General features: G+C 41.1%; 1 protein-coding gene and 2 long non-coding RNA genes across 5 annotated transcripts; 1 reads left to right on the forward strand and 2 right to left on the reverse strand.

Moving 5' to 3' along the window:
• Positions 1-20,174: 20,174 nt before the first annotated feature.
• On the reverse strand, positions 20,175-223,528 carry TAFA1 (TAFA chemokine like family member 1). Of its 2 annotated transcripts, none has more exons than XM_085072330.1 (5): positions 222,859-223,528; positions 220,636-220,756; positions 61,187-61,324; positions 26,877-27,001; positions 20,175-22,966 (listed from the first exon to the last, which is right to left on the reverse strand). In XM_085072330.1, the coding sequence occupies exons 2-5, from the start codon at positions 220,751-220,753 to the stop codon at positions 22,949-22,951; spliced, it is 399 nt and encodes a 132-aa protein (XP_084928456.1). In that variant the 5' UTR covers positions 220,754-220,756; positions 222,859-223,528; the 3' UTR covers positions 20,175-22,948. The 2 variants fall into 2 exon arrangements, with proteins under 2 accessions (XP_084928456.1, XP_084928455.1); XM_085072329.1 differs by having other exon boundaries at positions 61,187-61,327; positions 222,859-223,390.
• On the forward strand, positions 111,016-115,543 carry LOC146431564 (uncharacterized). Of its 2 annotated transcripts, none has more exons than XR_014854687.1 (4): positions 111,016-111,469; positions 112,311-112,396; positions 112,995-113,115; positions 115,229-115,543. It is a non-coding gene; the product is annotated as an uncharacterized LOC146431564 (long non-coding RNA). The 2 variants fall into 2 exon arrangements; XR_014854686.1 differs by lacking the exon at positions 111,016-111,469 and adding an exon at positions 111,479-112,033.
• Positions 223,529-255,818: 32,290 nt separating the features above from the next.
• LOC146431565 (uncharacterized) lies at positions 255,819-259,869 on the reverse strand. The gene is made up of 3 exons (XR_014854654.1): positions 259,810-259,869; positions 256,195-256,318; positions 255,819-256,079 (listed from the first exon to the last, which is right to left on the reverse strand). It is a non-coding gene; the product is annotated as an uncharacterized LOC146431565 (long non-coding RNA).
• Between the last annotated feature and the right edge of the window lie 28,489 nt (positions 259,870-288,358).

Raw genomic sequence — 288,358 nt, forward strand, 5'->3', positions numbered from 1 at the left:
AGAAGTTGGCCAGCAGCTGGCACACCAGCCTGACAGGGATGAGATGCTGTGGGATCACGTGTGGGGTTTGCAGCAGGCTCCAGTGAGACCCAGCCAGGAGTGTCGATGTTAAAGTGCTTTTTTTGAGGGAAATCAAAGCCCGGTGGAAGTGTTGGTTGATAACACCACTCCCTCGCTCTTTGAGGGAGGCAAGAAACATCCTGTTACCACCTGACACCGAGATACATCCAAGTGCACTTACACTTGTACTTTAAAGACTCTGTAAGCCAGAGTGGTACAAAGCAGCCGTAGCATCAGAGAATTAAGCCCTGAGGCACAAAAGGCCAGATCTGTACTTGAAAAGGCTCCTTTGTGTTGCTGTGCTGGCAAACCCTCCAAGAAGGAATGAGGCGTTTGTAATCCCACACAGAGTAGGGAGAGAGATTTTCGATAGGGATCCCCAGCTTTGTGTGGCAGGACTTGTGTGGATAACACAGAGGGGTCACAAAAGATGTGAGGGTCACTGAGTAAAACCTTCCTGCGCAGACAGAAACTTCTGAGTGGCTTAGCAGAGGCAGATATGAGCAAAACAAGCGCTTGCCAGGCTTGGCAGGCTGAGAGTGCTGCTGTTCATGGAGGGGCACTGAAAGACTCTCTCAGCAGCCACTACACACCCCACCATCTGCTCTAATGAGGTGCTTGTTCTTATTCCTGCACTGCTCTTCATATCCTCCCCATGGGGATCTTTGGGCACCTTTGCTGGAATGAAAATTTTCCTGTTTCTTTCACCTCTGTGTTCTTCCTTGTCTGCATTCCGAATGGCTTTGCTTCAACCCTTTCTCACTAGGTAAGATTCAGAGTTGTTCTGCTGGGTAAGAACCAAAAATCTCATCAGGCATCATCCCCACATGGCTGTGCTTCCCTTTCCTCCACACAGACCGAGTGCCAGACAGTCCTTCAGAGCAGAAGCTGTCTCAGAGGGTGGGTTTACTGTGGAAAAGGAGATGGCTAAAGTTTTTTCCTATTGAGAATCCATACAAGTTCCTGTCTGCCTTCCAGAGCCACAGTTCTGCAGAAACAAAGGAGGAACCAAACAAGTGGCAAACAAGTCAGAGTGTGCTGCTGCTCATTTTGTGCAGAGCTCAGAGCTTTTGGGTTTGTGCCTGCAGAGTCACCATATTTTAAAAATGGTGATTTCTGAGACCAATCTAAAAGGCTAATTGTTGCTGTTACTGATCTGCTTTAAAAGCCATGATTAAAGCTGAAGAGAACAGCCACAATTCCTGCCAGCTGCGGGAAGCTTTGTGGCTGCCTTGTCCCAATTACAGGGTTTTTTGTAGAGAGCACACTGTATGAGCATAGCTGCAGCTCCCTTCTAACAACAAGCAATCATGAGAAACATTTAATGGCAGGCTTTGGACCATGTCTTTCTTTTCTGTGTAGTGTGAGAAGGGAGGGTTTCTGGTGCCTGTAAAACACATTGGTTTTTTTCCTCCTCAGTTAATTAACGGGTTTGGAAAATGAAAGTCAAGGGTCAAGTTGATGTATTTACTATATTTATATTTTTTTTCAAAAAAGAAGTAACTGTCCAAAGGTTGAGGTGGCTGTTTCCATCTGTTCATCTCAGGTGGCATCACATTCTGTTTTCACAGCAAGGGTGGTAGAAGCAGACAGGAGAATTTGCTTAGTGCTCAAAAAAACCCCTCTGGCTCTCTGCTCTCCTGTGGCCCCATCCAGAGACTTCAAGAGGGGCAAAACTGTGAGAAAAAGTAGCTAATAACATCTAGGGTTGACAAAGTCACAGTAAAAGGAGGATTGGACTAGACCAGACTGTCTGCCCCCTGTCTGACTCTTGTCTTCAAGAGTCAGCGGCTCAAGAAGCTGCCTTCAAAAACCAGCCAGACAATCCTTCCAGCAGCCCAGACTCTCCACTGGAAAGCTGTTCACTAAATACACTTCTGTCATGGGTAAAGAGGTCTTCTAGGAACAACATGTTGCATTAACACTGTCTAGTTCGGTCATACTCTTCCCGGGAGTTGATCCAAAGCTCACTGAGGTCAATCAGAACCTCCCACTGGCTTTATAATGGCTTAAGCTCTGTTTAGTTGGAGCTACTAATCCAATTTCCACGCCAGTGCTACTGTGAAGTCCCAGTGCTGACACATGAAATTCAGCTCACTGCCAGCAGAAGCATCATTACAGTTCCTGCTGCTCTCAGCTCTCTCTGATGCAGATTTGTTCACATATCTGCAGCCACAGAAGCTTGGACAGAAGTCCTGCAAGGTCAGCTGATTTGGGCCTCATCCACTGTGGGTGGAAGGACTCCAAGAACAGGTAAAGTTGGCCACATAATCCCATGGAGTGGCACTCAGTGCTGGTCCCATGGCTCGGGGGAGATTCCTCTGCCTTGAGCAATGTCACCTCTAGGGAAGGGAAGGAAATATGTCAGTAGAGACCATTGAACATCTTTTCCAAAACAGGGGCCATGGCTAACCAGGTTTGTGAACAATTTCCTCAGCTCTTTGAAGAGAAAGAACTGAAGGTGTTTCAGTAGTTGATGGTGTAGTAGTTGATACTTCAGAGCCAAGTAGGGATGGGCAGATGCAGCCTTTTCCCCACCTACCTGTGCTGGAGGCTAAGAGTTGATGGCATGTTGATGAGTTTCTCAAGTTAATTCCTGGCTTAGACTTAGTTTTATCTTCTGGTCTGACTGAAAGAATTTGAAATTTCCTCTCCCTTTTTTTGACTGCAGTTACACTCAGGAGCCACCCAGCTGCATGCACAACTCGAGGGCTCAATAGCTAGTGTTTTCTCAATTAAAATTCCCTTCCTACAAGCCATTAAGGTGAGAGCTTGATCCTTTCAATGTTCACGGAGAATTAAAACACAGAGGGATAGAGCAGAACTGAAAAGAAATTTATTTGGAGACCCAGGCAAATACTGAGGAGTTTGATTCCTACAATATGTACCTGGATGTGAGATGGAGAGCACCAGTGCTTATTTCTTGCTTTCCTGACCAGCTGTGCATAACTCCAGTGATGGGGTTTCCCATTGGTAGCACTCAGCATAGTTTAGGGATTCTTGGAAATTAAAATGTCTTATGACTGGAAATAATTATAATTCACAAAAAAAGGGTATTGCTTCCATAGCAAAACGGCCATTGAGCTTTGCAGAGTCCTTCAATTTAGTGCTGAAGCTGTGCTAAATCTTACATTTCAAGATTTCCTGAGTTTGTTCTAATTTCCAAGAAAATTGGAGATGAAGCAGCCACTATAAATCCTGTAAGTCCAAAAGTGCCAGGTGTATAACAGCAAGTAGTTTATCAGCTTCTGTTTATCTGGGTTTTCTTAAACCTTGTCAGATAGGAGAAAAATCAGCACTGACTTCCTACCAAACAGGTCAATAGAGACTTCAGTCTCTGATCCAGATGCCCCATGAGTTGTCCACAAAACATCCATTAGGACACAGACCTCAGGTGTAGGAAGAGAAAACAAACAATTACAGAGTTTCTGGAATAAAAGAATTTAAGCCATGATCACCTGCTTGCTCAGAAATAACTGCTGAAATTGGTGATATGATTTCTTGTGATGGGCTGCCTGCTTTGTGTCAGGAAGATGCAGCCTTGCAATGTCTCATCAGAGGTTTTTTAAGCCTGCAGCACTGTGCTGAGGGAGAACTGTTTTAGCAAGAGTGTTGTGCCATCCAAATTCAGGGTGGGAGTGGAGTGCTGACCCCTGAGTGGTACATGGCACAGGAAAGAAATATTTCTGTGGAAGAAATCTGCATCTGGTGTTCCTGGGCTGTGCAGAAGTTGATGGGTGGTCCTCAGGAGTAGCTGTGATGTGTGCTCTGGGCCCAGGAGGTTTGGACTAGCAGTGGGATAAAATAATTCTATAGTCTGAAACCACATTTGTCTGTTGAGTCATCTATTATGTTGTTAAAATGTGATAATTGGAGTCCACGCATTACCAAGCCAAAAAGACAATAATTAAAGCCGAGACACAAAAGGGAGTTAATGCTCCAAAATTATTTTGTGCAGAGTTATTTGATAAAGTAAGTCTTTCTGTTTCCTCATAAAAACCCCTGCTCTACAATGAATCTTTCTAACTCTCTGGAAAATAATCTAATTATAGTTAACACTATTATGGTTTTTGGTGCTTTGAATGGAGCTGTGGGTAATATTGTGCTTACTCCAAAGCAAATAGCTGCCTGTTTCAGTCTGACATTTCATATTGAAAGGAACAAAAACATTTTGTTAAAAAACAGTGGATGAGGGAAATAATTAATTTTCTAGATAATATAACAAAAGGGGGAAAAACACTATTGTTTTCCCAACAAGAGAAGAAATATGCTTTGCCAGACACTCTTCTATAAATGCATTTAATTATAGCATTGTGTTAATCTTTTCTAAGAGCAAGCAGGTGAAACCTAACTTTCTCTTTCCTGAAATCTTCCCATATACCTTCCAAAACAAACGAGTATCCTAAAGAGTCAGGCATTGTGATCACTTGAAGGCTTATAGCCACACTGGAAAAAGAAAGATTAAATATGAAAGAATGGTATAAAATCTGAAAATGTGCATTTAAATCTTCTAGTTCAATCTCAAACAGACAAGCCTCATCTTTATTTTTATTCTTTTTTGTTTAATAAAGCCCCTCCTGGAAGCCAAAGAAGTTGGAAATATATTGACTTTGTTTCATTTCTGGTATAATTAGTCACCTATAGCTGAGTGCTGATGTTAGATGCACAATACCCACCCTCAGCCTCTCTGCAGAAATGGAATTGCAATTGGAACTTTCTGCTGTCTCTGAAGCTGGTTTTGTTGAATCTATTTTGTTTTCACAGCAGCCCTGTTGCTAAACGTTCTCAGACCAGGGAGGTTGAGTAACCTGATGTAAGTGTAACTCACGTTCACCTAGGCATGGCTGCACAGAGAAATTTCTGGTGATTTGAGTCATAAACCCAACAATTTTATATATGATATATACCTCAGAGATCTGGACTTGGGATGCTCGATGGGCTGGTGGTGTGGGAAACTCTTAGCAATGCCTTTTCTTCCCTGTGGGATAGCTTGGAGATGATATCAGGGTTGGAGGGGAAACCCAACAGGGCACCCTGTGCTGTCCCTGCTGCTCCCCAGCCCCACCAGAGAGCCCTGTGTGTGGGTCATCAGCAATGCTGGGTGAGCTCCTCCTGGGCCAAGCTGCCTCCACAGACCTTTTTTAACTCACACTGCTGCCCACTCTGCCCCATTTCATGTGCACCAGGAGGATCTGCAGAGGGCTCTTGGAGGGGCTTGCCCAGTGCCTCAATACCAAATGTGTAACAGAGTCAAAGCAGACTTTGCTGCAATGGTGCTGGAGTGGAAACCAGCCTGTCTGCTCTTTGACTAGAGGACTGACATGTTATATCTCCCTCTGTGAAAGCAAATATTTTTTCTGTCAAAATGTCTGTAATACAATCCATTCTCACTCTTTCCCCGGTGTAGAAGCAAAAGCTTCTGTGATTTTAATCAGTGCTGAATTTTGTGCTCCCACTAGTATTAGAAATCCAAGAACATACAAAGCTGTACTCCAAAGACAACTGGAGCTATTATTTTTTAAGGTCACAGCAAATGTAATAATGCCAACAGCTCATAGTGCTCTTCATTAGGCTGTGTAACTTCCCAACACATCAATCACTCAGAGGAGGGTGTTTACTTACTTTCTTTAACAGGGAGAGTGTATTTTTAAATTGGTAACCTAGATTAATTCTCCTTAATGAGACAGATGTGTCTGACCCCATTGCTGTGGGAATTCAGTGATGCAGAACAGAGAGGCAGAGGTGGGATTTCACTACCCCAGAGAGCCAGACAGGTACCCAGAGCACTGTGCATCCCTGTCCCTCCCTTCCATCACATGGCTCAGCACTGGAAGGATGATAATTGAATATGTGGAATTTGCACTTGAAAATGTCTTCTCTGTGCAGGTCAGCTCTATACTGAGTCTCACCTGCACCCCAAGAGTTCCTGACCCTTTAGAAAGAAAGTTTTGGTGTGTTGCAAACCCTGATTTGGTGTGGCATTCAGCTCTGGGGTGGGTAAAAACTCAGGTGGCTTTAGCAGAAACTCACTCAAAAGGGTGGGCTGGAGCCCATGAGGTGGGTGAGGATGTGCACCAGGTATTTTGCTCCAGGATCTGTCTCCTGAGTTTACTCTGTTTGGATGTGCCTTTTCTGGCCCCAAATAGCTGTTCCTCCTCTTCCTGTCTCCTGGCCAAGAGCAGGGGATGCTCTTTGTCTTGGGCTTCCCATCACAGGTGCTCTGCCCACCTTCTAGGTGGGCATGCAGCAGTTTACATTAGACACTTTAGTACTATTTAATCAGAAATTCAGGCTCAGGGGGTTGTTTTGGGTTTGTTTGCCCTTGTTTTCTTAATATTAGTAGAGAGCTTGTGGGAACTTGCTGTGGACAGGCACACTGACAGCTCTGGGCTTTGCTGTGGTGCTGGTGCTCACTGAGGCTCCCTGCTCAACTCTTCCCTTAATTGAAGGTTGGGATGAGGATAAGACTTGGCTCACACCCCTTGTGAGACCTCACACATGCAGAGAGCTGTGCTTGATGAGAATGCAAAGGGAGCAGACCCCTGCCTGAGCCTTGGCTTTTTTCCCCCCAGCCCCTCCTTGGGAAGCAGGGAAGATGTAAAGGTACTCTGTGAGCAGCAGGAGGGGAGACCTTGCTGCTTCCCAGTGTAGGGATTGAATATTAATACATCAGGCTTCAGTAGCTTCAGGTTACACAAAAACACACACAGAGCAGCACAGGGGCTGGGAAAAACATCAAGTCTCAATAGCTCTGTGATCCTCTGGAAGAGCACACACATATCCCTGCTTCCATGTGTGGGGCACTCAGAGAGTCAGGGGCAGTGAGAAAGGAGAGAGGAAACCAAACCACATGTCATGGCAACCAGAGCCACAACATCACTGCAATCCAAGGAACATTCCTTCCTGGTGGAGCCACATGTGAGGACAGGTAGGATCAATGCAAGAGGAAGCAGCTGGAGAGCACAGTGGGTCCATGGCAGAGCTGCCCCACCAGTATGTGTGGTTAGCAGATAAAACCCTGGGGTGGTGCTGGACAGTCTCCTTGGGAGGCAGCACTGTGCCTGGAAGGGTTCTAACCTGCTTTGTAACCATTTCACTTGTGTAAGGTCTCAGTGGAGGTGTTAAACTGAATTAGTGTGAATACACTCAGGTTACAGGGTGTCTCATTTTGGTTCAAGTTGGTCATGCTGGAAGACAGACAAATTACTGCAGAGCTGCTCCCAATCCCTTCATCCCCCAGCCTGTAGTGACACAGAGGCAGGACCTTCTCTTGCCCTTGCTGAACATCATGAGGCTCACATGGGACCACCCCTCGAGCTTGTCCAGGTCCCTGTGGGTGTCACCTCCTCCCTCAGGTGTGTCACCCACAGCACTCAGCTTGCTGTCAGTGCAGCTGGGCACAGGCTGATAACAAAAGGAGATGTTTGTTGAGCAGATCTGCCCTGCAGAGCTCTGTTTAGTACAACAGCACTCATGGGTGTGTGGCTGGGATTGAGCTGCTCCCACACCACATCCATTGTCTGACAAGTGTGGCAGAGTCCCTGGAGCAGCTGGGCAAGCAAAGGGAAGAGCAATTTTCTGAATGCCTGGCGCTGAGAGGATGCAGGGCTACAATGCAGCACAAGCACTCCATCTACCTGAAGTGCAGACCTACTGCTGCCAGTAGATTAGCCTTAATGCCCTTGGAATGCTTAATTCAAATAAGCAACCTTGTTTCTGCCTGTATACGTGAAACATCTCTTTGTGGTGGAAATCTTTTTGTGGAGATTATGTTAGTGAATGCCAGGAGGTGCTTGGCACTCAGTGCCTCATGCATTTGTATCCCTGCACAGAGCACAGCCTGCATAATCCACACATTGCCTGAAGATGGTCTTTAACTGCAAAATTCTGATCCCCATCTTAAAACACTTTACTGTCCTGGCATTGTCGTTTCCAGAAGTTTAGGTTTATCTGCTCAGTGTTCTCCACCATGGGAATTTCGTTTGGGACTAGCTGTTAATAAATTAAATAGCACTTTTTAATTTTTTTTGGTAATGCTTTTGCAACAAAGGCCCATGAGGGAATATGGAGATAATCAGCTTGAAGAAAATCCTGAGAAATCTGTCTGCACCTCTCCAAATAGGTCACCCACCAGGCAACATCCCTGAAAATTGCATGGGGTGCCTCTGAGATATCCTCCAGATTATTTATGGTGTTATAATTCAATTAAGGGGTGGCAGGGGATCAGTGAGGGTGGCTGTGAGATCCTCATGTGCTAGATATTTTTGGACCCCACAGAGGAAGAAATGAGAGTATTTAGGACTGAGTAATTACAATGGTTAGGATTTAATAGGGAATTTATACTCCAATAAGAGGATATTAGTCTAGATGTGTTATTTCATGTGGAGGCACAGTAACAAAAGCACTTGTCAAACAGGTAGCTGGGATGCTGCCTATAAATAATCAGTAAATGATCTATGGGAGAAGAGAGTGGATATGCTTGGACAACGGTTTATGACCATCCTGAAATCATGGAGATAGATGCTGTAAAATGTGAGTCTGCCTTATAGGCAGGAGAATTTTAGGTCAGTAAAGCACAAAAAGGTCATGGGTTAAAGCCTGATGGATTCCTTTCTGCAAGAGACTAAGAGCAGATTTTCCTTGAGTCATTTAAAGGAAATGGGGAAAAATAGTGTGCTGAGAGAATAACATGATGCTTTAACATAAGACACTGAAATGCTGGCAAGACACTTTTGTTGGGAGAGAGCATGAACTGTCAGGATCAGAATTGTCCCACTGGAGGTGCAGATGAGACTTGACTGAGCCAAGAAAACAAGCAGGATTTTGCCTTGGTTCAGCTAAAACAGAAAAATAGTGAAACACTTGTAATATTAGTTTTCTTATGCTTTGGCCAAGTTGAAGATACCTCTTTCAGAGGTGTTACTGGTCTTTCAAACCTTCGTCTCAGGTCAAGCCACCTTAGAGTAATAACAAAAATTCCTCATTTTCTCTAAAATGTGAGGTTTCACTACTGAGGGCTTTTTAACTGGTTTGTGAGACCTCTGCCTACCTTTCCTTGTATGCAATGAAAAAGCTACAGCTTGGTGAAAGGTTACAGTCTTATCCTCACCTTCCCCAGTTCCAAGTGAACAGAAATTGTTTCCATTTGTTAAATCTGCTTGGAGAGATGAGAGGGAGAAGGGCACAGATGGCCCTCGTGGGTTGGGCTGAGGTGGGATTTCTGTATGTGGCTGCAGAAGATGCTGGTAATGACATTATCAAGAGCTCTAGAATTGAATAATGACTTGTCAAACACTCCAGTCCCACAGAAGATTGGCTTGAGTCAGAATTATGGGCATTTAGCTGAGCAGAGCCCTCCTCCCTGTGCTGTTTGGGATGTTCTTCTAGATGCTCAGCAGCCCAGGGTGTGCTGCTCCTCTGACAAGTTGTTGGTTGTTCCTTTTGCCTTCCCTGCAGAGGTACTGGCAACCTGTTTCCTAGCTAAATTCAAGTGTATTACTTTGATGAATTGTTGAATGCAGTTCTGGAGGTGGGAGATGTCTTACTGTCCTACTAGGACTCTGCAGCCACAGTATTTGTTATTCTGTGTGAGAAACCCATATTTCTAAGCCATCATTAGTGACCAGCAAATTTAATTTCTCTCGTGGAAAGCTGGGAGTGGACATGCTTTGGATTGGAATGTGGCATTTAGCAGTTGGGGCTAAGATGCAGCTAATCTGGGGTCAGTTCCTGCCTCTGCCACAGCTGTCCTGCAGCCAGGGCAGAATCCAAAACCAGGATGGAACCACCAAGGCTGGACTGCAGAAGTACTTGGGACACTTCCTTGTGCTGCTTACTGAGGCACCATGTAGCTTTGAAGCTGGAAACCACTGGATTTCATGACAGGTTGTAGGAAAGGGATGGGCAGGAAGATGAAAATCTGATTTTTAATTACCACGAGCAGAAAGGAAAAAAACCAAATATGTACCTGGACCCAAATGTCCTAATATCTAATAGCATATCTGTATTTCTCCAGTGGTGAAAACTTCTGTATCAAAAGAAGAAACCAGAAGAATAGCAGGTTTCTGGTATAAACCAGGAAATTTTTCTTGTTTAATACTCCCTGTGGCAGGAGCATATAGCTCTGCCATGCTACAAACACACACCAAGAGAAGTCACTCCTGTTTCTCATTTCCTCCTATGTCTGGTCACTATTAATCATTAGGCAATTACATCCTTTAAGATAAATCACCACAAGTTTCTCTTCTGTAAACAGAGAAACAGCTTTTCTTTGTAAAGATTGATTTAGTTGCCCTGCAATTTCCTGTTTAATTAAACAGGATCAGGCTGACAAATGCAGGTTTTTAAGCACTTAGTTTCTAGCTTTTTTTTCCCTTCTTCTAGGAATATACAAAGGATGGACTTGTTTTTCATGGCATTGAGAGGGCAGCTAGGTTAATACCAGTCACTTTGCCCTTGGGCATTGATTAATATCAGCTCTGCCAGATAATCTCATACAAGGGAGCTGAAGGAGTGATTCTCCCCCAGCCTTTGTGGCCTTCAGCTGCTACCAAGTGAGTGTCAGACCTTCCTGAGCCAGCAGATGTGTTTTGCCCAGATGTGGAGCATCTTTGCTCTCCTTTCTCTTCAGCCAGATTGAGCTCTGCTCAAAGGAGTGGAAGCTTTGTTCATCCATATCACAGACCTGCATGCTGGTAGGTAAAGACAAGATGTTAAAGTGCTTTTTTGAGGGAAATCAAAGCCAAATCCTTGGATGGGTTTTGGGCTACTAACTTAGAAATAATATGTCCTTAGACACAGCAACAAATGGAGGGGCTGGGCTGGGAGCTCTGGGTTTGGAGGGAAGAAGTTTAAGGGAGACTTGGCCATGGATTACCAAAAGGGAAAGTGGGAGATGTAGCTGTTCATGTCCTCTGAAATCAGGGCTATGGGCTCCTGGGGAATGAGGCTGAGTTTGAAAAGGAATTAATTTGCACACAGGACAACGAGGTGCTGGCACAAGTCACTGTGGGAGCTCTGGGGATAGATGACCCTGACAGCTCCAGAAAGAGATCAGCCAAATTGAGGAGCCAAGTGGGGACAATGGGAGAGTGGCAGGAGGAGGCTGGGGCAGCCAGAGGGATGAAATGACCAAAGCACTGGGTGCTGCTCCCTGTGGGAGTGTGTGAGGCTGCTCTCCCAGTGCCCAGGCTGTGCTGAGCAGCAGATGTACTCTCCTGCATTGACTTTTCTGGGCTCAAAACACACATCAAGGTGATGTTACACAGCCTGGGAAAACAGGAGACAGTCACATTTTTATTGGCTTTCAGATAAATGTTCCCTGACACCTGAGCCATCTGCAGATTCAGCCCTGCCACTCCTTTCATTCATGCCTCTGTTTGAATGATTTCTGGAAAGGAGAAGTCCAAAGAATTGTTTTTCCCCTTTCAACCTCTGCCTTTGCAGCCACCTGGGAATATCAGTGATCATCCAATAAACAATTAGCACTCAACCTTCCCATGTTCTCAGTACCATTATTACACCACCAAGGCAAAGGTGTCATGTCACTGCTGCTTTTTCCTGAAATGGAAACCAGAGCAGGGATTTTTCTGGCAGACATTTTCTTAAATATTCCCTTTGGGGCTTTCTAATGATACTCCTTAGCTGCTGTGACTTGAGCTAACCCTACCTAGTGTGGAAAACTGCTTGTCATTTGTTATTAGCTCTGTTTCAGAGTAAACAGTTGGAAATGTCTTACCAGTTCATATTAATGTCAGATTTCACATTTGGGGCTGTGGTTGAAATCTGTGCCAGAGTAAGTCCTGACAGGTGTGCATGGAATAAAGGGTGTTTTGGTGGTTTTAGCATAAAACAGTGGTAAAATTTCTTTCAGAGATGCAGGCTGTGCTCCCCCAGTTGCTTTTTACCCCTTTGTGATGCAAAGACAAAAGCCAAAATGTGCATGAAGGTTCTGCAAACACTCGTGTGGGGTGGGAATAAAAGCAGGATCAGTGGAGAGCAGCACGTCTGTGGCATCACTTCCAGGAGAAGCTCTGATAAATCACATCCCACCAGCCTGTAGTGCCCTCTCCTTGCTTCCTGCAGGGATCTTAGCTCTCAACACACGAGCACTGCTCCTCTGTGTCACACAAATGGTGACAGCAAGTCAGGGATGTCCTGGCATGGAGGCACTGATAACCCCCAGGGAGAGTCACAGGGGGGTGTGGGCGATCTCTGACCACACAGCAGCACTAACAAAAGTGACTCTCATCCTCCCAAGGGCTCAGCCTCTCTGCAGGGACGCAGAGGTGAAGAGGTGAGGCAGCAGGAGCTCTCAGGCTGGGCAGGAATTCTGCAGGCTGTGCAGAGCTGGCCTCCAACACGGCGGCAGCTGGAGCTGAACGGGAGCATCACCCGTCTCTTTGAGGGCTGCCTTGCTGCTCACCCTGCTGAAACATCTTCTCCCTCAGGCTAAGTGGTTCATGGCTCTTGGCTTATTGCTATTACAAGACATTTATGTTTCATGGCAGATGGTCTACTGCACAACTTGTTGTTTTGCTTTTTTTTTAAACTAAGGTAGATCAGCAGGCAGCGGTTTGGTCTCAGGCAGCTCCAGTTTGAAATTTCAGTATTATTTCATATTTCTTTGAAGCAAATGAAATGATATTAATGGGAAAAGGGTTGGGAGAGAAATATTTTCATAGTCAGAAAATTTGTCAGTTTTATAGTATATTTGGCACATGTTTTGTGATGGCCAAAGTAGGATGTCCCAAGCACCTTTAGAAAACTGTTAAGGTACAAAATAATGAGTGAACAGTAGAAAGCTTTGTGACTGAATGCATGAAAACACACTGACTTTAAGCTAAGCTGTGTGGAATTTGACCTTGGCACAAATGATGGTTCTTCTCCAACTCCTTTCTGACCTGTGCCTTTTCAGAAAATTTGCAGATTTAATTTACAATGCATTTCCATATACAGAGGAAAAGTGCTACGACTTTATCTGTCCATGGAGTCCCAGTAGTCTCAGCTCACCAGATGTTCCTTACTCATTTAAACAGTGCATTGAGCTTTGCTTAGTGTGATAATTTTGAAATGCAACGAGGATGGGGACACATAATGAGGAGTTAGAGGTAGTGGCTGTAAGGGTAAAAAGTTCCAAGGAAAAGATCAATTGCCTTGTGTCCAGCTGCATTACCATGACTGTGGGTATTAATTGTTGTACAAACACCTACAGGTCACTCTGAGAATAAATTATGTTTTGATTTCTTTCCTTAAGGACAGAAACTTGGTCAATAACCTTCATTTAAAAACAGGACCTCACTTCTAGCAAAGTCTTTAACTCAAAGTCTTTAACTCAAAACCCTGTGATTACTAGGTTGGGTCGGCAAGAAAGCAGAGGGAGAATATTCACACTTACCCTGCAAAGACCTCACCTTTGAGGCTTCACTGTGAGGTTCCACTCCATGTCCAAGAAATAAAATGGAGAGAGAGTTTTATGCCTAGGAAAACAGCCCATGGTGTGACAGGACCCTCCAAGGGACAGAGAGGTTCAGGAACACCAATGATGGCTGCTGAGGGTGATTCTAATGAGTGGAATGACCCCTGTGTCACACCCAGGTGTGTGTGCCATCCCTGAGCAGGCACCACCTGCCAGACTTCTTGAAAAACTAAAAACCCAGTGAAAAAAGAAATTTCATTTTCACCCAGTGCAGACAAAAAAAACCCAAAACCAAACACATTTTCACCAGCTGAAAGGCAAAGCCAGAGTTCATGCTTCCTAAAGAAGTTGAAATCTAAGAATCCACATAGTTACATGAATATTTTCCCCTTAAGGAATGTCGGGGTTTTGTTTTTTAAAGCTTAAAATAGTTTCACCTCCCCTCTAATATCTTGCTGAAATAGTAAAAAATTTCTCAATCTCACTCAAGCTCGCAATAAATTATTTTTGCCCTGTATTTACAGCAAGGTCAATTTTTTCTCCCCGGATTTCTTGCATATAATTCATTTGAATGGGGTGGCTTCTATGTCATCTTTAATCTTCTAAACGTATCTTAAGTCCAAATTGCAAATCCTAGAAATGAGTGACCCATAATGAATTCTTAACCACAACTTTATGGCAGAACAAATATACTTCTCAAATATGCAAACTGTTAAATGTTTTCTTATCATACTAAAAGTGTGAATTAAATTATAATATGATGAAAAAGTAGCAGTTTGCAGTAATTCCAAATGTGGCAAATCTTCAGTAGTGCATAAAATTATTCAGTGAACTGTGGAAAACATCAGAGCAATTCTAGCCTTAAAGCTTTTCTTCCTACAACCAAAAAGTGCCAAAAACAAGCAAGCATAGCTAAGCATTTCATCTTGGAAGCAGCTTATTGAATTAATAAGACAAGTCAATTAATGTAATGCTCTGTTGCTTCAGGATAAAACATGAAAAGGAAAAATATGGAGCTGTTTACTGTAGTGAGATCAAGCAACCATGAAGTCTGTAAAGTTGAAGTTGTTCATTTCTCTAAAACCTAAGGATACGATCAGCACAGCCATTGTATTGACTCACTTTAAATGTAAGTCATGAGTGAGATGTGGATCTCCTGCTGTCCAGACAAGGTTTTTAATACCAATTTGCTCCTGCTACAAGTCTGGTTTGCCTCTCTACTGCATAAACTTTAAAGTGAATAGCTGGTACCATTCATGCTGGTCAAGCATTGGAACAGCCTGCCAGGGAAGTGCTGGAACCACCAGCCCTGGAAGCGCTCAAAAAATGTGGATGTGACACTTGGGGACATGGCTTAGTGGTGGATCTGGCAGTGTTTGGTTAATGGTTGGACTTGATAATTTTAGATGTCTTTTCCAACCCTAATCATTCTGAGATTCTCTATAGGTTTTGTTTGATGGGCTCCCCTGTTTCTGAGGGTGTTTCAGTGCCAACTGCTGAGGAAAGTTACCTCTGGGTATTTTCCACAGGTAACATTTGACCTCTGCATTCTATATAGAGCAATGAAGAAAATAAAGAGTTGCAAGTAGAAACTGTCTGCACTTCAGCACAGCAGCCTTTGTTTAAATCATGGCAAGGTCCTGATAAATTGAAAGTTAAGGTTGGTAATCTTTGCTTTCAGGTCAGTCCCTCAATTTTCATTTAACTTAATGCTAGGCTGGTATGTGCTCAGAAATCCCGATTCCAGGTGTCTGTGAAAAAGTGTCTGAGAAGGATGAAGTCAATTAATGGTGAACAGCTGGTTTTCCCATGTAATAGACCCTATCTTCCCAGAAATCCTCATTAGGGAAACTTTGGTTTTGATTTGAAAAAAAATTATAATAATCCTGATCAAGAACTTTACCAGCTGTGAACTCCTCTTTTCCAAGTCCTCTACCCAAACCACTGCCTTTGATTGCAAGGGACTAATTAGATTAGTTAAAACAGGGCTGCTGGGGGTTAATGAGGACTAGAGAAAGGCATGGTTGTCAGTGGGGATGAGTGCCTCAATTATTCAGGCACAAGATGACTTTCATGTCTGACAGTAATTTGTGAAGAACAACTTTCCCATGCCTGCCTCTCACAGGTGCACATCCATACTGGGATGTTTCTTTGTTGCTTTTGCAGTTGCTGCTTAGCTGATATTTCTTTGAGAGTCTGGTGGCCAAATAGAATGGTAGAAAATAGCCAGATGCTGAGGAAAAACATCATAGCCTGGTTGTTCCTTCTGAGCAGCTTTGAATATCTATGCCACCAAACTCTGCTCAAAGAGCAGGTAATTACAGTGAGGTGGAAATGCCTTCCTCAGTAGGAAAGCTTTATTTGGACAGTTGTGCTGTGTTGTGAAGACATAAGTACTGTTATCACACGCACTCATCAGTCAAATCCTGACTAGACTAAGAGCAGGGAAACTGGGTGGAATATAAATCTGCTTACAGTGGAGCCAGCAGTAAATGATAAACTTGCCTTTGGCAGAATTAAAGGGAAGCTGGAGAGTGCCTGGAGGTAGCACTGAGAGGCAGTGACGTTTTTGTGACAGGTCTCCTTCCCTGTTTCCGTTCATTACTAAGATTTAAGTGGGTCTCAGTGTGACCTATCAGTTCCTATTCGAGGAGTAAAGCTGGTGGAAGATTTGCCTAAGGGCTTGAATTCAAGAGCCAAGTGCATTTTTTCATTTTAAGATTTTTTTTAGCTGATCTTCAACATTAATTCAGTGCTGAAGTTCTTCAGGTTGCAGAATGCTTTAAAGGCTGTTTTGTTTCAAAGATATTTTCAGGGAATATTCTCTTTAAGCAGGGAAGGACACAGAGACCATTGTCTTTAGCCTGTAACATTTCCTAACTGCTTCTCTGCTTTAAATCTGTGAGGCACCAGGAGGGCTTTAGGGACTTGGGGTCAGATTTGTAAAAACTCTGGACCATTTTACATGGGACATCATGAAGATTCTACTAGTCTAGATAGCAAAGTCATTCAGAGAGAAAATGTAATTTAAAGAGCACCAGGGGGAAAAAAGCTCAGAAAAAAACACTGGAATAGGCTTCCCAGGGAAGTGGTAGAATCACTGTCTCTGGAAGTGCTCAAAAACATGGATGTGGTGCTCAGATAAATGGTTTAGTGCTGGACTTGACAGTGCTGGGTTAATGACTGGACTTGATAAACTTTGAGGTATTTTCCAGCCTAAGTGATTCGATGTCTGTGCTTGGATCCCACCCTGTGCCTCTCACAGCAGCTCGGCCTGTTCTTCACTCTTTATTTGAAGCCCAAAAAAAGTCTGATCCAGTCAATAATGATAAATTTTCCTCTTGCAAAGGCACAAACTGATGGCAAGCCCCCAACAGCCAATGTGCCGAGTTCTCAGATCTGGTCAAGGCAGAGGAGACCTTCAGAAAAGCAACAAACAGAACAGGTTCAGGGAAGGTGAGGAGCTGACAATTAACTCCTCTGCTGCAAATCAAGTGCCAGCAGCACCTGCTTTGTGCCCAGGGCACACCTGAGATGGACTCTGTGGCCCTGAGCTGGGGATTGCTGCTGTGGACAATGAAATACAGGGAGCTGATGGCACATCTTGCCTTCCAGAGTACGCAGGAAAAAGGAAAAGGAAGAAGATCACAAAAATCACTGTTGTTGTGGGGAACAGCTCCCTGAAATGGGTCTTTAGTCTGTGGGGCAGTAGTGGTGATAAAAGATTGAGATGGATGAATGTGTGAAAGGTGTGGTGAATGAGTGGTGTGAAAGAGAGGGGATGAGATGAAATGAAAATGAAATGAAACACGAAATGAAGAGGAATGGCAGGTGGGAGGAATAAATTGTGTATTCCCCTGAGCATTATTTTAGTGTGTGGGTAGTTTGCTTCATATCTAGGTGAGCTTGTAGCCCTCATTTGTAACTGAACCAAGGACAGTCATCTGAGAAATAAAACTGATGAGAAATGATGGGAAGTAGGTCACTAACCTGATGCTCAAACATGTATTTTGTTTCAGGTCATACAAATATCATGCTGCTTCATGGTAGGCAAACAAAAATAATCCAGCCATGAGTGTTGGATAAAAAGATGTCATATCCAGGTCTGTTATGTAGGAAAGACCTGAGCTGAATGCAGGAATTAGCGGTACAAGTCAAACAATAGTAAAAGGTTTAGCCAAGATCTGCCAAATGTGACCAGAGACAAATATTTGTCAAAAATATTTTTTTTTCCCATGACTTAGCTGCTTTGTGTAGTATCCTCTCCCCTGGAAGTGGTGCTCACATTTTCAGGTGAGACCAAGTTATCTGTGCTCCTTCTTGGCTAGTTCAGCATTTTTCTGGGGAGAGGGATCATGGGCTTTCTCTACTTAAAGTCAACTTTTACATGAAAATCATTCTCTCAGATGGATGTCTCTAAAAAGTCATGAGCTCTAAAAGAAGAACCATTGGTCATTTTTTTTTCCAGCCTGTCAGAGTTAAGCTCAGCCATTTAGGGGCCTTTTTCCATCTCTGCTCTCATGTGAAAGGGTCAGAGCAGCTTCTGCTGTGGAGCCATCAAACCAAACCAAGGCAGGAGTGTCTCCCTGTGGGAGCAAAAGATTTTGGAGTAGATCTGGTGAGGATCTTCCAAGCATCAGTGGCTTGAAATTCACCGCTGAAGGAAGATGCACAAGCTTTGATCAGTTGGTGCTTAGACATGATTGTCCACACTTGACTGCAGGCACCCTAATTCTTCTTTCTGTGACTTGAGCTTAAAGCCAGGGTCTGCTCTTAGTGAAATTTCACTGATGTGAATCACAGATGAACCATCCTCAGCCATGACCTCAAATCCACGAGTCCTCAGTTTTACTGCTGCAGATTTTTAGCATCACCTAGGGCAGGTCTCAGGTCTTATGAGTTTCGGTTTCCTGCCTGGAAAGCAGAGCATTCAGTTTCTTTCCTCAGAGCAGCACGGTTTTATAAAGTACAAATATTTGTGAAGTTAAGTGCTTTGACTGTGTGAGCCTCTGAGAGAAGAAACCACAAATATGTGTCAGGCCTATGATCTGAATTCAAACCGGTGAACTAGAAAAAGTGTTGACAGCCTGAAACCAACTGCCCTGTACACACATCTCCTTCTGTCTACCTGAAAGATTATTTGTGGAATGTGTTTCTATTTTTCTCTGACAAAAAATAGAATACCAGGCAAAGAAGCATGACCCATTTCTTTGTCAGGCAAGCTCTAAACCCTGCTTGCTGGGCTGTGACTGAGGTATTGATAAAAGAGAAGCTCATTTGAGGCCACAATATTCATCCTGCCCTTGAAGAAGAAACAAAGCCTGCTACCTCCAGATGAAATGGATGTGCTTTCCAAGGCAAAGTATGTTTATCACCTCCACAACTTGACTGTGATCTGTAATTATATTTGGACCATACAGTGAAACAGGTAAGTGGCAAATGAGGAGAGTTAGGAATGTAACTAATCATTTTATAATAGGAAAACATACAAGCAGTACACCACTGACAGTGCCTGCAAACTCTGCTAATAGTCAATCAATAGGTCTGGTAAGGGTATCACTCATCATCATCTGCATCACCTGCAGCAGTTTTCCATGGTCCTTTCTCTGTGCTGCCAAGGCTGGGTGCACATCATGCTGCTCATGTTGGCCATAGGAGGGAACCTCCTTCAAGACCATTTTTTTTTTTTTTTTTGTACAGCATATAGCATATTCAAAACAATATCAACTCTTACCACACTGAGCTTTTTATTACCAGAGATTTTTGGACAGAAGCATGTAATCTAGATTTTCTGAATTGATAGGCAGATGGTAGCTACTTTTTTTATCTTTTTTTTGGGTTTTTTTCCCCCCAACTTGTACATTTTAGATTTACATAACTTGGTTTCACACATCCGAAGAAACACTGACATAAATCTAAATTTATCTTTGATGCATTTACAAATGTTCTTTTTTTTTTATAATAATTTCATGGTATGTCTCTGTCTAGACTTCTGCCAAAAGAGCAGGAACTTTAATTTTCTCCTCTGTTGACATAAATACCTTTTAACATTATGCAGAGAATGGCATGACTGTCACTTTCCTGTGAGGATATGAGGACCATTGACTTCACCACTGAAACACAGCTGCCTTCCATCGGCCAGGATAAGTAGCTCTGACATCTTCATGCTACACATTCTGCTACTGTGAACATCCCTGAAATTCAGAATCTTTGTGACTCTAGGCTGCCTGAATTTCTTTTTATTATTGTTTTCAATTTGGTTCCCTGAAACAATGAAGGTTAGTTGCATCCGACTCTTAATTGGACTTCACGTTCTATTAGTCATTATTTTTGCAAAGGCCTTAATTCCCCTCTAAAAGATTTTAATTAAAACAGCAATTTCTCAGCGCCGCACTTCACGAGCAGATTTCTGCAGCAACTTCAAAGAGACGCAGATGTTTACTGAATTTGGTGGGGTGGTATTTGAGGCTGCCTACTGGCAAAGAAAAATTCATAAACATCTCTAAGAAAACTTTCCTGTGGTAATGACAACATTTCCTTCTGATATTTTAGCAAGTCTAATATTTCCCAATCTCAACAGGCATATTTCATAGGCACAGCATAAGCACTGTTATCTGCTCCCAGGATGAGCCATGTCAGATGCTCTGCTGTGGGGTAAAAACCTCCCAGTGGTGACACCTCGGGCTTTGGCAAAGGGTAAAAGAGGCCATAAATTAGTATGTTTGTGGGGATTCTCTTACAGAGTGTCAGTAAACTGGAAACAAGGAGACCAAAGTCCAATTTCTGCTAAATTTTCCACAAATCTCCAATGGGATTACAGGTAGATATTTAGCTTTGTGTGCCTCAGTTCCACCTGGTAAAGGGATGAAACATATCCTGGCTTTGAATGGACTTACCTGCTGGTCTATCCTAGTGCACCAAGGGGTGTTTGCAGGGGTCTTGGGGCTTATAAAGTGCAGGTTGAGTAAAATTTAGGAATGTTAAAGGTTTATTTTGGAGGCGTTTCTCCTTACTTGTGGCAGGTGAGCCTGGAGCTGGTCTGATGATCCATTTGAGGGTAGCCAGGCAGGCAGTGTTCCTCTCTGAACTGAGATGATGGCACTGGAGACACCGTGGCAGAGCACATCTAAAACACAGAGCAGGGTCAAGGTATCTTCTGTGGTTGGGGCAGGTGGCTGTCCCCAGAAAATACCTGGCCTGTCCAGCTGCACCACCAGGGAGGGTGGTCTCCAGGTGCAAAGATTTACAGTTTTTGGTGATGCTTGCTCTCCTCTCTTTGCACAGAACCACAGAATTCTTAAGGCTAGAAATGACCTCTAAATTCACCAAGTCCAACTGTTAACCTCACACTGCCACTTTCACCACTAAACCATGTCCCCAAGTGCCACATTGAGCCCTTTTTCTGAACACTTCCAGGGATGGTGATTCTAACACTTTCTGGGTAGTCTGTCTCTTCCCTGAATACTCCTCACTCATATTTTTGAAGGGGAGATAATAGAAGTGCTTGGAAACAGCTTATCCATTTCCACTGTGAGCATCAGGCAAAGACCATGGAAAGCCAGCATGGAATATGGCGTGACACGTCATGGAGCTGCTTTAACCTACAGTGTAATTACAGTGACAATTTCTGCCTCTTGAAGCATCAGGATTGAAGTGGTTACCCTGAAGGAGAAAGAAAGTTAGCAGGAGAATTTCAACCAAATCCAGGCTGGGAAGTGCAGCACTTCCTCTGCATTGGATTAAAAGTGATCAGCATGGCCAAAGGCATCCTGTGAGAGACAGGTAAGCAGGCTGAAAGCAAATTGGAAATATTAAAAGAGTGAAGCTGGACTGGACAGAACCAGTTGTACAATTCCCTATTCCTCTGTGATTTGGTAGCATGAGGCAGGCTGAAGTGTAGATTGCACAGACTTATGCGTGACAGCAAGACATTTTTCCACACCAATAAATCCCCTGAAATTAATTGGACCACTCACAGAAGTGCCTGGGAATGTGAACTGGGCTGGCACATTTCAGCCCTCAGATCTGATCTTTCTTCACCACTGCCAGGGCCAGGCTGCCTGGTGAACAGCGACAGCTCAGCCAGAAATGGGAGCTCAACCTCTGGGTCAAGGTCTCTGTGGACATGTCCTGGCTGAGGAGCACCTCAGCTCAGCTAAATTCACCAGAGCAAGAAACAGATTGAAAATAAACTATTCTGAAATGAAAACAGGCATCAGCCACAAGTTTGTGCTTGCCACAAACTGTTGAGCATTTCCTGTGCCGTGGAATCGCCTGCATGTGTGCTTTTAGCTGGTGGCAAATGCTCTCAGTGAGAATAACCTGGCCTGCAACGAGGGAAACTTAAATTTAGGAGTTCTCCCACGTGTACTGTGGGATGAGAGCACACAGCCAGGTGTCCACAGAGGCATTTTTTTGAGCTGAGGTGCCTGTTCACCAATTGCAAATGGGCTCCTGGAAAACCAAACTGTAAGTAAAACTCCCCTAACGTGCTGGTCTGGAAAGAAATAGCTTTGTTGTTGTTTCAAAGAATTAGTAAGCCAACAATGCAAAGCTCTGGAGGTGGTTACTGGGTTTTTACTGGAGTCTCTACAAGCTATACAAAGTCTGAAGACATTGTACGTACAGTACATCTTTAATAAGAAGGGAGCTCACAGTCTACCAAACTCTGCCAAATAAACTTTTAATACATACTGTACTTCACTCAGTAGTTGTCCATCTCTTCTTCATGGAATATCTAACAGCTCTAAAAATATTTTCTTGGAGGAGGATAGAATTATCATTGTTATATATCAATCAAGTATGGTTAATGAAGCAAAGCCAGCATGCTAGTATTGCACAAGGGGAAAAGCCTCCAGAACACAAAGTGGAACAACAAATGCCCTCAAAATTCTGCCGAAGGGAACAGGAAGCTCTGGATGCTGCATCGGTAGGATTCGTGTAGCTCTTAGGCGTCCTTGTACCACAGCAGGTTTGCTTTGCCTCTTCACTGCCACATTTCTCTCTCAAACAGGTAGGGAACTTCCAGACCATTGCAAAAAAGGAAAAAAAAAAATTACAGCAGCTGCAGCAAAGTGTGGTACTATTCAATTTCTTGAAGATTGAGGCTTTTATTTCAAAATATCATATATTAATATATATATATTTCTATATATATATATACTTTAACTGGTATAAAGTAAATTGTAGATCCAAACTTATACTGTTGTTTGTACTTCGCAATCTCGGAAACTTTACCAAAGGAACCAATTTCTTCATTTTTTATTTTCAGCTGTCAAAAATCAGGGGCATTATTTCCACCGAATCCTTTCTTTCACACAGTAAAGCCACTGTTGTTTTCTGGTAAACAGTCTAAGTGCAAATAAGAAATCCATTTGGCTTGTAAATGCTGAGATGGTTTTAAACTTTCAATACTTTGTCCTCATAAATCAGCAGGGCTTTCACTGTCTCCATGCAGACACAGGCGCTCTGTTAAGTCCTTGGGTGGATCTGCAGTGAGAAAATGAGAAAGAGTCAGTTATGCGTAATATGTGATTTTTTTAATATATTCTTTTGGGAAAGAAAGGCTCAGGCTCTGTGGCATATCACTGATTGATATAACTGAGTTTGAATGCAGTACTGGAGGGGTGTGTGTGTCTTTTCTCTTAGCTCTGCAGGGGTGGAAAAATCTGCAAGAGACAGACCTCGAGCAAGCTGCTGTCTCTGGGAGATGCTGGATGTGCATTAACCATCTGGGCTGGTGCTGCTGGAGATCCCAAAATGTCTTGGCTTGGCAGGGACACCTTCCACTGTCCCAGGGTGCTCCAAGCCCTGTCCAGCCTGGCCTGGAACACTTCCAGGGATGGAGCAGCCACAGCTTCTCTGGGCACCCTGTGCCAGGGTCTCACCGTTCAGCCCTTTGCCAGTCACCTGAGTCAGCAATGAAACTCACATTGGCTTGAAAACAATCAGGGTCAGCCTTTAAATCAGGGCTACAGATTATGATCTGAGCACAGGGTGATCTGATTAAATTCAGCAGTATTAGAACAAGAGAGATTTACATGAGATCCAGCCAGTTCAAATGGAATGCAACTGAACCCCGCTGGTTAAAATGGAAACAAACGGTTTAAACTGGATTAAACCTCTCAAAAGTAGTTGGAACCACAACAAACTGGTCAAAACAGGATAAAAATGGTAAAAATCAGTTTAAACCAGTTCAAACCAAATTAAACCTATCAAAACCAGTTCAAACTGGCTCAAGCTGGTCAGAACCAGTTCAGAAGGGTCAAAACTGGTTCAAATTTTTTAAATCTGATCAAACCAGGCTCTAACAGAAGGCACAGGCTGTGGAGCTGGAGAGAGGCTTTGAGCTGAGCTGCTCTGACTGTCCCCAACTGCTCAAAACTGTAATTTCCATCTTCCAGAATATCAACAGTGTCCAGCCCAAGATGCTGCTCTTCTATTTCCCCTGTCTCAGCCAGTTGCTGTGCTGAAATGATTTGACCTCCAGCAGGTCCTAATACAGCTCCAAGGGCCCCACATTTTTAAGGAAAATGTCGAAAGTTATGTTATTAAATAAATTAAAAAAAAAAAAAAAAGAGTGACAAGGGATTAAAAAACCATTGAAGCTGCTTCAAAAATTGAATGACAAAGTGATATCTTTCCAGTGTTTGTCACCTGCCTGACCGCCAATAGAAAACAAATTGATTTAAGGAAGCTGTGAGCTTTATAACTTTGGCTTAGAAAACTTAATTAGTGAGCTATGCTAAAGGGCTAAACAGAGAAATAAATGCATGAAAAGGAAGAAATGGAGGATGTACTGGCAAAGACTTCACTGAGTCTGTTGTCCACCTCTTTCTGACACTAATCAGTATTAATCACATCTGAGAACCAACCATGAAGTTATGCACAACCCTAGAAAATGATATATATAGTGTATACACATGTATTCATAAATATATATATATATACATACCCACATGCTCATATGTGATTTACTGTGGGCCTGGAAGAATGTACTAATGGGTATCTTAATCCCAAGAGTCATAAATATGAATGTTTTCCATGTCAGGACAGCAGCTGCCTAACGTAAATGTATTTAGTGTAAGGAAAAGCCTTCATTACAACAGTTTACAATTTACAGCCTATGGAGACTTGCTGTAGCTTTCTGCCTAATCACCACAGAGAGAACTGAGATCTTGACTGATTTGTCTTGTTTCTTCTGCTTTCTTAATTTCCTTAACTACATAAATTAGACATACACAGCCCAATCTTGGAACCTGGATTGTAGTCAGGGCAGATTACATTGTAATCTCGTTCTCTGCTGCCATCTGAAACAGCAAAACAAAGGAAAAAAGTCTGTTTCAGAATCTGATTGCTTCCATTAGTTTATATTTATGTTGCTAGAGTTGACGCAGTGGTACAGATTCCAGCAAAGTTTCAGGGACTAAGAAGCAGAATTTTTTCTTGGAAAATGCAAGAGACAGTTGCTGAGCACATCATGTCATGTTGCCTTTGTCAATTGGGCTCTCTAATGATATTTTAAAGCAACAAAGCAAAATTCTACTGGAAGCAGCACCATAAGGTACTCCCCTCACAAGCTAATTAAAATAACTCCTGTGGGTAAATGAAGAAATATTTTTTTCAGTTATGAGCACTCACTCTGCAAGTATTTAATTTAAATGAAATACAATAATGCATGCTGAATAGATTGGACCATACATCTGCATGTTAATGAAGCTGCTAAATTTCTAGCAATCACTTCTATCGCCTAAAACTAGTTTCTATGAGGAGGATTGGGGGAGTTAAGAGCAGGACAGCTTCGCTGAAGAAAGAAAATGCAATTCCTCAATTATATAACTTGTAGACAGACTGCAGAAGGGCTGAATTATTGTATAAGATACTTCATGTTGCTTCTTACTTCTTCCACATCATTTTAACTCCCCAGTTGCCTCACTGGAGAGGAAATGTACCAAGTTTGTGGTGTGGGATTTTTTAATTAAGGAAGGAATTAATTCCAGTGATACTGCAGTGGGAAGAAATCGACTGTGGGCTCAGAGTGATTTGCAAGTACAACACTGCAGGAAGAAACTGAGTCAAGGAATCCCAGTTCCCTCCATCCTTCCTCCTTTGCTTCAGGGGGTGACAAGGAGATCATATGGATCCTGGTTTTGGGGGCTACTTGCTGCCTCCTGCAAACAAAACCTCCTGAGTCAGTAGATCTGCTAATTTAATGTGTTGATGTGGCAGAAAGCACTGCTTGAGAAGTAAGGGTTGCAATACAAATCATTCATCTTGGGGTAGATGTTATGGAGGGAAAGGAAAGGATTCAGGTGGCATGGGGATCAGTTAGGGTAAGATTTCCCCCTTCAACAGAAGGCCTAGAAGGCATGAAAAATTACTGGAGTTAAAATTGGAGAGAAAGGAGGAAGTCAAGAAATCACAAGACTAAGGTGCACGTTCCTGTGAATTAGCAGCTGGGCATGAGCATATAGAATTTCTCATCAAACAGGGAAAGATTTCTTGAAAATTCACTCCTTTCCATTCAGCAGGTTCCAAAAGCTATTTTTCAATTCACAGAAAATGAAAATTTCTGTACTTTAAAAAAAATTTTGAGTTGACAGCTGTGCAATTTCCTTGAGAAAAAAAAAATTCAATTGTGATATGAAGAAAGGTAATTAAAATTGTTGAACAGAGGCATAGGTGGCAGTTTTAAGAGAACAGTTGCGAAACAGTTGCACAATGCAAAAGAAAAGCTAGAATCTGCTTCTCAAAAACGCTTTTATTCCCCAGGTAATCTCCTAGTGGGAGTTTAGGCAGCTCATTCACACTCTGTCTTTGCAGCCCTGTCTCTGCCTTTTCCTGGCAGGGTGTGGTGAAAGCTGTCCTCACCTCTTGGCCTGTGTTACCTGAACTGCAGCATGCCAAGAGTTTGTCACCAGTGGGTTTGTGGCGTTAGAGCTGCTCTGAAGTGAGACCTGAAGTGCCAACAGGCAGTTGAGTCCTTTGCTACAAAGCCTTTGTACAGCTGCTAATCCAGATGTGGCCTGGAACAGCCAGGCATGGATGTAGGATCCAGCAGATCCCTCTGAGCTAAGATTCTTCCCTTTAGCCACCAGAAAGGGACTCAGTGATGTGCATTAGGGTTTTTTTGAGGTGACAGTGTCTGTAAGGAAGTGACCTTGCAATTCAGCAGCTCCAACCTACTGGGTACCAAGCCTGACCCAGCCTGATCCATCTGAATTTTCACTAAATTACGTCCAGAAGCATTGGGTGATCATTAAGATTTTTATAAAGATCATAAAGTGATCTTTAAGACTTTTACAGCAGACATGACTCTGGAAAAGACATGGCTGAGCAATCATTAGTGATTCTCTTTCCTACTCAGACCTCCTGGGTGTAGACAGAAAAGGAGACTTACTCTGGTGGTCTTGATTTTATTGCCAGTCGCACACATCCATCCAGAATTATCAGGCAACGTCTTACATTCCTCTCCTTCTAGGCAGGGCTCCATCTCACACCACCATTTCCCAATCACTATAGAAGCTAAAAGAGAAAAGACAACGTTCACAACTACGTTACAACCAACAAATCTAATTAAATATTATCTCAGGGGTCTAACACCGCAGTTAGAAGGCAGAGTGTCCCTTCAGCTGGAGTTTAGTTGTAAGGATTTCATCTTTAATTCCTTGTTTGGCATCCTATATTGCCTAAGACAGGGCACTGCTTGCCACAGCCTGCTCACCCAGGAGCTCCTGTCTGCTCCCCTGCTGTGGCTGCAGGGATGCTGTGATGGCAGCAGTTCTGCTGCAGACCAAAGGACCATCCAGCCCAACAGCCTCTCTCCCTGGCTGCCAGTCTGATCTTCATGAACATGAAAAAGAACAAGGCAAGTCCAAAGAGATTTTCCTCAGAATATTCTGCAGATCTTCAGGATTTCTGTCTCCGTGTACTCCAGGTAAACTGTGACTGCTTTATTTCCAGTACCTGCAGCTGGATTTTTTTTTTTTTTTTACCACAATTCTCTCCAGAACTATTTGAACCCATGGAAACTTTTAGCTTTCCCAATATCCCATCACAGGAAGCACCACAACTAGAAACAGAGGATAAGGTAACAATGAACAGCAGCAGAAGTTGTTTGTTGAAACACAACTATGAATTTTATAGAAATTATGTTATCTCTAGCAGTAACTTTTAATTTCCAAATATTTAACGCTGTAAATAATGGCAGTGTTTGGACCCTGTTGTTTGAATTTAATTGGCACATATGTTTACAACCTTGAATGTACCTTAATGAAGTTTCTTGCCTGGGAATTGCTATCTGACTGTATCCTTAACTGTATCTTAATGACATTTTTTGTCTGGGGATTTTGATAAACTTTAGCTAACCTTGCAACTGTGGCGAGCTGGCTCATGAGTGGCTCTTTCTGTGGTTGCTTTCTCTGACAAGAATTAATTTCATGGTTGCACTCAGGAAGCCTGTCAAAGCTTTCTGCACAGTCACTCAAAGAGAGATGCTTAACCCATTTATATCCCTCACGGCTGCTTCAAGCCCACAAAATACCTTTGGAGCAGCTGCATACCTTCTATATCTATCTATATATATTTATATATATATATATACACAGCAGCTGACTGCCATTCAGCTCTGGAAAATGCCCCATTGGGCATGCATTGATATGAGGACATAACAGAGCTTATAATTAAATTCTTGAATATAGAATTGAATAGAATAGTTCAGTTTGAGGGGCCCTACAACGATCATATAGCTCTCAGTGCTGTATTTCCTGGTTCTTCCCATAGCTAATATCTGATTTTTATCATGCAATATATCGTTTCTCCATATACATAAGACACAAAAAAAGCCCTTTACACCTGTGCTGGCAAGGCACTTTGATGATGCTATTCACACACCTTTTTCAGAAGGATATCATTAATGCTGCTAACAGAAGAGAAAAGAGATCTCTCTCTTTGCTATGCATGAAAAAGCATGGATCTGTGCTCTAATAATACATTGTGCAGTGGGCAAACTGAAAAACCATATCCTGCTAAATACTGGCCTTCACAGCAACCAGCAGAGCAGAGCAGAGCAGAGCATCCTCAGGATGTGTGAGAAGAATCCTGTGACACAGAATCAAAAGTGATGATCATAATTATTTACTGGGAGCTGTGCTGTAGCATTAAATAACCACAGAGAAGGATCCTACAGAGAGAGAGAGAGACACTAAAACCCACAAACCTGAACGCCCTGGCCTGGGGAGTTTTCAATGTAAAACAGAGATAGGAGATGAATACAGACTGAGAGGCAGCAAGGAGAAGCAATGATGTTCATAGCAATGAACATGATCTCACTGCTTACTGATGCTGTTAAGTACAGCCCAAGTATTCAGATCTTGACCTTGAAAAATAATCAAATGCAAAGTCAGTGCTGAACTTTAATGGCAACTGATTCATGAAGGGGTGTATAGGTTTTAGTATATACATATATACATACACATATATACACATATATACATACATAAATACATATATACAAAAACAATCTGTTATCACAGTCCAGTTACACCCAAGTGTCCACCAGTGAGGACCAGGCTCCTTTTATAATGGGGGAAATTAAGGCCATTCACAGATGAAAAGCTCCTCTTTGTCTCTAGTATGTAAGAAGGCAAAATTCTTTGTAAATCTGAAGCACTACAAAGCTCACTGTGGTCTAGTCCTCAGCCCCACACCATGGCAGGGGCATCCAAAATCCAAAGAAAATTACTTTCTTTGAGTCTTGTGTTTACAGGTTTTCTCTTCTATTAAGAGCCTTTTAATCTTTAGGACCAGTTATCTTTCTTGGACACTGCTGATCCTTTGAGTTCTACTTGATTTCAAAGTTTTACACCTCCAGCTCTGTTCAAAGAGGGAGGAAAAAGCTTTAAAATGAATCACAGTTTGCAGCATTTGAGATTGGGCTCACCTGTGTGAGGAGGGGGAACTCTCCCCAGGGCAATGATGCAGCTTCTCTGTGTTTAGGTTATGTCACTCTGAAATGAGCTGAAGCAGTGGTGTGAGAGAGGGAATTGCTCAAGTTAAGATGCTTCCCCTCAGGGTGGTTTTTATTAGAGAACTCCCAGATCCTGAGGAACCTGAGCTCCTCACTGACCCGAACAGCTCATTCTGGGTGAGAATTACAGATTCCTGTTAATCACCAGGCAGCACAGGCTGGGATTGCTCACATTGTGCTGAATGTGACACCTGTAGGGTTCTGGACTGGCTCTCATTGTGTTCTTCTCACTGTCTGGGGAATACACCAAACACAAGAGTTTCTTCATGCAATGCTGAATTGACTGAGACAGATCTCTCTGCCATGGGAAAGAAAAAGGGTGTGGGATAGAAGAGCCTTGACTACTCCTGCTTTTCCTGTGTTTTGTTTCAGTGCTTATTTTTTCCCCCATCTCCTTCTAGGTTAAATAAGGGATTGCTTACATCTGAACTATTTTCAAGAAAATCTCTCTTTTATAAGGATATTAAACTCTGAACATATCACCAATGGAGCTGGGAAGAAAAGCAACTATCTTCAGGAAATTGTTGAGATTTCTTTTCCAGCCCGATTCACACTGTTTTAAAAAAATCTTTGTTTGCAAAGACTCAGAATAATTTTGATCAAAATATTTAACTTTTGATGTATTTAGTCTGCATGGATTAACAAAAAAAAAAGCAAAAAAAGCATTTGGTTGAAATGGCATTTGCTGATTGTGTGCTCCAGAGAAATAAACTACAGATAAGAAATCTGGAGATCAGATAGAATTTAAGGAAAAAGCAATATATTTTCCCATGTTTACACAATTCTATTGCATTTTAAAATACATTTGTTCCCAAACATAATGCCCAAAGCCTTAGGTGGCTGCAGGGAACTGCCAGTTTAGCTTGGATTCAGTGGGATTCAGCCTTCAAAGTTCACGAGAACCTTTGGAGGTTGCACAAGGGTAGTGACCGTGCTTTGACTTGCTCTTGTGCATCACCTGGAGCACAAAGTTTTGATGCATGAAGGCAGCTGGGTGGGGAAGTTTTCCCCTTGAATTTCTCTATCAAAGTATTCTATTAAGGGACAGTGGAAATGCACTGAACACCTTCATTTGTCTACACCTAAAAGATCAAATCAACCCAGAAACACTAATTGTTTAATCATCTTCCTCTTGAATCAAACACAGTTTGGAAAAAATACACAATCCATTTGATTAAAGCTGCCTGTTGAAACTCCTGAATTTATTATGTTTCCTATGTCTCAGTCTTCTAAGACTAAAACTTTCTAAGTTTTTGCATTAAACTAAAGCTACTCAGTTGTTCAAAGCCCTTTTACAGGTGATTAACAGGACATGGACATAGAAAAAGTGCTCACACAGCCCAGAAATTCACAGGCACTTGCTTCTGTCATGTTTGCTACTCCTGTATGTAGAAGAAAAAAAGAAAAAGATTTTTTTTGAAGCTAAAATTCTCCTTTAACTTCTCTGCATCTGAATTTAGGAAATCGCTTTAACAATATGACAGACTCTCTATGGCAATAAGTATAAAGACATTATATTTAACAATGTAACAATAAGACCATCCTCACAGAGTAATAGATAGCCTTAATTCATGTTTATGGAATACTCTGAAATACGAAAACAGAGCAAAGTATCATCATGCATTTTTCAACAGTTTAAAGGGAACATGCTATGTATTAAAATGTTCCAAGATTGCTTCTGCAGTTGCCATTATAAAGCCACAGCAGCTCTCTTTTTACCTGCGATAAAGTGTATGCATTTTGTTTATACAGAAATAGAATACAAAGGGATGGAGATATTAGATTGTGGTTCCTCCTGATCATAGGTATCATGTTACTGCAAGGAATAAGAAGCAGAGCTCATTTTCCAAACCAGCACCAGGTCCATTGCAGGATGGGGAAGTTTTCCCTGTAAGTACAGAGTATTCTGTTTTAATCTCGTTTCCACCAGCGAAGATTGATAGAAATAAAATTTAAATAGAGAACACATTTCACAGATGTCAGAAGTGAAAAAGACTTTGTCAGCTTAATGAAAAGATATCAATTTTCTCCACTTTATTCAATATATTGTGAGTCATTTTCTAAATGGATTAGATTAAAGGAAAGTTCAAACTCCCTGTGAGAGATTCTTGCGCTGATGGAGATTTTGGCAATAGCAACAGCACAGAGGTGGGTAAAATCCTTCAGGTAGTTTGTTGGGTTTTTTTAAAGAAAAGGATATAAACTAAAATGGGAGAAACTGTAACCCTGTGCTCACCTATTCCTTATAAAACAAAATCTCAGAGAATTGAATGAGACATGCAGTTTCTCTTAGTTTATTGGGATGTCACGGGGAGAAGAATGAATTACAGTGGTGACAACACACTTTCTGGGAGGATAGAAAACTGGACTGAAAGAAAGTGTCATGTGAAGGGTTATGTATTTCATAAACAGACTGAGATAGCAGCCACTCTGGGAGCTGTGGAGCAGTAATCTGATAAATTAAAGAATACAAATCCGAAACAAAAGATTTCAGGTTGAATATTGCTATCGAGGAGAAATACAGGATGTTTCCTACAGGGAGTCCAAACTATCAAACTCTTTGCTTAAATTCAATCTCAATTTTAGAAGTATCAATCTAATGCTCCTGCAGTGCAATGCTTCACAGACTTTGATAACAGACCTCTCATAGCTCTGGGAAAATGGACATTTCTCCTGTTTTAAAATACAAGCACAGTGCAATCAGTCTGGCAAGTGGTGTCTCATATCCCTAATTGCCTCAAATTCAGTCTTGCTGAGTTAATTTAATATTTTTTAATTGTAGTAAACATTAAAAAGCCATCAGCATGCTAAACATCTTTTTTTGAACACTCCAATCTTTGCAACATTCTCCAGGTTTTTTTTTTAATGTTTTATTAATTCACAGGCAGAGACCTGAAAGAATTGAAGATTTTAATTTCTTTTTCCATTCAGAATTCTTGCTTCTCCATTGCAAAATATTCAGCAGCTAGAGTGAGGCATTTTTAAGAGTGCATTACATGTCTGAGCAATGCTGTGGGCTGCACCATTAAATATGAAAGGGCAGATTAGATGCAAAGACTCCATGAACAATTTCCTTTTAAGATCTGCATAAACCAGCAAAAAAGGGTGCTAATTCGACAGCATGGGAAGACTCACTAGTGAAAAACCACTTACATTGCCATTTCCTAGCAGCAGACACACTGTTAGGTAAATTAGGAAAAATGACATAAACATGTTGTGTACTTCCCCCGTAACAATGTGACTAATAGAGGTGGTGTTGGCTAATGGCCTGAGAAGCAGAAACTCCCAAGGCTTGTTTAATCCCAGCTCTGCTTCTCACTGTCTCTATTACTCCAGGTAAATCAGCTCCTTGCTATACCAGTTTTCCATTTGCAATCTTATTTCCTGAAGAGGATGAGTTATTCTTGCTGTGTTTCCTTGCATGTTCCCCTCTGCCTCTGCTGACTGCTGAACTTTAACACTGAACTCCAGGAGTCTGGGACTGACCTTTTTTTCTCCATTTGTACAGCCTGAAGAATGGTGTCTTGGACAGTATGGGTTCCCCAGGTAATATGAGAATAAATTATAATGTTAAAATTGAGTGAATGTGCATCTTCACTTCCCTGAGCCCATTGGCAGTGGCAGCATTCAAGTCCTCTGAGCACCTCTAAGGTGTGCCCAGCTGCTCAGGGCTAAAACACTCTGATTTTAAGAAAAAAACAAAACCACTCTGATTTTAAGAGAAAATACCCAGATTTTAAGAACTGCAGGATTTGCATAACCACGTTCTGAGTCAGGTAGATCTCAGCAGCAACGCACAAGACAAGGAAAAGAAATCAAAGTTTTTCTTGGCCCCTCACAGCTCAGCTTGTGAAATCTTTTCAAGGTCTTGGGTTTTAGGATTTTACAAAAATAAAGCCAGCAGAAGCTGTCAGGCTGGGAGGCCTCCTGTGGCACTCTTTTAGGGCATGCCAGCAGGTCCCAGGCCAGTCGTGTTGGCAGCTGGGTCTCAACCCTGCTCTCATTTAATAATCCTGTACTCAAAAGATGTTACAAGCTTTTTTAAGCTATGATTATTTCACATTCCACTGAGCTCAGACATGACCAAAACTTGACACTTTTTCTCTGAAAGTCATGGATCATAGTTGATATTCTAACTGAAGCCTCAGCACATTATCTGTCAGGAAACTTGATTTTGGCAAAGGAAAGGCAGAGCAAGGCTCGACAAAACAGATTTTTGCAGATATCTGTGGCAGAGAGAAAGGACATGGAATGATAAAATAAATCATGTATGATAAACTTGTATTCCCAAAAGTGCACAGTGTATTCTCTGACCTTCCCGAGTTCTAGGACACAGTCTTGTATTTTTTCTTGGAATTTACTGAATTCTTGCACAGCAACATATATACAAGGCCAGCACCAAGCTGCCACCTTTATTTATAGTTTTCCATGTGTGAGTTTACTGGTGTTTGACATAACCTCCCTGCAAAGACAGTGAGGCATTGGAGAGCAACCTGCTGACACTAATGAGTGCTAATGAGACTAATGAGAACACAAAATCCAACATTCAGGGAGCTGATGTGGATGCAGGTGATTGAGGATCCCCTCCCAGTCTGGCTGGGGATCCTTTGTAGGTTAGGGAGAGCCACTGCTGCTATTTATTACTGAAGTTTGCAAATGAATCCACCCTTCCCTGCAGAGCAAAGCTGAGACCAGGCTGCTAAAATATTTGTGTAATGAAGCAGTGCTATTTACACCCTCTTTGAATGGCTTCAGATAACCTAGGAAAGCTTAATCTTTTTGTTATAGATTTAATGAAACGCCAATGAAATTCAACATATTTATACATATTTGGAAAGACAATAGGAAGCTACTTATAAATATTCACAGGCATGTTTCAGATCAGGGTTGAGGACTGATGTGCCATCAAAGATGGGATGTATCTCCATGCAATGTTATTTTTTCACGAATAATAATTCATTAATAAAGCAAATGAATGAGTGGAAATGCAGAGCGAGAAGAGCCAGGCTGTGAGATGAAGATTAGGGAGGTACACAGAGGTTTGTGGGTAGCCTTGCAATGCTATTCCCCCAGTGGCTGCTGGGACCCAAAATCATATATCTATATAAACCAAATCTGTGTTTAGCGTGTGATCCAAGAGTTACTGGAGAAACAGCAAAAAAACCCCTCAGTTTTTGCAGACTTCAGACCAAATGTGGTATCTGTAAGAGTTGCCATTTGCTCAAACTTGCATTGCCTGTGCTGTGGGTGTTGGGTTTGGGGATGTGGAAGGGAAAAGCTGTGAGTTGGGCTCCGAAGGGTGAAAGTCTATTGTGAAATTTTGACTGAATGAGGTGCCAGAATCCCAGCCTAGCTGCAAAGCACGCTATGAAAGAACACTGGAAATGAATAAATTATATAACTGTAACGCATTTATAAGGCATAACAAAGCATGCATAATATATCGGAGGGTTCTCAGTTCTGAAATGAAATTCTGGTGCACCACTTGGCTGTATCTTGGACACATATCCAGCAGCTGCCTTCTGCAGGGGGCTGACTGATTTTCAGAGTGCAATGCTGCAGGCAAAGCCCTGGTGAGCACAACACCTGGATGCCCCAGGGTGCTGTGGGAAAGGATGGGAGAAGCCTTTTCCTGTCTGTACTCACCTGATAATTTCAGACCAGCTACAGAAATTTGTTTATTCCAAGTTTATTCCAACCTTCACCAACCAAAACTCACCCTGCATGGGGTCAGGTGCCCTGAGCTCTCATTGCAGGGATGATTTCATGTGAAAGGAAAACGAAAGGAGGTTTTATTGTCCTAATGATGGTACTCTGAACTTGCACGTGGTGTTTGCTACTCTGTGGCACCGAAAGGCAGAGCCTGCAAATTTCTTGAGTAGGCAGTTGAGTTAACTTCCAATTATCTCTGCTAGGAAAAGACAATGAGGTCCAAATTCACTTCCAAGGGTTGGGAATTGCTGTGGTATAAACAACCTACAGAGCACTTAAATCTCCACAGTCCAAAAGAGCACATTTAAAAATCTGAGTGGAGGAAGTTGTTTTCAAAGGTTAAGTTAAATGAGCCAACTGGCACTACACAAGGTAATTACTGATTTATTAAAAGTGTTGTATTCATTCAGCTATCTTTGTTCCGTGATGTAAGACAAGTCTAATTTCGTTTCAAAGATTAAAGGAACATTTGTTTTTTGTAAACAAATCCCTAGCTGCTATTACAAATTACATCATGCATAATCTTGACATGATAGATTGGGAGATATTTCAGTGCAACAATGCCAGTGCAATTGGAACAAGAGCTGCGAGACTGAACAAAAATTGATGAATTGAGCACACGATATTTTGTATTTCATATCATAGCTTAATTACTGCTTCAATATGCATGGAATAAGAGAAGTAACTCAATTATAAAAGCTTATCAGCAAGACTTACAAACAGTGAAATTCATGTGTGGGTATTAAACTGACCTTAACTGACAAGCTTTCCTCTGAAATTATGTTTTCCTTCAGTGCTCATAATGCTTATTTACTCTGAGACCTTTTACAGAGCTGAGAAGTCTGCTAATGGGCACTTGAAATTTCATGGCCACGCTGCTATTGGCACAGCTCACGTCTTTTTGCCTCCATTCATTTTAGCTCTGAGTTCTATTATTTTAAAAGATCAAAATTCACTACTCTTCACAGCAATATTTTACCCCTTTTTTCTTTTTTTTAACTTGGAAGAGGCCCTGGATTTCACTTCTTCTCGGAAACTCTTTGCTACTAATAATTTGTACAACGACCTTACCCTACTGTCCTCGGCATGAATAATCCTGAATTTATACAAAGATCATTATTTCCATTGTAATGCACAAGACATGCTCTTGAAAAAATAAGTGGGTGGGAGGAGCTGTGAGCCTCAGACTCCAGGAACCCCAGGAATTTCATGCCCACCCTGGTCAGGTGATTCTCAGCTACGAAACCTTAAGCTCTGTTCTCATCACGACAAAAGGGAGTTTGTTTTTCACAAACATCTGTCCTTGTTCTACTTGATCTCATTAATGCTCATCCAAAATGAATGTACGTGGAGCCTGAGCGTGCCCAGTGCAAGCTCTTCACAATTAGGAGCTGAATTAGTGGAAAAGGCTTTGCAGGATGTGTTCTGCTCTGCCAGGTGCAAAATGTATGCAAGCAGAAGCCCTCGGAAGACACAAAGCTAAACAAAGACACTGGGAATTGCTATAGTTACCAGAAAACCAAAGAGGAAGGTTTAGATGAAATTTTATGATTTTATAGCTCTATAATTTTACACTGCTCCCTCCCTTCATGATTTCAAAGCACTTTAAAACAGAACAAGGTTGAAAGAGCTGGGTTTTCTTTCTAATAATTAATCTCCAAAAATACCTGATCAAATAGGAAAGATAATTGCCTAGTGAACCTCCAAATTCTGGGCATTATGTTGCAGCCCTCAGACTTCAAATTTCTGATTTTCTGCTTTAGTGGTGATCACCAATAGAAGACAAGGTGGAAGAACAAGAGAGGCAGGTCAGTGGAGAAGTAAAGGTTGGGAAAGCTGTAAGGACTGGCTTTGTGCAGCTAATCTGATCTGTCATTGCTCAGAGAGCTCAGTCCATCTCCGCAAGTGCTTTGGTTTTTTTCTCCCATCACCTCAGGTCAGTCTGAGGCTTTACAGCAGGAGCATCTCCTGGTCTGTCCTGTATCACCACAGACTGACTTTACCAAGTTGTCATGGAATCCACCTCAAGGGGCTCCTAGAACACAGGACAATTAAGAAAGGAGCACATGGTGAAAGGGATCATCATTGGACATCTCTTTCTTTCTATTTGATCAGTTTAATTCTCCATTATCCAAATTCTGCAGAAGCACTTCCGTCCTGACTGGCACCTGCCATTTCTAATGTGCAATGTGCTGGACAGCCAGCCATGAGCACTGCACAGAGAATGGGACTCAAAAGATGGCAATGTCCACAAAGTGACTCTGCACCTTGCAAAACTGAGAGCTCCAACAGAAAGCTTTCTTCCATCTAGAAAAGAATTTAGAGGAAAGTTTATCCAGAGAAGTTTTTGCTACCCTGCTGCTGCTGTGATTTTTTATATAATTTTCTTTTCCCCATTTCCTCCCATATAAGAAATCCCCTTGCACTGCTCAGGCTGCTCTGCCACAGACTCTCAGGGTTGATATTCTTCCCAGCACCTCTCACAGGATCTGACTCCTCATTCAATCAATCGATCTGTGTGAGTGATTTCTCCTTTCACTTGCTTCAGGCTTCTCCTTAGCACCAATCCTTCCCCTTTGGTCAGTAATTCAATCTCCACACCTGTGATCCCAAAGCTGAGGCTGGGAACTGATGGTTCCCCCATAAGACACTGAGCACAGCTGAAGGAATGGTCCCATACTCGATTTTGTCACATTTAGTATAAACACTCTAAGATACAAATGTTGTTATCTCACTTTGACCTTTAGGTGCTGATTTTTATGGTTTTTTGCTGCTACTTAGACAAATTACTCTTACTCCAGACCTTGTGACGACAGGCAGCTGGAAAGGCTTTCTTACAAAAGGCAATCTTCAGAGTTCTTTAATTTAGCTTTCAATGAAGGTAGAATATAATAATTTATTCTGAACGCCTTTTGCATGGGCTTCCTCAAATATTTATAAACTCATTTAAATAATTAATACGGGAGTTTTAATAAACTGTTTATATTCACAGAAGGAATGTAATTTGCAGAAAGGACAGTTCAGGTGCTCGGAAACACGGGTAGACCACATGAATTAAAAATAATGGCTTGCATCAAAAGTTTATATGACCTTTTTACAAGTTGTCTAAGGTTGCTTTACTGGGGTGAAAAAATGCTTCTATTGATGTGGATAAGCAGTGCACTGCACAGGCTATTTTAGGGAGGGAAAAAGAACAACTTTCTATTAACTTGGGGATTGTCAAGATCAACATTTATCCAAAGAAACAAAATGTATTATGTTAAGTATGTCTCCTTTCCCCCCACCTTTTTTTTTTTTAGAAATTGTTGCTACACACTGTTTTCAGGAAAGAGAAACAAGTTTTTTATCCACTGGGAAACGTTTGCACTCACTCATACAGCAGACCATTATTTAATCAAGCATAAGCTATCTAAACCAGCTGCGATCATCCTAATATGGATTTTAACAATAAAATCCTATTAACAAAACCAATTACTTCACAGGAAGGCAGCCAGCTAGAGCTTTTCCTGTCTGCCTGGGCATCACTGATTTCCTCTCTCCATCTCTGGAGCTGAGTTGAGCACAGAGCTCTTGTAGGATGGCAGATTGCAGCCACTGTGGGTTGAAGGGAGCAACTCTTTCTCCACCTATTTTCCCCCACAGATCCTTTTCCATCAGGATTTGGGGTGTTTAGCTGGTGCTGAGCTGCAGAGCCCCCTGAGCTGAGCTGAGCTGAGCAGGTGTCCTGGCATGGCAGAGCTGTAAGGCTGCAGGGAAAATCTTCCCTGCCTTCTCTTCCTGAGAAACCAGCCTGGGCCTGATGCTTGACTTCTGCCCCATGACCTTGTGGCACCAAAAAGAAAGAGATTATTCCATTCCATCCTTTAGCTGACAAGTAATTGCTGTTGCTGGCCCAAGGCAGGTCTCTCACTATGTGTGTGGGAAAGGCTGCCTTTCATCCTGGTATCATTTATCCTCTTCAAGGTCACATTTAAACTTTCCATGAAGCACTTGAGTGTGAGCTCAGGACACAGCTCTTTCTGAAGAGAGGCTGCTGCAGCTCCTCCTGAGCTTGCTCTCCCTTATTCCAGCTGCCATCCCTTCGAGATTCCAACTACTTTCAGCATCAACTCAAAGTCATACCATGAACCCAAACTTTTCACAGAAACAGGAGGTGGTAAAGAGGCAGACTTTTCCCCCCTCTCTTCTTTTCCCCCTCACCTCATCTATGTAAGCACAAAAAAAGCCCTCCACACCATCACATTTAGAAAGGCAATCACAGCTATTTCAAACACCAAACAAACCCGAGCTTATCTTCTAACTTCTTCTGCTATCTTAAAACTCAGGGGTGCTATGTTCTGCAAACACCTCCTCTTTGCATAAACCAGCAGCAATCTCCAGCTCCAACCCTGGAGAGAGCTCTGGCGGCTAAGCCAAGGCAGATAGCAGGGAAGGAGAGCAAAGTATGGAAATTTCACTGGGCACACTGTAATTACTAATTCATTGCAGAGCAGATCACAGTATTTCACGCTTATCCCATGTAATTCAGTCACAGCAGTATTCATTTTACTATTAATTTTAATAGAATAATTACCTTTATAAAGAAGAAAGAAACTACTGTTAGAGGGTCAGATCCTCAGGTGGGGAAGATATGGTGATTTATGCTAGCTTGATGAATTTTGTAATCTTCATTTCTCGTGCCTTTGAAAGGAATTCAGTAATTGACTGGTTGCCAGACTTACAGAGATAATCTCTGCTAAATGAAGCAAAATAAGAAGCAATGGGGAAGGAAAGAGGTGCAAACACTTAATGGTAAAATTTACATATCTGCATTTGAATGTTTATGCATGTGGCTGCCTGGCAGACACACACACACACAGACACACACACGTGCCTCAACAGCCAATTCCCAGCTCATTCCCAACGCTGTCTGGCAGCAGGAACAGTTCCCATAGTGACACACAGTGCTGAATTTATAATGTTCTGTGTCCACATTAAGCTCTGCAAAATGGCAAAGAGGTTGGGATTCCAACAACATCCTTTTTTGAATGTTAGCAGACAGAAGGGCTTAGAGTAAGAGCTGTATAAATGACCTACAAAATAAGGAGCAGACAGCTATATTATTATCTCAAGAACCCAGAGAGATATGCAAACCACTTAAAAATTTTGCTCCTGGTCACCAGAAATTTTTGATAGGAGTACTACATAACCCACAGCTGCTGTAGTTCATGTATTTTTGAGAATAAGTTTAGACCTTACCCCCCTGCCACTTGCTACCCTCACAGCAATTCTACCTTTCCTCCTGTTTTTCCTGACTTTTTTGTTCCTTGTGCTTTTTCTTCATTCTCCTGGCTCATAGGAGCAGATCTGCCATTTGCCTGGAATGATGTGTCAGAGAGGAGGCAGAAGAAGGTAGAAGTTGCCACCAGGAGCTGCTGGGCAGCTTCTGCATCTGCCTCTGGTCATTGAGCATCTTCAGCTGCTCTAATTTAGATACTTCAAGCTGCTGCATTGTATTATAATGAATTGCTTTGAGAATTACTACTGAGATTAATTGAATTTATGGCTCCATCCTGGAGTATGTGCCCTCTTGTTGTGATTAAGATAATGCATTGTTTGAAACAGAAGTTAAAATGCATGTCAATTTTGGCAGTCAGCAGTGCTGCCATTGAAGTTTTTTACCTCCAAAAAATAAAAAAAAAGAATTTCAAGATAATTGTTTCCTTTCTCTCTGCTAGGGTTTTAAATTCAACTATTTTATTTCAGGGTTCTGTTTAAATTGAAACTACTGCAGCAATATATGCAAAGAGAAATCAATCTCAGAGGGGGGAAAAAAGAAGAACCAAATATAGATTAAAAAGCTGCCTCTCCAAAGATTTTGAAATATGAGAAGCCTGGCTCTGCATGTAAGATTAATGACAGCTACGTGTGTGATGAATAGTTCAGCTCAAATCAGGGGAAGGTTTTACCCTAAGTATCTGCTGCTCCAAATGTTGAAGCCCTGGGATCACCCAGCCCTGCAGCAGGAGCACTGATTGTCCTGCTCTGCACAAAGAAGGGAACAACAGAGAGAAATAATACCTGTGCTTCTAATCAACCCACATCACTTCAGGACAAAAACATAATTTCTCTCCCTGGATATCTCTTTTTATTATTTTTATACATGGTAATATATGGGCTTTGTTGGCTCCTTATTAAGAATCGTAGATATGGCAGCAGTGGCAGAGGCTTTGCTCACATCACAGCTCTTGAATGGAGCTATTCTTGTTCTTCAAATTGTAACTATTTTTCTGAAGAATGGACAAAATGAATATTCAGTTACTGTGCTTTCAGGGCCTCAAATCGTGGCCAGGGAGCATTCAAGGCTTCAGTTCTGAGTGGGGAGCTCATGGGGAGACCTTCCAGCTCTGCCTTGCAGGGAGCAGCAGCCCTGGCCAGGGAAAGGCAGAAGGGCTTCTGCAAGGAAGTGGCTTTAGTGGCTGATGTACTTCAAAATTTTGTATTTTAATATAAATGAATTATTCAAACACTATCAGCATTATTTTTAAATTAAAAAGTAGGTGGAAATAGTCAAATTAGGGCAGCTTTTGACTTCTAAAGGCTTTTGTAGTAATGGGGAGGCTCATGCTGCAAGTTGGTGTCTCATCACACCACAGCACTTTTACTGTGTCTCTTCAACACTTTTACTGCAAGAATCTCAAGGCACTTTTCAGGCCCTACCTTGACACTGTAAAATCCTACCTGGGTAGAAGGGAAAGCATATTTTTGTCCCTGGATCACTGTGGATTGTACAAGCTGCTCTGAAGGATATGGGAGAAAATGGTAAAAATATCCCTGATCCTTCAGTGAAAATATCAGGTTGTACTTATGTTCTCCTTCAGAGAGAGTAGTAGAGGCAATCTTTTCCACTTTCTGTGGGCAGTGGAATAGAAAGGCACTCATGAGTTCCTTAAGAATGGCCATAAGACTTCATCTAGCTAAATAACAATAATACTAAAAAAATCTGACCCCAGAGAAATCTCCTAATGTACACATGTACATTTGTTATTACTGTTTGGGAGGAAATTCTTCAAAAGCTAACAAGTTATGTAAATTTATTTTTCACACTCATTGTATTTGGTTTTACTTTCAAATGGAATAAACATGAGAAAATGAATTGCATAGTTAGGGCTTTTTATTTTAAATTGTAATTTTTAATTTAGGAAACCACCAAGGGCAAGTGGTGGTTTAGGTGCCCAAACATGAAATTTAGATAATTCACTGGATGCCCTCAGTCTTTGAAAGTGAGTTTTAGAATCTCAGTTTGCACTAAGGAGAGAGGAGGAGGAGCAGGCTTGCCTGCTCTTGCTGCACTTGCTCTTGCTGCACTTGCCTGCAGCTGCAGCAGTGCAGCAGTGATGCATTTGTGCTCCTCAGCAGCCTGCAGCACCCACCAAAGCATCACTCAGCCTGATGCCAAATGCCTTCCCTTGATACAGACCTGAAAAATCTACACAGGATGGGAAAGAAAACCCATCCAGACAACCAGACAGCTGTGAAATGGATTACACACAAATATAGATCTATATCTATACATCTAATTCTGTGTTTTCTTTTTCTTCAGGGCACTGAAAGAAATGGGCAACAAGGACAAACCTTTGCAGAGATGCTGGGAGAGATCACAGTGAAGCCAAATCCCAGCAGCATTTCAGCAGGAGCCTGCTAAACTCTGGAGAAGCCAAAGGGAGTCAGATCAGCACAAAGACAACAGAATTGTGTGTACTTAATATCCCTAAGGATATTAACTATCCTGTGACTGGTCTCTCAGCAGAGCACACTGCATTACAGCTGTGTTCTGCAAGGGGACAGAAGCAAATGGAACTATCAGAAAGGGCCATGGATGTTTCCTCTGTCATTTTGAAGACAACCAGAATGGTAAGAAGTTAGCCATGCTGTATGCAAAGGAGGGTCTGAATGTACAGGAATAAGATTGAAGAGTTGACATTTAAATTGCAAGGCTGACATTTTTATGCATTTTTACATGCATGCTCTCACGGCTCTGTGGGTAGATGGAGGGTAGGAATGAGGAGGTGATGCCATCACCTCCTGATGATGGCTTGCAAAGGCAAAAAGAGAAATTGTTATTTATAGCAGTGCTGAACACATCTCTATAAAATGCACTTGCTTATCATTCAGGACAAAGATGTGAAAATCTCCTTGTTTTGCTGAAACTGTTGGAAAATAAGTGCATATAAGTGGCAGGGTTTCACCCTCATACTGCCAGTGATGCCATCTAATGACCTTTCCATTTTTACCATGTTATATCGTTTTCCTGCAGCTATTTTTTGTTAGTTCTGCTGGCAGTGAAACCAATGGCAAACCTTCTTCCAGAAACTGAAGCTTCCCTTCAGCTCCCCTTCAGCAGAGTCCAAAGGTCTTACACCTGCCAGTACCAATGTTGTGAGAAACTCCAAAGTGCCACCAAAACTCTCTTCAGATTGAATGACAAGACAGAATTGACAACAGCTCATGCATAGAGTCAGTGCACTCAGTCTGAATAGTTATGCAAAGAATATATTATCTTGGCCTGAAACTCCCAGAATCATGTTGCTAAACCTCTGAGGAGCTGGATCTTTTTGGCAGGTTACTTTGCTTTGTTTCTTTGTGGGGTTTTGGTGTCTGTTGTGTGGAGGTTTTGGGTCGTTTCTGGTATAATTTCTTAACACTGCAGACAGCATGCACAAAATAAGCCTGCTTTCCAATATGTCTGGTCTGGCTTTTTCTCAGGAAAGCAAGTTGTGAGCAGTGGATAACTTTCTGGGGATAAAAATGGTGCAAATACACTTCTGGCTTTAGGGAACACAAGAAAACCTCACAGCTCCAATCCTGATCCTTTTACAAACACGGCAGAGAATAGACAGAGCAGCAACAATTGCAGTGCCCAGCCTAACCATGATGTGAATTGTGTATTTCCACAGACAGACTTCTGCCAAGGCTAAGCTATAAAACCTCCAGTACTCCTAGAAAAACAAAAACTCACTGCCCTGATTCAACTAGAAGGTGATAACTGCAAATATGCTTTACAAATATGCATGACAAATAAGGGTAGAATTGAACATTAAATTCACCAGCACTTCATAAGCCAGGACTTCTCCCCAACCAGAAATGCAATCTGCTATCTGCCTAATTTTGATCCTGTCTCTTTCCATCTTCTTTGTTTTAGTGGAGACTAGATCTGATTGAGAATTAGTTTGCTCCATTTAATCCTAATTCATGTGTGTCTCTGAGACTTCCTACGTTGTCTGACTGTCCTGCTCTGTGTACCTAAAATGCAATAATCTATGGCTGACAAAGTTTTTATGACAACAGCAAGTCAGAGAAGAAGCTTCAACTGCACCAAACTATCCTCGTAATCAACCTTAACATAAATATTGTCTATTATTCATCTCTCTTCTCCAGCAGGGCAGAATTGCACCTGCAGGGATTTTCATGGCAGTGGGCAGCAGCATTTCCATCCTACCATGTGTGAGAGGTTTCATTTGTACCAGCAGATCATGGAAGAAGGAACACAGATAAAGTGTTAGTCTGGAAGCAATGCACGAGGGATATCACAGACAGATTAATCTGGCGCCTCAAAGACAGCATAATTCATTTGGATGAAAAGGGGATCCTCCTCAGTGAGACAGAGAAAAATCTGCTTTTATCTTTCTCTTGGCAGAAGAATGAAACACGAGGAGAAGCTCTTCACGGGGAATGGGAATGCCATTATAGCTGCTGACACCATCCTGGCCAGAGGCACTCAATTAGCCCCATGTCCAATTTCCTGTTGGCCATAGACTTCCATGGGCACCTGGGCTTTGTGCTTCAGTCCCCTAAATATACAACACCACTTTTCTGTCTCCTCCCAGTATAAAGTCCAGTGATGACACCAGTGGAATGGCCAAAAGAGGAGAATTTCAGCCTCTCTGGGGAGCTGGGACTGTGAAGCTTTCACAATTCCTGCTGGTCTATAACACAAACAAGTCTTCCCTCTGCAAAGGTTAAGTCCAGGCCAATGATGGTCACAAGACATCACTGCAGGTGGTACAGCTTCTGCACTGTCAAACTCTGCCCTCCAGCCTTCCCTTGGAAAATATATTATTGTAAGCACAGGTAATTTCTTGTAACTGTCAAGAGGCTTTATTTTTTCTTCTCTGCTGTGATGAATTCCCTGTTAACCAGAATAATGTGACAAGGAATAATTGTCAAGGAGGTAAATTCATACTCAGCTCTTTTGATGATTTGGCAGTTTTTGAATTTGCACAGGCAGCAAGCAGTGTTTTTCTAAATATACAGGACTTGAATAAAACCAAACGTGCTCCCAGTAAAATACCCATTTTACACATTTCATAATGGAGAGAGCTGTGGGCAGATATAGGTCAAGATTTCAGAGCAAGGATCACTGGTTGTCACTCTATTTTGAGGCGGGTGACTTGCCCCTCCCTGAAGATACTTGGTTTTCAGAGCAAGTATAGGTCAACTCTCCTGGAAAATGAGACTTCTATGAAGGTCTGTTCATTTGGTGCATCATTATGCTCCACTTCATAAAACCTCAAGTAGACTCTTCTCAACTCTAACTGCTATTTCTGCTGTAAAGATGAGCAAAAGGGGCTATACTCATTTCTCATCAGGAACCTGAATCAACACTCCTGGAAAACTCCCATTAGCTTGAATGTGAATTGCCTCATGCCAATAGAAAGTTATAAATATGGAGCAGCACCACTGGCACAGAACTGACACTGTTATAAAATATGAGCTATGATTACCTTGGCCTGTTTTATTCTGTGTGCTGCTTCAGTAATACACCTTCCAAGGCCCACCAAAATTTCCAATAATTCCTTAATTTGCATCAGATGTCTATCCTCCATTCAATGGCTTTTTAATGTCCCTGTAATTCCACGGGGCAGTGACACTGGGCACACAGCTTTGGCATGGGGCCACCTGAAACACGGTGTTTCCTCTGCAGGATTTTATTAGCAAAAGGCCAGGTAATGGAAAGAGTACTCAAAGAGGTGTAAAAATAATAATAATAGCACTGAGATATTGATTTATAAGGGTCTGGGTTCAGATTACAGCAGGATAAGCAATACCGAAATTCAACGGCAAGTTATAAAAGGTATCTAGAATATTACTGTAGAGGGAAATGTGAGACACAAGGAGTAACACAGTGAGCAGTAGCCTGGAGAGGAGAGCAAAGTGTATCATCAGCACAGGGAGTCCAGCAAGAAAGTGCAACACTTCAGCTTGACACCAGCCCTTGGTGAAGGCAATTGGTCACAATGGTGTTTTTCAGGCAGGAAAATAAGAGAAATGAGCAACTTGCCCAAACAAGCTGGGAGAAGAACCAAGAAGAACCAGAAGAAAAGCCAAGAGCAAGGCTATGGTTTTAATTTCCAGTGGCTATAACATGGCATTTCCCTGGAAAAGGAAATGATACTGGAAGGTACTGGCTTGAGAATACCCCCTGGAGTCAGTGTGTGCATGGCTGGAGATGGGAACAGAGACTGGAGAGATCCTGCAGGGCAACAAAGACCAGAGGGGCAGCTGAGCCAAAACAGATTGTGTCACTAAATCATGTTTCTTTCTTGGAGGGATGGAGATTAATCAAGACAGAACTAAAAGTGAGTCTTTGATAAAATGCTTAAGTGGCCACACTTGAACTACAAATTATTTGCATCAACTAGAAGATGAAACATTAGTTTTCCATTATGCTGCAGGAAATAGCAGCTTGCTAAATAACTCTTTTAACTTTCCTCTGGCACCTATTGATTATATTCAATAGAAATTAAGAGTAGAAGGCAATTAAGTTCAAAATTTAATGGTGTTCTGCTCCTGTTAATTTACTGCCTGACCTGATCAATACATTACACTGGATAACAATCTATTCCAGTGAGGCTTGGTTTCTCCAGTGTCCCTTCCACTAAAATTACAGTAATGACAAACAACTAAATTTTCAGCAAATCATACTCAAAAAATAATAAGAAAAAACCTAGAAAAAGTAATTAAAAATTGGATTATTCACTGTAGTGGGGGAAAAACAGCTTAAAACTAAATTGACTTTTTTACAACACAGAGCTTGGACTTTGTCAAAATATTAGATAAGCTACAACCTCAGCCAACAGAACCCTCTGGAAATTGAAATCTCAAGCAAGTTTTAAACATCTCACATACACAGCAGTACAAAAAACACACCCTTAATCTAGAAGGCAAAATTGAAGTGGGAAACTAAAGATCAATGGTAGTGAAAGCAACAATATTGCGCTGTTGTTGTTCTTTTTTACTACATAATAGCTTAGGTCTCCAGGTGAATACACACAGCACAGACTTTATGTATAACCAGCTCCATCAAAACCTACAAGCACAGAGTTAATTTGCATTAGGTTGCAGTTTTTTTGGTCCTTCCTCCAAAACCTTGTAAGCACTTTGCAAATAACTAAATGGTTTCTTGAAGGAAACAAGGGCATGGTGACATTTGTCACCTCCTTTTATTTTCAGAGGTACCCTGTGCAGGGTCCCACAGTGCCACCAACGCTGGGTGGTCTTGGAGAGCCCAGGGATGCTCCTGCAATCCTGTTCTGCAGACAGAATGCTTGGGGAGGACAATCCAGGGAGGACAAACCAGCAGCCCAGCATAAGTCCAGGGATGGAACATTTCTCTGGAAAGGAATCTCCCACCATAGAATCCTCTGAGTGCTCACCCACTTGCCTGTGCAACTGCCTGAAATACATCACTTTTTTTTTTTTTTTTTTTGCCAAATTTCAACATGTCAGCATAAAGTCAAAACAAAATATGATGAGGTTTTCTGAAAATATCCTCTTTGCTGATCAGCTGCATCCTACTGGCATTCACTGTGTAGCCAGCACACCATTAATCACTATGAAACATTTTCATTTATTTTGACACCAAAGAGAAATGGGAAGGAAGGGTATTTTTGGATGGGAATGAAAAGCAGGCTGTAGGAATATCTCCTTTTACCTTAGGGTTTCCCCAGACTGACTGCCAACCATGACCCTGTGGGGCTGCCCCCCATTGTTTTTATCTCACCCTTCACAGGTACAGTAACTCTGATCTGAACAGTGCATGTCTTTATTTAGTTATTGTACATTCTTTCATGTTAATAAAAAAGAAAAAAAAATCCAAATATTCGAGCTTATTTACTGCATCCAGTATTACCTACACAGCAAGTCTGCTGACACTCAGCATTGTGGTTTCTCTTCACTCCTGCCTTGCCCACAGCCCAATTTTTCTTCTTGTTACATGAAGCTTGTGCTCCTGCCCTTGCTGGATGCCTGCCTTGTTTTGCAGCATAAAACAGCAGATTGTATTTTTTTTGTTAGATTTCAGAGTGCAAGTATAGCCCCCTTGGTCTCTGCAAAACTCCTGGGAAGAACCTCTCAACATCAATGGTGTTGTTTTCTTAGTGAAAAAACCCCAAACAAAAATAATACAGTAATAATTCCAGGCACCTGTCACTTTTAGCTGAAAAATTATATAGGAAGCAGCAGCATCTACATTTTTGACATATTGCAGTATGCCATGAAGTGAGCAAATACAAGGCTAGACATAACCAAAATATGTTGTACAAGCAGGACAACTACAGCAACATGGCTGATTTGTATTCTACAGAAAGCTACGTGGAGCAAGACCTAATATTTCAGGAAAAGCTGGCAGAACAAGGGCATGATCCACACCCTGAGCACAGGGATACTGCAGGAAGCTTTGCCCATAATTCTGCCCAAAAGCTGTGGACTCAGCAGAGCCAGGAAGCGCTCTGGCTGCCCCTTCTGCTTCTCCTGATCTGCAAGCACTGCTGATGTCCCTGGCTACACATTTCCTCCAGGTCCATCACTATCAGACAGTCATGTTTAGGAAGGCAGAGCAAAAAGGTAAGAACACCAGAATAAAAACGCAGCAGAATTCAGCAGAATGACATTAGTACTTCCTAAAACAGCACATTTGTCCACCAAAACCACAGAGCTGCACTCACAGTGGTGGTGAAGATCCAAGTCATTAAGATGCAGGTGACCCTTACAGGGTTTCTCTACTAATGATGCACTGCTGAAATTGAAAGAGCACATTTATCACTTTGCATTTTTAGCAGCATTTAGTAATAGAGACCAGTGCATTATATTTGCTTCTTATCTCATACTATGCAAAGCAGAGCCTAGCAAATGCTTCACAGTTAGCAATTTATTTGATTTAGGACTGTATTTTGTGTCCATGAACAATCTGCTAGTTGAGTGTGGTGATTACACTTTGGTTATTTTAGAACTATTTGGTGAAAAAAACCCTGAAACAGGGGACAGTTTGCTCTCCAGCTACTGCAGTAACATTTCAGACATGCACTGCTGAGAGTTTATTAGCTGGGTTGAAACCCTCCAGCCTAAACCAGCAAATTTATTCCAGGAACACTGCTTCCTCACAGGTCACCATCTGTATGGATTAGTCCTGAGACCTGGAGGTTGTATATAAACATGAATTTATATTGCTGTTTCTATTAGTTTAATAGCAATCCAATAATAAATTATTCTAATCCTCTTTTTCTTTTAAAATGCCAGACTATTTTTCTTTGCAAACATGGATAGGAAAGGAAAAAAAAAAACCCTGAAAAAACCCCAACTAATTAAAGAATGTTAAACCAGCAGGGCAAAGTTCCTTACAAGGTTTAATATATAAAAGCATTCACAGGCAGATATTTTTCTATACCAAATATGCTTATTTTAACAGTTGGGCTGTAATATTTTTGTCATTTCTGCCCCAGACTTCAACATTGAGTCAGAGCAGCATTTTCACACCGCCTCTACTGACCTTTATGGGGCTTCCTTGCCTCTGCTGCCCAGGAAAAATCCACGTTCAGCACAGGCTGCTCCTGGGAGGAGGGGAAGGGCAGCCTGGCAATTTCCCTCCTCCCTGCCCAGGCTCTGCTCAGCCAAAAAAACACCCCGAAGGTGCCAAAACACCCTGAAGGTGCCAATAGCCCCCAGCTGCCCCCAGAGCAGCCCCGCAGGAGCTTCTCCCATCAAAGCTCAGCCTCATCAGAGCAGCTCATTTTGGGAGCTGATGCAGAGCTGTGGGAAGCTGCCAACACTAACTTCCTAAAGGTTAATACTTACAACTACATTTTGGCTGATATTTCCAAAGCTGCCTAGAGGGAATGGATGCCCAGCGCCCATTAATTTTAATAGGAGCTGGGCAGGCACAGTCCTTAGGAGGGTAGGACTATTTCAGCCTATTACTGCTGGTGACATAAGGTTTGCTATTGCAGGCGCCTGATTACCTGCTGAGAGCACTGAAGCTAATGCAGCTCCTGTATTTTGGCTTGGAAATTGAATATGCAAAGTGCATGAAGAGCGTGGCTATGCTTACCATAAATAATGAGTTTAAAATGAGAGTGGTTCAGATGGAAAGGGTCTAACCCAAAGCTAGCTACAAATGAGTGCTCCTGATGATTTCAGAAATACACTGAGAGGATTGTGCACACACTTGCAGGGAGTTTCACTGAAGAGCTGTGAATAAGGGCTGTTAAATTCAGGGCTTAAGCTCCTAACCTGGTTTGTCAATTTGTTCCTTCTATTAGGAAGTTGTATCAGCTTTCCAAAGGTGCCATTAAACAGTAAAACACAGATCTGAGCGATTTGCAATTGCACTTGAATTTTAGGAATTTCCATACCTCCCCCATTCACTTGATTTATCCAGCCTGACTGCACAGAACACATTCAGACCATGTCTTGAGTAATCACAGATCATTTCTGATCACAGTTTCCATCCTGCCATGTGTTAATGAGCAGCTCAGCTGGGAACTCTGCAAACTCAAATACGTTTTGCTAGAATCCCCACTTGTGGGCACCAGGGGTCATTGGTAGAATACAAGCCAGGTAGCAAAACTATAATTTACTTAATTCATGTTTGCAAATGCTGTGGGATTTTTTTTCTGCAATGATCACACACAATTTCCAAGGGCTGTTTCAGAGGAGTAGTAGAAAAGGATTCTGCAATGCTGCCTCGTTATTGCTCATCCAGGGAAGTCCAGGCCTGCCATCTCTGACAAACAGAATAGATTAAAAATATCTAAGTCAATATTTACAATGGAGAATTAATTGGTTCCACTGCTAAAGCTGATTTATCAGCAGGTTATTGCAAATAAATGAATAAAAAAAAAGATACCAATGTTGGTCAACCAAACAATAAAAAATGACTGTATCAAATAAAGCCTAACTGTAACTAAAGACTTCAAGAGGGTTTTTTTTTTTTGTCTCTAACACAAAAAAGAGTTTTATGAGACTGCTCTACAGCATTTTATTTTGGCTTTTATGTTTGTGATCCACCCATTGCTCACCAGCATACTGCAGTGTTATTTGATCAAGTAACACTAATTATTTTGCATTTTGTGGATGTGACAAAAGACACTGGAAGTCTTCAAAACCAGCAGTCATCCCTAGTGGGAAGCTGTTGCCAAGCCCTTCTCAGAGCTAGCAGTGCTCTCCTAATTTCAAACCTACATTTAATGATGGGGAGTTCATGTCTATTAAATACCCCACTGTTTTCTCAGCCTTTCTCCATCTCTGGTGCCCATGTCCTAATCTGACAGCAAATTTCTGATCTGACAGCAGATTCCTGCTCCTCCATCCTTTGCTCTCCTGCCCTAAAACTCTTCTCTCTCAACAGAGGCTGCCTGTTCAGCCAAAGCCTCTCTCCACTCCTGGTGCCATGAGTTAATTCTCCCTTTTTTTGAGGCAGAGTGGCTGGAATTGCATGTCATCCCAGGGAAGGAGCAGTCCCTGTGCTAGAGGGAAGCACCACACTTCTCAGCTCTGCCATGAACACCTCACCTGATTCCCTGCCTGCCATTCAGATCTCCCAAATTCATCACAATGCACAGACAAACAAGAGAAACGAAAAGCACCAGTGCAAAGATGAGGTTGTGCCTCTGCTACTGAGCTGAATCCCAGAGGAAACACTACCTGTCCAAAACCATACAGATTTTCTCCTCTGCTGCTCTGTTCCTGTTCTCTGTGATCAAGCAGTGGTCACTGTCCTGTCCCCATCCTGCTCAGAGCAATGGCTACTTGTGTCCTTGGATAACTTGGACAGAGGTGTTCACTGCACTCATGGACTTGGGTTTTTATAGAAAACAGGGACTACAGGTGCTCTTGTTTTAAAAAGTGTTCATCCAGTTGGCAATTTTCAAGAGGAGGAAAGGAAACTTCTAAAGGAAATGGAGTTCATTTGTTATTTGCATAACTATAATACACACAACTGTATTTGATGGTGTTTCATGGAGGGGTCTGGAGAAAAAGGAGAGGGCATTTTGCAATAAGAAAACCAATAGAGAGAGAGGTTTTCTACTCTCATTTGAGTTAATGGGAGATTTGCCTTTGTTCTCAGTTAAGACAGTGTCATTTGCTTCTCCATTTCATTCCTGAGTGATGGTTTGTGCTGATGTTTCACCTTGCTGTTCCTGAGTCCTGGGCACATTTGGAAGATAAAAAAAAAAATATACTGACCATGCACATGCATCTTAAAAACTCTGCTGTATACGCTTGCTGCCTAGGAATTGTAATCAAAAGGAAATGATTACACAAACCCACATGCTAAAAGCAATCCAACTGCCTGCAGGATGGTTTTTATGTACTAATGACACAGGACAGAATGCCTAAATTGTGGAGCACAGCTCCTTTCCACACTGCTGTCTTTTGCATGATGGTTTCAAAAGGGAGAGGCAGCACTTTTTAAATACTATTGAAATTTGCCATACTCCATCTTGCTGAACCTTGAGCAGGTATTGTAGCAAGCTGAATGGTCTATGGAAATAGCTCCCAAAGAGGAATAATGCTTTCTTTGATATACAGGATTAGTAAACTGCTTTTTGACACCTACATATAGAGACCTGTTCCAAAATCTGAAGGCTATTTACATGCTGAGTAGCACACTTCCTCAGCACAAAGCCTCAGATTTGATACAAATCCCTTGCTTGCAACGTCCTTACTTGATTCCTAAACTTAAGACAATTCTGCAATATTAATGGATAAAAATCTTCCAAAGCAGACTGCAGACTGACAAACTGCTGAGGGGCTTGAGTCCTACAGTGACCTGGTTGTATTCTGAGAGGAGAAACTGTAAATGTGTCTGTGATCAATTGTATGGATTATTGATCCTCTGAAATCAATTAAACACTTGTTGACTTGCCTGCCTTCAGTTGCAGTTGCCAGATTAATTCACATAGTTCAACACAACAGACACTCTCAGTGCTAAATTAGTGACTCCTGTTTGAACTCTGTGCATCAGTAAAAGGATAAATGATGTGTTTGCATCCTTCAAAGATTTGGTCACTGCCTCTTTAAAATTTCAGTGTGTAATAGCTTCAGGTTCTCATTTATTAATTTAAAGAGAGCGCACTGTGGAGGAGCATTTTTTATTTTTACTTAATCATCCACTTCTTTTGTGTTCAAACCCTAATCCTACAAACCACATTCAAGCCTTGTGAACTAGCTCCATGTTTATAGATGGAAGGTAACTTTGAAAGAAAAGAAAAGAAAAAAAGGCTTCCTGCTCTGCAATATTCCAATCACAAATTTTCCATGATGTATTAGAGACACCTGTAGGCACACAGAATTTCACAGTGCACCAAAACCACAGGATCTGATGCAGAAAAATGTATGGTGTGAGCATATCCAGAATTAGCCACTCAGTAACATGGCCTTCCCTGGCAGAGATGAATTGCCATCAGAATTCCTGCCAGGATTTGGTGTGAGAGGCTACAGCACAGATGCTAACCCAACCCTAATGTTTCCCTAAGCTCCCCTTGGCCACTGATTAGCTGGATGCTGATCCCACACATTCCCTGAGGACTGTGAGCAAGGATTAATAGCCAGGCACCATCCTGCTCATCTTCCTGCACTCAACAAACCATGTCCTCATTTGGCACAAACCAGCAAGTCTCCCTGGGTTTCAAGAGCCAGTTTACACCAGCTGAAAATCTGCCTCTGGGTGTGAAACCTCTTTCTGGGAGCATTTTGGATGTTGTGCTTGGGCTGTGCTTTGCCACACAAGTGAAAAACCCAGAGCTTGTTTAAGGGCAGGGTGTAAAGGTTTAACCCTTTTTTCTCCTGAGAACCCACACATCCTCTACCAGCAGGAACACCTCTCCACACAGAGACAGTAAATGGTAGCAAACATATCCTCTTGCTGCCATGCAGATACACACCAAACTCTGTACCTTCCTGACATTTGGAAATCCCTCCCTCAGCATTGCTGGGTGATGGGTTGTTGTGAGAATCCTTCCTTAGCATTGCTGAAGCTTTTTTGCCCCTAGATCTCCCCTCTGTAGATTTGCACAAAGGTCTCAGGGAGCTGGGTCTCCTGTTCTGGGCTCACCAAAGCAGATCTGTGCCTGCCAAGCAGTGAAACCTCTTGTCCTGGTTTTCTCCATGACCACTCCTTACCTGAACTCATAGTCCTGCCTGTGGCTTCATCCCTGCAAGGGAATTTTCTCTAGGGTTTTTTTTTTCCATCCAGCTTGTGTTTCTTTTTCCCTGTGGTTCCTGGCATGCAGGTGTGGCCAGCTGCCCTCCCTGCCTCCAAACCCTCTTCCCAGGCTCTTTCCAGTGCTGTGATTAACACTTAATGCTGCCTATCAGAGGAGAAAACTCCTACTGTTTTTCCATTTAGCCTCTAGCGGGTTTATTGCAAGTGTTTGAGCGAAAGGTTACTTTCCTCTGTATGGAGGTGAAGTAATTATATGTTCCTGTGTGTCTTCACACTGCTCCAGAGCCATGCCATCCCCTGATTTCACCACAGGGATGCTGTTTGTGCTCCTTGGTTGGCCATGAGGGCTCTGCTCCCTGTGTGTCAGCACTGAAATCTGCCAGCTGGAGCTGGAAAAACGACCACCCCTCACATCAGTGGGGATAGGGCCATGACCTAGGGCTTTTTTACCCCTCTTAAGTAGAAAAGGAAGATGTTTTTCCTGCGGAAATTGGGATTTAAGTGAGCTGTCTGCACTTCATCAGGGTGGATTAGTCAGCTGTTCTATGAGCTTGGTATGAAAAAGGGTGGCTGCTTTGCTGCACAGGAAACCTCAATGCCAGTTGGAAAAGGAAGAAACGTAAGACATAGGTTGGGAGACAAATTATATCCACACTGAAGAGCTGCTCACACAAACCCCAGTCAGAGGCTCTCATTAGCTCCACCATCTCCACACCAGACAGGCAGGACCATCCACCTCCCTCTCCCCGGGGTGCTGCAGGTTTGTGTGCAGCACGGATGGCACAGCCCTGCTGGGAGATGGGGAGAGCCTGCCTGGGAACCCTCACTGCAGCCTGGCTCAGGTGGGCTGAGGTTTGGATGTCCTGCCTCCGTGTGCCTTTATCACTGAAAACATCTCTGTGTGTGTGAGCAGCTCTGGCAGGGTGGCTCTGCAGTGTGTGCACAAAAATACACAAATATATATATATATATATGCACAGATACGTATCCATATACATCCTACCCAGATAGGTGTGCACATCCAGTGCTCAGGGAGAAGCATAGCCCCTCTGCTCTCCCCAGCTGCTCTCTGATGCTCTGGGTTCAGGAGATGATCCTTTCTCTGATCCCCACCATGGGCAGGGTCACCACACACTGCCCTCCTCTCCCTTCAGCCTCTGCCCTGCAAGGGGAAGGCAAACTGGTAATGAGAGCTACTGTGGCTGGGTAAATGAATTAATTACTCTGGATGGCCACTGCCAGCTTTGCTTTTGCTCCCTCTGAAGTCAGCACCTCTCAGGATCTGGCTGGGATTTCAGCGTGGCTGCAAGGGCATTTCAAGAAGATGTATCTGGACAAAAGGAAAGTCTTAAAATATTTCAGTAAAGTTAGGCTTCTCTCCCCACCTCTCCTTTTTTTTTTAATAGCACATGAGATATTCTGTGACCTTTTTTGAGCTTACTAAATGGGTTTCTGTGGGGAAGAGACACATTTTTTTCCTCCTTACAAATTAAGTCATCTGAATTCACCAAATAAAAATAAATATGAGCTTACTGCCTGGTTCCAGTGGTGCTGCAGAAGGACAGGGCTATAGATTTTCCCAGGAGTGTGGAATAATTCACCAAGGCTGCTCGTTATTCATATAGACAGTGAATTAATAATATGGGACCCTGAGATCTCTTCTTATCTAGGCCGAAGCACAGCTAGAGGGATGAGAAGCTGACTCCTTGGATTTCAAAAAGCATTTTTCCCCCTTTTTTCAAGAAATAAGAATTGATTGAAAGTATTTTCACAGAGCGGGGAAAAAAAAGACTTTCTGGTGATACCACCTAAAGTACACATTAGATAAATAGAAAACTATTGGCTTTGTGACTGTGAACTGTTTTCACTTGATGTAAGTGCTGATAGATACAGGATTATCTCTAACAAAGCATTTACTAAGGACCTGACCCAAAGTCAATAGGAGCCTTTCATTTGACTCTACAAGGCTCAAATCCTGCTCCCACTCCAGGGAGAGCCAGGCAGGGCTGTGCTGCACCTCTGTGCTGAAGGAACACAGCATTCCTGAATTATGGATGCTCTCTCTACAGTAGGTATCTCACTCATAATTTAAAAATTAAAATAAATTAGCTCACGTCAGCGGGGTAGCTGTACTTGCTGTCTGCCTCAGGAGTGCCAGAACAGGTATGACCTTCACATTTGAAGGTCTTGGGTGAGAGAAAGGAGAGCAAACAGCAGCAAATGGAATGTGTGCTGTGAATGCTGTCCTCTCTCTGCTCCCACTATTGCACATGGGAAAATAAGGATGAGCAGCACCAATCATCCAGGAGGAGGACTAGAAAGGTGTGAGGTGTTGGCCCAGAGAGGCATTGAAAGTCAGGATGCTCCCAGTGGTCAGTAAGACTTGTGTTTGGTTTGGCAGTGCTGTCCTGATGAAGTGTGATGTAAATTCACAGGGCTATGTGGTGGATGATCCTCAAACTAACAGAAATCTGAAATATGTACATGTGTGTTAATACTTCATACATTGTGGAATCATCTGAAACTTGAGGTGATCCAAAGCCAATCTGTGAGAAAGGGAAATACTGGATTAATTTAATTCTATTGTTCTGTATCAGTGATTGATTTCCCTTTCCCCTGCTGCATGACTGCTATAAAACAGGACAAGAGCACACCATGGAGACCAAAGCACTAATCCTGCTGCCTGAGAGTTAATGCTCCAAATCCTGTGTTGCAGACAACATGGAACAGGATCACCTCAGGTGTCTGCAGAGGCCTTCCTTGCAGGTACAATTTAGAAGCAGAGATACTGCACAGCTCTTCAATAGCACCTTCCTTTTTCCTCATTGGTTTTGACCACTGTTAAACCCACCTCATTTCCTAAAAGCACTGGCAACATGCACAACCTGCACGAAAGTCCCTTTGTTGCTAATTTCAAAAGCCAGTGCAGGTGCTTTTCTGCTACTCCATAGTCAGTGGTCCAACAAATTTCACAGATAATTATGCAAGAAATATGAGTTTGCCTGTGAAAGAGTTTAAAATAGCCTGGAAGAAGATTGAAGGGAATGGAACAGAAAAATGAAACATTAAAATAAATGTGTGTCTGAGAGCATTGACTGTAACAGAGTAAACTCCAGTATAGATGAGCAAATTATATATTATTCACAAACCTTGAAGAACACACAGACATAACCACCTACTGACTGTACAGGATGGTTCAATACCACTTTAAAGGATATGGTACAAAGCACGATATTCCCAGTATAAAAGTGACAGTATTAAAATTATAAGGTGGTTTTTTTTTTTAATAGTAATGATATGACAAAGGAATAAAACCTCAGCCTACAGGAAAAATTGCACCAGCAACAGGGATTTGTGCTGAGGCGCCTGAGATTCCTCATGAGCCCACTGGAAATGCTGGACATTGCTTTCCCAGAAAAAGAGATCCTCTCAAACTTGTGTTCAAATTGAAGTAAATCCATTTGGGTCTTGCTCTGGAGAGGTATTTGGGCAAATGGAGAAAATAACAATATCCATGGCAGAGAGCTGAGCAGCCTGATGCCTGTGGTATGTGCTGTGGCCAAATGGCAGGCAAGATAAATTGCAGGGAGTGAAGGGAGCATTCCAAACCATCCTTCAAACATTAAAACCCTTGAAGTAGTGAAGGGCATCATGAAAGTAAATGTGCAACAGGATAGGCAAAGAGACATGTTGTCTGTGTTTCGTGACAAGTTTTGGCTTTTGCTTTGCTCCCACTGTTGCTGCTGCTCAATTCAGTGGTGATTGAGGCAGCTTTTAGGACAATGTCTACTGAATGAGCCCCAAAGAATCATTTATAACCTCTGAGGCTGCCACAGCCTGGCCTCACTGTACTTTGTTAAGATGAGACCCCAAAGAAAAAGTTTTCTGGACTCGGCAGGAAGTGATGCTTGGGAATACATGCCAACTTCATGCCCTTCATAGCACAAATAATAACTTAGCCTGAATTTCAGCTCATGCAGGAGGAGGACTGCAGACCAAGTCCTGTATGTTTCGATGTGTACTACCCATGGCCAGATCCTGAACACCTGTGGGTATTTAATTAGGACCCAAGCAAGCTTTCTTGAAATTATGTACATTTACACAGTGAAAATTAACCTAGTGTGAGATTAACTGGTCTTAATCCTTTCAATATGGTACATAAAGAAGGTAGAAAGTTGAAGGTGACCTTTTGAAACATCCTTATGTACAAAAGAAACAGCAAATCCCAAATCTTTGTGTGAGTTAAAGCACTGACGTCAGTGGGACTCCCATGGGAAATTTTGGGAGTTTGCCTTAGCAAGAGCAGAACAACCAAATAGGACAAAGTTCTGACTTAAACCAGGTCAGTATGTCAAAAGTCACAAAGCAAAGCCTGGGATAAAACAAAGGCCAGAGCAAATGTCCCTTGGATTAATTTTTACCAGCAGCATATTGGGCTTTTGAAGCATTCACCAGCCATCTACAAAAGCAGCCATGGGCTGACTACAACAACTAAACTTGAAAGGGGAAGACATTCCTTTGTAGTTCACGTCTGCTGGCTTTGAAGTCACACTGAGTCTTACCAGTGACTTCAATGGGACTTGCCTTGCACTTTCATATTAGCCATTGTTTTATCCTAACTCCTTTCAAAATTCCAGACAATAACATTTCTCTTTATTGTAATCCTGACAGAGCAATTAGGCTCCAGTCCACACCTGCACCCGACATTTTTCTGAACACAGCACTCTTTGAGCTTCTCTTCTCTGAACAGAGTTATGAGATCTGAATTAATGGTGTCTCTCTGCTCTATCTGCTGCCTCTGTATTTCATGACCTGCTGAAGAACATGAAATTCTTCAAGGCTTGTACAGCTGATCTTTGGTTACGACCAGCTGTAGTTTTCACCTACCATTTTATGAGTGTGCTTAGCAGAAAAAGAAAAGCTTCTCGTTATCAGGGTAATTAAGCAATAACAGAATGACAGGATGTGGATTAAAGTGGAATCATTCACAGGTGCATTTGTAGCATGGTTTTAGTCATGAGTTCAGAAGCTGAATCGCATTCCCAGTGTAACAAGCTATGAAACATTGCTTCATAATTTAAAAATTTGAATGTGTTTGTTAAATAATAAAATATTTCCTTGTGTATATAAATATTTCCTTTAATATATAAACCAGATATGCATATGCTAGAAATACCTGCTGAGAAAACACAAGGTTCTCATTCCTCTATGGCAGCCCCCCAATCTCTCACCTTTTTGGTGTCAAATGTGCAAGATTGAGCTTTGGCTGCACAATCCTCCATTCCACAACAGCCACCAATATTCTTGTGTGACTATAACTCCTGTCTGAGCTACACTGGAACACACCCTGCTCCATTTTAATCCCTCTGCTGCCTGGGATTGAGGAAAGGTACCCAGAAGAGAACATTTTTCCCAATATTTGCTTGTAGAGCTCCCCACTCTCGCTCACTTGAGGTGAAGCTGAGTGCCAAGAAAGGGACCTGAAGAGGGAATATTGGGTTCCAAAACCTGCAGATACACAACCACCCCAGGGATTCCAACATGGAAAGAGCAAGGGGAGCCCAGTGCAGAGCCCACAGTGCTGCACAAAACCAACCCAGGGCTCTCTGAAGCACCTGTGGGTTGGAACAAACAACAGCACACGACATTCACCATAAAGAACAGTGAGGGATTTTTACAAGATACTGCATTTCACAAAGCTGCTGCACTGAGGATTCTGCAACACAGAGCAGCAGCTTTGGGAAGGGTAACTAATGGGATTAGCACCACTTACTCCCCATCTTATGTGATTTATATTTTGCTGAGCACTTCCCAGTCGTGGCTCCCTCCCTGATTGCTGTGTGGTTTCACCTTGCAGCACTGGCAGGGGAGCCCCAGAGAGGAAAACACCCTGTGGAGTTAAACCTGATATCAAACCCAGACATAAATAACATGGTGTTTTTCCTTCAGAAAAAAAAAAAATAAGAAAAAAATCCCTGTGACAAGCAACAGCAGCAGTGATTTCAAAAGACAAAGATTTTTTTTCTAGCTTTCTGTAATGTTTGTTTCAGGACAAGAAAACTAGATTCATTGATCTATGTTATCTTGCCACTGACTTTCCACATGGCTAATTAAATCAAAATGAGTGGCAGTTGTCTGTTCAAATATTTATGAATCAAAACTAATGTGACACCAATGGGGCCCCATGAAGTGATGCAAGGGATGATTTTGTCCAATTATTAATCAATAATAAATCTCTCATACTTATCAAAGCATCTATAGTGGGCACTATGCTCCCAGCTTTTGGGTAAATCTTACTATGACCTGTGTGCCCAGAACTATGTACTAAAGTAGCAAGAAGGTGGTCCAAATATATACTTAATGATCACAGATTTTTCATTTTTGTTAAATAAAATACACAACAAAATTCCTATGCACAATCTATAGACTTACAGCTTTCTGTGAATGGTACACAAACAGAAACATAGATACAGGAGCAGCTACTTGCCATCAACACAGGAAGGTCTGTTTCTTGTAGTCCCAGCCACTTTCCCAGGTAGACAGGAGCATTTTACTGTTTGTGATCTTTCCTCAATTCGATTCTTATTACAGCATCTGTGTGCTGCTATAACTTCACACGTTCCTCCTTCTGGCAAAAAAAAAAAAAAAAAAAAAAAAAGGAAAAAAAAGAAAAAAGAGAATATTGACACTCTGATTAGGAAGAGCAGCAGTGGCTAATCAAAGCACCCAGGCGTGCTCCTATCTGTGCCTCTGCCCAGCTTCTGTACAGGTGGGATTACAGTGTTATTTCTATTTTTCTGTGTGCCCCCTAATAAGCCAGGTTTTGCTGTACTTCATTTTTAATAGAAAATGTAGATAGTGTCCCTTGCCTTTCTTGTATTAGAAACTTCTCTGACATACACCTAATTTGTGGCCTAAAAATGACTCTGTCAAGGTCTGGGCCTGAAGGAATGCAGGTAAAAAACTACTGAAAATGTGCCACAACTGTTGACTGGTTTTATGCTTGTAATATTGGAGGCCTCTTCCACAAATATTTTCTCATACAAGGACAGAGACTAAGGGAATCCATCTAGAAATAAGATTTCCCTCCAAATATTTTATCCTGTGCTAGCACTCAACCCTCAGTGAATGCCAATGAGTCTCTCCAAATTACAGGGTGGCCCAACAGCACTTCCCTTTGCTCCCCCAGTCCCTAAATAAGCATTTTTAAGGCAGAAAACATTCCCACTGTGTGTGAGATCACCAGGCTTAATTTGTCTTCTCCCTAATTGTTCTTTATGAACATTTGCAATAATTTTATTAGATGGAGAACACAGAGGAGAGATGGAGAGGCTTTGGGCTCATGGATCCTTGGTGTTTGTGGCATATGCTGAGCACAGCAATGAAGGGTCAGGTGAGCCATTCCCCTTCAGCTCAGCCCTGCAGAGCAAGGAGACAAACTGCACAGTGGTGAATGCACTGCCCAGGTAATGCCTCTGCTGCTCAGCTCAGACTGTGTTTAGCTCCTAATCACTGAGTGTTTAATGGTGTCAGCCTGCTCCCCACAGATATTTGGCTACTCCCTGAAATTGCAGAGTAAATTTGGCAGAGTTGGTTTCATCTCATTTCAAAGCCTCATGTGCTGCCTGCTGAAGGGCAGGATGTGCAAGAAGCTTTTCTAGGAGAGCATTGTTCCTTCAGACCATTAAGAATTGCTAACTGTACAGTGCTTTCACTACAGCATAAACCACATTACTCATGTCTTTGGCTTTCACTCTTTTTGAAAGAATATTGAGAGCTTTTGACGTCATAGTGCTGTTCAGCCAGGCAGGAGATGAAGTGTGGAGATGCTGATCCATGTCTGGCTGTGAACAAGGGGTTTAGGAGAGCCCTGGGAGTCCAGTGGGATGTTCCAGTGAGTCCTGGTGCCTGGGGATTCTACAAATGTTGCATTTCTGGTGAAGCACTGGGCAGGTGGGCAGGGGGAACCTCCCTTGCTGTGCCATGAGGTGTACCTGGGGTAGCAGAAGGTACAGCAACTCCCGAAGAACAGGGACTCCACAGAGGCTGGAAATGTGTTATAATATCAAATATCCAAACCCCTGACTTACCAAGGAGAGTCAGTGGATGAAAATCAGTGAGCACCCCTGTTAGGATAAACCAGCTTGGGTTGTGTGGTCATGTGGTTCAGCTCTGATGAGTTTGCAAGCATGAGATTAACTCTGCAGTAAATATTAAAGTCATCTGGAGAGACATGCTGCTGCATCTCTTAGTTATTAGGTGCGTTTGGCCTGCTGACACAAGCTTTTTGAAAGCCAATAGGTGTCAGGGAAGAGAGATCCCAACAATTCAGAGAGCCATCCTCTGACAAACGGGCTCTGAAGTGTCTCTGAGGAGTAAGAGCAATTGCGATAATCAACTCAGCCCCAAATGCTTGCATTTTCTATGAAGTAATCCTTCACATAAACTCCCTGTTCCCCCATCCAAATCATATTGAAAGCAATGAAAAGATTCTCATTGGTTTAATCCATCTTATGGTCATGCCCTAGGAGAAGAGAGATTTGTGATTTTATTGATTGCAACTTCAACAATAAAGATAATGTACACGGTAATAAGCATTTCTAATTTTAGACTACATAGAGTGTGTGGTAAATATCTGTGAATAACCTAAATGCTTAATTTTCCTCTATTAATTTGCTGTATGAGTACTAAGAACCACATGAGTTAGTCTTGCTTATTTGGTTATCTATCCAAACTAATGGGTTGTGGTGGAGGAGCTTTATAACACCTTTAATTGTTATGTGGAAGCTCAAGTTGCTGGAGCAGTAAAGAATTTATCTCAAAGTGTGTAGCTGTTTAGGAAGGGCAAAACAAAATGAAACCATAAAAGCAATGAAAAAACATTTTGTTTAACTGCTAGACAGCTAAACACATTAATTGGAAGTTTTATCTACATAGACTACAAAAACATGCAAATAATAATAATTACAATAATAGAAAGATCCTTTCCATTGCTGACAGAGAAGGAAAAATCCACCTCACGTGGAGAAAATTTTGCATGTTACACACTCGGTTTTCCTGGAAAATCTGTGAAGTGGGATCAGATTTTTCCATTAAAGCATGTTTAGCCTATGGATACCCACTGGGTAACATTGCATGCAATGTTTTTTGCTGGTATGGATTTTGCCAACCATGCATGTACATGTGAGACTTTAAAAAAGCCATATATGAAATGGGAATACAGACAACTATAAATGGGCTCAGTGAGAACAGGAAAAAAATCTCATGGAAAAAGCACACTCCTTACTACATCATTCACAGAAACATATATACCACAGATATACTGGGGGTGGGAGGTTCTATTTAAAACTATTTCAGTTGCATAAATGAGGAAATTAATTGAATGGGGAGAGGAACATGATTCTGTCTTCAGTTTCCACTGAAAACCACTTAATGTGTTCAGATGGACATGCAAAATACCTCTCTATTCTGTGATTTTTATTTTTTATTTCCAACTTTCTTCTTTTGGGGGAGGGGGTTGGAGAGCATCAAGAAATGCTCTAATTCAATATCTGATGACTTTCCTGAGCCAGTGGATTTTTTTCTCAATGGATCATCTGGATTATGGGAAGACCAGGCAGGACATTACATGGCTGGGAGTCATGAAAAAAAAGTGAATTATTGACCTGATAGGCTGTGAGTGCAGTAGCAAAAGTTTGAATCCTTGTCATAAACCCCAGTAATGTCTCTTTTTTTGGAAGTTTATGGCCTATTGAGCTACAGTAGCTTCTGGCTTTGATTCCACAATAACAATCTCATCCAACTCGTTCAAGTCAAGAGGGGATTTGCCATTGAACTTAAGAGGAGAGGAAAGGGCCCTAAAATCCTCAAAGTAAGTGTCTTCTGAATGTTATGTTGACAATTACATTTCATGAAGTGGCTGTGTTATCCATTTGCCACTTTTTTTTTTAATAATTCCCTTCTGCCCCAAGAAAACCAGAAGATTAGAAATGGATTTGGAACTAGCAGATCAGGAAGAGCATTGATCTTCCTTCAAGAAGCTTCAGAGATGAATGAAAATGACCTATCATGACTGCTATCTTCTTCACACCAAACATTAGCAGGAATTGGTAGTAAGAGCAGCTGATCCTTCCTGAGCACTCAGTTGACAGGAGGCTCTCAACTCTGCATGAAGGAAATGTGACACCTGCCAAAGCAAGAGGGACAGAACTGACTGCCAGGGAGGATTCTGGACTGTTGAAGAATGCAACTATTTGTGCCATTGAAACTCTGCTCACATTCCCTAGCCTTCCAGAAATCTGTGCTCTGCATAGACTTAAAATAGAAAACTGTAGAAATAATACATCATTCTTACTGTAGAACGGGGACAACTGTTTGTTACCCCTCCAAATGGTTTCATTCCAATTGGAGGGCACTAAACTCCTGAAATCATGTTCAATTTTGTCTCTGTCATAAAGCCACCTTGAGTTTACACACCACAGAGTGAAATATTTTATCATGAGTATGAGCCTGCTGTGGGAGGCTGTGATTTAAAATATCTAACCACCTATAGGGTCTGAGTGCATGCCTGGCAGAAGCCAAAAAGCCATCTTCTAGTCATCTCTGTTTTTTATATCTCTAGCAAGGAGGTAATAATAAAAGCATATTTTGCACTTCAAAATTATAACTCGCCTCTGCATTCCAGCCAAGCCTGAACTTATCAGTAAACAAACATAAAAAAGGCAAACAGCGCTACTGATTTGTGTTATACATTGTAGAAGTCATTAACTATGACTCAGGTAGCAAAACTTATATGTTCTCCCTTTGACAGTGATGACAATTTAATAGTATTTGACTCTGCTGAGTTACATGGAGCGTCCTGCAGCAATGAGAGGGGCTGTTTATCAAAATGATAAACATGTTTTCATTCCCTCCTTGGCTGCATGTATGTGATCAGAAGTCTGAGGCCATCAAGAATTCACTTATTCCGGCCACCAGACAGACATTAAGCTATTCAGGACCATCTGTGCTTGAAATGAGCTCCACTTAATGGACCTTCCTAGGGCAGGTCAATCATAATGAATGCATGTGAGCGTGAATGCATGAGCAGAGCAGCGCTTTGGTGAGACTTCTTGGGCTGTTTGGCGATGGCACAGACGGCTGAGAGATAAGATGTGCCTTTCTTTTCGGGGTCATACGCCCGCTGATTTTAGAATTCACATCCTCTGCTTCCAGCTCATTGCAAATGCACCTCACAGCCTAATCCAGATGAAGGTTGTTGTAAGAACTTGTTCGTGCTACTCGCTAAAAAAAAAAAAAATAGCGATGGCCAAACAGCATCATGGGCTTTGCTGGCCAAATTCTGCCTCTGCTCACCATTAGCAATTCACTCTGGGAATACAAGCAAAAGAAATCATATGGAGCAGTTTTATCAACGTTTCCAGACAGTTCATTAGGACTGTGGCTGGTTTATTGTAGCTCTATTTATTTATACAGCTTCAAGTAGCCGGTCTAAGCGCCAGGGCTATCATCCTGTTAAGGTCATGCACCCATATGTTATTCTGAAAAATGCTTAAGTATATGCAGATGCTGCTTCTAGACCTAGGAGAACAGAGAAAATTTAAAAGAGAATTAAAGTTCTATAGACTCCAAGCAAATGTTTGACAATGTGACAGTAAAAATTCTTCAGACGCTTGTAAACTTGCTGAAAAAGTGCTCACAAAAGCTAATGGGCAAAAAGATTTGCACCCTTGCCACCTCATGTCTTTATACAAACATCCAAGAGAAAGAAAAAACAACCCTGTGACAGCCATTTTTACATTTACTATAAAGAATTCAGGTTTGGGGGCTGCAGTTTAAAAGAGTTTTCAGTTTGAATAAGCTTTGGAAACTTCCCAGGTGTAATTAATACATTCATAAGCTTTAATCAAAATGTTTATGCCAGCTAATGTGCCAGAACTACAGACTAGACTGTGCACAGGGGAAGATACTATACTTTACTTTAAGAAATAATAAGCCACTACTATGGAACTTACAAAGCAGCATTTTTGCTTTTGACAGGAATTTGTAACAGATGGAATAACGAAGTCCCATGCTACACCACGAGCCACTTCACAAGTGAACAAATAAAAGGCTCTTCATAGCCACAGTGCAATTACACTCCAGTTTTTCTTCTACATAGAATCCACTGACATTCCATATCTGCTCCAGAAGGAAAAGGATCAAGCTTACAGGATGCACTGCAGAGCAATCAGAGAGGGCTTTGGGTTTTCACCCATTTTCACAAGGTCAAGGATAATTGCCATCAGTGAAGTCACAAAACATCTGAATTTGGCTCATAAATCTGATGTAACACAAAGGTGCCATCAAAAAATTGGCCTAACTATAACAGATTAACATTACTCCCTACTTACTTTTTTCCATTATGATAACTGGTACAAATCAATTAATGGACTATTCTTCATGGATGGAGTTACCATAACCATGGGAATTGAGAACACTCCACACATGCTCTGCAAGTCCCCTGGTTATATATTGGATTGTTTTTAGCCCACTGGATCAGAACAGACTGCAGTGGTCTGTTTCCTAAATTTCTATTTATATTTTCATTAATATTCAGTATTTCATTGTTCATTATGCAAGAACTATATTTTCATTTTGGAAAGATTCCATGCAACAACAGCAACGCAAGTGACTCCCTCTGAGGGTCATTAAGTTTTAGGCTGGGATATTATTTTCTCCAATGTTGTTGCTGTGGAAGGGTTCTGGAGACACAGGATACCCCCTTAAAGAAACTGCTGATTCTCTACAAAAGGCCATGAACAAGTAGTTCCATGAGGATCATGGCTAGTGAAATTTATTTTCCCTTGGAAACACACCTAGTGTTTAATTTTAAAATCCTATTGAGGTTTTTCTGGTGTCCAGGTCACTCAAAAGAGCACTGATGGAGGTCACAGCTCTGAGAGGACACAGGACTCTTTCCCAGGGGGTGGTGCAATATTCCTGTAGGTTGGGACCCCAATTCCTGTGCCATGGCACAACACCCCTATTTCGAGTTAGACCAATAATGGGAGGGTCTTGGTTTGTGCTGCTCAGAGTCTGGAGAAGAGCTGCTGGATGAAGCAGGTCAGTTACATGTGAAAATTCATTTCTCACTCAGCCAAAGTTCTGATAGATCCTGGAGTTAGAATTCCTGGGCTAAGAGGGGCAATGTGCATTTTCACAGGCATCTCTGGCTATTTATCTTAGAAACTCTTAAGTTTCTAAGAGCAGTCTTGACAGAAAAGGCCATTTTTGTGAAATCAAACTTTTCTACAAAAATTAGCAACAAAAAAAAAATTCTGGAGGAGAACAATATCTTTAAAATATTTTCTTCAGCAGAATGTTAATATTTCAGTTGAATCAGTTGAATATGAACTTCTTTTTTTTTTTCCATTTGTGTTTTATTTCCCTTTCAGTATAATAGGGGAAGCAGGGATATGCAAAGCTCTAATTAGCACAAGGATTTGTAGTCTTTTACAATTCTCTACTAATGCTCTCTGCCATCAGCCACAGGAGGCTTTTTATCTGGGAGATTTACAGATTCCTGTACTTACACCCAGAATAGACTCTGATCCTCCCGAACTGGTTTATTCGCAGAAATTAAAAATACGTATTTTCTGTAAAGGAGAAATGGTATGGATTCTACTCTTGAATTCACAAAGAAAACCCAGAGCACACCAGCGTGTGAGCTGTGATTGGATCTAGGGCTGGCTTATGGATTTCCATATCAAACCAATATACACACCAGAGAATAGGTTTTTCCTACTAAAGAGCCTTGCAAATTGATCTCCTGAGAAATTTGCACAGGACCTTATTCTTATGCATATTAAAAAAAAAAAAAAAATCTCTTACAGATGAATCAAAGGGAAAATGGTATCCAGAACAACAAGACAGCCTTCTAGCAGCTCCTGCCTCTGGCACATTGCAGCTCCAGAGGCAGAGGAATAACCAGCAAGGCTGAGGAAGGCAAGGGGATGACAGGGCAAGGCTGTCTGGAGAGGAATACTGATGAAGAATCTGCTCCCAGCTCTTACTGAAGCAGAATTATGGGTAGTTTTAATTAGGATTATGCATGCATGTGTACAGTATACCCCAAAATGACAGAATCTAGGAGAAACTCCCACCTCTTGTGTGTGCAGCTCTCCCTGCCAGTGCCATACCCACACTCCACACCATGGATTGCTTTTTTTGTCACAGGGATTATAGGAAGGGAATTGTAATAAGGACTATCAGCACTCTTGTATTGATGAACTACAAAACCCAGATATGTAACTCACGAGGCAGGCAGGAATCCAATGTTCTCTTAGTGGGGATCTTCAGTCTTTTAATGAGATTTTTTTACTTCAAAGGGAGACCAACTTACAGCAACTTTGAGAAATGGAGGTTAGAAATTAGAAGTCTTGGTGGGATTTACAGCTCTGGAATGCCATTAAGAGATGTGTGTGAAGAGGCAGGACTTAATTCAGAATGAGAAGAATGTTATTTTTGAGAAATAACTGAAGTTCCATATCAAAAAGTAATAAGCATTATGACTCTAAATTTCATTGACTTTCAGTGAGATATGACACTCCTAGAGGTCTATATCACTTGTAAATAGGATGTCTTGGTCTAAATGATGTATGCCAGTGAGGCTGAGCATAAAATCTTGTAAGTACCTTTAAAAAAAATCTTGCTCTTAGTCACTTGGGTGGTTTGGAAAATTTAATATTTGATATGTCAGAGAGGATAAAAAAACCCGAGTTTGGACAAAATAGATGTAATATGCCTGCATTGAAGCAGAGCTCCTCCTATAACTTAAATTGCAGGCAGCAGTATAAACTAGAGATTGAAAAGACCTGCTGTGCTATTCTGATCACTGCTTTGCAGCTGCACAATTCTTGCCCAGAACAAATTTTCTAGGTATCAAAGCTGTGGAGAAATGTACATTTCTGCTGCTGAACAGAAATGAATATTTCCAATATTGACATGTCTAGTTCCTTGCCAGAGAACAGTGAAAATCCAAAGTTGAATTAGGACTGAAAATACCCTAACAATAAAACTTGAGTGAACCACAGAATATAGTTCTTGGGACCTTCAAAATGTTGTTTTAAATGCTGCCAGCAAAAGGCATCCAATGAATCAGTGTTAAGTTTCAGGAAAAACACACAATGAAAGAAAGACAGGACCACTCTCTCTTTGGATGGAATAAATAAGTTGGTAAGAAATAAGTGATTTAGGTGCAGCTGCAGATAAGAATGAATATAGGAGTGAGAAGTAGTTACTAGGAAAGGATTTAGAAATTACTCTATGTCAACTCTGCAGGCACTGTTTGGTCCTGCCAGAGCCTCACTTTTGCCCACCAGGCTTTCCCAAAGCCCCAGATCTCTAAAACTTCCTAATATTTCATTGAATGGTTTCAGCTCCAACCTACTCTCCAAACTGGGAAACTAATGATTTTCCCATAAACCTTAAAAGAGATGCAAAATTGCTTATTATGCTCATGACACACCCTTGGCTTTTTTCATCTGATACAAGAAAATGTCACACTTGTAGGATTTCTTTTAAATATTTATAAAATAATCCTCTGATTGCAAAAAAGCTCAGCAACAACCAGCTCTCAAACCCAGACTTTCAGTCATCACAAAATGATTCAGAGATCTTAAATTCTTGTGGAAAAGCAAAACAGTGTTGCTCTATAGAGTTCATCTTTTGATATGATGGGTGCAGATAAATTCATCCCCAGATAATTTTACCCACTAAGGTGATTAGCCTATGGAGAGCCTATGATGTGTTTACTGAGCACAATAGCATAGTTTATGGTAATGCTCTTGTCATGCTTTATAAATGTGTGAGGTGCTGTTATGAAGTAGTTAGATAAGGAGTGGTGAAAGTAATGTGGTCCATAAAGAATATTCAGTGATGAAGAGCTGGGATTGCAGAGATACAATAGACAGACTGATAGAGAGAATTACTACCAGTGCAGAGGCTGCATTAATCTTCCAAAGAATGGCAATAAATAAAATAACAAGAAGGAATGGTTCTAAACAAATTTGGTCAATGTATAAAACTGAGATGTCAGGGTGGGATCAAAAGACAATTTTGAATGGGATTTCCTACAGATGAGTTGTCTCCCTATAGGGGCAATAACATTTTCATCAATGGGGTTGACCATCTCTTACAAAACCCACGGGAAGGAGCACAAAGGACTGCAGGTTACAGCAAGAGTAAGCAAATGTCACCGTGAGGGGCTGTGTGTGACGAGCAGCAGCAGTAAATCCTGTCCTCTGCAGCAGCCAAGCAGTGCCAAGCAATCACTTCCCAGCCATTTTTCAGTGGACAAGTGTGCCCATTATCCCATCCCATCCATTTCCAGAGTCATTCATACCGTGACCACCAGCAGCTGCTCCTGCATTTGAGCAGAAAAGGATTCCTCTGCCAGGAACTGGCTGCACAATGGTACAGAAGGACAGAGGATGGGACCAAAGGCACAGAAGCAATCAGTTGTTTTTGCATGGAAAGCATTTTACACTGCATTCATTATCCACAGCAGAAGAACCTGGTAGTCTCCAGCCCAAGGAATTTATAGCACGCTCATTTCTGAGCCTTATTTAGCTTCCAGCACAGTCCAGCACTTCAGTAAATGTTAGAGACTGGGTATGTGAACAGCAATATTTTAATTTTCAGACTACTATACTTCAGCTATGAATTAACAAGTCAAGGAATTCTCTCTCAAAATAATCTATTTTAACTTTCAGGCTATTCTACTGTGGTTATGAATTAGCAAGTTAAAAAATCCTCCCTCAAAATGATCTATTCCCTCCAGACTTAAGCATGATTGAGCTGTTTTACTTCTGGTCAGCATCAAACTGCAGCTGAGGGAGATGGGGGAAGCAGAGGATGATGTGGGATTCAAACCATAATGTTCTCAAACTTTAACTCATCAGCACAGTCACTTCTGTGGGAAGCTCAGTGGGAGGATGTTTGCCTCCTCCTCACTGAAATTTTAAGGGAGGTGACAGTGGCAATATTTTATTTCATGATAACTTTTGGCTTCCCTGATTTTCACATTTTTGTTTTGTTCTGCTGACATTCATCTCAAACAAAGCAAGTCTGACTTTCTCCTTTTCCATATTCCTTTAAACATTTCCCAGACCTGCCTTCTCCTACATTTGCCCACAGTCACTTCCCTGAGCAACTTTATTTTTGCATGTGTCCATGTTTTGATATTTCTCTCCTCCTTATTTCTGCTGATGAGCAATATTTTATTTCCTACCACCTTGATTTGCTCTGTCTTTCCGCTCCAGCTCTCTGCATACAGTTGCAACCCTGATTTATTCTGGTTCCCCACTCTCTCTCTCTCTCCCTCTTTACTTTTTTTTTTTCCAACTGCACTGAATGTTTCTCTCTCTGACAATTTCTTTCTCTTCTCTCTGGAAGCTCCTGATGAACAACACAATGCAGTACCACCTCCTAATAATTGATCACCTGGCTGCTGTTCAGATTTGTACTGCTCCTTTGAATACATGTGCAATTCAGTTCTCTCTGTTCCTTTGTAATGTGAGCAAAAAGGACTGAATACTCACGCGGAAATGCAGGAAGTCTAGTGAGCAAATAATTTCCTACTTTGAAAGCAACGTGGGACACATTACAATATTGGCTTGAAATTCATATTAATTTATTTTTTATTAGTTAAAAAGTAGCACTATGCAGTTAGCAGTACCTGAGGCCAGGCAGAAAACACATTTATTTTTCTCTCCCTTGTATACCCTTGGTGATGACCAGTATTCATCCAAACACTATATAAGAGAATTTGGAATTGGATTTTTCAATTAAAAGTTGCTTTTTAAACAGATTTTTTTAAAAACTAATGCATTTTTATGAAAAACATTGACATTTCACTGGCCAGTGTCAACAAATTTCAATTAAAGAAAAAAACCCTTTCTCACAGTGTGTTATAATTCATACAACTCAACTACTTTTAGCAGATGATTCTCAGTTTTCTATATAGTACTACAACCTGTAAACTATACTGTACTCCCATCATCACCAAAACCAAGAAAGTTCAGCTGCCTGCATTTCTAAGCTTAAAAGTTTTGGATAATGTTGACTATAGACTGAGCTTTTACTAGAAACAAAAAAAAAAGAGAAAAGCCTGTAAACTAGAAATAGGACAGTTTCTGCCAACTCTTCTTAATGGTGTGCTGGTAATTAGAAGCAGAAGAGGTCATCTTGCCCAGTTCTTCCCCACTATCAAAATGTTTCCCTCCACACACTCCTGAGCATCTTGCTCAATTTATTTTCACATTATTTAAGCAATTGGACTTCTGCTGGTGCAACAGGGGATCCTCTGAAGATGCCATTCTAGCGTTTAATGGGATCTACCATTGGGCTGAACAGAAAAAGAATGTTTTGTTTTCTTTTGCTCAGCTTTCCTCATTAACCCTAATTGTGATGCTCTGACCAGCTGAACACAGCTACTCCCTGTGCCACGTTTACAGATGTCAGATGTGTTTCAGATGTCATCACATCACCCATCATCATTATCACCACTCAGACAAGCTGTGCATTTGCTGCTTCTCTTCATCTTTCTTTGTGAGCCTCTCCCCACCACCTTAGTGATGTCCACTGCTCTTCTCAGCATCATTGACATCACTGATGTTTTTAAAATTCCACCATGTAACAATTACATTATTATTAAAAGCGGTAAAAATTCTGTGGTGTAAATTGGATGAGTATTATTTTCTCCATTTAAGAGAGAAAATCTGCATTATTTTCCCAATCCAGCATTTGTCTCTACTCAGCTCTTCAGTACTATTAACTGAAACATGGACAACCAGCACAAGTAAATCAAGTTTCAGGAATATTTGATCATCAGTGTATAAACTACCAGATACATTGGTATTTATTGCTGTCTGGGCACATTAGCACTGTGGAGATGGACAAGGAATAAAAAACCAGGGTGTAGAAACAGAGGCAGATGCTCTGTAATAGAAAATCCAGCCAACAGTCTGAGATGGAAGAGGAATGCCATACCTAATTGAAATGGTGCTCTGTGCTTCCCAGCAGTGTTCTCAACAAGGAAAGCCACTATTACCTCCTGCTCTTGGAGAAAATGCCATCACTTTCCTTTTTTTTTTCCATCCCCACTGTAGCAGCTAACAATTTTCCAGCATTAATGCTTGAATACTTCTTTTCCCCAGGTATATTAGTTCAGATTTTTTTCTAGTTACATTATTTCCTGGGCCTTCAGATTTTTCTGATCCTTTTTATTATGAACCTTGTACTTCAGTGACAGGAGTTGTAACACGTATTTTATTATCACTGGTGAAATATCACTGTTTCCTGTGAGCCACAACCTGGATAAAGCCATCCCCAAATATTTCTTTTAAAATTTGAAAGATGCTTTTTTGCTTGGCAGAAAACCAAAGCAGCACTTGCAATAGCCATGGCCCAAAATGGAATAAATGCAACAGAGTTCAAGCCCAACCTACCAAGTTATCCAGTACTGCAGAGATGTGGTTTTCCCTTTTTTGATTTTTCCCAGGGGGAACCTTCTCCTATCAAACTGCACACTAACAAAGAAGGACTTTAACCCTGCAGCCAGAAAAACGACTGACTTTCCACTGAGCAAACAAAAATGTAATATCAGCAATACCTTTAAGGCAGGCTTGGTTGACAAACAGGTGTTCTCTCTGTAAGACAGTTTTCTTATTGATCTTTGCTAACATCTTGCAGAAGTGAACAATCTCATTGCCATGTCAAAGGCTAACCATCTGTGAACAAGTAATGCAGCCAGAAAATCCTTGTTGCTACAATAATAGTTTTAGGACGTGGGTTTTGTTTCAATCACTGCAAAAGGAAACCCACAGGAAACCTCAAAAAATTCTTTTTTGATAAATTAATGTGCCTAGAAAAATGTTTTTGCTTACACAAATTTCATCTAAATAAATTACAATAATTTACACAGTATCAAGCAAGTAAAGTTACTGAAATAATTGGAAAGCTAATTTTTTCCTTTTCCCCCTTTGATATTGCCATCACCATCTCACAGTCTCATGCATCACAGCCCTTCTCTTATTTAAAAATCATAATTCTCTCTGTGGGACAAATCACCCCTTCAATACCTGAATATATATGTTAATACTTTCAGGATCAGGGTTTGTTTTTTTTTTCTCCACATCAATAAACAGTATTCAGCCATGCTGGAACCACAGTTTTAGACTAAAAGACCATTCGAAGAGATTGATGTGCAAGCACAGTATCATACTGAGAGACAGACTAGTGAATTAATGATTCTGGAACAAAAATCTAATGGCAGGGCTCTCTGAGACCAGGAGATGGTCTTGTGAGAAAGTTTCTAACTCAGTGAGATAGCACTAGGTCCTAAATAATTGTCATGTCAGGGAATATTAAAGCATAAATTCCTTCCCCGTCCTGTCTGAGGGGTTTATAATCTTTGTGCATAAATATCTCACCTCTCACTGCTTCCCAAAGAGATCAAAGCTGGGCACTTGTGGTCTCCTCCCTGCTATCCCTGTTCTGTTGACTTGTTTCAGACGAACATTTGCACACATTGAAGCATTGGATTCAATTCTTTTTAAATTAGTCTGGATAAAGAAAGTATCAACAGGAAACAGAAACCACAGCACTGTCAGTAATTCAGTGAAGTCATGGTTCTCTCTTCTTGGGCTTTTTCAACCCAAAATGTCAAAGACAACCAACTGGAACTTCTCGATGTATATTTGCATACTTGTTTACTTTTCAAAGCAATTAGCTTTTAAAGTATAACCAGGGAGCTGAACTAATGTACCATATAGCTCCAAAAACAATACAAGAGGAACTGTTTGCATTTGAATGAATTTCCTTTGCTGGTACCATGGATGTGTCAGCCCAGTGAACACTTAATGTTGAACATTAATTATACAAACAAAAGAAACTGCACAAAGCTGTTGCCTCTGTTAGTTTTCTTCCAAGATTCAACTTTGTCTATGATGGAGGTTTTGAGTCCTAAATAAATTCCTGACTGTGGCTGCTTCAGAAGAGATGATATTGCAGATGATTGAAAATATGCACTGATCAGTGCCCGAGACAAACAAGCTCTCAGCTGTTGTTCACTGCCTGACCCTCCCTCAGTAGGAAATTCTCTTTATCATGCTGTGAATTCCATCAGATGGTCATCAGCATGATGGACTGGTGGTGGCTCTGCTCCTTCTGGCCACTTGTCTGACATATGGCTTTCCAGTCAGCTGCTCGTGGCTTTATGGCTTTGCTTCTCATCCCCAGGACAAGGAGAGGAAGCACTTGGGCATCAGGACAAAGGAAAAAAGATAAGTGTAAAACTGCACTGAAATGTTTGGGAGAAATTTAGATTCAAAGTGAAAATTTGGATTAAATTGAGGTTTAAGCTAACCCACCCAGATATTTTTGGCTGTTGATTTAAATAAAAATATATTCATAATGAAGTCAATAAATACTTTTTAACAAAACTCAGTAAAATAGCAATATAAAGTGAATGGAAGAGGACAAAAAAAGTGAACTGCAACTTGGTGATACCCAATTGTAAACAATAAATTTCAAAATGGGAGTGAACTAATGTCAGTTAAGAACAAAATTTAGATGTTTCTAACCAACATATGAGTGACTTTCTGAAGAAGAATATTATTGGGAGTGATGAACAAGAGATGTGGTTTGACCAGTGAGTAATCTCACTGATAGATGTCAGAAAAATACAAATTTTCACTGTATCTTCCAGTGTTAAATTCAGGAGTTAAGACAGAACCTGAAGTTGAAGATTCAAACAAATAAGGGAGACTCAAACACAAGGCACATGAGCTGAAAGTTTTTTGTGAGCTCACAAAGCATTTAGAATAGCAAATGGAAGAAAATTCTTTCAGGGGTTATTAAATGTAATGCCTGAATCACAAACTCCTGAAAACTGGAAAGGTCTAGAGGGAAATTCTCCTTGTTGGTTTGTCACTCCTGTACTCTGCCTTAGCATGTGCTGCAACTGCTGCTGGAAACAAGATTGGATTCCTGACCTGACCCAGCATGGTTGGTTTTAAATTCCCAGACATGGTCCCAACGTCCCACAGGTCATTCTTCTAGTCATCTGAAAATAGTAACCCACTGTAAAGTATCACCAAGCTATTTAGGACACACATTCCTAACATAAATCATATATTGGGACTTTCAAATCCCTTTGCAGGTCTTGCATTCCCATTTTTTTTCTGCTTTTATCCAGGGCAAATCTCCTGTATTCTCTTTATATTCAAATGACATCAGCTTTGATGTTCCTTCCCCACCCTGTGCTATGAAATGCCACCACAAGCACACCCTAAACTTTTATTTATTTCCTCACCAGCTGACAGCCTGCCTTGAGGAGCCTTGTCCAGAGTCACTGCTACAGGACAGAACAAGGGAGGAAATGTCAAAGTTGTCATGCACATTCCTCAGTTCTTTGATTGCTGCTGCCAGCCACACCTTCTCCAAAATATCTTTGTTCTTGGGCTTCAAGCTAAGGATGAATCTCCCACGTGCCTGAGAAATCCTCAGATTCCTGAGTGTCCCAGATTCCCTGCCAAATGGCCCTTAAACATCTACAAACCTGGAACACAAACACTGCCAAACCAGATCAGAACAATTGTCCATCATCTCTTCTGCACTCCCTGTGACGGATGAAAACACAAAAGGCTTCAAAGGAACATTAAAAAAGGCCATAAATGGGACAACTGCAATATAGGCTGCCTACACACTGATTTTCTAGGGAATAGGAACTCCTATTCCTTTGGGAGCATTTTTAGTCCTAGATAAAATCATAATGTTCAAATGATCCAGAAAAATTCACACATTATTATCCGTCCCTTTTACTATTGGTGTGCCATACCTTTCAGATACATTATGCACTGCATTAATAAATATTTAAAACCTGGTTCCCTGCATCAATTTTACAAATTTCTTGGGTATCTGCATTCATTCATCAAAAAACCTGAAAATATACCAGTTTTTCTGCATTCCATTTTGTGCCTCTTTAGGAGTTTTTCTCTACTCTATGTGGTCACCTACATGCCAATTTTTGCCCATATAAAGCTATTTCCTTGCCTCTCAAACATATCATGCAACTTCTATTTTAGATTTCACTGGTGCTTTAAAATTAATGATAAAAGGGGCAATGTGAATCTATCAGCAGCCACATCTTAAACACTCATAAAGACATTCAGGAGTTCAGTATTCAATGCAGTATTTCCCATTTTTATCCTGGTGTGCCAGAGAAGTATTTCAGTGGTCACCAATTTGGGCACACCCATTTCACTCTGACACTGTTTTTTTTTTTCCAATAACCAATGTTTTCATAATAAATCATCCTTTGTAGTTTCACCAGACAGGTGATTTTCCCTCACAACCCCAAGGGCAGGAGGTGACACGAGGTGCTCACCCCTGGGACTTCTCCAGCTCTGCTTTCAAATAATTCTCCATTTTCTTCCAACCCTCCTGGGCCTGAACTCCTTTTAAGCTGCTCTGCAATCTCAGCTGGTCCCCAGGAACAATTCAGCCCACGTTCCCCTGGGTGCTCTTGTCTCTCTGCCGTTTACATCCTGACAACATCACCTTCCCTCGTTCTTCCCTCACAAGCTCCGTCACAGATCCATTATTCATCTGCAGAGCACAGAGTTGTGAACCGTGGCGCAGGTTCAGCTCACACTGTTGTGAACCAGATGTTCTGCTCAGGAGGAAGAATTGGGTCTTTGAATCCACTAGGTAGGATTTAATTAGAGCCCTGTTCTGAGGGACATCCACAAGGACTACCTGTGGCCTGGACATGATCCTGGAAATGGCATTTTAAACGCACATCTCCCTCCATTGAATAGAAAGAATGTCCCAAGGCTAAAATTACCTTTTATGATTTCTTTCTGGGTAAACATTTGGTTTTTTTCCCTGATTTTATCAACTTTTTTCAGATCATCTGCCCTTACATTACCCATTCATCTAATTTCATCTAGTTTTCTTCATCCCTGTGAAAGTCTTTGTTCTCCACCACCCAGGCCTGTGTCAATCTAAGTCAAATCTTTAAATGAGCTTCCTAAAAATGCTTTAGTCCATACTTCTCCAAACATGCCAGATCATTGCCCAAACCTTCAGTAAGTCTAATGTACGGTAAATATATCTCTTAGTGCTCATTAATTAATGTGAAAAAAAAATAATTGTAACAAACATTTCTGCACACCTCTGGAAACACTTGAAAATAGTGTTTAGCACATTAAAGGCAGTACTGATGGTAATTCCATTATTGGAACATACATCCCCACAAGTACACACACTGTTCCATGAGCATTATTTAACCTTACTTTGCCTTTGCTCCCTAAAGATTATGGGGTTTTAATTTTAATATTGGTTTGCATGCAGTGAGAGAGAAATTTCAGATTACAGCAGGGACCACAAACTACACACACTTTTAAGCAGGGACTGTGCACATCAGCCTGTAAAAATTCTGGATGCACATGCACAGGGTGGGCAATTGTGCACATCAGCATCCATCCACGTCTGCAACTGTCTGTGCTGAGCATGCCAGACTGTGGTCTGTATGCAGATAGAAAGAGTTTTCCATGTTATATGCACAGGGCCTATTACAGAAAATTGTTCATTACAGATGAGCAGTGCATTTTTCTGCTTTTTTCCCAATCATTAAAATATGTTTCATAGTATATTTTTAGCTCAGTTCATTAAATGCACGCACAAACATGCCCACATATCTCTAATTCCACTAGGCTACTCTTAACAGTTTTGCTCAGAAACATTAAATTCTGTGTACTGCATAGTTTGTGTTTTACTACTACTGCCAAGAGCTTTGCAAACTTAATTGCCAGAGTGGCAATATTTCAGACAGAGCTGTGAACTGAGGCTGCTGTTGGAAAGCTGTGTATCACAGCTGAGGTGGTGGAGGGCAGACACTTGAGATCAGGTGGTTTGTGGGGAAGTGTTAGTATTTTACTCATGGAAAGCCAATTTTTGTGAATGCCATCCATGCCTGTAAGGTGTTGGAAGTCACTAATGAATGTGTCAAGGTCTTTCTACAGCACTGCCTGATTCTTGATGTGAATCATCACAGAGCAATTGGAGAGAAGGCAAAACACTCTCACCCTTTTATAGAGCTTTTTCAACTTACTTTAGACTGTGGATAAGGGATGTGGATTCCCTTTCCCAAATATGGGAACAGACCTTATGCTTGGACTGTTTTCCCAAACAAGCTGCTGTCCACTGTGATTTTTCCTTGCATTGCAGAGGTCACACACATCAGTTTAACTGAACAGCAACACCAATAAACACTCACAGCTGCACTCAGCTTGTTTCTCCATCTCAGGCTAAGAGTTGCAGGTGAAGGGAGAAGGCATTTCTTCATCCTTCTACCCATTATTATCAAAATAATTATTGCATGTCTAAACATAATTCACAGGAAAAGCAGAAGGGAAAAGTTGTCTCTTTGATAATACAGTAGAATCAATAACAATAATTAACTAATGAGATGGTAATAACACAGAGAAGTGGAACAGAGGAAAAAGGTAAAGCTGAAGTGCAAATACTGAAGCATCACGAATTCAAAGCAAATAGACATTTCTGTCTCTGGCTCACTCTGAATTTCCACAGCTATTCCGAGTGTATGTAGCAAAATCCACTAAAGTAGCTTTCTAAGAAGCTTCTCAGGAATTAACATAGCTGAAGAGAAACCAATCTCATCAGGACAGCTCAGAGTGCAAAAGTTGACAGGAGATTTGGTCCCTGTAAGCCACATAAAATCTCAAGGCAAAATCCTGGTCCCACAGAAGGAACTGGCAAATGTGGACAGGATTTCACTCCATCTGCTTCATTATTCAAACTGAAAACTGCTTTGTTTATGGGATGTGGACTGCATGAAATTGAGTTGCCTTCATTTTACCTATGCAGCCAATCTCCAGCCTCTGGAGAAGGATTCCAACCTCCTAATGGCAACACTGGCACAACTGATACTATCCCATTCCCAGGAACTTCATGACATTATCCTGTAATATCACTAATTAAGTATTTTTGATTCTTTAACATAATTTTCAGGGTGTCAGCCACTGTAGAGCCTATTCACCAAATAAAATCAGAATAAGCCCTTCTGTTTGTGGCCGGGTTCTTTATTTTTTCAGATAGACACAAGACTTAGTCATCATTCTTCCCATCACAGGTAGCAATCCCATTTGCTGAGTGACTGTGCCTCTATTTACTTATGTGCTTCTCTCTTGCTGTTCCTCTATTTCTTTTCCAATTTTTGCATGATCCTACAATAGCTCTTGAATCTGATGTCTTCTACATTCTTTGTCTGTAGAAAAGCCAGGTAATGCATCAAGTCCCTGCTATAAATGCAAACTAAAATACTTATAAATAAATAAAATAAAACTTGTCTAAGCAGTAACAGAAATGCTCATTCTTCTAAAGCTGAGGAAACCCATTTCCAGTCACCAAACAACAATTATTATTATGACTTTCATGCAACAGCAGGCAGTATTATGTTTTCTCAAAAGACCAAGTAATAGATAATAAAAGGGTCATCAATTAATACTAAATTATATTATCTATTTTCATCTATAAAATCAGAGAATGAGGGTGACTTCACTCCTACAACATGCTTTGAAAATGGCAGATAAAGGAGAGTGAGAGAAATGTTATGAATTGACTTTGAAGCAGAGCATATGCTATACTTAAATGGAGATTATAATGTCAGTTAAGGATGTATTTGCACATACTCAGAGTGAATATCTCCAAAATCTCTGTGCATGTGTTTAAGCACATACTCATTCTTAAACATATATACCCCATAAAAGTTCAGCTAGCTCAGAATTTCAAATTCAGTCGTATTTTTCTCAGGAGTCTCTGACTATCTTGAAAGATGTGTGCAGTTAGCAGATAGCTGGAGGAACATTCCCACAACTGCTCTGCCTTTACCTGCTGTTATTTTCAGAATACAAGAGCAAAGTGAGTGATGTCTTCTGCTCTCCATCTAAAAGCACCACAGGCACTCAGTAAGTGTTTTAAACTATCTTTGCCTGAATAAGTTTCTTAATGTCATCTGGCATATTCTGACATTTGCTAGCTATTTGCAAGTTAGGTTAAAAAAAATACATATACAGATCATTTTCTACAATGAAATATCACATTTTGGGGATAATCTCAGGTCACCCAAGGAGTCCTGATTTCACATATATCCAGATAGCAGAACTGATCTATTGTGTTAATTAACTTTATCAGAGTTAATGAATTATTGCATTATTTTTCTGTTCTCTACTGTTTGAACATACCAACATTAGAATCCTGAAATGAAAGCATAATGTGGATCATCAAAGATATTACTTCTTGATCTATCTACTTGATTTGGCTTTGTTTCAAAATCTGGTTCCCAAAACTAACATTGCCATAAACCAGATCCATCATCCCCTGAAAAATGATTCCCTTTTCTAAAACTATTTGGTGTTTCTGTTATTTATTGCTGTTTTTTATGTCTTTGCCTCAGTGTGTCGATATACATTAGATGTATGGAGCTTATTTGGTTGTCACAGGTTATCTACATGGCTTTATCAATATTTTTGAGCATCTGCTGCCTGGCAGCAGCGTTCTGTGCATTAGATCACACAAAGATTTTGACTGCAGGGGCATATTTGAGCTCAGGTGTAAACTTTTGTATTATAACCTTCAAACCACTGTGAAATAAATTCTCCTTTGCTTGTCATAACAGGCATATTTTTGTGCAACTGTTAATATCTAGCCTGAATTCTTCTTATTTTTCCTGGTTTGGACTGCTGCAGAAAATTCAGACTAAGCACACGTTAATATTTGCGCTCTTTGGCAGAGGTTGGCATTTCTCTTTTCTCAGTCTGTTGCACAGTCCTGAGTCATGATTGCTTATTCTTGGTCTTCAATTCTCTTGTTTCTCTCTTTGATCAAAGCCCCGCTATGTCATCTACAAATTGGTTATGACACTCACATGTAGGAAATAGTGTTTTTCATATTTTGGATACAGAAAGTAACTATTTTCAGTGATGCAAAGAACTCGTCTGCTTCCAGTCTAATCTTTGATCTCGCTGCTCCATGTATGTACTATTATACAGTTATCACCCATGTGTCCCTGAATTCTCATGTATTTATTCTAGTCCTCACTCCTTCCCTCAAGAAAACAGGAATTTGCACAAGTTGCCTCTGTGGAAGCAGCACTGCTTTGTGCAGCTGCAGTAAGCAATCTCCCCAACCATCTCCTTTGATGTTCAGAAATGATCGATAGGAGAGAAATTGCATCCATCTCCTGCCTGCACGTCTGTGGCTAAGGAGCAGACACACACACACACAGCTCTCAGCCTTACAGGCCTCATTATGCATAATTACAAGGCATATTTCCTTGTATTCCAATAAATAAAGTGATCCATATTCATGTTGTTATGATGTCAGACAGGGTGGATAAAATCCTGCAGCTCCACTAAGATGATAAAGCCAATGGGAGGATTTCTACTCGGTAAGAACTAAAAGAGACATGAAGAATTGGTCTGATATTTTTAAGAGGTCATTTCTGGATTACAGATAAGGTGCATTATATTACCCACTGTTTGCAATCCCATATTTTATAGTTTGTCATCTTGCACTGAAAGCTCTTTAGAAGTTCTTATTTGGTAACTCTTGCCACTTTCAGATGAGAGCAATTGTATTCAGACCATGTGAAAATCTTGGAGATGTTAAAGACATAAAGAAATTCAGGGGTTATTCATACCAATTCACACCATGTCTTTGCTTACCACCCTGGCAAATGCTTACTTTTATTACCATTTCCTGAGTCAGGGCTCAAAAAATATATGAATTACTTAGGAGTAAGATATTGCCTATTTCAGCCTTTGCATGCACTAGAACAGTAAATGGAAGAGGTGCCAAAGGAAGCCCTTGCACACCCATGTGCAGAAGTACATGGATGCACACACTTCAGAGTCACACTGCTGCTGAAACTCCTCAGCTAGCTGGAAAATTCAGCCTTCAGTCCTAAATCGCCCCTGAAATCTGGAGACGTAGGATTTCAGATGAATATTTTATATTACATCTTAAAGGCTCTTCAGTACAAGAAGTGAAATAATTGTTATTAAATTCTCAGCAGATTACAAGGCATCTCCAGCACACAGTGCAAAGGAGGGATTGGGCCTTTGTGGTGAGCAACTCACTGCGTGCTGGGGGAAGTGGATTTTGCCTTTTGAAGGATATTTGCCTCCAGCATAATACCAATAATGGAAATAATATCACATCATATAAAGCTGAAGCTTTTATTCTCTACAGAACTGAGGAATGATGAGAGAAGTACTCTGGGAATTTTACCCTTTAGATTAAATATTTGAGTCATGAATGTCTGAGACAATCAGTTTCAGTTCCGAAATTACCTTGCTATCTCAAGCATAGGAAGAATAAAAGACACTTTCTGTATTACAATTAAGACATGGAAAATCTTATTTTCAACAAGATTTTATGCTTAACACAAGAAAAGAAAATTTTTAAAATAGTGCTGGGCCTTGACGTCAGCTTTTCCAGCACGAGCTGAACTCAGCCTGTGAGTTCATGGAATGGTTTGCTCCTCACTGCAGCCCATTCCATGGACAGTCCCACCATTGGGGTTCTTCTCCCAGGTAATAAGATACAGGAGAAGATGAAATGGCCTCAACTTGTACCAGGGGAGGTATTAGAAGAACCTAGGAAAAATTTCTTCACTTAAAGGGTTGTCAAGAATTGGAACTGCCTGCCCAGGGCAGTGGTGGAGTCACCATCCCTGGAAGTGTTAAAAATCCCTGTGAATGTGGCACTTGAGGACATGGATTGGTGGGGAACGTGGAGGTGATGGGTTGTTGGTTGGACTCGATGGTCTTGGAGATATTTTCCAAACTTAACTATTCTATCACTCCATGGTTGCACAGGGAAGCCATTCCAAGGCAGGAAGGGATTGCAGTGCTCATCTGGGCCAAACTCCCTAAAAGTTATTTGCATTTCACTGCAGTGTTTCAGGCCAGCAGACACATAAACTGCAGATATCCTAAAGAGTTTACCAAAGGTTTATTCCCAGAAAATTGTACAAATATGCACAGACCACACAAAGAAATAACACTTCTGTAATAAATAAAAAAATATAAGTTAGAATTTTCTCCACCTTGTGAATTTGGTCTATAAACCTTTTATGAAGTTCCTGTCTTCAGAAACTCCTGTCCAAACCGAAATCATTATAGATGTAGAGATGATCACGGCAGAGGGATTACAAATGTTTGCAGAACTAACACTATTTCTTCTCAGGCACACTTTAGCAAGTAGAGAAAGAAAGAATGAGAGAAGTGCACATATGTGTATTCAGAGGACTATGTCATATGTATTTTCTTCTCTATAAAGAACCCATAAGATTGTACTTCCAAAGAAGTGACATAATCTCCATGTATTTAAATACTTTCCTGCATAAAAAGATTGGCATTTTGAGTAAAAATGGAACAGCACAGAAGGGATTTGCCAGGCTGAGAGGGGCAGGCTCAGTTCATTCCTTCAGTTCATTGACTTCTGCCTCAGTAAATATGCTTATTCAACAGAGTTTACAAGGCTCAGCACTGAAACAGCTGGATGAAATCCTGTGACCTTTGCTACACAAGAGAATGGAATTCTAGAGGCACTTTCTGACCTTAAAAATCTTCGAGACAATGGAATAACTGTAAAAAAGGAGAAGTTCCATACATCTTTGAAATACTGAGTCTGTGGGCTTTCAAAGAATTAATTCTGTGTATTCCCTTTTTTAGCTTATTTCCTTTTTTCCATTGTTCATATACATTGGAGATAATATCTAAAATCCAATTTAATTATATTGCCATCTAATTCACTGTGGCCAATATATAGTACAAGAAAAAACTTTAAAATACCATCTATTGTGCACATTAAAATGAAATAGCAGAGACCATTTATTATGAAGAAATGGAAAAGTGTTTGTCATTTTCGGCTCAACTGGGAAAAAACCTTTTTTTCCCACAGTCACACCAGAGTTACATGTATGAAATGTTGATTTAAGCACACAGTGGTTCCAAAGAGTGATGATTTCACAGCTCAGCTCCAGGCACAAGGGATGGAGTTTCTCTTGGCCCAAAAAAGGCAAAAAAAAAAAAAATACTCCAATGGCCTTCAGAGGTACAAGGGGATGATGCGGGCATGATATCCATGGAGCTCTCCAAGGTGCTGTCTGCAGCACCTCAAGGGAAAATCCATGGTCAGGAAGAAAATACAGAAACCTGACCATTGTTTATATAAATTATTCCTCTTCAAAAGAACCATCAGCCTCACATCAGAGGTATGGGTGGGCTCTATGATGAAAGGGAAAAGGTTGTAAATAGAAAAAGCAGAGAATTGCAGTCGGAGAAGCAATAAAATCTGTATCACTTGGAGACTGGGTTATTTTATGCTCAGACTGAAGGTGTGGAGCATTCTCCAAAGGCTGTGCAAGAAAGAAATTCCACTCCTACAATTAAGCAAGCTCCAAGAAAGAGAACCTTAAATCTAGTGGAACCTGAACAGAAACTAATACAGCTTGACAGAAAAAATCTAGGTGATTAGAGGAGTAGCTGAGTGCTCTTTAGAGGCATAACAAGGCTAGGTAGGAAGGCCAAAGACTTTAATGCAGCATTTCTTTTCAACCACTGGTTGATTGGAATTATGCAAATAGAGCAATGTGTAAACTTGATTTATGTATAGACCTCAAGTCCTGAATAAATAAATTGGACCCATCCTAGGACAGTTAGTGGAAATAAAATAAGGTTTCTGACCTTAAGCTAGCAATTTTTATTAATTTTTTTTAACAGAAAGCAAGCTGCAGGTAACAGTTTCACTTCTACTAGGTTTCAGTATATGGCTAAATTCTTTTCCAGAACTAGGTACAGTCTAAGTTAGAATTTGGGTGATTGTGAATCAATAGAGTTGCTGCAAAATTTGATTCAGATCTGTACTATTAGGTGCTGCCAGGATTTTCAGGAAATCTCTGATTTGGATTTCTAAATTTCGAGTTATTTTGCTTATAGAAGCTAATTACCCAGAGCTCTACTGCTTTCACTGCTGGTGAGAAACACACATGTACAGCTTCAGAAGTTCCACATGAGGAAGAACAGTTTCTAGAAGAAGACACTTATTGCTGGAGTGCAGGGGAAATAGGTCCCCAGAATAATCCAGCATTTCCCACATCCTCTCTGAGTTTACTTCCCACATACATTTATTTCTCAGGGATTTACTTTCATGACTTTGAGCTGAAAGCTCTTGGTACCTTACAGAACTCTGCCCTATTATCCTGTGCCATCTCAATTCTTTTGCAGGTGCTGTATGACAGACAGAACTGTCCAAACAAATCCAACAATACAATGTCTGTTTTTCCAGACCACTTTCCTGCTATTTACTGCCATGCCTGAGCTACAGTTAAAAGAAAAGGGAGAGAGAAGCGACAGTTCTTTTGGTTTCCCTATCATTTAATTATATTTCTGAATTGGATAAGAAGAAGAGAAATTAGCAAGGAATTCTTTTTCTTTCAAGTATTTTCCATCTAGTTTTAGGACCACATCTTCTCAAATGCATGCCACAGGAAAAAAAAAAAGGTAAAATAAAAGAAATGAAAAAAAAGAAAAGACAAAAAAAAAAAAAAAGATAAGTTAAATGCTTTGCCTAAGTACAAACTGTGCAAGTCACTTATAGATGATTACAAGTTAATAAAAATTTGAATTTTGCAATGTTGTTGAAAGTTTTGAGTGTCTGAGTTAGCCTCACTGGGGGCAGTGCTTGCTTATGCAGGATTAAAAATCAATTAATTCTATGACAGTGGGAAGTGCTGCATTTAGCAGGCAAATGGGGTAAAGTATATATGCATAATATATGAAGACAGAGGAAATTCCAAATCTCATTTTGCATGCAAACTGTTTAACTGAAATCATCAGCACAAATGAAAAATAAAAAAACCACATGAGTAATTCCTGTTGGATCTGATTTTCCCCTCAACCAGGGAAAGGGAGACACTGTGGGGAAACACTGCACAAACAGCCCCACAACAGCTCCTTGACAACCCCAAGAAAGCCAACCTTTTCTGTGAAAAGCCACTGAGTTTTGGAAGCAAAGATCAAACAGCCAACCTTCATAAAACCACGTCAGCCATGTCAGCACCCCGATTCATCTAAAGGGGAAGCTCTATAAAATTAAGTTTCACTGTGTGTTAACACACAATGACATCAGAGCCTGATGTGGACGTTTGAATAACTCCCTTTTTGCCTGGAAAGGGATAAATGTAGCTCAGTGTTGAGCCAATTATTCACAGAGACACCAGGGGACTCACATCAACAACTAGTTAAGCTTCCAAGTTTGCGAGTGAAAGCGAAAGATGCTCGTCAGCTGTTTGTCTACAAATATTCAGCAATTATCCAGATCCTGAGGAACCCTGTAACACTCAGTAGTCATGGCAACCTGCCTTTGCCTTATTTGAAACTGAAGATCAAAGAACTGTTTGACTGGAGTAAAGTATGCCATTTTTTCAATTCTTTATTGCTTTAGGAACAAGATTTTGAACTTTTGTCCTAAGTTGTGAAGACGTCATTGTGAGTATTCCATCCTGCCTGGGCTGTTCCAACTTTTCTGTTTTCAATTCTCTATTTATATGTCATTTACAATTTTTCTGTCTCATTCTTACTTCAGATCTGGTGGAAATGTACTAATGATCTGGGTCCTTCCACCTTTCAACCCTTAGCTTACCTTCCACATCAATCAATAATGACAGAAATAATTATTTAAATAACATTGTAACAGCTGGGTCCCATGAAAAACACAGCATTGCTTTGAGTTCGACTACAACAAAAACAATTCAGAATTATTCTGAGAATCCCTGGCCAGCATTTTATTGTATTTTCATGCTTGAAACCACTCATCTCAGACAAACCTGGTCATACTTTTTTTGCTTTCTTTGTATAAACCAAACAACTTTGTAGAGAATATCCGAGGGTTTTACCCTATCTTGCTTGGAAGGATCAGTAGAAGCCACACTGTGAAGAGGAGCTGCTGGGACTGAAGAAGGAGGTGACACAGAGAAAATCCATTCCCAGGCTCAGCCTGTTGAGCTTTCCCCACTCACCAGGTTTTGGGCTGAAAGTGACATTTTTCCCCTCACTGTCAGATCTTCAAGACTTGCAGGATGGTTGTGCCTTTCTCCTTCAGAAAGGTGAGACTTGTTGGGATCATCCTCTCCCTTCAGAAAGTGCCAACATTCCCAACTCTCCCTGTCCTCTGCCCATCACACCCTGTCAGTGCCCTGAATGCTTTGCAGGCTCAGTGTGGGATAGCTGAACAAAACTAAAATCATAGTGTTTAAGAGCATTCAAAGAAGAGGAACCAATAATCTTTTGTGTTCTCACACTCCCTGAAACTGCCAGGCTGCAAATGTGGATTCAGCCCAGCAGTGACTTCTCTGCATACAAGAAGAATTGAAATAACTGTGAAGGAGTAGTTGCATAAACCTGCAGGGCAATAAGCCAGAGAGTTGTGCTAAGATCATTTCCAGGCAATGTTCCATTCCCAGTGGAGGTTTCTATTGATCAGCAGTTATTTTTGCTTGCAATCAGCCACAGACTTGGAAAAAAAACCCCAACCAACCTCTGCTTAACAGAGCATCATCATAAAGTGTATCAAAACTAGAAAGGACCTTTGATTACAGCGTACATCCACTCATTTTTATTTTCTCTATCTGCCTTCTGTTTGTTTATTGCTATTCTCCTGTTCCATTGCTTAGAATCAGGAATCAGCTCTGCCACAGTCAAATGCCTTATTTTTGGTATTTAGAGCAGAGTGAGGTGCAGGAGCCACTGCAGGTTAGAGAGTGTCTGTCCCTCTCCATCCTGCTGAAGGCACTGGCACTCTGCAGAGTGGGATCTCTGCCAGTGGACACTGCTGGGGATGAGGGTTTAGGGAACTAGATTTTCACCTGACTTTGTGCTGAAATAACACTTTGAATGCCTCTGTCTTCTGACAGCTTTGAGCAGCCTGGGACTACTCACACTCACAAGTTTATTTTGTAGGAAACTCCACACCCTGCTAATACTTGCTTCTGTAGGTTCTTTTCTTGTGCTGTTGTGTTGCATTACAAGAATGATATTGTCTATATGAAACTAATATGTATTTGGCTTTAACCACCCTTAAATGCAGATCTTTGTGAATGCTGGTTACTATAGTTACACTGGCATTGTGGGTAATTCTTTCATTATAACTGTTGCATGTTTGTATATAAACAGCTGAGCTGTATTTTTCTTACTTTAATCTAAGAAGCCACAGGAAATGCTTTGATTTAAAATTTGCTGATCAAGCCTGCGAAGTTAAAAATGTGAGATCAGGGTGAAATCAGCACAATTCACTGCATTATTACTTTAAAACTTAAGGGAAAATGTACTTCAGAAAGCTGGGAAAATGTTAGACTTATATACATGAGTGGGTCCACAATCCATTATGATTAAACATGCACTTAACCATTTCCCAGATTCCAATTTTAATGCCAAACGATGGGCTTGTTAAGCAGACCATGAACAGAAAGCCTTGCTCTATGCCCAGGCTGCTGTGATATGTCCAGATCTATTAAAAAGGAAACCTTCCTGCTTGAATCCAGCTCCTCAGGATTATTTTGGGGGTTGTTTTGTTTGTATTCTTTTCTTTTGTGGCGTCAGCAATCAGGAGATCAGGTCAGTCAAGCAGGACCTGCCTTTCCTGAGCCCCTGGCTGTCCTGGATGTGCTGTGTGATGACACTCGAGTGTGCTCTTAAAAGCAAGGTAGGAAAACGAGGGTGGCAATAGCTCTTGTAGAATTAAGTGTAAATGAACATATTGACTCCCTCCAGACTGAAGTTCACTAAGCAGGGGGACATGGCTCATTGGCCTTGAGCTCTGCCTTCTGGGTTAATTAAAAATTAGAGCACTGTGGGTTTGTACCTGAGATTCCAGCACCTCAGTAATTGTTGCTAAGGAATAGAGTTAAGTGGGAAGTAATTGCAATCTGAAGGTCCATCTCCAAGCAATCCAGAACAGATCCTGCCCACCTGCTCTAAGATTTCAGCTAAAGGAGAAGCTCTGCTAATATCAAGATCCAGAAAGAATTTCAGATTCTTTTTGAACTGTTATAAGCAATGGAAGAGAAACCATGCTCCTTATGATCCGTGTTTATTTTTGTTCAATACATATGGACTAGTTTACACTCTCAAGTCTTTTTAGGGTTTTTGTCTAAATCAACATGACAACCACTCAAAAGCTGAGTTCATGTTGGTTCTGACAGAGCCACCAAACTCATTGACAGCAAGTATTCAAAGGCTTAAGTGAGCCTCTTCAAAACAAGAACATGGGATAAAAAGTAAAGAAAAATTTTGGAGGGTTTCACCCCTATCTTCCAGCCATATTTGTTCCTACTAATTCTGCTCCTTGCATCATATTCCATCTTATAGATTGCATTCATATCTCAAAATCTCCTTTAGTTTTATTCCAATTTGTCTCTTTTTTACTCTCAGTTCTGTCTTTTGCATTTATAGCCTCTGAATTTATTCATGCCAGGTAGGATGGCTTATTTAAAATAACACATTTTTAATATATGCATTAATGCTGTTTTAGGAACAGAATAGTCTCTACTTGGTCAGATTAGTGTATCTCTCATTTAATTACAACTCTAAAGGTTAGAAAGTTTTATCATGCACGCATATTCTCTGGGAATTATCTGACTCTAAAATATAATTAATCATCCTCTGTCATGCTTTTATTATACCCACTGCTCTCTAGAGTCATTCTTTTATTTCGTCTTCATTCATAGTCCTCTGACCTTCTTCTTCACTCTGTTCCCACAGACCTCAGGTGAATTTTAGCCGACTGCTCCGAAAGGAGTGGATATTGTTAAACCCATTTGTCAACCACATTATCAACTCACAAACATGAGATCTCTGCATATGCTTAGCATTTTCCATATATAGCAGCCCAGCTATTAACATGGATGGCATCTGTCAATGTTGACTAAAATTAAATTTTGGAACTCCTGTAAATAATAAAGCAGTCATATAAAGATTATTTCTCTGGAGCATAAGCTACCAGTAAACATGATTTGCATATTGTGCTTACAGCTGTTTCAACACGAACTGTTTGCTGTGGTTCATTAAAATGATTTTATTTGTCAGATTCCAGGATAGTTGCAAGTCTACATACACCAGGCTGGATGAATGTGGTGACAATTCAGGTTTTCAGAGCTGTGCACATGTGTATGGGATTAGTGAGCTGAATTGAATAATAAAGCTTAAAAAGAGCTCATTAATCACGTGTCTCTGACGAGAGAAATGAAAGAGGGAGGACCTCTGAGAGATGTTCCTAAGAAACAAAGAGTACAAATAGCAAAGCAATGTCCCCAGTGAAAAGAGAAGCACTTTTATAGACCTACATCTCACTTCCATTCAACACACTGCAATCTTTTCTATTGACTTAGCAGAAGTTAAACTGGGACTTGGGCAGAAAACTTAAGTATATTTCCATATAATGCTCTTGATCTAGATAATAAAATCCATACATCTATGAAATGTTTTACTCTAACTTACAGTAAATTCACACAATTTTTTTTTCCCCTCTCATGAAAATTTTCTTTATCTATTTCCTTCCTTCATAATACCACAAAGATCTAGATTTTTTTCTCTCCTCCCTATTTCTCCCTATAAGATTACCATGGTGTGGCACTATATTTCTATAGGTTTGGACATCCCTGAGTGCATCATTGCAGCTTTTAGGGGTCAATTTTCCAACCAGGAGCCAACCTAGCTGGAAAGGACATGGATGTGATTGCAGGGGTTCTGCAATAATCCTGTTTAACCAGTGCCACTCTGAGAGCTTTGGTGGTTTGCAAATGCCCAGAAATTGACTCCTGAGTCTGTAGGCCAAAGGCAAAGGATGTTTCCACTGCTCACGGAATATTACAGGAATTTAACTCCTATATTTGCCATAATAATCAAAGTTTTAATGGAATAATTGCCCATTGAGTGCATGTCCAAGGAAAGTGTTCTGCAAAGCATTTTGCAGCAACAGTCTCTCTCAGAAAGAACACATGTGAAAAATATTCCAGCAGAAGAGATTCTGTTTCTAATCACAGGTAAATAGATTTGCTTCCAGGAAAGCCTGTCCACTCTCAGAAAGTCTGCCAAGGAAATGAAAGGCTTCAAAATGCTGGAACAGGGAGAAGGGGTGAGGAAAAAGAGCTTTTTCAGTTCCCCAGCCAATTCTGAGCTTGAGAAGGAAATTGGTTTAGGTCAAAATATATTTGCTATTTCAACAACAACAAAACCACTGCATTTAGCATAGGCACAGTATAAAATGCTTCATTTAACCTAAAAAAATAAAAAAATTATTATGGTTTTGGTTTATTTAACTCCTGAACAAAACATTGTTTCATTTTTCAGTATGTAGAGTTTTTTTGGGATTTTTTTGGGGGTTTTTTTTGTATAAACTGAAAATGCTGATTTGAAGCAAAAAGTTCAGAAGTTAGATCATTAAAATGCTGAAAAGAAACATTTTGGCATTTCCCGTGAACTGGTTTTGAATTCTCTACTGTTCCTATATTTTTCATCAGGAGCTATTTATAAGATTTGACCCAAATTCTTTTCCCCCAGCTAGCTCCTCTTGTTCAGATAATTTATTAGTTGTCCAGTGAAATAGTGGCCAAGACCGAAAGGTAGCATCAGTTCAGTTATTTAATGAAAGCAGTAAAAAACCCTCTTAACACCTCAGAAATTGGAGAGCATTGGAAAGAGAAGACTTTCCTTACTGCACTTCTATTTTTCAAAAGATTTCCCAAGAAGGATACCCCGGAATAGGCAAATTGTGCCTTAAGTACGTAATTTCTCTTATTTATGACAAATTACCCTGTGTCTGCCTGCAGGGACAGTTTTTATGCCTTGTGCATATGCTGGAGTCCAACTGTTTGCTATGAAACCACATTTTTGCTCCTGCTCTGCCATCCTGCAGGCCCTGGTGCTGGGATTTGGAGCTGTGCATCCTCCTTTGCAGCACAGCTAACTCATTCCCATGAATTTTTGTGTGCTGAAACAGCAGATTCTCAGGGACTGGGTGAGGAGTTGGGAGGGAATGACCACATTTCAGTGACCCAGAGGTTTGGGACACAAACCCACTGAGTTTTCTCCTAGCAGGTATGATAACTGAACCAGATATCCCTGGTGCAACCTGGATTTTAGTCAGGAGCTGCAGAGTAGCTACTGAGATATATTTGCACGGGTTTTGTACTATTTTCTATCCCTGCCATTTTTCCATACCCACGTTGTGTTCTGGTTCTCAGTTCAAAGCAATTTATTGGGGCCAAGCTCTCACCCAGATGCTGACACCAAATAACACCCCAGAAGTCCCACAAAGGCTCCTTGGGAGCAGGTGCTAAACTGGCAGAAACAGGGTCTTTTATTTTAACAAGCAGAAAGGTTTTGATATAGTTCAAATTACATAACCACATTTTCTTCCAGCTGAAGAAAGACAGACCTTATTGAAGTCAAAATCAAAACTCCCATTTACTTAAAAGGGCCAAAAAGTTAAAAACCTAAAACTTCTGTAGCTTATAAAAGAAAATCATAAGAGAGCCTGCTATCCCATTCATTTTCTGGGTCTGTCTGAAGAGTCTGGGCTGAGGAGATTTTTTTATCTTCTAAAATTTTTGAGAAGATTGAAGAAAAGAAACTACCTGCAAGGAGGAAAAGCAAAAGGACAACTCTTCTAATTCTGTGGAGAAACAAAGAAATTGATCTTAGTTTTAGGTGCAAGCTATGAAAAATATTGTAATTTTTACTAACTAATTTGTACCCATTTACTAGCAAATATTGCTGGCTGCACCAGGTTGCTGATAATGGCTTTGAGGTGGCTGTGACACACAAATCCCCCCACAGAGATGGTTTTAGAATCACAGAATGAAGGTATCTCACTGGCAGTCGAGTCCATTGCAGAGCAGGCAGAACAAGGGACTGTATTGCCCTGCTGCAGGACGATATGCAAGGACCTTGGTGGAGCACTGCCTGCTGCAAACAGACAGCCACAAATCTCAGGTGTGTCAAACTGGGCCACAAATCAGCCTGGGGACAGCTCATGAGCAGGCTGGCAGTGACCTCAGTACTGTCACACACCCTCCTAGCTGCTAAATTGCTTTGTGGTAACCTCACGTCATGTCCTTGCAAACACTTTTACAAATATTTCTCTCCTGCTTTCCAAAGAGCTGACAGTGGGATTTCTCAACATCAGAAGGATTTTTTTGTATTATTATTTATTAGGTATTTTTTCTTTTGTATTTGTAGATGCAGCCCATTTCTCCTTCTTGACACACTGCTGAAGAGCTAAAGCAACTTTGGGACGTGATATTAATTTATCCTATGAGCAGCTACAGCTTTAATTAGCCAATGGGTGGTTGGCAAACAAAAGAATTACCTATGGCAGTGCATAAAATGGGACAGTTTCAAAGATACTCTAAGAAATTCTAGTTTTTCAAAAAGGAAGAATTTAAAACCCGATAGAAAACCTCAATATAAACATTTGTTAGTCTTTTGTCCATAGGTGCTTTACAAGAGTTGTAGGAGAGATGTTGATTTTTCAAAAACACACTGAATATTCCTGCATGAAACAATTAGGACAGTCCAGTGGGTTAACTAGAAGACCTAAGACTGCAGCTGGGGAAAATATAGTTTCCTAAATCTTCATCAAGGAACATCATTCAGATGGGCTTGGAAATCCCTAGGGAAAATCCACTATCCCAATGCATGATGTGCTGTGGTTTTCTCAGTCCTTTCTATTACAAGTCTCACATCTCTCTACAGTTTTCTGGGAGAGAAATAATTGACTCTAACATTTGTCTGTATTAAGCATTTCCCCCCCTTCCGTTTGCATGTTCTACCCTGTCCCGCCTTTCCTGTTTAAACAGCAAACTTTCTGAAGCAGGAATGTTCTCCTGCTCTGTCCATGCTGTGTCTCAAACCACGGTGTCCCATCAAAGCTCAGTCTGCTGGCACAACAATAACAGACTTGATAATTATTATTGGTCCATGCTATTAAAGATACATCAGTGGATGTGCAGAAACATCAAGCTGCTAGGACAAATATCTGCAAATTCCTCAGCAGATGTCATGTGTGTGTGAGAGGCTGAGGTGAGGAGCTAAACAAGAACAAATCTGTTTACAGAATGAAGGAAATGCTCAGAAAGGATGGAATTAGTTGGCACAGCACAAAATGGAGATATCGTGGTGCTAGACACTCACTTCACCTATCCTTGTTTCCATCAGGGGTCATACTCCATTACCTTTTGCTCCAAGCTCCAAGTCAAATTTGATTAGGGACTAATCTGATTCCACATAATGAGAATACTATTTAGGATGCATGCTTTAAATGTGGCTTTTAGTCCACAGTTTGTTAGGTTAATGAATTTAACAATTGAGATGATTTGTACGTTCCATGGATGATTTGGCACAGAAGACATTTGTAAAATGTGCAAAACTGGCTAAAAATTGCATTTCAAGGAACACAAGTGAATAATTACAGCTGATGCTACAACTTGCATTTGTCCTTCAATGATACATAGGTGGCTAATATTTTTTCAGATGTTTTTAGAAGTACCAGGACAAAACATGAAAGGAGGAAGAATTTCTTGGACAGGTAAAATGCAAGAAAATACAAATGTCTGAGCAGATCTAGTAAAGTTCTTTGGTACTACAACTCCTACCCTTACACAGTAAGTTTCATACTCCAAATGAGTATGAAACATCTCATGGCTGGAGCAGAGCACCTGAAATCACTACTTTTCTCCAGCTGCCCCTCAGCAGATGTGCGTCAGATGTAAGATTTAACCTTCACTTGCCAATGCCCTGCTTTTAAAGCTAAAAAAGCTGGAATTGATGGTGCTGGTGCTTTCCTTTTTACTGCACAGAGGTTTTGTAGCTAAAGCCTTCCACCAGCAAAGCAGAGGCCAGCATGTTCTCATCAGCCACCTCTGCTGAGCACCCTGAGCACTAAACCACAGGCAGAGCAACCCAGTGCTGCTGGTAGTAGAGATAACAAGAAAGTTGATATCTACCTCTGGAAAGATAGAATCCCTGGATTCTGGACTCTGCTTCCAGAAACACAGGCACACTTTATCCAGTCACTTGAGGCATGCTGTTGAATCAAAGCATTTAGATATTCTCAGAGCAGGCAGCTGGATGAGTTTTCAGAGCTGCAATTCCAAGCACAGGAACCTGAATTCTGCCCAAGCCTTACACTGATGCTCAAATCCTGTATTGGATTTGTCTTGCTTGCTCCTGCTCCAGGACCTGAGAGCCAATTGCTTGTCAGGAGCACTGAAGCAGAGTGGTGGGAAGGCAAAGAAACTCAAACAGCACTAGAAATCAATAATGACTTTTCTTTTATTAAAAGTTTGTTGCAGCACAAAGTTCTGCAATCAGATGCTGCACTCATTATTGCTCTTTCTTAAAATTTGCAGGCTGGAGAGTCTATTGGTGAACTGGGAGATTTCATGCCAAGGAAGCTATTCTAGGAGAAAGTAAGCTGTATATCCCAGAGCACCATCAGGCTCTTGAAAGCTGCAGCAACAGTGGCAGTTGAAGAAAGGCCTAAAAAAAAAAAAGACAGAGAGAAAAAAAAAAGAAAAAAAAAGAAAAAAAAATCTACCATGTTTACACTGCATCTCAGGACTCACTCTGCTGTGTTTCCTTAGAGCTGTGTTTCCTTAGAGCTCTACTCCAAAGATCACCTTGCTGCCAGCACATCACTAATTCTCGTGCTCCCCACAACAGGAAGTTCATTTTCCCTCTCATTGAGCCAAAACTAAAACCTGTGGGGAGAAGTGGTGGTGTCTAAAGACAGAAAGGATGACAAGTTCATAAAAACCTGGAGGAGAAACAACCTCTTGGTGAAGAGATGCCAACTGATGCCTGGAGGGAGCTGCAAAAGGTGGTGAGACACTCCCTTCTCTCTGCTTCTCACCTGAAACACTCATGACACAGCATATGCTACCCACAGCAAACTGCCTTCACAGGCACCCATCTACCTTTAGAGGAGTTTAAATATAATTTACAATGACACAAGATGTCAGGTCAGCCCCTTGTGAGTTTTTGTGCTGCTCTGAGTTCCAGCTGGCCCTACTCTGCAAGGCTGATAGGAGCTGTCCTCCTGCCACCTCTCCTGGATGCACTGGGGACTTGTTGTGTCCATGTGGAAATACAGAAAATCGAATTCAAAGGGCCTCCAGTTCCTCAGTCACCTCCAGTTCTGCCACACCAAACCCACAAGAGCTCGGAAGGATAAAGCTCTGCAGCATTGTTGTGTCATCCTGTTTAAGGCAGGAGCATCAGTTCTGGCTTTGCTCTCCCGCTGGAGCAATCTCTCCCTGGGAAGTGCTCAGGGTGTATCCCAGGATTCACCTCAGGGCACAGACTGCAGTGACTGCAGTTCCCAGCTAACCAGCATCTCAGGAAAGGCTGGACGAGGAAGACACAAAGAAGTAGCAGCAACGCTTTTAACTAAATATCAGTCGTTTGATCAGTATTATTCCAGCTTTCTCCAGCCTGATATGAACATAAACCCACTGAGATCCAGGCTGTAACTCACTGAGCTATGGGCAGCACACAAGATCTAGGGAGGATCATGTCTCTGCCACTGACAATCCAGGATCTGTGGCTTCTGAACAACCACCTCGAGCAGCTGACAACCTGACAGACATTTCATAAAAGTACCTTTATTACAGGGAACATCCTGACACAAACTTACTCACATGATTTTTGCCAGCTGTGGATATTGCCTTGGAATGATGACAGCAGGCCAGGCTGGAGAAGCACAATGAGAAATAAACAGTTGGTGTAAGTTCTGCTGTTGTCTTGAAGTGCCTCAATTGAGTTTAATGAGGATTGTTTACTGCACTGAGTGCAATACCAGTCGTAAAGTGGGAGAGCAAGTGAGCAGATGACAGGGAGAAAAAGGGATGTGCATTTCCCTTTTCCAGAGCATGTCACACAAAACTTCTGTCCTTTGAGACACCTCCTGGTATTGATCTGATGACACCAGGATGCTGTCTAGTCCAGCATTTATAGAAATAAGCTGGCAAGACTATACTAATATTAGCATTTAGGAGAGTGTCTCTGGTTGAGTTAGCTCTGGACACATGTACATTCTGTTGAAAAAGCACACAAGGGGATCTTCAACAAAAAAGAATCATTTTGATGAGCACAGGGTTGAAAGCAAGGCCTGTTCATTGCTGGATGCTGACCAGTGCAACAACTCTGTGTTTTACATTGATATTTAAATGTTTCTATTGCTCATATCTTCTTCATGGTTTGCTTAATACTGACCTTCCAAATTCAGCTCCTTGCAATAACCAAAGCAATTTGCCAAAGGTAACAACAGTAACAACTGTGCTCAGGCTTAGCTCCCATATTGCCACAACAATATAACCGAATTAGCATCTGATGGCAGGGAAGATTTCCAGTCCCAGCACAGTGAGATAAATGTTACTAAATGTTAGACTACTGTGAAAGATTCAACAAAACATAATTACCATGATTATGGGCTATAAAAAGTAACATTACAGAAGAGCTCACTTAATACAAAGGAGAGGAGGAACAAAAAATAGATTTCTGTCTAGAGGTCCCTTTTACACAATTACAGAACATTTCAGCAGTCGATACCAAAAGCCAGGTGGTTGTACCCACGGAAGCAGAGAGAATTGTTTTTTCATTAAAGCAGTGGTATCTGCTCACTTCCCTCCCTCCACCTGCTTATACTGATTTTGTTCTGGGGAGAGTCACTTTGATGGTCCATGACCAACCTGTCACCCCACAAAGGCAATGAGGAAACACATTTCAATAGGGAGTTTCACACAACCAACATATAGAAGGAAAGAGACTTTGAATGGATCCAAAGCAAACACAAAAACAGCGGGAAAACCACATGAATATAAACTTTCTGCTGTGAACGATATAGAAATATTCCTTCTTTTGGGAGGCACTGAGATGAATTTCATTGGATTTTCTGCAGACTGGTCCCTACATACCTCACACACAACACACTGTACAGAACAGCAGTGTGTTGGTCTATATTCAGTGCCACTTTAGATAATCAGCCCAGAATATGCACATATTGGTGTTACTTGAGTGACCACCCCCTTTTCCCTCTCCACATTATCCTTTACATTAGGTTTATATTTCAAGTTTTGACTCACTCATAAATGAAATCTGGGGACTTGGCACAAGTGAATGTTTACCCAAAATCTCACAGACTGCCAGCCATTCTCCTCCTGTTACATTGCACTGATATTTTCTTTCCAGTGAAAAAGCAAGCATACAAAGGTATTTCTTACTAGCAACGCAGATTGTTAAAAATATTTTAATGACAGATAGAGCTACAATTTTTTTTTTTTTTTGTCTCATCAGGCATTCTTATCAATTACATTTTTCCTCACTGAGCTGCCTGAGTTGCAGGCAGTTCAGACTCTGCTTTGGGCAGAATTAAAAGCATGACCCAGAAATTCCTTACAAAGAAAAAATGATTGCTAAAGTAATTGATAGTTTTAACTAATGATTCTCTTGAGTAACTTGTACTCAGGTCACCATATTCTTGTTCTGGGTAACTTATTTTTCTGCTATGGAGAGACAGTTTTCAGCTAGATCAATAATGTTTGGCCCTGCCATTTGAAAAAAAACCTGAAGCATGAAAAAAGTTTTGAAAAACATTTGGACCCCTCTTTTGTGCTTCAGAGACCTCAGATTTGCTTGTGTGCTGCGAGAGCACAGATCTGTTGTGCCATTCTCACAGTGAATGCAAGCAGTTTGAATTCACTGGTGATCATTAAAGGAATGCATGCAAAAGACAAGGTATTGTTGAAAGGAGAAGGTTCATGTACGAAATTGAGTCTGTTTTGTGCATCATGAAAGGCAGAGATGGATGGAGTGGCAACCTACACATGTGAATTCATTTGAGCCTCTGCTCTCGCTGGAGCCCTGATGGAGTGAGGCACAGAGTGATGCCCTCTTGCCTGCATCTTTAGCTGCCTAAATAATGTAGGGAATCTTAGCCATCAGCATCAAAATATCACATTGTATTTGCATGCACTGAAGGCAACATTCCTATTAAATTCATGCCAGGTATTGAACAAAAGAGAAAAGCAGAAATTAAACCAGCGCTTGCTATCTTTGCCTACAGTACATCTCTGAGGGGTATTGACACAGCATGAGGAATGTCCAAAATCCAGCCTCATTAGTGGTCTCCCACCTCCTCTGGCTGCAGTTTAAGGAAAGGCTTCAGTCATGACAGGCTCACAAAGTGTGGAGGAACAGAAAGGCAGGAGTTGCTCAGTAACCCAGGCATTCCCATCACAGCCCCAGCAGTGATGCTCATTCCTCCAGCACAGCAGGGATGGATCCTGGGGAGCTGCCTCCTCCAGAGGCTCCACAGCACCCCTGCAACCTCTGCAGGATGTCCTCATCCCCTCTGGAAATAATCATGCTCCAAAGAGCAGAACATCCTGGTTTTATCCTCTTCCCCCTTCAGACCCACCCAGAATTCACTCTTTGAGTCTGTGCTGAAAATGTAGTTACAGCAGCTTCCATATCACCTTCCCACTCTTCCTTCCAAACTGGCAAACCACCAGAACCTCTTTTTTCCTTTATTTATTTTTTTCCTCTCCTAAATTATAGCCAGCAACAGAAAAAGCAGAGAGATGGCACTGGGTGCTAGGCAGGGGACAGTTTTGGTGGGTCTGGGGTAGCTGAGCTCACAGAGCCATCTCCTCCTCCTTGGTGGGGAGAATTTGCTGAAGAGCCACCAGTGCAACCCTAATGAGCTTCTGGATGAGGAATGGGGTGTTGTGCTGCAGGCACGACTTGGCTCCCTCTGCTCTTGTCCAGCTGCCAGGTCTGCCCACTCTGCAACCTTTTTTTAGGAGTAATTATTGTTTTGCAGCCCAGCCACAAGCTCTGGGACTTGGACTGGTGAGAATCTTTGATATGTAAAAAGCATTTGAACTTCAGCTTTGCTTAGGATCACTTTACACGACTTGCCAATCACTAAACATGACTAATGATCAAATCAGATTTGAATGTTTCGTGATAAAAGTGATAAAAATTAATGAAAAATGTCTTAGTAATTCCAATTATTTTCCAAATTCAGTTCATAGGTGACAAATTAATATTTAAGCATATTGGGGGAGTATGTGCCCTTTATTTAAACAGCAATATAGATATCAGTTAAAGGACAAATTAGTTATACCTTTTGACTTATGTGCAAGGAAGAGAATGGCTATAGTATGAAAGACTTTTTAACTAGTGGGTAGTTTGGTAATTAGAGAGCTGTCAGAGCTTGTTATGTTATCTTGCACCAGTTGGTGTTCAAAATACTTCTTGCCACTCATGATCTGAGTGGGAAGCTGTTAATATGCAGATAGAGTCTACAAGGGTTCAAAGGGCAGAATTTAATTACGATACTGTAAATTCTTAATTTTCAATTACTATGACACCAGGGATCTGCCCTTGAGAAAGGGCAGATAAAAGACATTTTGGCATTTACAAATGTATGAATAAACAGGAAGGCAAAGAGAAATAATATTTGCAGGATTGTTGCATTTGCAAGTTCTCCAATTGCTTTTTTAATTTATTTTTGCTGTACTAGATTGCAAAACAGTTTTCTCGTGTCAACAGTTACAATGCATCATTTGCAGATATTATCTCACTCCAGGCAGCAGTTTCAAGGCCAGCAGAAATAATACTTTGATCTGCAGTGTACTGGAAGCCCACGCACAGCTGATGGTCACAAGAGTTATGTACTGCAAATAACTGCCTGTTCTAGGAAAAACCCTTGCTCAGAATCAAACACCAGCTACCTTGCAGGTCTCCTTTATTGTTGAAATTCACAAGACCACCTTGGCCAGTGTTATGCAAATATTTGGGAGGAAGCTTTTCTCTGTTTTCCAGTTTTATCACCGTTCACAGTGACCTCACCAGCAAACACAGCAGCACAGAAATGATCTGATCCAGCTCCTCCACCAGCCAAGCTCCAGCCAGAGGCTATGGACCACGTTGGAAATGATGGATCAAAGCATCCTCCTTCCCTGCTGAGACTCCATTACTAACTGCAGTTAACTCTCCAGCCCCAGCCCCAGCACACATGAACACTTTTTTAAGGAAGATCATCCCTTCATTAGAAGGGGTGCAAGGGATCCTCCTGAAGTCACCATTAATGAGGAGAGCAGAGAAGCAGAGGAAGAAAGGCTGCCTAGATGAAATAACCAAGTTTAAAAGGCAAGAAACTTTTGCCCTATGGCAGAAATTCAGCCCAGTTTAAAGGGGAGAACACTGAGCATTTGTCACACCTAGGCTCTCACAAGGAGAGCATCATCCCTGTGCTGTCCTGCACACATCACCTGCAGAGCCCAACCCTCCAGATCTGCTGCAGAGCCTCACTCCTGAAAATCCTGCAGCTCTGAATACCAGAGCTGAGAGTTCCACAGCTCCTGGCAAAACCCAGAGAGACCAAACTCATGGAAAACTCTGTGTTCCTCCCTGAAGCTACTGTGATTTTATTTTATGATGGCCTTTACGCCATGTTTCACAATCGCTATCTGGGGGACTGCAGCAAAAATCCTATTTGTGGGTGTTTCCCACCAAACCTCCAAAACGAGAATGAATGATCCAAAACCAAATACCTAAAGAAACCTCTTATTCAAGCTGAATAAATAGCTGTAATTGAATCCAGTGCACCAGACTGTCATTGGTGGGGGAAGGGATAAATAGCCATAACCAAAAGTTTACATAGCGTGAGACACCGCAGTGGGAAGCTGTGCTATTAAAGTATTTCTCCTGAAGTATTTTTAAAACATTTATAATTTATATAAAAACACCAGGTGGTACCTTTAAAGTTATTTAGCATGAAAGTCCAATAAAAAGCTCCTTAGGTTTTAACAGCGTGATACAATAGCTCTCACAGTATGTATAGTTAGCCAGCTCATATTCAGTAGTGTAGGGAACAAAAGCACAATGCTTAGTGCTCTCTGTCAAATCAAGAAAAAGTCATTTCACCACTTAGGGTGATTTACATGCATAGCAAGTCAGCCCAGAATGCAGGTGCTTTTTCCAAGAACGGAGAGGAAGCACAAAAGGTCAGAAACATCATCACAGGCACTTAATACAAAGCAGTTTCATTAGGTTTCCACAGATACGTGATGCTCAAGGAAATCCCAGCTGAAGCATGTCCTTCAAGTAACACACATGTAGCACTATCCTCATTTGCTCAGCTACTCAGCAGTGGAGTTCATGTCAGCTTGTTAATTAGGCAATTAGCGTCTGAGGCATCAACACAAAGAAGTAGGAAAACAACCTATTTTCAAGGTGTAGGTGCACAGAAATAATTTCTGTGGGGACTTGAATTTCCAATTCTGAGCTCTGACTAGTCCCTTGTTTAGTTTTTCTTCTTCAGAATGAAAAATAAAACTCAGGCAGAACCTGTGGTTTCAGGTCCCACTGTATAACCTCACTCCAAGTCAGTGGGAGTCTAGAGATACAGCCATGGGCAGATCTCATCTCTGTGCCTGTGATTAGTGATTTGAGGAGGTGAGAAGAACAAAGAAAAGAAAAACGGAAACAGAACTCATGTGATGTAGGACTGCTGCTTGTTCATGCTCTGGGCCACTGAATACCATGGCTGAAACTTTGGCATGGACCAGCTTTGGAAAGGCACACAGTAAATAGGAATCATGGTTGCATCAGCACCCACCTTCAATATTTGTTCTAAGACTAAACAAAACCTCAGCCATTTTCCCTCTACTAGCAGGTCTAACATCTGCATGTGCTGCAAGACCTGCACCTCCCAGCACTCAGAGAGAAGATCTACAGGGACATTTTGGGTGACAACCAGCAGGCCTGTTGAAAGCTCTATTGGCACATGGGAAAGAATGGAATCCTAGCAATGCAGGCTGCACAAACCATGGCCTGGCAGTGCCATGCATGGACAAACCTGTTTCACAGCCAGTGGCAGCCAGTGGCATCACAACATTATTCTGATTGTTTGGATTTGTCCAGTGCAGAAACCCCAAAAATACTGGGTAGGGTTAGAGAGGAGCACCTTTTTTTCTCAACTCTGATAGTGAATTTTTTCTAAGCTGACTTCCACAAACACAATTTAAAAGCATTTCAAGGAGCTCTGTCAATAGCCTGAAGTGTTAATAGATTATTTGGTAGACTCCAACACTAATCCAGACAAGCATCATGAATAGGCTGAGTAGAAACCCAATGGTTATCAATAAAAATCTAAGCCATTACCATCCATTCCTTCAGCTTGATGAATGGTGAGGGTTCAAGTTAGAGTGTAATGGCAGCTTCTTCTTGATATGGAAGTTACTACCATATTTATATTCTGTCCAAGAAAATAAAAATAAAAATCACAGAATAAATTTTTAAGCTTCCAGAAGTTAACTCTGCTTTGTGATCCCAGGGGGAACAAAGCCTGGATCTGCAAGTCAGAGCAGACAGAGCAGTTTTGGTCATCCTCACACATCAAACCCCTGCCCTGGTGTGTGTGTCACAGGCTGAGCACTGCCATGAGCCAGCTGTTTGCAAGTTCCTGCTGCTGGATAGATCCACTGAGAGCCTTTTGCCCAACTGCAGAGTGAAATTGCTCAGAGCAAACTGGTCCTTGCTCTGTCTCAGGACATTTCTGCTGGAGGATGGCAGAATCTGAGCAGGAGGGTTCAGAGCTCACCCCTGGCAATGACCTGCCAAGTTCAGCACATGTACCCAAGGCAATAACCCACAAGTGACCAAGTGCAGCATTTCCACCTAAAGTGCACACAGTGAACTCATGTCAAACTGCAGGGAATTTGCCTGAACTGCTTGTCTAAGGTTTGTCCTCTTGTGCTGACTCAGTCAGTATGAAAAAGGAAAGTAATGACTCTAAGTGAGTGTGTTCAAAGAACAAATGGGTTTTTTTTATTTTTCATTCCCAATGCTGCACCCCTACTTCACTTTAGAGGTAACAGCCAAGGATTTAAGTGCATTATCCTGTAAACACACCAGAATGGAAATGTTTCTCTGTAATGGAATAGTTCATCACCTAGGCCAGCTTCTCCATTGATTTACATTCCACGTAGCCTCAGGAGCACTGCAAGGGCTGTAAATCAGTGAAGAATAGCATCCTTTGAGTCTAAATCTCCCCAGCCATTCAGAAGTCATGTTAATATGTAGCTGGAGCTGTGGTGTGCATGGAGGGACTGTCAGTGGGAGCAGCTCCAATCAATGGCATTGAAAGGGAGCGCTGTGGTTAACACCTGCATCGATCACGCTAAAGAGTGATAAACAATTACAGCCATCAGCCCAGGATCACTGCCTGGCACACTACATGAAAGATTCCCATGTCTTTAGGGCTGTGTTTTTTAGGCTTGACTGTACCTTTGTTCAAATTACTGAGTTTTATGAAACCTGTTTTTCTGCTTTCCCTAAATGATAAAGCACCAGGGTCTGGAGGACAAATATCCTTTAAATCAAAAAGCTGAAAATGTACTTGGAAAAATGACTAAAAACATGCCTTGTCAAGTGGAAAAAGCTCTTTTTCTCAGGATCTTAAACATCTTTGAACTGGATGCCAGGTTGATTTTTTTCTTTAACTACTGTGAGCTCTGGCCTGGGACACGCCTGGTGACAGAGGGACAGCAACACAACTCTGGGGACTCAGGAAACTACATCCTGATGTGATATGACAAAACCAGGACCAGCAGAAGCACTCAGGGTAATAAATCTAGAAATAAAAATGGTACACCTGCCCCTGAGAACAGCTCTCCCACTACCATCAGCCATTTATGGTGTGTTCAAAACCTGTCCCTGCTTTAGTTTCACCCACAAGGCTATCCTGTAAAACACTTTAAACTAAATTCACAGAACGTCTCTCCTTTCTGAGCCAAGCATGGGGCAGCTGTGACCCTTTTACCAGTTTATTTCATGAATGAAGTTAGTTATGAGAACACCCCAAATTTGCCTTCTGACCACATCTCCAACCAGGCTAAAATAAAGAAAACTCTGCTCTGCAGTGGTTGCCTGTTACTTTAGTGACCTTTGTGGGGTCTCCTGTGCAAAAACATATCTGTAATCATTTTCCTGAGAAGTTTTAAAGCAGGTACTTCTCCATCAGCAATTATTTGCATGTGATTCATTGGAGTTATTGCTGCCATGGCAGGGGTGGGGGAAAAGACTGTATTTTCAAAATATGAGATCCCTTTCTTCCATCGTAATAATGGCACTGCTGCTGAATAAATAGGCTTTGGGCCTCTCAGGCTCCTGCATTTAGAAGTGGCCATGTAATGTGTATATTTGCCCAGTGGGGGGTAAGGACTGTGTGGGAGCCTCGTGCATAAATCTTATTAAATAACCTGTGGGATGCACACAAAAAGCCTCTGCACCTCTTTAAATAAACTAGCATGAGCATTTATTTACCATTTTCATTTTCTCTGTCAATCAGCTTTGGGGAAAGGAAAAAAGAGGAGGAAATTGCTGGTATTCACAATGCCTCAGTACAGGATCACTGAGTTATGGGGTTGTCGTCTCCAGCACCTTTCCATGCATTTTTTGATAAGATTTGTTGGCTAATCTATTTACACAGCATTAAGCGTCTATTGCATATGAATCAAAGGTTGCAAAGGTTGACAAAAAAAAGGTCCAAAATTCCTCTATACTGCAGTGTAGAAACCAACAAACAGCAGCACTTAGCCAAAAAAAACCAACTCCTCAACCATTTTGGAAGGCAGGCTGATTTTCACAAATTCATTAAAACAATTCCCAATTAGGCATAAAATAGAAGATCCACAATTCATCTCCTAAAGAAAAAAGGAGAGTCTCCATCCTCACGGCTGACTGATGTTGTGATTGGAAGAGCTTTAAAATGAAACTCCCCACCACCCTCCCTCACCTCCACTTTAAAATACTGCTTTCCAAAGCAATCAGGGATATCTCCTGGAAGAGCCAAATCAAACTACATCTTGTCCTTGAAAATATTAGCTGAGGAATGATTTTTGCAAGCTCCACTCTAAGGCACACATTGATCTGATGACAGCTTTGGAATCTTTAGATGGACTTGACCTTTGGTCTTTTTTCATAATGTCAACATGCCAGTCTCCATGAAAGCCCAGAGAGTCACAGTTCTTGTGGCCAAAACCAGAGAAATAAACTATGAATAATCTTTTGTAATTTCATTTTGTTTTTCCCACTTCTCATGCAGGTTTGAGGGATTGCTCCTGATTTTTTTTCCTACCATGCTGTAAGGTAGCACATGGTTTTCGGGAAAGAGATGTCAGTAATTATGCTTATTGAGTTTTTCAAGTTGCTGGATTTTTTGTGGGTTTTTTTTTTTAAAGAACATGAAAAATTTCATTCTCTTAAGTTTTCTTATCCTGGGACAATTGACAGTATTTTCCTCATATTTCAGAGTGGCTACATGGATTGTTTCAAAACTGCATATAGAAAAGAAGAAATGTATTGCTCAATAAAAGTTTATTTTCACTTACAAGACAACAAAGAGTGGGATATTTATGACAAGAAAGTAAAACTCACTTAAGGGTTGAACAAGAAAACTTCCAGCCACCTGTAAGAATCAAGGCTGCTGTGACCACCCCACTCACCACTTCCATGGAGTTTATATCCTATAACTGAAAACTTTCCATAGTTCTCACATGGCTCCCAGAAGTTTCCACTGGCTGGGATTTCTGTATCTGCTGAAATTTAACAAGGCTTTAAAAATAATAATTCACCACTGTGAAATCAGTGGGATGCCAGCAAGAAGATAAAATAACTCTTAAATATGTAGATAATTCCCAAGGAACAGAAAACTTCAGTGCTCAGCCCCTCCATCAAAAGCTGCCGAAGTCAATTAGAAGACTTCACTTCTCCTGAGCTCTGTACTTTAGGATGTGGTCAAGGCTCAAAGAAAATGGCTAAGTTGGCTAAAACTTGCTTTTTCTCTCATTCCCCAGCACCTTTGTAGTTCAGGTACAAAAATCAAAGTGATCTATGCTAAGAAAACTAAAAATACAGCCCAGGAGAAGGTGTTTCTTCAATCTTGCACCTCTCAGGCAGATTCCACAGGACTTTCCCAGTGAAATCCAGAAGGATATATCTGGAATCCATACAGCATCGAGCAGCTGAGGTAGAAGAATATCTATGGCACAATTTCTCTTAAATACATCTCACATCTGTCAAAGCCCACTGCAATCAATACTTTTATGACTGTAGCTGCAAGTTGCTGAAGAAACACAGCAGCTATCCTTTAAACTGATATCAGCAAGATATAATGGGATATTGGAATTAACGTTAGCTCAGTCAAGCATGACAGCTCAGTGTAATGACTAAGTGTCAGCTACTTTGAAAGTTTACATCTCTTTTAATTACCACGATTACCCAGCTGACTGGTTTTGGGCTCATGCAGCTCCTGGAGGCTCTGAGTGAGCAGCAAACTGCAAGGCACAGAAATGTCAGAGAAGTTTTCTGTGGAATTGTAAGGATCAGATGTTGATCCTCATCAAACTGCTGTCCCCTGCTAAGAAGAACACTACAGAAAACATTACCAACTGCTTGGGGTGGGGAGATGTATCCTATTTCTGTTCTCTCAGTCAGTAGGACAGCTTTCCTAGGAGGTGGCAGTTGTGGGAAATCAGTAGATCAAGGAGTTTTCTTACTGCAAGGCTTCTTCTTGCATTCCACCAAGTTCAGGGTGGCTGAAAGCCTGCTTGTTTTATTTCTAATTAAGGCTCCCCTCTTTTGTCTCCAGGCTAATACAGCTCTTCAAACCAAATCCTGTGGGTTACACACCAGGCACAAGAACAGTTTTTCCCCTGTGTGCACGGACAGGTTGGAAACACAAACCTAACTTTTAATGAGTCCTGTTTCCAGCTAAACCACCTTTCACTTTGTCACCTCCAAACTCCCAACAGGGACAGTGTGTGGGGGAGTAGCAGGAAAGCACACACCTACACAAAGTGCTTTAATTGGCCAGGCCTGGGTAAGGCAAACAGGGACCACTGGGACTTTCCAAGTGCTGATTCCAGGGTGGACAAAGGAAACCTCTGCCTGGTGAGTGCTGAATTAGACCTTTCCTGAGAGATGGCATTTTGCAGTAGCATTCAGTCAGGGAGTGACATCTCTCCATCACCTCTGCTGCCCATAAATGTACTTTTGCTCTCCTACCTTTCAGCCCCCAAATTCTGTGGATTGCATGACTGGTGTATTCCCCCTTAATAAATTTTTGAAGCAAGTTTTTCCAGAGCTATGAGGAGATGTTTTCATAATGAGGGTAATTACCATTGCATTTTAATGTACTGCAGTACAGAGCCATGGTTCAGCAGCTTTACTTTAAAACAAGTGTTAAAATAGAGAGCTTTAGATCTATCATGAAATACATCTGTAACTAACCTCTGGTGCCTCATGCCAGGATTTTCTCTTACTAAACACTAATAAGGTGTGCTCTGGCCTGCCTGCCACAAGTGGATGAGGCTCCTCTAATGAGCCTATAACTACCAAAAAAAAAAAAAAAGAAGAACAAAAAAAGAGAAATAACTACTAAGTCACTTTGGCCTCATTTTATAAATAGTGCCATCTAATAATTCTAATTGTGACAGAACATTGCCTCCTAGAGATTGATGTCACTACATTACACAAAAATAATCAAATCAGAGTGCAACAAAGGACAGGGGAGCTCAGAGGAGAAATAAGATTAGCCATAGATAGGGCCAACTATCAGAACCATAATAGTGTTATAAATCCCATTCCTTTCAATATATCTGACATAGTATACAAGGATAGAAAATAGCAGTAAAATACCACATACAGGTTCATTATTTTCCTTGCCACACACTACTCCTTGGATAGTTTTGTGAGAAGTGCAGAAAAGGGGAAGAGGTTGTTTAAGGGATGGTGAAGGAGCATTCACTCATCCTTTTCTCAATGAAAAGAGTGCTGATTTTGGACATGCACAGGAAGGCTCTCACAGGAGAGATGAAGCCACTGACAGCAGCCCTCAGGTACTACTGGCAGCTGCTCCAAAGCCTGTGAACTCAGCCAAGCCATGAAAATCCTTCTCCAGCCTGTCAAGGCCCCTAGAAGGCAGCTGAGCCTTGTTAGCAAACCAGCCAGGCAGAATAGGTAAACCTCAGTTCTCCCAAAAAGTTAATTAAGAGGACCATGAAGGGCTGTTTAGCTGGTTGGTAACAAGAGAGATTGGCAGGTTTAGCTTGGGAGGCAGCAGCCAAGGTAGCTGAGAGAATTCCCAAGGCTGTGTGAGTCCAGGAGGTCTTTGGGGTTCTTTTAGGAGCAGGAGATGGGAATGCTGTTAATAGAGCACTGCAAACAAAGCCCACCTGAGCACAGCTCTGCCCTGCAACACCCAAGCTCTGTGTGGAATGTTCTGCTTCTGCTGTGCTGCTCTGAGACGGGGAAACACCAACCATGGCACAGAACCTCCTGTGCTCCTGCTGCAAAGCAGCTTTCATGCAAAAATAAATAAGTGCAGGGAATGTGGAACAGAACCTCCACAAGTGAGATGCAACTTTAAAGCAGAGCCTGTGCAGAGCCCCAGTGGGAAGCAGTTTAACAATTGGTATCAGAGTTGTTGGGGGCAGCAAGTGGAGCAGGTGAGAGAAAGCAGCACAAGGCATAAATTGTGAGGCCTGGGGTCAGTTGGAGGAGAATGGGTAAGAAATCTCCTTTATTCCACCTCTCACCTATTGTGATTTCCCCTGAAGGAAAAAAAAAAAAGCTTTCCAAATGGAGAAGCCATCACTGCAAGCTGAATTTTATGTTGGCAACAAAACGACTCTCTTATTAACCCTTCCACTGAGAATCACCATCAGGCTCTTCCTGCACAATGTTACATCTCTCCCAAACTGGATAGTCTCTCCCTTTATAAAAATCACTGTTGTTCAGTGGCATTTTCCAAAGCATTAACCTGGCAGCTTCCTTTGTTTCCCACAGGAGCCCCAACCTCACCCAATCAATCACTTTCCCAAGAAAGCTTTCCTAATTCCTCCATCTCTCAAGCCAGCTAGAGCTGGCTGCTCTGAGGAAGGCATGGGCAGAAGAAACCTGTAAAAAGGGACTTTACAGCTAGGAAATGTTAAGTATTATTAATGCATTAGAGAGCCAACACAGTAGCTGTTGCTGCTGTCAAATGCTTTAGTAATACACTAATCTCACCATCCATATAATTCTGAGCATCTCCCCAGAGAAGCCAAGATTACTGCATCGGCCATATAAAGGTAAATGTTGCTTTTCCCATTATGATTCTACCCACAACTTCCAGCACTGCCTGATTAAAATAACTTGGCCCTGACTTTCACAGTGTTTTGAAGGTGACAACATTTTTAGACATGACATCCTTCTCCAACAGAGAGTGCAGTTACAGGAGCCTTTTAATGGCTTTTGCAAAGCAATAACTCTGCAACTTGAAGGAAAAAAAAAAAAACAAAAGGCAACCTAAATATGAAAAGGCTGCTTTTATTAAGAACCTCTTTTTCATTAACATTTGTGTTTTAGAGCTCAATATCGTTCTATGAATATTGATGGTGGGGAACTGGGTAGTGTGGCAATGAAAGCTTCTTTTCCTGGTGATTTATTTTATGGTGAGTACCCTTCATTTATTTTACTTAAGAATATAAAAAAAGCAAAAAGAGAAAAAGACCATTTTGATGTGTGCTTTTTTCCCCCATGCTCAGGTGTGAGATGTCTCTGGCAGGGATAATCTGTCAGTATTTAGAGACAGAATAAACTCCATCAGAAACCTGGATGTTTCTTATTGAACGTGTTGGGGAATTCCACCGAGAGACTGGGGAGCTCTATCCAAAAGCAGACTTGTGGAGATCAGAAAGAGATATTTGTTTGGAGTTTCCCTGCTCCCAGAGCTGCTCTTTGTGCAACCTGTGCAGGGACCTCCTTGAGCAGAGCCACCACAGCTGACAAAGCTCCCCAGTGGCCTCCCTGCACCTTTCTCAGTGCTCCTGCTATGATTACATTTTGTCAAACTAGATCAAAGTTTTGAATCTCCTCACAAGTCATAAAAACATAAACACAGTCACAATAAAAGTACTCACCAGCTAGCTCAGGAATGGTGGGGATGCAGCTCAAGGACTTATTTTTCCTTACATCCATTAAACTTTCTTCTTAAATAGCCCGGGAGTATCATTTACAAAAGATTTCTGATTCAGTTCCCTTTAACTCCAGGTTTGTCCTTGACTCTTCCAGCAAGAAGATTTTCCTCTCATGATTTTACAATTTCAAATCACCTGCCCTGCTTCCAGAGCTGCTCAAGTGCAACCCCTCTTTTGGCAAGAATCCTTCACAGGTGAGTTTAAGTGTCTCAAATGTCAGTAAATGAGCTGTAAAGGGGCATCCAACTACCCACTTTATTCCACTTAAGTGAGGACAACAAGTTCTCTCTCTCTCTCTATTTATTTATTTATTTTTTATCTAGTGTGGTATTTGCAGATACCAACTTTATTTAGAACTGCTCTGTGGCTAATTTTTATAAACAATTTGTTCTAAAAGGCATCTCCCTGAAGTCCCAAAATTAGTATTTTTATCCCCAACACTGCAGCTCAAATATTTTTTGGACAGAAATAGTTACATCTGAACTCATGCTTTTGTCAGAAATCTTCCAAGAATATCAGCAGCATCAAGGATCTCCATTTGAATTCAGTGAAGCTACCACTTTTCCCCTCTCTGCTTCTTATGAAAAGACTCCTTTAGAAGCATATCCTAAGGAAACTTTTGAAGTATTGTGACTAAATTTTCATACAATTTGTAACTACTTAATTGTAATGAAGTCTGGGGAGAGCAGTACCCACTCATCTCACATAAATTAAGCTGTTGGGGACTAGCAGATATCCCTGAGAGGAGACAGATGGAATGCTGAAATAGGATTATATTAAAAGGGCCACAGCTTCTTCCCACTTATCCCAACCACACATCTGGATGGAGTATGATCCCAGCTGAGAGCAATGTGTGCAATGGGCAGAAATCTCCATTTCCCCAGTTCCCAGGCAGCTGGGAGCCTCTGAGGCCACAGAGCAACTGGGGGCAGCTTGGAGCCACCCCCTCAGATGCTGAATTGAGGGCAGGAGCAGATGGGTTTGTGTGGCTGAGACCTGTAATGGGCTCCCTGGTGCCCCTTCTGTGCCCTGAGCAGATCTTGAACCTGGGCCAGCACACACTGAGCTCACAAGGGTGCTTGAAGCAGCTTAATTAGGGAGAAGCTTTACAAAAGCGGCTCTTGTACAAAATAACTTGTTTACTAGCACAAAGTACAGAAACAATTCAATTGTTTTCTATGTTTCCGTGTCCAAAGCCCTCTGTAGAGCTAAGGAGCTCCCTTATAGCTTCTTAAGGAAAAAATAACAATGGAAATTATTAAAAAGGAGCCTGAGACACCAAAATCCAGCAATTAAAAGCACCTAATATAATATTCATGCTTTCATGTATCAGATGCTCCCAAAATGTTCTTGCTGCATGCCTGCACTCATTACAATATGTAAAACTGGGAGTGATAGTCATGGTCTTAAGTCACATTATCCCACATCAAAAATCAGTCTCTGCTCTCCTACCCCAGTCTTGTCACGCTGCTGTGGCTCCAAAGTTGGCCACTTCCCTTAATATAATCCTTATCTTTAATGCTTCCCTCCCTTCACCCTCCCTGCACTTAAAAATTGCTTTGTACTGCAAAATGCAGGAAAGGATTTTTCGGAAGAAGGGGAAAACCTCCCTGCAGTAATCTCTCCTCATATCCAACTGCCAATTTAGGAGCTCAAGGTGTCAAAAACCTCCCAAGTGGCATTTTCCTCCCATATGGTTTTAAATGTTCCCTCCCCAAAGGTGACCCTTGTGAGATGCCACATCCCTGGCAGGAGCACACCAGCTCCAAATCCATCTGCCAGGACCTGACACTTTAATTTGCTGCCAGGGGAGGGATGAGGAACCCACCCTGCTGATGGAGCAGTGGGGGATGAGGCCAAAGTCTGTGTTCAGGGGTGACCCAGCACCTTTCCTATCTCAGCTGCTGCAAGCAGAAACCACCAGGATTTCCCTCATACGCTTTGGGAATGCCAAGTGGCAGGAAAAGAAATCATCCCAGCTAATTACTGAAAGAGTGGGACAAATAAATGAGTCAGTGCAACAGAAATCTCAGCAAATGCTTGTCCTTTCACCACATTAAAACCTGCTGTTTCTCTTGGGAAAAATCAAAATAATTCCCCTTCCTTTAATATTAATAAAATTCATGTCAGAAACGTCAGCACAGGCTTACAGAAATGTGACTAAGTTTTAGATATATGGCTTTTTTGGAAAGCTATTCAAACATGCTAAATAATCTTTCATCAATGGAATGATTTGCACTTGATTTTTTTGCATGAAGTGTTTAAAGATAAGAGAGGCTTTTAAAGCAACTTTCAGGTTTATTGCAGTCCTGTGATACCTCTTCAAAGTTCAGAGCCATGGCTATGCATTCAAGTGCTGCATTACTGAGAAATGTACATCAGCTGGAAAATCAAAATGCTATCACATGGACATAAGGACATTATCTGCAAATGAAGATCAAGTAACAATTCTCAACGTGCCCAATAAATATTAGGGGAGGATATTATTGCAAATGAACTGGAGAAGTAAATAACATTATCACAGTGGAGAAAAACATACTTATTTTTATTCCAAGAAAGAACAGGTGGAATTCCTAGGCAGTGGGCAGGCTGAGATCCTTCCCATTGAATTGGATGACAGACTGCAAGGTTTCCTGCTTTTAGAGTCAAAAGATCCAAATCTGCCAGTGATCACTTTCCTGTGGAAATTCTTGGAAGTATAACTGTGGTATTGTGCCTTTCCTTTCCCTGCACATGTGGGGAATCTGCATCTCTGAAAACAAGAGAGGGTTTCATTGCCAAATTTAAACCAAGTGAGATTTATCAATGTGCAAAAGTCTGCTCCTGGAGGAAAGATGGGCTGTGCAGTTTTAGAGACAATTTTGGCCCTTTGCAGAGAATACACTGTTGTTTGGTCTTTTGGTTTGGTTTTTTTGGTTTTTTGGTTTTGTTTTTTTTTGCTTGGTTGGTTTTTTGGGGGTTTTATTTGGTTGGTTTTTTTTTTTTTTGCTTCGCTCCGGTGCCCTAATGACTCACGAGCTTCCTCTCATGGTGGAAAGAAACTGGAATTTCTTGACAGGGGTTCAGCCCATCAGAGGTCAGGCTCCTATTCAGGGCATTCCAACTGGCTGCAGAGATTTGTGCATGGCAGTTTCTCGCCCATGAATTATTCACTGCCCTAGCAGGATATACTGTCAATAACCCTGCAGTTTCCACCAAGGGCAGGTAGTGCCCAAACCAGGGTTTTGGTACACTTACAGCTGGTGGAATGGAATGAACTAAGAATATAATAGTCATTGTATAATTATACAGACTATGTCAACATGCTCTGTATTCTACCAGGCTGATTTATTATTCTTCAATATATGACAAATTTCTACTCAGATGAAAAAAGTAAAGTTTTCCAGCTGAACTGTAGGAAACCATTAAACCCTGCAGCCTGATGGTTTGCAATGTGTCTAACTCACAATACCAAGGGTATTGCAGGTCTCACTTCATGTCACATCAAGTCATTATTTTTTTTTATTGATGCATTACATTCCTGGGCTTGGAATGGCAGAAGTTGCAGGGAGGTCTCTGAGGTGCAAATGTGGGTAAAACAGAGCATCAGGTCATGAGATATTTATCAAGTGATAATGTGAAGGACTGAAAAAGAGATGAGGTTGGGACAAAGGCTTCTCCAGCTGGGAAGTTATCGAACACTTGGAGCCCAGGAACAGATAGCTCAGTGGCAGCTGGCTGCCCTGACTCCCTGAAAAATTAATCACTGCAGATAAATGCATAAAAAGACAACACTTCAATCTGTTTTCTGCTGAAGCTGGTGGCTAAATCCCCATGTCTTGCTCCTATCCACCCTTCAGTCTGTGCCACGAGGCCCAGATGTGCTCACAGCAGTCCTGTTGTTGTGACAGAATATCACCAGTGGATTTGTGAGTGGTGCCTGTGGGGGAAATCCACAGGACTTTGTCCCACCACTGCACACTCTGCTTGCTCCTCCTGCACTGTGCAGAACAAGCCCACAGTTTTTCAGCTTTTGCAGTGTCAAACTTCCAGATTTGGCCACTGACAGGAAACTCATGTTGAAGAATTCACTTCTATCCCTCCAGGCACAAAACCTGATTTATTGCATAGCCACCAAAGTTGATGGAGTTGTGACTGCACAAAGAGCTTTACCATCAGCCTTTTCTGGTGTGCAGCAAATACATTTGGAGCCCTGAGACTCCTCTAACACTGGAACACAAATTTCTCACTAATCTGCCTCTGTTTTCAGGGGGCATTTTTAAAAACCAGAATTCCTTACACACAATGCAAGAGCACTTCATGATTTCAGAATGAGTACATGAGCAAGCACCAGCGTAGACCTTGCAAGTATGTCTTGGTCTAGAAACAGTCATTCTATGAATATTTTAATTGATAAAACCACATTGTAGAAATGTTCATAGAAAATTAACACAAGTGGAGCACAGAATAGCCAAAGGAAATTAATTTACAAGTGTGATGGCATGAAAATTCCCAGGAGACACTGAGCAATTGAACTAACCCTAGTTATATGAGCTCTCTCTGTGCTTCCAACAGCAGCATTACACTTGGAAGGAAAATTCTTCTACCTGCAGCAGAGCAGCAGATGCAGAAAGGGCTGATAATGAAGCCCAGTTAGAAATCTTTCTACACCACCTTGCAATTGCAGCATAAGTACCAATCCTGTGGGAAACAGCAGCAAATTCCCACTCAAGGATAAGTTCACATCACAAAGCACCTGCTAGAAGTACCTTTACAGTCTAAATAGGACAATGCCACTTATGTTGTGGAAAAGAACATTTAACAGTGTGCAGCTATGTAATTATGGGCTGCCAGCAGCTGATACAACTCTGTGCTGGCAAAACTACTGTGCAGGCTTCCTATTGACTGGGCCAGCTTTTTGGTTTAAAGAAAATTGGTTGTAAAGACAACACCTGACAAATGCATAGACATCCATGGAAAAGAGCTCTGCAGAAAAGCAGGGTGAGATGCTGCAGCTGATAGAGCTATGCTGGAGGTTTTCCTACCTCTTGTCCTGATCTCTCCATAGCTCAACCACTTCTCTTCCTGACAACCCCAAAACAAAAGTGCAGTGAGGAGCAAAGAGGTTTTCTGATGTGCAGCCACGTTGGAAAGGGAGCTGCTGCACAGCAGCAAGGAGCTTTATGGAGGTGGAAGTTTTATGGGTATCTTTACTTATGCAAGAGAAAGGAGGTGAATATTATTTTTTGCGCTAATAGGAGTAAAATAGGTTGGATCAAGTTTGAAAATAGCCACTATATTTGATTATCAGGTAAAAATCTGTTTTTGGGAGGGACAATTAATCCTTGTACATGTGGCAGTAATGCCCAGCACCTCGTGCAGGCAGAGAGGCTTTGCCAGTGGCTCTACAAGGCAGGGTTCCCCTCTGTGTATGCACAAGACCATAAACATTTCATAAATGATTGCAATCAAATCCAAATAAATATATTTAATAGACCAATCTTCTCAAGATTGATTCTGAAGAAGCTCTGTAAAATGATACGTGCCTGTACATATAAACCATGGTGAAAAAAGGGCTCTTTCCCCTCATGTTTTAAATTACTCAATACTCCAGACTGGTTCCTTTGATTTTAATCTAAAAGGCTGAATTTGCAGATTGCCTAAAGATAAATGAATATTCGTCATCTGTCCCACTAACATTTTTCTAAGATATTACTTCTCCTTTTGGCAAACCTGCTAAGATTTGCTTCTCGTTTTTATCTTCCGTTGTAAAGCCGAATTTGTTTTGAATGACAAATAATTCATTACAGAATCCATTTTTTAACTTTTCTTGCCTGAGACATCTTTTTGATAGTTTCAGGGCATTGTTCTAGCCAAAGTATCAAATCCACTCTTCTATTTATTCCAGCGTGCAGTTTTGTGTTTTGCTCTGGCAAGCTTCCAGCTGAATTAATTTGACATTCACTGATCAATCAAACTGTCTCATTACTACCTTCTGCCCGCCTTGTCATCATGGCCCACTGTTGACAAGAGTAAGGAATGAACACCCACAGGGTCACCTTCAGAAAATCTTTTATTTAATTGTCATGGACCTGCAGCTAAGCCCTGAGGTTATCTGCAATGTTCCTGTGTCTCTCCTTTCCCCTTTACAAGGGTGTGAATAATTTCACTCAGGCTCACGCCGTTCACAGATGGAGCCACTCCAGCAGAGCTGTTTAAGCAGTGGCCTCAGTAATTACTCTGAGAGCTTGCATGAGGAGGATTGTTTTATTTCAAAAGCCACATGAATGACAGGCCAAGCAGACCATTCCAAGAAAAGGGCTCAGAAAGGGGTGCTGAGAAAAACTGACAAAACTCCCAGTACAGTATTATTTATATTCGTTATGCAAGAAAGCCACTTTCCTTGTTTCCTTGTTATATGGTACATTATTCCAATTAATTACTGTTTCTTATTTATTTTTTATTATTATTTATGAGTGCCAAGTGATAGGCCCAAGGCAGTAGCATGGCTCACTAGAACAGGTACTCTGCCAAATCTGCAATTCCTGTTTTCATTTGTCTGAACTGACACCTGTAGCAATTGTTATGAACTTCTCATGGAATTAAAACCTGTGTGTCCTGTGCAGGACTCAGAGCATGTGGTAGGAGATATCTGCTCTTTTGGGCTTTTTTTTTTTCTGAGTTGGTTTAAATTTCCCACACTTTTTAAACATTCTCTGATATTTTGTCGTGGAGATATTCTGGTTCACATCTCACATGAATGACCAGTGCACTAATATATATTACTAGAAAGGGAAATGAAGTCCTTTCTCTTCTCCTGAGATCATTATAGCACAGGTTTGGTTTTGTTTAGTCACATATATTCATGGATTCTTCTGGCTTAGGAACATCCTATAATCCATTGCTGCCCAGGATCACATAACACTGATCCTTATATACCATCGGGTTTCCTAGGCAGCACAATTCTACCAGGTCATGAATCTGATATTTCAGATTTTTTTTTGTCTGGAAAACACATGATATTCCTCAGGCTTATTGTAAGATTTGGGCTGCTGTGATGGAAAACAAAGCATAGGATAGGATAGACAGGATTCCTTTATTTCAATACATCGCATTTTATGTTGAATAACTTTTCCTCTTTTCCTCCTATTTCTTACATTTTTTTCAATGAGAAAGTAATTTCCATGATGCATATAATGTCTTTTTCCTTAATAAAACTTTTGTCTGAGTTAGGTGTATGTGTTTGGAGTTCTGTGTGCATCCACAGAGCAGCAAACACATCTCAACACTGCAGCTGTGTGAATTCTTAATTAATAGTGACACAATCACTGCCACAAACTGGGTAGGGATGCTTTAACATGAGAAAAACTGTATGAGGAACTGGGTGGATATTTCAACAAGTCAAAGTCATAAGACACCTTGGGACCAATTTACTGCATACTTAGAAACCAAAGGGTGTCATTAACTTTAAGAGGAAAGCTCACTCTGCAGTAAAACAGAAGCCATCAAAGTGGAGATGGGAGAGTTAAAGGAGTTATTAAAAGGATGGGAAGTAGGTTTGGCAGGAAGGCTCCTGGTGAACTCCCCAAATGCAAAGGGGAGTTTTGCCTCAGTCCCAGAGAAGGTGCTGATCCACCAAGGATTTGGGGGAACATATGGTTAGGTCTGCACAAGGGGTGGCTGAAGTAAAAATAATAATCTGCAAAACCATGAGACTAGCAGAGAAAAAGCTGTAAGAACAGGAAAAGTCAGGCAACAAAATGTAATTTTGTTAAGATTTATAACACTGATAAGAACATTATTAATTAAATCCTAAAGAAATGCATTGGGGTCTGCCTTATTACATGCAGGTGGAAAAAACCCCCACCTTTTTTCTTGACATTCTGCCTGATACAATAAATATTATTTATATTCCTGGATCTAAAAGAGGGTTTTAAGGAGGTATTTTGAGTAAAGAAGATATTTTGTCTTAATTGAAATGAGCATTGGTGTATGTTCAGTTTTCTACCTGTCACAATCAAATGGAACCTGAACTCCCTGCCTCTGTGTTGGAAATTTATAAAAATTTCAAAAAATTGCCAAAATAAGCTGCTGAATTCATCATATTGGGTCAAAAAGAAACATCTATTGAACTCAAATATTAATTTGATTTTAATTTAAAATTTGATTTAAAATTAATAAGTCAGAGCTTAAGCAAGGGCCACACTCCAAACCCTTTCCCCACACTCAGTCCCACACTCAGCCCTGTGAGCCACTGCCAGACAGCAGGAGAACCCCTAGGAAACAGAACCAACGTAGTGAGGAGGAAAACCAGATCTCTAGACACCATTTCTAATAACATTTAATGCCATTTTTAATCAGTTTATGTAAATTTGGAGGCTTTCAGCTTTTCTGTGCAATTTCCTCTTGGCCAGCTGATTAGGTCTTTGCCAGAACTGAAAAAGCTTGTGAGAATATCAGTCCCACAGGACATGGAAATAAACTTATGAATCACTTGTTAAAAAATCAAAGAAAAGGGGTCGTGGAATACTTAAAATAGGCTTACACATTAAGGAAAAGAGGACTTGAGCATCTTTTCATTATTTCATGGCACTATTCTTAAAATAGGCTGTAGCTTCGAGAAGCAGCGACTCTCATTTCTTTTTTAACTGGTATTAGTTTGGATGAGCTTTGTTGTCATATCTCCTGATTTTGAGCTGTAGGATAGGCAGCTATGTAGGCATGATAGAGAAAGGACACCATGACAGAGATTTTGCTTTGAAATGTGATTCAGGACCTTGTTGTGATGCAACTTCTTAGGAAAGTGCAGAAGACTCCTGCTAGCTTTGATATTCTGAAAAGACATCCCATTTCCAAGTAAGAAGTCACAGTCTGAACATAGCTCGTGAGAAATCAGTGATTTGTTCCAAGGAACCTTTCATCAGCAGTGTAAAGAGACATTTCATAGAACCACAGAATGATTTGGGTTGGAAGGGAACTCAAAGTTCATCTGGTTCCAACCCCCAGTTTGCAGCTCCCATCTCCACAATTTGTTATTGCATATTCTTTTAGCTGATGCCACTCCTGTTAGTGGCTGCTGTGTCACCTGCCAAAGGTGTTTCAAAGGTTTTTTTGCCCTCAGTAAAGTCTCTCCAGCCCTGGATTGCAGGTTCCAAGACTCTGGCTCCCAGCCCTGCACCCTGAGCACCAAACCCAAACTCATTAATTCAAGCAGAAGTGCAAGAGTATAATCATGTTTCCACTGGGTGCCAACAGAGATATTTGTTGACATCAGGGGAATGCTTGAATTTTGTTTTCTGCAGTTAAAGCTATAATAAACTGAGAATCCTTTTATTTTCCTTCTTATTTACAGTACAGAGCTGCAAGACAGATGGTAAGAACCCATCTAGCATAAAGAACACGGTAGCTTTAATTGGCATTTCTGTTAAAAGGATTACTGTTTGATAAAGGCTTGTATTTTCCCCTGGTAAGGGGAGGAAATTAGATCTTTGATGGAAGCTTAGGATTGTGACTGAAGAAAGTATATATATATCATTTCTGGGATGGATGGTTTATTTACAGCTGGCTGTGTAGCATTAGTTTATCAATTACCTCTCAAAATGTGATTTACCTATCTGGAGAAAAAAAAGCATTGTTTTTATTGTCTCTAATGATCAGTTCTCACAGTTCTTGTTATTCCCAGCTGCAACAAAACAGTTCTAATGACAGAAGTTTCAATCCATTCTGCCAAACTTTTACTGCTGTCAGCATAGAGTCAGCACACAGCTCTCCATCCTTCATTCTGTGTGATACTTCTTTCAGAGTGCACTAATATTCATTATGATGAGAGAAATATTGGTGTTTTTTCCCAACTGGTTAATCTACATAGCTTTAAAAATGTATATGTTTATACAGAAAACCAAACAAGCAAACCCCAAGAAACTGTCAAGAGGACTGAATGTGTCTCAGTGAAATTGAAGACAATCTGTCATCCAAAGCCCATACAGGAAAAACCCACAAAACGCCCATTAGACAGACAAGAGGATGCAAAACACATCCCAAACACTTTCCATCACTGAAACCTCTTAAGGACTCAGAAATCTCTCAGAAGCAACTGCTTGTGGACAAATCACACACAATGCCTGAAACGTTTCCATTTTGTGATCCTAAGAGGATCAAATCTGATCCCAATTCACTGTATTTCCTTCCCTTTGCTCACCAAAGTCCTAAACCCAAACCCACAGTTCTACCACCATCAATAAGTAATCACACTTACTGAAGGACACATTTTCTCACCTACCTATGTTAAACAGAAAGATAATTTTAAGGAATTTCCTCCATTATTTTGATTGGTGACAACCCTAACTCCATGAAGGAGAAGGCTAGCTCTCACTCTTCCTCTGTGTTCAAGCTAATTTGAATTTTTATTTGCTTGTGGGAAACAGCTGGGATGTGACCATTCTGAATGAGCCTAAAATATTAGAATTCATACTGATGTCACAACAGCAACCACTTCCCATAAAGAGTGAGCAAGGTTTTTCTCTTATCAGTGACAAATCCAAAAGAAAATAGCAACATCTTGGATAGGATCAGTAAGCATCAGTAAATGTGGCCATTTCAGTAACCCTCGAAGTGTAAAACTTTCGACCTGGGAATGACTTCTCCCTGCCTTCCCTATTTTCTCTTTCTTCAGCTGCTTACTGCTCAAGTATTGGTAAACGAAGTCCTTCATACAGCAGAGGTTGTAAGCATGTGATTAACATTAAAATGGCCTGTCAGCAGTCTCCAAGTGGATTTCATCATGGGACTACTGAGGTGCTTAATGTTCAGCATGAATTAATTGCTCTGCCAGTTTAGAAGGTCTGTTTGCCATGTTGTGCCTATATTACCGCTGTAAGTTAAATTACCACAGTCTATAAAACACCTTGTAGTCCATTTCTTCTGGATGAAAGGAGCTATGAAGAATAAATTGCAGTTTCTGAAACACAAACACCCACCTGAAATGATTATAGGAAAATGGCTCTGGATATATTTCTGTTCCACTTCAGTGTCACAAAATTCGCTGCATTCTCTTTGTATCAGATAATTCCATCTTGCTAATTTTCAACAATCACCAATTACAAGGAAAATGTCAAAATAACAGGAAGATAAGGCACCAGAGGTATCATTTGTCTCTCAATAAGCTGTCTCTATTCATAACTAAATTTAAAATACAGCTCAGATATTGCATGTCAGAAATCAAGGTAAAAAAAAAAAATTCAAGCAAGCATATTCCTACTCTAGGAGAAACCTGATCCAGACTAAATTTAGAACACATTAGCTATACATTCGAAGAAAGAGATGGAGCAAATATGTGTGTGCTAATATGCCCCACATTTCAAGGGGCATAAAAGCATGTCAAGCTCTTCCATCCTTTTTTGGCTCACCTACAAGAAAATTGCATTAGTAAGTGGCATAAAATCATTCCGTTTGGAGCAGTAACCTGATCCCTTGTTTTCAGTTGTGTCAGAACTGAGAGCTCAGAGGGACAATGGGAAAAGGTGGCGCCCCAGAGACAGATAGATCACACATTTTTCCTATCAATCAAATAGTCTTTGCGCTCAGGTGGACTGAACTCAAGAACGTGGCTCGAATTAGACTTGCTGTCATAAGTTTAGCCTTGGTGTTTGATACAGCAACTACATTTTCATGCCAGAATTAAGACTTTTTCAGTGATGTGGTGAACACAACACGTTGCTCTTTGGATCTTCCAAAATATCTTAGAATTAAGCAGAAAAATTCAACTCTGACCTTGCAGGTTACTGATGTGCTCTGAGGTACTCTTAAGTGATGTATGTATAAATACATCCCAAAATATGTTGTGACCTTGCTCAGAAATAATGCAGGTGGAGTTTTACATGTGCATGAAGGTCCTGGGCAGTAACACCCATAGAAGGAAAGGCTAAGAGGCTTAGCCAATTTTTTTTAGCTATGTTTACCCCATTTGGCATCTGAAAATATTTAGAGGCTAGTGTTTGACTGATGCCATCTTGTAGTCAGTTAAACTGACATCATTGGTTTTACTTGGCAATTTGAGAAAAATTATGATGAAATTATTTGCTGTCTAAAATTTGGGATGACCAAGTGAATTGGCTAAAAATGCAGTTTTCTTCCAATGTATTTAAGGGAAACACCTGAATAATTGAAAAGCCGTCTGAGACACCAAGCTTGCAGTGAGGCTGACAGGACCCATGGTGCTGAGTTTCCCACCAGACAGTGGTTGAAGTTAACAGGATCATGAGGGAGTCAGAGGGACTTGGAAAGCATAGAACAGTGACTTGTAAAACATTGGAATGGGCTGCCCAGGGAAGTGGGGGAGTGTTCAAAAACATCTGTGGATGTGGCACTTGAGGACATGGTTTAATGGTGAACAAGGTGGTGGTGCTGGGTTGATGGTTTGGCTTAACAATCTTTGAGGTCTTTTCCAACTTTAACAATTATAGGGATTTCCTTGGTGTCTGTGGTCCTTTCCTTGTCCCACACATCTGGGATTGCAGCTTGCCTCTCTCTCAAAGCACAAAGTCCCTCTCAAAGTCCACAGATAAAGAGTCCAATTGCAAAATCAGCACTGAAAATGTGGCTGCAGAGGCGTGAGAAATGAAGAGTTATGGATGAGGGGAAGATATTTATGGCTGGTATTTGAAAAAAGATGGAGAGTTATTGCAGTAGAGATACACAAACAGGTTCTTCCCTAGGGCTGGGGCTGCAGAGAGGAGGAAACTGAAACATCAGAAGCTGTGTTGGGTTGGAATTGAGACGAAGTTTTTGGTAAAATAAAGAGATGAGTCCATGGGAAGGTTTGCAAACCTTAATCTGATGGAAAGTGTCATAGATAGCTACTGGATATTCAGTCTTTAGAGCTGTACTGTTTTATCCATTTCCCTGAGCAATAAACTGAGCAGAGACAAAATGAGATGACATTCAATGTGCAGTGACATGCCTCATGATGGGTAGGTGGGAATTTGTCATTAATTTCTCCTTTTGATTATATATAATAAAAAATATATATATGTGAAATATAGCTAGATGGATGCATCAAGTCTTTGCACCTGGTCCGTGGGAGCATTGCAAACTTGTAAATATCATTTTGTGATATTTAACAAACCTTCCAGGGTTTGACAAAAATAAACAGCACCAGTGTGAAAGAAAGCAAGAATTTTCATTAAACAACATCTTACAAAATGAGTTATATTTAACTTCCTTAAACCAGCAAAAACTCCAGTGCCTTGGAACACAAACTGTGGTATTTTTCTTGGCACACTCTATAGGTTATGTCTTGTGCATGGAAGAAAACTTTGGTCCTTCATTTAAGAATTATGATTTAGCATGAATTGAATTTTTAATATACAATCAAATAGATAACATATAAACACAAATATCAATGTGTGATTACATATATATATTAAAAAACCTTCAGAATACACACACACATTTCAAATGTGCACATCTATTTGCACATATGTGGAAAAGCTTGACTTTCAAGCCTGTTCCCTAGCTACCACAGAAAAAGCATTCTGCTACATTTTCAGAGCTGGGCCTCCTATCACAAGCTTTTCCCTTGGAGTCTTGTAAAAAAAGTAATAATTTCAAAACATTGGGACTGGGTTTTCTGTCTTTAGCTGGGGAAAATCAGCATAGCTCTGTATTCACCACAAGATGGAAAGTCACAAACAGGTTGGCCAATGCATTTAAAGCCTAAAAAAAATAGCTTCACCACACAGCAATTCATGCAGGGTGAAATCTGTGAAGAATCCACAGTTACTGACCTGGAGAGGGCTCTGGTATCACCCCTGTGTTTGTTACCAGTGAAAAGTGACAACTTCAAAGTGCTGCTGACTTAGCTGGTGACAAAACCATCTATACCATATATGCTGTAGTGCTACTTCTGATCATCCTGATGGTATTAACGGAACCAAAAATGAAAAAATGAATTCAGCTGAGCCATTCAAGTATATGATAAATCTATTTATATATCTCTCATATATGTCAAGACAAGTGTCCTCAGCAAAATAAAACAGAGACAAAAAGCATAACCAACTTCATCAAGACTAAGGAAGGAGGTGAAGTGGTCAAGCTAAGAAGCCAGACAGGCATCTCCCAAGTGTCCTGCTCAGCCTCAATAGCAATAACCCCTCACTGAAAATAATTCCTTCTCTATTCCATGTCCTATTTCCACTATCAGTCTAGAGATTTAGGAAATTAGATTCAATTCCTTGGTTAGAAAACTCCCATTCCAGGCAGACACTGGGATGGAAGGCAAGTTTTACCTCCAGAAGTGCCACGTTATTGTCATTATGCTAATGAAGTCCACTCAGGTTGTGTGAACCTATTTTTTCCATAAAACACATTTTATAAAGAAGTAAATTTCAACTGAGATTGATTGACAGCTGTCAAGTAACACACATGGCAATTCAGTTGGCAGGAACTGCTGCTGTTTGTCTGGGCACCATAAAGACCTGTTGCATAAGCTGATATTTTTTGAAAGGATCTTCTGAAGCAAGAGCCTGGCAAAAAATCATTTTTGTCGTTTCACTTGATTTCCATTGGGTTCTACATGCAAGTTAAGGTCAACAAGGCAGTGCTGTTCTGATCTGAGATTTATGTAAAAAAAATGTAATACCAGTATGGAGAGCTGGATAATAAATTTGGACACAGCTCTATATCTGGCAAAAATCAGCACTTCAAATCACTTCATAGTAGTGAATAATTTGCCTTAAATAAAGCATCTCATTTTCCCTCTTTGTGAATCATCCGCAAGCAGATTATTAAGCAACTATATTTGTTGTGCATAGTTATTTACCACACAATTTCTGTAAATAATTAATGTTGTCTATTTTATTTGTAAGTGATCAGATAGAAGTTTAGAACACCAGAAGTTGGAGTGGGGTATGGTTAGCACATGCTCAGTAGGAGATAGATAAACTTCATGCCAGGGTTATGTGAATTCCTGCCCTGTTTTCCACTACTTTCTATTATTTATTAAATTGTCCTGTTAAGCTGTTGTAGCTTCATTTCTGAATTTGACTATAAAATAAATAAAATATGCACATATATCTAAATCTGTAAACTAAAGCATATTTAATTAAAAAAGAGATTGTTAATGTAAAAAACTCCTCAATGAACACTTTAGAACATTAATCTAAATTAAATCATTTATTACATGGATCAGGAACTCAACTAACCAAAGCAAATATTACAGTACCTTGATCAGAGCAAGAATGCTGATTTACTCCAGTTCAGCTTCTCCCTAATGATTCAGAGCTGTTGAACGTGACACTCCCACACCCTTTACTTGTCAAAAGCTCTGATCCAGAAAACATTTTGAGGACAGAAAGCAGAGAGAGGACTCCCAGCAATGCTGGGGATCTGCCAAGGCAAGTAGTAGTGGTGTACAGCTGGGAAGACTATGCTTAAAAGATTTAGCATTTGTTAGTCACATTTCAGACTTCTAAGAAATGAATATGTGAAGTTATTTTTGGGGGATGCATTCTAATGATGCCACATAAAGTTGGTACCAGAGGCTCAGACATAAAATTTTAAATGAACTAGAAGAAAAACATGGCATTACTGATTTGCTCAGCCTCAAAACAAGAAGATTGGTTGTTGCTTCAGCTTTTTTTACAAGTCTCATCTTTTCTTCTGTATCATAAGAGAGCAGCTAACAAAATCAACATGCTAAAAGACATTTCTGCATTCCCTACTTAGTAAAAACTTCCACTGCAATTCAGGCAGAGGAGTCATCTCTACTCCCTCTGTTCTTGAGAAAGATGCCAAGGTCATTAGGTGCCAAAAGACACATTTAAATGCCTACAGAGGTTGAGCTCCCAGGGAATTGGACGCCTGGCTTAATTACTAGCCTTGAAAATTGCTATCTCTATCTTAAGTTGCTTTTATAACCTTGAAAATTTGGCCTTAAACTACTCCTGAAAATAAGATTTAGAGACATAACGTACTGTTGGCATTTGATCTGGGATCTCAATACCAAAGAACAGGCTCCTATTATTGAATAATTAAGGAAAAAATCCATAAATTATTCAGAGTAGCTATGTTTTCCTTCCCAAAGGAAGCTGTTATATCCCAAACCTGAGCCTGCAGACAAACAAGCTTCTCTCCTGCTGAGTTACAGCCACCCCAAGCTGTATGACAGGAATTGCTGCAACTGCTCCACCTCCCCCTGGCCATCCATCCTCTCCCCATGTGTGAGGCTGCTGCTCAAGTAGGGACTGGGTTTAACCAGGAGAAAGGGTTTCTGTCCAGTTAATCCCTCCTGAATTTCCCTCTGATTGGACTTTTCTTTCCTCACTCTCCAGACTGCCTAGAGGGACTTAAAATCCCTCAAGATTTCCTTTTAGAGGTCACATGCATTGACCTCCACTCAGCTGGGCAACTTGCCACCTCCCCCTGCATGAGACTGTGCCCAACACTCATTCCAGCTGCAGCCCCGCTGCCTTGATGTGGTTTGAGTTTGTAAAAAATGAATTCAGCTGTTCAGTGGATGAGGTGTGGACATCAGGCACCCCAAGGGCAGAGACACCTTCCACTATCCCAGGCTGCTCCAAGTCCTGTCCAACCTGGCCTTGGACACTTCCAGGGATCCAGGGGCAGCCAGAGCTTCTCTGGGCACCCTGTGCCAGTGCCTCAAACCCTCACAGGGAAGAATTCCTTCCCAATATCCCATCTAACCCTACCTTCTGGCAGTTCAAGGCCATTCCCCATTTTCCTGTCCCTCCATCCCTTGTCCCCAGTCAAGGGGTACAGCTCTCCTGTACCCCTTTAGGCACTGGAAGGGTCTGAGGTCTCCCTGGAGCTTTCTTCTCTCCAGCCCCAGCACCTGGCTCTGCTCACATCTCCCTCACCTCAGCTGCACCAGGTCTTGTTTGAGCAGCAATGCAAAGCTCTTTTCCCACTCCCTTCCTCTGGCAAAGGCAAATGCAAAGGTCCCAGATCACCAAAATAGCAGCTTTTTCCTCTCCTCACCTACAGGCTTGATGACTGGTGCCGATATCTAATTAATTAATTAAGGTTAGTTGAGGTCGGGGCCTGGAATCTGAGCAATTAAACTGTTTGCTCCCCTGCTAAAACAAACCCCATGCACGAGGCGAGCTGCCAAGGTTGGAATTTGTGAAATTTGACTCAGGAAAGGAGGTGCCCTGTGCCTGTCCCTCAGGGCAGCCCAGGGCTGGCTGCTGCTGCCAGGCTGTGCTGGAGGCTCAGGGATGGCACAGAAGAGGTAGGAAGAAGTCCTGTTAACTTTTGTTTAAAAGATGACTTTTCCTGTCCTTATCATGAACTTGAATATGTGGTATTTTAATTTTAAAGCCCAGCTCTTGAAATGGAGTGATTAGATATAATATCTCGCCTTTGACAAGGGAGCCTTTGTGGGTTCAAAGATGAGCTTGAAAATGAAAACTGATTAAAGCCCGTAGGGTCAAAGCCAAGGATGGAAATGAGAGTTACCTGACATGGATTTCTTTTTAAAGATCACACACATTTAATCCTGTTGCACGATTCCTGATTTATATAATTCAGTGGTGCAGCAGCAGAACATGCAGTTCACAGAGGGACAAAGGTGAGCTGGGCTGGGTGAGGAGGGGGAGCAGGGATTCTGCTCCAGGGACTCTCTGATGGAGGTGCCTGCTGAGCCAAGCTGCCCTCCTGGCCCCCAGATATTTATCACTACCTGGCCTGGCATAAATACCTAAACAGACCACTTGTGCTGTAAATAGCTGAGAGCCACCAGCTGGGAGGATTCACTCATCGCTTTAAAAATTAATACTGTTTTATTGTGAGCATTTTTTTTTTTTTTTTTGGTGAAAGCTCTTCATACTCTTCAGGAAAATGAAGAAGAGCTGGAGAACATCCTAAATGCTGCTATAAACAGAAAATGAGCATGCAGCTCATGGACATCATATGGTCACAGCTTGACAAAGCCCCTGGCACTTGGATCTGGATGGATCGTGTTCATTACTGCTTGGATTTTCTGTCATTTCCAGGAATTTCTGTATTCTGCACTTGTTAATTAATCCAAACTTCTTGTTAAGGGATCCAGAAGTTTTTAGAAAGTCCATCCCTCCCAAAACACTGGACATTTCCCAAGGATAATCCTATAATTGGCAAGAAAGGTTGTACTGACAGGATTTCATTCCTCTTATTATCTTCTAGACTTTCTAAGGTATAAGAGATTAAAGGTAATTTCAATAATTATAGTTGATATAAAATTAAAATAGCCTTGATGGTACCTCCACAGACACACAATTTTAAATAAACTTTTAAAAAAACCCCAGATTTATTTGCTCTGAAAGATTCATGTGACCCACTAACCCCTGCAGTGTCATGTGTCTTAACTAATTAACTATGCACTTTATTGATCAGAAAAAAACTCTCCACAACAAAAACAAACAAACAGCATAAAAGAATCCACAGGAGTTTTCCAAATGAAGCAATTATTTATGAAATGGTTTTGACTAGTTTACAAGAAGAACATGCAGAGCCTCAGTGAACCTGGAGCCTGGGGGCACACCGTGGGAATCTGCCTCCTGGGCAAAACAAAGTCTTGGAAAAACACTGCCAGAAACTCGTATTTTCTACCTCCCCTTTTAAGGGCTTCTGCTCCAATCTGGAACTGCTCTGCTATGACAGGGATCATCTCCCTTTCCACATCTCACTGGGGAGGATGTGGGCAGAAGGAGCTCATTGAAGACACAGGGCTCTTCTTCACACCCTGTGAGGGCAGGTTTAGAGGGAGAAGAAAGGAAATTTATTTCCTCCTTCCTTCATTTGACAGGCAGTGAAAGGAACCTGGCCATCAGCAAGCATTTTTGGAAATAAAATCTGCTTTTGCTTGGATTTCAGCTCTTTCATACCTGATGACAATATCCAAGGCTAACACGCTTTCTCCTGCAATTCAGCATTTCCTCAGGCTCTTTTCCTCCCCAGTTTGACTCCCATTCCCCAGCTATTGATACATTAAATAAAGTCAGAGAAACAGTTCCTTCTTGTATTCCTGCCCACCTGAGCTTTTACCCCATAAATCCTTTATAATCTCTGTGCCCAGAGATAAATACAGGGTAAAACTGCTTTTTACCCTATAGAACCTCTTGGATCTAGCACAGGTCTGATATCCCTAATTTCTTCTTTGCTCATTCTCCATACACAAGAAGAGAAGCCTTGATGCAGGAAAACACTTGAGAAGCTCCTTGATTTATTTAGGCATGTTCTTGTAATCCCAACTGAATAGCTGAGCAGATTTGGACTTAAGAATATATTTAATTATGGCACCAGAATGAGGAATGCAGCTGTGGCAGAACATGGTGAAACCATGGCTAATACATGTTACAAACTAGGAAACCACGATGGCCAAGCTGTCATCTGTACAGATGGTTTTCCTCAGCCAGAAATCTGCTTTATTCTGACACATAAAAAATTAAAACACCTTGCTAAAGAATCCTCTGGTTTACAAGACAAGCTGCTCTGGAGAGAATATAAATGTGTTGGCTGCTTCATTGGCAGTCTATGCTTCAGATTTATTTTTTTAAGATATAATGTCTGAAGCCATATTTCCCTGGTGATAAAAATCCCGTTAGTAATCCTGACAAAATCCTAAAGGGCTAAAAAGCAATGAAGAGGATTTCTAATGGTAAGTTATAAATCCTTTTAGAGAATATCTTGGTTTAAAATAATTCAGGGGGAAAAAAAAAGAGAATCTTAGGAATGAGGTAGTTCTACTTAAAAATCCTATGGCGAGATCAAGGACACTTAGGAGAAATGCCACTTGCTAAGGCAAGGAGAGGACACTGAGCAGCAGCTTTGGATGACTTCCACTTACTGTCCCACACACTCTTCCAGAGCTGATTTTCAGGCTTTTTTCCCCCACATAATTTGTGTCACATAAGAATTTGATTTACAATTTTGATGAATATTTTGACCCATAATTTGGAGGTGGGTGAATGCACATCTTTACACATAATTGTAGAACACACGTAGTGAAACTCACACTTGTGGAATACAAGAGGTTTTTTTGCTGAATAAAGGTATGTGTGTTACAAAAAAGCCCTGAAATAACTTCAGGAAGTCTCAAACAATGTAAATATATAGTTCACTCTACAAGCTAAAAGGACAAACAGCACATCTAATATTATTCCTCTGCTAGATTTATAATAAACCTGAATTTGATGTGAAAACTGCTCATTGAATGAGATGGGGGTGGTGAGGAATTAATTGGGGTCTCTGCACCTCGTGTCACCAAGTGCAGAACAAGAGCCGTGATTAAGAATTCATTACATTCAATTATTAATTTATCAAAGAGGCTGCATTCTTCACTCACCTGGAATTTCACTGGGATGAAATCAATTGGATTCTACAGGAATTGATAAAACTGCTACATTTAAATAAGTAATTGCACACCTTCTGAAGATTTTGAAGCCCATTTACAGCCCTCTAGAGCAGAGGTGCATCACTGGTTAAATTCTGCAGGCTGCAAAGGAATGATTGCTGTGCTTTATCCGTGGCAATGGAACTGCTTTTCACACAGTGAGGAATTAGCAAAGAGAACCCACTGCTGAACATGCAGCTGACAAGAGGCTGGGAGAGGCAGGGAAGTCTCTCAGGGACAGACTCAGAAAAGCGATCTTGATAAATTGGAGGAATGGATTGAAATCGGGAAAATGAAATTCATGGAAGACAAATGCAAAATACTGAGGTGTGGAAGGGAAATCAGATATGCCAACACCAACTGGGACACAGCTGGAGGTACAGGGCAATGCAAACTGGAAATGAGGGGAGGCTGGGATGTTTTTTTGGGTATCTTTACGTACAGAGAATGTGGGCTGAAGGATGCTCCCCTGGGAGCCTACAGAGTGGGGCAGCCCCTGCCTTCCTCCTCAAGTGCCTTCTGTTTTCCTCAGGTGCTGATAGCCCAAGTCCACAATCGGATTTAGCCTGGAATACTTTATTCAGCAGATTTGATTTTACCTGCTCAGCGAGGAGTTTTGGGATGGCTCCAACCCCTGAGTGTGAATAACTTAATGCCTCAAAAAAAATTTGCCTAGCCCTAAATCTAATCTGAACCTGGAACACTTCTGTGCAAGCCATGGAAGCCTTTTCCAGGTTGAAACTCACAAGCAAGACGAGCTTCAGGCAGCAGGACAAAAGTAAATCAGTTGCAGGGGAAATCAGGGGATAAGGAAAGACTTCTGAGTGACCTTGCTGTGGGGTTCAGTCTGAGAGAAATTAAAACAAATGTGCAGGGGGCTACTGCAGAACTTCCTTGGGCCACCTGGGCACTATCAAAACAGCATGGTCAGCCTCTCCTGTGCAGCATCATAGCTGGGATTTGAATCTAAAAGTAAAGTTCCATTTATCCTCTTTGTAACTGCAGCAAGTCCCTGTCAGACATTCCTCACACAGCAATATATGGCACACTGTGTTTTTAGAAATGGCTCTCAGTCACACCTTTGTTAATTCAAAATGAGAATGTAATGGTATGGAAAATTAATACTGTTTCTCTGCTGTGTCACATAAAACTTGTTCCATATTCATGTAATAGCTTATTACTGATAAGATAAAATAATATGGACGGTGAAAAGCCATTTGTTTCAGAAGTACTGTGAACATTAAACCTTACAATAACTGTACTGACTACTAAAACATGCAGCAGTACTTACAAAAACCTCGTAGGTTCAGCAATCAGCTGCTGAATCTACTACTCACAGGAGTTTGTACTGGGAGATGTGGGGGACTCGTGGTTGTTGGTTAATAAAGACTCAGGGGAAAACCATTCATAAATACACAGTCTATTTCAAAGCATCACAAAATGAAGAGTCTGAGACATTTTAGCAAATCTCCAAACTACGTTTTAAACTCTCCAGTTATGAAACAAATTGCTCCACGTTGAGTCACTACCCAGAGAAAACTACCTTTAATGCTAGCAGAAAGTGTATTGCAGAAATTCCCCACATCTGCAAAGCACCTCACTTAAATGATAATTATGTTCTATAAAGTGCTGTTACTCTTAGTCACTATTTACTTTATCTATTCTGAGTCATATTAAGCGTAGTGTCTCAGCTGCAGAGAATTTCATTACACCATTTGTTAAAGCATCTTTAATAGGCCAATTTCAGCATCCGTCTACTGTACCTCACTAAATGGTTTTTATTTGCTAAATGATACAGTTTAGATGAAACACACTGCAACAAGGAATGCAGTTGTACTACTACAGATGTCACACTCACAGCCAGAAGACTTTCTCTGAGATCACTGTGCCTACCAGGGGAGTGAGGCTGCAATCACTGAGTTCTATTTTGAATCCTTACACTACTAAAACTTCACAAAACTGCTTCAGACTGGAACCAAAATTTGAAATTAAACCAGACTTTGAAGGTTTATTCAGAAGAAATGAATGTATTTCTTTGATGTTTTAATTTGTAAATTCTAATGGATTAACAACATGTAGATTAAAAGGTGAAATAAATACTCTAATGACCTTATTGCTGCTCAGTTTCAGTATTCAGCCAAGTATTTCAGTCATACTTTGTATGGGAGTGAAACATCCAAATAAAACAAATTTACCATGCATTGTAAATAAAACAGAGTACAGCAAGTCTTGTTAGTGTGGCTACCTGCTCTTATTCTCAGTAGGTCTCTCCATCTACTTGTCTGCGATCAAGATATCTATATTTTCAAAATTACATACTTTAAACATCATTGGGAAAAAAAAAACAAACTATCAAGTCCAGTTCACACTAGAACATTTTAGTCATGTATATCTGTAGTTAAGCAATGTAACACTACAGGTAAAGCTCCAAGTTTCAGCCTCGGGGTTTTTTTACAATATTCCTTCAGACTTGTTCCTGTTTTATCCTAGACCAGAGAGATCTGCTACAAAAAGGCTCCAACCCTCTGTGACTGATCTCTAAATTACACTCTGTTGATTTTGTAGTGGGTTTGATTCCTGCATCTTATCTTCCTTTTCCTTCCTAAATACCCCATACTTCCACACAACGAAATCCAGGACTTCAGAGCCCTTTCAGTCTCTATTAGGTGAAGGAAAGAGAAATATCACTCCAGCTGACACCACTCAAGTGATGCTATCAGTTACACTAATGCCTGGAAAGGGTATCTCCACTGAGACCTGCCAGCAAGGAAACATGCCTGGAATTCAACAGGAACCTTTAGGCACCAAGGACAGAGAGTTTGGCCAATCTGGCTACTTGCAGTTTAATTCCCTAATTTGACAATATTTAAATAAACATCTCTCTCCACCTGCAGGAGTCTCTGCACAGGACCAGAGCAGCAAAGATATTGTCCCATGAGCTGCTGTCCTCTTAGTTCTTTGAATTTCTGTGACTTTTATTTCTCCCAGGCAGAATCCTATGCTCTCATCATCACTATGTACCACAAAAGTTTGCAGCAAACAATATGTAAATACAAAATAGAATTCAGGATTAAAAATCCACAGGTTTTTCCTGAAAATCAGAGAAAAACCTCCAAATAACTCTATATTTGCATGGCCTACCACTCCTGAATGACGTTTGCCCAAGTTGAAAAACATCAGCAACAGAAGACATTTGCAGATGAAGGCAACACAGACTCTGTGCTGCTATGGTCTTTTGTGGTTGGCACCTGAGAAGATCTGATGAGGAGAGGTCAAGATAAACTCCCACATTATCCCTCACCCAGCTTGAGCCTTTCCATCCCTCGGGGGAGAAGTGAGAAGTCCACAAAGCCATCTTTAAAGAGGACTGAGGTGCAATTAAAGGATGAAGCAGCTGGAGGGGCAGGGAAACAATGAAACCCTGTGTCAGAGAAGTCCTTTAGCCCTGTGGCTGTTCCTACAATCACAGAGCCTCCTGAGCTGGAAGGTGCCCACAGAATCACTGAGCCCAACCCCAGACCTTGCACAAACACCCCAAAAATCTCACCCTGTGCCCAGGGGAGTTGTCCAAGTGCTCCTGGAGCTCTGGCAGCCTCAGGGCCATGCCCATTTCCTGGGGAGCTGTTCAGTGCCCCAGCACCCTGTTAATGGAGATGGAAAGTCTGTAGGCTTGCAGCTGAGGTGGAAGGCAAGGTGGCTGCTCTCTGCTAATCACTTGCCCTGGATTAATCACCGTAGAGGCAGCTCAGGTAAGACACACAGGGTCACAGCACCTTGAGTTCCACCCCAGCATGGGCAGTGGCACCACAGGGTGAGGTCAGCAGCAGCTAACGATGGCAATCCCTGACAAAACCAGCCAAAGCAGCAGGTGAGCTGCAAAGCAGATACCTGCAATTAACAACCCAGTGCACTTTGGGTTTATGGTGGGTTTTTTTCCTCATTAATTAATTCCCTCAGGTAGTTAAAAGGAATATGAACTGTGTGCCCAGTTTGAAGAAGTCAGGAAAAGTTTCCTTTTTTTTCCCCCTAATATTTCAGTGCATCACAGCATGTTTTGTAGTTGCTGGCCAAGGACTGACAGTTGCTTTTCATGAAGCACACTGCTTTGCTGACTTTTGATGCTGAACTAAATTATCAGCTATAGCTTTGTACTGTTCCCTCCTGTATGCATTTTCTCTTTAATTAAAATTGTTGGAGGTCGTTGCACATAGCTGAAATCTCTGCAGGGAAAACACTGTTCCTCCGTTTTGGTGCAGTTTGGGTCTGTGACTCCTTCCTTATTCTCATTGAATTAATGCTTTCTTAAAGGACAGAACTATGAAACAGGAATGAAGGTGCAAATGAGGGCAGCTCTTGTCAGTATCTTTGCAAAAATAATGTACCCCCTTTATGGCTCAACCCTGCCAAGCAGTTAAGCACATGCTTATCTTAAATAGCTCCACAGCAATCGATGAAACAACTCACATGTCAGCAAGACACTGATCAGGGGGTTACTCCAATGGATGCTTTATGTCTTATGATTAAAAATAATTCCTACTTGGGAGCTGGGAAAGCATTTGCTCAAGCCTGCTGTTTGCTGGTTTCTTCCCTGAATGTCCTCTTGATTAGCACACAAGCTCCATGCGAAATATTTGGAGGATATATATTTTCTAGGTATCCAAGTGGTGTTTTTCTTTTAAATTGGATGTGAATGCCAAGGCAACTTTATGCTCCTTTTCTACTCAAATGCTCTGCTGCCACATGTCAATACTGCTCTCTGGCAGGTCTCATAAGAGCTGGAAGTACAAAATACACCTGCTGTGGCCATCTCTGTGTTTTCTTTTCAGTTTTTGTTGTGGTTGGAACACAGTTTTTTGATGCTTCTGAGGCCTGCCTTCAATGAACTTCATCTTCCTGGACTGATTTGCTGGATTTTTAGCTGCATCCAGCTCTTTGGCCAACAGCCTAATCTCAGCAATATTTATTGTTCTCTTTATTTAGCTCCATCTCTTTATCACACATGCTCCTTCCATTGTTAGGTCTGTTTTTCAGGTAATAAGCTGCAGAAAATAAAGTACCTTTTTTGGTGCAGATTCAAAGGAAAAGGTCTCTAATTATGATGACTGTGCTCAAGACTGCCCATTATCCACAAGGATTTCTGCTGCCACGAGCAGGAGGGCAGAGAGAGCCAGGGCTCAGCTTTTCCCTGGCACATTCAGGGACAAAACCCACTGGGTTTCACTGAAGCAGCAGGTCAAGCTCAGGCTGTGCTGAGCTCCTCAGGGTCAAACTGCACGAGGCATGAGTCTGAAGTGACTAATTTTAACTCTATGTTTTTATAATTCCAGGATTTCTTTTTCGGAACGCTGCTATGACAAATTTGTTACTCAATTTCCCAGACAGGTTCTCAAGCCACCTCCAGGCTGCAAAGCTGAAAAATAGCTCACATTTAGAAAATTACAATAATAAAATCCACACACAAAGACTGACTCCACAATAAGACTTTTTCATGTTATTTTGCTGCTGAGTGAGACAATCTGCCCAAACTCCCCCAATAATCAAAGAGGAAGTTTGCTGTCTGTGAGGAGAAGATGCAAATCCTGATTCTATTCTTTGCTGGTGCTCAGAGCAGGAGCCCAGCTCGTGTTTGCTATGAATTCTGTTAGTCTTTTATGACATTGTAATATGCAACTCAAAAGAACTCATCAACTTGATCTAATCTAAGCTTCTCCACAGAAAACTCAAATAAGCCTGAATTCTTGGATTAGTCAATGTTTGCAGCCACTTGAATCACATTTCATATATACATAAAGTGAGCATGTGAATCTCAGCAGTTAAGTACTCTGCTGTCAATTTCCATTTTTTTTTTCCTTAAGAAAAGAGTAAAACATATTTAAACTCATCGCGCTGAGAAGTACTATCTGGCTGTGATCAGATACAATCAACCGAAAGAAAAGAAATAGCCACATTTGCATCCGTAATCTTTTTTATCTTGACACTGAAGGCTAATTGTCATATCAGGAAATGCAGAATGAAATACAGTATATGTGCCTGGAGGTACTATGTTTGCAAAATTGCTTAACAGCAGCCACTACTTGCTGTTTTGACAAAGATATACTCTTGCTGTCTGATAGCACATTTCTGTAGGAAATAATTTTGAGTAGGCCCTGTCAAATAAAGTTAGATTTAATGCAGCCACAATGTTAGTAATAAAGAGGAAGCATTGACATTTTCTTCTTTATAATTAGATGTTGCCACTGATATCCAGCACGAAGACACTGCTGTCCTGAATTGTGATTGTTGCTGGAATGCTCATTGCATTCCCTGAAATCTGCGCTGTCCCTGCGGGTGCAGAGCACATGCACACGAGTGTTGTACTGCTGATTGAACTGTCATAAATCCATCAGAATGTGATAGAACTCCACCAGATGAACCCTACCTGAACATCCAGCAAATATATCCCTCGCCGCCACTGGCTATTTGTATTATATTTCACATTTTAGGGACAATAGGAATGTGTTATTCTCTGGGAAAGTGTCTTCTAATAGCCTAAAAATTAATAGGGGCTGAGAATTGCTTTCATACACAATTCATACACATGCCTGGGGGTTTTTGTTTTGGTTTTTGTCTTCTTCAGGTAATCATTTCTCTGAATGAAGTTATCAGACGATGCAATGGAAAATAGCCAAGTTATTACAGGATGCTGTGACAGCCTGATCAGGAGCAGAGTCCCACTGTGTTATCAAACACAATCACAGGATGGTTTGGGTTGGAAGGGACATGAATGTCCATCCTGTCCCAGGGACACCTTCCACTGTCCCAGGCTGCTCCAAGCCCTGTCCAGCCTGGCCTTGGACACTTTCAGGGATCCAGGGGCAGCCAGAGCTTCCCTGGGCATCCTCTGCTCCCCACCCTCACAGGGAACAATTCCTTCCCAATATCCCATCCAACCCTGTCCTCTGGCAGTTTAAAGCCATTTCCCCTTGTCCTGCCACTCCAGACCACTGTAAATTGTCCCTCTCTTCAGGAGTGCCCCAAGGCATGAGCACTTCCAGAGAGGTGAAGACTCCTTGGCCACTGACAGAGTTCCCCCAGTGCCCATTTGGCCTCAGAGCCTGTCCTTACACACTGAAAATAAGGAATAAAGACAGATGCATCTGTTCCTGAGTGGAACCACTGGAGCCTTTCCTCTGGCCCTTGATCCAATTTGTAGTGTTACAATCAGCTTACTTAGATCCCATGTAAATAAAGCAAACGAGAGGGAGCTGGAAACAAAGGCAGGTGGAAACAGAAGAGAAAATGCAGCTAAAAATATTATAAATCCTGCAGCAACCAGACTGCCTCCTTTTATCCCAAAAGGTAGAGAGATGGAACTGATTAGTTCTCACTGAGGAAAGGATATTGATGTTTAATACCCTTTTGAGGCTGTTGAGCTCAGTTATTGGATTCAAAGCAGGATACCTGGTGGTGCAGACAGCAGCATATAACTCTGTTTCCTTCCCTAACAACTGCAAGTCCACAAGAAAATTACCAGTTTCAGCTCGGAAATGAAGGTGTTCTTTTGCTGGCTGAAAATCATTTATTTATGAAACAATTTTAAATTATTTGCCATTTGCAATGCCAGGAAGAAACAGCACATTTGTTCAGCCAAAGTACAGTTATCTCTGCAGCGAGGTTTAGAGTGGTCTTAGTGGTTGTCATCTTTTAGGCTGAATTTTTATTGGTTTTGCAAATGTTAACACGTATTGTTAAACAAGATTTAGGCAAGGCAGATAATGTGAGGAGTGAGTATGGTTGGGTTTTCTCCTAAAAAAACCCCTCAAATCTTTTAAGGTGAAAAGAAAAAAATCATTACAAACTAATGGCCCAAGAAATGAAAAGTTAAAAAGTGAATAGTTTGCACACACAAAATTGCCTTTCTGGGATGACATCCGTGAAGACTTTTGGGCCAAACAGGTGTTTCTTTTTCAAAAGTTGAAGTGCTCATTTAATACTTTCAAAGTGAAACGCTTTGATTTTTTTTTGTTTGTTTCATATTAAAATCTAGTTTAGACATCATAAAAAAACCAGAATATTAATATTAAGTAATAAAGAAAGAAGCTTAAGATCCTTAGAAATACAAACCATAATTTTTAGTCAAACTGGTTGCCTAAGTTGACAATTTCTTTTACTAACAAAACCACTTTCCTCCAGCATGACTAAAATTTAAAAAAAATGACAAAAAACTAACCCCAAAAGCCAAAAACTAACCCCAAAAGCCAAAAACCCAACAAAACCCCAAACAGACCTATCAATTACTTACACAGCTCTGTGAAGAGCTTCTTGGAAACTCTTAACCACAACTTTTATTTGTAGAATATGATTGCTGGCAACCAGACATTGTACCTGGCTCCCGTTTTTAATAAGAGGATGAAGTGATTATACAAATGAGAACTCCTAAAAAGTTACAAAATGAGGCTGATGCAGAATGTGAAACTTTTTGTGAAACAGAAAAATAAACACCAGTAGGTGCAATGCACCAAAAACATGTTTTGGATCCAGGATGTTTTGGTCCTGCAATGCCCTTCTAACTTCATCAGGATCTTATAGGCATTTCTGCTAAAAGCCAGTGCATAAGCAGACTTTTTGACATATGAAATAGCAGCACAATCACTTTCTGTTCACGGCCTCCAATCCTCCAAAGGGAAACTGAAAATAATATAGCCTAATTACAACTCGGAATAAAACAGTTTTATTACCGAATGAACGACTTTAATTCTTTGTTTGCTCTCAAATGATACGTGAAAATTAATATGTGGCAAATTAACACCATAAAATTCGGGAGTGAAGGATTTTTTTTTTTTCAGTTTGCCTTGCCCTACTTGCAGCGAGGGAATACAATTTCTCTTCTGGATCACAGGCAATAAAGAGCACCAGATCATAGTAATGATAGAAGTTATACAGCACGGGGCTTGCCTTCCAGCATAATTCAGTCATTCAGAAGTCTTTGTGCTTACAAATGTATTTTAAATACATCTCGAAACTGAAATGTGGCTGTTTTAGTTAGCACCAGGCTTTCCACCTCAGTGGGGATGATGAAGGGAACCCTAACACATCACGAAGTGCTGCAGTGCATGAGAAAGCTTCTGCTCCATCACAGCCCCACGTCAGGACATTGCTCATCAGCACCATGGCACAGCCAGGCACCTGAGGTGCTCTATTGCCCCATAATGAAGCCATCCAATTAAGATTCATTAACCTCTGGCCTCCTTCACTTATTTGATGGACAGTGATCATCTCAGGGAAAAAGCAAAAAGGTGAGCTTGACTGAGCTCAGTTCAGCAGATGACATTTTGAGGAGTTAAAGACACCTTAGATGAAAATTTTCGTCTGAAATATCAAGGAATGTTGACATATTGATTGATAAATGGAAACATTATATGAGATGGTCATGCTGGCTGAACATTCTGAGTGATTTATGCTGAAACATTTGCTTTTTTTATGTGTACCATTTTTTTATGTTAACAATAAAGTGCTGTAAATGCTACATTAGTAATAAAATATGCACTGGCTATGTGCTTTATTGGCTTTATTTGTGTATGAATAAATACCACCACATTCCCCCAAAAATGATATGGAAATAATATCCCTTGACTAGGCACAGTGACAACCTGTAACTATTGCAAGGTAAAATTGATGTTAAAATCCAGGAATGGAAGTCTGCACAAACCATGATTCATGTCGGGAGGTACATCTTACCACTATGCTTAAGGAGAAATGTGTCAAAAGAAAGAAGAAAGGATGCATCAGAGTTATTAGGAAAGCAGAAGAGATGACTATGTGGAAGGGACAACACTTAACTGATTTATGCCAGTGCTTCGAAACAGTTCAGACTTTTGATGTTCCTTTGAGATTAATGACACCATCACTCTCTATTATAGGTACCACACATGCAGAATGACTCTGCTGCAATATGAGACACAGCAGCAAAGCAATTACAGAAATGTCAGAGTTTTTTTATTTCCCCCCAACAATGAACATTTCATCACCTCCTGGTGACCAGTCCACTTTCCAATGGGGCTGGCTTTTCCTCAGGGGCCAGCATGAGGCATCCCCATTACTATGGAGCCACATGAAATATGCTCCAAGCAAGATTTCCTGGAAGACCAAGCATCCTGCTCTGCAAGCATCAGCCTGTGCATTTCTTGCATGCACACAGATGGCCCTGGGAGGCATCACTCCTAATGTGTATGTACAACACAGATGCTCTGTGCACGTGCATTACACCCAGCATTTTCATCCATGACTGACTTCCCAGACATGCAAAGTAAATCCAAAGATTTCATAAAGTCCAGGGCTTGCTTTATGGTTTAGCAATAAATAGGCAGAGGATGCACCATATTGTCAACATTTAAAGGGTGAGTTTGACTCACTGCCTACCTGCAGTGCGCTGGCCTTGACACATCAATAAGACACATAGGAATTCTGGAGATAAAGATTGTGATGTAGTTGCATAAAACATTTACTTTGAAAGATTTATAGGATTGAAAAGGAGAATAAGCAGAGAAAACTTCTGACATGTGGTACCCAGAAGTATGCACAAAGGAGCTGGGATACATCGGAGGATTTGGAAATTCATAATAGCAGCATTTCTGAGTTAGCAGCAGTGTGCTCTGACTTTTTGCAAGAATTCTTGCATTGAGCAACTTTACCTCACACAGATTATCTGGCTTGGGCAGAGCCCAATGCTAATGACTTCTCCTGAGCTAGGTAAGGACTCAGGATCCATGGGATGAAGAATGGCAGTGCAGAGTGGAAGTGCTGTGGAATTACTGCAGCACATTAAGCTCTTCCTGTACTGAGTGTGAAGTGTCAGCTCGGATGCAGGCTGTCAATAGAGCATGAATTATCACAGCATCAAAGGTATGGGAAGACACTGTGCTGTCCTGAAATCCTCTAACTTCCTCTGGGATAACAAAGCCCTGGCACTGTAGGGAAGCCCTATTTTTTTGTCCAAAATAGCCCCCTTTGAGGGGCCAGAAGAGACACAGAGCCTCCCCCAGAACAAAGGAGAGCCTTGTTTTCATGTTGGTGGCTTTCCTAAGGCTCTGGCCACCCCCTCAATGCAGCCTTCACCATTCCTTCCCTGAGCAAATTACAGTTACAGAAGGCAGCAGAAACAGCAGGTACCTTTTATAATCAAAGATCTCAATAGTTGCAGAACACCATGTAAAAGCCATTTCCTCAGTTCAGCAAGGACTAAGTGGCAACAAGGGAGAGGATGAAGCAGGGACAATGGCAATTAAAAGCAAAAAGGATATAAAAATATTCCCAAATGCCTCCAAAGTAGCAGGAAGAGAAGACCATTTCAGTCTTAGCTAGCATTAACATCTTTACATGGAAAGCAAGCCTGGAGGTAGAAATGGCAGCAGCCAGGATTTTGTTATTCACAGCATCCAGTGGTGATGTGAATTCGGGGAGGGAGGGGATCTCCCAACACCCAGAGATAACAATTACCCCCCATACACACAGGCACATGCACATTTATCTCAGACACACACAAACAAGCCTGCTGGCACATATAATGTACTCCACAAACCCAATTTGTTCTCACTTCATTATTTTCAAATACATAGGGAGAGTTCTGGGAATGCAGGTTGTTGCTATGCCAAATTCTGCAGAATGAAAGTTCTTTTGGTATTAGCAGGAGTCTTTATACCATTTTCTCTCTAATTTTCTACTACAGCACTGCCAAGCACCATTTAGCTTTGCTCAGAAAGTAGAAGCTTTTGCAGGCAAAGCCCCAGAAACACTTCCCTTTTTTTTTTTTCTCTACTCCTGTGAGCAGCCACATAAATCTCAGATGTTCCCTATTCTGCTTGAGGTAAATATTGAAGTTGTGCTAGGAGATATTCAAATAGAGCTGACAGAGATGTGAGCCTGAGATCCAAAGAGTGCTGAAGTCAAAACACTTCTATCAGCAATTGCCCACTCTGACAGTGCTGCATATCTGCTGTCTGCAATCAGTGCAGAGAGCCATAGATCTTCCTAATCACCTTTCTCTCCAGTGACAAATATGAGCAAGCTAAAGCTAAGGTCAAATGAAAGGACTAAACACCTTCCATACATCAGGAAAGTTACCCTCACTCAAAATATGAAGCTCAGCATCAGGCAAGCTTGAGTGATGTGAAGCACTTTGACAGGAGGGTTGGCAAAAAAACAGCATCAAAGAAGCTGATGCAAAACTCCTTGAGGGTGGCTGAAAGCTGGGGAAAGGTGGTTCATTCCACTGGAGCACAATCTGTGAGCACACAGCTCAACACATCACACTTAGCCATGATGCAGGAGGCATTTGTTGTTATACCAAATACAATTGCTCACTGGGAAAGGCAGTTGTAAGGCAGACCTGAGCCTTTTGGTCATGTTTCACCAGGGAGCACAAGGGAATTAAACACTCACATCCCCATGACCTAGAGGGAGGTGACTGACCCCTTCTTTTTAGAAAAAAAATCATGGTTTTAGTAACTATCCTTAGGAAAAGAAGCAAGATAAGGAAAAAAAAAAAAGCCCAAATCACCAAAAAAGCCTGGAAGTTAATCCCCTGTCTGAGCATCTCAACGAGATGACAGAATGACTTTAACTTGGAGCAAATGGGCTGGATGTAAAAAATACAACTTTTCCCAGGTACAGCAAGCAGGAACAGGCACAGAGGTACCTGAATGAAAGTTCAAACCCGAACTTCGTGCAAGGCAGTGTGAGTAGTCAGTAATTATTTATAGCTGCAGGCCAGTGCCTTCTGAGCATAGGAGAAGCACTAAGCAAGTTACCTTTCACCATGAAAGAGGCTCTGGGAATATTTCAGGAGGTTATGGGAAGAATATCTGTTGAGGGGTCAGGGCTCAGGGCAGGAAGCTGCCTGCTACAGTCTGAATTATATTATTTTATTCTGCAACCCCAGAATGTTCTATTTCATCTGTCACAGAAAATGTCAGTCAGTTCTCTAAGTACAGCCTATAGCTAAGTTTATCTGAATTATTGTACAGAGGAGAAATGGCTTTTCCTTTCCCCAAAAGAAGCCTCTAAACTCAGTGATTCCACAACAGAGATTCTAAATTCAAGGAAACTTTATCCAAAAGCGAGGGAAGAACAGTCCCAAACCCATCAGAGCACAATGGAACCAGAGGCAAACTTTTGTTCACAGCAGCTCCTGTGAGCCCTTGGGTTGGGGGTCTTTGCTGTGCACTCCACCACTCCTTTCCTCCTCCTTCTTGTGCTCCATTGTCTCTTCAAGAGCTTTTCAAAGCTGTTTCATATTTTTAGGTCTTCATGACAAGCACGCTAAACTCTTCCTGCCAAACCCACATCAGTATAAAATGATATTGTGACTGATACATTGGTGGCTCCAATTTGTACTGGTAGCATCCTTTTCCAGACATGGAATACATGCAAAGACATTAGCCAAGAACAGAATTTATTTGCATTCTAATTATATTCCCCTCACCTGAAAAAAATAAGGAAGAGATACAATCTTAAAATTTCCAAATTTGCTAAATCAGCAAACACAACTCTTTCCATGGGACTGAGCACTGCATAGCAATTCAGAGAAATTCCACCTTCTCCAAGGGCCTCCTCATCCACAATGGGGTGTACTCACTGGGATACTCTTGACTGCACAGAAAATGGGTTTGATCACCCATTACATGAGGTTCAGCAGATGGATTTGGTCTGTGTCTGAGGGCTGTACCCCAGCACAGTGCTCAGCTACCCCAGCCTGCCAGCAGGTCATTTGCCATGGTCCAAGTGGCCACACAACCCTGGCACATCCCACTCGTGGCTACCTGTGGAATCACCCCTCTCCCACCTGTGCACCCACAAAGATACAGCTCCAGGAGGAGATCAGATCTAGATTATTTCAGCCTAGAGTCATATTTCCATTGTAATTTCAGCTCAGACCTGCTTTTAAATGCTTTCTAGGAAAGTGCTGGTGACATGTCTGCGTGGTGTTCAGCCACTGAGGATATCCTGGCTGCAGCAAACTGCCAGGACTGCCAGGAAAGCAGGGATCCAGCCCTTGGAATCACAGGGACACGTGCTGGGGACACTTGCCACTGGCTGAAAGACATATCTGAGTGAACAAATGCAAGGGGCAGGAAGCAGCTCTGCGCTGTCCTCCTTGGGGACCTGGTGACCCAGTGCCAGGGCACAGCTCATGTGTGGCTGTAAGCAGGGCAGCCCCACCAGCTCAGGCAGCCCACAAAAAGCCACATTCCCACACGCAGGCTCAGGTTTTGTCAATGAATTATATCCTTTTCCCCAGATACAAAGAAGGCCAGAAGTACCCCGCTGTGTTACAGGGTAATATAAATGTTGTTTTTGGACTTTGGTGCTCCAGTGCTCGTTTGCCAATTACATAAGGCTCAATTGTTCATACGAGAATTCCTTGTTGACTAATTGGCAAAAAAACCATACACAGCTAAGTAGCACACTGTGTCCTACTTCGACGAAATGTGCTACCATTCCATCCTAATTAGAAATACCCATTTGCTCTTTTAATTGCATACCTTTGCATATTTACAGCAATTAATAAATTGCAAAAGTGGAACATACTAAGTCGGTCTAATATTTGCATTTCTGCTTGTTAAGTCCGTTAAGGTGCAGCTTCCCCATTAGGCTTTAATTATGTGAGGAATGCAGAGCACCTGATGCCATGCTGGAACCCAGAACGGTTTTCTTTGGACTCCTTTACCTGATCATTGACCAAAGCAGTGTTTTTCCCACAAAAACTGGCTGAAGATCTACTTCCTGAGGAATTAATGCTCTAATTGCATGCGTTTTCCTAGCTGGCTATTATGCCCTTGAAATACTGATACAATCTTAATTACAGAAGTAGGAACAATACCATTTTTGTGAACTGCTTTCTATTTCGTGCCAATTATGCAAGTAATAAACCACATTCAGTAAAAAAAATAATACCTTTTAGCAGTGCCCAAGTCTTTTCTATATTTTTAGCAATTTTGGGAGCTGCTTATTTTTACTGCCTGAACATATCCTGCCACAATCTATATGCTAACAGCAAAAGGGATAATTAGTTTATTTCTGAAAGTTTCTCATTAAACATGCTGGGTTTTTAGTTGGTTGTTGGTCTGACCTGCTCTTTTGGTTCTTTTGGTTTCAGTGAGGCTATACAGGTTTACATCAGCTGGGATCTGGCTCAGCTTGTAATTTCTGGATCTGATCATGTTTTGTCTGGAAATGCAGGAGGGTCTTTTTTACCCTAAGAATTTTTTTTACAACTGAATGGAGGTAAATAATGTTTTTTAAAGTGTTCAGTGTACATGCATACATATGTAGAGGTAACACATATTTCCTGTTTTAAACTGTGATTTGTGTAACAAAGCAGATAAGAGCAGGGAGCAGGAGACAACAAGCTCAGCACAAGAAATTATGTATTTTTTTTAGATCTTCATACATACTCACTGCTTTCCAAAATCTCACTAAATCCACTCACGCCGCTCTTGTGAAATTGCAGCCTTGAGATTGCCCACAGCCCTCATTTCAGAAAACAAAAGGCATCTGACATCCCTGCCTGAAACATCTGGCTTTACACCTGACTCTGGATCAGGGTTTGATCTGGTGGCATTTGATGGGGCTGCAGTGATGCCAGCAGAGCTCATCTGCTGAGCTGAGCCAAAAGCCTTCCCTGTGCCTTTACTCTTTCTGGACACAGAAAAACCAGTCCTTAATACAACAGGTCCAGCTCACGGGATTTTTGGATGCTGTTCATAGCCCTGGCAAAATAAAGAGCATGGCAGGAAAAGAGAGCAAATATAGTGCTGTGTCACTGTAACAGCTTCCCAGGGACTCTCCCAGCCTGCAGATCACTGATGCTCTGTGGCAGTGGAAGGGAAGAGAGGACACAGAAAAAGGGGAAATGGTCATGTTTTTTCTATCCATTTTGTACTGGAATGCTGCTGAGGAGGGCAGCCCTGGTGCTGGCACAATTCCCAGCAGTGCTCCAGTGGGGTGTGCAGGAGGCTTTCCCAAATTGGGAGAACCTCTGGGAGTGGCAGTGGTGCCTCATCTCGTGTGACAGATGCTGGCAGGACCTGGGTGGGACCAGGACAGCAGCAGCCAAACCCTCCCTCACCTGTAAAAGAAGCCCAGGGAAGCACTTGGTGCCCAGCAATGCTGTCCCCAGGGCAGGTGGCACAGAAGGGCACTGCAGCCCTGCCAGCTCCAGCAGGAGCATTGGTACCCACCTGGCACAAAGCCACGGACTGAGTGCTGCACTTATGGCTGGCAGAGCTGCCCAGGGGGACACACTGCCCACCCAGTGCCAGCTGCAGGCTGTGCCCTGCTCCTGCTCCAGCTCAGCTCCAGCTCAGCTCCATCCAGCAGCAGCGGGCACAGCTCTGGCAGAGGAAATCCTCCCCTTAGTGCCAGAGCTGCAGGAGGAGGTGAGGAGGCTGAGGAATAGCAGTGTCTGGGAGAGAAAGACCACTGGACTCACACCCTACCTGCCCTGAGACAAACCAGACAGGCAGAGGATGTGTGCTAGGGAGGATTCCCCATCCCTGGCAGTGTCCAAGGCCAGCTTGGAGGGCTTTGAGCAACCTGTCCCTGCTCATGGCAGAGGAAATGGACTGGATGATCTTTAAGGTCCCTTCCAACCCAAACCATTCCAGGATTCTATGATTCCCTGTCCTCCACTCACCTGGCTGAACCAATGGGATAAATTAAGGGACAGGGGGCAATGGAAATAGATTCCTTCCCAGTGCATCCTCCCCATGACTGCCCCACCACCCCTGGTGCTTCTCACGATGGCTGTGGCACCAAACTAACCCTCATTGCTGGCTGTTTGGTCAGTGGCTGCAGAGGCTGCATTTAAGTCCATTTTCCATTCATTTCACAGTAGAAAGCCAAGTCTGAGTTTCCTACCTTGAACCAAAATCACTGCCATTCTCTGAAAGCTATTTTTTGCCCACTTCTCTGCATCTCACACAGTTATAAACATTTCAGCCATAGTGACATTTTTGGTACTTTGGCAGAGAGGAGGATTTGATTAGCAAACTCTTCAGCTGTTGTATTTTACAGATAGTGTTCAGAATATCAGGTCTAGGTAGGGCAGAAATGAATCTTGCACCATTTCCTCCACCCAAGAGTGTCAACCCTAATTCCATCATTTTAGATGCTTTTATGGCACATGTTTAAGTCTGCAGTTATATTTGCATGCATTCATTCATTCAATACTAAGCCTGACATTTGTAAAAACCATACAGCTGGTGAATGAGAGAGTTGTCTTATTCTTCATAAGTTGAAATTTCAGATTTTAATGTCAAAAGATAAAAATAACTGTTGGGGATTTTGTTTGGTTGGTTTCTTTTTCCCCCCCTTCACTGTCGGGAGAATTTTTATAAAAGGAGATTTACAATTTCAAACTAAACAAGCAAATTGTGTTTGCATTGCAACTTTCTTCCTTACCAATTTCAGTTGTTTTCAGAGCAAAAGGGGAGGAGAAGGCTACATGAAGATGAAAGGGAAATTTACCCCAATGGTGAGCTTTCAAAAGCCGAAGAGTACAAAGAAAACCTGATCAAAAACTTATTACCAGAAACTGGAATGACTATATGTGTCTGGGGAGGGGGAGAAATGCAATATCACAAGCAAAGAAAATTCAAATACAATAGAAAATGGTGCTGGATGTCCAGTGGGAGATAGAATGATTTCCTCTGAGCTCATGGGAAATTACTGTATGGATATCTGAATGATGGGTCATATCTGGTGTTGAAACCAAACAGACATTTACTGTGTTACATTCAGAGATGGGCAGAGTTTAGTTTGTAAGTAAACATCAGCAAACTAAGTGACAGACTTGCTGCTGATTTTAAAACCAAACAAAGACAAACCCCATCAACACAATGATGCAGGTATCTGCATTTTTTGCTGGCGTGAAACAGTTTAGAAGTGTAAGACCAATTAAAAATCAAAATTTAATTTAAATTCATGCCCTACAGGAAAATATATATTAAGGATTTGATAGAGAACACAAAACAGAGTCATGCTGTCAGTACTGAGCATTTTTAGTGAGCCCATCAGAAGTGCAGAGCCACAAGAACAGGGCCAGGAATGGTTTTAGGGGCTAAGGAGGCACAGCCTGGCATGAGCCTGAATGTTTGATGTGGTTCCCAAGAGACAAAGAGGACCCTGCACTCCCTGCCATACCCACACAGCAGGAAAATAGCTCCTTAAATTGACATAAAATTGCATAAAATTGGAGAGGCGATGTGGGTGATACAGAAAGCAAGCAGGATAAAGAAAATCTGTTCATTTAAATAAGTTGTATCCCTTGTTTAATTTTCCTCTGAAAGTTTTCTGATCCTCTGCAAAGTTCCCAGGGGTGAGATCAGAGAAACCTGCTGAGGTTTCTGTGGGGAGGTGCTCTGCAGAGCCAATATTCCTGGGACTGAAGATAGCAGAGGAGTGCAACCACAGGGGCACATCTCCTGATGATGGGAGACCTCTCCTTGCACAGCTGATATAAGAATTCAGTCAAGATGAGCAGAGTTTAAAAAACATAGGCAGAAAATTCCCTTCTTTATGTTGATACAACTACACGTAACACCACAATTACAGACATGAGTTCGCAAATTCAGTGCAAATAGATCTTTCATAATTTGTGATTTCTTATTGATAAAGTATTCCTAGGAACACTGGAAAATTCTTCTACACAGTGAACCACAAGGCTATGATTGACTGTCTGCACAGAAATGAGTTTTAATGGGATTTGGCACCTCTGAGCTGGGAGGACACAGGGTGCCAGCGATTGTTTGTGTTTCTGGAGGGGTTATCCAGCTTCAGAAGCGTTCAGTGGCATGTTTCAATCAACAGCAGGAAAGTACAGCTATCTCCACTTTGAAGAAGTTTAATCTATGGCTACGATCCAAAAAGACCAAGTGTCCTCTGAATTCAAAGGCAGCCAATCTTCATAGACTTGAGAAGAGATTATCTAGAGATTATGTTGGTAATTAACTGAGGAAATGGAAAGTTGGTCTAAACCCTGTGGATCTGCCTCAAAGTGACATTGCTATTTTCTTTCCATAAAGGATGTGTTGGAGGCTATGGAGAGAATTTACAGAGAAGAACAGTGAAATGTGGGTAAAGCAACCAGGGAAGCCTGAATTCAGGTGTCTTAGCTAACTGTCTTTGCACTGAACTGGACAACTGGGTGCCTGACAAGAGATAATTTCTACGTGAAATTAAAATTAAATCTAGCAACTATGCACCAATACCCAGAAATCATCATATCGATGTTAATACGTGTTCCTCATTAATAGCATTTATTCGAACTGGTCTTATCACACCTCTCATTTACTGTAATTACTGCCAATTAAGCAGAGCCTGTGAGCACCAGCTTTTGTGTCCTGTCACATGCCAGATGAGCTGAAGGATCCCCTTGCTGCAGTGCTGTTCAATAGCCAGACTTCATTTTCTATTACCCTAAAGACCTTCTCAAGACAAATGCTTAATTCTTACAACATCATATTTTTTCCTCTTATTTGCATGACAGCCCTTCAGAGCTCTCCTAAATCTTCGATTACTTAATAACTACTTTTCTTTCTCATCTGATAACTGCAGAGAGTGGAACAAAAGAGTGCTGCATAGTCACAGGCACACAACAGCCCTGCTATTTAGCATTTAGATGGTGCCACGGAAGGAGGGATGATGTAGCAGGGAGGCAGAGGGGAGGTGGATGTGAGCAGTGACAGTTGGCTGGACAGAATGCCCCCTCTCATCTCTTTTGCTGTGGTCCTTGCCAGAGCCATTATGCAGTTTGAGGCAGACAGAGGGAACGTGCCTGCTTTCCACCAGTCTGCTCCGATCAGCGCATCCCACTCTGCGGACATTTCCCAAGCCATCGCTGCTTTGCAGAGCGAGGAACAGCTTGAGACAGCTACAGCAGGGCAACAGAGCCCCACGCACCAGGAAAAATCCCCTCAGGCAGCCTGAGTGTGCAAAATAGATGTGAACATGGGCATCCCACAATTCACCTTCACGTAACCCCAAACAAACACCAAATCCCCCAGCACGAGCGCAGCCCCTTAACCCAGGGTGTTCACAGATGTCTGGGAAGTTGTGGAATCAGTGCTCCATTTAAGTGATCCTTTCACTCCTTCCCACATGAATTATTGTTATTTGCTTTAACAAATGTACTCTATTCCAAATTTCCCACAGGCCTCTTTTGGAATTAGCCATCTGCAGCCGTGTGAAGCTTTACGTGTGCACAAAGTATATGAAAGGATATCCAGATACCATCAGCTCAAACAGGTACTTCTCCATCTCTTAACACATTGCCTACACTGCCACAGCAGGGAAAAGCATGGATATGAACTGTGAAACAACATCCAAGCAAACCACATGCACTGCCACACATTCCCAGAAATCCTTCTCCATCACCATTTTCAAGGAGGAGAAAGCTACTACCAGGAGACAGCTCCTAATTTGAAGCATCCTTCCCACTTTAACAAAAAGGTGGTGTTTTTCCATTATTTGCTCCTTAACAACAAAACACTGAAGGTCTTTACTGCCTACTGCAGAGCGTTAATTTTTAATGGGAGAAGCTACACGCTGCTTGATTTCTTTAGTGCATGAAGCAGCCAACCAATCCTGCAGCACCTCCAACTCCAGAACAGCAGTTTCAGCAAGGAGCCTTTACAGCTCAGAGCATCCTTGAGGGCTAAAGATGTCAAGCGGTTTAAATGCCAATGAAATCAAGAAGACACCAGGCTCAGATATGTTAGGAAAAAAAGGACAGGAAAATGGAGACCTCCACTGAGACCAAAAACTTTTTCTCTGCTCTGAGAAATAAGGGCCACTGAAGACACCTGCAAAGTGCTCACCTGGTGAATGGGGAGAGGCATAAGCAGCACTAATCATAAAGCACAGGGCAAATTTTATGGTGAAAAAAGTGTGAAAAATGAGCTGGAGGACATGTGAGAGAGCCCAGCTCTCCATCTTTACCCGACACATTACTGACACATGCCTTGCTTAGCCTGTCCAGCAGGAGCTCTCATGACAGAGATCCTACAATGACCTTAAGGAATTTGTCCCAAGTCTAAACAGAAAGGTTCTGTTCCCAGTAATTCTCTAGAGCACACAATCTCACTGTCACTGCGCCCACTGCCAAACTATTTAAGCTGCCAGGCATTCAGGTGACACAGGACTTTCCACCCCTTAAAGATGAAGCCCACTTGCTAAAATCCCCAGTTCATGCTGCTTTCAGGACAAGCTGTGTTTGGGCATCACCCCTACTTGTAAGTGGCTCCAGCTCCTGCACAAAGGACAGTGCAGAGGTATCTACATCTCAGCAGCTCTTTGAAACTGGACAACAGCCCTCAAAACATACCAGATCACATTCAAGATACCAAGATTTCAGTGGATAATCCAAGCTATATTGCCGCAAAGGTGCCTTTTTTTATTTTCTTAGCAATAATTTTTAGCCGTTTTTTCAACTTTCCAATGTGCTGTACAGCAGGATTGAAAGTTAATATCCATTTAAGCCATTGCCAGAATAGGAATATTTCTGCTCTTGTATCTTTAAAAATATCTCGTGGAATGAAACGATGGATGCCAAGTTTCAAGGTTGAATGAATTTTTATAGCGAAATTATAAATCCCTGAAAATGAAGGATAAAATGGAGAGTATTTAATAAGCCTGAACTGAAACAGTGCTATCAGATGTCCCTTTAACAATTTTGATAGAAATGGATCTTCCCTCAGATTTTCCCATCTGTGAGTGCAGCATTCAGCACTGGCACCATTCTGCTGCTGGTCAGTGTTTAAAAGCAGAGTATTTGGATTACCCCAGAGGGTGCCTGAAACCAAGCAATGGCACAGTGGCTCTTCCAGGCAGAAATATGATGGAAATCAAGCTGGGCTGGTGAATTTTCTCCAAGCCCACACCACTGTGAACTTAGCAGTGCCTTGGGAGGCAAATCTTTCCCTGCCATTAGGTGGGTGTTGGATGCTGTAGACAAGAATCCACAGACAAGACTCCACAGCCTCAGTGCTGATGCTGCTCCTGCCATGAGAATCCCGCCAGTCCCACCTCAGGGTCTAATCTAGTCACTGTTCCAGTGAGAGAAGAGGATACTAGCACTGGTATTAAGCAGGTAAGCTCTGAGTAGCACCCTGAGAGGAGGAGGAGAGTTTATCCTTGTCATGTGCAGTTTAATATCTTTTAGATGACACTCTTGCCTAGAGAAAATGGTTAGTGCTAAAATGAAATCCTGAAAGATGTGTTTTGCAATTTTCCATGCTGACTTCAGAAGTATTTATGGTTGGATTCTGTCCAATTCCTCACCAGAATTTACAGGGATAGAAGTTCATTTTGTAATGACACCATCACTTGTGTGCATTCCTGCACTTCAGAGGTAACAAAACATGTCTTGATGGTCAGAAGTATTGAAAAAGAACAGCAACAAGTACAGATAAAGAGCTTTAGCCCAACAGGCCCCTGCAGAAGCTATAATTTGGCAATGGCAATAATACTTTTGCTCCTAAACACAGCTCTTTAAGGCTACTCTACCTAAAGTTATTTCAGACACTGGTCCTTCTTTCAGGTGTCTGGGAATGCCATCAGACAGCACTCAAAAACTATTGAGAGGTATTAGTTTGCTACCCCTAGAGTGCACTAAGAAATCTTCCCTGCAGAAGGATCAATCTTTTCGAATTTTTGGCACTTCTGCTAATTTTTCTACACTAGGTCAAACTATATATATATATATATATATATATATATATATATATATATATTTTTTTTTTTTTTTTTTACTGTTCTGGTTTAGCTGAGCATGTGCAAGTACATTCCTATAACATTTACTCACACCAGTTTTCCTGCCTTCCCTCTCTGCTCAAGCCAGCTTCAGATCAGTCCTTCCCAATCCTACAGACATGATATGCTTATTTGAGGAAAAAAACCTCTACCTTTTTTTGGTCTGTCCCCATTTTAGCCTCAGGCCATGAGCAAGTGAAAGCATCTCCTGACAGCAATGCAATATGTAAGACAGAACAACTTCAGCCAAGACTCCTTAATGGAAATGGCAACTGCTATTGATTTCCTAAACACAGAGGTTGTGCCCCTCACCTCCATGACAAATCAGTTAGTAGAGACTGGGGACTCAGGGGAAACTCCTCTGTATGTAAACATGAACTTGTGGTTTATATTAACACAATATATTCTATAACTTCTTCCATGGTGAAGTCCAGGAAAATACAGGGGGAGTCTGCAAATGGTAACTAAAGATATTCACAGTAAAAAATAAATCACTCATTCAGGTGCAATTGAATTCAACAGGCAAAAGGAAGAGGAGCCACAAAAGAATACAGAGAAACTGCAGTTTGCCTTTGGATTACCTCTAAATTTATAATCAAAATGAAAAAAAGAAAGAAAAAAACAAACATATTGCTTCTTAGTTTCAGTACAATACACACAGTGAATAATAAAAGTAATGTTATTTATCCTCTAGTAACAGTAAATTGTACTTAATACAATTAAAATTGGTGTAAGAACTCAGTCTGACAATGACAAATGTCTTGATCATTACTGGCTGTCACCATAGAAGAGACAAATATTTTTCCAAATGACAAGGTTAAGAAGCTACTCACTGCTTGGTAATACAGTTTATATTTTGAATGCAGGAAAACCTCCCATTTAGGAGCAACTTGCCCCTGAAGCAAAGTTCTTCCATAATCAGTGTTTTCAGAGGCATGACCAAGTATGAGGAACACAGACATCACTGAAGATGTTTTCAGCCCTTCTTCTCTCACTGCTAACAGTAAAAGCAGAATAAATAAACCCATTCACTGGCCTGGCTGCAGCAGCAGAAAGATCAGACAGACAGCTGAGATGAATAACACTGAGAATAGAATAACTTATTTTGTCCTTGAAGCAAAAGCAACTTCTTTACACCCCTTAAGTTAATAACGCTTTATTTTGTCCCCAGCTGTTAAGTTTATAGAAATTAAAAGTCATGACTATTTGTCTTTTGCCAGCATGAATTTAAAAGTGCCTTTAAAAAATCTCATTATCATTGTGGCTTTTTTTTTTTTTTTAAGCAGATTCAATACCAAGCAGATTACATCCTGCCTGCACTAGTAAAGTGCACATAAATTTTTCACAAACCAATTTATCTTAAAAATTTTTCTTTCCTCATTTTGATTCTGGACACAGTGCAGAGCAGAAAGGCACTTCAAGTATTTTTTAGATAACACAATCCTAGCGACAGTGCATTAGTGTTTCTGAGGTATTTCTGTTCTATAACATTATTTCCAGACCATCAGAACACACCTTTTATGAAGTGGAATGATCTTATATGAAACAATTACATTACCATGAAGTTTCAGTCTGACGTTCAACCTGAACTTGAAGATTAGAACTACAGGATTCTTTCACAGGTAACAGAAGAGGATAAAAATAATTTCCTCGGGTAAGGAAAGCTGGAAATATCCAACAAATAACCTGCAAAGGTGTCTCACAGATTCCCTGTACAATCATTTGGGAAACCAGCAGTCCTGCAAGAGCCACATGTGGGACCACCACTGGTACCCCACATTGAACCAGCAATAACCAACAGGGCAGTTCCTCCAACAGTCAGATGATTCCAGAAGTGCAAACCATTCTTTCTGAGACACTGGGAGAGGAGGGTGACCACAATTCTCACCAAAAGTCTTTAAGAGTGTTGGGAAGAGGCACAAGACTTCCAGGTCTGGGGGAAAATGTTTTTGTGGAGAGCAGCCCTTCCTCTGCAGACTCACCAATGCTTGGGGACAGTCAGGAGACACTGATTGAGCAAACACTCCCAGTGAAAAACTACACTGCACTTGGAGCCAGCAGAGCTATTTATAGTCAGCTTTGTTTGAATGGCCGTAATAACTGAGCTATGGCTTTTATTCTCCAGACGGCTCCGGAAAAAAAATCAAGGCAACGGCACTGGTGGAGCAGGAAAAGTTCCACTGTCACTTTTCATGCGGCACTTGTCTCTCCCTGGCACTGATGACAGCCTTTTCACAAGTACCCCAGGCGCCTTACGGAGAGAACAAGACATGAGTATGTCATGGCATGAGTGCAAAAAACGGAATAAAAGTTGCCTTGTACAAGTCTGAGTCACTTACTGTTAAGACAGAACAAAATCCGGAATGTCTGCTGTTCTTTCATTTGCTTTCACTCCTGCCTAAGGAAGGGTTTTGATCACACTTTCGTTTCAGCTAATAAAGTGTTCAAAGGTAATATATTTACAAGGAATAGTAGCACTGATCCTTTGAGAGAGACAGCACTGACTGTCTAGGAACAGTCAGTGGATAACCTGGCCCAGTAAGTGAGAAAGAAGAAATTTCTTGGGGTTTTGGGTGGATTCTAAACATGTCATCTTATTCCTGCAGGTTTGCTAGTCTGGGAGCAGAAGTCATCAGAAACAAGGATATCTCTGTCTTTTGCAAAAATCTCAGGATAAGACTGAGTCAAGAAACAACCCCAACCAGAAAGCCACAGACAGAGGAACAAATTCTTCACCCACAGCAGCTCCTGATGCAGTACTGCAATCCTGACATTTCTGCTCAAGCCTGAACTAGGAAAAAGAATTTGGAAACCTGGCAGTAGCACAATAACCCATGATACCTTCAAAACATATCTATTGACAGGGCTTGTTTCTTTTGGCCAGGGTGTTTAGTTGGTCAGAAAGTATAAGGAAAAATAGTTACTTAAGAAAATCACTCTAAGCTATAAAGAAACATAATTCCATCTTCTTCCCAGTAAGAGTTTCTAGGGAAAAAACCAAACTCCATCTAAGCATGGCTGAAATTGTTGCCCTGGGGGAAAAATCTTGCATGTTCCCTTCCCTCCAGCAGACAGGCAGCGAAGGCAACATTACAGTCCTTCAGGAGAGCCTTCAGGGATACACCAGAGAAAACTCACCATTTCCTTTTCCACATTAATTTGCATTAAGCTGACATTTTTAGTGATGGGCATTTTCACATTTGTGAAGAAGCATATTTTGCTTTGGAAAGCCATTTGCCAGAAAATTTCTACCACCTCAACTATTTTAGATTCCTCCTTTATCTTTGGAAGTGCTGCCTTTTGAAATGCAAGCACGAGAAGACACTTATGACATCTCTGCAGGCACACAGGCTTTGCTATGATCACATTCCTGTCATTATAGCACATCCTTTAGAAAACAACCAGTTGGAAAAAGGGGATATAAATTCCAGCTTCAGGATGTTAAACCATTCTTTAACACCTCAGGGATAGGACACTGTCTAGAAGGAATGAAAAGCTGAGATAATTGAGATGTTCAGCCTGGAAAGGAGAAGGCTTTGGGGTGACCTAATTGTGGGTTTCCAGTTCCTGAAGAGAGCCTGCAAGAAAGATGGAGAGGAATTATTCACAAGGGCCTGGAGTGACAAGACAAGGGGAAATGGCTTCAAATTGGCAGACAGGAGGTTTAGATTAAATATTAGGAAGAAATTTATTATGAGGGTGGTAAGGCCCTGGTACAGGCTGCCCAGAGTGGCTGCCTCATGCCTGGAAGTGTCCAAGGCCAGGTTGGATGGGGCTTGGAGTGACCTGGGATAGTGGCAGGTGTCCCTGCCCATGGCAGGGGATAGAATGAGATGATCTCTGAGAGCTCCCAGCCAACCCAAACCATCCTGTGACTCTACAAGCCAAAAACCAAAGCAGCTCCTTACACCTTCTTCTCAGTCTGGATGCAATCAGCCCCTCCCAGCAATATTTTGGTGAGGATCCACTCTCCTGCATCTCCTCACTCCCAACCAGGAGCGAGCGTCCCACGAGAGCCCCGGGAGGCCACCTGACTCAGAGGCACATCTCTGAATCACCAGCACCTACTCCCCGTGGGAGGAAAAGGCTACTGAGCTACTGCTGGCCCGGAGCAGGACTGAATTCTTGCCTCCCCACACGCAGGTGCTGGCTCAGCTATTTTGACCCAGCGAGTAGGAGGGCTGAGCCAAGGTGTTGCCAGCCCAGGAGCTGCCCACCCTCTCCTGGGCTCTCGCTGGGAGAGGAGGCTCAGGCAAGCTGTGGGGAGGAGGAAGGTTTATATCCCCTCTTCCTACCTTCTCTAGACAGATGAAGCCACAAACCAATTAAACTGTAAACTATCCCACGCTTCTTTGCAAATTAAAGCTGTGTTTAATCCACAGCCATTGTGTGCTTTCCATGGTGAGCTCTGCTCTGGGAGCCTTTCAGAATCATCGGTGGAGACCAGGCAGCTGAAAGTTAGCAAAAGAAATCTTGTAGCATCCTGAATTTGCCCATATTGATAAAAAAGAGAGAATTATTCTATTTTTGTACCCCTTGGACTTCTTTTGATGACAGAAATAATCATATTTCTGTCTTTATTCAACAGAAAGTTTAGGATGACTGTCCTTGATAGGTACTGCAGGAAACCGAACTCTGACTGACTTTCATTGTGTATGGAGCAATTCCATGGTCTGGAGAAACCTTCATCAATGAAGTGTTTCAGTGGAGTTCAGACATAAAAGACATGAGGTATAAAGGTAAATGTTCAATGCAGCAAAAAACCAATTATACAAACAAGCATTAGGTCATCAGTTCAGTGTGTTTAGAAATCAACAGCAAAAAGTAAATGACAATGCTGTGTAGCAATAGCAATGATGAGCATAAACAGGAATGTTTTAACAGCAGCAAACTCCAGATATTGGCACTTTTTTCTAAGCCAAGAAAACTCAATTTCCACTTGGCATAAAAGAATCAATTAGATATGGCACTTCCTGGTCAGCTGAGAGTTGGATACACCTCTCCTCCCTTCTAACACCTCACTGTGTACAAATCAACGATCAAAGCAAATGCAACCATACAGCTCTGTGAGTTTGTAATAAAGCCATTCATTTCTGAGGCTTGTTTCTGTGTGTGGAATGTTCTTATGGAGATAGGTGTTGTCATAACCAGAGTCCATTTCTTGGCAGAGGGAAAAGGAGCAGAAAATCAATGCATTTGCAAACTCAAAATTAATTGAGCTGTTCCCAACACTGCAGAAAGACAAGGATGAATGTAGTGACTGAGATGTTTTATCTCAAATCCAGGTACCTATGTGGCTTGGAAGAGCTTCCCATCTAAAGGAAACTTCAAGTGAAGCATGTAGGCAGAGTTGAAGGCTAAATCTTGTTTTGTCACACATTGAAGTGAATGAGATGTCAGTAGTGCCAAGAACTCCAAAGTCCAGTGAAAACCAAACTTTGGAAGAGATTTTATCTGAGTCTAAGGGAGAAAATAACCCTAAGTGGATCTGGCTTAAGTGAAAAGCCGGGTAAATGAACCAACTTGTGGGACTTGGGCACCTCATTTTCCTCACAAATCCTGTTATTACACAGAAGGGGGACTTTGAAATGCCTCAACCAACATATTAATTTAATGGAACTACGCTTCATCTATTCTGTACTTCCTTGGAAAGCACAGCTTGAACCAAGTGATTGCAAAATGTAGCCTACTGTTAACATTTTTCTGCATTCCAATTGTTCTTTAATATCTCATTTCAATACAGTCAGTAGAACAGAATCACAAAACAACCAAGTTGCCATATTAACTCAGGTTTCTGAGCAGCATTCCCAATCCCAATAAATTCCTGTCCACCTTTCCTCATTTCCCAGGCCTCTCCCCAGAAATGGCAGCTTATTTTTCTTTTCTCTTTACTCACTCCTTCAGTTGTCTGCACAAGTCTGTATGCCATTCTTAATGGGCATAACAAAGAAATAGGAGAAAAATGCAATTAATTTTTTCTCCGTTTTTAAACTCTGGAATGAGAAGAACACAAGTACTTTGATTGTTCCCATGCAAATGTTCCTGCCTTTGGACACTTCAACATTTGCACAGATGTCAGGACAGACATAATCAGATTATTCCTTCCTGTGGCTTTTCTTTTTTTTCCCAGATATTTACAACATAAATCTTTAATTCCCTCTAATTGAAGGCATCTGTCCTGATATCTGCTTCTTCCATCTGAGGAGCCTTTGTCCTCTTATGCAAGTCCTGCTATTCAGGTTCCAATTCATCTTCTTGCTTGACATTTTCCTAGCTGGAAACTGTGTCTGTAAAGCACCTCCAGAAATGGAGGTGTGATGCTTGGTAGAACTTAATATCCTAGATAGGCTGAAGAATATTTAGCCTGCTCTTACAATAACCATCACTGTGCTGTTAAATGATGCCAAGCCACAAAGTAGCTCATCTGAACGACGGGATTAGTCCATTTGGTGACAAATATTGTAACTGCAAAAGCATCTATCACAAAATCCCATAAGGCCAGGAAATATTTCCTGACATAATGTCATCATACACACACAGATCACAGAAACTTCAGACATGCGGAACTCACACCCTTCCCCCCACAACCTGCAACAGAAATTTTACACATTCTTGAAAATGTCAAGATGTATGGAAAGGATTCACTCTATTTTTGTCCCAGGACTTATATTACAGGGCAGAGGAACAACTTTCTGTCAGGCAGGAAGAGTATTCTAATAAGCTAGAGATTGGAAAATTTTCCTGACCAAAAATATTTAATTAAAAAGGGAATATACAGGTTAGAGCTGTTTCCAAGAACGATCCCCAATCCACCAACAGGTTCTTTAATGAAAAGTGATTTTTCTCAGGAAATACAATACCTTTGATTCAGGGATGGGAACTACAACATTTGTAACTTAGGCTAAGCAGGCCTACATCACTCCTGGACTCAATAACCTTATTCTGTTTAGTTACTGTGCTGTTTAACTTCAGAGATGTGGCTTCTTTCATGTGTGTAACTGTGATTAACTGGGAGCAACCCTTTGGGGAAAGGTAGAGGGGAAAAGGAAAAAAAAAAACCACAAAAAGGAAAACTAAACTCTGTTCAAGGAGAAATCAACGACAGAAGAAGGTCCCTGATGGTGGTGCTTTGTCAGAGACGAGGGGCAGCTAATGGAGAGAGCAGGAACAGGCTGAGAGCAACAATGAGGAGATCAGGGCATGTCTCCTGTCCTGATGGAGAGGTTTGTGTTTCCCTAAGCAGCTCACAGCTAATGGGCTCATCACTCTTCCCACACACACAGCACCATGGAGCAACCTTCCTAGGGATGAAGGCAGCAAGTGAAGCTCTCTCTGTCTCTTCCTTTTCCATCTTTATCCTCTGCAAAGTTATGACAATTCCCCATGGAGCCAGAGTTTGCCCCAGACCTGCTGAAGGGGAAAGATTCTGCCATAAAACCATTTTTTTACCTCATAATAATAGGCCAAGTGAGAAACGGTGAAAGAAGGGAAAAATCAAATTTGGGGTACAATCTGATCCTCCAAAATGCACTGAACCAAGGGCTGGTTCCATGGCTAATAAATCTACTTGGTTTTTCCTTTAATCCAAATGAAAGGAATATCCAGCAGCAGCAGAGGAGGAACAGGCTGTGAATATTAAACACATATTTGTGCAAAATAAAATGCCTATTTTATAAGTGTGCTCCCAAATCTGCAGATAACATCTCCAAGAGATTGGGCTGGAAGTTAAAAGGTAAAGGCACTGTATTCGGGCAGAGCTGAACAACATCCATCACCACTGGAGCATGGAAATACAGAGTAAGGGCTTCAGCAGCTCACATCCCTGGAATCAGTTATCTAATGATTCATCTTTGCCACAATAACTGCTGCAAAAATCGATTCTACAGCTTTCTTCCAGTCTTGGGCTTTGCATGGAAAAGCAATTGTTTAAATTAATTATTTAGCAAGTACTTTCAGAAGTTAAAAATGTAGCACCTGTCTATGCTCTCTGTTTATTTCACAATCATTTAATTTTTTTTAATACCAGCATCTCAGATACACAGATATGTGATTAAAAACAAACAGTTGTAAGGAATGTCAATATAAATAGCAGACAATGAAATACAGCGATTCAGTTCATTAATATCTGTATCTTAGGTGACTGCAGCTGCACCTTAATGAATTACATGACTAGTAAAATACAATTAAATGCAGCTGCATATGTTTACAAAACTGCAGAACCAAATTACAGGTATCAGCAGCACCCATAATTCATCCATAATTGACAATTTTCATATTACTGGAATAAGGAATCAAGTCATGCAGATGATTACTGCATTTGCCTTTGAGCACCAGAGACCCAGGTTCATTTCCTATGCAGCACCACCAATGAAACAAATTACAGACTTGCAGGTTAAGGCAGACCTGAAAGCAAATGCCCCCCTGAATGACAGCCAAAAGCTCAAATCATTCAGGTCCTATTTAGCTGTCAATAAAAGTTCATGAATGGCTGATAGCTGACACTTAAACATACTGTTAATAAACTATTATTCTTTACAGAAGAGTCATCCTATGTCTGCTGCAGGACTGGGTTCTGACCCCAGTTATCCTGTGGGGGGATTTCCAGGCTTCAAGGACATGACAAAAACACAGCAGAGAGCAGAAACTGTACCAAAGATTTTGGCTTTCTTGTGTTTTTACTTGTGACATAGTGATAATCTCCTTTTTTTTTTTTCTTTTTTTTTTTTTTCCTGGACCTTTTCTATTGCAATAACTCCTGTCTACATTTAAATTTCATTTTACCCACAAACCTTGTTAGGACCTCATGCAGCCTGTGTCATTCAGACTGCCTGGAGAAGCTCCTGAGCAGCCTTCTCTGAACAGGGATTTCACCAGAAGGTGCCCAGAGGCAGCACACCAGGCTGGATGATGCTGTCCAGTTGAAATGGGCTCTCCTCCCTGCTTCTCTAATTGTTTGTAACACCCTCACAGCAATAACTACCAGGGCTATAAATAATCCAGAAAACAGCTGGATTCCAGCACTGATCACCTAAGCTCTGTGAAGAGCTATTGGGGGAAAGTATTTTTGTGTGCACATAGTATGGACAGTGTTGAGCTTTGGAGACAGAGACCTTCTGCAAATTCCCACCATTCTGCACACTGCCATGGCCAGAGAAACAAGCACAGGCACCAGGAACAGCTGCTAAGGCAGGATTTTGGAGGGCTGCATCAAATTATTGTATTGAAGACTGAAAAACCTAAACAAACTATAAACATGAAAAAAACCATTATTAAAACTGCAGATCCTCAGCTTACCTTGATCCTATCATGGCTACACAAACAAGAACCCTCCTGACAAATGCCTCATGAAAAAGATTCCAATTAAAGGGACACCACTGGTACTTAAGTAAATCCAGTTTACTTCAGTATCAGTCACAGTTTCTTCTCCTTTTTAAAACACATTCACTGCAGACAATATTTTTCATATGTTAAAAAAAAAAAAATTACATGCAGCAGCCTTTGCTGTTGGTACTCTTTTACTGGCCAGTTCATGTTTTTAAAAGCAGGGAAGAAGAGAACTTGAGAGGAGAATTTGCTCAGAGGCAGTGTGGCAACCACAGTTGCCAAACATGCAGTTAACTCCTGCAATCAATCCAGCTATTCTGGGTGCATTACTGTAAGTCTCTGTAAAACAAGAATCCAAACTCTCAAAGAATGAAAGGAGGAGGAAGGATAAAGGAAAGAATAAAGAGAAGACAAGCTACCACATGGAAGATACATCAGCTGTATCTTCCAGCTAGGGACTTAACTGATTGACAGCTTATCCTTTAGGAAATACTTGACTTCACAAAAAAAGAAGCTGTCCATTTGATGACTCTTTCAATATTTATCTTACCAAGTGGAAAATTTTATGTGATTGCTCTGTGTGCAGAAACAGCACCCAGAAAAACACTGCTATGATTTCCCTCTGCAAAATTATTGTGGAGGAAATGCAGCAAGTCTAAATTTCCAAAGAAAGAGATAAAAAACAATTTCCTCAGATCATCTGTTAGAAAGTCTCTTTGTTGCCTTTAAAGTATGAGCTATCAGTAAGATTTTATTTTAAAATAACGGAAGGACAATTTTACAAATTTATACTGACAAGTAGGTGTTTGTTATCACTTAGATTTTGTAAAATGCCATAGTTTTATTTTTGGTTGTTTTATGGGTTCTATTATTGAAAGAAGTCATGGCCAATCCTTGATATGACCAAATGGATGAGCTCTTCTCTTTTGTAGGTGGGGAACTCAAGATCATGGAATGTCAACTCCTATAAAGGTGCTCAGTTCTTTTAGCTCTTTTGTCACTTAGCATTTGAGATGAGGAATGAGGGCCTGAGTAATTCTGAGTTTAAGATACTTGGAGAGATTTCATACTGCTGAATTCAACTGTGCTCATTTGGTATCTGAGCATACCCTACTGATTCTGAGCATGGGGCAAGGCTATTGCAATGTTATTAGCAGCAAAAATTGCTTCTCAGTCTAAAATCAGGGGTTTTTTTATGTTTATGGAGACATCAATATCTTTCTAGACTAATACATCTCCAAATGCCTTCAGCAATCACAGATGTGAAGACTGGAGTTTTCCACCCCTGGCTCAACCAGGATATCTGCAATGCTTTTGCCAAAACAGCAGTTTGTACCACATCTCATTGCACAGAGATGCTGTGGGATGCTCTGTGCCATCAACATCCCTTTATTGCCTACTCATGGCTGAAAACCTGTCCCTGGTGGGGGCAGCTGGCCCTGTGTGGGGCAATGGATTCAGTCCAGCAGGGCTCAAATGGAGTCATGGTCACCATGGTCCCTCATTAACAACAGTGTTCATTAAAGATTGTCACCCTGGGAATCAGGGAATCACACAATGGTTTGGTCCTTAAACCTTCCACTGGACCAAGATGCTCCAATGCCCATCCAGCCTGGCCTGGGAAATCCCAGAATACCAATTAAAATAATTTTGAAAATCAATAGAAGCAAAAAATTACAGCTGGGCAGGAAGAAGCCCACAGTGACCCAAAGTGTCACCATCTTTAGGACATGGTGATGTTGAGGAGGCATTTTGAGGGGACATGGTCCTTTCTGCAGAGTCATTCCTCCAGAAAAGATATGGACCACATGAGAGCCTGGTGTCACCTCTTCCCCAGACTCCCCCTGGGGTTAGTGTCCCCCTTGACATCCCAGATCAGATTGGCTTCCTGGTGACTCACAGAGAGCACAAAGTCCATATCTACCCCCCATGGCACCCGGAGGAAGGAGCACCGTGTAGATGTTGCCCCAGAAGATCCACACCAGCATTTCAAGCCCTGGTGGGGATGTGATTGAAAGCTATTGTGAGCCTCTATCCACACAATCCTCCCACTGCTCTGCCCCCCGAAGAAAGACAGCCCCGTAATCCATCCCAGCCTCAGCAGGAGCTACTTATATCCTGTAGTAGGAGGCTTTACCAGCTTCGCTGAGTTTCAAAGTGATATAACACAAATCTGTCACCACAGATGGTCTCGCCGATAGCATCTGTGGCTGAAGTGCCGAGAAAGGAAGCCATACTTCTTACCACTGTGTATAAAAAGAAAACTCTCCTGCAGTAATATTTCACTGCTGACAGCATAGCATCTCTGTTAAAAAAAGAAATGCTCATGTATCCTAATATTCTGCCTTTCTAAATAATAAAATCAATCGCCGTGTTAGCAGCCTGTCTAGTCGATATTTCCCCTACAAAGCTAACTTACATTCCATTTCTATGTCCAGGATAATCTTTAATGGGAGGATAATGAACATATTACAGAGTCCTGATTTTCTATATGTTAAAAAAATTCCTATGTCTTCATTAACTGAACAGGGCTCACAGGACTATTTTTCTACTCTGACTTCACAGCATACACTAATCCTTTCCCTGTTATTCTGTCAAGATTTATTTTGCACACACAGATACATGTAGAATTCACATCATGGATTTCTCTTCCATATCTATAATCACAGCCATCTGATTTAGCCCACATCCACCACTACATACCCTGCCTGCTAATGTATTTCTCTGAGATTTATTTCAGTGCACCAACAGGACTGTATCACTTCCTCAGCATGTTCAAACGGTCAATTCTAGGGAGGAAAGAAGTCCCTAAAGTTATCAAAACACTGTATTTCCATTTTCAGTAAATGTGGAATGCCTCTTCGCCAATTAATTTTATCTAAGCCACAGGAGTGGCTGGGCATTGCTCTTGGTCAGTAAAAGCTTTTCTGGAAGTACAAACGTCTCAGTGTAAAAGTCCATTACCTCACATCCCTTGTAAGATATAAGCAAAGGCTCTTTCCTTCAGAAAAGTCTGCTCAAGCATAAATCCAGCATGACCTGAAACTCCAGCCCAGCAAGTCAAATTTCTTTACATTTATATCTCAAAAGCATGAGTCTGCAAGATAAGTGCCATGACTCCTTTTGCATTCTAATAGGCACTTGAAAATTAGGATCAGTTTTAACTGCTTAATATATGAGAAAATTTAACTTATACGTTACCTAAATCTGGGCACAGGGTACAAATATATATAGATATATAAAGCCATATGTAGACAACAGACTTTACATGGTTCCATTGTGATGGAGTTTAAACAAACATACCTTGAGAAAAACATTAAGCTGTAATCGACTCATACCTTTTCTAGAAATGAAATTTAACAGGAACATGTGTTAAGTTTACCCCACTTAGGAGTAATTTTTAAGTTTAGAGGGTACTAACAGATATGAAGCTCTGCTTTCCCTTTTTTTTGGTCTATTTTTTTCAAAGACTTAAAGTGTAAGCTGGACTCGAGTTTTTCCCATCTAGTCTGGTGCCCTGGAGTCATTAATTTGTAACAAGAGCAGGAAGAGGAGAGATCTAATACCTGGTTTGCTACATGGTAATTGTGACAACAAGATGACCTGGTAGGGTACAAAAACGGCTTTAGCCACCTACTTTATGATATCTTTTGCTGTTGAACAGCTGACAGAGACACATGTACCATATTATGACAAGATGACCTTTTAAAGGTCCCTTCCAACACAAACCATTCTGTGATTCTGTGATATTATCTTAATACCACCTTTCAGGTAGATGTATGTTTCAAATATGAACAGCTTTGAGAGGAGAGAAGGGAAAACTAACCCACAGAAACCTGTGGAACACGAGATGTATTTTGTTATCTGAGAGCCTGGTAAGGATGACAGCTTTTCCTCTTTTGGCCTCCAACCATGGATATTATCCCTGTTCTCTTTCTCCTTTGCACCCTGTTTTGATTTGATGCACAATCCTTTCTTCAGCATCTGGATACTCCCACCCTGGGGTCAGCTGAAACCAGGAAGAATAATTCCCATAATACAGTGGAACATCTTGGTCTAGTTTGGATGCAAAAGGTTTTGACTAGAAGGATTTATGTTAGAAAAGTTGCTGGGAGGTGTCTAAAAATATTCTTTCATAAATAAAAGAGCTGACGACGAGTGCTAAAGTTGCAAAGTCAAAAAAGCACAATCCAAGCTGCTGTCAGGTCTAAACCTGTGGCATTAATCCTGTGCACAAGTTGTCCATAATTCCATGTCCTCTGCCCCTCAGGACCCTGCCCAGATCAGTGTAGCTCAGCTGTGACACACACTGTGCCATCCTTACCCTTCTCTTCAGCATTCATTTGCAGCCCCTTGGCTTCCTGCTTTGCTCAAAACCCAAATGCAGCAATAAATGAAACAATAAACTTGCTGAATTCCCCACAAAAGAATACTTTATTCACTATCCTACTTACACAGGCAAAGAGATGGGTGTCCTGAGGAAAATACAAGCACTGAGGAGCTCTGCCTCAGGGAGAGCAGCAAGCTCAGGAGACTCATGGAGAAGATGTCACTTTGTCTAAAATCTGCATGGGACAGACAAATGGGATAAATGGATCTTTTAAGACTTAGCTGTAATAAAAACCAGCACCATCAATCATTTTATTGCTGTTGCAGAGAGGTTTCTCTCTTTGCCATGTGGGGAAACTGATTTTTGCTGAAATGTGTTGTGGAAATTCTGCACTGTCAGCAACAGCATTCCATGGGCCATGAGGATCCCACCTGCAAGGATCCCACCTTTCCCTGCTGCTCCACAAGACACCAATCTTCATTTCCCACTGGTCCACAGAACCACATCTAGCCATTAAGGTTTGCTTTCTGTTTATTATTATTATTAAAAGCTTAGCAATAAGGCGAACGTTGCAGAGAACCCTCTGTAATTTTTGGGTTGTTTTGACCAAAAGACTGGCATAACCAGGGAAGAATCTACCATTTTTACCCAGAGATTTCACATATGAAATCACTAATCAGAGAGAGCTTGGAGAATTTCGACACCTCTCAATTAAAAGGTCCAATTTTCTGTGATATATCTAAAATATTGTTTATTTTTTAGCCTCCCTGTGGAGTGATATCTATCATTTTCAGCAGGAAGCCAGGGCTATTTGTTTTTCAAAGATAGCTCTTTGGAATTAATTACTCTGATATTAGACTAAGTGACAAAACAGGTAGTGCAGAACCAAGGGTAACAAGAAATTTTGTCTTGAAGCTTTTTAGAGTAAAATTATTCTCCTAACCTGACTGACAGCATACCATTAATCACTATTTAACAATTATTACAGCCAAGACATATTAAACAACAACCCTAGATTTCTCACTGCTAGTTATGCTTATTACATTTTCTAATTGCTGGCTTAATTTTTTAAATGTCAACAAAAGACAATTAAATTCTTGTTGTAACTGTTCAAGCCAAACATATGTAATGAAAACTTAATAGCTGCACTGTGTTTAAGATTCTGTTGGAGTTTCTTCCATCTCATGGCATCATATCAAACACAGCAGCTGCTCTCCAGTGCCTGATGTCCAGCTAACCTGAGGTACCTCTGCTCCATCCATAGAGTTTGGGTGTTGTTTTGGTGCTCCTCAGATCTGGTAGAGAGTTAAAATCCCCACTGCAACTCTAATTATTAAGCTGTTTCCCAAGATGTCAGAGCCAAGGTGGCAACTGCAAAATGGCTGTCAGCATTTTGACTGAAAAATCCTGGTTTAGCTTTATTAAGCACTCTCTGTGTTGTGATTGTCAGCAAACAGCAGAAAGCAATGTTTTATGGTGCACCAGTGGACTCAGGGACACTGCCTGCCTGATGAGTCCTCTTTTTGACACTGAGAGCTGCAAAGAGAAGAACAGAACTGAGCAGCACCTGCTGACTTGCATGAGTTTTGTGGCTCAGGGTACAGTGATAAATCAGGTTAAATGAGAAAGCTGGTTTATTATGTTCTCATCCTCCAGCAAACTCTTCCCTGCTTCTGCCACGGTTTGTTGCCATCTTAGTTCTGCAGATAAAACTCTTTATTGGGTCATAATATAGACTGGATCTCTAAAAAGCATTGTGCTTTGCAGGGAGGATGGGAGCAGCACAACCATGGGGTGAGCAGGGACAGAAGGTAGAACTCAGAGACAGTGTCACTCATAGGACCATTAAGGTGGAAAAGACCTCTAAGATCACTGGAGTCCAACTGTTCACTCAGCACTGCCATGCTCACCTCCCAACCACATCCTCAAGTGCCAAGGTGACACACCTTTTGAACCAGTCAGCCTGGCTGTGTTAAAAAGCAGCAAAAAGTCATCAGTTGTTGATGGTCATGGCAAGAACAGTGGTTTTAAAATCAGACATAACCTGCAAAAACTTCCAGAGGCAGCCTTAGAAATGACCAAATACCTCTCACAGGGGTGTAACCCTGCTGAAGCCAATTAGATAACCTGTTCTGTGTGCCACGTTATGTGGGATTTCAGGTGAAACATGGATAATATGGCTATACATATATATGTATAAATTTTAAAAACCACTGGTGAAAACCTGCCAGCAGGACTGTCAGTCAGGGGTGTGTCAGAAATCATGTCACCAGGCCAGGTAAATTTCCATATTCATGAGTTCAGCACAAAGGAGAGGGAGCCCATTTTACCCTATTAGCTTTTAAAATGTGTCACAGCATAAGCAGCTGAACACAAAATACAACATCCAGCATACAACAACAACTCCACATTTGGAAATGAATCAAATAAAAAAAAACCTTTCTAAAGGATGTGTTGTTTCAGAAGAGAGTGACCTCCAAAAACAGAAAACTAGAAACTCCCTTGCTCTTGGAGTTTTATTAGAAAGCACAGTTGCCATACAAAAATGAAAACAGAAAAGAAGTTTAAAATAAACTGATGCTTTTTCCTGAGTATTTTATTGCTGACAGCAGATGTGTTTTCTAGTCTCTGGCAAAACATTAGAGAATTTCCTGTTTTAGGAGCAGAACTGCACATGGAGACATCACCAATGACCTGTGGGTCGAGTCCAGTGAGAAAGAGAATATCCAGCCACAGAATCCTTTGCTCCCTTTGCTTTACAGCAAGAGGCTACAAACCAACAGGTCCTGACCTTCAGCTGAGCCTTCTGACAAGAATACAACTGTGGGATGGGAGCAGGGGGACAATTAACTGCCAGACTGAAAGCAGACTGTGGCTGAAAAATAGAGGGAAGAGGAAAGTTTGTGTTTAGAAACTGCCAGTGTGGATGTGGGATGATTGATCAAGTCAGCGTCATAATGTCTCAGAGGCTCAGGAAGGGGACGTGGAAAGGCAAGGTAGTGAATTTATTTTTAATTGCTGTTAGGTTTCTTTTCTTTTTTTACCCCCAGGACACAGAAAAGGTGGGGATGTGCATGGAAGAAAGGGCTTTTTGGGCCAAACTCCATATGTTTCTGCTGGTGTCTGATCCTTTTTCTGTTTCTCTTTTTAGGGTGAAAAAATTTAAAACATACATCTTAATAAGTCCTTTTTTAAAAATAGGTGAAGATACAAGACTTTCTTGAAGCAGTTGCCATGGAGAAGCTGTTCAAGTGAAGAATAATTACTAGGGCAAAATCACATACAATATGGGGACTGATCCTTCAGATTTTACCCATGCAGAACTCCCACAGAAGTCAACTTGTTATCACATATTTTTAGCAAGTCAGGAAAAGAAAAAGAACTCATACTTCACTCCTTCTAAATGAAAAAAAGTCATTTGTTTGCATAACACAGCAGAGAGAATAGGCTTTTTCAGCAAAAGTCTTCAGAAAAAAGACTCTGCAAGCCACCTTGTAGCACAGGTGGGATGTTTTCACTTTTAGGATCAAAGAAGTTAATTACTGAGCAGTAATTTGTAAGTGCATAGTGTGCTCTTTCCCGTCGTATCAGAAATATTGCAGAATGTGTACTTAAAACAAAATGAGGTCCCTCTTTTTTTTTTTTATTTAATCAAAAATAATTGCAAATCCAAAGAGAAACATTTTTATACAGGTTCCAGCTGGCTATTGATGCTGACTTGCAGAAAGAACTAACATTTCTTTGTCCTGAACACACATAACTCCAGAATTAGAGATTTGTCTCTTCAAACAGCAGTGGTTACACAAGGACTCCTAATGCTTCCAACTGCACCTTGCACAGAAGCTGCAGCAAATTTATTCCCCCCTCACCATTGCCTCCTCTACCCTTCACCTCCCCAGCCTCAAAGCAAAGCTCTGGGGCTGGCAGTGTTCTCCTCCCAGCTCTGAAGGCACTGCTCACTGGGGATGTGGCTCTTGCTTTCCTCAAAAGAGTCCCATGCCTTGATGAGATCCTGCAATATCAACCTGCTGAGAGCACTTGGTGCTCTTCTCAGGCTCTGTGCTACCAAAACATGACCTGTCCCTGCTGTGCAGCTCCTTTCTGTCACCCTGCAGAATAAAAGGATAACGGCTACCACAGAGCTGGCTGTGGAGCACAGCCTGGTGACAAAATAATCCCACTAGGTCATGCAACACAGCCCTCATCATCTTCCCACAGTGATAAATCCATGTGGCTGTGGGCATGGCAGAGGATGGAAAACCCCTGGCACAGTCTGAGCTCCACCACTCTGCTAAGAGAGAACATCCCTGCCAAAGTTTGCTGCCTTTTACCCAAAACATGTCACCATGGAAGCATGATAACAAAAAGAAAGGAATCCTCACCCTGGGAAACATGGGTATTTATGTTGGTACAAACAGAGGTGTGGAATTGCACAGGTGTGTAATCATCCTGTGTAGAAAACATCCCTGTGTAGAAAAGCCCTGAAGCCCCTGGGCTCCAGTCACTGCCAAACATCCTCAAACTCTCAATGGCCCATTCCCAAACCAGCAATGACCATTCATGAAACATCTCTGGGAAATGGGGACAATACTTAGAGGTGTGATGATCTTCACATGGATCTTTCTGTTGTATTTTCATCTGCTAAGCAAACTACAAAGTTTGGTTTGTGGTGCACATCCTGTGGTCATAACCCACCTGATTAGCCTATTTCTCTTGCCCACCATCCATTTCAGAGGAGCAATAAAGTCATTACAAATTGGGATCAGGATGCTGTGGTCTTCATCCTGCAATTTAATCCTAAAAAGAGTGTGAGTATATGGGTTCCCAGCAGTGGAATGAAGCAGCTGGTCTGACCCACACTACCCAGGATTCTTAGCAACTTTCTTGTGCTGTATTTGGCAAAAGTTTTCCCAAAGTCTCAAGCAATTTTGTGTTTTGTGTATTGTATTGAAGGAAACCTTAAATAAACAAACTCCACAACCCAGTAATAAAAACAAGATGATTTCTTTTTTTTTCTTGAATTACCTCAATTGAGTCACTGGTTATCACCTTCTACAGCAGTAAAAAGAGAACACAATTAGAAATTTTAATTAATTAAGCTGAAGGCTATGATACCTATTTTAACCCCCTGAATGCAGTAAGATCAGCAGACCAGACCAGTGAAGCAGTGAATATTTAGTGCTGAAGGAGGCATTGAGCCATCCAGGGCTGGCTGGGGTGATTCATCCCTCTCCACACAGCACTGTCCTAGAGGTGTCTTCTACATGTCCTCACAACCAGAATTGTAGAGCTAGAAAACCCAAAGCTGAGGGTGGGGGTTCAAATACATATTTTATAATTACAAATGAAGTCACTGTGTTCCATCAGCTGCCATAAATATCAGGAAAATCAGATTGATAAAAAGGGTAAAGGCTTGATTCTTGACAAAGTCAAAACCTCAGCGTTTCCCAGAAACTCAGGAAGACTTTATATTAGAGCAGTGGGACAACAAAGTTAGAAAAAAAAAAATAAACAGTAGGATGGTATCTAAGCTGAAAACTAAATGAAAAGAATGGAAGAAAACCCAAACCTACAGCCTTAATGAGATATGCTTAAAATATAGGCAATCAAACCACAGCGAGGAGGAACTAACAGCATTATTCACTGCTATTTTCGTAAAATGTTGTAATGTTTGCACAGAGACTGAGGAAGCCAGCCCAGCTCAGGCACACAAATTGAGGTGGAAAAAAAGGCTCAGGAGAGGTGCTGAGAAGGGTGACCCAATTAACATCCCTGAGGGGACTGCTCTGCTGATTCCCTGCTCTTCCTAAAAGAGGGAAATCGTGAGAAAACCAAGCCGAAAACTCATAATTTATAAATTCTGTCCACTCAGAAGGGAAAAGTCCAAATGGTGCAAACCCCATTTAGAGACAGAAGAGAAAAATTGTGGTGAGACCAGGGCAGATGGCTGGGGTGGAAGGCAAGTGCATCTTTCACCTGGAAAAAACCCAGGAGAAAGAAGCAGTGGATAATGGAAGGGCTGTGGGCTGAAACACAATCCAAACTCCAAAAACCAGCAGGGATCAGTCCAAAAAACACCTTGAGTAGCTTCTTCAACATGGTACAAAAAAAAGGTTCTTTTCTGTGCTGCTTCACCATGGCAGAGTGTAAGAGCAGCTTTGATGTAAACTGAAATAAGCTGCTAGGAACAAAAATAGCTGCACATTCATTTTATCTGGTTTGGGTAAATTGGTGAAAACCTGTTTGTCAGCCCTGGAAAGAAACTGGAGTGCCAGGAAAAAGGAGGAGATGACGAGGGAGAGCAACTGGGAGAGAGGGAGAGCCAGGGTGGGTGAAACACGAGGGTTTGCCTTTGAGAGGGCAGCAGGGGATGTGAAAAAGGGAGAAACAACAGCAAGATGTGAGAAGTGAAATGATTTTAAAGAGTAAGACAAAGAAATGAGACAAAGGATGGGAAGAGCAAAGCCTGGATCAGCCCTTGGAGGTGTGACTGGAGGTATCACCAGAGGAGGAGACAATTTGAGAGTTTTGCACTGGGGTTGTTCAGAAACAGAAGGGAAGAGCTCCAGAGGAGCAGGGAACAGGCAAAGCTCTCTCAGATCTGAGTAAAAAAGTCCAGTGAAGGAATAAGGCAGGAAACAGCAGCTTGTGATTTAATTTTTGTAAATGGCAGCAGTAAATTTTCTCACTGGCATAACTGAGACTGCCAGAGATATGGCATTACAATTCCAGAAAGACTGCATTTAGGAAAGCACTTTTCTATTGATAACATAGGTTTCCAATAAATAAACACAATGAAAATAAAGTAGATACATGCATTTAGTGGAAATAAGATTGAGAAGTACACACGGAAATGAACTGGTAATTTACACACAATTAGAGATTTTCTGATTTTCCTTCTCCCATGATTTTCTGCTGATAAGTCTATAAAAACAATAGACAAACAAACTTGAAATACTGCTGATGAATTCCCAGAAGCCCACAGAGCACATTTTTCAGAGCTGGTATCTAACTAACAGAGATGGAGAGAAAAGCAATTAAAATAAGAAAAAAAAATAAAAGCGAGCAACTCATTGCTCAAATGACTCATTTCTCACTTAAAACAAGTCTCTTTCCTCTGCCTCCACTGCCCTTTAATAGCTCCTTCATGCCAACACCACTTCAGGTCACGGCAGGATAACAAGTCCTAGTTCTTTTCAGGATCATTTCCTGCCTGTTATCCCATGCAGGGAGTTTGGTGTCACCTTTTGCTGTACAAAGCTAATTCCCCATCCAACCTGAGCTTTTGATTTCTTCCCCTCCCCAGGGACTATTTTTGACATCTTTTATCCAGGATTTTCTCTGTCAAAGAGCATTTGTTGATATTGCTGCCTAGCAGCTCTTCCATCACAACACAGAGCCATCTCAGGTTAATTTGCAGATGGCCACGTGGGTTTTTTTGGGAAAGACAAGGTCCCAGTTTGGCATTTTCTGTGCTGGAAACATGACTGCTGTACTTGCTGTGCCTCATGCACACAGCAGCCTTTGGGTTTGTGCTCATGCCTCCCCAAGGAGCTGTAATGCTTCACAGATAATTAACCCACGGACCTTTTGACATTATTTGCAGCAGAAATGGGTTTTGGATGTCCACATTGGCTCCATGAGTATGACAAGTGAGAGATGGCCATTCCTGTAGCTGATGGACATAGGGAAATAACTCTCCATGGCTGCTTCCACACAGCAGCTCTTCTCACTCAGTGAAGAGCTGAGGCTCCCACAACAGTGCTTGAGGTCTTTGTTTCACATCCTATTTGGAAACATATTTCCAAGTCCCATTGTTACTGGATAAAGGAATATTCCACTGCTCCTGAGCACAGTGGTCTTTTTTTTTGGATATCTGGAAGCAAAAGGAGCTGGGTATCAAGAATCAAATATGGATGCCTGGTCTAAAAAAAATCAGAGAAATAGAAACTTTGATTTTCCCATTTAGACAAGGCATTTCCATCACTGGGAAAAGTGTCTTACATGCTAATTATAGGGCAGAGAGAGGAAAATGTTGTAAAATGCTGATTTTACTGTTCTTCCAGAAAACACAATGGGAAAAATAACTCAGATGTCAATCTGTGCTCTCTCTCTTTTCATTCCAGGAAGAAGTATTACTAACAACTGGCACAAGCAAGCAATTTAGTGCTTAATAAGTACCTAAGAGAATTAGGATCCTAATGACTACAACTGAACTACTCAACAGCCCCTAAAATCCAATGAAAGCATGGTAATAAACAGAAAGAGAAGCTGGATTATGTGCTTCAAAACTCTCCCCCTTTTTCCTTTTAAATTGGGTTTAAAAGCTTGCTTTGTTAATTACTAATATACCCATGCTTTTGAAAACCAAACTGAACCTTGCCCCTGGCTTTCTGCCAAGCATGGCATTTTGAGTGTTAGGTGATTTTAATAGCCAGTGTAACAAATTGTGCAAGAATTTGGGGCAGGTTTGTTGTTGGTATTATTGTTTTGGGCTGGATTTTCTTGAGATTTTCAGCACTGAATAACTGTCCTTCACTTATCTTCTTGTTTAGGTGTCAGAAAAGTGTAATAGTGGCAACAGCCAAGGACAGGAGCCACTCTGCACTCCTGCCCATTTCTCTGTCCCTCAGAGTGCATTAAAATCTGCCACTTTGAGCAAACAGTATTTTTTTCCCCAAAGGATTTATCAAATAGTTAAACATTAATGTTGTCAATACACATTTCACCAAGATAATTGCAATTATCTGTTTTTCTGAAACTCCTCTCCCAGCCCTTTCAGTATTTAAATAATTTATCCGAGGAGTTGACATTAAGAGACTTAATCCTGAATAGTCTTTCATAACAAAATATTGTAGCCCACAGCAATGAGAATCAAATTAGGCACATACATATATATATAGTAAATTTAATACATGGTCTCCTTGTCAATGGAGTGCTGCAAAACTGAAAAATATTAAAAAATCTGTTACTTGTGATAATCATATATTTTTAAACTTGAAAAAGAATATCATGGAACTCACATGTATGTGAATTTATTTCAGTAATACTTTGTCCTCAATTTAGCAAGACCTTGCTGAATCCTGTTGCACTGGATATTAAGGAGAATTCTTGAGTTTTCCCTAAATACAGTCAGGTTTAGCTTCAGCTACTGGATCCAGGAAAATACTGCCCAAGGCCTCTTGAAACTACAGGCTGCACATGCAAACCCATCCTGTTAATGTGACATGATTGAACTAATGGAGGACACAAAACCATATGGCATTCTTCTCGTTGCGAAAAATAAAACCAGATTAATTGCTTAATAAATAAGTCATGATGACAAGAAATGCAAATGAAAGTAAAGAAAGACTTCCCAGAGCCCAGTTACCCTGCAGGTCTCTGACTTCTGTCCTGGGGAATTTTGAGAAGCACAGAGTGACAATCATCTCCTGGACTCCAGACCCCTAAGGGGACAAGGTTTGCAGTGCCAGGTATGGGAATGCAGTGTTGTGAACATTTGGGAGTGTTTTAAATGGCTCTAAAAACAATCATATGAGAAAACCCACAGAGGGTAGGACCACAGGACTGTGAGAGAGGAGTCTCAGAGGGACATTCTGACCCTGACATCACACAGTTGTGGTTTTGAAGTCGTTTGGGACTAATTCAAAAGGAGAGGAGGGTGGCAAGAAGGTTCCACACCTTCCCAAAGGACCAGGCAGGCTTCCAAGACAGGCTTCCAAGACAGGAATTTCCAGCACTTTCTTCTCTGTATTCGATGCCAAAAGGCAAGTGGTTCCCTGGCTTTTGCATCCTTATACACACCCCCCAAAATCAAGGAAAAATAAGTATAAAACTTTCAGCTCAACAATGAACTGAAATTATCCTAATAAGAAAATACTTACTGCATTTTCAAGTGAAAAAGGAAAAAAAAAAGAAACAAAATTTTGAGATCCAAAGGTCATTATACAGCAGCAAAGTATCAAGAAAGCTGAAGTCAAATGTTCCACAGACCCGAGCAGTAAGTGCTGATCTAATTAAATACACAACCAGACTCTCTCAGCTATCAAAAGCTGCTTATTAAATTAAATAAACAAAAGCTGATTAATAAGACACTTGGTGTTAAATGGTTAGCCTCCTGCTTGCTCTGCAATGTTCATTCTATAACAATAAATGAAAAATCATCATGCCTAAGCATGTCTAAATCCTGGCTGTAAGGATTCTTAATAAATTCCTGCAGTGAGGCAGACCAAACAAAGAATAACTGGCATGAAAGAATGATACAGCATACAGTAAAAAAGGAAAATTTGAAGCACTGTCACAATTAATATGAGGTTTATTTGACTCTCAGTGAGGAAATAATGAAACTGGTTGGACCAATTTCCTTTGTGACCAAAATGAAATAAAATTCAGGGGTCCTGCTGTCTGGAAAAGAGTTCCATGGTATTACAGACTGAAGAAATCCAAGGCTACAAGTGTCTGCACTCACAAAGGTTGCCATCATTCCTGCAACACACCTGAGCCCAAAGTGTCTGTAGATTACAACTCCTGCTTGAGGACCTCACTGTTTGGAAAAAAAACCCGAAAAACTTGTTCTAAGGAGTATTAGGCCTACCTAGGGGAATGCTTAGCTTTTTCAGTTTGACCCAGGAATTACAGACCCTTCAACATCTTCTTTTCTAAACCATTCACTTGAGCTGAACAAACTCAGGGAAATGTTCTTCTTGCACAAGTCAACGAAAAGACCTCCTGGGAACACTGCAGCTCACACTTTCCTTTCCAAGGAGGAGCAGGTGAGAAGGAAAATACACACCAGGTATTAACTGTGCTGTGAAATACACACTGAGAGGTGTTCAGGTGCAGCTGGGAATCTGTGGCTACAAAAACTTGTAGAGAACATGGAGAACAAGGTGGATGCAGTCAACCCTGAGATCAGGTCTTTGCTTGCTGGATAGTCAAATGAAGTTTCCAAGACCTTTAGCTGAAAAATAATTGTTTTAGAGCTTTTTGCTGCAGGAAAATTACTGAGAAGCAAATTATTAATGTAGCCTTGCTTAGCTACTCTATAACAACTCTGCCAGAACATTCAGGACACAGAAAGCATAGGGCAGAATATTAAACTTGCTAAATCATAAAAACAAAGACAGAAAATCAGCTGGTATGAGGGTTACCAGATAGAACAACAAGGGGTAAAAAGAGCACTGAGGTTTTGCACAGCAAAACATTCTGTTAATGTTAAATAATGAGGCCGTGGTAAGTGACTTAGTTATTAGAATGAAAAGTTACTTAAATAACGAGGTAGTTTGTTTATCATTTCTGAAAAGGGTAAAAAGTACAAGGCAAAGGCCAAGTGTGTAGGGTTTTTTCTTCTTTCCAAGCCAGGCTCTAATTCAAATTGGTTTTTATTATGCCCAATGAAGAAGAGATGCTATAAATATTAGTTTTTATAAGCCATTATTCAGCTGGTTAATAAGAGGGGAGAAGGGAAAACAAGAGCAAAATCTGCTTTTTTAAGAGAGAGTAACAATTACCCAAGATTTTTTGGACAAACTTTCTATGCTGATTAGAGCTGCTGGTGGTGCTTTTCCTGCACAGTAACACAGTGCAGGGTGCAAGGAGGCAGCTCTGAAAAGCTCCTGCCTTGGCACCAAAGCCAAACTAACCCGAAACATGGTACAGCTAGAGGCACTAAATAGAGCAGCTGCACAGCAGTGAGTCACACATGCATGACCCCTCTCCCCAGTGGGATGGAGCCAAGACCTGCACACTGCACTAATGAGGGAGGTTAACGAGCTCCTGCAGAGGTGAAATGGACAGCACAGCCAATAGGGGAAAATTTGGGTCTGATGAAAGGGGAATCGAGGGCCAGGCAGTTATCCATTCTTCTCAGGCACTGAACAGAGGATTCACCAGGTGGATCTGGTCTTTCCTGGGCATAAACATGGCAAAATACTCCTGTCCTGAGGGGGAAGGTGTCTGTACAAAATACCAAAGCAGCATCACAAGACTGAGCCCTGTGTGAGATGCCACATTATATCCTCCACATGCCATGGTTCAGCTGTGAATCCTGCAGCCAGGAAACATCTCCACTGGGTTATGGCTGCATGCCCTGGATTGTTACTGCTCATTTAAAACTGCTTTTTCTTTTTTTTCTCCTAAATAAAACACCAAGAGAGGTGGCCTTCCATCATTAAAAGTAGTTCACATCCAATTAATAATTGGTCCTCCAAGGGAGATTCAAATCAGGGCTTGGACTTGAATTGATATCCCAGGCACCACAGCAAGAGGCTGAGGAACAACTTGTTCTCATTCTGTGTGAGTCACATCCTCTCGGCATCCATGCACTCAGGCATTCCTCTAAAGAGGAAAAAAACCCTATGCTAATTTCCAGGCATATGATCCTCCTCTGGGGTGTTTTTTTTTTTTTTTTTGCTCTGTTTAAGATTAAGCTTTTAGAGTTATAATGGATATTGCATCATCAGGCTAGCTTTAATATGTAAAAGAAAGGCTAATTATATGCTGTTTGGTGGTGGCAACAAAAATGTAAAAATCAAAGCAGTTTTCTTTATCTTGTTTTTCCTTTGAATCCTCGTGGTTTAGGGAAAGCAAGGAGCTGACAGCCTTGGGCTATGGAGAAAGGAAGGGTGAAATTGGCCCCTGTGCAGACCACAGGCTTGTGCACAAATTTCTCAGGATAGATATGCTCCTGCAAATTTTATTTTCATCCTCTAAAAGCAGACAGGGGATGCAGAGACAACAGAGCCCAGCTTTCCCTACCAGGGACACCAGTTCAGCCCACCTGAGCTGCTTTCCTTGGAAGTGCCTGGAGAATGCAGAGCAGAGCTGGCTGGCACTGGAATTGTTTGAAAATCTCACACTCCCTGGGGCAGTTGGCCGTGCCCTGGCCACTGCTCTCCAGTTTTTAGGAAGAAAACATGGACAACACAAGGCCTGGGGTCTGCTCAGCACGGGAAGGCATCTCACACATCTTCAAAGCCTGGTTCTGGCTGAGCCACCATAGAGGTATGAGCTGGAAAAGCTTTTGTAACCCAAGAGGCTTTGTCACAGTCTGGAAAGAAAAAGGATTTGATTTTTAAGGGTTTGTTCCAATAGATTAAAAGCTAGTGCCCATTATTTCTCATGTTTTCCTGAGTTCCAAAGAAATTTCAAGACTGCCAGCGTCCTGGGGGTTTTATTTAGAGTGCTAAGGAATCAAACTGGGCAGGCAGTGGGAGTTCAGCACTGTGGGGGAAACTCCTCTCATCTCCATGCCAATGTTTTCTAAACCAGAGCCAAAGGCAGAGCATTTAGCTGTGCATCCACCAACTACCACAGCTTCCCTGGATTGCAATATTTATCCTCTAGTTAATCACTAACCCAACAGTTTTGGATGTTCCTGTTTCTAGTGTAATGATTGTGGAGGTAAATCCTCCTGGATGGACTGGGGGACTGCATCCCCACCCAGCATGGTGTCCATCATACAGAATTCCCCTCTCCAAAGTATTCTCTGTGCTTCCAAAATATCCATATAAATGCTCCATACAGTTTATATACTTCATAAATTGGGATCTACATTCAAGATGTAGCTGGATGAGGAAAATAACACATCTCCATCACATCTATGCATAAACTCACACCTCAGTAGCTTCAGCAACCTTTCCTAAGTTTGATATGATGGATAAAGAAAGAGTTGCAGCGAGAAAAGAAGTGAACAGTGCAAAAAATAAATCTTTCTTAGATAAGGAACACAAACACATTGTTTTGGCAGCGGTCGCTCTAAATGTAGTTTGTGTTTGTTTTGTATATTGATTTTGTAATTCCCCTACAATTCTCTATCCTAAGGTAGACAGCAAAAGTTACTTTATAAGAAAGATTTAAATGAATGAATGGAGTTGCTGGGGAAACAGAGGCATCACACAGTTCACCAGCAAGCGAAGACAGGCTAAGGGAGATCAGCAGCTTTTTGCTGTGCCATAAAATAAAGGCACAGACAAACCTTCTCAGAGCTGAGCTAAACTACCCCCACGAAAAATGATTCCAGCCTCCCAGGGGAGCAAGACATAACGGCAGCAAACGTCCTAAGTGCCTATTCGTGTAAAAGGATGACAGAGCAGCGCTGTGTAAATCCTGCTCACCTGCTTGCCTCTCATTTAGCGGGTGATTTACTGGAGCAAACCGCGCTGTGACTACCTGAGCTCTCCGTGAGAATTGGTGCTTAATGTCCCTGTGCCAGCCTGGGGTCAGCTTTGGCATTCACGTCGGGCACCCAGGCTAATTCAGGTGCATCCCACATCCTCCCTGAGGCACTCGTTTGCCTCCTTTCGCCATGTGAATGCTTTATGCACCGCAAACTAATTATTCTGCTGTCTATCTGCCTCTCTCCAGCCCTCTAAATCGCCCAGGAATGCAAAGAGGAAACAAACGCCCTCATTTCAAAGCACTGAAAAAAAAATAAAATAAAATATCAAAGTTACTCTTGTTTGGAGCTTCCATTGTCACAAGTGATTTCCAGGTAGTCTGAGAAACCTCTCCAACCCAAATCCCAGAAACTCGGAATCTGAGTTGAAATACAGCCCAAGTGCCTGGCTTCTTATAGCATTGGTGTTAAATTGATTGCCCTCCCTAATATCCCTGGAATCCTGTCTGCTCCAGGCATGCTTGTTTGGAGTGATTAGACTGTGAGAAGCATTTCTGCCCCGTTCCTGATGGATGTACAGCAAAGGACAGGTCTGGCTTTGAGCTGCAGAAACTTTTTTTGTGACCAACTTCAGCAGATGCAATTGAGGATTCAACCCAGGAGCAGAACTGCTGTGTCACTCTTCTACTGCAATTTTTCCCAAAACTACTCTTTTTTTTTTTTTTTTTTTAAACAAAACTTCCAGAAGTTTTTAACATCAGATCCTTGTTGCTCACAGATTTTTTTTTAAATAAATACTCAGAAACTCTACAAGCAACAGATTTTACAGCTTTTTAGTGATGAGACTATTTAGGAAGCTCTACTGTTAATGTACACACACCTTATAGGGGCATTTTTGTGGTGTTGGCTTTGTGCAGGGAGAAAAGGTAGAGGTTGACTTAAACTGCCAGTTGCAAGGAAAAAGAATTTAGCTAAACTCCTCATTTGACTGACAAGAAGCAAATTAGCAGGAGGTTAAGATGGCAGCTTTATTATTGTCTTCTAGCAAGAAAAGAGCTCTGAAAAGGCAGGTTTCCCAACCAAAGACTTCAAACATTGATGGCAGCAGCTGACATATTTCTAAACAGCACTGTCAGGAGGAGGTTTTTTAATGCAAGTGCACATAATCTGTATTATTCTGAGACAACCGAGTGATGAACTGCACAGGAAAGAAATTCACTGAGCTTTAGCATGGTTAGCTCTCACAAAAAGCCCAGATCTCCTGAGATGCCCTTCCACAGCCCAGGCACAGCACAGATCTCACCCCAGCAGCACAGCAACAGCTCAGCAGCAAAAATACACAACCAGAAGCAGAGGAGGCAGAATGGGAATTTCTGCTCTGCCTTCCCCACATCAGCTGGACTAAAGGCTCCAAATGTACAGCAACCAGATTGCATCTTTCCAAAACCAGAAACACACAAAAACCCCCCAACAAAACCCCAAAAAAGACCCAGTCCTTTACTCAACAGAGGAAATTTTCACTCATACCTCACTGTATTTACTACACTGCTCCCAGGTATTTACCTCCATCCCCTCTTAGACAAGAAAAAAGTGAAAAAAATCCCAAATCTGCATTCTGAAGGGACAGATGATCTCACCCCTGAGTTGCAGCAGGGGAAACATTTGAAGGTGTTCATGCCACAGATTTCCTTTCCAGGGCACTGTGGTTTTCTTTCTGTTTCTCCTTTTCCATACCAACACTGGTCTTCCTTGAAGCCTTATTTCTATTTTTTGGCCTAGGCAGTATAGGTATTCCAGGTGTGATACTTTATAGCAATTTAATTTAATTTCAGTTCTTATGTCCCTGCCTCTAGGGTGCTATGTCTTCTTTTCTCTATATGTTACTTTGATTTATTTTGCTTTTCCTCCCACTGTGATCCTTTTATGATTCTTTTAGCCTTTTCTTAGCCACATCCTGTTCCTCTAGCACTCCTTCCATGCCCCATGGCCACTTAAAGGTGCACCTGAGCTCTCCCAGTGTGACCAAACTCTTACCTGGTCCATAGAGCCAGATGTAATAACAGCTGCTTAAAGACATGAATTATAAAACTAACAACAGCACATGACAGAAAATAGCCAAAATCTTGAAACTTATCAGTGCTCAGCCAAATTGAGTCTATTCAAGCTGAATAAAGTTTGCACAGCAGCACACAATGGTTACACACTTACTCACACATTTCCATTATTGCCACCAGTCATGTTCATTCATCACTTTTCTTGCCACCAAACATTTGCAGTGTGCAGAATACATTCATTTCAGGATGCTGGGTTAAAGTGAAACAAATCCTACAAGAGTAATGCATTTTATATTCAACACCCTGGTGCCAATTACAGTGAGTTCATCTGACGTTTGTTTGAAAATTTCCGAATGTTTAGTTTTGACAAGAGACATTTCAAAGAGAAGTTTTGTTTTATTAAGCTGTACCCTTTAAGCACAAGAATAACTGCAACTTAAAAGAAAGATCATTTTCACTACAAGCACTGGACTGTAAATTGCATTCAACTCCGAATCCTAAGTGAGAAGAAACTGTGAAAGGACACATCACTTAATAGCTTTAAAGTCACTTTTTACACCTTGCATTATTTTTGTTTGAACATGACTGGTGAGGCACTGGTGGTTGCCTAAATTCACATCCTACACTGACACAACCAGTGAATGAATGTCCTCAGTCCTCCTCCGACTGTTAGTTGTTTGAAATACCATTTGTTTTGCTCACCATTTTTTTTTTTGTGCTCCTGTCTGAATTAGGAAACAACTGTGGAGAGAATGAAGCACCTGCAGACAAATTCTGAGATGCTAATGGTGAGCACTGTATCTGTGCAATAGTTTGTGGTGGTGGAAATATTTAATTGGCACTCATTGGGCACATCCCCAGTGCAGACAGGAAACTCCCAAGGAACTTGTGAATGTAATCCTAATGCCTCCAGACCCCTTGGAGTGCTTAATCCACTCTACTGTGGGCAAAATAATTCAACATGAAAAGCATTCAGTGTGTTTAAAGTTAACTGTGGCAATTTTGTCTTTTGCTTCAACTAAGTATCTGCTCTGACTTAGTACCAGGTGCACATTGACCTTCACTTGAAAAATATCATTAAGTAATTTTACACTAAACTTCCCATACACCAGCTCTTTGGGACTTGGTGGAATGAATTCTCATCCTGGAAAAGAGGGAATCTGTTTCCATAATAATAATAATAGAACAGACTGTGAACAGACTGAGAGGTGACCAAAAACCTGCACTGTAATACCATGCATTCATTGGCTTTGCAAATTCCACATAAATATGTTTTTATACACAATTAATGCCCATGGAAATATTTCTGCATCAGATTAAAGAGGTAGGTCTACCTATCAAATTTACATATACATAAATTTTGGTTTACATCCCTACCCAGATATCACATTATCAACATGTTACTATAATTGAAACAAAGATTACAATCACCAAGTAATATAAATGAAAATTAATCTTCAAGCAAGTGCTAGAGGAGCTCTAGCAATCTTGGTGGTTTCATTCTAACATCAGCCAATTGTGAGTTTAGCAGGCATGAAGGGGATCGTTGTTAGATTTTTAGCACGTAAAAGTACAAAGGCACTAAGAGACCACAATTTGAAAGCATGTAAAAGCTTTCATGAGATTTTTAATTCCAGATAGTAGACATGAAAAGCTGTTGTTATTAACCATTTTTCATTATTAAAGGTCTCTTCATCCCTGAGTGAGCAAGTGGCAGTGACAGTTGTGCATAACTCTCAAATGACAGCAAGCCCATCAATCTTGCAGGGCTCCAAAGAAGAAAACACCTCAGGATTGGCAGCAAATAATTCACTGCATTAAAAATAAAATGCTAAAATAATAATAATAAAAATAATAAAATCTTCCGAGGAGAAAACACAACTCAGAAATTTAACTCAAAACACTACCACAAAACCAGGTTATTTTAGACAGGGCTTAGAAAGGCTGAGGGAAGAGCCAAAACCTAAGAGCCAGACATGAAACAATAAAACATTTACCAAAGAAGGACACACCCAGTGAGATTTTGGTTAACATCTTTCTGTATATTTACATACCTACATATATATCTATAAATGTCACCCTGCTTCCAGTTTCCTCAGAAGATCTAGAAGTGAGGCAGGTGTTGTAGGAGAGTTGTGGGACTAAGATTATCATCTCAGTATCATGATTTTTAGCCTCTCTCCATTGGTCTTTACACCTAAAATTAACCTTAATATATACTTATGTCACCTTTAGGGCCAGTGCTTTAAAACACTGAACATAAGAGATTTTCAGCTCCCAGGAGATAATTAACCTTTCATTTAAAAAAAAAAAAATCTTGCAGAGAGTGGTTCTTCATCAGCTAACTGATAACCACATTGTGAGAGACTCAGCTAAAAACCATCAGGATGGTCTTTGTGACCTGCTCTTCCCTCTGGAGCAGATCTAAGAACACAGAATATGCCAACCAAGATGTGGTTTTTATGTTCTCACAAAACACTGACAAGCATTCATCTCTCTCCTGATACAGCAAATCCAGACAAAAGCACAATCCCTCTGGAAATGGACACAATTAGGAATGCCCACCAGCCACAAACTGAAGGATCAGCTTTGAACAAAATGGGATTGTTTTGAGGAGTTTGTATCACAGGTTGTGATTCAGCCCCCATGTAATTCTGATTAAAGCCTTGCCCCACAACAGGTATCCAAGAGTGCCCAGGCAGTGACATTTGCACAGCAAATAAAGGTTTCATACAGTCCTTAAAGACACAAGTGCCAAACTGGAGGGTGTGTGCAAAATCAGGGAATCCCACCTAAGGCAGGGAATTACTTGGGATTTAGGAGCTATCCTGGCAAGAAGATCCTTCTCATTCTGCAGGGTGTAGATAAAGTTCCTGACAACCCCACCAGTGGGATAGTGTTCAACCACATTTACTTTTCACCTCTGTGCTCCCCAGTCAGTGAACAACAACAAAGCTGTTGTTTCCACATCATTTGAAATAAGAAGCTCTAAAAGGCAGCAGAGATGTCTCCTCTACCAACGGCTTCTGTTGTACTCTGCTCTCATTTTGGGGGTGAGAAAAGTGTTTGGTTTCACTGCTCCTTCTTTCTGGAATTGACCTGAGAGATTCATATAGGAATATCAGCCACACATTTGTAGGCTTCTGTGGGCCTGAAATAAAATCTGCCACAGTCACCATCAGCTCTCTAAAGAGCAAGCTAATAGCATCACTTCAGTCATTCTTACAACTCCAGAGGACAAAATAAAGGTCAATGGTTCAAAAAAACCTAACAGGGAAAGGTGGAAATCAGGCTGAACGATCAATATAAATTGAGCTGAAAAGACAGGCTTGGATACAAATCAAATGTTGGTAAATATCAGCCAGTATTTGCTTATGAATAGGTTTAATACATTATCCATGCATTCTCCATGATAGTATTACACCCTAAAATCTGCATTCCTTGCAGAAAGCTTGGACAGAGGATACCAAGAGGAACTGAAAGATGGGAAGATTAATCTTTTCTCTTAGATAATCTGAGATTAAGTGGCTCTGGAAAACAAGATAAATCTGTTGCAAACCAATCTCAAAGGTGTTTGTCCAGATCATTGAAATTTCATTCTTCATTTGAAAGCTCTTCATTTGCTCAGCACCAATCTTAGGGAGTTTCTGATAAGGACCTGAATGTCTTGAAGGACCTTTCCCCCTTTAGCATACATTGTTTTTTTGTAGGGTCATAGATCCAATGGTATTTGCCAAAAAAATTAGATTTCTACTAATTCTAGTGGTTTGATACAAACTTCAACAAAGATATTGTGGAATAAAATGCATTCCAATTAGGCTTTTAAAAAATGAAACATAAGGGCTTGTAAGTCTAGTATTAAATATAATGGGATGCATTTTGCAATTAACATGGTTCTCATTCTCACTTTTTCCAACCCAATGGTAGTAACACCCTGCACTCCTTCACCATGGACTTGTCTTAATGTCTGAGTTTTGTACAAGTGTCAAACTCTTCATTGCAGCTCAAACCTGCCACTTTGCTCTGATAAAAGGGACTGTGACCTGGTCAGTGCAAGGCAATCATGATTTTCAAAACATTTTCATGGGAGAAGATGCAACACGAAAGATGAGTCGACGAAATATTGAACCACCACTCCCTTGTAAAAATGACTGCAAAAGTAATAACTAGAACACAAAAAATAGGATAAAACTTGAAATCTCACATTTAACCAGCCCAAATTCTGATATCCTGTTGAGAGAGTGCCTCACTTCTCAGGACACAGTCAAATTTTCAGTCTAAAACACCAGCTGGTGTTAGCCTTGATTCCTTTAACTTGCTCACAACAGTCAGTGCGACCACCCAAAATAAAATAAAAGGCAAACTAACAATGCACCACACTGCAAAGGAACTGGCATTTCTGCAGAGACTCATGCAGCAATAAAAGAAATTTTGCTGGTTCCCTCTTCTGCTATAATAACACACCAGTTCCAGACATTGCCAAGAGGATCGTTGGGGTCATCAGAGTGGAACTTGTGACAAATATTGCAAATGGAACAGCACCAAACACGTTGTAACAGCAGAAAAAAGCGAGCAGGAGCGTTTCACTCAGTGATGAGGTAAAACAAGCCATTTATCTGGTGTCTGGAGTGTGACCCACACTTTGCTTGCAGGAGTGCAGGGGATGCTGAACTGGAAAATAAAACTGAATGCTCAGTTTGGTTCTCTCCCCTCCAGCTAGAAACTGCAGAAAATGGAGGAAAACTGCATGAGGAGGAGAATAAATTTTAAAAGATGTTACCTGCTCTACTATCGAGGTATTGATGAGAGAGGTCACCCCAATGATGAAAAAACAGAGATGAAATTTTCCATGTTGTGCATATTCTATCAAATGGAAGTGCCCAGTCTGATGGCACTGAGGGAATAAACAGGGAGCCAGGATAAATGTGCTTCCTGCCTCTGCAAAGGCTGCTGTACAGATGATGTCTGCTCCTTCTCTCCTGGCAAAGGGCAGGAAAACCAAGGTAAAGTCATCTTGCAGTCCCTGGCAGGGCATCCAGCAACAAAATGCATCCAGGTAATAGCAGTGGGGCTGATTATACATTTATAGGGTTCAGGCCCTGCCTGGGACAGATTAATTCCACATCTCCTAGTCTAAGCAGAATTTGTGGCTTAAAATTGTTCAAATCTTTTCGCTGGCCTATAAATACCATGTTGTTTAAAAAATATTAAAACATGACTGCTGCCAGAGAACCAATAACACTGCCTCTTGAGATTTATTCAATACTAAAACACAAAAAAAAAAACCCAGACAAAAACCCAAACCCCATTTCTTACCCAAGACACACACACACAGGAGGAAATTATTCCTGTCCTGCCAGAAACAGGACATGAGCTGGACTATGCTGTTACAAAGATGACCTTCTGGTTAGAAGGTCACCTAATGGAATTAGTGTATTCACTGAGATGCTAAGGTGTATTTAAAACTCCTGTTTGCAGCCCACAATACTACAGAGTTGTTCTTCCTCCCACGTGGCTCTGAGCTCCACTGTAAATTATGGTCATCCCTTCTCCCTGCTACCAAAATTAATTATCTGATAAATAGAGCTAATCCACATGGCTGCTCTGCAATGATCTCTGTGATGGATTTGTGTTTGGGGCGCTGCAGACGGCCTTGCCAAGGCACAGACACCATAAACATTTTGATTGTGTGACTGGATGAGTCCCTGCAAAGAAATCCCTTGGCAAGGGGAGAGCAGAAGGGGCTGAGGATGGACAAACTCACATCTCCAAACCATGAAACAAACTGACAGTGCAGCTCCAGATGTAAATAGCAGCTCCAGCAGCCAAAATATTGCCTTTCAACAGCACCAGAGCCAAAAGTGGCAGAAAGAAATGTATGTGTGCATCAGTGCACAGCCACTTCCCCTCAGTAATGGCCTGGCAGGCAGGCAGCTGATTCCAGATGCTTTGGGTGGCAGAGCACAGAAAGAAAAAATAAGGTGTGTTTTTCCCCACTAAATTAGTGTGTGAGAAAAAAGCAATATCAATCAATAAAAGAGAGCCAGTAGCCCAAAATAAAGTGCCTGAACTACCACGAGTTTCCTCAGTGTCTCAAATTATGCCAAGTAATTAATGCTGAAAACAGCCTCTGGTGGGCTCTTCCCATTTCAAAAAAGAAATGAGAAGCAAAAAGGTAAAACAAGTGAGAGTTCAATGCTAGAGACAGAAAAAATTCAGGTAGCAAGGCTTCTGTTCTCAACAAGAAAAGACCGTCCCATGATGCATTTACAGCTAACCCAACAAAAAAAAAAGAAAAAAAAAGACTTTTTTTCTGTCCCTCCGTTTAATTTTGTGCTGGTGTGTGGAAATGCAGATATTCAGTACAAAGCACAAATTTGAGTGGAGAAAGCAAAATGACACTGTGACTGCCAGTTCCTGCAGACAGACCCAAAATGGGACAAGCACAGCCTGTTCCTTCACCACGGTCAGGGAACTGAGCTGTGCCCTGCCTCACCAAAATAACCAAAGCCAAAACTTCACCCCTTTCAATTCCTGCTCCCACTCTGCTTTTCCCCTGAGGAATTCCCCCCACCCATCACAACCTGCAGTCATTCTTTGGGCAGCTGGAAATGCAAATGCAGCCCTGAAGGAGCAGAGGCAAGCAGAAGAACAAGTCCAAGAGCCATCCCAGCACTCTGAAGTCTGGGCACATCCCAGCCCTGCCTGACAGCCACTGACACTTGACAGCAGCACAGATCCCTTATCTGCCAGCAGGAAATGAACAGTGCCCCCAATAACGTCAGGTGTCTCTTTCAGGGGATGACAGTGACAATTTAGCAGTTTGTTATGGCAATTCTTGCAGCATTTAATTGCATTTAGACAGACAAATTGGAAGAGCAGCTTCCTCGCTGCACTGACCAGTGTTTCCTACAGGACAACAGTTAACAACTCGCTGTTTATTTGCAAATAGGTTTTGCTTCAAACAACTGGAAGAAAGTAAAACCTTTTCTGAGGCAGTCAGGGCGGTGGGTTTATCTACAGATCTAATGGAATTAGGATTCAACAATGCAGAGAGACAAAACACTGCTGTTTATTGTGTAACAGAAATAAAATCGTTCCAAGGTATTTGACTCCCCAACCTTTGGAAAAAGAAATCTGAGCAACCAATACAGATCAGAGCCTGTCGAATCCAAAATAACCCTTTAAGCCAAGAGTTAATTATTCACAGTTCCTCTCAGTCAGTAGGCCAAGTTACAGTCACCCTTCAGATGTCTGAAGAAACTAAAGGACACAACAGTGAGAGTGCTCTGCATTTGGAGGATTTTAGGACCACGGGAGACATAAAATCGCTCTTTCTGCAAAATAGTCAGGAGCCTGACTGACATTTCTGCTATCCCCAGACCCATGGGTGATGTGCAATATCTTCTGCAACTCAGACTTCTGACCTTTTGTCATAGATCAAAGACGTTCAAGATATTTTCTTCCGAATTCAGGCCACTGGCTGTTAACCCAGCAGCTCCATTTTCGCCAATAAACCACATCCTGAAGTGAAATCCACACATTTTTTTAACACTTCCAGGAATGGTGACCCCACCACTTCCCTGGGCAACACATGCCAGTGCTTGGCAACCTTTTCAGTGAGGAAAGTTTTCCAAATATCCAAATTACACCCTCCCTGGCACTACCTGAGGCCATTTTCTCTGGTCCTGTCACTTGTTACTCGGGAGAAGAGACCAAGCCTCACCTGGCTACAACCTCCTTTCAGGGAGTTGTGGAGAGAAATGAGATCCCCTGAGCCTCCTTTTTTCCAGGCCAAACACCACCAGCCACCTCTCATATGATTTGTGCTTTAGTCCTTTCATCAGCTTTGTTATTCTTCTGTAGAAATAATCTTTTCTTGTTTTCAATGAAGTTCATGGCAAAAAAAAAGAGCACATCTGGGTTTTGGGAGCACAGAAAGGTCACCTACAGTTGAAGTGATTGACACAAATTTTGTGTTATTATTTTACTCCTCCAGCTGTACAGTAGAGGGCAAATGCCATGATGGCACCTGCATAATGCAGACACATGTAATATGTCACAGTGAATCAAAAGCCTTAAAGGAAACCTTTTTTCAGGGTCAAATGTGTTGAAGTATCTCTAATGTAGAACACAAGAATGTAAACAGGCATGAACTGCTATATTTCTGAAGGGGTTTTTCATTCAGTTCTCTTTGCATTGTGGGCATCAATCCCAGAACATAAAAAATAACTAGAACAAAGGAAAAACAGCCAAACAAGAAAGAGAGCTTCAAAGGGAAGATGTACTTCACCCTCAGCTGTAAAATACATCACTGCTGGCAGATCCATAGCACCAATTTCTATTTGCATTACCATCCTGGACAAAGGGAGCTCTTCTAACAGTTATCCTTAACAAGAAATTCAACAATGCAGCTCTGCAACATTCAGTTCATTGTAATATTAAAGCAAAAAGGAGGCTTCTCCTGAGAAGGCAATGGTAGGATGACACACAAGGATCCTCAGCATTCCTGCACTCATTTGATTATTGGGATGACCTGGTACATAATGCCACCATTCAGATGCAAACCTAGCCTTTCCCTTTTGTCCAAAACCCCCCACATCCTTGGCCTATGTTTTTAACTCAGTAGGGGAGAAAAAAGACTCCTCAACCTGCTCAATTATGATCCCTCATAATCACAATAACCTACAAATAATCTACCATAATCTACAAAGACCACAGTTTGTAGAAGTATGGCCATGATGAACTGCTGAGATAGACATTCATAATCTCAGATGTTAAAATCTGTAGACCCAAATATCATTACTGATAGTTGAATTAAAAAGGTTATGGGTAATCTATAATTAGATAAGTATTTAGGGTTTTACAAAACAACAGCCATAAAGCTCAGATCTGAGACATTGACCTCCTACCTTGGAGATGAGCTGACTGACAATTTATGAAGCAGAATTTTTCATATTCATATCTCTGCACCTGCGAGTTGTGCCAAGCAGCCATGTGCAACCAAATTGAGTCAGGAGCTCTTTCCAGGAAAAGCAAACACAACTCGAGTACAAAAGCAAATCCAAAATGTCGGAGTTCAACTGGTGCTCGAGAAATACCAGGTCTTTGTCCCTGAAAACCATGTCTGCTGAGTCCCCCTCCTCCTCAGAAGCTCATAAGGAAATACCATATGTCAAGCAGGATTTATTACAGACTCTCTATATGATTAAGTTCCTTCTCAGCTTCAGGCAAGGCAAAATTAATTTGACTTTAAAACAAAGCAAATGTTAGTCTAATATGTGCATGTTTTCTGCTCTTTCCTTAGAGAGCAGAGCCTGGATTTCACAAGCAGCTGAGATTCCTCCTGAAACCAATAGGCATTGATTGATTAATCACTAAGGATTTATTGCTTAGTGAACAAATGATGACATATTATCGAAAAGAAATGGAGCAAGTGGTGCCTGTAGAGATTATCTGATGGCCAAACAGCAAAGATGAGAGTTGCATTCCTGCAAAAGGATACCTGTTGTTTCAGTGATATTATTTACACAGGGATTCAAGCAGAAGAAAATCTGTTTCCATCTGATTATTTTTAATTTTTGGAGTTTCCTAAGTGTAACCAGACTTGCTGTTTCAGCCCAAGGAAACACATCTATATTCAAATTTTGGGTAAGCAATGCTCAGAAATAGAAATGCTTGAACAGACACAGCAAAAATGGCCAGTTCTTAATCACTGTGAACTCAAGGAAGCACCTCATTGGATTTTTGTGCAGCATTGATCATGTAACCCTAATTAGAACCTTGATTTAAAACTTCAGATTCTTACTTATATGAGTTAGCAGCTAATTATTACTTAAGTGATAATTATCCCTAGCCTATACACATTTACTAAAGTCATCAGGCTCTTTTCCTGTGGATCTAAAGAAAGTTTTTTTTTTTTTTTTTCTGAAGAGTCAGCTCTCTGCTTTAGCCATGCTTTACCATGCATTTAAGATTGGAAATTGGAGCTCAGACCTTCATACCCTTCAAAGAGACACCACATGTCCCTGGGAAAGTTGAGGACAGAGAGCAGGGTGCCACTAAAATCCTGACCCCACTGCAGCAGGGATAAACACAAGGACCTTTTGCAACATTAGAAAGAGGGAAACTTGAAATACAAAGTGAATGAGGCACCAGCAGCTGGAGGGCCCAGGCTGCTGTCTGTGTGTGCTGGTATTACAATAATTTTTCTAATGACAAATAATTTTAATGACAAAATTATGTAATAGTCTCAACTGTAACAGGACACTTTTCAGCTATAAAACTATAAGGGAATGAAATGATCTCCACAGCATTAATGGGCTTTCTTGGACAAGTTATGTTTCAATGAAATATTAATTCTTGATCATTTGTCATGTGTTAATTAGGAGAATAAGCTGTAGGAAGTCTAGATTACCATGCAAATGTTAATTAGGTCATAATTTATGTTAAGCATTTCTAAGTATAGGAGCACCAGAAGCACATATAGCAGCAGATGAACTTTAGAAAAAAAAAATTAGCATTTGCAACATTTATTTTTCTATTTAAATATGAGAGATACTATATTTTGATAAATACCAAAGAACCTGTATTTAATTGTCCAAAGTCTGTCCTCCCCTTTCTACTCAGAGTCACACCTCAGCTCAAAGTTTGTCTCTGTATGATGAGAAGTTGGGAGCAGATGGCAAGGTCGCCTTGCAATGCAAGAGCTCACAGGTGCCATACAAGTCCTGGAGAAAAAACATGTCTTTAATTTATATTTGAACTTAACCACACAGCCCTGCAGGAGCAGGAATGCTGGCTCATCAGGGGTGCTGCAACTCCCCTCTCTACAGTCAACAACAACTGCAACACTCCTGGAGTCACCTCTTGTTCTTTAGTGACTCACTGTGGCACTTTCCCAGCGAGAGGGAGAAGGCAGCTGAGACAGGGGAATCCTTTCCAGCATTTGTCCCACTGCTCCCTTCAGAAATGGGGACACGGGGAAAAAAAAATATATTACAGGATGTGGCTTTTCAAATCTGTGAGGAAAGAGCATCCTCTACCCTCAAGCTCCTCCTCAGAAGGTTTCACTTTTTTTTTTTTTTTTTTTTTTTGCTGTGCAGGGACAGCTCCTGGCAGCAGGTTTTTGTTTTCTGGTGAAAAAGCAGGACCTGCACCTGTCTGAGGCACATGGGCAGCATTCAGGCACATTGTTCCTCGCTGGCCCATTACCTGAAAACACCCCAGTGCTGCAGCCAGTCTGAGGCAGCAGAGCAAACAGCTCTGCTCCTGCATTTTATGTGGAACAACTACTGAAATAAACAGCTGCAATGACACACTGTAGTGGGATGAAGATAAATTTATTTTGCTGTTTCCACACTCCCACAATTTTTACACCTCCCCACACAAATCTGCCCAAGCTGCTTCCACTTTGTTGGTATTATCAAAGGAAGAAAAATAGCACTGGGCTCTGGAGGGAATACCAGCATTAACTCCCCCTGCTTCACTTTGAAGGCCAACATTAATTGTTATTTTCATTTGTTGAACTGCATTTCAATTGATTTCTTGAGTAGTTTTTCTGGTTTGATTTTTTTCTTTTTTGAGGGGAAAAAATCATTAAATGATACAAGAGTTAACAAAACATATGCAATTCCACTTGAAGTCATAAGTCAGCTCTACCTTCTCCAAGCTATTTCTAAAGTAAACGATGTCAGGTTGGAAAAAAATGATAGTTCAGCCATAACATCTGACACTGGGAGCTAGAAACATAATAGTTTTGGGAAAAAAATAGTAGAGAAGGAATATAGTTAAGTTTTGCTCTTTTTTAGTATGATGTAAGATCCCCACCCTAGAAAAGGCAAAGTGGAAAAAAGAGAGACCAGCAAAAGTACCAAAGGGAATTAAATTGGTACTTAACCAATTTAAACACTTAATTTCCAGCAGGGACAAATAAAGGGGAGGGACATAGGAGAGCAAAAACATTAGCAGATGACATAGAAATGATGACATAGATGACACAGAATGACCAAGCACTTATTTACGATTCTTTGTAATACAAAGCTGGTGAAAAACATTAGAGACATCACATGTCAAATTGATTTAGATGAGCAATTTTTGGATTGGTATAATTGCTATATTGGCACAGCTTCCTGGCATTTTACACCAGTAAATATATGCACTTTAACACACAGCAAGCACTTGGTTCCAAGTCACCACACAAGCCTGAGCCACGTTACCAAGAGGTGTAGAAAACTAGAAGGGAAATCAGGGCCCTCTATGCTAGAGCTGCAAAGGAAATAATTCACAGTGTGGCCTCTGAAGCCAACAGCAGTCCCTGATCCAGAGCAGCAGCAAGGTCTGAAGCCCAGAAGCTGCTGGTTCTCCACCTGCCCTAAGCCACCAGGATGGTGAGCAGTGACAAGGGACACTCTGAGAACACTCTCTGTATAAACCTGCAGCTGAGCTACTCAAGTAGAGACAGAAAGCGGAGAGTGTCTCAAGTAGAGACACTCCCTGAGAGTGTTTTCCAAACTCTCCTGGAGCTCTGGCAGCCTTGGGGCTGTGCCCATTCCCTGGGGAGCTGTTCAGTGCCCCAGCACCCTCTGAGGGAACAACCTTTTCCTGATATCCAACCTAAACCTCCCCTGGCACAGCTCCTGCTGCTCCCTCAGGTCCTGGTCCCCAGAGAGCAGCACCTCACCCTCCACTTTGTCCCTCATGAGGAAGTTTCAGCCAGCTTTGAGGTCTCCCCTCAATCTCTTCTCCAGGCTGCACAAACCCAGTGACCTCAGCTGCTGCTATAACTGATGGCATCATGTGTGCTATTCACTGGAGCAATTTAAGCCACTGAGCTCTGAGGAAAATCCCTATTTCACATTTATTTCCTCAAAAACAGAGCAGAGTTAATAATTATTATTTCAGCAGAGACAAGCACAGCACCTTGCCCTCTGTTTGGAATACCACATTTAAATCACCCTGTTCACAGTGGCAGTGTTGATCTCGCAGTCCCTCAAGCCAAAATAGCTTTATTTCACGCTGCCTATACATTTTTCAGGGCAGAGATGCAATCAATACACACAAAGGAGTCCAAGGAACCCAAGAGGAACAAGAACAGTTTTTGTGGAATTGATGTCGCCATGCATCCATTAGCCCCACTCAGTAATTAGGAAATTAAAAGTGTCTGATTGCTCCCCTCTACTGAAGGTCACCCTTGAGGCCCTAAAGTTGGGTCTAGATGCTAATTAAGAGCTTGCTGGCTGCTGCCAGGGCATGGGCTACAAACACCAGCAGAAATCCTGTTCTAAGTCCCTGACTTATTATAAACAAATGCATGTCCTTCTCCATAGGGGATATTTTCACGAGTACCTAAGCCTCAGGTTTATCACCACAGTTTGTAAGGCAATAGCCTGGCTATTCGCGTATATTTCACTTTAATAACATCTTCCTTCTTTCAGAGAGTAAAATTTGGCTCAGATTAATAAACCAGGGCACTCCACATTATGCATACCCACAGGCATAAGTGAGTCAATCAATACCAAATTTTAGCTACACCTTCTAATAATTTTTGGTGATAACTTAGTTCATTAACAAAATCTGAGAAACATAGCATGAACACAAATGTGTGCAATTAAGATAATGCTCAAAATACTGAATTTTGGTCTTATGAGGCCCTAAGATGATACAACAGCTTTAAAATAGTCTATCCTGAACACCTGAGTGCAGAAAGTAGATTTGCAATGAACACGTGATACTAAAGCAACATGAAGCAGCCCAGCCTGGGAAGCAGGGCACCAAATTAACAGGGTACCAATTAGCAGGGTGCCAAATGAACACAGTGAGTGTGTCCTGATGCTCCTGTGCTGGCTCTGGAGCTGCTGCAAGCTCCAAACAGGACACCTCAGGGTCCCTTTGCACTGTGTGGATATTGCCTAGAATGCTTTCATGAGAGGGGGATATTCAGAGAGCTCAGACCCACTGCAATGAAACCCTGATGCAACTTTTAAACTAAATGCCTGAAAAGTCGTGGCTGAAATCCACAGAAAGCACAAACCTGCATTTAGGTACCTAAACCACTCCATCCCAGGGGGTGTAGATCAGATAAAGCCACCTGAGTTTAAGGATAATTTATCTGTTATCCTAAGTACAGGCCTTTGAAAGTAGACTTTCTTTAGATAATCTTTCTTTCTGCAGTGATTGATAAGTTGTTATAGAGTATCAGACCAACTGCCACACCTAATCCACTATCCCAACAGCAGCTAATGCCAAAGGGGTTTGGGGCTTTGAGAGGGAACAGAAAGTACTGTGGGAATGAACAATGGGAAAACTTGCCCAGTGCAAGGCACACAGCACAGCAAGTGCAACACACCAAACAGAAAACAAATCTGCTGGGAACGGGTGAAAAATACTATTAAAAAAATCAAAACAGGTAGTTTACAATTGATACAATAGCAAAGGGGATACCAGGACAGAGGGAAGGCAAGCTACAGGATAAGGACAGACACCAGCACAGCACAACAGAACTTATAAAGAACAAAAGAAGGTGGAAATAATCAGAGCATGAAACAAGAACCTTAATAAGACTTCTGACTGCACATTCAAACTTCAACTGCATCTCTGATGGCTCATGCAGCAGCATTCACACATGGCCAGGATGACACAAGCTGAAGATGACACTCATGTTACAGGCAGGGTGGAATTTTTCACAGTGGACAACACTAAAAACTGAGATTTGACATAGCATTGAGTCCTGCTACAGCTGTGACAAGAGAAGAACGTTGTTCTAACTACACTGTATCAAAGGAACCAGATATCTTGGACATCAGGGAGAAAAGTGCAGATCTTAGTGCAGGCATCACTAGGATTTGCACTAGAGACGTGAAGTTAAGATTTGAATAGCCAGATTACACCATTAAATAGGTATTACAACCTAAAAAAGTATCCAAATATATCTACAGTTTACTTTATTAGTTATCTAAGTCTCTAATCTGATTTTTTCAATCCCACCACAGGCTGAATTGTGAAGAGTCTGACACAGTGCAAAGTGGTTCTGTACTTTTGGCCTCTCCTTTATGATTACTACATCCTTCTTCCCTTTGGGTGACCCAAACTCTTCTTTGCCACCTGCAGACCCAGCCTCACACCAGCCTCACTCTCGAGGGACTGAACTAAAGCTGCCATGACAAATTTTCCACCTCAGTGGAACAGATTCATTTTGCCCTGGTCAGGATAAAGTGTCCTGATCAAGCATTCCCTCCTGTCTCTGCTGGGTCACTTGGATCATCTGAAATCCCTCACCTGAGCCATCCATGAATTTCATTTGGTAGAGGTCTAAAGTTGCTTTTATATCTAACCCTGGAACAATTATCTACTGCCCTGAGTTTTTTGGGCAGTGCTGGTAAAATGTCACTGAATCAATGTGGTCCTGGAGCTATGTTGTGCTGATGGAGCAACAGTAGGATGAAAACTCAGCCACGAGCCAACTGCTTGTTTGGGAAATATTTTCTCATATGCAAGACAATCAACTTCTTCCATCACCTTTTTCTTGCCAGTTTTGAAGTCTGACTTCCAATATTTATACCACCTCATCATTCCATGAGCTTCTGGAAACATTTCATGGTTTCCTTGTATTTTCATGCTGATAGTACAGGTTCTGAGACTGAAATAGACTGAAAAACCTACAAGAAACACTAATAATTCTAAGCTAAAAAATTGCAAAAAAAATAAAATAGTCAGATGATGGTCAAACCCACTCAAACAACTTTAAGGGTCACAGTATTTCACTTCAAAAATTTCAACTAAAATTAATGATCTGAGTAACTGGATTTTTTATTTGCATTTTCTGTAAGCATTTTCACGTACATTTGTTTTCTCAAACAGAAGTCTAACAAGGCAAGTCTGAACTGATTTAAAAAGATGTACTTTCATTAGCAGGTGATTTACTACAGCAGAATCTGTGTTAGATCCAGCAGTAAAAGCAAATTAATTGAACCAAAAATACTTCAGGAAGAAGCAATCTGAGTTATCAGGTGTTAGTAATCAAAAAAGATTAATACAGGGGTATTCATGACCTCTATTCATAAACAAACATCAAGAAAACTTTTCTCCCTTCAGAAAACAAATTCAAGAGAGCCTCGGAAACTGTAATTAGTATTAATTTAGCTGATTGTACACTTAGATAAGATGTGCCTAAAATGGTTTCAGACTTTAGGGGAAACAGAGAGCTACATACACCAATTAACAGATTTTTAAAAGACCTGGAGATAAGTAATTAATTAGAGGAACACAGGCAATAAAGGGATTCTAAAGAAATTGGATGCTCTGCAGACAGGAGCCAAGGAATCATTGGGAAGAGGCTGTGGGATGGCAGGAGAGAGGCAAATCCTCTCTCTGCAGCCTCTGCCAGCTCCAGGAGCAGCAGGGACCAGCTCACCCCTCTGCACTGAGCACAGGAACTGAGATCATTGGGGTTTTTCTGAGGGAATCTTTTTGTAACCTGGTAGCACAAATTCTGTACAGCTGAGGCTTTCTGAGGAGAAGACTCTTGGGACAGAACTGCTGAGGAGCAAGGCAGGTTTTGGTCAAAGGCACAGAGAGAGCAGAGCTCCTTGTCAGGACACTTTCCTGGCCAAAGAGGAGCAGAGGAAAACTCTTCCCCCCTCCATAATTCAGACCAGGACATAACTGTGAATTCTCCATGCCTAACTTCACTGCAGCACCTCCAATCCCTGACCTAGAGGCCTTTCAACAATAGGTGGATCTTTATTTTATTCCATTCTCCATCAAAACCTCTGAAAGCCTTCTTTCATCTTGCTTTGAAGTAGATATTTTTAATGAAGTGTTTGCCAGCCAAGTCTAATTGTGCAGCATAACTAGTGCAACTTGAAAAAGCACTCAGAGCTGCTCTAGAGACGGGAAATGACTACGAGCCAAAAGTTGCAAGAGGGAGCAAATGAAAACCTTCTCTTTAAAAAGGCTCCTGATGTCAGTGAATCTGTTATTCCTCCTACTTTTTAAAGTGTGACCTTGCTCATCATGAAATTTCTTTGCATTTACCAGCCCCAAACAGCTTTGCTTTCCATTTAATCAGCCAAAGACCTGTCTGGGCTGCAGCTAGGAATGGGTGTCATAATGACACAAAAATCTAATGTGACAGTTGTAACAAAAGCAAATCTAAGGAATAGCAGGGTTTTAATATTTCAATAAGGTTAAAGCAGGAGTGTTAAATTATTTAGTTTCAGGAATAAGATATAAGCACTAGAGCAATATCACATCCATACTCATATATCTTTACACATGTAGAGGTGATATGTATGTGATAAATTGCAGGAGTGTGAGGTAAATTAATTTACTATGCACTTTGATCACAATACCCTCTCCTGGCCTACTAATCCATTTCCCAGCAGACTTGCTCTAACATCCCAAATCACAGAACACTTTCATTGCTGCCATTAAGAACAACGTTTCACACTCCACCTCTTTTCTTCTCCTCACAGGTGGGAAAGTTCCCCTCCTTGAAAAATTAAGAAATATAAATTAAGTTACAGGAAAGCATTCTGAGGAAATCTTTATATCCTCCACTCTTTCACATTATATAACTATATAAGAGACTTATCAAGGGAAAGCATCTTCAGATACTGACAGCTGGGCAAGATGCTGTGATGTTGGCATGATGCTGGTAGAAGGGGAAAAATGAATTGAGAACAGATGCATCATTCTCTTCAACTACCATGACTTAATATTGCCAATAAAGAAATAATATGCATCTGTGTATGGAAAAGCGCTAAAAGTTAAACCTAATCTACAATTTGACTCTTTTGAGGTATAAACTATTACATTATAAATATTATAATTAATATACCTATCACTACCAGAAGTGTGATGGAATCAAAATGTTTGGCAAGCAAAGAAAACCTGCTATTTCCTAAATCCCCAGTCACAGCTACCAGGAGCAGGGAATCACTGAAGCATCCTCTCCCTGCCAGGCTCTGAGCATCACACCAGGTGAGGTTCTGCAGGCTGGAGCTTCCCAAGGGCAGCAGATTTACCCCTCTGCCCACCAGGCTGGCAAACAGCTGTAAATCCAAACTATAACCTATCACAAAGCTGAACAAACCATAAACTCAGGTGTTATTTACTGGAAGATCACCAAGTGGATTGATTTCATGGATTTGCAGCTTCTGAGTCTTACCACCCATACAGAAGGGTGTAGTGCCTGAAACCCCCATGGAAGAAATCCATAAGAACGTGGGCAATGCATATCAGGAAATGACTTGGATTACAGTAAAGCTATGGATGCAAAGCTGTGTTGTGAACAGACAAGCACTACCTTCCCCCAGTTTGCCATGGCTTTTGTTTACAGCATGACTTGCACTTACCCAAAAATTAAATATTGGCAGAAAGAGTCATGGTGGACTTAATGACACTTTGAGCATTCTCTGCACTTGAGTCAATACATATTCTTTAGAATATGTTACAGGAATCATAATTCAAAATGTAATAAGAAAAATATTTCTAGAGAAGAAAAAAGGCAGGGTAATTGATGCTGGTTTCAGGTTTCACCCATTTACCCTTTATGATTTCAAGTATTTCATTTAGAAAATCTATCCTTGTGAGCACTGAGGTCTACCCAGCTGTGGCCAAAAGAACACAGAACATAAAATAAAAGTATTAGAAGTATATCTTCTTTTTTGGGGTGGGGTTAGACAGAACAAAACAAACAATGAAAAATCAGGGGATTTGAGTGAGTGATTTACCTAAAGAATGGCAGAAGCCCTGTGCCTGCAGTGGCACCTTTTCAAGCCCTGGGCCAGCTGGGGTTTTGCCTTTGCCTGGTGGAGGCAGGAGACCTGGACAATGTGTGCTCACCACAGCCCTGCCAGCCTGCCAGAGCTGTGCCTCAGGACAGACACAGCCAGACTGCCCTGGGGCTGTGGGGAAAATGAACATGGAAAATCAGTGTGTGCTGAGCTCCTGCAGGGCTGAGGTGCTGCTGCTGCCCAGCCAGGGCAGCCCTGGCACACCTTGTCCCTGCAGCTGCAGAGAGAAATATTCCCTGCTGCTAGGGCAGCTGCAGAAATTCTCCCAGGGAGTGGAGGGGAATCTGAAGAAGGCAGCAGCATCCATTTCCCGTGGCCAATGCAGCACAGGGATGGATTTTCTGCTGTCCCTTCACAATGCCATTCCTGCTGCTTTGGTCCGTGACAAGCCCTGGTCCCAAGGGAAGCATCTCGTTCCAGACTGGCTCTGGACAATGAGGAAAGATGCTCTCAGCAACAGCAGGACTGAAAACATTTCAGTCTTCATCAGGACCTGCAGGAATGCAGCCAGACCCCAAACCCTTGTGACTATTTGAATAAATCATGGTGAAACCTGGTCAGCCAAAGGGAAACTTCTAGCACTGAGTTACCCACGAGAGGGACTAAGACCTTGCTGCTGTGAACATCTCACTGTGAGACAAGAAATTAGGAAAGAGCAAAGGGAAATCATGTGAAGAAAGTGAGGGCAGAATCCAGCTCTGCACACCAAAAATAGGTCTCTGCACTACAAGCTGAGGTAATGTACTTGTGGTGAATATTCACTTGTGGTGAATATTCACTTGTGGTGAATATTCCTGCACCACAGAGAACAAAAATGTTAGGCAAGCCTGGCCATGTGCATATCCACACATTCTCATTTTGGGACATGATACATTGCCCCCTTCCTCTGTCCACCCTCAAAAAGTAATGAAGGGAAAACATAAAATAACAGCAGCCATAAATAAGGAGTCTTTGCAGCAGAACAAAATTAAGGCTCCTTTTCTGATAGCATCTTTCCCAAGCTCCCCATTTACAGAAGGAGGAGACACTTCAGACAAAGGAGCATGTCCAAAACTTGAAGGATTTTTTGGTTTTTGACGTTTAAAGAAATAAGAAGAGAGGTAGGCAGAGTGTTATATAATCCAGCATAAACTTCTCAATTTTGTGTTAAAAAAGAAAAAGATTAGCACCCTTGCCTCAAAGTTTAGTGTCCTGAAAACGTTTAGCAGCTTTTTTTATAGAATAGTATCATTATCCTCTGCAGATATAATACACAAGATGCTTCTCAAAATTATATCACAAAGTATTTGTGCATTCACAGTATCCAGTAACTGCCTCCATAATTTATGGGCACCATCCTATGCAAATCATTGGGAAAAAAAATGACAGATCTCAGGGGCTGTTTGTTGTTTAATCTCACTTTGTCATGATTCAAAAAAGAACGATGTGAAAATACAAGGGAAGTCATCCATAATGGTAAAAAAAGATTCTTGGACGTTCTTGGTTGTTTTCTAAGAAACATAAATAATCAGCTCTTTGTCAGCTATGAAATGAATCTACATTTTCTATTCCACATGAAGGGCCATCAAAATCCTAAGTGTTTTACACCCTATTCTATTTCTGCTGGCAGAAAGTTGGGGCTCTAAGATTTGGCAGCAACAGATCATCCACTGAGTTGGGTAACAACATGAAAAGATGTCACACAAAACTGGGCTGGGACTTCAACAGCCATCACAAGGCTTTGGAAAGAGATTTGTGCTTTGGGCTGCTGAAAAATAAAAAAACCCAAACCCTTGGTGTGGTGGGGTGAGGCTGGCTGGATGTCAAGTGCCCACCAAAGCTATTCCATCCTTGCTCTTCTCAGCTGGACAGGAGAGACAAAATGGAATGTGATGTGATGAGAGGCAGGGCAGGGAGAGACCACTCACCAGTTACTGTCAGAGCAAAATAGACTTCTCTTGGGGAAATCAGTTTAATCTATAACCAAGCCAGAGCAGGATAATGAGAAATAAAAATAAACCTCAATAACACCTTCCCTCCCACCTCTCCCTTCTTCCCAGGCTGAGCTTCAGTCCCAAATTCCCTCCCTCCTTCCCAAATCACTATATTATTGTTGATGCCACCTTCTCTGATGGGCTTAACCTTGACCAGCAGCTCCATCCCAGAGCCTCAGGCTCCTGCTCTGTCAGACATGGGAAAGCTTCTGGAGGTTTCTCACTGAAACCACCTCTGTAGTCCCCCTCCTGCCACCAAAACCTGGCCAAACCCAAGGCATCAGAACTCAATCTCTCTTTCAAATTTACTCGAATTTGGATCAGCCTGAAAGGGATATGTTCCTACCAGAAGTTTGGGAGTTTTTTGTTTTGTTTGGGTTTTTTTTTTCCACAAGTCTGTATATTTCACTAAAGGTCTCCTGGCACATAACCCCCAACTCATTTACTCATTTACTACTTTAAAAGAAATATGGCCACATGGGAATACCACCACAATCCCCTTCACCCTCCCTGTAATGAAAAAGGCACAATTAGATGCAGTTTTCATAACTGCTGGATTCAGTGATTGATATTAGATCACACAGAGCTTCACTGCTGCTTTCTCTGGAAGAGGAGAACTGGGGTGCTGTGCAAGGCAGAGATGAGTTTACATGAAAATGACAAAAGCAGATGTTATCACTGAGATAAAGAAACACATTTCTAATACTAAGACTTTGTTAAAAAAACAAACAAACAAAAACTAAAAGCATCTCTCAAAGTAATATTTCAGTCTGAGTTTCTTCAAGGACAGCAGAATAACTGCTGCAGATGTGTATTAAAGGAGGAGTGTTGGTGTCTGGCATGGATAATTGTCACACTGACGAGGGAAATGTGCTCATTAAATTAGCAAAGGTCTTGAGATGACTGAAGTCAGCAAAACACACCAGCATTGCAGACAAACAAGAGTTTGTCAAAGCTTTGCCTTCCCTCCCTGGGGCTCCAGAATGGATGGGCAGAGGTCACAGGCAGGGCTCTGCTGAGGCTGCTGCAGCCTTGGCCTCCCCAAAACTCAGAGAGAAGCTACAGGTCAAGCCTTGAGTTCAAATGCAGCAGAATAGCAGGAAGTCTATTTCTAGCAGAATAGCAGAGTCTAAACTCTCAGCTCTCTGAGAGTTAGGGGCAGTGATTCAACTTTCTTCTGAATGAAAGCAAAATCTGTGTTCCCTGTCTAGAGGGCAAACTTTCCAACAGGCTGCTTTTGTAACACACATCCTCTGTTTGTTGAAACCTCCTTTCCACATATATTAAGCTCTGAATGACCTGAATGGGGCAACTGCTCCCACCAGCTCAGAGCAGAGCCATGTACTCAGCTGCAGCACAGGCAGAGATTTTAGACCTCTCTTCTCCATCTCCTCCCTTTTTGGCAGCATTAGAGACTGCCTCAAAGCCCATCCAGCCTTCCATAAAACATGACCTTACCCATGAAGCCTGAGAGCAATGAACTGGGCTTTTTTTGCTGTCTCATAACAAGTGAGAGAAAAATCCTGATGTCTCATCCCTGCTTGCTTATTTATTTATTCCAAGTGTAAAACTGAAGAGCTGTTGGAAGGCACTCTCCCTTCCAGCCATATCTTAACACCACAGCTCTACTTTAGGGAGAAAGATGGAGAGTCAGCCCCTAGAGCAGTACACGACTTCTGATTAGAGATACTCGGAATTAAATCTATTTAAGGAAAGAAGCAGCACCATCCCTAGTCTTTTTCATTTATCTGGCCTTTTCCTTGCTCTTCTTTCGGTGTCTAGAAATTTGTCAAACTGTTTCATGTTTTGTTTTCTCTTTTTTTTCTTTTCCACTTAGTCAGAAAAACAATCGAGTGGTTCTAAACTAATTTCAAAATGTAAATACTGCACCAAACCAACACTTGATATCTTGCTTTGGCTGTCATATAAAAAAAAATTCAATTATTTACACTGCTTTAGTCACGCAACAAAAGCAACGCTGCTTTTCAAAATGAAGACTGTTACCCTGTACTCCCTCAAACTAAAAAATAAACAATTGTCACAATAGAAGAGAAAATTTGCTATAATTACTCAAGCATGTGAAAGCTTATCACCACAAGAGACTCAATAAGCATTTTTTACATTAGTTCATCAGTACAGATGGAATCAAGTCTTACTTTGATTCTCAAGGCCTAGTCCTCTTTTGGGACAGATCTTTTAGGGCTCTCCCCAAAGCAATCTGTGTTTTTAGAATCAATCAAGAGATTAAGGGGTTTTTTACCAATTATAGCAAATGAAATAGTCTGATTTTTTTTTTCCCTTTATAAGAAGACATTTATCTTGACACAAGTTTCCATGTTGCTGTAGGTGGCCTGCAAGTGCACTGAATAACAGTGGGCAGGTAATATTTGCAAGTCAGACACATTTCAAAAAGTACATGGAGTTACATTCTACATACACATGTAGAATCCATTTTACACTGTCTGGGAAAAGCGGGAAGCACAGCACTAAACTCTGTTAGTCTCCAAGTGAGAAACATTAAAGAGGAAACCTTTTTTTCCTAAAACAAGCCAAATCTTCTCACCTCTTAAAGGAAGCAGTTCAGTAAAAACTGGGAAGCTTCACACTGGACATTCCCTGGGCAGGGAAACATTCCCTGAGAGGCACAACTTGTTTGTCAATTGAGCAGCAGCACTGTCAGGGCTCTTTACACCTCTCAGCTGGGGCAGGGGCTGAGAGATTACAGCTCAGCCACCATGCAAGTGTAAGCCAGCGTGACGTTGGCTTACAGCAAAGCACTTGATCCCCTGAAAAGAGGGAGCAGAGAGGCTCCCTGATCCATCACCCGGCTCAGAGCAGCACTTGGATTGCACATCAGGCCATGCCAAGGCCACAGCACTCAGGATGGGAGTCTGCCCTGAGTACCAGCTGTCGGTTGAGTTTCTGTAAAACAGTGCTGCCTTTATAGCAAGTGATGCTCTGAGACCTGTAGGTGCTATCAAAATATGGAATAAACCCACCTGACAAAGGTATATATGAGTTTTGTTCATATCTTTGGCTCCTGTGTGACATCTGGACATTAAAGCACTTGGAAAGCAGACAGGACACAGCTCAGAGTAAGCTCTCTGAAACTTAAGATCCTAATTCATATAATGCATTATACGGAGAAAATTATTTTGCCGTAATTACATTTAAACCCAGGTTTGCATTCCAAACTCTGCCTGAATTTCCCCTACAGGTTTTGATTCACAGATTCTGTCAGGACTAAGGGATAATCTCTTCTCACCTGTTAAAGGCATAGCCCCTCAGATGTAGGGAGCAGCATACTAAAAGACCACAATGCTCATCAGAGGGACTTCAGTATAAATGTCATACTGCTTTGCAGTTTGTTTCCATCTCTAGACACTACAGATTGCACCTTTTCCTTTGATAGGCTGGAAAACAAAAACGGAACATAAGAAATAATTCACTTCACCTAAGGAGATGGTTTGGGAGGGACTTGCACAGCCTGAAGCTCTGAGGATTCACTGGTACAAAGAACTGCTCGATCCACCATGTGTGGGGTGTGAACACAACAGAAAACATCATAAAATCTTTCCCACTAGAAGATTCTGATCAACAGAAATAGTTTTTTCCCGTGGGTAGAAGAGGTTATGATTTATATTTTCCCCAGTTTTTCTTAGAAAGCACTTAATCAATGGTGTCAATATCAGGAAGCAGGAAATGCATTTTAGCATTTCAAGCCTTTGGATCACACAGCTCCATTTTGATGCTTTTAAAATAGAACTGTTTGAAACTATTTACTTTATTGAGATATCGCTCATTTTCAAACTGGGATGAAATTGAAAAGAATTTTGTTGCTCAAACACCCCAGCAAGGTGCATTGGCTAAAAGGAGGAGGTTCAGAGGGCCTTTTCCAAAAGTGAGAGCCATAAGAGCTTATATAAAGGAAGATTTAGAGAAAATAAAGGAAACTGATTGAGAGGAAGGGAGACAAATTTAGAAATAGATTAAACAGTGGGGGGGAAAATAAAGATTGGAACAGGATATAAACCTACAGAAACCAGTGGGTAATCTGCCTACATTTTAGACCTCACACTAAATGACAGCCTCTGTGTCTGGTGATGTCCCAGGGGTGGTTTTGGAGGGTTAGAAACACAGTGTGCCCAGGATGCTCATTGCCCACAGTCTGCTCCCAGTCAGGGCATCTCAAAATCCCCCTTCCTACAACAGTGTTTCAGCTCCTCCTCCCACCATCGTCTGAGTGGGGAACTCCAGAGCTCACATTTTAGGACTCAAAAGAGACCAACCAGACTCATAATGGAACTGGAATAACCGTGACCAGCATGAGATAAATATCTAATAACCACTGTCAACTCATTCAATTCAGCGTGTTATCAACAGAAAGAATCAGCATTAAACAATTACCCAATTCTGCCCTCAGGGAAAGAAAGAAATGCAAAATAATTCCAAGGAAGTCATTGAGGAAGATACATTCACCCTCTAGAGGATTCACTGACTGTCCTGCCTGGCAGCTCTCCAGATTCCCAATGTGCTGTGGCAAATGGGATACACAATGCTGGAGGATCATTAATGTCTTTTCTCTGTTTTTACCCACCTGTGAGCCCCACAGCCACCTCTGCTGGGGACACAGAGAGGTTTTAATAGCCAGAAGGAAGGTCCTGATGGGTTTATAGTCCTGGGAAAGCCAGGAGCTGCCATGGACACTTCCACACTTTACAGGATTCACTGTGAATTCCCTTAATGTCGTAAGATTTCAGTAGAGGACAAATGTCAAGGGAGGGCACAGAAGTGTTGCCTTGCTCCCAGGCATTGAATAATCTCATTTAGGGACAGCTATCAGTGCTGCTTTGGCCTTGTTAATTTTCCCTTCCTAAATCAGTGTTCAGACACTCACAGCTTTTGTCTGCTGCTGTTATCAAGGCATTTGCATGCACTAATCCATGACAAATGGTTTCATTTGATGCACATCTGATTTCCTTGCCTGCCAACTAGAAAGAGATAACAGAAATACCAAGAGAAACTAAATTAGAACTAAAGGAGTCATTTATTTGTTGGAGAAACTCAAGGTTAGGATAAACACCACCCAGGCAGCTGTCTTGATGGAGAAAGCACTGAGATTTCAGCTGTGGACAGACAGTTTCTGATTACCTGAATGAAAAAAAATGCTGCATTTTAAAGCCTCCCAGAAAGATATTACTACAGAAATAATTATACTACAGATGTGGGAGCTGGGTTAGACACAGTCATTCTCTGTCAGATACCTGCTCCAGCACATTGAAACAAATTACAAACTCAGAAACCTCTCTGAGCTTCAACTCATCCCTTGAGCTTTTATTGTTTAACACAGTAGTGACTTCTGGTGACTGACCACCCAAATTTGAAAGCATCCCATGCAGGTAACCAAAAAAGAGGAATTTAATGAGTTAATGACAATCACAGTAAATAGTGTTAGTTTAGCCTGGAGAGCTTATGATTTTAGCAAGAGTTTTGCCCAGATCTCTGCTGTTTGATGAAAGGTGCAGCCTCGTTTAAAAAAGGGCAATTTCTGAAAACACCAGACTTCTTTATTTCAGTGCTGCTCTAAACCAAAACAAGAGCTGGTATCAGCCAAAGGACACACAAGACCTTCCTCATGTCCACATTGGTATTGAATTTGAGCTCTCTCAGGTCTTGATTCCTCTTGGGAAAGAAATACCCACCGGTAGATTTGAATTTATCCGTCCAGAGAGGATTTATGCCTCTACCAGGATGATGGTTTGGTTTGGGTAGCTGCTGATACCTTGTAAAGACTTTTTTTTTTCCCCAAAGAGGAATATCAAGGCAGAAATAAAGACACAAAGATATTGAACTACTTTTTAAAGTTTAAACTTCGGAAACTGATTCCTATAAACAAACTAAACCCTCAAGTATTAAGTCCTCACAATTTTGTACTCAGTTCCAATTTTGGCATTAAAATGTGGAATAGGCTGGTGTTTGAACGTTTCTGAACTGTAAAATTAGCCAATTTTGAAAGACATGATAGAAAACATAGAAATTACTATATCACAGAAATGCTATAATCGGTTTTTTATTAATGTAATTACAGGAAATACCTATCTATTCATCTTTTCAGTGTATCTTACCATACCTTCTTTACCCACAGCACCTTTATCCAGACCAGAAATGAAGGTAAGATTTTCCCTGAAATGCATTTTTCAAAATGCAGTGTTCAGGATATTACCTTATTGATAATTTCAGTGTTACTTGATCTCACTTCTGTCTGATTTTAGGTTTTATTTAAATTCAGAATGATCCAGAATGGGAACACTTACTTCTAAATATGTTTATATAGGCAAATATATCAACTACAGATACTTTAAAACTCTTGAACACGTTCAAAGTCACCACTGTGTTACTGTGATTCCTGGGCAGCAAGCAGGAAAGTGGTGCTAACCAATAGGTTCCCTTCATTTCTGCATGTTCTTTTAAGAAACAAACATATAAATCAATGAAACCAATTTTCCAAATAAAATGTCCTTGCTTGCTCTCAACCACTTAATTAAACACCATTAACTCTAGTTTGTTTTGGCAACCAATTAATGTCATGATCAAATATAAATAGACTCTGCAAGAAAAGATTATAATTAATAAATCCTGAACACCACGGTACAATTGCACTGAAGCCTTGCTTGCCAGAAATATTTAGCAGCAGAGAGAGAGAGCATTAATGAGGACACTAAAAATAAAGTTTTATCAGAGTGTGTGCAGTTTAGATCCTGAGGCTCTTGCCTGCACCCAGGCTGATCTATGGAGCCTTTGGCTGCTGAGATTATTTACTACCCAGGAAAATCAGAGCCTCAGGTTCCCCACTTTCCAGCTAACTGATATATACATTCCTGGAGCTGTCCAATCAAGTTCTGCATGGATATAACTTTCACTTGCACACAATCCATCTGAAAGTGTATTTTGCTCACTGTGTTTTTGGTAGGTTCACAGTGAAGGCTCTTGATTCAGATTTGTCATCTAGAGAAAACTAAATGAATCCAGCAGGAGCTTTGGATCATGCAGGAGGATGGATTAAAAACAATCTTTAATCTGAACCAAGAACTCTCCTGATAATCAAGAGACAAGGATCACTGTTTAAGCTGGTTTTTGGTTGCTTATTCATTTAGTGAGCGTTAAGGTAGATGGTATACACATAAAACCTAACTGCTTATGGAAGAAATATCTGTGCCCAATTCCAAAAATCTCCCAGCACGTGAGGCTGGGTGGGAGCTGCTCGTGGAGAGCAAGTTATTCACTGGGCAACTTGTAACTCAGAGACACTGCACCACAAGTATTTATGTACTGCACTTCACTTGGTCCTTCTCAAGGAATCACTTTCACATGACCCAAAAACTCATAAAATCCTCCATTCCTGACATCAGTGAAGCTCTCAAGCCAGGCTGTTTTCTCAAAGTAAAATAAGGATTACAATGGAATATTAGGAAGCAGTTATTGATTATCATGATAGCAACAGGGATCCTGGACCTGCTGTCACTGAAGTGACCTTTCAAGAAGGGCAGGAGTGGCTTCTTTACCCACTGTGAAGGAAAAGGGGAAAACTGTAATTCCAAAGAAATACAGAATGCAAGAGATGTCAAAAAACAATCTTCTAAATAGAGCGTAGAAATGTGAGTCACAGAAACACTGGGCTTTGTAACTTCATTCAGCTTAATTTACACCCCCGATTCCCCATTGTGCATCACTGGCTGAGTCTCATAAATTTAGACTCCAACTGTGCTGCAGTCCTCGTGCTCCCTACCCAGGGCACAATGAACTGAAAGCTACAGCATCACTCCCATGCAAAAGAATAAGTTCAGCTGGAGAAAACTGTTCTGCACAGGGCACCTGAAAACAGAAAAAAAATGCTGAATCCCACCAGCAAAAAACCCAAAAATCTTGCTCAGGGCAAAGGTTGGTTTCACAGAGTGGAAAGGAAAACATTCAAAAGGAAATACAATGATTGTAGACGGTACAGGATAAAATAATATCAACCTTATGGGAGAAAACACATCAATCTTATGAAGCAATGCACTCGGATATTACCTTTTAAAATATAAATGAGCCTTGGACTAAAGCAGGCTAATCATTAAAGGCATGTTTCTGATGCTATCAGCAGAAATACTTCAGTGCAGAGCAATGTAGTTTGCCTTTGGGGTTTATATTTGTAGGTGCCAAATTTTCCTTGGGACTTAACCAGCCCAGTATGAATTCTCAGAGTCTTTAACGCTGTGGCAGAGAGCTAAAAAATAGTGCTGTGCAGGGAAAGGTCCCTGCATGATTCACCAGAGCCCCAGGGCTGTGCTGGAGAGGGAAGCTCAGCAAAGGTGTGGGAGCAGGAGATGCTGCCAGAGGGGTTTTGTGGTCCCTGTTTCCCCAGGGCAGCTGCTGCCATGCCAGGAGGGATTTGCTTTGCACCTGCCTGAGGGTCTGAAGTGGCATGGATGGGGACAGGAACATGGCCAGGAGAAGGGACAGAGCAGGGGGACTAAAGCAGAGCACAGGGACTGAACACACAGCAGGGACATCCCATCGTTCCTCCATGAGCACTCTGCCCCTGCCCCTTTGAGGGTGACCACGGGAATACAGGGAATCTCCTGCATCGCCAGGGAATGCAGCCACACTTGCAGCAGCTCCTGGGGAGCCTGGCTGGGCACCATGGGCTGTTCAGGGTCTCACTGCACACCTTGGCCACGCTGCTCTTCACAGCCCATCGAGCTGCAACACCTGCTCCTTCAGGTAGCTCCCTCTCCCTGGATCAGGAGTAATCAGGCATCACACCCAGCAGTGTGGTGACAGCTTTCCCCAGCTGTCCTCCTCCTGCCCCTGACCAGCCAGGCAGGACTGGCTGACCCCAGCAATGCCAACCTATCCTTTCCCCTTCACTTCCCTGTGTCTCAGGCAACAGCTTACAGACCCCTAAACTCCCCACAGCTGACCCTATCTGCAAGCACACCCTGGAGCCATGCTGGTTTTGTTTTGGAAGTTTGATTTTTCAGAAAAAAAAAAACCCCAAAAACCAAGAAATCAAAATCACAGGGTGCAATACTTCTGATCAAGTCTGCTGCTGTAAACAAGTGCATCACACAAGCACAGCAGGCAGTTCATTGCCATCATGCTGCTAGAAACCCTACCTCATCCTTAAGTGTTGATTTTGTCACATCAGTTCTCCTCCTAAACAAATCCGTGTCCACATACATCCGAATGTATTTTGTATGTGACCAGGAACACAGTAGGGACTTCCAACCTGGATTTCTTCACTTAGCAGTTGGTAGTTTCACATTTTCAAGAGCAGCCTGTGAAGGCCAGGTGTGTACAGCAAAGGTAGCACAAGGGAGATCTTTCCAGTGAGTGACTGGAACACCTCACTGTGAGCAGGATTTTCTGACTGAACAGACCAGAGCACTGTGGTGCTTCCTGTGCATTTACTGGTGAAAATGAAAACTGAATCAGCTTAAAAATTTGCTCATTTTAATTAACACAGGAAGAAACATTAGTTGTCACCCTTCACGGCCATGGCTGGCTGTGATGGTGCCTGGCAATTTGAATATTGTGTACTGAAGACAACAGTTTGCATTCACACCATGTGATTAATGAAACACAATTCTTGCTAATCATAGAAACTCTGTATTTATATATATTAACTACCTAGGGCTACACTTGCTTCAGTCAATACCAAGAGCAAAAATCCTATTGAATTTACCTTCCACATCTCAATTGTTCTACAAAGTAAAGATCTATTTTATTTACACTTTTCTGGGGAATTAGATTCAAAACCCAGTCTGTTTGGAACTGAATAGCCACATATATGAGGCATATGAAAATAGCAGATCTTTTGAAAAGTGAAAATATGTGGTTTACCCAAAGGCTATCAAAAATCAGTGGGAAGGCTAAGATCAGAACTAAGACATTTTCTGCTCAGAGCCACAGACTCCAGTTTCTGCAAAATGCTGTCTACTGAGAAACATGCTCAGAGCATCCTTAGGTTGATGTTCCTTGTTAGTTGGTGCAGAACTGCTTTGAGACTGATTTTTTCCATCTCACAATATGAGGTATAGAGAATCACTTCTTGAGAAGATTTTTAATAGGCACATCATTAACTGCTGTCACAATAAAAGGTACTTCATGTTTAGCATCATAAAATTCCAGCCTTGATTCAGTCCATGATTTCTTCCTCTGAACAGGCCTATTTTTAATTAACATATTTGCAAATGTCAGCAGTGCTACAGTAGGTACATTTTCCTGCTTGTGTCTGCCTTAGATCTTTACACTGCACACAAGACTAACTTGATGTGTACCTAATTCATTTGTACAAACTTACAGGTGAATCCCATGTCCTTCCAAGTAACACACAGCCACTGTTGTCACCTGTGATTAGCTGACAGATCTAATACCTTGTCATGGAACAAAGACAAAATTTTGTAAAGAATTGCGTGATTGAAAGGGTGATGGCTGCTTTTTGAATTTTTTTTTTTTAAACTTGACTCCTGTAGTTTGCTAATATCTTGTTTTGTCACCAAATGCCAACATCTACTTCCTATTGCTGGGAGGGTCAATCTTGTCAATCAGATGATCAATGAACTATCACAGATAATCACTATCACTCAGATAACTCTGCAAATCACATGTCCACTCTAACCCTCAGGCCATTTCAACAGCCCTAAAACTGTGTGTGTCTTAGAGACTAAAACAACCAATGCAGAATTCTTTTCATTACCACTGTTTCTCCTTAAATCACCCAGGAATGACAAGCTTGCAGAGGAGATGGAGATTTGTTTCCACATAAAGTTATTTCCTGTGAATGCTTTCACACATCCTTTGCCTAACATGATTTTCATGAAAATGAAATATAGTCATAAAAAAAACCCTGCAGAAAGGCATGAGTATTGCCCAAGGGGAATTACACTGCAATGGGGTTGTGCAGATTTACTCCAAAGTCTCCTCCTCCTCACCTACCCAGGGCAAAAGGAACAGGCATCAATACTTACAGGCACTAAAGAGCAGCACTCAACCTTCTCACCGTGTTAATGAGACAAGAAAGAATTAATGAACAGGCCCAAATAATACAGCATCATTCATCTTATCAGCAAGCAGTATTTATTATGCCCTTACTACCTGTGCCCACCTGCCAACATTTCACAGAAAATAAAGCCACAGTCAATCACAAATACTGCCATGTAGAACAGTTTATCACATTTGTTTCCAGGTTCATACCTTCTGCTAAGTCATCTAACTGAATAAAGAAGTACTGAATTATAAAAATGAAAAATTATACTGCACTGAAAAGAGACTTTAAGCTTTTGTGATTGCACAGTGTGTACAAATCTATTTCAGCCTGTTCAGATACTTGCTTAAGAAAGTTTCAGGATGGAAAAAAAAAAGATCAAGCTCAAATCTCTGATGATAAACTAACCTTTTTATACATTGCCCTTGATTTCCAGGGTTTCAAAACTGGATTAACTGCAGTAGTCCAGATGGATATATTCACTCTGCTAATCCACTGTGTTCAGTTCAAGTTTATTATGCTAAATACACTCCAAGAGGATTTTATCTTTTACCTGCACCTTCCTGTGCTCAGTGAGACTCTTCTATTCATCAAGTATGAGAAGCACAAGCTGGGGTGGAACCTGCCTTTTAATTATCTTGTACCGAAGTGGCCCCATGATGGAGCTGAACTGCACAAATTCTCTTATTTTAGAGCATCTCATTATCCATGGAAGATCACAAACTGAAAGAAAAGATGTGCTGAGGATGCTATTGATTACAGCTATATTTGTCATGATTCAATAAGTTGAAATTTCATATACCAAATATTAAATCGCTGAAATTATGCCTTGGCTCATCTGCATCCATTTTTTATTCACTTTTATTTGGCTGAACATTTTAATCTTACTTACACAGTTTCTAACTAAAAGTAAACTATGCATTCCTAATAATATAAATATGAAAAATAGGGTGTGCTCAGGGACTGCAGTTGAATACATTAAAATCACTCAGTTTGCTAGTTAACATATTTCCATCCCTCTTATGTACAACCTTTCACATTCAGTTGGCAGACTGCAAATTCATGGCCTTATAAAAAAAAAACCCACTGTTTTGATTTTCTGTTGTGACAGCAGAAATTGTCCAAAATATCTAACAGTTTCCCTAAAGGACACTCACTGGCTGGTACTTCCCAGGTGCAGCACAATCTGAATTCGAGGTGAACATCATGTCAAATTCCACTCATCTGTCAATGTAGTGGATTATTTCTTGAGAGACTGAAATTGGCTGCCTGGGATCAGAACACCATCAATCTTATTCATGTAGGGTGCAGAGAAGCTGCCTGAGCCAGGCTCGCAGGAGGGAAAGCTTGGCTGCTTCTAAGTAGGTGATGAGGCAGCTGTAAAACCTTCACTCTATCTGTAGCACATCTCTGAGTGAAAGATTTTGTCATTTTTCACATTTCCCCAACATTTGGTATGCATTCGGTGTCTTGCTGTTCTTGCCTCATAAAAAAGGTGATTTTTCAAGCTTAGGCAAATGTTGCAGAGCTCTGGATCTGCCCAGCTCTCATTTTTTCTCATAATGTCACTTGTTTCAACTGATTCCACAAAATGATATTACATTTTCCTTTTACATATCTGTTTAGCTGGGCTGTTTTTCTGTATTTCCCTCACTAGGGACACACTCAAATAACCAGCAGCATTACTGATGATTGCATTGTAATAAATCTCTGCAAGTCCCAACTAAGACCCTCACCCCTCAAACTCCAAGCACTCCCAAACTTCCAGTGCCAGCTGGTAAAGGTAACACCTCTGGGTAATCTGATGCTCTAAAATGGGCACTGAGAGCTGGCCCAGCAAGGATTTTGGTCTATTCCTCTATACTATGTATGTTTTATTACAAGAAACCAAGTCAGTGTCAATACCTGTGACTTCTGGGCAAGAAATGTACTTGGGAGTTTAACTTACTTTAAAACTTGGAGTTTTAAAATTGCCAGAGACTTGTGGTTCAAGACCATTTGTCTTTGAAGGGATGACATTAGATCAAAAAGCATTAAAATATTAATTGCCACATTGTAAAATGAGTCATCACTGTGAGTTAACATTTTCTGTCTTTCATTTCTACAACTGTTAAAGCCTCTCCCACCTTTTCTGTGGATCCAAATTCATTAAGTGACACTCTTGGCCCATCTAATTTTAACCAGATGAAAATACTGTGCTCAAATATGCCAACACCTCAATTTTTAGCACAGCACATTCTTCAAAATGCAATTTTTAGCAGTTGAAAAAGTTATGTGATCCATTCCTGTTAATAAAAACACAGTAAAACCACTGCTGTGCTGTCCCTGCAGATCCAAGTGAGCTGTGCTCTCCACTGCTAACCTGTGGCATTTATCCTGGCATTGCATTCTATTCACAGTCCCAAATTCTCCACCAGGCCACACTATTGCATCCCCATCAGTTCTCAGGGGTAGACTTGAGAACCTCAGAATGTGTGTCTCATTTATTCCTGACCTGCAGCACACACAGGTGACAGAGGGAGGTTTGGTGTTGGTGTTTTAAGGACCAAGCCATGCCCAGTTTGGGTCAGGTAAGTACAAAGTTCTCCAAACCTGTGCTGTCACAGTGTCCAAGTTATACAGACATTCCAGAACTTCACCAAATGGGGAGAAGGGGAGAGAGAAATGAGGACAGAGAAACTGAACTGTTTTCCAAAACTGGATTCTAATGCTGGGAAATTGTTAGAAAATGACAGTAAGGGAGGACTGTTCCCACATCAGATTGGCAAAGCACAACACACATTGGACTCACCAAAAAACAGATGCTGTGCAATAGAAAGGCAAGCAACCCATGAAACTTCACTGATCAAAGGAATTTTGATTAGTCAATCATTTATCAAGACAGACACAAGCACGGGCAGAGAGCCTGCAAGCCCAGAGCTGAGCTCAGTCCTACCTGGTCTGTGCAGGTGATGCTGCTGGAAAGTGTGATGGAGGGACCCCTGACAGAGCAGCATTGCACAGGCACTTATCCACAAATACAGGACCCAGGACATTGCAGAGACCACTGCCATTCTCTAAACAAAATATTAGACACACATTATTATCCAATGCCTTACAGCACACAGAATAGTCAGCTTCCATTACAACAGTATTGTTAATATTTTTCTTTTTCACTCCTTTTGCTAAATGCCTTTTGGTTATTATTTCCCCCTGCAGGATGCAATTGTTGTACAGCAAAGGTCATGCCCAAAAAGGACAGCTGAGGTAAAGAGACAACAACACAGCCTGGATAACTTTAATAATTCAGTGGTAAAAAAATCAAACTGTAATAATCTGAAGACTAAAAAAAAATCCCACAATATAAATAGAAGCTGGAAAATGTTCTCACACTGATCCATGGCTGAATTTACAGGGGAGTTAAAAATATAAACTAAATTTTAAAAAAATCACACCACCAGCTTGAAAAAACCAACATGACATTCAGGCAGGAGCAAAACTGCTTTAAACACATTGCAGAAAGGCATAAAGTATCCTCAGATATCCAAGACACATTGGCAAAATACTCCATCCCCAAAACTGAAAGGCTATTACTGACCAAGAAGGTAACAGTACATTGTTTGGTTTTTTACTTTTGCAAGCATTAATTATTAACCATGCTTCTGTCTACCAAACAAAGTAATTGTTTCTCAGAATTATGTTCTAATCCCCAGATGAAATCAGCTTCCTTTTGTTCGACCTGTGCATGTACAAGGACTGGAGTATGGCCAGACTGAATTTCAGATATATTCTATAGAAGATTTGATGTTTTCACTAAGCAGATTGTGTCAACATTGAAAAAATATTCCCTTTGCCAAGGGAAAAAGCAATTTCTTTGTCTCCTGGTGCTGATGTACTTGGCCATCCAGTACAGACAACTGTGTTTTTCTCATGCTTTTGTTCATGGCTGTACTAAGTGAATTTCCCTGTGACTTGTTAACTTCAGCAGCTCTTTCTCAGTGCCTGCAAGGAACAGGAGGTTTGCAAGGCTCAGCTACGCTACACATCGTCCAGTTCCCTCAACAGCACCTTCTGCTGCATTTCAGATGGCCAAATTAATCAAACTTCAGGCACTCTCCTCACTCAGCCAATGACGGGATGCTGCTCTCTATCTAATAATCCAATCAGCAGAGCATCATTTTCACGGAGCAAGAAAGACTTTGAAAGATTAAATCTCTCACATGGAGAAAAAATCATGTCTTTACCAAAAAAAAAAAAAGTCTCTATGTGATATCAGGGGATTTCTGATTTCTACAGTAGAAGGATGAACAATATTAAAATAGCGAAATACAGAGGTAATAAAATTTATGCATATAAATATTCCCTCCCCCCCACACCCGATTTTGAAGCAGCACAGTCTTTGGGAAGCTTTTTAAGTCTAATTAGTTGAAATGAACCACATAAACTGACAAGTATAATTAATAGAGAATACCAAAACATTATTTTGATCAGCATGAGCCTCTTCCTTTCTCTGCACTGAGTGCTTGATGCACTGCTTGGTGTATAATTAATTTCATTTCCAACTGTTTGCTTTGCAGTATCCAATGCACTTTTTCTTCTCTCTTTTTAGACCCATTTATCTTGCAAAAGAGATTCAATCCCCTCAGATCAGGGAGCTCCCGTGAGGCTTCCCGTGTCTTCAGGAATTAACACCTTCTTGTCATAATTGGTGTTCCCGTGCTTTTTAAACCACAAGGCAAAGGGAAAGGTGAGTCTCACGTAGGAGAATTTCAGGTATTCAGGTTATCTAAACCGAACTTTAAAAATCCCAGCCAAAGACCGAAACAAAGCCAAACTTCCACAACCTGCTAAATGCTCCTGCGTCTTTCCTCTGGCATCATGTTCTTAGCACATGGACAGCAGATTTACTGTACCCACTCAGGTTTTATTATTAGCTTTTATTTTTTAATATAAAACCTCTTTCAAACTGCACTATTTCAAACTAGCTTTGCTCCAACCCCGGCATTCCTTACAAACATTTCTTCATGCACTTGTTTGTCAGCAAACTGTCAGATACACAATTTTACCCACAGATCATCTTATCATTAGTACGGAAACACAGCAGTGAGCATATTCCACTTATTATCTGACGAGTTCCAGATCTGCTTTCTGAATCTTAAATCCTGAGGAAGCTCCTTACCTGAGTAATCCAACCAAGAGCAGAGCACTCTAGTAGTGTTCATCGGAAAGATCTAATACTTTTTTAAATCCATCTGTATCACAATGAGGGATTTCTTTTATAGCTTCCCAATAATCTTCTTTATCAGGATTAAAAGCAGAAAAAAAAAAAAAATCTCTTTTTCGTTACAAATCCTGTTTCCAGAGTAAAGAAGACATCTGAGCTCTCAGCCCGCCGTCAGAAAAGTGGCCAAGGTTTGAGGGGTGGAAACCTTCTCATTTTCACCTTTAAATCATTTCCTAGCATCCCCTTCTGCTCGGCGAGCCCTTTGAAGTGATCTTGAGGCGATTCGCAGCTCGCAGGACACTTCGGGGCGAGGAGGAGCGGCAGCTCTCCGGGCGCGGGCAGCGCAGCCCCGGCTCCGCTCGGGCGGCCAGCGAGGCGGCGGTGCGAGCGCCGGAGGGAGCGCAGCTATTTCAACACATCCCTGCTCGGGAGAGCATCACATGTGCCTTAAAGCGACACAGCCCTCGCCAGCCGCTGGGGCTGCGCTTAAATAGCGGCAGCGGAGCCCGCACGGCGCAGGGGAGCGGCTGGGAGAGGCAGGTAGGGATGGGCAGGAGCGGAGCAGCGCCGGGGGAGGAGAAGGGCTGGGCAGCGAGGGGAGCGCTGATGCTGCCCGCTGAGCCTTTATTCCCCAGCGCTGCTCTGGCGCTTGTTCACGGGGGAAGAGCGGGGTTTAAGAGTCTCTGCCCTTTTACATGCCTGGGAACAGGGAAGGGTGGTGCAGGGAAAGTGTAGCGAGACACACGGGAGGGCAGGAGACTCCCACACGCTCCCTGGGGCTTCCCAGCACCTTGGCACAACTCTGAGCGGAATCTTTCCTCCCAACTCCATTTCCGAGGCATCTCTTTCCCCATTGTCTGCAGAGCTTTGATTTACTCCCGAATCCTAAAGCTCAGCTATGCCAGATTATTTATTGCAGTAATTTATTCTCCCCATCTTAAGTGGCCATTTACAGGAATGGAGTGGTTTCCTCTCCCTCTTGTACCATATGTAATTATTTGTTTTTAAAGAGCCATTGTATAGACTTAGTACATACCATTCACTTGGCATTACAGCTCTTATGTCTGCCTACAAAAGAAAAAGGGCTTGGAGACAAAACAGAAACTTCCATTTTAAGAGCTCAGGATGTGTGCTGTAACACAATGTGGGACTATTTTTTTTTTCCTCTAGATAACCTGTGGCAGAAGAATGTGCCACCTTCACTGCTTATCAGCACAAGACACCAAACAATCGTAAATAATAACAGCACTAAGTACCCTCACACTCAAGTACCTCCTTCTCAGCACCCAAGGACATCCATCTCAGTGGAGACTCTCACTGAGAGGTGCAATGAGTCTCCTTGACAGATCACACTCTCCTTTGGAGCTGCTGTGTTTTATTGGGCAATACACATGCAGAACTTGGCCCTGCAGACCAACAAGGATGTTATACTGGTCTCTGCCACAGTGCTCAGAGCAGCTCTTTATTACAGCCTCAAAACAGCGAAGCCATTGGTGGGAGGGGTGTGTGACAAAGTGACACAGCAGAGCACACAGACCTTCCCCACAGCACAGGCCACCAGAGCTGGGGATAAGAGAGTGGCTCAGGACAAGCCTCACAGTGACCAGAGGTGCTCTAAAGAGGTCAACGTTTTCTTTTCAGATGGTTTGTTTGAAAACACATGGCACAAGCATGGTTTGGGATAGATTTATATGTTTAATAAATGTTTTCTTGTTTTCCTGAAGAATTTCCTTAAACACTGAAAGAGGGCAAAGAACTGGGGCAGTTATTGTTACTTTCTGGCCTCAGAAGGGTCTAGAAGGATCAAAAAAAAGCAGATGAGAGGCAGCCAAGTACCATGAAGTACTGAAGAGCAAGGTCCCTGAACCTGGGATCAGCCTCCACTCAGGCTGCTGGGGTTTGCTGCCAAAGCCACAAGAAGGCTCAAGACCTTCCCTCTTCCCATGGGAATACAGAAAGCTTCCTGTGATGAGCAGGTAATGGGAATTCATTTTAAAATAGCACATGTTTAAGATACATCCCTTTTAGGACTTGTGGGAAAGATACAAGTGAAAGGGTATGGAGTGGGCAGGTGGAAGAAAGACGAAGGAGAAGGGTCTCAAGAAGCAAATATAACCTTCTAAGAAAATCAAAGGCCTTGTGGACAGCAGGAAAAATCAGACAAATTGTGACCACACACCTTGGCAGAGTAGGCAGAGACAGATTTATGCAAGATACAGATTTATGTAAGGTACAGCAGAACTGTCACTCTGCCAAGCACTGCTAACTCCCAGCTCCATGAGGCTAATGCCACCATAACCCCTGACAGATGCTGCTATTGCTCAGGACAAGCTCTGCAGAAACAGGGGACATGTTGCTTCTGCAGGGTAGGGGGGAGATCAGAGGGACAGAGAGAATATTAAACAGGCTGTGCTCACAGCCTCTCCCCTGCCCTGGCTCCCAGCATCAGACAGGAGCACAGGAGTCCTTGGCAGATCTTGCAGATGCATCCTCACACCTGCTTTGATGTCTTTGCTGCCAATTTTAACTTTCAGTGGACCAACAAGACATGAAACAGTTTTCTCTTGCCCTCTTTGCTAAGCACAATGTCATATTCTCCTGGTGCTTTGGGGTTTTACTTCAGCCTCCCCACTTGGCTTTGACAGGGAGGGGATGGAGCTTTACATGCACCCCAGGCCTGTGCTGGATGAGGGGCTGCTGACACACTGGAAAGAGAAAATAGAAGGGGAAAAAAGACACGAGCGAGCAGTCTGCACATTTCAAAATGCTTTCTCATGAAAAGGGAAGGCTGAAAGTAGTTTGTCTCTAGACAGAACGGATATGGGACAAAAGGTTGTGTCCTGTGGGATGGAAGCTCCTGGCAGTGCTGGGGCAGGATGAATGCATGGCCTGCAGAGGGGCAGAACAGCCTTTGGGGTTTGTGGTGTGCGGCTGACTGCTGGGAGGTGAAGTGTCAGGAGGAGATCCTTCCACCCCCACTCTGATACCTGATGGGAGAGAAAGGAGAAAACAGAGCCCAGCACCTGATCCATCCCAATCAGACAGCATGGAAACTGCCTACCCACAGCTCTGACTGAAAGACTCCACAGGGCTGCTGGCACAGCTGCCAAAATAAGCCCTTTACATTGGCATGACATTTCCAAGGTGAAGGGAGGTTGCAAAGGGTCAGCAGGCATCCAACTGCCTTTGAGATCTGCCCTACACCCAGGGCTGTGTGCACAGGGAGAACAGCCTTTCCCTTCTGGTTCCACCATTCATCTAGAGATGCCAAGTGAATGACAAAAATAGGCAAATAAAAATAAATGCTCTTCCCTGCCTGAACCTCTATTTATCACAATTTTCTGGGCATACAGAAAAGGACAGCATATGCAACTCAGGCAGGCTCATGCAGACGGCAGATTGGTGCTTGCACCCAAACAGGGGCCTCTGGCCTCTGCTTTCAAATTCTGCCTCCTCTGCCTCTCTCTCCTCCTCCCCCACACTTGCCTTTTCCCCACGTAGAGATTTAACATGACACATCCCAGGCGTGCGTTTCACAGGGTCTGGAGAAGGCTCACCACCTTGGAAATGCAAAGCTCCTCAGTTCTAGTGTTCCTGGGACAATGAAGCTTTGCTTTTCACAGATTGTGTTCTCCACCCCTCCCAGCTGCTTCCACCCACCCTACAAAGCTCCTTCCCATATCCCAAACTCTGCCTTGGCTGCTGCCTGGGCAACAGGCACTGCACACTGCAGCTCCTCCCTACTTAAATGCTCCTACCCAGGTGAGTCAACTGCAGTCTCACAGCAAGTTTTACCTCAATTCCACCCAAAGCCAGATTTCTGACTCTCACCCCGGGTTCACAACATTTTGTGGAAGCTTTTTTTAAAATCTGGCAGAGCAGTTTTGCTTGGCCCCTCACCTCCCCACATAGCTTTTCCTCCATTGGGAGCCATCCCACATGGAAAACCTGCAGCTGAGCATGTGAAGATCGATCTGCCCACATGTGATTGCCTGAACAGCAATGCTATGGAGCCCAGAGTAAAACCAGCCAAGAAATCCCCATCCAGGGCCCTGAGCCTCACTGTGTTTCTTGCTCTTGGTTGCTTTCTTTGTCCCCAATAGAACAGGAAGCACAAAGAGTAAAGCAGAATTCTTTTGGTACAGGGAGAGCACAAGTTTATCAGCTCCTTGGACACCAGCTGTGGACACAGCTTGGCCCAGATAAACACTTACAAGCTATATTTAATGTGTGAGGGCAGCAGTGTTTTATGTTCTGCATGCACATTCCCTTTGCCCAGCCAGGTGCTCCACTTCCTGTCTAGAAATTTTTATATATTTAATATATAAAAAAGGAAAATTTTCCTGCCCTGAGACTTCCCTTTCTCAGTCCTCACCACTTTTCTCCCTCTCCTACAAGATGTCTGATCCAACCTCAATGACCAAACTGCACCCATTACCTTTCCTGCCCTTCCTATGTCTTCTATGACAGCATTAAATCCTTTTGTCTGTATTGTCAAGTTTTCTCCTATAGCTTTTTCTAGTGACATGGGAAGATGCAATGTTTTTGCTGGAGGCAAACCAGGAAAGATTAGCTAGAAAGATACAACATTTTTCCCACCAAGGCCACAGACTCCCCTGGCCAACACAAAGACCCTGCACACCAAGAGCCTGAAGGAGCAGAGCTGAACAACCTGTGCAGGGAAGCAATTTCCCATGGGAGCCCAGGGGCTGTTCAAAGAGTTATTGTCCCTCTCCAAGTACAGGATGATGGGAAATTTGCTGTTTCCAGCCCAGGTGCAGACATATGGATATGGAGGATCAGCCAAGGCAGCAGCACAGCACTCAGAGGAGATGCTCCACCTGCTGCCCTTGGCACCCTGAGCTGGTTGCTCCTTCCCTCCCTCTGATCTCACAGCACATCCTTGCACTGCCTCAGCCACACACCAAACATGTGGCAGAAGCAGAAATGCTGTCAGCCATCCCCAGCTATGCAGGGAAGATCCAACCAGGAGGATGACATAATCAAAACCATTAGGCACAAAAAACCCCCAACCAAAACAAAAAAAATTTACAATGACCACAAGAGCACAATAAGTAGCTTATACTGGAAAGCAACAAAGAATTAAATAGCAAGTCTGAATATTGACAAAAGCAGGGAGAAGTGAGAACAGAACACAAAAAGAAGGATTTTTGCAATTATTCCTCCCAGCCTACCTTAAACGTGCAGCTACTCCTTGTTAAAGGGGTGTCTGCTCTTCACAATTACTGTGTTTGGGAGGCAGTGATTCGGCTTTTTACAGTTTTCCAATGCCTAAGAGGGGAGAGAAAGAAAAAAGAACACATCTATATTTGTCAGGGAAGTTTATATCACAAAAGTTTGTGTCCTAGTTATTTTTAAAGTATGTAGGACAACGCACACAAAAAGTCTCAACCCTTATCTAGAACTTGCCATTAGCTGACAAGATCAGCACTTGCTAAGGATTAACAAGATGAATTATCCGTGCAGCACATTATCATCATGCAAAAGAAGATTTCAATTGCACTCAATACATTTAAAATACACCCAGCAAAACATGACTGTGCTCAGGATGCCATGGCAGGTAAACAGAACCATCGTATAATGGAGGTGAGTTGTCCATTTAGCTTCAGTTCAGAGATACCAAAAAGCAAAGAAATCTAAGTTAAAACAGCCCATGAACTGATAGCAGCTCATGGTTTCTTGTGATACTATTATCCTTTATCTATACATTAGCTGGAGAGATCATCCTGATCTGAAAATCCAGAATCTTCTTGTGGATTCCCAATTTCTGCACAGCACAAACTCACAGCCTCCAGCTGATTCTTAAAAGAGCCAGGCTGAACCCATTACACAAAATGCTACTGAAATATTCCCAGTTTGAAAACAAACTATTACTTTCTCAGGCTGCAGCTGCTTTTCCAGACCAGCTAAAACCACCTTACACGCAAGATCCACCTACTGTGGACCAGTCATGGGTCAGAGAATGCATGAACTGAAAATTAGTGTATCTATAGCCAGAGATATAGCATTTAATTTATCACTTTCACTATGTCAAATATAGTGAAAGCATAGATTTAGCATCTACTTCTGCTGCTCGAAAGTAAATTTTTACAAGAAGGTGCAGGTGTTTTTAATATTTACAACATAAACAAAATAAATCCCAGAGAAGCAAAGGCATTCAGAAACTTTGGGAAGCAAATTCCCCATGGTGAGCTCAGATATTGTCACTGGGTTATCTTCACTCCCTCTACACTTGCTGTGTTCCTAAATTTCAGTTAAACTTCATAAAAATAGGTCTCTATTATTTTTTCAGCAGTTTTAGCAGAGGGGTTGAATCAGATGATCTCCAGAGGCTCCTTCCAATCCCAACCATCCTGGGATTCTGTCATTATCCTGAAGTAATAAAAAAATAAGGCTTCAACAGCAGTTAAAATTAGCCTCCTCTGTCAAATTTGACATATTTCAGACATCAGCATAGAAACAAGACTATCTAGGAAGGAAACAAATTTTCCCCTAAAATATTGCAGCAAGTCAGCCCCAGCTTGATACCTCTTCTCCTGCCCAGCTGAGCTGTGGCAGACTTCCCCAGCCCAGCCAGCCTTCCAGCTTCTCCTGGCACAGGGACAGAGGTAGGAAAAGCAGCCAAAAGCCATACAAAAGGTTGCTACACAGACCAAAGCTCAAAAGTACATCAACCATTTTCCAGCCAGCCTCAAACTCCCCATCACTGTGAGAAGCAAAAATTTCCCCTACACACCATGAAAGCTGAAAGCCCAAACCATGAACACAACCAGGAAAACACTCCACGAAATTCTTTTTCCCACACACCCAGCTTTAAACCCCCCCAAAAAAACAGGTCTGAACTCACAGGTAGGTTTAGCTCTCCTTTCTGTTTTCCTCTAGCTTTGACTACTTCTTTTTCTCTATTACTCTTTGGCTGCTTACCCCACTTCAAAGGCAACAAAAACCACCACCATCCTCTTCATCTCATTGCCTTCCCCCCTCCTGGGAGCTTTTATAAACTCAAACCACCTGAGCACAGGGTGGAGCTGATTTGGAAACCCAAAATACCATCACGTGCAAAGTGTTATTTTGGTTAGAGTGAATCCCAACGATCAGGCACAACCAGGCCGGTTTGGGAAACATGCCAGGGTGGTTCTGTGCCAGGGATCACTGCAGGGAGCTCAGGGCTTCTCCTGCCTCTGAAACGTTTCCAGATACTCAGGTCTGCCTGGTTGCCCCAGTGCACATCAAATTCACATCCTGGCATAGCCCAGCACCTCTTTTGGAATGGAAGCTTTGGCTGCTGCCTCTGCTGAAGGAAAATGCAAGAAGGCAGATCAGCTCTGCAGTGCTGCACTTCTGGTCTGTCTAAGTCCAGGTGCTACCCTGTAAATAGCATTTTGAAGTCCTCTAATTCTGCCTTGGCCTCAGCTGCAGAGCAAATCTCAGCTTTTACCTTTCACCAGGGACTGACCAAACAGCTGATTTGCAATCCCATGTATTTGCTTCTGCTTTATCATAAATACAGACAGTGGTGGGGAAAAAAAGACTTTAACAAATTGAGAGGTTTCTTTGCTACTTGTCCCCTGCAGTGTGGTCTCTTATAATGGAATCACTGTGTGATATTAAATTATACTTCAGTTTATTACTTCCAAAATGCCCTGGATTGTGCAGGGGCACAGTGTGGCTTCCAAACACCTATTTTAGCATGCTTGGACATCCTCAGACTAGAGGTGCTACATAAGGAAATGTAGTTATGGATCAAATACACTGCTGTGCAACACTATAGCCTAGGGTTTGTAGGAAAATCCTTGAAAAGATAAAGCAGGCAGACAGCAACAATTTTTGCCTTCAGTTATGTTCATGAAAAAACCCACCCCCAACCAACAAAAAAAAAAATCATAATGCAACACAAAAGGCCCCCTTAAAGAGGGTGTAAATGAGAGACTGGGGAAATATTTCCCACTGGGACCGAAAAAATAAAAGAATTATCAGAATTATTATATGACACACTGCAGCCAATATTCCCCGATGCCATTGCTTTAACAAACACAACACGTTAACATTTAACCCTTGTCACAGCTATGGGTTTGTCATTATTCAAGAAAAACCCTCTGAGCTCTCTCTTCCACACCTCATCCCCCTGTTTGCAGGGAGCTGCAGCCAGAGCCCAGAGTGCTGTGCTGGTGCTGGAAATGGTGAGTTTCTGACTAGGGAATTAGTGCATGAAATGAGCAGGATAAAAAAAAAAATCATACACTGTTCTGCCTTTGTTTCAGAACAGGTTGGTTGATTGACAGCAAACCCTATATAATAGTTCCTTCCAGGCAGATGGCAAGATCATGATTTGCTCTTCAGACACAATTTTCTGCTCCCTCTCACAACCCAACCCACCTCCACCATCTACCAATAAGAGGGGCTTGGGCTGCTTTATATGTGTTTTACGAGGCTCACATCAAAGCTTATGGATTAATATTGTGACTAGTTATCGTATTCCATTTTGTAAAAATTTGCCTCGAATTTGCCTCCAACATCTCCTGGCTGATCGTCTGCAGATAATAGCTGCAGAAATCCACACAAAAGCAACTCGTAAATTCCTGAGCCACCCCTGACAGACAATACTCTTCAGAACGCTTGCGTAGGTGTTGAAAATCTTGCCATACATCTCGAGCTCTCTCAGCACATATTGTTTTTAGGCTGCCATCTGCTAGTGCACAGTCCCACCCTACGAGAGATGCAGGAGTGAATGCTCCAGTCTCCAGGCTGTTCTGCTTTCAGATTTTTATTTCTTCCAATTCCCAGCACTCAGACCCTGCCATTCTGAACCCTGAATGTAGCAGCGAGGCTCAGCAGACCCTGCTCACTCCACTGCTAATTTTCAGTGATAAAGAGCATTTATTGAGCTCTGCTCAGGCACTGCTTTAATGAACCAAAGCAATGCTTCACACAATGTGTCCCTGCAAGCAGATCCATTTGTCTCCTGGTGTCAGCAGCAAGTGGAGAGGTGCTGGGACAATCAGGAGCTCTGGAAAACTCGTTTCCCATGGATGTGTGTTAAAAGGATGTTTGTTAAGTTGGTGGCAAGGGAAGAAGACAACTCCCAAAGATATAATATGGGTAACATCTTGGACAAAGCAAGCCATGCACTTCACAGTGCAGAATGCTGGGATCAAATTATCCCAGTAAATAAGGAAGGATGAACATTATACTTGATTGATTTTCTTCTTCACTGAAATTGTCGGCAGTATTCTTATTCTTGCTGCTGATTCTGCTTCACCACCAAGCACATTAGCAAAATTTATAAGATGATGTTTAAATTTTTTTTCTTGTTAGAAAACAAATTTATAATAGCTAATTTACGTTAAGTTTTCTGTGCAGAAACCATCACTAGAATACATTGGAACCTACAAATTTAACGCTAGGAAACTGAAGAGTATATTATCACTTGCCAACTGAAATTTATCTGTTTTGATCCTTTTTTTATATTCCTCTTCTCCCACACATCCCTTTTACTACCCCACCTTCTTCTCAGGTTTTCAAAGATTTTGTTGTCATTTAGTCCTGAATAAAATCCAAGAATCCACTGCAGGCTCTGTACATAAAATTGTTCTTCATGTCACACCCTGACTTCTGTGCACCAAGAGGGAAGTCAGAATAAAGGATCATACACAACACATTAGAATTCCTTCCTGTGTTTCTTGCAAGGAAGAAAAAGGTGAAAAAAGAGGACCAAGAAAACAAAATGTGGATGGGAAAATGAAAATATAAGGGACTGTATGTTTAAAGGAGATACAACTGGTAGTTTTGTTTTCCTTCCCAGCTTCTACAACAATCCTCTCTCTCATTCCCTAAATGGTACAAAAATGGTTTGTTGGACTGAAGTTATGTTTTCCTTGATTTCAGTAATCAAGGTAAGTCAGGACAATCTTTTTCATTGAAAACAGAATTCTTTTTACATCTAAGCTACAACAGTAGTTTTTGTTTCTTCTACTCCTTGCAGGAGATTGCAACTGCCTTTTTGCAAGCTTTTAGTTGCTAGAGATATAAACACTCTCTTCAGAGCATGACAGATGAATTCTCATGCAATGAAATAGGATACCTCTCAGAGAGCTTGAAAGCAACTAATAGATTTTCAGGAAAATGCTGAAAATTGGCTTAATGTTGCATAAATAAAGATATTTATGCAACCTGGAATGAAACTCTACCACAAGCAGAAAGCTAGGCCCTACTTATGATACCAAATCCTTCTTTTACCACTTTGCACAGATCCTTAATGGACATGGGGTGATTTGCTGCCCTTCTGAGCCTCCCCTGACATTGTAATCTTTGTTAAATTTTAAATATGAATCATTTTCCAGGCAATATCCAATTGGCTCCTCCTTCCATTTTCCCACAGGGGGCTGAAAGATGTTAAACTGTTCTCTTCACAATTAAATTCATGAAACACTTAAATTCTATGGCAGTCAGACACCAAGGAACAGGAAAATCATTTCATCTCATAATGTTTTAGAGCCCCTAGGCAAATGTAAACACTGTATGTGATAGAGGAAGGATTTATTGCTGCTGCTGAACAGACAATCTGCAGATTTATTTGTATATCCAGTAGATTTTGGAGAGTAATTTATTTATTACAGAATTTTTGGTGAAATGATTACTTAGGAAGTTTGAACACACCAGCCTCATTTGTGTGGAGATGCATTTTAAGCAACAAGATACAGAACCAAATCAATCTTTATTGAACACTGGCCTGTAAAAGTGAATCATTGCTGCACTCACTCTCCTGCCAGAGCATAAAAGGGTTTGAGGCTTCACATATCCCAGGTTCTGGAGGCCAAGTGGCCACTGCAGGTGCTGCTGGAAATACCTTAAACTTAGGCAGGGAAGTATCTAAGCTACCATCATAGTCTTGTAAATATTTTACCCAAGAATGATTTCATTAATATTGCTGAGAAAAACATCAATAAACTCTGCTCCCAAGTGTTGTTTTAACCATTCATTTTTGTACAGCTCAGAATGCCAAAGGTCACCAGTCTGAGTCAGTACATTTCTGTTGGTATATCAAATTCATAGAAACACTGGTAAAAATAGGACTTTATGGCATGCCACTTACTTTTACAGTAAACACTTGGCTCTGCTGGAGCCTCCTCTGCCTCAGCAGTTCTTGGCAGCCTCGGGAAGTGCTTGAGGACTAAAGGAGGATAATTCCAGTTTCATGGGAGAAGTTGAGACATGAGCTTCCAACACCAAGGAGCAGTGGATTGTGCTTGTAGGAGCAGCCTACACTCTCCAGGTCTGTCCCTGTGGATATCCCAGCTCCAGCCATGGTCACTCATCATGGTTCTGCTGCTGATTCCCACTGAAATCCAGAGGTTGGGACTTTGGGAAGAAGCCACTTCCTCCACAATTCCATCCATGAGATCCAGCAGCAGCTGGCTGAGCTCTGACCTGTGGCCATGACCCAGCAGAGCTAAAGAAAATCACAGAGAGCCTGAACCTGATCAACACCTGATCTGACAGCTCATCACACATCTCTGCTGAAAGGTGCCTGGATATTACCAAGGAATCCTTTGGTAAAATCCTTTTTATTCTCTCAAAATCCTTTGGTAAAATCCTTTCTATTCTCTCTTTCAAAATCCTTTTTATTCTCTTCTTACCCTCCATGCTTATTTAGTAGAACCAAGAGAAGACAGGAAACGTCTTTAAACAAAAGCATAATTTCTGAATTTCTCTTCAAAGGTGCCATAGAAATCACTCTGGAATACCTGTCAAGCTGGCATTCCCCAGAGAGTGCTTTAGCTCTCTGCTCTGGCTAACTTGAAGCGAGAGCTTGAACCATATCTCAGATAACTGCTGTAGAGAATCAATTTTCAATTTCCTGCTGAACTTCAGATATATATTTAAATACTCAGTATTTCTGGCATCTGGAAAGAAACCAACAATAAAATCAAATGGTCAAGCTACTCATCTGATGAGGGAAAAATCTGCAATGAATCAAACCAACAGGAGACTCAGAGAGGGCCTGAGGGGGAAATTTTCTTAGGATCAGTGTAAAATCAGTGCCACGATCTTAAAGAATTTTTGACAAAAAATACCCAGTTACTCAATGGCAAATTTGTCTAAGCCAGAATATTTCTGTAGAATTCACAGTTCATTTTAAAGCAGTCTAATTTTTAGTGGAAGAGAAAAAAATAGACGAACTTCGTTGTGAGGTTGAAATCAGTGACTTAATTAGAAACAAGGTTTAGCCAAAGAAGGAGAACCTCTGTTCTCAACAGAGACACACTGGAGAAATGCTGATCTTCCTGAAGGCAATGAGTATTTAGTCACTTTTCACTAGCAGACTTTTATCCTAATCACAGACTCTACACCTCACTGTGTGCTGTGATTAGGGTATGGATCTCTCAGCTCAGTAGTCTGCAGCTTTGCCTTTATTTTTCTCAATCTTCAATGCTCTTAATAATAAGTAAATAAGGTAATACAACAGCCCCTGAAGAAAATTCATGCTTTAAACAAGGCCATTGGAAAGATTAATGTAAAAAGCCCTACAGCACTTTTGGCTGAGGTTTCATTTGAACAAAATTTTAACAAATAGACCAATGTTTCCCAAGAACATTAAAATGTTATGAAGTGGGAAACAATGTTCCCTGGCTCAGCCTCCAGACAGACCAGCAAATGCATCTTTTTGAATTCAGAAGGCAAAATGTTAACGATGGTCACAGAAAATCACAATGTGAGGATGTATTAAATGAATACACGAGCTAGGAAGCGAGATAGCAAAAAGATCACAGCAGCTATAATTGTCCTGCAGTTTTGCAGGGTGTTGCTGCTTTAAGGGAATCAGAACAATAAAATGCTTTCCTCCCCTTTACCAGTTTTTGTAAGGCTGTTTCTGAGAGTACCTGAAGGGAAGATGGAACAAATACTTTTCTGTGAAAATCTCTGAATGTAGGAACTTGTAAAACATTTCTTTGAAGTCAGAGTGATTGCAAACTGAAGAGGCAAAGCCATGCAAACAGTATTAAACCAGCATCTCTGGGAGGTTTTATTCCCAGCTATGCTTCTCCCTCAGTTTGTCCAGACAGCTGATGTGCTGGGAGCTTTCTCCAATCTGCAACCAACCATCAGCACCTTGCAAAGAGAAAACAAAGGGAGATGACAGCAAGGGATCAAGAATAAGCTCATCTTGATGCCACTGTTTGGGAGGGAAGCAGGAAACAAAATAATAGGCATAATAGGCAGGCTGGTGACAACTGCAGAACTCCTTGGGTTTCAGAGGTGTGAGAGTACAATTGGAAAAAATTAATTGGGTTCCAATTCTATCTTCACTCTGTGAAAATGCATGAGCAACTATGGGCAAAAATGCCAATAGTAGTAATAGTAATTGTAATAATAAATACGACAGGAATCGCCTGAAAAATGTTAATTTGCAAAGTTAGGGCTTTTCAAAACTTCTATTTTGAGAGATCTTTGCAGGTTGTTTCTTGCAGAATAACAGAATATCTGTTTTAAAAGCATTTAGATGAACTCTCCTGTGTGGTACCCCTGCAAGGCAGCATAGCAAGGCTCCATCCCTCTGTGGATCTGAGGGAAAGATGAGCTGTGTCCAAGGAAAAGCCCTGTCTGTGTGTAGTTTCTTCCCTCCAGCTCTGTGTACCTGTCCATCTGAAGTTCCCTGTCCAACTCTGAAGTTCCCTGACACTTCAGATGGTGTCAGTGTAAATTCTAGGAAAGGAGTGGTTCTCCATAGCCAGGAGTGAGACAAAAAGGAGGATGCCCTTCAGTGTTTCTGCTTGGCTTAGCTTAACCCTCCCAGCATCATGACCAGGTTGGACTGGGCTTTGAGCAGTGAAAATGTCCCTGTCCATGGCAGGAGGGTTGGAAAAAGGTGATCTTTAAGGTTCCTTTCAATCCAAACTATTCTATGATTCAACTTAAAATACAGTCTTCACGTTTTGCAGAGAGGGGACTTGCAAAGCTGTACTCTGACTCCACTCTCACGGAAACCAATAGCAAAGGTCCCACTGTTTAGAAGAGCTGGATCTATAGCAGTGGCTTTCAAAATCCCACCCTGCTGCTGCAGTGCCCTCACCTGCCTTGAAAACTCTAATTTATACACCCAAGTCAAAAATGTCCATGTTCAGTGAGGAGTGACAGCACTGACACAGGAGAAAACTCTCAGGTGGCCACCAGCTGAGCATGGGTGTGGGTGGACTCTTCATTTGGAGAAATGGGTGGTCTGTTTATCATAGCATGAACTGCTGAGGGGGTTATGCATTCCATCCACCTTAGGCTGAAACTGGGAGGCAAAACATCTTTTTTCTGGTGCATTAGTTCCACAGGTACCAGTGACGCATCAGGACTTGATGTAGTTAAGAGAAGAAATCCAATTCAAAGTCGTTTGGCTCTAAGGGCGATTTAACCATCCTGGTATTGCTGAGTGATTATGTGTATTTGAAAGAGAGAAAAGCAAATACCCAAAGGCTTCTTGTTTACGATGCTGCAATTTCCAGCAGTGTCTCTGTGGCAGAATGGGGTGCTGATAGCACAGGAGATAAGGCAGGTGATAGCACTATCAGCACCTGAGGAGCAATAACCGATCTGCTTCATATTTACCAAACCTACCCAGCACTCGTATTGTGTTTGCCTAATGATTAAATGGAATGACTTTCTTTTTAATCAGGATGTCAGCTTGAGCAGCATAATGGAATTAGTCAGGGGTGAACACAGGATTCTGAGGCAAAAGGGGCATTTCATCACAACTTCTGGAATCCCTAACTTTGCTGTTTCCTTGGCAGGCCACTGTGGGATGCTGAGTTCCTTATTCAAACACAGTACATCCAAAAACAAAGCAAATGCTCTATCCCTGTAATTTATTCTATCTACTCTCTTAGCTTGCAAGTTCACCCAAGTCTCAGCCAAGGATTTTTTTTTCCTGAAGATACATACATTAATAATTTGCTCATGTCACATGGACGACATCTAACAGTTCATCCCAGTTATCATTAATAACTATTAATGACTGCTGTTAAAATGAAGCTGCATCAGCTCATAGCCTCACTTGCATTCATCTCATTTTTCATTTAATTAAGAAATTCAGAATGCTTCTCTTACAGGCAAGCTCGCTTAGTTAAAAGGGCAGGGATCTGTGCATTTGATTGCTTTTTGAAATGTGGTAGATTACACTATTTAGCTGCTGTTATTGAGATGTGTAATATATTATATGTTTCCTTAATCCTCAAATACAAGTTATTGTCACTCCCAGGGAAGCTACAGCATGTGAAAGTTTTAGATGCTAACAAATCCAAATTGAATGAAGTCATGTTTTTTCAATGCTGAGAAGGTTTAACAAATTTGTGTAGACACTAATGAGTATTACTGGGCTTATGGAGGGTCATGGAAAATTAGACTGGCTTTTTAAGCCATTATTACAGATTTTCTCATTGTTACATGCTAAGCTCTTTACTATTAATACAGCTTACTCTTGCTTTCAGCCATTGGACAAGGTTTGAAGTTCCATGGCATGGCTAGCTCTTCATTCTCTTTATTTCTTTGGTAACCACATATTTTCCCCAACTTTAAGGATCTGCAGGATTTAACTTCTAACTTTAACTCACTGGCTTCTTCCAGAAATTTGCCTTGTATCTATTCTGCAAACAGAACTGTCATGCAGCATAGAGTGTTTATTTACCTCATTGCTCATCAGAACTTGATGGAACGTTGTGAGTTGCTGCTGTAAAAACATCTGTAATGAGAAAAATATCAGTTTCTTGAAGATACAGTGCTGAGTTTGGACCTGAAGTACCAGTGGAGTCAGCTGGTATCAGTGTGGTAATCTGCATGTTGAGTCTGCACACATAATATGTCTTTCATTCATCAAGGATATCATCCTGTGTTGCAGCACAGTAGAATAAACCTTCCAGTACTTGCAACTTGCTCAAGGGTGAGGAGCTGAGCTGAGGAGGACATTTCACCCACTGCAGTTTCTTGACATTAGAGGGCTCCATATTCCACAGAGTATGGCAAAAGCAAATCTCATTTTGAGGTCAATAGAGATGACATTGCAAAGAGAATTATCAGCTCCTCTTGGAGCTGTGGTTTGATGGGGATGCAAATTCACCTTCTGAAGCTTCTTAAGTCAAAAGCACCACCAGAAAATTTCTGGGTCATATTTTGGAAAAATGGATGAGCCAGAACACCTTTTCTGTCTCCTTTTGCTGCCACAAACAAGAAGAAAAGTGGAGCTGCCTTGGCCCATGTCCAGTGGCCGTGGCACCTCTGGACAGAGGCTGCACAGGACACTTGCAGGTGCCACTCCCATGACACACAGCTTGGAGGGCACAACAGGTCCTGCTCCTCATCTTGCAGAAATCATCCCTTCCCTCCTACTGTCTTGCTGTGGAAGAAATTCCTGTGACCATCACAGAATGTCCCAGAGCAGAGTTCAATGGCCCTTCAGGAATTGCTATCCTTGAGTAGAGCTGGGCACAGCTCTAAAGAAGCACTGGCACAAAAAATCTGCATTGGGAATGTAAGAGCTCTTCCTTGACAGAGATAAGGTAAAAAGGTAATCATTGTGGAGCAGGAACAAATATTTGACTGCCATTATCTCATCTTTACGGCTCAACCTATTAAGAAAAAATACTTTTAAAATATTTTAAATGGCCAAACTCCAGAAGAAGCTCTTGCATATAATGGCTTAGCCTTGAAAAAGTGCAATTTGTCTTTGTTGCACTTCAAAGAGCTTAATCCTAAAGATATCTTCCTAAGGAATAAATATGCTCATGAGCTGAACTAACCCCATTCTATGGAAGATAAAAGAGCTTTTCCAGGTAGTACAATTCCAAGCCTGCAAAAGTGAACTAGGTTTTTATTGAGGCAACCAGGTAGAGAGGGGCTTGATCCAAGCAATGAGCCCACACTCACATTTTATCTCACAAACCCTTCCTCCCTGACCACCAATGTCCTGAACAAGTGGCTACTGCAGGGTCAAACAGGTTGTTTGACTTCCTAGAGGCTACAAAATAAATCAGTATCTTAGAGAGAATTAAACCCCTTGTTTTTTCCTGTGCTCATACATGGTTTTCAACAACTAATGACTGATATATTGGTGTTTTTTCCCAATAAATATTGAAAGAGAGTTGGAATATTATGATAGGGAAGGCCAGATTGTAACGTTACAAATACTTTGATTTCCTGAATCAAGCAGAGATGGCCAAAGAAAATATCATTCTGTGAATTTTTGGCTTTGTCCTGACACATGGACCACGTTTTTCTCAAATGCTGCACACATAATTTGGTCATGTATTTCTGAAAAATATCTCTACAAATAATCATTTTACTAGTCAACAACAATGACAGTAGAAACAGGGAGAAAAGTACTGTATAACCACCAGTGAAGCATTGAAAATCTGAGTATCTTTTTTCTAAGTTACAGAGCTGGACACTCCAACTTCAGCACTTGCAAATTGTGTATACCCAAGATAGCAGGAAAATTCCAACTGTGAAAGGCAGCGTCTGCTTTTGAAGCAAATGTGTGAAATTTACACCAGCTGAAGATCCGGTGCTTGTTGTTGAATTTATTGAGCTCCAACCAAATCCCACTGTAACCAATGGGGGGAAAAAAAGAAAGGAATAAGAAAAAAGAATCTCCTTCCCTTCAGCACCTCCCAGCCCAGCCTGGCAGTGTGTGGAACCCTCTGGGCTCTGTGCATGGATATCAGCAGCTCTCAAAGCATGACCAGCTGATTATACAAGGATACTGACTCATTCTTGGTGTACTGAAAAATCCCAGAAGTAATATAAGTGGCATAGATTTGGTCACAAAACTGCTGTGAAAGGCTTACAGATTTATATATCTGAAACTAAGTACCCTCTGAAAAATTTGGGGGTGAGGGGGAGTAAATTGTCTCTTTCACATCTGTGTCTACAGGGTATTGAGCCTGGTGCCCAAATCACAGATCAATAATATTCTGGCAAGATGATTTCTCATCGTGCTTCATTTTGAGATAAATTCATATAATGTAGAGAGCCAGCTGCGGGAGAAGAACAAATAAAACCTCAATATTTCCTTATGGCTGTGGAATTTTTTTCTGAATTTCTGATTTTTGTGTCTGCATTTGATGGGTCACTGATTTAAATAAATTAAAGACATAAATCACATAAAAACTGTAAGTGAGGCACTACTTTTTCACTTTATGTTTATGAAGTATATTTATTTCACAGTGGTTTACAGCCTCAGCTGTTGTTACACCAAAATAGTTTCTTCCTTGGGATTTCTCACTGCCTGGTTCCCAGAATCAAAAGCTACCCATTTCCATAGATTAGGGGATCCTTGCTGGGGATCTGGGTGACTCTCCTGCCCAAATTCCACCTGAAATATGCCCTGAATCACCTTCACCTGAAATTCCAGACATCCCAGAGGCTGCAGACTCCCATCCACCTGATTTTGGCAGCCAGTGGCTTTACCAGAGCACAGCTGGGACTGAAACCAAAGTGGTGCAGCAGTCAGGAATCTTCAGGACTATGGCAAACACTGGGAAAAATCTGGGATAAACACAACCCAAGTTTGCAGGGTCCATCTGTGGCTGTAAAAGTGAGTTTCCCCCATGCTTTCCAAGAGATATTTGAGGTTCCAGGGCAGGCTGATGGGAGCTGACAGCACAGCTCTGAGCTGCAGTAGTTTTCCAGATCTCCTGCACAGCCCCAACCCATCCATGCTGGCCCCAGCAGCCAACTGAGGAGTGTCAGACTGGGTGGAAAAGGCTCAGAATTAAATATTCTATAAATGCAGATGTGACTTGAGCTTGCCACAGTGGAGAAAGCAAACTGTCAATGCCACATCTGCTCACACTTCTCTGTTTGTTGCGTTTGAAACAAAATTTTGACAACGATGAAAGAGAAGGAGCAGTTGTGTGTTTGTATTAAAACATCATTTGGATAAGCAATACCAGTGATTGGTGTAAAGGAACAGCTGTGATATTATCCTGCTATTTTTGTCCGAGTACTGTCACACTGGGAAAGGCAAAAAAAAAAAAAAAAAAAAGAAAAAAAGAAATGAAATTATCACTTGTGGTGGTTCAAATTTAGCTTTGTTAAAGACATATTCCTTTTGATTTTCCAGTGCAATTCCCATAGACTTAAGATAAAGACATCTGTCTTTTCTATGGAATCAAATAAACATTCTGGTATTTTGGTTTGACTATGAATCATGCTTCTAAAACATTTTTGGTGATTAATTTTTAATCCCAAATTGATAAATTCCTGCTCACACAATAATGTTAACTTTAAGATCCAAGCCTCCCTGAGCCCTTAATCTGGATCTCCCTTGTTAGTACTAATGGAGTTTATTTTGTCTATGAGAAAAGTAATTAACTATAGCAGAAAAACAAGGCTGAGATGAAACAGACAAAAGAAAAGAAACGATTTTTTAGAGATAAAGCATGTTAGCCTTTTGTTAGGTAATAACAAAGCCACTTTGGTTATTAGTATCCACTGTAGAAACACTGAGGAAATTTATTCCAGCCACAGAAAAAGCACTTCCACTGCTTTATAAAATCAAATGTTTTCTTCATGTGTGCTGGGAGGGCAGAGGGGGGAACCACTTAAAAGCATTTGTAGGACTTTCAGCTCATTGTAGTTTATGTCAGGCAAGAAAGTGATAAAAGATGTTGATTTTATTAATAATTTATATCAATCAGTATTTATAGCCTGCTTGGTGTGTGGCAAATGGAAGGTCCAAAGTAATAAACAACTCATTAAACCACCCAGCATTAGGATTGTTTAAATGTGCAGAAGTTCACAACTACATGCACACCATTAAACCCCTTTGGAGGAATAAACGTGCATTTATTTAGGTATCTCTTCCTCCTGGGAAGAACAACAATTTCATCTCTTCCCTCACATTTCTTGGGGCACACTGGCTGCTCCATTGCTCCTGCTCCCAAAGGGAATTTGCCACCAGGAGTGATGATCCCAAGAGCAGTGGGAAGCTGACCAGTGTGTGATCCAAAATGCGTTCACTGGCTACATGTTACTTCAGGTGTTTCTTTTAAAAGAAATGATTCATGATAAATTTGAAAAAACTAGTTGATGTTAATAAGGAGGGAGCAGTGGGTTTACACTTTTAATCTTAGTCCAGTGGTTAAAAAAAAGCCCCAACCTTTTTTTTTTTTTCTTTTTAATAAATGAAAACCTAACTGATAGCAATATTCCTTGGTAGGAATTTGTGTGGTGAACTAAAGAAAAAAAGTTCTTAGATATAGACTCAGTCTTGCTTTCCAGCATAGTTCATTTCTGCCATGTCCTAATTGCAGTTTATCTGTAACACATTATGAACGTTTCTGTCAAATGCTTTGGGTGGACCTTTTTCTGTGCTTTCCCTGGTATTTTTGAGATATTAAATCATTGCCATGGGGGCTGGAAATTAGTATCTAGTTCAGTCCCCAGATTCCCCTAGAAAATCATTCAGGCACTTACTTTGTTTTATGTTTTCTTAGCTGACAATGATTTATGAAGATAACGTTTCCTGCATGATAAAATTCTGAAAAGATCAGATACTGAAGTGATGTCAAAGTTTCCTAAAGTGTAAGCTGAAACAGTTAATTTAAGGCCTAATGCTGTAATGCTCACATTGATCAAATTTTTACTACTGCTTGTATTAAAAAGCTCCTTGATTTTGTGTATAGGTGATTATTATTAAAAGATTGACTTTAAAAAACCTCCTCTCCACACATTAGATCAATAACCTGTCCAAGAAGCAAGGAGCTGTGGAAATGAGTTATAGAGGCAGCTGTGAAGATAAATTATATGGAATAATTAAATAAAAACCCACTGTGTGTGATTGACAGAAAGAAGACATTTTGGTGAGTATCTAGTCAACATTCTACTGCATTTTTTAATTCTTAAAAGATAGAGAAAAATTCAAATGAGGCCTCTACATTACTGTGGTGGTACCTTTCTTAATTAAATGTAATCTCAAGGGAAGGACTTGTTTATGACTCTATAGTTTATGCAGGACTGCTTAAAGGAGACCACAAAAAACCTCAGCAAAGATGTGAGAAAGAAATTGGTACATTGCACTCTCCTGGTGCAGAGGAAGCAGGAAAGAAGTGCCAGGAGTTTATAAGGAAATTGTAGCAGATTGCAGAGAGGAAGAAGGCAAATGGGTTGAGAGATGGAGGGCAAAGGCTGCAGCCAAATTCTCTGACAGCCACAGGTCTGGTTGTACCATCCAGCGTGGACAGCCAGGGCTGACCCTGCTCTGCCTCTGGTCTCCTCAATAATCCAGCATAACTCCTCAAATTACTGATTAGACAGAAAAATGGACCAAATGCACATTTGCAAACATCAGATTATCCTGTCCATTAGAAAGTCCAACCTTCTACCATCTGTGCCTTTCAGAGGAGACTTCAGGATGTTAAAAAAATATTTTACAAGTGTAGGTAGGTATGGCTGTAATTGTGTTATTTTGCTACTTAATGGCCTAGAACTGAGGACACACTGCATATCTGCAGTTTACTTTTCTGAGACAGCAGTTGATAATGTAAGTTAACATGGTATATGCTTTTTATTCATTTATGGGAAGCCAAAAGTGATGAAATCACACACTCTGAGTTTCATAGGCACAACAGTCATATTTATTTAGTGTGCTCTATTTACAGTGGATTTTTAAAAGCTGCAATCCACATGAGTGCCATCATATTAGGATACAAGAAATTGTTCAGATTGTTTCCTGTTTCCAGCTTCTGTACTGGGAATAAACTGCTGTGTTAAAGATGTGTAGTGTGAATAATGTGTGTGGTCATTCATATCTCCAATTATTTTTATCGTACAAATGAATTTATTATATAGCAGTGGAAAATGCCACAGTTTGACATATTCTGTATTTAAATATGCATGCTTTGTATCTAGCATAGATTTATAGACAATATGTTTGTACAAGTGTATCTAATAGGTTAGAGGGGTTTATTAATCTTGGAATTACTGTGATAGTAAAAGCATTATTTCTTTAGCCCTTCTATTGTTTAATAGAAATGACAAGTAGTTGAGACATTTGGAGATGAATGAAGCACCAAGAGCAGTTCTCTTGGAAAAAAACTCAATAAACATCTACAGTTGTAAATCTAACCACTTTTCTTGGCAAAACAACATTGAAGAACTGTTACAGAATTACAAAATGTTGTAAAGTGGCCTTTTTAGGATTGAACAAGAATTTCGCCCTGTTCTTTTAGAGAATGATGGCTGATCACAAACCAATTTCTCCTTAGCACTTTCCAACTGAATTACTTGAAACACTGGCTGCTTCTACCACTAATCATTAATTTTTTGCTAAGTCACTTAACATTTTACCTGGAGCCTGATGAATCTGGTGGGTTGGGTTGGCCAGGGCTGGTTGCTTCAACCCCTCCTTCTCCTCCTTCTTCAGTGACCTTGGTGTCTGCAGAGCTGTTTCTCTCACATATTGTCCCTCCAGCTGCAGTTTCCATTGCACAGATATTTTTTTTCCTTTTTTAAAATACCTTATCCCAGAGGCACTGTCACTGTCACTGTCACTGCTGGGGTCAGCCTTGGCCAGAGTTGGGTCAGTCCTGTATCCACTGGCATTGGCTCCATCAGACATGGCAGAAGCTTCTGGAAGCCCTTCACTCCCAAAACTTGGCCACACAAACCCAACCCACCCAGTAAGAATTGGCTGCAGTAGTGCACACTCCTGCATTTGACAAGGCAGAGTTGGGATTACTCCCAGCAGGTACAGCCAAGCAGGAAGGAACTGTAGGCTTGTCTTATGGGGTGTATTGTTTCCAGAAGATCAGGTGCACTACACTTGCTCCTAATACAGCCTTCCATCAATGCCCAGTCTGCTAAAACCGTGAGTGGAAGTGACTGATCTACAATTTGCATTCTCTTTTCAGTCCATCAGCAGAACATTAAAACCATTGAGGCAAAAGCCATCAGAACAGCACTCACGTATGAAACAATGCACAGGTCTGCTTGTTCCCATTTTTATGCACTGCTATAGGACTATAAATATTCATCGTAATGTAACTGAAAATTATTGAAGTGAGAAAAAAGAGAAACAGGGAAGCCATTTGCTTCAATTCATAAACAGCATCTGTTGGGAAGTTATTCATAGATTGCTTCAGGGCCTGCTGAGCAGCAAGCCCATGGAAAAGGATGCCATTGCAAGCAAATTGGCCAAAACTGCAATGGAGATGCTATTAAACATGATTCACTGACAGCCAGGGAGTATGATCAGGCACTGGGTTGTTTTATGTCTTCTTTTATCACTGGGACACAGAAGTAGCCTCCAGCCAAAGTCTCACACAGTTCAAATTAGAAGAGCAACCTTCTAAGTATATTAAGGCCTAACTAGTGGCAAGAGAAAGTTGTGTGGAGTGATATTACAGTGAATTCAGTTGTTTATTTGTCCCTGTCTGAGGCACATGGAAAATCCCCTTGTGAATCAGGGTGCCTATAACCTTTCCTACTGGGTATTTTTGATCAAAAGATGTTTGAATGTCGTCTTGTAAAAAGATGAAAATGCAGCCTAATGGGTAAGTGAAAAGCAATTAATAACTCAATAAACATCCTTTAGCTTCTCATTAAATTTCAAGATACAGCTTGGCAGAAAAGTGATGTGATGCCAAAGAAAAGTGTACCTGTGCAAATGCACAGAGGAGAACAACTGCATTCTCAAGTATAGTTTACTACTGAGAATAAAATACTCAGCTGCCAAATTTTGTTTGCTGATTTACAGAGCAGAGTTGAAGGAAGGCAAAACTTTCCAGAAATTCTGAATTTGGTTCAAATGATGATGAGTTTTCAGTTAACGATCTGGCCCAAATTTTTTTTGCAACCTGTGGGATTCATCAGATCCTGAGAAGCTTGAAAAAACTGCACTTGTAATCAATACGTGGACAAATAATTTTCCCAGCCCCATTCATCCTCTTGTTGCAAATTATTTATACTTTTAATTAACTCCAGCAATTCACTGACTGTAAGTAACTGGAAGTGCATCCCTTTCAGAACAGGGAGGCTGCACAGGCCCACAGCTCATAAGGTGAAGGATTTTCTTCTAGATTTGCTCCATTTTCCTCTGCTGTAACTGAGACAAACAGCAAGAGAGAAGGAGCCCTTCGAATGAACTTTCTGGACTACTTTTAAATGCGCCCATGAGTTGTTTTGTCTTTTCACAGAAATCTGGGGAAAGATGGGTTCTTCATCTGCCTGACCTGCATGAGGTGTGAGAGCTTCATGTGACTGATAAGCCTCAAATCAAGCACATGAAAATGCCTGATTTTGCAAGCAAATGATGTTTTCTCTTAAAAAAACCCATTAATCATTTGTCATTTGGTTTTTACATTTTGTTGTGGAAATACAAACTTGCCTGTGACTCAAGTGAGTGAAAGCTCTTCGCACATAAAAATATATTTGACTTTTTTTGGATATTTTAAGCAAATGTATTTCCAAAAATTAGGACTGTTTCATGCTAGGGGAAAAAAAGATAATTTATTCATCAAGTACCCTGGAATGTGATAACTAGCGGGCACCAGTTACATTTATTCAGTAAACTCCTTCTCAGGAAAGTTAACTTTGCTTTAAATTATTCATTCAGAGGTTGGTACACTCTCCAGGAACAGTAGGAGATGTGGTGGGTGTGTTACATTTAAGGGGTAACAAATGCTCAAGAACAGAAAAACCTCCACTCAACCTTTAAAGGGAATAAAATAAATATTTTAAGAAGTTTCATCCAAATTTCCTTCATATTTTACTTTGCCATAATATGCCCTTTTGCTATTCATTTGCATGGAAATGTTTGCTAGAATAATTGAGATTTTATCAGTAAGAGATACTACCGAGAAAATATAAATGTCTGTTGCCAATAAATGACACATCTGGACACCTACAAGATGTGATGTGCAGCTTCAGCACTGTCCTGTTCAAGATGAAGAAATACAACACATGATTGAGGACATATATTTAAATACCATACCTTGGAAGTTACAGATCAGGCAAAACTGCTCCAATGTGTGTGATGTGCTCACATCCTTTAGGTAAGCCTAAATGAGAAAATCAATGTTTGACAAGTAAAACCAGATCATAACTTCATAGATTAATGATTTATTGTAAATAACTTGCTTGCCCTTTTCATCTGTCCACACCCAGCTTGTGTAATTCAATTAATTCCATGGACATCCTGATTTTACACAGGTGAGGATGTGGTCTGGCAGCTCCACCTGGAATTTAAGTGTGGATTTTCCAGCTCAGGGGCATCAAGGAAATCCTGTTACTGTCCCTTCTTTGTTAAGTCAACTCATAAAACTAGGGGCTCAAGTTCTTTCAGGTTTAAGTGCCACATTCTCCAAGGATCTGTGTTTTGGGGTGTATTTTGCCTGTCCTCTTACACATCCAGCACAAGTGTGAACAAAACACTCTGTACAGATCTCTGCTCATAACTTCCCTACTCTGCAAGTGAAGCTTCAGGGACAGATCAACTGGAATTGGCATAAATTTAGACAAATTGAAATCATTTAAAATATGATAAAAAACCCTATTCTTGTTTATGGAGGAAGATAATTAATTTTCAAAAAATGCTACTGCATGCATTAGAGCCACCAGGAACAGCTCTAATTTCTGCAAAGACCATTTATGGAGATTTCCATTCCTTTATTTATTTCTTTATTAAATAAAGGAGATGCCATAGCAACCCCTGTCACACACTTCCATTCATGTATTGATTCAGCATTATTCAATCTGTATGTAGTTTCATTATTCATTATTCAATTCAATGTAGGTTATAATGTGCCCATTGTCTCACATTATGCTGTGGACTCTCAAAATCAAACCCATTCACTGCAATCCTCCTGCAGTTTGGGTTTCTGAAAACCTTGGGATAGAAAAACAACCACCTTCAGGAGCTGGCTTGGATCTAAGTCTTTATCTATGGAGACTTTTCCCAAATCTTTTCCATTCAACTCTCATTTTATATCATTTCCCCCAAAAACACCAACCAGCCCAAAGCCCAGTCATTCATCTGAATTAAGCAAATTTATAGTGAGAAGAAAGTCAAATCAATCATTTTGGAACAGTGTTGCTCTGGCACATTTCCAGCAAAATCCCGTGCTTTTCACAGATTCATCTTCTAAGCACAAATTAATTTCTAAAAGCAATGTTTCTCAGTGTAATTTCATTTTTTACCCTAGTAAACATTTTCAGCCATTCACCAAAATGGGATTAGTCCCTTTGGCGATACAGTTCATACCTTGAAATGAAAAAAACATGGATAATCTCAGCTTTCCTATAAAGGCCATAAGTGGCTAGTGGGATGGCAATAATTTTTACTCCTGATTATCAGAAAGAACCTACAGAAAAGTCCACCAAAGCATTTAACCATGCATAGCATCACTCATGGGACCAAAACCAAGTGTGAGCTTAAACCACAGGAGCAGCTCAGTACCTGAAGCACCGACTGGAAGTGTCCCAACTAACCAAGATATCCAACCAGCACATAAATTATGTGTCTAGCTGTTCTCAGGCCGTTGTGCAGCTCTCTGCTCCTTCCTGAGCTCTCCTGGAACTCCTGCTCTTGGAATTCAGTGATGCACCCAGGTTTATTTCTGCAAGTCCTGCCTTTGCTGTGTGGAGATGGAAGTTTGCTCCTCATGCATGCCAAGCCATTCCAGATGCTCCACAACCATGCTAGCCAGGCTCCAAACCTGCCTGAGGAAAAGCAAAGTAAATTAGTTCAGATTTGGACATGCATTAGAGCAATCCCAGGATTATGAGTTAAGAGCAGGTACTTCCCACACTGGGAATATGGACATAGCAACCTCTCAGACAGAGAGATCCTTAAAAGGATCATGATCATCCAGCACTGAGAAATTCTGGAAAACCTTCCTTTGAGTTCCTTACCTCCCCTAGGAGCTCACACTCCTTTTGCCTGTTAAGGTTTTGATGCAAAAGAGAAGAGCTGTTCACCCACAATGTGAGAGAAAGTTGGAGCAGCACTTTTAATGGCATATGGCATGTCCATCTGCTGAGGATATGGCACAGCACACATCTGTGTGCTGGCACTGGCCTGGGAGCAGAGCTGCTCTCAGCTGCTCTCAGCACTGTCAGCTCCCTTCCTAAATAACAAGTGATGGCTTTCCCAGGAAGGGAGAGGGAGGGAGCAGCAAGCTCAGATCAGTGTCCTGAGCCACACCAGGAGGAATCATAGCAGCCCACAGACTTGATGGGATACCAGCAGGACACCCAAAGAACAGAGTTTGCCCACACAGATGTCCACTCAATACATATTCAGTAAAAGGAAGACAAGAAAATGAAAGGAAAAGAGAACAATTCTCTTGTAAAAGCTTTGTTCACATCATTCTTGACAAGCCTGACCCCAAGTCTTCTCACCAAACAAGCTGTGAGTGACAGCACTGGTGACATTGTCCATATTGGTTTGGTTTTCTGGTCATGCTCTGAATCTTAACAGATCTGAATCTTAAACTCCCAGACCTGTGTCTGCATTGTGAGGTGTCTCAGCAGGCAGCTGTATCCACAGTTTTACTGAAGACTCAAAAAACCTAAAGGTTCCTTTCCCTAATGTTCATTATCCTTCCAGGATGGAGATTCAAAAGGCACAGGATCAGGTGGTGATTAATTATTAGGAAAAACCCAATGGGACAACACCCGAATTTAACTAATCTCATTATTTCCCTCCTTTGGGAGTAAATGTTTCTTATGTTTTATGTCAGCTGAGGAGAACTATGGAACCAGAAGCTTCACTACCAAAAATAATTTACCAGGTTTAAAGGATCTTTAGGATAATAATTTTACTCATCTAATTGTATTTCTACTCCAAAAGATTACATAAATAAGGACAAAAATGAGAGTTTCATATAGACTGAAATACTACTCACTCTCAAAAAAAATGCAATCGATATCTCTGGGGTAGTTCAGAGAGTGAACATATAATCATAAAATACAGGAACAGAATGTGTTAGCAGGGACTGAAAAAAGCCAGAACAAATGACATGGCTTCAGCACGTAACCCGGGAAACAAAAATAACTCGTTCAGCTGGTATTTTTCAAAGTGATATATGTCAATACTGTTGTTCCCTTGCAGGTTAACTAAATCTATCAAAAATGGATACAGTCTAAGACTTGGTAAAACAGTCTCTCTTTACAGCTTTCTTTCTTGAGAAAGTTCAATTTCTATTACAGGAGGCCAGCAGTTAAAGAGAGTCACATATCTCTAGCTTGCTATTCTCTGCCTGCCTTTGATTTTTATAAATTTTTACCACGGTATAATCAGAGCTTTCAACACTGAAAACATGCATTCCCTTTTGTTAACACTAAAATTTGAAAACTGAGCAGCAGGAGGTTAAATCAAAAATCGCTTGCCCTTATTCTCTCATTCAGTGGAGAAAAAAGTAACAATAAAAAGATGCTTTTTGTTACCCAGAGAAAGCAGGAGCTTTAGGTACCACAAACAGCACCAGGATTTTTAAACAATGGGCTGACAGTTGCTGATCCTGAGAGGGGAAAAGTGGCAGGAGTCTGAAGAAAAGGGATTCAACTGCTTCTTCTCTTCTGCTGGCAGAGAATATGGAGCATCACACAGCACTGTGCACTGTTCTTACAGATAAACATGAAATGGAACATCACATGTCTTTCTCTAACTGTGGATATGCATAAAGCTGGACACAGAGCACCAGACAGTGACAGTACACAAGACAGGAGTGGAGGGTTTCCCAGGGCACAGGGATGACAGTGTTTCCAGCCCTGCAGGTGAAATCTCTGGGTTTGCAGGAAGATTGTTCTGGCAGTCAAACAACTCTTCCTACAGTCCCCTCATGTGACAGGTGAGGGTGAGTACTTTGTACACTAATGGTGCTTCTATCCTGCAGCTGAGTCCTCATGATTATATATATATAATAATATATATTAATATATATATATATAACAGCAGCCAAATAATTGTGCCTATATCAACAAACTTCCTCTTTCACTTTGCTACAACTCAAGGATACTCAACTCTTTCATGGAGGGATAAACTACCTCAAGTCTGCCTGGACTCTTTCCTTTTGATGTTGTGCCAATTCACAGTCATCCCTTTGTCCTCTAAGAACATTAAGTGCAATCAGTAGGTCCATTGAGCTTTTTGTATAACTAAAGAAACTTTAAAAAAAAAAACAACCAAACAACCCAAAAAACAGCAGAGGAAAGAGGTTGTGAAGGACAAGCAGCATCAGCCCTTAGAGCTGGCAGCAGTTGCAGCTGCCCAGCTCTGTGGCACCCCAAACCCTCTGTTGGCTCCAACACCCAGCAAGTGGCTGGGTAAGACTCCAGGCAAAAAGCCACCACTCAGCTTTGTGCTGTCATGTAACAAATCCAAGCTTGTTAGTTTAGAGTTGCCTTTGGTTGTCTGCACTCCATAACATTCACAGCAGCAACTGCAGAGCAGACTTACCCAGGGAGAGGCCAACAGATGTGGTGAGCTGTGCTCACAGCTAGAAGTGCAAAGTGTTTGATCAGCTGCGTGGAGATAATTAGTTCTATAATTTAAAAAGTTTCTGTTATTCCTTAACATCCATACAAAGCTGCAGCTAGAGAAATTCTTTTCTATATACTAACTGTCAGAGGAAATTGCTGTTCACCAGAATATTCTTTTTAATCCAAGGAAGAACTGAAAACAAAAGAAATTAATAAGAATGCTCAGAAGACTCACAGGCCAACCTTACATTATTTCTGTAAGTGTTAATGTAAAAAAAACATTAGATTGATTACCAAATGTTATTCAAATAATCTGCTAAGAAGTAAAGTGGCTAATATTAAGTGAGGTGATGTTCCAGAACAAGTGTCTACATCTTTCTGTTGGAAAATTATTTAAACCACAACAGCTTTGAACTCTGATAGCAGTGACCATGAAAATGCCACATTTTTTGATCACACTTATTTTTGCATAGCACAATTTAAGGATTAATGCTGGCCAGCTCTGTTCACTAGTTAGCAGTGAGTGAACTACTGCTATTTCCTGGTTTTCTAGGTGAAACCAAACATAAATATCTAGAGGATAACTTGCTCTCAGCTCCCTTACATCATCTCAGAGAGAAATTTCTGAGAACAAAAGGGTATCCACTACAAATCAAGGCATTGATTTGGCCCTAATTTGGCATAGAGCCTTCATCTTTATTGTCAATGTCTGTGATAGAAAGTTTGGATCTTGGCTTCCAGAGTACAGGCAGGAATTTGGAAAAGGAACAGAACATATTTCTAATCATGAACTTAATAGGTTTTATACTAGGTCCTAGAGTGAAACACACAAAACTTTATAAATATCATATTTATGGCCATTCACTGGAGCAGAACAGCAATGTTACAAGCTTACATTTCTGATATTGTACATTTCTGAGCCCTTCATAGCTTTGCTGTACAAAACCTGAAAACGTTTGAATGAGGCCTCTGATATTTCTCTACATCCTATTGATGAAAGCACAACTATCTTCTTTTTTTATTTCTCCAGAGATTTTAATTTAAACTATGCATCTCTTTGGGGAATATATGAAAAAAAAAACTGATTAAAGCACTGCCCAATGCACTGTATCTGCAATTTAATCAACATTTACCCATTGTACTGATTCTCAATACCCACAGCCAGATAAGGACTTTTGTTATTTTCAATGCATGCACACCTGTGCCTGGCTTTAAAAGAGAGGCAGTATTGAATTTCTTCTGAATTGCACCACTTAGTGTCCAGCAGAAAGCCTGGTGATGTGAACCTGCTACTTCTGTGCATTTATGGAAAGAATACATAAATGTAGAACTTCAAAAGATGTCATCTTATCAGCCCATTTATGCTAATGAGAATGGTGTTTTTTAAGACAACAGGAACCAAGTGTTGTAGAGCAGAGAGCAGGTGAGAAATGGCCACAGAGGGCTCTGGGGTTATCTGCTCACAGTCCCTTCCTCTCCATGGGTTTTTGGGGTTATCTGCCCACAGTCACTCCCTCTCCATGGGTTTTTGGTTTTTGGATTTTTTTTAATGTATTTTGGTTTTGGGCATTTGCAAAACCATGACTGATCTCAGTCACATAAAATGACGACCAGGAAGGTTTGCTCAAATACAAAGGGGTTAGATTTGATCAGTCATCATCACTGCTGTTCTGTCCTTCGTTACTCTTGCTTTAGATAAAAGGCCAAAGGGACTATAACCTTTGTTATAACCTTTCATTCACCTCTTTGATGTGAAGGGAACTCCTTGCTAAGGGAAAGTCAGTAGGTTTGGAGTCCATTTAAGGTCTGAGCTGGACTACAGACACCAATGTAAAAGTAATATCCTTCACTTTTGGCTGCAGATATGGAAAGACCTGGAGTCCCTGGTAAAAATTAACTTGGAAATTAAAAGGGAGAAAAGATTCTGGGCTGATTTTCTCTCAGTGAGGGAAGGGATGCTCTGTGGAGCATGTGATTGCTGTGTGCTGCCAAGTAACCTGCAGATACACTTCAGAAGCAGGGGATTAACCATGCTGTTTGTTTTGTGTTTCTTGATAGATTACCTATGATAGGGACCTTGAGATTTAGATTTGGAATGCTTACTCTAAAAGTTTCCTTTGTATTTGCAGCGTCCTATGTGTGTATAGAGCAAAAACTACGTTCAGCCTCCATACCCTTGTTTAATAATGGAGAATGTTCCTGTTAGTTTTGTATTGGCTTCTTGTAATTAAGACATCAGATGTCTTTGTTACAGAAATATAATAAATGAACTTCTGCCTTCAAAATACCCTTTTACAGAGCAGTTTTTGCTGCAAGGGAGATGCATTGAAGTGGCTGCTGTGTCAGCAATGCTCCTTCATCACACTGTGCTGTGCCACGACAGAGAAGTATGACCAGACAGAGTTCTTTCCCATCCTTCTATAAGGTACTATTACTCTGTGAGGCAAAGGATATTCCAAATAACCCAAGGAAAATGATTTTCAGAGCAAACCCACAATATCTTTTTTCTGAATATGTATGCAGCAATATTAGAAATAGCAAATCCTTTCCTTACCACAATTCTTGAACTGCATTCTGGCAACTTTTTATTTACAATGTTTGGCAGTGGATACCTGTCTTCAGTAACTGGTTTGCAGTGAAATGCTCATCTTTGCAGCTGCAAAATGCCTATGAAAGTTTAATAAACATATCAGATGACAGCGTTTTTAAGGTTTTAACCTTATTGCCAACTAATAGAAGTTCTCTTACCTAATGTTCATGTGTGCTTAGAAAGACTATTGTTTTTAAATCATTAATGACACCTCAAGGCTACTGCAGCAGCCACCCTATATATTAATATAAATGTTTTAAGGAACCTAAGCACAGTCAAGCTCCCTTAAAACCAAAAGATTGACTTCATTTGAACTTAAACATATGCTTAGAGCTACGCATACATTTAAGTGTTCTGCTGAGTGGCATTTTTCTTCAAAGAACAGCCCTGTTAACTTCAATAAGACAATTTATATGATCATGTTCTTCTAGTCTTAAAGTATAAATTTACAATCCATTAGTCGCAAGACCAAACCTATGAAATACCATTATAATGAACTTATTCAATAGAGTTCACCTTTACTCACTTCTAAGCCTGACAATATATCTGGAAGGAATCTCGAGAACATGGGATTGCAATTCTTAAAGGGCACTGAATATGGAATTTTAGAAGCCATATCCATAAATTGGGTTTTTCCCCCGTTTGTTGGCCAGGACATTTAAAAGGAAGTCTTGATGCCACTTCAAATAAACTTTTACATCCAAAAAAAAGGCACTTGTGAGTAACATATCACTGTTTGCTGCTACTCAAACAATGGAAAGGAACAGTCTGAATGCTGAAGCACTTTTCAGCCTTTTTACAAAACACAGAAAGCAAGTTGTGAATCAAAGCTTTCTCTAAATTATGCTTAAAAGACAATTTTATTAATATTAAATAGGCCATACAACACCTTTTGATTAAGCCAAAACTTCCAGTTTCCTCGTGAGTGAGAGCATCTGTTTATTCTCAGCCTCTGCAGAAAGATCCTTTGAAAGGGCATTGCCTTTGCCAGGTCCAATTTGAGATCAGGAAAAATGAGCAACTAAAGCTGACCAGAGAGAGGTTTCAGGGAGTACATCATGTGGTGGGCAGGAAGGAGCTGTCACAGCAGGGCACCAGGAGCCTGCAGCACACACAGGACCCAAAATTACTGGGAGCAGCCAGCCAGGGCTCCAGAGCTGCATAAGAGCTTCCAGAAGGAAGAGGGAGCACCTTCTGCAGCTCAGAAAGTCACTTACCTGGTTTGTCTGGATGACAAGAATAAGCAAAGGTATGGTAGAAGTGGAAAGGAGGAGTTTTTATTAATATTTCATCTGGTGTAGTCACCTTCAGATTTATTTATGTACCAAGTGAGCACGTCTCCTGAAATGAAACAGCAAAAAATATGTACATCGAGTTTCAGCTCAGAGCTTATATTCCATATATTGTACCAAAATCTGAAGGATCCATACTGGAGTCGGGGAGAGGGAAAGGTACAGAGAGCCTCTGCTGGCTGGGGATAGTGTGCATCCCCTGCAGAAGGGTAGGTTCCTCTGCAGAACAACTCAGATCTGAAACACAACACACACTCACCATGCTGGGCTTTCTGCTGTATAAAAAATGAAGGAAACAACAAAGGGAAGCCAATGAGAAACCCACATTTCGTCCTGGACTTCGGGCTGAAAAACATACATCTCATCCTTTCCACTTATTCTCCTCAGTTAGAAAAGGGAAAATAACATTTTTCCCTTTCAGGGAAGGAATTCCTCATTTCTTACTTTGTGGGCCAGCCTTCAGTGATTCTTAGTAATATCAGTGAGATTTGGACAGACATCTGGAAGGCTTGGGGGAAAACAGGTGACTTTGAGAACTAGAGATAGAGCAAGAGGGAGAGGAGACAGATGGGTGTGGGCTGAGGGCAGAACTCTGAGCAGCACAGATGCTCCAGAAGAGAATGTGTGTCTGCAGCCTGACACCCAGTTGTGGGCAGTCACATGAGGCATGAATGGAAAATATTTGTAGTGGTAGTGGAAGTAGAAATCATGGATATGGACATCCAAATCTCTCAAATTCTTTCAGCATTCCTTTGCTAAATTCTGCTCTCATTGCCACGAGGTTACTTTGCAGTCTGTAAACAGATTCACAGACCCACCCAAACCATCTGTATGTTGCAATGCCATTGCCTGTGACTGATTTGAGCTTTTCAGAGGGATTCAGGCACTTAATTTGTTTGAAAATATAGCTACTGACACTCTAAGAAGTTCTACTATAGATTTCCAGGGTGATAAGTTTTCCTCTGTGGTTTCACAACTATTGTAACACAGAATTGCTCTTATGTGTCTGGGAAAATCAGTTTTCTTGGTTTATATCTAAATAATAGCAGCACCTGTAAAGTTAATTATTAAGAATGTTAACTGTTAAGGTGTTAATTCTGTCAGGATAATACATGACTTACTGTTGAACTTAACCTCTAGTGAGATTGAAAGACAGAAAGATGTGGTGGTTAAATAGCAAGAACACCGGCAGCTTTTCAGATACTTTTCCCATGCTAAAAGCAGTATCACTACTCATCCTACCCAGCTTTAGTGAATTACAAGGTAGAAGAGGGCAGAGAAGAAGTTCTCAGGTCAAAATATCACAGAATAGCTAAGCACAGAAAAGAAGAGAAAAAGCAGTCTCTTAAGAAAAGCCAGAACAAGGAACAAAAGCCTAATAATTTACAAGCCTGCGTCTAAAAACAGACACTGTAACATGTTTTCATTGCACTTTAGGCAACATTCCCTACTTTTCATTGAAAAATGAGGAAAAGAATGCTTTGCTATTGCATCTATCAGCAGTGCTTGCAATATTCATCTACTTGACCTGGCACTGGGAGAAAGAGAAATGAATTAAAGTGCTGGTGGGAAAGGAGGGGTAGGAATATCTGAGTGGGTATTGAGCTTTACTAGAAGCAGGGAGCTGTTCATATTGCATTTTGGGTTTGTAGTCTGAAATAATTGGCAGGGTGCTCAGAGCAGGTGGATGGTTATTTCTAGTTTCTTCTATTCTGGTCTAATAAAAGAAGTAGGAAATGCACTCAGCCTTTGGGTCCTTAGACTGGCTCTGGTTTTATTACTTATGTACTACCTGCAGCCCTAGATATTTGCTTATTTTGGGTATGCAATGAATTGCTAATTTCATTACTGCCTGTAAGCATGACAGAAATCATTACATCATGGCTTGTATGAAGAAATCTGAATTTCACCCTGCTTCAGTGACTATATTCAGGCAATTGTGTGCCATAATCATCCCTCATACCACACACTGCACTTCAGAACTGGCAAAGAAGTAACCTTTAAATAGAAATCAAGTTCTTCAACTGTTTGCAACATCTGAGGCAAGGCTGCTTTTAGTCTGATTTCTTTCTCAAGACCTGCCTCTCCTGCTACGAGTATCACTCATTTGAACAGCTCTATCCTTAGACTTCACAGAAAGGCCTGCAAGAGCAGCTGGGTAGGGCTCAGCACCATGTGCCTCTGAGACAAGGAGTGAGAAATGTCACGGGCTGCATCCCAGACTGCTGACAGAGCAGGCAGCAGCAGGGGGAGGCAAACAGGAGCAATCCAGGAAGTGATACAGTCCCTGAAGTGATGCGTTCTGGAGTTAGACAGCAAGGAAAAAGCAATCAAGAAATGTGCTTGCCATGGTTGCTAACACTATTCCAACTCCTCATGGGAAAAGGAAAAAGTCTAATTTACAGCAGTGAGAAGTGTTATCCCCACTTGGCTGTCAGAGTCTATTAATAGCACTGCTTACTAAATAGCTTATCTGAATGGCTCAAGGTGCTTTTTGAAGCTGATATGATTGGCAACATTAAAAGGACTGCTGAACTGAGGTCCAGAGATGCAACTTTTCCAAGCTTGCAGCCCCTGGTTCCTGCATAACCAGCTTCTGTTAGTGATCCTGCTGTGTCTGTGCTGCAAGGTGAGCTCTGGTTTGGGAGTGGATTTGGGCAAACTCATCCTCAGGATCAATATGATTCTGGCACAGGTAAGTTGGACATGTCTGTGTTCATCTCAGGAAGACAGGGATTTGAAACCTGAAGGAGACTGGACTTGATTTTACTGGTGTTCCTCCCAGACAGGCCATGAGAACGAACAAAACTCAGATCCCCTCCAGGTCTGTCCCTCTCTAGGGAGTTCCACACATAGACCCTCAGTGTGGCCATCAATGAGGATGGACAAGTCTGGCCTTGAGAGTGGGCTTGAACCTAGTATAGACATTATATAGCATCTCAAAAATTTTTCACTTAGCAGCAGAAAAAAAGAGCCCTTTTAATTAGATTTGCCCTATATAAAACACGCCTGCCTCTCAAAGCACAGAATTTCCTGGGCAGACAGGAGAGTGACCACGGAAGCCAACATTTCCATTAGATGGAGAAATAGCACATTATGCTGCTCTAGTCTAGTCTACAGCTCCTGAATTTTCTCTCTTTAAATGGCTGCATAAATCTAGTGGCAAAAGCAGGCAGTTTGTCAATGAATGACTACCAGAGCAGTGCACTGTCTCACCATCCTCTGGCAGCTATTACACCTGAGCAGTATTTTTTGGGAGAAACTTGCAAAAGGGTGTAGGCTGGAGCTTTCAAAATAGACTAAGGGAAACTTTACCCTTTCACTTCTAAATTGACAAACTAACTTTCAACACAAAATTTTAAAAGGATAATAGTTTTAATTTTAAAAAAGTTCTCTATGTTGTAACTCTATGTAAATCACACAACTGAAAAGTTTCTCTTAATTCGTAGGATACACTATTGCTTCCCACTCAGGGAGAACTTCTGGAAGAATCATGTGAACAAGCCCAGCCTAAACAGCCCATTATTGTAGGTTACTTACAGGATCCAAAAACCATTGCTATGTGACTTCCCTGAAGTAAGTTTTCTTCCCATTCGAAATGCTGCAACCTAAAAAAAAAGTACAAAAGAAACACTTTGAGCTTTCATTATATGTATATATACTTCACACCTTCACAGACCATATGAGAGAAGACAATCTTTCCCACCACATGAGATCATGATGACCACTCTGGAAACCAAACATGAAATGTGTCCACCTGGAAGATTTAGAGAGTAAAGAGGTTTTTTTTTAACTATGTATCATCCAATATTTAAATTTGGTTTCATGAATGAACCAGAAGCCCTTAATATTTTTCACTCATAAGAGAGGAAAGTTGGGGTCCCAAATTAGTTCCAAGTAGTGTTTTGCTGAGGTGTCCAAAGCAGCCTCATGTGAGTGGTGTGAAGCACCCTTTGTTACACAACACAGAAGAAGCATTTTGTAAAGGAACTGAAGGAAATCTTTGCCCGAACAGGTTTGCACCCCTTGTCCTGAGTATTTAAAGAATTCTGACTGCAGCAGGTTGGTTCTCAGCAGCACAGCCATTCCTCCCTATGTGCACAGCAATGACTTCCTGCTGCATTGTTAAAGATAAATTACAATACAGCAGTTATTACCAGGGAGACTGAGCATTGAATACAGCGCTCTGTAAAGACCTGGCACTTTAGCAGAAGAACAGATATTTGAAAACAATATCAGCTTAATTTCCCTTTCTTCGCCATGCAAAAAAAGCTATAAAGTGTTAGATCTTTCCTGTAATTTGCTTAATTGATTAACTTGATTGATGTAGATGACTGAACAAAGGGTAAGGCAATGAAAAACAGGCCATTATCTTCATTTGTTAGCATAGTTCGATTTTGTGTAAATATTTGGTTTCAAATTTATTCAGATTCTTACACTGGAGAGCATTTTTCAAAAGCAAACAATTTTTACTAGCAAAAGACTTGTCATCAGAAATTTCACTCCCCAAAGGTAAAGAGAAACTGATTTAACCAGCTGCATATTAGAGGAATCAAAGTGCAATCATAAGAAAGAGGGTGACTGCAAAATGAGCCATGTGATGGAGATTGCTGCTCCTCCAGCTCCCCAAAGCTGAGAAGCCACAGCTCTCAGTTTGGATTGACACTTTTACCAGCATGTCAAATAGAAAATTAATACTGTATTTGTTGAGCTGATCCTTGATGGCTACATTTTACTGAAGTACAAGATTCACTTTGTAAAGCAGTTGTTCTTTTGGTAATTGTGCTGTGCTTCGTTTAGGAAACATTCAGAGCAGAGTGAATTGTGCCTACAGTGATAACAGGCATTTGGCTTTCAGATTTTGATTGTGCCACTAAAAAATGGGGAAAGATTGTCACTCAGAAAGAAGATCTTGATAAATAATATGCTGGAAGAGTTGGAAGCAGTGTGGGGAAAAGGACAATCACACCAATTGCCTTAATTATTGATTGAAGAAAAACACTTCAGTCTCAGGAATATCAGTGCAGAAGGAGGATGGCTCTGAAGTAAATGTATGTTCTTTCCTGTTCACTGTGGCATTGCTTTAATTTCACAACTCAGTAGCCCAGGCATCACCTGAGTTCCTAAAGAATTGAATAATTGATCCATAATTAATGGATGCACAAGGCAGGAAAACAGCAGCAGGATACTGGCTAATACAAGAGTCAACTACAGGGAATGAGACCGTGTACCTGTCCAACTTTTGTAAATTGTTTTATTAGCTTTTATTAGATCTACATGGCCACATGCTGAAAGACATTTTAAAAGCACAAGGCATTTGGAAATATGCTGGGTACCTATGCCAAATTACTTTCTATGAAGAATAATCTTAGAAATTCAGTAAAGGCACACAGAGCTGTGTGCAGTATGATTCAAATTCGCTTCATAGCCACAGTAATCATGAGCTTTTCTTTGTACAGATGGAATGAACTGGTGGTACTTTCACATTGAATCACACACAAGGCATCTCAAAGTTTATATGAAAAATAAAATTTCAGCACAGAGGCTTCACCCTGCCCTTATCCTTCCCCCCAAGTTCAATCTATACTATCAAAACAAGCAGACAATTTGTTACCTGGCCTCTGGGCATGTGGTAGTACTACAAGTAATCCTCCTTGTTTCCTGGGTTTGTGGAGGAGAGGACCTCCTTGCTTCCAACCAGACCTCTGTTGCAAGAGAGATCCACCCAAAGGCTTCCCATATTCTGGATTTTCCCTGTGCCACCCTCGTGCCAACATTATGCACCCACATGCATCTGTGCTCCCTGAGCATGGGCATGTAGTCTGCAATTAGCTCAAGTTTAAACACTCAGGTTACCATAACACCCAACTCTCAGATACCAACAGATGGCATTTATAAATGCATGGAAACTGGAAGGTGATCCTCTACAGCAAGTTTATTTCTGTAAGCCTTTCAGAGTCGTATGAAAATGATAGAGAGTATTAATCCATTGATCTGCTGAGCAAGAGAATCAGCAAACTGGCTTGTTGAAGTGCCTTTGGCTCTTACTGGGACTTTTAGCAAGTGAAAACCTATATAGTTACATTGGTAACTAAGCCACTTGTTGGGAACCCTGGCTCTGAGCTGGTGGCTGTAATTTGGTCTTAGGCTTGTCTCATTTCTGATTTCTCTCAGCATGATTTAAATATTCCCAAGAAGAGGAATCTCAGAGTGCTGCATGAGCATCTCCCCACCCTGCAAGGCACCAAACACGCATGATTGCTGGATACTTTGGATATCAGCCAGCAGTGTGAAATTGGAGAACAAAAATGAATTAAGAGGCAAAGATTCACAGAATAGAATCACAGAATACACGTCAGAGAACAGACTGAAAACAAGGGGCCTGTCCAGCTCTAAGCACTGCCAGTCTCTTGAAAGCCTTGAGCTGACAGCAGGCTGGATTCTAAAATAAAGACTCCATTTTCCCATGTACAGCAGATGGAATTAAATGACAGAACGTGGATAAATATAGAAGACTAAAAAATATAATATCTATTTGAAGCAAATAAATCACCAGGCTCATAACCAAAGGTACCCAGGAGGAGCTGACCAGCACTAGCCAAGCTCTCCCTGTGCTCATGCTGCCTCCTCAGAGAAAAAGGCAAGGTGACAGGCACTTGCCAAGAACCTGCAGGAGGAATACTCCTAAGAGACATGGACTGTGGTCAGGAGTGTTAGGATCACATATATGAACATCAGAGAATGTCAGCCAGGCAGCAATCCTGGTCACTGACTTCTGATAAAGCTGGATCACACCTATGTGCAACATGAGAGCTGTTTTGAAACCAGTCTGAAATTCTATATCAAATTTCAGCTCCAGGCTCCTTGAAAACTGTTGGGTTAGGGTTGGATTTTTTCACTTCATGCTTTTTGGTTGATGCTAAAATTCCCCAGTAGATAGAATCTAAATGCAGCCTTACTTCAGAATGAATCTGCCTTATTTAAAGGAATGTGCCAGAACTTGTTCGTTCAACTGAAGCATAAAAATCCCAAATAATTCACACAAACACAAGTATCATCTACGTTATGGAGATGGATTCCTGTCAGGTGGGTGTTCACTGTTTCAGTGTGCATAGCCAGATGCACTAGTCATTCTTTTAAAGGACCTAGAACATTTATAATGATTAATCACATTTCTAAAGCGGTAATGTATGCTACCATCTGTTTAATTAAATCTCATACTTCCAGACATACGCCACTCAGCTCATAGGGGTCAAACACTATTTTCCCCCTTTTTTACATTAGAGAACAATTGGATTACACCATCGTATTTTTTATGCAGTCCTTCTGGTTTTAGGTACCAACCATGACTAAGAGATGACTGACAGCATGACAGGAGACAAAACTATTTTAAAATGCAGGGATCTGACCTCAGATCTATCTTTCTCTGTAATTACTCTATGGTTTTCTAGCACCTGTTACTTGGTACCTGAGACAGCTGTAAGTATCTTATGCTACAGTGAACTAAGAGAACAAACTCAACAGGTTATGAAAAACTAAACTTCACTAGAAACATTTGCTCGCTTCTTCACATGCTTGAGTTCACATGCCCAGAGACTCGTTTAATTCAGTGTAAAAAAGGATTTAGACAGGGCTGCACGTATCATCTGATCCTGTCCATTGCATGATATTTGTCACTATGATTTTTGGTTGTTCTATATATGCCTAAAGCCTTTTTCACCTATTTTCTTGTACTGATTAAGGTCTTGGTTGAAATTGCTCAAAATAAAAAAGCAGCCTTAGGGATTTTGAAGATTATTATCTCCTACTTTCATTTTGTAGCAATACTAAAGTCTCCGAGTTTGAAATATTGCATTTAATGTAAACTGCTGAAGCATGCTTTGGATTTCAGCTTGAACTTTACATACCACAACTCGCACAGATTTGCGCTCTATTAGCATTCTTATTATGGTTTTTTCCTTTGTTTGTTTGTTTTAATAAAGGAATTGCTGAACTGACAAAATCTTCCATGATGCATTATCTGAGGAGAACTCCTGACCTCCAAACTGGATGAGCTGATGGTAGCCAGTGAGGCAGCCCACGTGGCCCAGTGGACAGACACAAAATTATGGAGATGACCTTCAGTATATCAAGGTATATCCATTCCTACCCAGATAGCACTCCCAGAAGTTGGCCTGGTTGCCTGAAGGAAAATTACTGCATCTCCTTGCATTTATGAACTTGATGGCTAGTTTAGTTAGAGTGAAATTAAGCGGGTTTATTACCTTGCTAATTTAGTAAAATCTTCATCTATCCAATGCTCAGCCCTTTTGGTAAAACTTTCTTGAATTTAAACCTTAAATTCAAACAGTTTATTGAAGGAGAATAGCAATTACTGGCAAATATGTTGTTTCACTCTATTAGACATGAGCCTATTCTTGTCCTTGTGTCTTTTCCACCTCTATTTGGTTATGTCAGTATTGAGGAGAATAGCCTTTCCCACAGAGGATCTAATCCTTCTATCCAATAATGGCCAGATTCAGAAGACAAGGTAAGAGAATACGTGCAGGGAAGAGTCTTGGCATAATCTGAACACTGATTTTCTGACTGGTTGTCATCATTAGGTACTCAGTACAGGCACTGTTTATAACTTCTGCAACATTAATCTTGAGAAATATTCCTTCTGCACATGGAAGGGAACCATTATGTAAATCTTAAAAGTATTTCTAGAAGTCACCCTAAGTGAGATGTTCATCCACCTAAAAATATCTGCAAGGCTGAACAGTTCCTCAGTCAGACCTTCACGCCCTGTTCTGATGTCTACAATTGCTTCTGAACCTTCAGTAGCTGCAGCAACTCCATGCTGACAGGAGAATGTATTTAAAACTATAGTGTGAGGGTTGAAACTCTATTTGGAGCACAATAGGAAAGGTCTGAAGACAGAGGTTGTTGAGAACCTCACAAGATGCACAGTGCTGATATCATTTTTTGTTGATGAAAATATCACTGTTACCACAGCTTCTTTCTTTTCTGTTCTCTGATATTTAACATTGTGACAAACTCTGCAGTCTTGTCAAGGGAAGGCATTCAGCTGAGGGAGTTGGGTGGTTCAGCCTGGAGAAGAGAAGGCTCTGGGGAGATGTTCCACCAGCCTTCCAGTGCCTAAAGGAGCTCCAAGAGAACTGGAGGGGGACTTTTGACAAGAACATGACAGGTTTCAACTGAAAGAAGTTTAGATTGAATATTAGGAAGAAGTGTTTCCCTGTGAGGGTGGTGAGGCCCTGGCACAGGCTGCCCTGAGAAGCTGTGGCTGCCCCTGGATTCCTGGGAGTGTTCCAGGCCAGGTTGGACAGGGCTTGGAGCATCCTGGGATGGTGGAAGGTGTCCCTGGGCCATGTCAGAGGGTGGGACAGGATGGGCTTTAAGGTCCCTTCCAACCCAAACCATTCTGGGATCCGATGGTTCTATTTCACACTGTCAAAGTGGAGGATTCTTCATGGCAGAGGGAGTCTCATATGTGTTTTGGACACTGAATGATTAGAAGAGTTTAGAAATTATAAGATTGCACAGAGTGATGGATTTGAAGAACAGAAGAGGATCCTGTCAAAATGTCGTCAGATTTGGTCTTTCTTGCAGGTTCCAGTTTGGTTTGATTGCTTCCAAAGGGGACATCAATCCTATTGGATATTTTTAGAGAATCAAGCAGCTTGCAAATAGATGCCATAAACATTGCTTCATGTGCAATCTGTTTGGCAAATATCTCTTTATATAAAGGGATTTCTTTAAATAATTCTCAGTATAAATATTGTAAGAATAGAAACAGTTATTGCACAAAAAAAAGTCTATGATTGATTTTTCAAAGGGGTCACTGATCCAAAAGTCAAAGATAGAACAAGGAAGTACAATGAATTGTTTAGTCCCAAAATTTGGACTTGAAAACTGCATATGCCAAGGTGTAAGTCTTTACACCTGGTATAATCCTGCCTTTGGCAGACTGTCTCAGACAAGGATAAAATAAAAGCATCCTGCCCACTTAAGCATCAAGGTTGATGATTGCTACAGCTAAAATGCAGGTCTAGACTGAGCAAAACTTGATCAGCTAAGGAAATGTCTGCTCTAAACTGAAGGATTTGATTAAACAGGCCCAAAATAAGCAGGTAATTTTTAGAGCTAATTTCAGAAACATTGCAAACTGAAATCAGAAAACCTGCTTTCAATTTCCCTGGAAGATTTCACCTCAAGTATCCAATCAGTCTATAGTTTCTCACTTATGACTCCCATAGTTGGGCATTCTGACTACAAACAGTAACTAGTATAGACATATATTAAATGAAAACAAATAGATTTATCATAACGTGAAATTTTGGAACATTACATGGCTTTAATCTCTCTGACACATCTGAGCTGTTTCTTCTTGAACAGATGGTGACATTACACTCACCACAAACACTGAAGAAAAATTGCAAGAAAATATAGTTTTACACACAAAATTTAGAGTTTGTGTGACGAAAAACATTGTTAGTGCAGTCTAACACTCCATTTTGAAGCCTGTCCATATTTAAAACCTAAATCACAAGCAGAGTACACAGCTTCAAACCTAATAATCCATGCACCAATGAGTTATTGGAAGCCAGTGAAAGTAAAAATCCCTTAAAAGTCTTTTTTAACAAATTTTTCTTCGTTTGTTTTCTAACATTTAGTGATTTTTAGAGTTTTCCTATCTAGAGCCAGGTCATCTTATTGTCCTGAAATTTCTGCCAGAAAAGGATCTGGAGTAAGAAAACCTCTCCACAATCTCATGTAGATCCACAGAGACAAAATCCTTTAGAAGAAAACTGATCAGAACCCATGATCTGAAAAAGATCCCTTGTGGATTACAGATTTGGACATTTGTCTACATGGATGCTCAGCCTCCTTAAACATCAGTGTGAACCATGGGAATGTGCTCCACACAGCAGGATGGGTTCTGTCCTATCCAGAGGCCACTGTCCTCAGCTTGTCACCTGGTAGATGTCACCATGGTGTAGAGAACTGTGTGGCTTCTGAGGAGCCATCAGATTCAGTTTTCCGTTTGGTCTGTTAGATAACCTGAGACTGGTTCACTTAATACACTGACTTAGAAAATGAATGGTTTTAGTGATCTTTCATAAAATATTCTGGTATTGCTGCAAAGAGAAAGAAAACATGTCAGTCAGGATCAGCTGAAGAGCTGGAAGGCCTAGGTGCTCTTGCAATCCAAATTTAATCCCTCAGATGATTCTTGAAGCCTCTACTGGCTGTTTTGGACTTGTCCCTTCACAAACCTGTGTCTGCCTAGATTGCCTCATCCACTCAAAAAAGACTCAGATTGGCAGCTACAGCTTAGCTGAGCTCTGAAGCTGAACAGATATTTGCTCTTGGTTTTCCCAACAGATATTCCAATTGGATTTAGCTGTCACAGTTGATATTACTGTCCCCAGCCTTGACTGGGCAGGTGGACTTGGTGAGCTCTTACAGCTTGGATGCAGCCAGTCGTGGGCTCACTTCCAAATATTCTCCAGTTATTAAATTTGAATCCCCTGTGGAACAGGTCAGAGGAAAGGATTTCACATATAAAACCTGCTATTAGACTAAAAAGCAATCCTGCTCTGCACCCCATCAAGGCTGAAATTCATGTGGGTAAAATAATTGCAGTATCTTTCAGATCAAGTACCATTCAAAACAATAGAGATCATCATAATGGGGAAAGCATAATAGGGAAGTAATAGGGAATACAAGTAAATGATATAAAATGCCCCTGGGCTGAAAAGCAGTAAGAGAAAAAGTAAGGCAAACCATTACAGCATCAGATTAAAATACACAGTTGATCAGGTGATTGCCGGAAAAAGAAATGCTGTGTAAGAAAAAGCCCCATTTATAACTGTTGGACAGCTAAAGCAGTGCTTTCATCCCACAATAACATCTTAAAACAATTGCTAGAAGAGTTCTTTGCAGCTGGAAGGATTATCTGACTCTCACCCAGTTCCTGTTACTCAGGTTCATTTCTGAGAGATGTGGTTCATAAACTTAAAGTGATTGGTAGTATTTTTGGGATTGCTTTAATGTAAAATTCACTACTAACATGATTACATTCTGATCACCTGCTAAAGGAAAGTCTGAGCTACCCAACAAAAGTACAGTGTGCTCCTGGTTGAAGGCTCATGGGGAGGTTGTCAGAGCTATTGGACCTGGAGGGAATTAGATGCATTTACCAGCTTTGGAAAGCTTCCAGCCTTTATCACCGAAGGCTGTTGGAAACACTCCTAAGAGCATCTGGAACTTACAACAATATTTTCCAAAGGTTTGTTGTAGTTCATGCTTCTTGGGCAATTTCCAAAGAACCTGGGCAATTTTACAGCTATTAGAAAGCGATGCAAAGGCCAGTGGCTGAAATTCATTTCCCTTAAATTGCAGGACTAAAATTCTCAAGAAAGAGTCAAAGGAGGATGAACTTGGCATGCAAGAAAATGGAGAGGTCCACCTGTGGGCTGCTGTGGCTGTGCTTCAAACAAAGCCAGCTCTGTTAGAGGAAGGTGGCATTGTCAGTAGTGCAGTGACTCGAGTCACACTCACCTGCCTCCTCAGCTGTCCTTCCACTGTGGCATTTTGGGGGGTGTTTCACATTCTACTCATAGAAAATAATAGGAGAAAATCCTCCTTAATAACATGTTTTAAGAACTTGTATGCAATATCTTGAAATCAATAGAACGGCAGTGGCTCACTAGCCCTCAGGACACGTTCTGAAGCTATTATCACAAACTGTGGGGTTTTATTTCAGTTCCACTTGGCCAGATAGCAATCATTCCTATTTCATGTTATAAAAATGTACTATTTAGCAGTGTTCCTTAAGTCAGGGATGATTGAGATGGACAGGGGAGCAGGATAAAGTGGTATAAACAACATGGTAGCTCACCCGACAAAAAAGCTAGCCAGGAACATCTGCTTAACACTGGTTTTCAAAAGAGTATGGATTCAAGAGTAAATGAAAAAAAAAAAATCAGGTTTTGATATTCATATTAACAAATACCCTGGATGTCTAGTGATGGAAGCTGAGATGGAACACAACATTATACTTTTTTCAAATACTCACATGCTTTGAGACTATATTTCTGAGGGACTTAAATCTGATACAATCCAGTAGTGTAGCATAACCTGTATCTTAGTATATACACAATACCCATTCATGGCTAAGCTGAAAAGAATTGAAGCAAAGTGCTGCTCTAAATAATTATCCTCTTGGCTGCATTTGTAGGTAAGAGTTTTGCAAAGGTTAGTCAGATGGATGGATGCAAACAGTTACCCACAAAGCAACCAGAAATTTATGTAGATATAAAAATTAAGTGCCAGGAAACACACCTAAGCTAGATAAAGGCTTCCTCCCTTAAATCTGTGGTTCTGGTATTTCCTTGTGTGGGCAAGACTGAGAATTTCTGGTTTATCCCATCTGAAGCATCTCGGGATGAAAATCCTCCTCCAAATTAGCATCATAGATATTTCACTTATACTGCCCCTTTCTCCTTGAAAAGGCAAGCTTAGAACTGAAAGAAACACTGCCCTCTTCCTACAATTAGGAAAGCAGGCTCTGATCTCTTGTAAGCTGCAGGGACTGCTTTATATTGCCTATTACTTACCTAGGAGAAGGGGCTAAATGAGGAAATAAGCTCTTAGAGCATGATTAATTTACAGACGCCTTCCCACGAAAATATAAACTGTTATCCAGAACGATAAGCACGAATCTTGATTTATTTTTCATACAAGAATTACTGCAGCAGTAGGAACAGTGGTTATTTGAGTTACTGTATCTGTATCACTCTTCCCAATTGGAAAGGTCACAACACTGAACCTCTTCAAACCATTCTGCAGTAATAGGACACTTTTCTGTACGGCCAGATGATTTTTGACCATGTAAGTTCCTTTGTGCACAGAGACTGGGAGGTGACATGTTTGCATCTCAGCTGTCTGGAATCTGTTCAAATTCAGCTCACAGATGTTCTCCCTTTCTGTATTCAGTCCCAACACCCCAACCTGTCATAGCCTTGTCTTCCATTTTTCTTCACTGTCCCTGTGAGCTACAGTTGACAACTTGCTTATTCAAGCTTTGTGTAATATAGAAAAGCAATAAATTCACTAGAAATTGTATATATTTTTTTTTCCTCTCTGGCTCAAATATCTGGGTGATAGATCTGCAAAAAGTCTGCTTAACAATTCTCCTCCTCGCTTTCCATTTCCAGGCAGATTTTAGAAATGTTGTACCAAAGCATCCAATTTCTACTCTGTCTTAGCTGCCACATCTCCACTCCACAGAAAGCACTGAAGGTGTTTGCTGCTGTAGATCTTCACTTTACCTTTCAGAGGCATCTTTCTGTTAGATCTCTGATAGCTGTCAGAATGTATTGCTTCCCTGCCTGACATTTGCATGGGTCTTCCATCAAATATTGCCATCCACAGCAATCCACCTGTCCAGATAAGTGAAAATCTCCTTTCCTCAGCTCTTTTCCTGTAAACATTACTCTTCCATCTTTCTCTATTCCTCCTACCTTCATCAGCTTTGATTTGGAGCTACACACACACAGACTGTACACACAAATACAAAGATGCTATAGAAACAACTGAAGAAATTGAGGTGTCTCTCAAAACAATCATTCAGAGTTAGACTGGGAAATGTAATGTCTAATTTATCATTGCTGGTTTATGCATCATTGGCAATGTCAGCAGTGGATGTGCTTCTTCGAGAAGAAGGAAATGCCAAGTTTTTTGAATGCAGGATTGTCCCAGAAATGCCATCACATATGTTTCACAAGTAATACAAGACTGCAGCAAACTGGTGAACATGCAAAAACATTCAGGAGTTTTCTTTTTAAGGATGAGTAACATTTTAACACTGGTAACTTCAACAGAACACAGTGCATCTGGCTCTATTCTCTACCAAGTGAACTGAATGCTTTCTGTAAGGTTGGGTAATAAATACAGTGATACACTGTCAACATAAATTGATAAGCTGTAACTGGTATCCTTCATTCCCATTTAGTTAGGAAATTTTGTCTTGTAGTTATAAATGTCCAGTAAAAACTAAAGACTTCAGAGACAGTTACTCTAATCTTCTTCCATCTTTAACTCTATGTGAGCTAAACTGTTTAGGATATCAGTTCTTACATCTTTCAAAAGAAAGGAGAATTTAAGAATTCAGATGTTTGTTCAAACCCAGAGAGTCTCTGTTTGCCTGGATGAAATAAGATTGCTATGTCCAAACTTTATAAGCCACTCTCAACCAGACTTAACAGAAACAGGAAAACATTCAGCCAAATACCAGAAAAAGTATTTACCAGCAAGGGTTTAGAGAAGAGAGTCACATATATGTCCCTTTTCCTACTAGCATCATGTTTTGCCAGGTGCCAGAGACAAGTATTGGCTTAGATGGTCCTTGTTTGACTCACAACTCGTTCTTATGGTAAGAGGGAGGGGAAAGAGCCCTGAAGCAAAGTGGTAAATGTATGCCAAGAAATAGCTGGGCAGAAAAAGCCACTTTTCCTTTCTGTCTAAAGAGGGTCTGGTTAGATAAATTAAAGTGAGGGCATGGGAGATGTGTGTGTGCTGGGGATGATAGCAACACACACTCCTGCCTTACTCACCCCAACATTCAGAGGGGATTGAGGCAGCTGCTCCTGCAAGGAGTGAATTTCAGGAGCTTCAAACTGTTTCCTCTAACAAATGGCAAACTGTCTCAGGGAGAGAAATCTGTGGCTTGCTCCTGGTGAAATTTCACTGTGCTCACATAGAAAAATTGTCTTTGCTCAAAACTGCTTGCACAATAAATTCATAGATCCTTTGCAAACATCTCAAGATTTGCAGGAAAATACTAATGAAAGAAAGAGTGGGTCATTTTGCTGAGTTCAAATCCAGGGAGGGAGAGTGATGTTTGAAACCAGCAAGAAATAAATTGAGGATTGAATCAACAAAAGGAAAATTTTTGCAAACAGCTGAAGAAGCCCAGTCTGAAAATAGCCAAAGAGCACAGATCATAGCAAACTAAATATGAGCTATAAATACATAACATAAATACATAAATACAAGCATATTTGATTTTGAGATTTTCAGATACAAACCCTGAACTTCTCCTTGATCTACTTCAGTTTGTTTGTTTTGCCTAACAAAATTATTTTGGTTTGTCCATTAAACCATACTGCAATTTGTTTCCTCCAGAAGCCCTCACTTCTCAGTGCAGTGACATTAGCTCTGGGAAGACACATGGCTTATTTCAGCTGGGAAGTGCTCTGATCTACGGGAACTAATTAGAGCATTTTCTCGAGCTCATCCCTTTCTTCTCATTACTGGTGACCAAAGACAACTGCTGAGACATGATTACTACAGAACTGTCTGCTAGTGTATGCATTATCTTCACTGAAATAAATCAGCAAATACTACCAGAGAAAGGGGTAGGGAATGCTTAGGAAAACAGTGAATGGCAGAAAACAGCACCAACAAGAGTCACCCTAAAGCCAACCAAAGTGATCTCTGCCAGAAACAGCTTCAGAAAGAAATGCTGCTGGGGAAAAGGAACAGAGAAGAAATTGATGTGCAGGGGGATACGAGTGTTTATTCATGAAGGCATTCATAAAGTGATCAGAGAGTTGGAACACATTTCCTATGAGGAAAGGCTGAGAGAGTTGGGGTTGTTTTGGAGGACACTCCTGGGAGACCTTATTGAAGCCCTTCTGTGCTTAAAGGGGACTTGTAGGAAGGATTGGGACAGACATTTTAATGGTGTTTGTAGGAATATGACAAGGAGTAACAGCTTAAACTGAATAGGGGTGGATTCAGACTAAATATAAGGAAACAGAATTTTAATGATGAGGGTGGTGAAACACTGGCACAGGTGTGGTGGACATCTAAGGTCATATCAGATGGGGGTCTGAGAAATCTGCCCTAGTTGAAGATGTCCCTGCTCATTGCAGGGGGTTAGTCTTGATGGCCTCCAAAGGTCCTTTCCAACCCAAACTGTTCCATGATTCTGTGATTTCCCAGTGTGGTCTGTAGGTTGTTGCAACAGATGGGTATTTCAACTATTGGTTTGAGTCATGTCATATCTTCTGGAAGGCTGAACAGCTTCATCCACAGAGCTCTTGAGCTCAATAAATTAGTGTTATTTACAAATTAGTTTCTTGGTTTGGGACCATTCCTTAGCACCCTCTCTACGAGTGATATATTTGTCCTCAAAGTGACGATTTGCTTCATGTGCAAGTCCTTAACTGCTGTGCAAAAACAAGCAAAAATTGCATAAGCAAGGAAAAGGGAGGTATAAGCTTTTCCCTTTTAAATGTGGATCTTTTAAAAAGGTATAGCATTTCTGCATTTGTGGTGCTTTTCCACATTCCTGCATGTTATGCCTTTTTTTTATTGTGCAGCTGCAGGAACTTCTAAAACCTGAACTAAGTTGTCATAGCATCATGCTCTCCCTGGACTGAATGTCCCATGGAGTCAGCAGATATGTCAGCACATCACAAAGACAGAATAAGATTAATGTGAGGGAAGTGCAGAGAGTTATTCACACCATTGGCACCATCGTGCCCCTAGGAAGTGCAAAGGTTGCTCTGGCTGTTCACAGAGCCCTGCCTGGCTGGGAGTTTCAGACAAAGAGTGGGTTGCTTTGCTGAGGAGTGTTAATAAGACATGCCAGATCTTAACAGAGCCAGTCAATATGACAAATCCTGTAGTCTGAAAGAAATGATCAGGGCAGAATTTAGCTTCAGAGAGCAACCCCACCACCAGAAGAGACTCGAGTAATTATAATATTTACTGTGCTGCACAAGCACACTCCACAAAGTGTATTTTAACTTCTCCAGTCTTTCAAAATCCCTTTTTTTTTTTTCTCCTTCTAGAGTGCAGTAAGACTTAAAAAGCATAAGTTTTTAAAAGTGACAGATTTAAATCCAAACCAAAATAACAACAAGAGGAAAACAGGAAAACATCACACCGGGTTTATGAGGGAGAAAATCAGATGGCATTTTTACATGCAAATGATGAATATCTCAGGGAAAGAATTCACTATGATAAATGTGATGTTTCCTCTCTGCTATTAAACGAGCTTCTGTGATGCATTTGTCTATCCCAGCCTTACAATTCCATAGGAAATTGCACAAGTTCTCCATGCAAATTTGCAGCAGCACAAGGTCATGACTGGTTGACCCATCAACCCAACACAACTGATGAATTATTTTCTCCACCAAGGAAGGAAACTGAAAAGAAGAAAGACTCTTCAAGGTGTTTCTGTGGATTTTTTTCGGTTTCAGGGTTTTTAAAAAAAAATTTGAGATTTATTTACTGCTATCACTATGTTTGATTTTTGAGGATGAACAGAGTCTATCGCAGTCATGGGCTGAGTTCTTGACTCAATTTCCCACAGTGCCATCAGCCAAGGCTACACTAAAAAGTTTAACTTGGTCTCATTGTGCCTTTCAGACCTGAAACAAATTTTACATAACCCAGAAACTGCCCTCAGAAGAGTTTAGCTTCTATGATCAGTAGCTATGTGCCAACAGGGAAAACTTTCCAGCAATATAAGCAATGTACACCATTCCTTCACTGGAGGCTTCTACAACAGGACAGTAGCACAGGGAGCCTCCTTACTGCACCTTGTGACCCACCCTGTTCAAATTATCTTATTTAAAATATTAAATAAAGAGGGAAAACCAAAAAAATTTATCACTTTCACAGGCAACTGGTTACTTTCTGATTTTTAGCCCTTGGAAGCCAACATCTAAAGTCACCATCTTGCAGTCCCCAAACACACAGAATTTTCCCTGCAGCCAATGAAGATTTTGCCAGGAAAGGCTGTAACAGCAAACAAAATACGCTGAACCTTATTGTCATATGGAAAGGCAATGTGAAAATGAAATGCATTAATCATAAATATTCTTCTTGAAAAGACATTGAAACTTGAAGATGGTGCTAGAAAAAAAGGGTCTGATTTCTGATGGAGAAATATTACAGCTGTTGTGTGTCCATGCTGAAGAGAAAGAAAACTTTTCTCACCACTGTAGAAGGCTCCTTGATTAGGGAGAAAAAAAAAGGAAGAAACAAATAATGACAGCCAATTTCCAGTGCTTTTAGGCTATTTCATATCAAACAGTGTGATGAATGTAGCAATATCACTTTTGGCTATAGCACAAAAAATATTATCCTCTACAGACGCTGCAGCATAAAACAAAAATGCTTTTATTACCAGTAGCAATGATGTGACATGCCTGATAAATGCCACTTTAAGACTCCTTTGGGTCCCAGCATCCCTTCACACTTATTATCAAGTTACTAATAGATTCTGTAGGTTTGACTGGCCATCATTTAGGAGTGTCATTTACTCTAAAATGACAGAAAAGTAAAATGTTCTAAAATGCTCAATTTTTCTCTTTTCCCTGACTGAGTGACTAATGAGTAAGAATAATAACTTTTATTCATGTTGTCTAGGTGATAAAATGGCCATTGTAGAATGATGAATATCAAGTAAAGATGTTTTCATTTAACACAGGCAGGGAAAAAAAAAACATGAACCTTTAAGTCTTAAAAATATGGAAGAGAGCAGGCAGCTATTTAAGTATTCACATCTCCTCTATGACAACTGAGTCTGTTTCTCTTTGTTATTAGCTTTTCTCTGGATGCAGAGAAGCACTGAAAACAACAGGGTCAGATAAGTTACAGATTAAATTCTTCCATGCAGGATAATATTGTCCAAAGGCCCCCACTGAGATTAACACCCCTTTTTTTCTGAGTAATGTATAGACATACCATAAAGGTTAATTCCTGCAGCGAAGAGTAGAAGTTACATAAACTAGACAGGCAGAAGATCAGAGCAGAGAGAGATGCAAAAAAAGGGAAAAATAGTTGTGTAGTACATTCCTGGCAGAACTCACAGGGTATTATATTTAGATTAGAGATGATACTTTGGTTGCAGACACCTCAGAGAGGCCTTTGCAAATTATAACTGTAATACCCAGCAAAAGATAATTTTCACCCACAGTCGGTTTCTGTGCTATACTAGAGAACCAACAGGAAAAAAAGAATATAAACCACATTTTTCTGCAAATTTAATTAATTGGAGTTGAGTCCCTAATTCTCTAAAGCCACTTAAAAACCCAGCATAAATTCTAGTCTGTATGAGAGGATTTGATCTCACCATGACAAAGATGCAATAAGGAAGTTTATATTAACAACCTGAAAGTAAATGTTCAGTTGACCCTCTGTTCATCATGCTCAGTCCTTTTAGTTCAAACCCAACTCCCCCCCACTTCTTTTCAACCCAGCTGTGTATTGGCAAAGTATAGGGGGTTTTAACATTTTTCCTAAAAAATTTGTCTTTCCCTAAAACAGCTTTGCCTGTTCAATGAGTTTATTTTTGAGTCAAAGGGACAAAGCAATATTGTGTCTGTATAAACATGTCAGCAAGTAATCATATTCTAATGTTATTTAAAGTAAAGGGTTAATTTAGATGAGACATGGCAGCAATTCCAATAACTTCAGTGGAGATACTACTGATTTGCACAAATTATGGCCTGATTCAGTTTCATTGACTTCAGTATTGATTTTCATCTGGATGAGTCCACCATCCCAGATCTTTAGCTTTTCAGTTCTTCAGGGTGATTGAAATGTCACTGGAGAGCCCAGTCCTGCCAGAAAGGGATTAAATGAGCCAGCTCTGAGCAAGTGTCTTTAGTTGTTCTCCTCGAGATGAAGAAATTCCATCATGAAAAGGGCCTGAAGGACAAAGGGGTTTATGATGTAGGGGATGAATGGCCAGCACCCCAATTGACTCACCAGGCAGAGCCAACTAAAGACTGTGAGAGATTAAAGTCTCCACTGTCATGGCCTCAGAAAAGGAGTCAACTGTGCAGCTCCTTCAGGAATAGTGCCACAGCCTCTGATCCACTGTGAGAGGATCAGAGTGTCACTGCCACTGTGCTTCGTGTTCATTAGACAGAGCTCGAAATGCCAGCTCTGGTCACACAGTGGTCACTTCTGATCATAACAAGTTCCTTGGCAAGGAGGAGAAAAAACGCCAACTGTATGATCAGAAAGATCACAAAATGCTGCTCTGGCTGTATTGCAGGCTGTGTAATGTAAACTCTATCAAATAAACACTCCCAGATATTTTCCTACTCTCCGATTACCACACTAAAAATGCTCAATAATGTTCAACAAATGTACGAAAACAGCATATGTCAATCCAGCATTTTCTTCAAACTGTTCTATTTTCAGTTCCTGTTTTGTTCAATTAACACTGCTATCACTGACTCACTCTCATTACAGCTGATCCTCTTCAGGAGAACAGAAGGAGTTTTCGTTAGCACTGAAAATCTATAGTTCACAGAATATTCTGAGTTGGAAGGGATCATCAAAATCCATCTCTTGGCTCTGCACAGGACATTCCCAAGAATCACACTATGTGCCTGAGAGTGTTATCCAAACACTTGAACTCTGTCAGACTTGGTGCTGTGACCACTGCCCTAGGGAGACTGCTCAGCACCCAACCACCTTCTGGGGAAAGAGCCTTTTTCTTATATCCAACCTAAACCTCCTCTGATAAAATTTCAGGCCATTCTTTTGGGTCCTGCTGCTGAGCACCAAGAGCAGAGAGCAGTGCTGCTCCTTGTGAGGATGTTGAAGTGTCTCTCTTCAGTCTCTTTTTCTCCAGGCTGGACAAACCCAGTGTCCTCATCTGCTCCTCATTTGGCCTCCCCTCCAGACCTTTCCCCATTCTCCTGTCCTCCCTTGCACGCTCTCTAATAGCTTAATGGTTTTTCTAATATTGTGGTGCCCAAAACCTCAAGGTGAGGCTGCACCAGTGCAGAGTAGAGTGGGATTGTGTGTTAGAAATCATTTGTAAAAGTACTTTTTTAGTCCTAAAGACAAACTCATTTTATACCAGCCTAGAAGACTCTCTTGCTATTAAATCATCATCACTGAAAACATCACTGAAAGGTCATTTTGTCAGAGTTCTCATTCTATATTGCCAGACCCAAATTTCCCTGTGCCTGCCTGGATCTCTCTGCCTGAGGCACTTTCTTTCCTTGTTGCTCAGGTGAAGGCAGCTGCTATGTGGATATACTTTACAATGTGTTTTGAAATTATTCTCTAAATAAAAATTGGGTTCTGTAGGCTGCAATAGGCAAGTGTAAATAAAAAATGTGTCTGGTTTAAATAGAGTGAGTAAAATACACATCCCTAACATAAAGTAAGAAACATTTCTGGATATAGGTGGGAAGGTAAACCACTATGTTTTAAATAAAAGCTAACACTAATGAGCACTTCTAAGATGGATTTGTATTAAAATTACCCTGAAAAAATTTTAAAAACAAGTATATTAAAATGTTCTGTTGAAAGTTATGAATTTTTGTCTGAGGAGCAAGTTGTCTTAAAGGTTCCATTTTCTAACACAGAACTGTATTCACTCTATGAAATATTTTGCATTATATTTTAATTAAAGTTATAATTACAGAACTAAATATAATTAGCTTCTTTCTTCAAAAGAAATTGGAAGTGAACTTACTTTATTAAATTTTCAATTTGTTTCCTGCAGTGTTACATAGTTTATTCTAATTAATTGAATGAGATCTCATAAATATTTTATCAACATAGGGATGTGATTAACAGCTCGAGTTTTCTGTGGTTTTGTTTTTTCTCCCCAGCTTTCTTCTTCCCTGCATTACCATTTCCCCAGTTTTCATGTTCACTCCTGCCTTGGGTGACAATTTAAGGATGGGAGCCCTGCCAGATCCCCCCTCTTCCACAGCAAAATGTTGCATTTTTGCAGTCTGGGCTGCAAGAAGCCATTTTTACCTTCTCTTCAGGAGTGTTTGTTATCTAAGGAAGCCCTCATATAACCCAGGCCACAGAAGTGACACTCATTTCTTGGGTGATTTATGACTTCCACACTGAATAGCTTCCTGCAGAATCTCCTCTGCTTTCAGGGGGTGCATGCAGTGCAGCAGATTTGTTTATTCCCTGAGCAGATAAAGCAGAAAGGGGTAAAAGAGTCTGTAACCCCCCATTAGCACACCCTACTCCAGAGATTCCCAAATGAAGCAGGAGGTGCATTTCACACAGTTCCCTAGTCCCTGTCGGGTTGCAAAGGCTCAATTTTCACACGGCATCAGTGAGATTTAAACCTGGGGGTGCTGAACTTCTGCCTCACCTGCTCAGCCTCCTGTCTGCAGTGTGGACATTCAGCAGGACAGAAAAACCACCCACACGGTGCCCTCAGGCCCCTCTGACAAGATCAGAGCTGCCATCAGGGGGAAACCACACCAAGGGCTTCACAGGCTCACCAGGAAAGAGGCAATCCCTGCTTCAAAGCATGTCAGAGCAGATAAAAAGGGAAGGAGGACAAGGAGGTGAGGTGACCTGCCTGTAGTTACACACTGCATCAGGACAAACAAGAGAAGTCACTCTCCCAGTCCCCAGTGCAGGGTTTCCTCCCTCCCCATCACTGCTGGAACGAGATGATTACAGTTCATGTTGGAAATGCTGCTCTGCAGCCACAGTGAGAGTAGATAAACTTATCAGTATGGATAGCTAAGCAAATAAACAGCATGTTGATCATATCAAACAGAAAAAATGTAGGCACAAATGTATGTACAATGAACAGCCAGGAAGGAAGAAAATCATCATTATAGTTCTTTATCAGATTTAATCTGCCAGCCCTTAGTTTAAGGGGGGAAAGAACTGCTTTCAGAGAGTAATTCCAGATTAATTTAATTAAGCTCTGCTTTAATAATATCAAAAGAATGATTCAGCTGTTACCATGACCTTTACCATGCAGCAATATCAAAGGTATGGGATAAATGGAACAAAGAAATCCACATATATTTTAACTACCCATTTAGCTCAGGCAGGAATTGTGTCACTTGCCCATCTTGTATTGTTGACAGCAACAGGCTGAGTATCTTTTAATATCTAAAGAACAAATTGTTTTCTCGCAAGCACATTTCAAAAGTCCCAGTGACACTAGCTGCAAGTGCACCCATTTCTTCCTGGTGAAAAAATTCCCCTAATTGCTTTTCCTGTCTATGCATTCCTTTTACCACTTATCTTTTAATTTAGGGCAAATTTGGAAGTAGAAAAGTGAATCAGATTTGTTTCACATTCTATATGTTGTACAAAACTGGGTGGACTTCATCTGCATGCACAGTAATGCTGCTTTTGAATTGTGAAATAGATGAATGGAAGTCATGTTGACAAGAACCTTGCACTGATGATTCAGTGATCCTGTTGTACTGTCAATGCTGTTTTCCAAAGTCTAACACTCTTTTCCAATCAATCCAAATTTTGACTGATAGATGAAGTTAACCCTGATGTTTGCAGGCACTTCCTGTAGAGGCTGAATCTGTGACTGTTGATGCCAGACCTGGATTTGACCTGAGATTTGCTCTATATTTATATCTTGTAATGACTCCAAAGTAGCTTTATTGTGCTTGGATCTTCATCTTCTCTTAATTTATTTTACTTGTCTGAAATCAAGTAGACTGTTACTTGCACAGCTGCAAAGGCAATAACAACAGCAAATGCAATTTTTATGTAGAGAAAGTCCACATTTCTCAGCTGCTAATACACCAAGAAAGATGAAAAGGCCAGAAAACTTGTTCTACTGTTAAAATGACAAGATTATGGAGATTTTCTAAAACTATTACAAGACAGGCCTGGGATTCACATGTAATATTTAAAGCATATCCAACGTACTTTAGGTAGCATATTATTAATGCCAAATAAAATGTATTCTCCAAGTATTTATTTAGAGCTCTCCAGTGTTACAGTTCCAAGTGGGGATTCCTTCCTTGGCCTGTATATCTCACTGTGGCAAATATCTTGCTCCTTCCTAGAGTCATACAACCTCCCACTTTCCTAATTCAGAATTTCTGGCCTTTTGTTGACTGAGTTCTCTCCTGGTCAGAATTACATTTATATGGTTATTTGAGAGGGACCTTTGTGTAATATCAGCATCAGCAAAGGCAGCTGGGCCAGCTTCCCAACCCTTAAAATTCCTTTCCCACAATGCTTCAACAAACTACAGCATCGCCGTACTATCACTTTATCTGGTAAAAAGGTATTTTATCTCCTTCTGTTGTTTGAGTTTGCTTTCACAGCCACAGTCTCATCTTTTACCTTGTAACATAACTTCAGATACTTTTCCTGTTACCAGATTCTTTATTGCCTGCTGCAGATTTTTTTTTTTCCTCAACATATGGGGGAAACAGTCTTCACACTTTTCTTTCCATTCCACATCCTTGACATAACGGGTAGTTTGAACAGCCTGCATATGTACACACAATGGAGAGGGGAATCTGTGCTGACAAAGAGATGGATGCTTCAAGTGTTTTGTTGGAACAAATTTTAGAGAAGATTATATTAATTTTTTTTTAAAGTCTGGACATTATTTGAAATCCAGATAGTATTAATTTATTTGTAAAGTTAACTCTCAGCCATTGTCAACACTGTAGAAATTATTTTCTTACATTTCACCCACTCATGAGGGAAAAACCAACTGAAATCACTGTGTTTGGCATGGGGCAGGTGCACAGATCCCTCCATGGCAGAGGCTCCCAACTTTGTGGGCTCAGGTTATCCCTTTACACACTCACAGAAATTCTGTGGATCTAAAAAGCCACATTAAAAAGAAAATTACTGGTTCAAGGAGCTGACATTGGGCACACCATACCAACTCTGCTGTGTCCTAAAGAGATCTTGAATTATGAGATGGAGAATAACTCATGTCATACTTCTTGCTACCCATTTGTCCAGAATAGTTTCTATTTCATATCTTCCTTTTCTTCACAGCAAATTTATTGATGATAGAAATACTGTGAGCTAGGCTATGCCAAGTTGGAATATTCTAATACTGAAGAGTCCTTGGAACAACTGCAAGGACTTTGAAGTGAGATATAATAAAACCAGCTCTGAATGTTTCCAGGTTTTGACCACTTGTGTAAGAGAGGACAAGTGAAGAGCTATTTTGATGCTGGAACTTAGATCACTATAATTTTTAACTCTAGCTATAACTAAACCACAGTCTGGATTTTTCAGCATTTGGGGTTTTGTCACAGCATTCACGTGGCATTTGTACCACAGTATCTTGATCAGCAGGTAGCATCTGTCCTGAGTTTTGTTCTACTTAATTTGATAAAAGTGGATCTCATGCAAAGACAAGTAATTGGGGAGCTGAATACACAACCTACCACCCACCATGTGTCATTACTGGAAATAACTCCACAAAGAAAGCACGTTTGGTGCTGAAAAGCTAAGACAGCTTTAACTCCTGACAGCATTCTCTGTTTCATTACCTCTCAGTGACTTGGGATGCTTTTTGTGACACACACATCTCATACACCCCCTGTGCAGCAGAAATTGGACCCAAAGGCATTCTGAGTAAGGGACCTTTGAAATTCCATAGCTGCCACAACACCAACTTTACACTGGCTTCAAGAGTGGGAAGATTGGCAACAATATACAGTCAGAGCAAAAATAGTCTTCCTCTGTATCATTTGGTGCTATGACACCAAGGTGATTATTGGACCAAAAATTGAGCAGAGAGATGCCTCATGCCTGACAATACACAGGGTACAAACATTAGCACCTTAAGGACCTGATGGCTACAGGGTCACCTCTTATCCTCTGAGGGAATGGCAGACCCTTGTCACTGCCCCAAGCCAACTTCTTTCAAACTGTTGGGCAAACTATTTGATGTCCATTCTCTGTAGCCATCATAGACTCAGACATCTGCAGGGCACTGCATGACTAGGCAGAAATACCAGGTCTTTACAGCACTCCTGAGACAAACAAAAGAAAAAAGAATCTGTTATCTGGCTTTTCCTAGAACCCTCTGCACAAGACTGTATTGGCACCCATCCAGGGCAGAGCGGTTCAGAGGGACAAACCACCTGGGCCATTTACCCCACCACAGTCACTGTGTTGACACACCTGTGGCTTTAAACAAGCTGCCAGGAGAAGTCACTGCTCTGAGCATCCACCCTGTCTTTTCACCCAGGCACTCCCAAAGTCCTTACTTTGTAGCTGCAATTTGGGTCAGATTCCAGTTCAGTGTCTTTTTCCCATATCAGCTCATCTCAACAGTTCTGTCTCCACAAAGAAACTCTCAATATGTTATTTCACTTCGTGTTTCTAAATGGGATCAGTGTGGCAGTTTCAGAGCAATGCTTTATTTTATTGTCACCTAGAGAATGCCATTGCTCCTCTCCCCATTCTGATTTACATAAAACAATATGGGATAAGTGGAAACAGTAAAGTTTTTATTTTAGAGGCACTGTCACTAAAATGTCTTTAGAAGATTTCAGAACAATAAGATGTCATCTATTTCTTTTGGCCTTATCATTTTTCAATTACAGAGCTACAAGCTATGGGTGAAGCCAATGCAAAAGAATATTGTATTTCCCTTTTCTCTGCAGAGATTTGTTTCACTGAGGACCAACTCTCCTGGTCTTCCACACCTTGAACCATAAGTGATCTACTGCTGATGATCTGGACCCAGAAATGACTAGAATCACTCCAAAAAGGACATTCAGTCTTTAGTGGATTACGCCCTTGACGCTCCACTGCTCACTCAAATCCTTGTAACTTTGTGTTCAGACACTTCTCACATGCCATACTGATTTTAATAAAGAACCTCCTGAAAATTAAAATATCTGCATCTTTTTTCATTGTTGCCATGGAGATCCCTGAGTGACCTGCAATCAACACATGCTAGTTAAGCAGGAATTTCCACTCTTCACATTACTCACACATTTGATCCAATTATTTTGTTTCTTGGAAGTTTCCATAACTCTTAACATATTTTGCTCATTTAATGCAATTAGAATTCAACATAGGTCTCAGAAATCAAGACAATAAAATCACATCTCACTGTAACTTTAAAGCTGTCAGAGAAGCTCAAATCCTTTCCCCAAATCTTTCTTTTTCTCCAATTAACTATGATCTATTTACTGCTTATTTTCCAACATTAAATGCTTCAGTTCAGAAGTGCACTAAGCAAATAAGTAATGTGCAAGGCTCTTTAACATAACTCAAAGGAAATCCTGAGAGTCTGTGACACACTATTTTTCAGTAAGAAGAAAAACAGACTATTGTGGATAATTTAAATCAAAGTACTTTGCAGATTTTTGAACACCACAATTCTAGCTCTGTAGCCATAATTTTCACTTTACAATGTACTTTCCAGAAGCCAAAATGAAAATTTTAAGAGTTTTAAATACATGTGGGTGTGAAAATGCTATCAAGGGAAGCATCACTTTTTTACTGATTTCTAGATGCTGTACTCCCATATCAAAGAGTTGGATTTTTCCATCAACTTGCTATCACCAAGCAGCTGAAAGCATGAAATAAAAAAAAAAAATGGAAGAGAGTAGTTCTATGATCAAGTAAATGATGCAGAAATGTGCAAGTTCATAAATGAACGTGATTAATTTGCAATTAACTGGTGTTTGACATAGAGGCAAAGAGACATTCTGACCATTGTGACCATTGTGAAAATCCAGTGTAACCAGTGGCCTTCAATGCTCTGTGGGAAAGTGTTTGCAGTGGCTTTTAATGCCTTTTCTTTTGGATGTTTTCAGAAACCATATGATGTAACATTTTTTATTGGTAAATGTCAGTTATGCAATATGAAAGAGTTCACAAGGCAGGGTTAGTTTCAATATATTTCCCTCCGCACATTTCTGACTCACACAAAATACCGAAATTAGCAAACACCTTGTTTGCCAAGAAGTTTCATTTCCTGGTCTAATAGACTGTCAGTATTTTCAAATTTACTGAAACAAGGATCTTAAGTGAAACAGCATGAGATGATCAGTCACTTTGGATTTTTCCATTTTCAATTTTATCCTACTTCAAAATTATTATTTTGAAAATTTTACAAATGGCTGCAGACTGGGAAACACATTTCCCACCCAGAAGCAGTGCCAGGTACTTCTGATTCCATCCAGGTGTTCCTGCAGAAGGAGATGTGTCTGCTTCTGCTGCACACTCTCATTTGGAACTGATTATGAATTGCTTGTTCCTTTTCTCCTCCCACACTGGAAAATGTTGGTTATTTAGCACTGGACATTGAGGTTCTTCTGGGGATGTTTTACCCATCTAGGTGTAGTCCAGGACTGAGGCATCAAGGAATAGAGTGAAAAAAGAAATGTTATATTCTGCCCAGGTTTGATGGATATGACTATAATGGACTCAGATATAACTTTGATATAAAAAAAGGAAGGGATGAACAGCAAGTGATTGTACAAACTTTAGGTTAAGTTTATTACCACTTTCACATCCCTGATAAATCTGTGTCTGTGCTCTACTTGCTCACTTGCATCTCTCTTGGCAGCATGAGCTCTGACCTCCCACGAACAGCCTGGTATGTGTTGAGCACCTGAGAGCCAAAGATATTTCACAACAGCACAAAGTGAATAAGCATAAAGTGGATGTACCATGGTTGCACAATTTCTGCTGGGAGGAATGGAGATGGAACAAGGGACACCACAGATCTATGAACACCTTGAAGAGACCTCTCACATTTTTATCATTTTATAGTCACTTTAGTTGCTCCATGAGGAAAGGGGATAATTTCTAGGAAATCCCAGGAGATTCTGATGACCATTAGCAACTCTATAAAAGGGGAAGAAGTTCAGCCAGCATCAATCAAAACTAAACAACAGATGTTGTAAGTGATCTGGAATTCCATCTCATCTTTCTGAGGACAAAGCCACAGAACCATGTCTGTCCTTTCTTCTACCCACCTATATCCTTTCCTGAGACTTTGCAATCAAAGGAAAGAGAAATGGATTTTCCCCTACTAGGAGCAAAATTAGATAGGGTAGAGCCTTGCACAGCATATTTTCTTACTAGTTAGTTCCTCTCATGCAGGCTGGAGTGCTCTTTGGTGAGGACTCAGGGTAGCATCTCGCTAGATCTGCTCACCAGAACAGATGTTCTGGGGCCAGGGGTGGGAGCAGGAAGTTGGAGACTCCTGCTAACAGATGGAAGAGCAACCCCAAACCTGCTCTAAGCCATGCCCAGGAAATGGCACTCATACTCTCAGCTCCACACTGACTTGAGGGGAGGCTGAACATGGCACTAAGGGAGCACATGGCTTAGGAGTTTGCAGAGGGAATTGGAAGAGAGAGCTTGCCGAGTCCACATGGAGTGTGCTAGACCAATTATTCAAATATTAATAACAGCTGCCAGAAATTTGGAAGAGCCAGGCAATTGAAAAATGCCCTGTGCATCTGCCCTGCTGTAACCACGTGCCCAACACACATTCTGTCTCTTCCAGGAGCAGAATTCCCTCTCTGCAAGGCAGTATAGTTGGCAAAAGTGCCGCCTGGATCAGAACTGGTGAGTGCTGCAGTTTTCTGTGCTATCAAACCTCACCATACTCACAGAAGCACTGCCAGAGCACAGCCTGGGGGACAAGGGGAAGTGGGTTGTTATTCCCTCTTCTCTGGACAGAGTAACATAAGCAACTGAGGAGTCCTTACCATTTTGATGGCACTCCCAGATGTAGATGGAAGTATACAAGTGTAAGTGAAATGTTTCAGAGAATTTAGCCCCTCATTGGCTGCTGCATTTTTCTCCTGCAGATGGTACAAAGTTGTCTAACTAAGGGCCATCAGCTCTTTGGATGGATTAGCCCACTTTTGTTAAACCAAGGAACAAAAACTTGCAGATTACACGTTGATTACTGCCAGAGGAGGGAGAGAAGTGTGCCACAGCAATATGAACATGCTATCAGTCTAGTGTGTCATGTCTTTCTGCCATCCACTGTCACTGCATTTACCTGCTTTGTTACAGTCAACAGTTCAGAAGGAAATTCTCAATTTTAGCTCCACCCTACAGTCACAGAAGAGGAGACCTTAATTGTCCCAAAAAGTTTCTAAATGAAGCCAATCAGACAGACAAAAAAAGACAGGGAAACTGTTGGACATTGGTCACTGGTAGTGGAGGACAGAAAATGCCAAAGAGGCTGAAATTAATGTAGATATCTCGAACCTTAACCATAAATTCACTCTTCCTCTCCTCTCTTCATCTCTGAGCACTGTAAGTTGGGTCAATGACCCTACAGCAGCAGACTCAGAAGTGAGAGCTCCTGGATGATCCTTCATTTGTATTTCTTCTCTTGATACATAATTCTAAGTTTATCCATACGCATTCATCACACATACCAGAGCTTCCCTTGAATGACTGGGTTTTTTTCAAAGAGAAAGCAGTACAGCAAGGAACTTTTCCACTTAAAAGCATTCTGCTCCAAGGAATCATGGCTGTCATTTCAAAGCTATTTGTTGTGTTAACAATATTTTTCCAGGAGAACGTTTCATTTAGTAATTTGGAATGTAAGGACTATTGTGGGAAATAAAGACCCATGAAAGTCATATGATCAAAAATCCACAAAGATTTCAGAACATGTGAAAGGAAATATATTAAAAAAAACCCCAGACATGCAAAATAAAAGATTCAGAGTAAATTCTCATAGCTGTAGGGCTTTTGCTTGCTATTCATGAGAGCTACAGAATTCGCTTCTACTTGACATCAGAAATGCAGATTCAGTGAATTCATTTAAGACAAAATTGAAATCTTATCTTTTTAGGCTGGCTTTTCCAGCCTTAAATGCAGCTCAGTTTTAAAGCTCCTAGATAGTATTTCATGTGAAGCTATTTGAGATCCTTTGTATTTTCTGCACTATATACTCTTAGTTTTATTGTATTTAGTTCGTGTGAATTACAACATAGCAAGAATAGTTGAAAAATTACAAACCAGGTAATGGGAAAGGGAAAACAGTCATTTGCTAATGCAAAAGGATAAATACAACAGTAACGGAATGCCTCTAAACCATGTTCTTAAACATGAAGAAATATTCAGTAAATGAACATGCCATGAGGATTTCTACATTTCCTATTTAGCTGCCATGCACAACTGCATGTAAATGGGGACAAATCCAGAATTGTTCTGCTCCACCACAGAAGGTGGGTCAGGAAAGGACCAGGGTCAGTCTCCTGATGTTCATCATGACCTCAGCAACAGCACCTATGTTCCCTCTTTACCATTAGAGAGAAGA

Source organism: Lichenostomus cassidix, chromosome 12, assembly GCF_008360975.1.
Source record: "Lichenostomus cassidix isolate B80296 chromosome 12, HeHo_3.0, whole genome shotgun sequence".
Taxonomy (NCBI): Eukaryota; Metazoa; Chordata; class Aves; order Passeriformes; family Meliphagidae; genus Lichenostomus; species Lichenostomus cassidix.

Excerpts from the sequence above, each read along its gene's own strand:
- TAFA1 (XM_085072329.1), bottom strand. The coding sequence starts at position 220,753 with ATGGCAGTGGTCTCTGCAATGTCCTGGGTCCTGTATTTGTGGATAAGT. Across the intron at positions 61,328-220,635 it reads GCATCACCTGCACAGACCAG|AAGGAGGAACGTGTGAAGTT; the intron begins GTAGGACTGAGC and ends TTTTTTTGCCAG. Across the intron at positions 27,002-61,186 it reads CAGACCTTCCTGTGTTGATG|CTTCTATAGTGATTGGGAAA; the intron begins GCAAGTAGCTGC and ends TTTCTCTTTTAG.